The sequence below is a fragment of the Microcebus murinus genome, chromosome 11, assembly GCF_040939455.1.
Source record: "Microcebus murinus isolate Inina chromosome 11, M.murinus_Inina_mat1.0, whole genome shotgun sequence".
Classification (NCBI taxonomy): domain Eukaryota; kingdom Metazoa; phylum Chordata; class Mammalia; order Primates; family Cheirogaleidae; genus Microcebus; species Microcebus murinus.
In genome coordinates, this window is record NC_134114.1 from 28,694,028 (window position 1) to 28,982,385 (window position 288,358).

The 288,358-nt window shown below is 40.8% G+C and overlaps 1 long non-coding RNA gene and 1 other non-coding gene across 2 annotated transcripts; both read left to right on the forward strand.

Annotated features, from left to right (window-relative positions):
* Positions 1-7,405: 7,405 nt before the first annotated feature.
* Positions 7,406-228,726, forward strand: LOC142873784 (uncharacterized). Its single transcript, XR_012921761.1, has 3 exons — positions 7,406-7,563; positions 164,976-165,062; positions 228,435-228,726. It is a non-coding gene; the product is annotated as an uncharacterized LOC142873784 (long non-coding RNA).
* Positions 53,771-53,924, forward strand: LOC142874199 (small nucleolar RNA SNORA62/SNORA6 family). The gene has a single exon (XR_012922016.1). It is a non-coding gene; the product is annotated as a small nucleolar RNA SNORA62/SNORA6 family (small nucleolar RNA).
* Positions 228,727-288,358: the final 59,632 nt, after the last annotated feature.

Below are 288,358 nucleotides of genomic sequence, written 5' to 3' on the forward strand. Positions count from 1 at the left end.
GCAGTACCCTTCCAGGGGATAGGAGGAAGCTGAAAGATGCCTGTTTTCCTGCAGACTGCCTTGCTCAGGGAGTGGGATTGTTTTCTAAGATTCACCAAGTTGTTCTGAGAGTCCTCCCTGCTAGAGCCACCATCAATGTCCAAAGAACCCAGGCCCAGCAATGTCTTGGGCTATGCAATTTCCTGTCACATGCCCCTTCCCTGAAGCCAGGATGAAGACATCAGTTCCATATCTTATTTCCAAGGGGCTGGGAGTGGATTGCCTGTTTCGTTGCACTCCCAGCAGCCCCGAATCTCTAACTAACCATTGCTCCCACATGAGCCAGAAGGAAGGTACACATACATGGTTCTACAAGCGTCTGGTTGCCAAGCAGGTGGGGGCACCTAGACAGGCACCTAGGGGATGTAACATCCAGTACGAGATGCAAAGGACAGAGTCTCAGGATGAAGTAAGCATTAGGATATCTGAATGGAAGCCACAGAGAGCCAGGGAAAGAAAGTCTCAGAAGTGTACCCTTGAAGCAGGAGCCCAAGGTCACTGCCTATAGGGCAGGGAAGGCAGGGCAGATGTGGAGCAGGTGGTCAGGGAACAGGCAGGCAACTGGGAAATTTCTCAGATTTGTTGGCTCAAGCTGCTTTCCAAGGGCCAGATACTTACCTACTCTGACAGTGTATCAACAAAAACTGCTGCCCAAGATCTAATAATTACAGAACCACCTTTAGGTCTTAGCCTACCTGTGTAAAGGGCAGTTATAAATGTATATAAGCTTACATTATAATTAAATTATAATTAAAGTCTCCACATTTGACCTCACTGCAGACAAGAACTCAGTTAATTCCCACACCCTTGGTTTCCATAGAATACTTTCTTCTGGCTCTCCTCCTACTTTTGATATTGCCTTCTCAGTCATCTTTGTAGGCTCCTCTTCAATTTCCTTTTAAATGTTGATAGTTCCTCAGAGTTCTTAGAATGCCTCTCTTCCCATTCTTCCTCTTTCTGTAAAACCTTATATATGTCTATATTTTCTCCTGTTTCTTAAAAATTCTATTAAAAATACTTCTGAAAGATTTGAAATGTGAAAACCAGACTCCTATACCAACACTTCTATCCAATGTTCATTCCCACTCAATGGAGACAATAATTTTTAGTTCTTTTTTGGTTGTTCTTTTGTTAGTTTGTTTCCTTATTCATATAATATTTTATACTGCTGGTTCTTTATCAATTTCAGACAACGTCTGAAGTTAAGAAACTTCTTCCAATGTAGGTGAGGATTTAGCTGTCTTGATCTCCTTGTTGTTTCCTCCTTGATCTCACTAGGATAGTTATTTTGTTGTTATTGTTGTTAAACTATCAGTATTTATAATATTACAACTATATTCATGTTATTTATTTTAGAGCCAAGGAAAGGACTGTCAACTGAAGAATGATGAAGGTCATAAGTTTGGAAATGAGAGCTCTATTTCTCATAAAGGGCTTCAGCCTACAGGGTGGCCATTTGACAGGCTGGACAGCATCACTTTGGGCAGAAGCCGACAGCATGTACTTCAGGGAAGGACAATGGGGAATAGGAATTTATGCTAAGTGGGGTGGCCAAATATACATATTTAACAAGCTCTAGGAGGAGTCATGAATATTTATGAAAGGGGAAACATGTGCATGTGCAATTGAGCTTCATGCCCCTTCATGGGATTCACGAAAATGGCAGTCTTAGCATGATCTAAGGATGTACTTGCACTTGATTGATTTGGATGGGTTTGAAATTCTAGATTCAAAGCCATTTTCTCTTGGAATTTTGAAGGAATTCCTTCATGTTGCTTTAGGTTCCAGTGTTGCATTTGACAGGTCTAAATGCAATGCCATTCTTTTTTTTTTTTTTTTTTCTCAATTTTTTTAAAGCAACCATAATCTTAAAAAATGTCAAAATGTAAAGCAATTAATATTAAATGTATAACTTGATGGGTTTTTACAGATGTATTTACTCATGTAACCCCATCTAGATCAGCAACCTGGAAGGTTCCTTCAGGTCTGTTTCCTGTCAATACTACCCCACTGTCATCCTAGAAATAACCACTTGTCTGACTTCTATCACCATACATTAGCTTCACTTGATCTTGAACTTCAAATACAAAGTCATACTCTTGTGCCTGGCTTCTTCTTCTCAATAAAATGTCTATGAGATTCATACATATTACTGTCTCTATTAGCTTTCCATTTGTTTTTCTACTATGTACTATTTTGCAATTTATCTGTTCTTCTGTTGATGAACATTTGAGTTGTTTCCTGATTTTGTCTACTATGAATAAAATGGCCATGGACATTTTTGTTCATGTCTTTTGGAGGACATACACATTCATTTCTCTTGAGTAAACTCTGGGAGTAGAGTTGCTGGAAACTTGACTCATGGATGCTATCAGGAAGTTGAACATTTTTCCAAGGTAGATGAACCATTTTTCATGATATATTAGAGTTCTAGTTGCTCCATATCCTCCTAACATGTGGTATTATTAGCCTTTTTAAATTTAGACATTCTTGTGTATAAGCAATGACATCTCACTGAAGTTGTCATTTGCATTTTGCTAATGAGTAATCATGTTAAACACTTTTCATATGTTTCCTTGCCAATTAGGCATCTTCTCTTGTGAAGTGCCTATTCAAGTCTTTCACCCATAAAAAATTGGCTTCTCTTTTTTAAAAAAAAAATAATTTGAAAGAACTCTTTCAATATATTCTGGATACAAGTCATTTTAATATATATATTAAGACTATCTTCTCATAGGCTACCACTGTGTTAGTGGTGTATTTAATTTTACTTAAGTCCAGTTTATTCATTCTTTTTTAGTTAATACATTTAGTGTCCTATTTAAGAAATCTTTGTCTATGTCAAGGTCACAAAGATATTCTTCTCTTTTCTTCTGGAAGCCTTATTATTTTGCCTTTATATTTAGGCCTGTGATCTACTTCCTGATATCATTATGATTCTCATTCTTTTGTATATGAATTGTGTTTTTTTTTTTTCACTCCTGGATAATTTTGGTTTTATGTCTTTAACCTAGCTGTTTTGAAATTACATTGTTATATGCTTTGATGCAGGCTTGTTTTTGGTCAGTATGTACATACTTGGAAGGTTATTTCAATTTGGAAATTAGTTCTGCAATTCTGAGATATTTTAGGGTTATTATTTCTTGATAATTTCCTTCATCTTTTTAGAATTCCTGTTAGTTGGCAGCTGGATCTCCAGGATTGAATATCCAAGTCTTTCAAGTCTTTAATCTTTTTTTTTTTTTTAAATTTTCTATCTTTTTGAATTTTGTTATACTTTCTAGGAGATTTCTTCAACATCATCATCGTACTTCTATCTTGATTGTTTTATTTTTTTAATTTACATTTTTAATTTACAAGAGCATTTACTTTTCTTAAGTGTTCTTTGAAGGGCCAAGTCAGCCCCTCTGCAAGAACTTTAGGTTGAGCTTTTTCATTTGTGAAGTTAGTTAGCTTTCTTTTGGCCACTTTCGGTTGAATGTATTGTTCTCTGCTATCCACTTTCCTATTCACTTTGCCATTGTGTGTTTACATCTTCTTAAATGTCTTAATATACTGCTAGTGTAGTCTGAGGGAGAGGAGACGTATACTTGCCATCAACCCAGAATCTCCCCCATGGTTTCTGCTGCCTTCTATTTATTCCCACATATTCAGTGTATACCCATCTCTTGAATTTCCAAGTTACATCAAAATTCCTATGGGAAAAACACCACCTCAAAGTCAACAATCAATGACAAAACCCATCACCTCTTCCTAACCCCTTCTTCTTTCCGAGTTCTCAGTCTCAGGGAATGGCATAACCTTCATCTACTTGTCTAGGCAGGAAAACAGGGAGTCATTCTTAACTCCTCCACCTTTTTACTCTTATATGGAATTGTCTCCAAGTTCTCTTGATTCTTTCAAGTGCCTCTTTTACCTGTCCCTTCCTCTTTACTCTCACTGCTGTAGTTTGGGCCTATGTTATTACTCATCTATACTATTGCAATAACTTTTTCCCTGGTTTCTTTTCTTCTCATCTCAACCAACCCCTTCTAACCTATCCCCCATACTCTGCCACAGAGCGTTTTCTGACATTAGAATTTGAAATCCAGGAGGGCAGGAACTTTGTTTTTGTTCAACAATATATCCCCAACTCCGAGAATAATGCCCTGCTCTTAGTAGGCACTCAACACATATTTGTTGACTCAATAGATGAGCAATTAGATCTGATTCTGTCTCTCTCTTGTTCAGGACCTTTTAATGCTTCTATCCCAACCCTGATTACCTGCATAATAAAGCCTGAACTCCTTGTCATGACATGAGCTAGCACTTGTCCAACCTCATTTTCTACCTCTTCTCAAATCACCCCCTTTTTCCTGTTAGCACTCCTTAACACTGACTAATTTGTTCCCAGAAAGCACCATGCTCTCTCAAGCCTCCAGGCCTTTGTAGGTGCCAGTCCCTCTGCCTGGGACACTCTCCTGTTCCTTTGCCCACCAAGCAGTTACTATTCATGTTTATGGTTTCATCTCAAGAGTTACCTCCGTGACAGAGGCTCTTCTGGACAACCTCAGGCTTTCTTTTCTTTGTGATTTCATTACACACTGTATACTTTCTGTATAAAACATAGGTACTTTCATAAATCTCTGGTCCCACTCTACTTCTGGGTATGCAGGAAGATTATACTTTCCTGTCCCTTTGAAATGATGTATAGCCATGTGACTCTATCTGGCCAGCAAAATATCAGTGAGGTAGTTGTGCCGAAGCACAGTCAAAAACTGGAGTACAACCTTCCATCTCTTCCTCCCTTTGCTAAGATAACCAGCTACATTCCAGGTAGTGGACTCTGTTAGCCTGTGTCTCTGAATGGGGATGAAGTTGAACAGAGCCCCCTACCTGTGCATGATGGACCTACAATATGAGCAAGAGATAGCAGCCTTTATTGTTTTAAGCTACTGAGATGTTGGGTTGCTTGTTGCTGCAGCATAACCTAATGTGTCCTGACTAATATTCTTTCACAGAGCCATTGACCTATCTCTTAAAAACATCAGCTTACCATTTCTTTGAGGTCAAGGACCATATCATTCCATTCTTTTTAGAGGAGACACTTAAAAACATTTGTTACCTAATACTATGCTAGAAAAGTTAATATTTTGGAGCATCTGTGATGTACCTGACACTGTGCTAAGGATTTTACCTATGTTATTTAATCTTCTCAACAACCCTATAAGGTGAGTATTATTCCCATTTTACCAAGAGAGGAAAAAGGCTCAGAGGGGTTTAGGTGACTTGCTCAATGTCGAAAGCTGGTGGGAGGCAGAATCAGCTATCAAATCCAGACAGTTCTGATTCTTTCACCCACACTCATCCCACCGTATGCTGCTCCAGGGGTAATAGATGGAGAACGTGCTGTCTACAGGGGGGTTCCCATTGATGCAGACATTCGTGTCATGAACCTTATAAAGAGCAACAAAACACACATCAAACCAGCCAGAGTCCAGTAAGTAAATAAACAAAATTGGAAACGTGTTTTTGGCATCTAATGAGAAATGGAGAATTCTTCAGATAATTTTCCAGTTCTTGAGGAGAAGCCCATCACATCCTGTGCGTTCAATGAAAATTCCACCTGCAGCCCAGAACAAAAGCCAACCCAGAGCACTGCTCGTTGGGCACACGCTGGCTGGCAGGGCTGACTCCTGCAGCAGTTTCCATTAGACTACATACTAATGATCAGTGCCAAGGCACGGTCACTCAGCCCAGCCGCTAGCCCTGGCATGGAACTCTCAGGAATGTATGTCCTCAAGGATGTGTCTGCTGGATCCTCAGGCTGAGTGTTAGAAGCCGGGTCAAGGGGGGCAGGCAGTGGAATGGAGACACACTCAAAGCCTCACGGAAGCATGGCTTTGGGCACTACCTCCTGTTGAAGACACAGCCACAGGTGAGGGGCTGGCACTTTGGGACAGAGAGAGCTTCTGAGAGTAAGAGCAGCCTGAGAGGGACAGGAGCTGAGTGCCACTCACTGCCAAGTGGGGGGTTTTCCCATGTGTGTAGGGAGCGAATTTTGAGAGAGTATTTCAAGGTACTACTGTTCCCTGGTTGATATGAACCTCAAAGTTGGGCTTGAACCTAGAACACTGTCATTTCCTTTAAGCTGTTATACCTGGCTCTCTATGGACTCATTTGCATTATTGGTGCTTTCTTGCTACTCGGAACTTTGATAGTACATAACATTCATTTGGTATTTTCTCCATATATTATACATAATATTTGGGGAAGTTAAATGTGTTTGCACAGTTTATGCTTTTTGAAGACAAAGAGTGGGTCTTATACAGGTCTGTGAGGGGATCTAGCGTGAGCTTCACACACTTACAGCGCTGTGGGCTGACTCAGCTTGTGCCACTTCTTTGGAGAAACAGCTGCTGGTCACCAACAGCATCTTCGATCCTGAGTGTATTAAGGACTCAGAATACATAATACAACTATCTTTTGCTAGTCGAATTTGTTTGGATCCTGGTTTGAACAACAAGCTTTCTACAGTTATTTATTTCATGAGCTTCAAAAGTGAGTAGAGGGAGTTCAGACAGCAAGGGTGTTCTGACAGTAAAGGGATTTAATTTGTAGAGGTGACTGAGTGACAACACACAGGGGTCAATGCCATTGAAAGAAGAGTTTATTACTTACAGTGTTTGGGAGGTTGGGGACACCCCACCTACACAAGGCCACACGGGGAAGCACCAGGGTTATGCAGGAGCCAGAAAGCGTGGATGGGCACAAGCCTTTGTTAAGGTTTCTGCAGGAGAGGCAAGCAGGGCAGGGGATACAGGGCTGGCTAGTTTGAATAATTTTGGGAGGCTCTGGACTATAATTTTGATGGTCTCTGGTCATTGAGTACCTGGCCCTGGGGTGATTTGGGGCAGGGGAAAGATTGGCTTGGAGTGTGAGTTAGATGAAATAGGCAGATGGGGATATGGGCTCTGGAACCTGTGCTCAAAGGCACGTTGCTTGCTGCCTGCAGGAATCGGCTGACTGTGGGAGGGGCAGTCTCTCCACGGCCAGCGAGGTCCCCAGGATATCAAAGCCTCATAAAATGTAGGTAATAAGAAACATGAACGATACAAAGAACTTCCTTCTGTAGAGCCTGGACTAGAAAATTCTGAGAGCCCCTTCACCTCTGCCGTGCTCGCTCTTACTCTTCCCGGCAGGCAGTGCTGTGAGGTAGGCATTGTCATCCCCATTTTACAGATGAGGGACCCGGGACTTAAATTCTGCCGCTGCCTTTGGGGGTTTGTTAGACCTCACAGAGAAGATAGTTTGGCTCCACCTGCTGCTTGAGGCGGCAGTGAAGTTGCTAAGGCACTTGGAATGTGAATGGCCATAATTAGGCCTCTGAGTTTAGTCCCAGGCTGAGCAAAGGAGAGGAAGTTCATGTCTGGGCTGGTGCTCACAGGCCCTGTACTTCCTTTATTCAGCTTTGGTGTCAGCTGGAAGGGTTGGCTTTTTTCCCTTAAACTAAGCTTCCAATTCGGACAGACATCAAACTCTGAGGTAAGGCCTGAAACCTTGGGTTTCTGCAGATTTAACATGTTTGTGGCTGCTTGGGGCTGCCTGAAGGACAGACGCCAGGGTTATGGGGCTGGCCAGGCTGTGCCCACGGAAGTGTGCCTGTAGCTGGACACTCAAACCACCCCAGCGGAGCGTGTGGAGTCAGTTCCTTGGGAGGAGTGAGGTGTTTGGCTTGGGAGGGAGCACAGGTTACTTCCCTGTCTTTCTTTCCTTCCCCACATGGACAACTCTCAGCTCTTATGTGTGGGTGAGACACTGGAGACTTAAAACTTTGGCATCTGTCTGTTTTAGAATGCATGTGAAAGCAGGATTGTTGAAAATATAATGTTTGCTTAAATGACTGCCCAGAGGGCACCTTTACATTCCAAGTAGGGCGCCTTAGAGTCACGTAGCAAAGGCCAGCCAAGGGAGAGGGTTCTGTAGGAGTGACATTGACCATGCTGTCCAGAGTAAAGCAGATTTTGTGTGTGGAGGCCTGCAGTAAAACTGTTGGTCTTCAACCTTGGAGCTGCCACTTTCTGACTGTGACCTCGGGCAAATGACTTAATAATAAGAGCTAACCCTTGACAGGTTTTGTAAGCACTTTGCATAGGATAACTCATTTAGTCCTCAAAACCAACTGTAAGGAAGGTATGAGTATTGTCCCCTGTTTACTGAGGAGGAAACTGAGGCATAGGAAGTTATGTAACATATCATTTACAGACAGCTTATAAATGGCAGAACCAAGATTCAAATTCATGCAGTCTGACTCCTGAGTCCGTGGTTTTAACCACAGCCACTATGCTTTCCTGTAGCATTTGAGCTTGCAGAACATTCGTTCCCTTATCTGTAAAATGCATGTTATTATAATTACCCCTGCTGCGTGGGGTTGCTGAGGGATAAATTGAGATAGTCTGTAGGAAGAATTTGACACACACTAAGTGCTCAATAAGTGTTGGCCTTTGTTATTATTCATCATAAGCTGACATGTCTCCCTCTCTTTTTTACCAGCTGTTTTCCCTTGTGCCCCCTCTTTGGGGCCATAGGAAGTGGGTAGAACCAGAGAGCTTATAGTCTTAGCTAAGTTCAGAAAAGAAAACTGTCCCAGAGCATATAGTGAGTGTGAGTTAACGTGTTGTTCTTGTGCCTCCTGACCTCGGTAAACCTCTGATGGGGTTGCACACTACCTTTCAACCACACTCGATCCATTCCTGTTTGAAAACCAACAAAAATCTGCCCCCTGCACAATTTCACTAGCCACAGTCCCCACGGAGCTCAAGGACTCACACCTGACAGGACAAATCAAGAATTCTGGACATCAGAAGTCCTGGTGCAACCTTGGGTGCCTTGACCTATGGTGGGACCCAAGTGCTGAGGAGGGGTCTTCTCTAGGGGGGCCGGTTACTGCTGTGCTGTGTCTGCTCACCCCCAGCCTGCCCTACCCGGGCCCCCTAAGCTTGGAGAGGTGCGATGTTAGTCCAGGGAGGAGGAGGGCAGGAGACTTCCTCTGGGTGGATTCTATGCAGCCAAAGGAGGAGACAGGAATGGAGGCAATTATCCTGGCTAGTTTTCCAGGACTGTTCCCAGTAATTCAAAAGAACACCTTACCTCTCTCAGCCCCAGCACCAGCCCCATCATTCTTCTCCCCTCCATTACCCACAGGATGACACAGATTTATGTCACTGAAGAAAAGAGTTTAAAGACATCTAAGGAAAGATTCTTGTCTATAAAAGTGATTAAAAGGTAATGAGAGGATGAAAAATCTCCATCCATGAGGACTATAAAACTTAAAAAAAATAATTTTCCTAATTAGAAGAATATATATACATTCCTGTTTTGAAGATATAAGATAATATCAATCAATTCTCTGTCCATGTTCCAGAAACAATCTTCTACTATTTTGAAGTATTCTAAGACTGATTAAAAATTGCACATATAAATATATTTTTCACAAAATTGGGATTATTTTGTACTACAGAACATTGTTTTATTCACATATTATGTTTTATCATAAGAATTCTCTCTGTTCATTAAATATATATTTTTGGTAATATATATTTCTAGGGTGGGTTTGCAACAGGAAGTCAGGGTGATGGATCAGGAAACCCGTGTGGAAATAATCCTTGTTCTCTTTAGTAGACTAAAGCAAATTTAGTCTACTAAAATTAATTTTTAATTAAAAATATTAGTTACCTTAACTAAAGCAAATTAAATTTAGAAAAAATTAGTATTTTTTGTAGGAAGAGTGTTTCTATGATACTGATTCTGGAAGGTCCAGAATTCCAGCACTGATTTTGGAAGGTCCTTTCTGTAGGCAGGGTAGAAAAGGCAAAGAAACAGAAGTGAACAGAGCAGGAAGGTTGTGAGTGTACCTGAGGGAGACCCACGGGGACCTGGGAAGTAGGGAGCAGTGGGGGGGGGGGTGGCTGGTGATCTGATCAGACTAGGGTTGACGACTCACTGGGCTTGAGGCATGTCCCTCAGCTGTGCAGGTGAGCTGAGAGAACTTGCAGTGATGGTCAGCGCTGGTCATCAGATATTCCAGATCTCCTTACAGGCACATGGTGGGATGGTAGTTCCCTGATCCCTAGTGGTTCACATGGCCACGTGGCATGTTTTGGCCAATGCAAAGTGAGTGGAAATGCCACGCTTAGGTGGAAGCTTTGAGAGCTAGTGCACGGCCTCCCATGTTCCCTCTGTCATAGCGACTGGCGGGGCTCCAGAGGTGGCAGACCCTGTCTGGTCCTGGAACAAGGATGACATAGACCAGAGCCCACAATTGACCAGTAACAGATACCCTGCCTTTGAAGGAGGCAGAGTAGGCTCCTGGGTTCTTGCAGGGAGACGGGCACCGTGGTAATGGCATTTGCCCCTGTGGACCCAGATTTAATTCAGGATGAAAGGCGGAAGAGACTGAGCCTTGGAAGAGGCTAGAGCCATCCTTCACAAACAGAACACACCAGAATCAAGATAACCCGAGGGTTGTAGGGGGGTTTCAGGAACCACAGAAAACAGACCTGATGTGGGTGAAAATTGTGACTTCCAGATTACTGCACTGCAGCCCCAGGAAACGGGGAGGGGACAAGAGGACCAGAGCAGTGTTGGAGAAGAAATTCCAGCCTGGGGCCAAAGACAGTGAGACAGGACCCACCTGGAATGGCTAATTTTATGTGTCAACTGGGTTATGGTGCCTAGTTGTTTGGTCAAACACTAGTCCAGATGTTGCTGTAAAGATATTTTATGGATGTGCTTAGTATCTACAATCAGCTTATTTCAAATAAAGGGAATTACTTTTGATAATGGGAGTGGGCTTCATCTAATCAGTTGAAGGCCTTAAGAGCAAAAACTGAGGGTTCCTGAAGCCAATTCCTTAAAATAAATCTCTGACTCTCTCTCTGTGTGTGTGTATATATATATAGATACATATATATATATATGTATCTATATATATATATACATAAACACACACATATACATATATAATATTTCTGTAATTAAAAATATTTTCTGTAACTGCAACTTTCTCAATGCCTATTTTTAGTAATTCTCCTGTTCTTATAGTTATTCAGTAAACCTCTTTAAAAAACAAAAGAGATGCATCGTGCATATTTGGGAGGCAGTCATTTGGGAAGAAATTGGGGGAGTCTGGCTTTCTCTGCAGAGGGCGTTGGGGAAGCAGGCTCAGCTCCCAGGGCTCTGGGGAAGAAGGGGACCTCTGCCTACAGAAAGATAAAGAATCTTCCAAAGGAAGGGCAACTCAGTATTCCAAAGACCTCATTTTGCCACACTTCCTCTCATTTCCCTCAAATCATCAGACCCACTGACCAAAAGCCAACTTGCTCTCCAGTAATTTTTTTCCAGTTTTTTAAAGAATCTTTTCCCATCTCAAAGCTGTTCCATATGTGCAGAAAGGAGCTATCAGCTTGTGTTCACATTCCCCTGATCACGTTCCTGAGGGGACAAACCACAGGGCAGAAAACAATATCTTTATGGCAGTTTTCCTTGGAAGCCAAGTGGAACTTTTCAGGGAACTCAGTTCTGCAAACATGTGTCAGTTGAAGGTAAAGTTACGAAATGGGCCAATTTTGTACTTGGCTTCTCCTTTGGGGAAATCTCTGTGTTCTATCTTTCCCTCGCCTCTCCCTTGGGTCCCCCTCCCTCCTCTGAGCCCCCTCCATGCCTCTTTGTGTCCTCAGCTTACTGTCACCAGCTCTCTCTGCCCACCAGTGTCTGGACGATGCCTGCCGAAACTCAGATATTTCCTCCTTGAACCATCTTTGACCCTGGTCCCACCTTCAGGCTCGTAACAATAGTGAGTGCACCATTGCTAATGTGCGAGCTCACTCCCACCTAACACAAGAGGTTACCTAGTCCTGTTACAAAGCCTTGCTCCTCACTTACTGATGGAGATCTAGGACTGGAACAGTTGCTTCCCAGTTCCAGCCACCCAGTGGTGTGCAAGAGCTAGCTCACATGGGTTCCTGAGAACGGGTGGTCAAATACTTAAAAATTTTGTGAGCCAGTTGTTAAAGTGTGAGTAGTTAGAAATTGGCCATTGTGGGAGTATTTGTCCCACTGGAAATTGGCCAGCTTACCAATATGTCACTGTACTTATCCTCCTCACTTGCTGTAAGGTGTCAAAGTGAAGTGCTACAGAAAAATCCCACCAGCCACAAGGTGTGGGCTGAAAGTTGGAAACAGGAGTGGAGGAAATTCATATCTCATCTATGGACAGGAAGAACTTTTATCGGTTTTCCCTTTTGTCCTCATTAAATTTTACAATTATTTTGATTACCTTAATTTATGATTATGACCTGCCATGTATTTCTTGTTTAAACAACCTTGTAATTGTTTTCTTCTGTATCCTGCTTGGAATCTCCTTTGGGAAAGGTGATGTGTTTTATAATAAGAGATATATTTTAAGAGCAATGTACCACAATTAAAATTAACATATGCTGGGGTGAATCCTGGGGCACCAAGGAAGATGTATTTTGGTTTGTTGAATGTTAACTGGGGCTGAAGCAAGTAACTAAAAGGTCAAAATGAGCCTGGGACACTTAATTACTTTGCATTCAAAGAGAATCTCTCAGAGGCTGAGTAAGGCCCAGGCCACTCTTATTTTCTTAGGCTTCTAAAATATTAAAAAATGGAGAAATGCTTTGTATATAGATAGAGCCTTTTAAAAGGATGGGAGTTTGAGTTCTGGAGGATCTTATGCCCCTTTGCTAGAACCCACCATGGTTAGAACATGAAATCAATGACTTTTTGTAGGATGACTGTCAGTCTACCTCTCCCTCAGCCTGTAGTCTCCATAAGGTCCCAGACTGTATTCCACATCTATAACCCCAACCCCTGGCACAGTGCCAGATATCCAATGGGTGCTTCCATAGCAATGGTTTAAAGAAAGGCATAAATGAGTAGAAAGAGCACGAGACAGTATGCGGTGCTGAACTTGGCAAGGTCTCCCTTCTCTAGCCAGTGGTTCCTAGACTTTGAGTGTCATAGATAAGTACACTTTTCAAATAATTTTGAGGAGAAGCATGAGATCTCCATACTTCTTACTCAAGTAAGAAGTGTCAAGTAATGTCACTGAAAACAAGTCAACAGCTACTATCTCCTGGGACTAATATTTTATTATCAATATAAAGAATTAGGAGGAATAACTTCTCAGGAAAAGAGATGGCAACTTTCTATTGATAATATCTATTGATAAATACATTGATATCCATCTATATTTTATATCCTTGGATATGTCTTTGGCATGTATCCTATATCCTTGCTGGATATTGGAGAACTTGAGTCCTGAGGATTTCATCAGAGTCCAAAGAACATCTTTAGATCAGCCCCGGTTCTTATTAAACCAGCAGAGGAAAAGTTAGGCAATAATCATAGGCACCACTTAGTGATTGCCCATTACGTGGATGTAGACTATTCATTACTTGGCCTATGAATAAACATGAAAGCCATTCAGTGTCTGAGACAGGACCATTCCTTGAACATCTGCAGACCAGGACTGATATGGCCTTGGGTTCTGAAGATTCTTGGAGATGAAAGAGATGATTCTTCTTCTTCTCTCCCCTTTGGGTTTACATGGATAAAATGATCTTGGGTAATCTTAAATTTGAGGATTTCCCAGGGTTCTCAGGATCAAGCTTGACCTTGCTGGAATGGGAAACCTCAGGTCCTCAGGAACCCTCTGGAGTGGATCCTGGGTCTTTATTCCATCATCTGGAAATGTGAGCATTCAGCTGGTGGACTGCCAATGTCTATGAGGTTGATATGGACTAAATTCCAGGGATTTGGCTCAAACTTGACCAGTTTTAGGAATATAGTGAATATGTAGATCAGCTGTTTATACTAAAAAGGAGTCTGCTCCTACTTTTGACAACATATTTTTGTATTGCTTTGTCTGAGATCTTTGCTTCTCAAACATTATCAATAGAATTTTATTCAGTTACCTACTACATGCAGAGACAAGTGGTAGATCCTTAGGACTCACAAAAGAAAGTATTCTCCTAATATCCCCCTGTGCCATTGAAGCATTCCATCTAGTGGGGGAACTAAGATGGGTAGATATGATTTTAAAATTCAAAACAAAGAAATAAAACAACACCCTCCTGCAGCAAATTAGCATATAAAATGGACAAATTAAGAGTAGAAGCAAGAAGACCTATAAACATTCATGGAGAGTAGAGATTTCTAGCTGGGATGTTTAGGAAGGGTGTTAAGGAGGGGGTGAGCATTTGGCTGGGCTTTTAATGTTGAAAATATTTTCAAAGATAGTGAAGGCATCGCAGGTAGGGACTGTGTAATGGGCCCATGGGTAATCACAGGTGTGCTTGGGGGTTAGAGGTTAAAGTAGCTTGGTTCCAGCAAAAGGCTTCCGGAGCAATGGGAGATCAGGCCGGGATGGCTGTCCAAGGCTTGCCTGTAAAGAGCATGGAATGCTGGGTGAAGGAGAATAGGCTAAAGTTCTCCAAAAAATGAGAACCATCAGATATTTCTTTTTTCTCTTCCTTTCTCCTTTCTTTTCTCTCTCCTTCCTCCTTCCTTCCTTCCTTCCTTCCTTCCTTCCTTCCTTCCTTCCTTCCTTCCTTCCTTCCTTCCTTCCTTCCTTCCTTCCTTCCTTCCTTCCTTCCTTCCTTCCTTCCTTCCTTCCTTCCTCTTTCTCTTTCTTTCCTTGCAACATAATACATAGAAGGGATTCTACTTTGTATGGACCCAGCTGACTAGTGAGACGGTGCCTGTTTCCTTCAGACCTTATCATGCGCATGTGGATCCCCCTACCCAGCCACCAAGAATGGATGCCTTAGTTTGAATTCTTTGGACACTGGGTTCATGAGTGCTGGAGTTTGGGGCCTGAGTGTAATTTCCTTTAGAGACAGAGGATTGCTTTAAGCCTCCTCCACTCAACTTGTTTATAAAAATCCTGGAGAATTATTTTCCAGGCCATGGGTGGGGGAGCCAGTATATTTAGTGATCTCATAAACAAATGAAGCTTTGTGCAATAACAATAAATGAGGCAAAATTATTTTTGTGATTTGAAGAAATCGCTGATTTCTGGGCTGGCTGAGGCAGCTTGTATCCTCCTATGCTGATTTTCTCTCTCAAGGAGCATATTACTTATCTTTACTGGCAATACTTTAAATCTTCTCATTTCAAACTGAATGTGAGTATCTAGAAATTGACGTGTGGCTGTGTGGTTCTCTTGGGAGTTCAGATCCCCTGGATGAAGTACAGGAGGGAAAAGATACAAAGGAATGACAGCCCTAATTTCAATAGTGCACTCATCATGAGTGCATACCAAGAATTGCACCTTGCAGAGAACTCTGTGATTTGAATCTTAAGTTTCTCATTAATATGATCAGTTTGAGAAGTGGTAGACTATCAAGCCTACATATATTTTTAAAATTACTATTGTCTTCTATTATTCTTTAGAGCAGTGCAACTGGCATGTTTTATTTGAAAATTAGAATGAGTTGAGGCAGAGAGCAAAGCCCAAAGTGGGATCTCTTTTGCTCCAAATTGTAATGAAGATTCAATGGCTAATCCTTTAAGTCAATAATATTGAGATTTTGGCCAAAGGATGAATCTCCCATGTTGTCCTGTCAGGAAGTCCTGAGTATTATGGGCCAAGTGGCAGGGTTGACTGTGCCATGCAGGTAGCTCTACCTGGTGCCTGAAATTCATAATGCCCAGGAGATAGGTATTTCAACGATGATGTTTGATCTGGAATGCTTGATACATGATTGACCAAGCAAAGTGTAAAGAAACTCAAATAGAATGGGTTTGGTCAGAGGAGGAAGACCCTGGGGACAGTAGAGCAGACAGCAACCCTCCCCTGAGCGTTAGGGACACAGGAGGGAACAGCAAGGTCACAGGACAGAGCTATGGGCCAGCAGAGGTGCTTGTGAGAGTTCCCTCCCAATTCTCCCCCTTGCAGAAAATGCCCCCATCTACCTATAGCCCCTCTTCCATTGTTTTCTCTTTAATGGTGATTAAATGGATTAGCTAGATTTGTCATCAGACTCCTAGGAGTAAGGGTAGTAGAATGTGGGCCAGGAGCAAAGAAGGAAAGTCTGAGTAGTCTTGCAAGAGGACTTCTAGAATAATCTATTATGCTTGGTAATAAACATTTAGACTTTTCCTATAAGGTGCCAAGTTTGTGATTTAGTTTTAAGTCCTTTTTAATCTACCCATCCATCTAATAATATGCCAGGCCCAGCAAGGTGGATTTCACAAAACACAAAATTCTAAAATGTTAGAAGAAGAAAATGCTCAGTGATCACTTGATCTAGAGGTTTATGGAAAAAAAAATTTTTTTTTTTGTTCTTCTTAAAGCAGTGCAACCTCTTCAAAAGAAGCCAAACCAAAAAGTCCAACATAAAGTCATTTAAAAATGGAGCAGCTCTGGTTAACCCCAGAGGTTCTTCTGACGCAGTGGGAAGAGAGATAAAATGATTTGCCTGGGGAGTGGCTCTGTAGGCCCCAGAATCCTGGTCTCTGATACTCAGTCCAATACTCTGTTCTCTGCACCATGTAGTATTAAATACTGAACTGATAAACAATCCACAAATCTGAGTAGGAGAGTGGCTGGTGTGAAGGTGCAGTATGGTGCTGCCATTGAAAAGCTGCAGAATGCTTAGTCAATAAATATGTGGGGGTTTTGTACACACAGGAGGGAAAGATAGAACCTGGGATGGGGAGTTTTCTTGTAGATATGATTCTGGGGACATTGGGAGGGCAAGAAGAATTGTACTAGAAGGAAATTTTGCTGCTTAAGTCCTTCTGTATAATGGTGATTCACTATTGTGTTGGTTTGCACTCGTATCTTTATATTTTATATTTACTATATGAAAAAAGTGTGTACATCTGTGTACAATTTAAGAATAAAAATATGCACATGTATGTATCTCACTCTGAAAGAATGAGAATGTTCCCAATGCTATTGAACCTTCCTGCACGTGCCTGCTTTAGTCTTATCACTATGTATGCATCTCTGATCAATCTATTGTTTTGTTTTGTCTGTATTTAATGCATAGGAATGGAATCATTTTTTGTCTTGCTTCTTTTGCTCAACATGATACTCTAGACCCTTTCTGTCATTGCAGAAAGTTCCATTGGACTACATATCTCTGGATGTTAATCAATGATGTTGATCATTAACATACATTGCTGTGTAATGTTTTACTGTCTGAATAACTACTATGCATTTATTCATCTTCTAATTACTGGATATTTGGTATCTTTCCAGTTTTTGCTTCTATAGAATAGGTCTGTTAATTTTGTACCTGTCTTCTTGTGCAATATTTTCTCTAAAGTATACACCCAGGAATAGACATGCTTGATAAAGAGTGGGAACATGTTGGGAGCCCTAACTGCCTATTTATTGGATCTCGGGTTCTTAGAATTGGATTAAAACAATCCAATTGCATTAAACACAACCCTTGCCTCTTGACACACTATCGTTATTGGCCATAAAAAGGCCTTCTCTCTTTTTGTTTTTCCTTTCTATCTATCTATCATCTATCTATCTATCTATCTATCTATCTATCTATCTATCTATCTATCTCTATCTATCTATCTATCTATCTATCTATCTATCTATCTATCTATCTATCTATCTATCTATTAATCCTAATGAACATACCATCCAACCAAGAGTAGATCTTTACCAATTACTCAACGATTATTTGTGTTATCTTATCCTGTCCTTTTGCCTCTCTTGAAGAAGTAACCACTATCTTGAAACTTGCATTATTATTAATTTTGCTTTAAAAAAAGAGTTATTTTCACATAGATATATGCTATGGTATTAACAAATTACCTTCAACCCTAGTGGCTTCAGACAACAATTATCACTTAATGTCTTATAGTTTCTGTGGGTCAGGAATTCAGAGAGGGCACATCACGGATGGCTTGTCTTTGTTCTACAATGTCTGAGGTCTCAGCTGGGAGATTCAAAACCTGGGGGGCTGGAATCATCTGAAGGCTCGACTGAGGCTGGTAGATCCATTTCCAGGGTGGTGCACTCACATGGCTGGCAAGGTGGGGCTGGCAAGCTGGTTCCTCTCCACGTGGGCCTCTCTCCATGTGGGCTTCCCTACAGGGCTATTGAGTGTCCTCTTGACATGGCAGCCACTTGTAGTGAGGGTTTCAGCCATTGTTTCTCTTAGCTGAGATTCCATCTCAAGGCATGTCATAACTTGCAAGTTATGATGCAAGTCATAACTTTGCTCCATTTTCTTGTTCAAAATAGATAAAGTTCTTGAATATGTGATAAAATAGTTTAAACTATTCAGGTGGAATTATAGTCTCTAGATTGCCAGATGCAACCTAGAAAAGGAGCATGGGAGCCAATGAAGACATTGGCTGCAAAAATCCAACAAATCCTGGTCATCATTTAAGAGTACAGGAAACTAAGAAGGAAGTGCTGTCTTACCATGTGGAAGAGAGAGATGGGTTCACCCCTGCAATATTTTGTGCTGTGTTTGAGCCTGAACACTGGCCACAAGGAAGAAAGATGTATCCAGAAAAGAAGGTTGTGGTGAGATAAATAAAATCTTACATGAACACAGGAATGAGAGGAGATGGAAGGGAGCAGGGAGAGGCAGGGACTGCTATTTATGAAAATAGAGGGAAATAGTATTATTCAGCCTAGGAAGGAAAAGTCTTGGCAGATGCACTAGTTTGCAGCTATAAGAAACAATGGTGATGTAGCATCTCTTGTATTATCCTGGATAGAGCTGGAACCCATTCTACTAAGTGAAGTATCCCAAGAATGGAAAAATAAGCACCACACGTACTCACTAGGAAATTGGTATTAACTGATCAACACCTAAGTGCACATATAGGAATAACATTCATCAGGCGTTGGGCGGATGGGAGGAGGGAGGAGGGGATGGGTATATATATATATATAATGAGTGTGATGTGCACCGTCTGGGAGACGGACTCTCTTGAAGCTCTGACTCGGGGATGGGGGGGAGAGAGGGGGGTAAGGGCAATCTACATAACCTAAACATTTGTACCCCCATAATGTGCTGAAATAAAAAAAATATCTTGGCAGATGCAATCATGAAGCGTTCATAAGTCCTGGATTTGTAGAGGAGTGACCTTTGAAAGATATGATGGTTAATTGTATGTGTCATATTGCCTAGGCCAGGGTCTAGATGTTGCTGTGAAGGTGTTTTTAGATATGAATCACATTTAAATCAGTAGGTTTTGAGTAAAGCAAGTCACTTCTATTATGTGGATGGGCCTCATCCAATCAGTTGAAGGCCTTCAGAAAAACAACAAAGGTCCCTGAGAAAGGAAATTCTGCCTCCAAGTTGCCTTCAGACTTGAGCAGCAATGTGCAATCTGCCCTGGGTCTCCAGCCTGTGGGCCCTGTACATTTTGGATGTGCCAGCCTCCACAATGACGTAAACCAATGCCTTAAAACTAGTCTTGGGCTGTCTGTATGTACACACATCCTATGGATTCTGTTTGTCTGGAGAACCCTGACTAATACAAAAGGTAAACAATATAAGAAAGTGCCACTTCACATAGCAGGGAATACACTTTTGTTTCTCACTACCCAAGAAGCAGGGCAACTCTGACAATATATATTTATAAGGCTTATGTGTTTATGATTGACAGAGCTGGCTATGGAAGGAACTGGCAGGGTTTTGTTTTGGTTTTTGGTTTGAGTTTTGAGCTGACGTTCTGAGCTCACATCAGAGAGAACAACTGTGTCCTTACATAGAGTGCTTCCTGAGGTCTCTGTCACTGCCGAGATTCTAATCCAGAAAAGCAGCGCTCCTGTTTTTACAGAAGAATTCTGCACATCTTCAATATTTTCTGATCTTCCAGCATGGGGTATGTAGGAGAATCCGCAGATGACGCCAGCTCTTTGGGGTAGCAATGAAGGCTAGCACAAACAACTGTTGGCAGGTTATACTTTTTTGCTAATAACTGGAATGGGGGAAGCTTCTAGTGGCTGTGGTACACAGAACAACACTGTGGGTTCACATAACACTGTCAATAGCCGGTGACACTGGTCACCATGCTCAAACTCTGTTTGGATGAAATTAACATCAAGACATAGAGTAAGAAAGAAAAAACACAATATATTCTATTAAACAATCCCCTCTTGGACACCAGTTCAATTGATGCCATAAAAAAACCCAATATGTTAATGAATGAGAATAAGGTTTTTTTCTTTGTATTTAACATGCTACATCCAGAAAATCCAGGGAGTATGGATCCAGGTACATTCCAATCCAACAAAAAATTTTCTCTAAATTATTTCCTAAATAATTAAAGCCACAGGACCATATAAATATAGGAAAGTTGATGTTTAATGGGATCTCTAGACCCCAGGAGGGTAGGTACTATATCTTTCTAGTTCATCATCATGCTCAGGTATCAAGCTTAGTGCCTGACACATAATAAATGCACAAAACAATTGGATTAATTAATCGGTAATACAAAGTGGCTTGGGATTTTCTTTCTATTTACAGTCATATGTATTAGGTAGAACCATTGGGCTTTTATATCTTAATTTGCCAATACCATCTAATGATATTTAACTCTGGGATATTGTTTGGCATGGCTTAGCGTGGTTTAGTTTTCCTTCTTGAAAAAAAGAAAGTAAAGATCCAATAAGGCAATTTTGGTGGAAATGAGCATCTGGGGAGATGGAATTGGATTCCTAATTGGAGGCCCTAAGAACATTCATGCTTGAATTCTTTTGGGGTGAGAGAGTATCACCCTCCAGATCTTAAGAGTTCTTAAAAGAGAGGTGTAGTGTTTCAGAAACAACCCTTTCAAGCCTTAATGCCTTTCATCAAAGGCTTTTAAAGCACTTTGCCTTTAACAGAGCCCATGCCTACCTCCAGCCCAGCTTACACACATGCCTCCCTTTGAGGTCAGTGGAGGCTAATAGTGCTGAGAAAACAAGCGAATGCATGTTGTGGAGGCTGCAACCCAGTCATATTTCAGTCTTGCATGCGAGTGTGCACCTGAGACTTCAAAGAAGTCAGTGTAGGCTGAAATGAAATCAAGTCCAGAGGAAACCAGCTGCCTGGTGGAGGGACTTAGGTGTAACAATATGGCATAGTTTGCCACCGAGGTAGTAAGGCCCTTGTTCTTGGAGATACGCTGAGGCCCTCAGACCACTTGGTGGCAATGCTGAGGTGGTGGGGTGGGCAGGACCAACACTCAAGACAGAGGGACAGGCTTCAGTCTCCAGGAAGTCCCATCCCTCCGTGTCTGTGAATCTATGAAATCAACTCTGTTTCCCCTTTCTGGAATGAGTCATCAGAAATCTTTGATTCACTTGGACCCTCTCCTACTCACATTTCCCCCATTACTCAAGTTTAGTTAGAAATAGGCAAATGACTCCCACCCCAAAGTCTTGCTGAAATCAGATTATGAGTTCAAAAAGGAGCTTCCAGGGCAGATTTTGGGACTAGGGTACATTCACCACTCATGTTCCAAATGAAGACCCTGAGCCCAGAAGGAATCTGACTCACCAGTGATTTGGTTGGCTTTCCTTTGTATGCCTGTCAAAGCAGAACATGGGCCTGGTAGATTTTATCATGGTTAATCAAGTCATTAACTGCCAGTGTTGAGTTTTCTTGGAGATCTGTGTCTGAATGTGTTTGCTTCAGGGAAATAATTGTGATTGCTTAGTCTAGTGAGTGGTTCTCACTCAGAATCACCTCGAGGGCTTGTTTAAAGACAGACTGCTGGGCCCCACCCTCAGGTTTTCTGATTCAGTAGGTCTGGGGTGCAGCGAGAGAATCTGCCTTTTTAACAAATTTCCAAGTGTATTAGTTTTCTGTTGCTGCTGTAACAAATTATTGCAAACTTGTGGCTTAAAACAACACAAATGTATTATCTTACAGTTCTGGAGGAGATCAGAAGCCCAACATGGGCTAAAATCAAGATATTGGCAGAACTATGTTACTTTCTTGGGGCTCTAGGGGAGAATCCGTTCCCCCCCATTTTCTGGTTTCCAGAGGCTGACTGAATGCCTTGGCTCAGCACTTTCCATCTCTAAAGCCAGCAACAGCTGGTTGAGTCTTTCTCAGGTGCCATCTTTCCAGTTCTGATGTTTCTGCCTCCTTCTTCCCCATTTAGGGATCTTTGTCATTATACTGGTCTCACCTGGACAACCCAGAATAATCTCTTTATTTTAAAGTAAAATGATTAACAGCCTTAATTTCATCTTCATCAATTCCCTAATTCCTCCTTGCCATGGAGCATAATATATTCACAGCTTCCAGGAATTAGTATGTAGACATCTTTTGAGGGTGGGTGGTTATTTTGCCTACCACACCAGGTGATGCTGATGCTGCTGGTCTGAGGACCACTCTCTGAGAACCTCTGGTTTAGCAATTGGAGGGACTACACAGAGGTTGCATGGTTGTGGGGAAGATTGCTTGTCAATAAAAGTAGTCAGGAACACACATGTCTTATGGAAAATTGGCATTTGGTACGGTTTAAAATTTTATGAAACCATTATGCAAAATACTACTTTGTAAGCCATTAATCCCAAGATCTTTGTGGATGAATATCCAAACTGAAGGAAGAAAGGCCGATTTCCAGGACTCTAGCATGTTGTCCTTCCCCCATCAGACTAAGGCACCCCTTGCACCAGATCGCCTTTGCCTCTGTGGTGGTCACTGCCTGCCATGCTCTTCCCTTTCCATTTACCTAGTGAGACCCTGCCCCTTTTAAAGACTTAGCTTGGAACCTTCTGCCATGATGCCTCCTCCAATTGCTATAGCTGAGAGTTATCTTTTTTGCTAGTTTCCTAGTTGCATGTGAACATGGAATCACTTTTTCCCATGACAGTGCTGTGAGGTAGGCAGTCTGTCCATTTTGCAGAGAGAGCAAGGCCATGGTAAGTTTGAGGGGGGGTGCTCAAGCTCACCCCACACTCACAGGTCTGGGGATTGGGTGTCTAATGCTGCGACTCTGAATCTGAGCTTGTCCCTCACTGCAGTGAGAGGTGGGCATTTCAGGAGTGGGTGATCACTAGAGGTGAGCTCCAGGTAGTCTGAGCAGGGCTTGGCCTCAGGTGAGCAGGATGGCTTCTGGAGGGTCTGGCCTCCTCTTTAAGCTCCTTACTTGTCAGTCTATTGTCAGAGGAAAATTCTCTCCTGTTATGGTGCCCTTTATTGGGTAGCACCTTTCAATTTTTTTTTAAACTCTTGCAAATGGAAATAGAGTTCCTTGCTTGGGAATTTAACTTGTCAAATATAAATGCTGTCATTTTAATTATATGTGCAACTCAGATGAGCTGCTGTCGTTCACAGCTTCATTCCTGGAGTTTCAAAGAAAGACTGTTGGATGATGAGAATCGCAGATTTAGGAGGAAGGTTTTGAAAATCAGATATCAATGGCAACATGTTTTCTACAATCCGTAAACTTTGTGTGCCATGACACAAGTGGTCATTATTATTATTTTTTCCTTTCACTCTGAAGAAAATCTGATTATTTGGCATATGCTGGTCTGGGTGAAAGGTTATATGACTAGATTAGCTCTGTGGGATAGGAGAGGCAAGCAGATGGGCAAATACCTATGAAAAATTATAACCTGAGGGTAGTAATTTTGTAAAGCAAATGTGTGATTCATTCAGTAGGTTTTGTTTTTTAAAGCAAGTATTTATTTTTCTGTTGGGTAGATAGGAGGGAAAAACAGTGGATGAACATGGGATCAAGACATAGACCCTTATGACTCCGGTTTTTTTTCTATCACTTATCATCCCTGGAAAACTCTCTGAGCCCTGTGCATTCATTTCCATGAGGATGTGGATGGAGAGGCTGGGATCGATGTTTACCTGCCTGTTTGAAAATCTTATTGGGTCAGTTCCCCTGACTGGTCATGAGACAGGGCCCAGCCCAGCAGGTGTGTCTCTGAAGTGCATCTGTCATCAGAAAGGGAATTCCTTCTCACTGCAGATGAAGGGTGATTGCATGTCAGGTGAGCCCTGGGTCCCTGCCAAGCTTGTGTGGGTTTGGGCTTTTGGAAGTACCCTGGGATGTACGGGAACATTCCACTGTTAACCCAGGGAGTGAAAATTCACTGTAATGTGATTAATACTGTGATGAAAGATACATCTCCTTCACATTCTTAGGTTATTCCTTGCATGTTCTGAAGAAATGTTAAATTTATTGATTTTTTGATATTTTTATATCAAAACTGTTGAGTTCTTAATGCACTCCATATTGTCCTTGAGCACCGTCAGAACATGAAATTAACATGTTAAATTGCCTTCTGATTAACAGCCAATGAACATCTTCAAAATAGACTTCTTTTTTTAAAATTAATTAATTAATTAATTATTACTTCATATTATGGGAGTACAAATATTGTTAGGGTTACATATATTGCCCCTGCCCCCCGCCCCCACCCCGCTATGCCAGAGCTTCTAGCGTGTCCAGCCTCCAGGTGGAGTGCACTGAACCCACCATGTAAGTACATACCCTTCCCCCCTCCCCCTTCCACCTGCCCACGTCCTGATAACGGATTTTTTTTCAGACATTTTGGTTACAATGTATATCTTTATCTCTCTCTAAAAAGGGATAGAGGGAATCCCTTCCCCCCCACAATGCTCGCCACTTCCTTAAGATGTAGGTCTCTCCCCCCAAATCCCTGTTGAATACTACCATTTTTTTGGAACACCATAGTTTTAGTCAATCAGTACCAATTTTATGGCAATATTTCACTGGTTACTAAATCAAGATATTTCTAGAATAAGAAACCCAGTTTCAAGATCAATAGATAACCAAAACTTTAGGAGATAGTGTCTTCACTCTGCCACGATGGTAAAGAAAATAATAATAATTCATATTTATGGAGTGTTATTTACATCATATATTACTACATTTTATCCTCATGACAATCCAATGAGGTAGGTGCTATAATAATCCTCACTTCACTGATGAGGAAACTGGGGTTTATAAAGCTTAACAAACTTGCCCAGAGTGACACAGCTCGTGAGTTCCAAAACTGAGATTCATACCAATCATTCTGACTCTAGAAATTGTGCTTTATTTACTGTTTCTTTGTACTGTCAGGAATAGTCCCTCCCTCTCTCCCTCCCTCCCTCCCTCCCTCCCTCCCTCCCTCCCTCCCTCCCTCCCTCCCTCCCTCCCTCCCTCCCTCCCTCCCTCCTTCCTTCCTTCCTTCCTTCCTTCCTTCCTTCCTTCCTTCCTTCCTTCCTTCCTTCCTTCCTTCCTTCCTTCCTTCCTTCCCTTTCTACAGAATTTATTCTTTTCCATCTCTGTTCATTCTTTTTTATATTATTTATTTATATTTATTCATTTATTTTTTGAGACAAGTCTTGCTCTGTTGCCTGGGCCAGAGTTGCAGTGGCATCATTGTAGCTCACAGCAACCTCAAACTCCTGGGCTCAACGATCCTCCTGCCTCAGCCTCCCGAGTAGCTGGGACTACAGGTGTCTGCCATCATGCCTGCTAATTTAAAAATTTTTTTTGTAGCAATGGAATCTTGCTATGTTGTCCAGGCTGATCTTGAACTCCTGACCTCAAGTGATTCTCTCACTTCAGCCTCCCAAAGTGCTGGGAATATAGGTATGAGCTGCCTCACCCAGCCTTCCTTATATTATTTAGTTCTACAGACATTGAAGAAGCACTTGCTATGTGCTAGGCATGACATTAAGAGGAAAGGATTGAAAGATGAGCAAAACTCAGATCCTACCTGCAAGAAACTTACAAGTATCTTTGCTTTTTTATCTCAACTTTCTCCTTCTCTTCCTCCTCCCTCCTCTCCTTCCCCTTAGCCTCCTCCTCCTCCGCATTGTCTCCATCATCACTGGCACACACAGCAGATGACTGGGGCTACTCTACCAAGACTTCTTAAGAATATTCCCTTTAAGTGAACATGAAATGCTAAAGGTAGAAAAAGCCAGAAGTCAACTATTCCCTTGTCAGGGGAATTCTGACAGGAGAAAGGCAGACTTGAAAGGAAATGGTGCTAACAAATACCAGCAAGATGTGAACAGATTGACAGCCGGAGCCTTCCAAATGGGACAGGGCAGAGGTGGAGAAGGGGAAGATAACATTCAGTCCATGATCACTCCCAGGGTGATAGTGATCTGCTTGTATGTGTACAGTGGGTGTGTGCGCACAGGAAATGAGGTGGTTGGACAGAGTTCTTCAGATTAATCTACCAGAAAGATTAAGGGAAGTAGGGAGGGAAGGAAAGAAAATGATTGATTGCAATTTCTAAATAGATTTTTTTTTGGTAGACTTTACATGCCATTTCAAACTCTGGGCCTGCTCATGAAAATCCAGGGGAGTTGTTCTTGTTTGAACTATTTTTAGACATTCACTTTGCTTTTAATAGCAGTTAAATGACATGGATTGTTTAAAAAGCACAATGCCCAGGGACCTAAAGAAACTCCTATGAGGTCACATGGATTCCCATGGCAGAACACAACCTGCTTCTCCCACGTTTTATTCCATTTGTTTCAAATGTCCAGAATTAAATGAGAGTTGAATTCATGACTGTATTTCTGAGAGTTACTGCAGATCAAGTGAAATCATGCATGGAAAAGCACATGCTACATGATTAAAAGTTATTATGAAATCACACAGGTAAGGAAAGAAAATGATTGGAATCATTTTCAATCATTCCATCCAGCAGGCTGGAATCTGAGGCAGGGTTTCTATGTTGAGGCAGAATCCCTTCTTTGTGAAAACTCAGTCTTTGCTCATAAAACCTTCAGCTGATTGGATCAGATCCACTCACACGATGGAGGGTAACCCGCTTTACTGTTCTACTGGTTGTAAATGCTAATCACATCTGCAAAACACCTTCACAGCACCTCGTGTTTGACCAAATAACTGAGCACCATAGCTTAGCCAAAGTAACACGTGAAATTAGTCATCACATTCATCCGGAGCCCAGGCATTTCTGGGGATCTCATCCAAAGCCACTTCTTTGTGCCTTGCTTTGCCTCCAGCAAACCGAAGCCCAGAGATGTGCCCATGTTGAAGAGCTGAAGTGAGCTTCAAGGCTTTGGATCATGTATGTGTTAACAGAGGCGGATGTGAGAAGAGAGCCCTGCCATTGGTGTGCTGTGGGAGGCAGGGCTGGAGGGTGGGGTCCCTGGAGGGGAAGAGGCCTCCCAGCAGGGAAGACGACATTTGGGTCACTGTGGAAGGGACGTGGAAAGTGAGTGTTTTTTTTTCCTTACAATTGTAGAATGCTAGGACTCAGAATTCTCAGCAATCATCTAACCCAACAAATTCATTTTAAAGATGGGGAGCTTGAATACAATACAAGATACAGACTTGGCCCCAGGAAGGATCCAGTTGGCAACAGAGGCAAGACTGGAACAGGTCTTCCATTTCCAGCCACGGTATTCTTCTTTCCATCGTCTTGGATTGGGTATCCATTCCAAACTGAATGACTCTCCAGAGGTGTCAGTGGGAAAAGCACTTCCTTCCCTCAACCCTAACACTTTATCAGGTAGCACAGCCTTTCCTTAAGAGGTATAGCCCAGAAACGGCCAGTTTCAGATGCTGATGTCAGCTGCTTACTCCTTGGGTTTTCCTATGCCAGTCCCATGGCTTTATCATATAGCTAGACAAAGACTAGGAGGGACTGATTATTAAGAAATACAAGATTTGGGGATATTTTAAGGCTTTAGGATTCCCTCGAAGCAGAATCTGAAATGAGAAATTTAGGGCAAGTAGTTTATTTGGTAGGTGATTCCAGAAAATACCACCTAGGAATGGGGGGGGGCAGTGAGACAGGGAAGAGGAGGGAGCCAATACATGATGTTTTATCAAACCAGTCAACACTGTGGGCAACTGGACCTCAGTGCTGCTGGGGAACTCTGGGAGACCATGTAGAACACACACCTTAGAGCAGGGTTTTGAAACCCCAGCACTGTTGATATTTTGGGCTGTATAATTCTTTGTTGTAGGGGACTGTCCTGTGTGTTATCGGATGTTTAGTAGCATCCTGAACTCTACCCACGAGATGTAAATAGAATCTCCTCCCACCTCTCTCTCACCTGCTGTGACGATCTAAAAGTTTTCCAAACATTGCCATATGTCTCCAGAGGGGGAAAATTGCCCAGGAATGAGAAACTACTGTGCTAGAGTTATCCTGTTCAAGGGACAAGAAAGCTGGAGTGTATTTATCTTCTGACTCCCTGGCTGTCTTCAATAGAGGCTGTTTCTCTGGGTGTTGATTCTCTGGAGCTCTTTAGCCAAGCATGCTATCTTGGTCAGGAAAAAACGTCCTGAGATTTGCAGTGAAATAGCTCTTAGCATTTAGAGGTGAGTTCTGAGTGTATATGTGTGGGGCACAGACGACAACAGTGAGATGTGGTCATCTTGGGATCTGCTTGTCATTCATTCATTTAGCCATTATTTCTTCATTCATTACACTAATACAAATGTTTACCAAGTACTATGTGCTAGACACCAGGCATGACACAGGAGATTGAATTGCTCAATGCTGAGCAAAAACCAGATGCAGTTCCTGTCCTTATTCCTTTAAAAGTAACAGTCTAGAAGAGCGATGAGCATTAATCAGATAACAGAAATGAGTTTTTAAATTGTACCATGGTCTTCGTAGCCTTGGCACTTAATATTTCCTCTACCTGGAAACTTTTTCTTTCAGGTAGCATAGCCTGGTCCTTCTCTGCTTTTAGGGTGTGGTTAAGTGTCTCCTCTTCAGACTCTTCTTTGATCACTTTATTTAAAATAGTATTCTTCCCTTTCACCCTTTACTCTGCATATTTGCTGTTCATAGCAACTATCATACCCGACAGGGCTTATATTTATTATTTATTTATTGCCTCTCTCGGCCATGTCAATTGTTTCATTGCCTTTATATCCTTAGCAACTAGATCAATGCCTATTTGCTAGGGATACAGTCAATATTCAATAAATATTTGCCGTATAATAATTGAGAGAGATTGACTTGGTGAGGAGGTCAAGGAAAACTTAAGGCAACAACAATAGCCAAGATCTAAAGGGAGCAGGAATTACCTGGATAATGAGGGTAGAGAAGAGCATTCCAGACAGTGGGAATAGCCTGTGGAATGGCCGTGTGGGTGGTAAAAAGGACAGAAATCCTAAAGAATTAAAAGAAAGTCAGTGTACCTGGAACAGAGAGAGCATGAAGCCATTACTTAGGATTTTAACCTTTAGAGTAAAAACAATGGGAAGCTATTGATGTGTTTTAAGCAATGGAAAGTTGAACATGGGAAGGTGGAAGAAGGGTGGGCAAACACAACCAGATTTCTGCTTTAAAAGATCACCTGGTTCCAGGATCTGGAATGCTGGAGGGAGCAGGAGCAGATGCCATCTTGGGATGTGTTTCATCTTCAGGATCTGAGACCCATCTGGTCAAATATTTGTGTCCATATAGAAAATTTTGGGTCATTTGTTAAAAGGAGCTCATGAATATATGTCCTTGAATTTCTAGGGATGGAAAAGACAATTTTTCTCCCCTAAAGAACTTTCAGCCAGCTCTTCTGGCCTGTGCTCCTCATGGGTGTCCATGTCTTCAGCATGTCTCTGGTTTAGCTTGAGAAACGACGAGCCGTGGTTGTTGCCTTCTTTTATAGGATGATTTGTCTGCTGTGATCTTCACTCCTTAGTTAATCGAGGTGAAACCAAGCCTTTCCCTGGGCCTGGGATTTTGTGGAGGACTATCTTACTACTTATAAATATTCTAGCTTTTCCATGGAAGTGATCCGTCCCTGTCTGTTGAAATTGGGCATGACCAGTGAGTTGCTTGGTTGACTAATGAAATGTGAACAGAAAGAATGTGTGTCGTCTCTGGGCCAGAAGTTTTCAGGTTGGCTGTGTTTTCCTTTGCCTTTGCAGACTCGCAATAAATGTTTGTTGAAAAAAGGAGAATGAAAGGAAAAGAGCCCCGATTTACAGTTGGAATAGCTACAGCCTATTCCTGGAGTTTCCACTAACTAGTTGCGGCATAATCATTTTGCTATTCTAGTAGCCATAAACAGTTCTTAAGATTTTTTAAATTTTATTTCTAATACCTTAAACAGACATTGTAGAAGAAAAGTGATGATTTTTGTGTGCTTATTGGAAGTGTTGCTCCTGCTGGCTAATGGGGAAAAGTCTTGCGTTGGGAGGGAGCACTGATTGGCAAATTATTTTGTGTTTCTAAAACAAAAATGCTCTTCAGGGTGGTGCACTAGTCCCAGGTTTCCCCTGGAAGCTGTGTTCCATCACCTTTCTCAGACTCTCCTACACTGCCCCTCAGGAGATGAGGGAAAGGGCCAGCGAATCCAATCTGCAGAGAAGAACCTCAGGACTCTTTCTTGAGACCAGGAAATGAGGGAATTGTTCCTACAAATTGCTGTCAAAATTTATTCTTAATATGTGTTCTCTGGAGTCACTGTTTTGGTGACCTCAGTCCCCGGAGGCGCCTCCGCGGGGCGATAGGATGCCTCCAGCCGGCAGCTGACAGGCCTGGGTTGTGTCTGAAGCTTGCGGGGGGCCATCGCTATCTCCACCAGAGCCAGATGTTTTCCCAGCCCTTCAGCGCTGCGGCTTCTTAGCGCAACATCTCCGAGTGTCCAACGACACCTGGGGCCAGCTTGCAGCCGCGCTGACGCTTCCGCCCGCGGTGGCCCCTCCGGGAAGACTGTTCTGGACAGAAGAGGAAGTAAACTTCGCACTTAATTCATCAGCTTAAAACTGAGCTGTGGTGAAAGGCATGGGGTGGAGTGAAAGGATCACACGCGCGCCCCAGAAGACCCCAGCGCATGGCCGCCCTTCAGCTTCTCCTGCGCTCTCCTCAGCGCACTTCAGGTTCCCAGGTCGCCCAGCTCCGCGCATGCGCGCTGGGGCCTCCGCAGTGAGGGGATGTGTTACCCAAAACCAGGCGCCGACCCCGAGGTCAGGAACTCTTGAGTTTCTAATCTGTCGGCTGTTCGTGGCTAGCTGGGTGGCCTCTGAAATATTATTTAATGTCTCAGGGTTCCGATTTCCTCCATTGTGTGGTACCAGTGACCTCATGGTGACATTTCAGTACCTATGAAAAATGGCGCTATCTGAATGTTTAGTCTTGTCTTAGGAGAATTCAAGGAGGGGCGTCTTGCCTGGGGATGATCCTGTGAACCTGGGGTCACAGTTTATCTTCTCCACCAAGGCAGGGATTATAACCACAGAAAGTTACTCCTCAAGAAAAAGAGAAGCTCCCTTTTCAAAGATGAAAGTTGTGAAGCTTCTATTTCTTACTTTTCCGTGATCACTCAGAACCAAATATAAAATTTAATTGGCAAGTATGTTATGTTAGCACTTAATATTAGTATATTTTCATTTTCCTTCTATACTGCTTAATATTAGCATAGTTTCATTTTCCTTTTATACCTTGGTCATATTTTTTATTTTATTAACCTTATTGATTTGACAGGGTGTAAATAAATTCAATAACTAGATAAATTTATGCATAGCTTGAAAGGACCTTGCAGATTGTTAAATTCAACTATGCAGTTTACAGATGAAGCAGTTAAGATCTGGAGAGGGCACTGGACCAAGTGCCCTCAGCTCGTTAGTTTCTGAGCTGGTCTTGAGAAGCAGGTCTTCTGATTCTTAGACCCCTACTCATCCCATCATTTCATCACGGCTGTTCTTCTTAGAATGGACCTTACCTGTCACGATGGGGACAAGGCAAAACAATTTGTCTTTGGCTTCAGGAATGGACTTTTTAGAATTAAATAGTTTTTGGTACATGTTACAGGGACTCCAGTTAATTAGTGCTGGTCAAAAAGCTTTTGGTCACACCTGTGCTTGTAACTATAGGTTATGAGTTATTCTAGAGTCTCTTGAACCTGGTGGGCATTTCTGCCTGGATGGAAATTATTAACAGTCTATCTTTACCCTGACGAAAATTAGCAACAGTTCATCTTAGTTTAATTGCCACAGTGTGCAGCTATGACAGTACATGTATTTTCATTCATCTACTTGAAATATTTCTGGAGTCCTTATTACATATCTAGTACTAGGGGTTCAATAAATATGCCTGTATGTTGTATATGTGTTAATTATATATTAGTATGCTTAATATATATTTAGTGTTATGATAATGTGGGCAAATGTAATATATATTATGTTTATGTAGGTAAATGCAATATATTTTGTATATAGATCTACAAATGTAGAATATATAACACAGACATATTATCTGTGTAAACATATCTTTTGTAGGCATTCTGTTGCCTGGCTTCTTCATATTTCTATACATCCTCAATTCCCATATTCTCTTTCCTGACTCACTGTTTTCTTCTAGTATAAAAGTAGAGTAAAGGCAGCCATGTATAACGGAGCAGGTGGTAATAGTGTAATTTTCAAGGGCTCATTTATACCTGTACAGCCATAAGCAGCAGCCCTGCAGTTCAAATCATGACGTTACCACCATCGTGGTGATATCTTGCCATCCTAAACTGGAGGCACAGTTTTAGATGAAATAAACCACCTTTTGAGTGCTTAGCTTGCAAACATATATAAAAAATAACAATTAGAAATCACAAAAATGAATCAAACTAATTGGTAATTTTTTCCTCTTATCTAAGTAATATTGTAAATATTTAAGTATGGTTATCATACTTAAGTATGGTTAACCATATTTAAGTATAATTAACATGATGATAATACCATATATTTATATATCATCCTATATCCAAGGAATGCTAAGTAATTTACAAATTGTTTTTAATCTTATTACAACTCCCAGATTCTATGGAAAGCAAGCAGGGACAGGTTCTGTGAGTACTGTTTAAATCAAGGAATTTGAGATTCATTGAGTGGCAAATCCAGACTCATCCAGTATGTTAACATCTGAGTTAGACACTCTTGGCACCCACATCCTTCCTGTTTTGTTATTTTTAGTGAGGTCCTGGAGCCTTCATTCCTATTTGATCAATCTCTTCCTTCTAGCTTCCTTCCTAAACACTATCCCATCACTCTCTATTGCATGAAGTTCAAGGCAAAACAGAATCTGTTCTGTTTTAGTGGAGGATTGAGACTTCCTTCTATGCTCCCAGAAAATTTTGCCAACAATCACAAACAACTGTTTTGGGTGAATCTTTTTAAAATATTTGATGGATGGCAAAGAATAATGTTTCACTGGATTTTGGAATTATACCAATAGAAGGGAGGTGATGGGGTGCAATGGGCAGAATATGTGCCTGGAATTCAGGGATCTAGGTTCTAGTCTTTAGCCCCAAGGCACTTAGCCAAGTGTAGCCTTTGCCAGAGGTCTGTGAGCAGAGCTGGGGGCTGAGGACCTTCCCCAGGATATGGGTCTTCAGGAAGTGACCTTGACTTACAAGGGAAGGCATGACTGGGGCCCTTTTGTGCCGTATCCTTTCTGTAAATGCACAGTCTTCTCCTGTCACTATCACAGACTTTTGTAAATTTAAAATATAAGAACAGACCTAGTCATTATTGCTACCATTCTTAAGGTCTTTACTCGTGTGCAGTCATTATTCCCTTTCATCTTATGATCTAGGTTTTAGCTGTGTGGCCTTGAGCAAGTGACACAAGCACTCTGGGTCTTGGTTTCATCGCAGGTACAAATGGAGGGGCTCTACTAGACCTAGTGGTTTTCAAACTGGGCCCTGGGAATCTCTAAGAATTAGGAGAAAGCCCTTAGGGGCTGCTGAGTGCATCAAAGCAGCAGCTGCATGGGCGAGTCTCCTCAGGCTAGCAAGCCTTTCCCCCACGTTCAACCACAGCAGTGCTGCTTTCTACCTGTGTTAAATAGTGGATTTATTTGAAAAAAATCTTCTCACACTAGAAAAAGAAGTTTAGCTTTACTCCAGTCAAGATGGTATAAAAGAGATTGGCTTTACCCTCCTACCTGTAACAAACACATAACATATGAAATACTGTCATGTGCTGCATAATGGCATTTTGGTCAATGATGGGCTGCATAGATGATGATGATCCCATAAGTTTATAATGGAGCTGAAAAGTTCTTATCCTCTAGTGATGTTCTAGCTGTCATAACATAGCACAATGCATTATTCACATGTTTGTGTGATTCTGGTATAAACAAATCTACTGCACTGCCAGTCATGGAAAAGTAGAGCACATACAAGTATGTACAGTACATAATACTTGATAACAATAATAAATGACTACATTTCTGGTTTATGTATTTACTATATTTTTTATTGTTAAAGTGTACTCCTTCTACTTCTATAAAAAAACAGTTAACTGTAAAGCAGCCTTAGGCAGATCCCTCAGGAAGTGTTCCAGAAGGTGTTGTTATCATAGGAGATGACAGCTCCATGCATATTATTGTCCCCGAAGACCTGCCAGTGGGACATGATGTAGAGGTAGAAGACTGTGATATTGATGATCCTGACCCTATGTAAGCTTAGGCTAATGTGTGTGTTTGTGTCTTAGTTTTTTAACAAAAAAGCTTAAAAACTAAAAACAGTAGAAAAAATTAAAAAAATAAAGCTTTCAGAATAAATATATAAAGAAAAGATTTCTGTACAGCTGTATCAATCTGTTTGTGTTTTAAATATGTGTTATTACAAAAGAGTCAAAAAGTTGAAAAATTAAAAAGTTTATATAGTAAAGAAGTTACAGTAAGCTAGGGATAATTTATTATTGAAGAAGGAAAATTATTTTTGAATAAATATAATGTTGCCTAAGTGTACAGTGTTATATAAATACTATGGTAGTGTACAGAAATGTCCTAAGCACTTGTAATTTATTCACCACTCATTCACTGACTCACCCCAAACAACTTTCTGTCTGTAAGCTCCACTCATGGCAAGTATCCTATATGAGTGTGCCATTTTTTATCCTTTATACTATATTTTTACTATACCATTTCTATATTTAGATACATAAATACTTATCATTGTGTTATAATCACTTACAGTACAGTAACGTACAGGTTTTTAGCCTAGGAGCAATAGACTATACAACCTAGGTGTATAGTAGGCTACCATCAAGCTTTGTACACTATGATGTTTGCACAATGACAAAATTGCCTAATGACACATTTCTCAGAACATATGCCTGTTGTTAAGCATGCATGACTATAACAGTTTTCAAGACAGTGGATATTAGCCCATGCCTAGGAGGAAACTACCAAAGGCCAAGGAAAGAACCACCCAAAAAATGAGAAAGAATGACATCCGGTGTTCACACTGCTAAGAATAGTGCCTGTTCCCATCAGTCAGACTGGAAAACCTTATAATTTGTGAAGCATTGAGTAGGGTACTCAGAAAAGTCTTGTCTCAGTGGTGGGAAATAAATTAGCCTGGGGATAAACACTGCTCTGGCCCAGACTAACAAGACTTGAAAGCAAGAACAAAAAGAACCAAACTATTTCTTTGTAATTTAATTGTATGTTAGAATAAAGCTCAAAAATATTAAATACAAAACTATCCAGTACTAAATAAGGTGCAATTTATAATGATTGAAATTCAACAAAAAATTATGAGGCATGCAAAAAGGAAAGGAACTACAACACATAATGAGAAAAAAATAAAAATCAACCTAGGATTGATGAAGATGTTAGAATTAGTAAACATGAACATTTATTGTAACTATATTTCACATGTTCAAAAAATAGAGACACAGAAGATACTAGAAAAAAGAAAAAAGTCAAAATTAAACTTTTAGAGGTGAAAGCTATACTCTTCAAGGTGAAAATTACATTAGATGGGATTAATGGCAGATTAGACATTGTAGAAGAAAAGATTAGTGAATTTGAAGACATGCAGTAGAAACTATCAAAAATGAAACACACAGTGAAAAAAGAATTTAAAATAATAAACAGAGCATCAGTGAGCTATAGGGCAACTTTAGGAGGCCTAATATATATGTAATTGGAGTTCCTGAAGGAGAAGAAAGGGAAGTACAAAGATAATTGGAGAAACAGTGGCTAAAAATTTTCTATATTTGATGAAAACTATAAACATACATGTATTAGTTTCTTATTGTCACTATAACAAATTACCACAAATTTAGTGGCTTATAACAAAAATTTATTGTCTTATAGTTCTGGAGGTCAGAAGTCTGAAATGGATGGGTCTTAAAGGCTAAAATCAAGGTGTCAGAATAGTTGTATACCTTTTAGAGGCTCTAGAGGAGAATCCATTCTCTGTCTGTTCTAGCTTTTAGAGGCTGCTTGTATTCCTTGGCTTGCATCACTCTAATTTCTTCCTCTATTGTCACATCTCCTTTTCTGACTCTGACTTATTGCTGCCCTCTTATAAGAACTCCTGTGATTAAACTGGGCCCACATAGATAAGCCAGGATAATCTTCCCATTTCAAGATCCTTAACCTAATCACATCTTCAAAGTTCCTTTTGCAATATAACATAACATATTCATAGGTGTGATAGGTTGAAGTGTGTTCCACAAATATACATGTTGAAGTTCTAACTTGTGGTACCTATGAATGTGACTTTATTTGGAAATAGGGTGTTTGTAGATAATGTGTAAGTTAAGATGAGGTCAAAGTGGAGTAAGGTGGATCCTTAATCCAATATGACTGGTGTCTTTATGAGAGAGGAGAAGAGAGACATAAAGAGAGGAGGAAACCATGTGAAAACACAGACACAGGGAGAAGATGGCAATGTGAAGACAGAGGTAGAAGTTGGAGCTATACTACTGTAAGCCAAAGGATACCTGGGGCCACCAGAAGCTGGAAGAGGCAAGGAAGGATCCTCCCTTAGAGGTTTCATAGGGAGCGTAGCCCTGCCAGCACCTTGATTTTGGTATCCTAGCCTGCAGAACTGTGAGAGAAGAAATTTTTGTTTGAAGCCACCCAGTGGCTTTGTGGTTATTTGTTATACCAGCTACAGGAAATTAATACCATAGCTGTTAGGAATTAGGATGTATAAACTATTGGGGGATGATTATTCTGCCAACCATAACACAGATCCAAGAAACTCAAGACACCTCAAGCCCAAGAAACTTGAAGAAAATGTCACTAAGGTACATCAGAATTACACTGTTAAAAAATCACTGATAAAGAGAAAAATCATAAAAGCACCTGAGAAAAGAGGCACCTTATATACAGAGGAACAAAGAAAAGGATAACAACAGATTTATAGTCAGAGACAATGCAAATGAGAAGGCAGTGGAACAGCAGCTTTGAAGTACTAAAGAAACAAAACAAAACCCTGTCAACCTTGAATTCTATACCTAGTTAATGTATACTTTGAAATTGAAAGCAAACAGTTATATTCAGACATACAGAAACTGAAAGCATTCATGATCAGCTGAACTTCAGTATCAGAAATGTTAAAGAAAGTCCTTTAGGCAGAGAGAAAAGGACAGCAGATGGAAATCTGGATCTACATTAAGGGTTGAAGAGCACCACAAATGGCAACTACATGGCTACCTATGGAAGACTTTACTCCTTATTGCTAATCTTTTTTAAAAAATTGACTGTTAACAACAATAATAAGAAAGTTGTTATTACATTGTAAAATACGTAAACGTCAAATATTTGACAGCAGTGGCACAAAGGCCAGGATGGGAGAAATGACAGTATGCTATTGTTAAAGTTCTTATGCAACATATAAAATGGCATAATATCGGTTGAAGGGAGGTTGTGGTAAGTTAATGTTGTGTACTATGTCCTCAAGCAACCACTAAAATAACAAAACAAAGATGTATAACTAAAAGTCTAATAAAGAAGATAAAACTGAATCATAAAAAATAATCCACAGGATGGCTGTACAATATTGTGTGGGAATATGATCTTATTCTTAGAAGATACTGATAGAGTGTTTGGGAGTGATATGTAAGAGTGTATGAAACTTACTCTTAAATAGTTAAGGAAAAAATATATGTAGAGAGAGCACATAAATTATAAAATAAATCAAGCAAAATGTTGAGAGTAGGTCAATCTGGGCAAAGGATATATGGGTTTTTTTGTCCATTCCTGAGACTTTTCTGTATAAATTTGAAATTCTTTTTTTTTTTTTAAATTATCCATTGTTGGCAAAGGACTTGGATAGACATTTCTCCAAAGATGATATGCAAATAACCCACAACTATATAAAAAGATACTCGCCATCAGTAATCATCAGAGAAATAAACCACAGTGGGCTATTACCTCACACCAATTAGGATGACTTCTGTCAAAAACACAGAAAATAACAAATGTTGGTGAGGATGTGGAGGAATTGGCATATTTGTGCTTTGTTGGTGGGATTGTAAAATAATATGACCACTGTGGAAAACAATATAGAGGTTTCTCAAAAAATTAAAAGTAGAACTACCTTACGATCCATCAATTCCACTTTTGAGTATATATTCCAAAAAATTGACGGCAGAGTCTTGAAGAGATATTTGTACACCATGTTCATGGCAGCATTATTTACAATAGCCAAGAGGTAAAGCAACCCAAATGTCCTTATATGGATAGATGGATACACTAAATCTGGTATACACATTCATGAAAATATTATTCAGCCTTAAAAAGGAGGGAAATTCTGACATGTGCTACAACCTGGATGAACCTTGAGGACATTGTGCCAGGTGAAATAAGCCAGTCATAAAAGAAAACTACTTCTGATTCCATGTATATGAGATATCTAAAATAGTCAAATTCATTGAAACAGAAAGTTAAATGGTGCTTACCTGGGGCTGAGGGCAAAAGGGGAATTGTTGTTTAATGGGCATAGAACTTCAAATTTGCAAGATGAAAAAATTCTGGAGATGTGTTTCACCACAGTGTGAATATACTAAACTGTATATGTTCGGTTAAGATGGTAAATTTTATATTATGTATTTTTAACACAATAAAAATTTTAAAATAAAAAAAAATCTCAGAAAAAGAAGACTGAATAGATAAATTGTAATATATTCTTGCAGTGATACACTATTCAGCAATAAACAGGGGTAAGCTATTGATATATGCAACAACATGGATAAATCTCAAAGTAATTATGCTGACTGAAAGACCAGAAAAATTGTGTGTGTACTATCTGTTTCCATTTATATAACACTCTGGAAAGTGCAAATTATTCAACAGTGACAGAAGTTAGGTCAGGGTTTACCTGGGAATGAGAGAGTGAGGCAGACTGGGGTGGGAGAGAGGGATTGCTAAAGGATATAAGGAAACTTTTGGGGTTTTTGGGTATGTTTACTGTTTTGATTGTGGTGATGGTTTCACAGGCCTATATGTATGTCAAAACTTATCAGATGATATACTTTATGTACAATTTATTGTGTGTCAATTATACTATTATAAAACTGTTAAAAAAAGTTTACCAATGGACTACTTGATCTCTAACTTTTTGTTCTAAACAATGAGCAAAAGAACTGCTGATGGTGGTATAAATTATTATAATCCTTCTAGAAAGCAATTTGGCAGTATGTATCAAGTTCTCTGAAAATGTTTATATGCTTTGCCCTAGAATCCCATTTTTGGTAATCTGACCTAAAGAAATAATTGAAAAAAGTGGGATAAGTATTGTGGAAATCCTTGCAACCTCCCTCTCTGTGTTAGTCCATTTTGCATTGCTATAAAGGAAATACCTGACACTGTGTAATTCATAAAGAAAAGAGATTTATTTGACTCATGGTTCTGTAGGCTGTACAAAAAGCATGGTGCCGGCATCTGCTTCTGGTAGGATTCAGGGAGCTTCCAATCAAGGAGAAAGGTGAAAGGGGAGCAAGAGTGTCGCACAGTGAGAGAGGGAGCAAGAGAGGGGAAGGAAGTGCCAGGCTCTCTTAAACAACTAGCTCTTGCGTGAGCTAATAGAATGAGAACTCACTCAGTACCATGGAGAGGCCACCAAGCTATTCATGAGGTATCTACCCCCATGACCCCAACACCTTCCACTCGGCCCCACCTCTAACATAGGAGATTGAATTCCAACATGAGATACGAAGGGGAAAAATATCCAAACTATATCACCCTCCCACTCCAAATCCATAGAAATGGCAAAAATATTTCAGCATGTTTAAAATTATGCTGGAAAACAATAAAGGAGTCTTCAGTTGGCCAAAAATTTGATGCATTTCAAATTCAACAAATTTCACATTTGATGAATTTCAGAAAGATGAAAGAAGGTTGGGATCAGACTGGAGAAGGAAATCACAACTCAAAACTTCACGCAGGAGAGAACGTCTGCATCTGTGGACGTGGCTCCAAGGATGCTTCTATCCCAGAGAGGTCTGGCAAGAAGTCCCCTGGGGCCACTGACAGGGTGATTAATTGGGATTCTGCAAGAAAGAATCTAGATCTGTGGACCATGTGCACCCTTCCCTTCCTCTGCCTCTTCCACACCCAGGCAATGAGCAACTAGTGTGTCCGTCATGTCTGCCTTTAGGCAGGAACAGTCAGTGAGGAGAGGCGGGTGGGGCCTTTGGTGGCTCTGACACGCAGGTGAACCAGTGAGCCCCCACACCAGGACACTGGCTGAAGGTCTGCCCTGAGGAATAGCACATTCTGTTCCTCGCTCAAATTACAGGAGACAAGCTAGAGATCACACTGCCCAGAACAGCATGTCCCGCTCTCTCCCACAAGCAGACTGAAGCCACACAAAAGTTGAAATGAAAGGAATGGGAAAAAACATAAAAGGAATATGCTAACCAAAATAGAACAAATTTGGTAATACTATTAATAATATCAGACAATTCAAGGCAAGAATTCAAGGCAAAAGAGGAGTGTCTCAGAGTGACAGAAGAGTACATCAGTCAAACCTTTATGACTCTGACAACGTACCTTCTAAACATGTAAGGCAAAAACAAATAGAAGATATTAGGATAAACGGATAGCTCCACAATCACAATGAACTTAGCATACATTTTTAAGAAATCAATAAATCAAATACACTAAAAATAAGTACAGATAGAAAGGATTTGAACAGCACGATGGATAAATTTGACGTATGTATGTAGCCAACAGTGTACTTTTTTTAAAAGAGCACATTAAACATGCAGAAAAAATTGATTACATGTTAGAAAATGTTAAAAAAAATTACAAAAAAGAAATTGCATAGGTTATGTTCACTGGCCATGATTAATTAAAATTAGGAACTGAGAGGAAAAAACCCAGCAAAAACAAAACAAAAACTAACTCTACTCCTAGAAATATTTTTTTAAAAAAAGCCCACTTCATAACATTTGGGTTAAAGAGGAAATAAAAAACTAGAAAGTGCAATACTTTAAGACCAATGATGTGGTCAAGACAGTACTTGGAGAAATATTTTTTATTGTAATTGTACTTATTAGGAAAAACAAGATTGAATACCTAGGCAATGAGCAAAAAATAAATGAACTAATCTCTTAACTTAAGACACTGGATACATCTGGGAAAAATAAACTCAAAGAATGTGGAGTGATGAAATTGATAAAGATAAAGTTAAAAATTACACAGAAATTTAAAAATAAGAAAGAGTAGAATTGCTCTATAAAACCAAAAGCTGATTCTTTGCAAAGGTCTGTGCATTCTGGTTTCATGTTCTAGGGCCTTTTTCATCTGTGTCCCAACCTTCCTCCTTCTACCCCCAACAATCTCAGGTATCAATGGGTAAACCCAGTGGATGTCCTGTTATATCTCTATTACCCAGAGGCCTTGACTATGAATTTAGCATACATAATAAGCTTGTGGCAGGTGGCGTTTATCGGTTTGTACACATGACATGTTAGGAAGTCTGAATGCAGCCTGAAGAACCGTACACACCAAGGATGGTGTACTAACCCCAGCAATCTGGACCTTTTCTGAATGTACTGTCAAAAATCTTGTGCTTGTAAACCCATGGATTTCTTCCCCATTTCTTCTGTGAGTAAGGCTCAAGAGAAGAGGGTGCATTTATATCAGAGTGCATGAAGCCCATGTGGTCATACGTGTTTAGCTGAGTGGTTACTCCTGCTTTTATTTTCATCCTAGGTCCTTTGCGTATCACCTCCACTTCATGCTCTGTAAAACAGCATTCCCTAGGAAACTCTGTGAAGGTCACTGTTGCATATATGGTCATAGTCCCTGCCCTTTTCAGCACCACCGAAGTATTAAATACCTAGCACTTCCCAGCTTGATCCCACTGATCCAGAAGGACTCTAAATTCTAACCACTTCCTCCACCATTGGAATTATTGGTCCCATGACCTTATATATCCAAGGTGCTGATAACTAATTAGCTAAAATGACTTGAATGTAGAATTTCTGGATCTAAAAAGAGTCTGAGAAATCATCAAATTCACTGTCCTCAACTACTTTAAACCGTTACACTTTATACAGGGATCTTTCTCACTTTCATCTTTGGAATATTCCCACTAGCCAAATGGTTTTTGTTCAATTTTACTTCTTCTAGAGTTTATGAATAAAACAGTAATGATGTCAGATTGCTCTGATCCTGATTCTGATGCGCTTGTCTTACGGAGGTGTGTTCTCCTGGGAAGAATCACTGACACACAGTGCAAGATTTGGGATTGTATTTAGTTGTGTGTAAGAAGCACAAATGCAGTGGCTAAATCAAATAAGTCTTTGCTATTAATATTTAGGTAATAAGTAGTCCAGAGGCAGAGAGTCAGGCTGAAGCAGCTGTTCAGACAAGTCAGGCTTCTCACCTAGGTACATTGCCCCCCCTAAACTAAGTGGGAATTCTGCTAGTATGGAGGATGAGAAGGATAGGTACCTGGGTAGGAATTAGCATAGTCCAAGCTGCCGATTCCAGAGAAACTGGGATATATACAATTTTAGTGACTTGCACAAGATCATGAAGCTATTCAGTAACAATGCTGAGATAAGAACTCAACACCCCAAATCCGGTGTTCTTTCAGTCTTCTAGACTTGACACGCAGCACATGCCTCTTTGCATTTTGCACATGCCATTCCTTTTACTTGGAACCTCAGGCCAATGTGCCTTCTAACCATCTGGAACCCTCTTGTCCCTGCTTAACACTACTCATCCCATCTGAAGCTTTTCTTGACCTCTCCCCAGGCTCCAGTCTAGATGATCACTGCCTACTTGGGGTTACATCCTGTATCTTGAACACATCTATTATTGTGGCAATTGTACTTTTGTAATGCAATGGTTCATTTCTGGTCAATCTTTCCAACCAGATTGCACGAGATTATATAGATAGAGCATCTAGGGAACTTGGGCAGGCTTTTATGAAGTGGCAGCAGTTGTTCACATAGTTCTTATTAGATTCTACCATTATTAGACTGTGCCCTCCTTAAAGACTGAGGCTGGATCTTGTTCATCTTTTTTATCCTCAGGTCCTAGCAGCATAGTTCAGGGGCATTGTTTAGACTTGCCTATGATTAAAAAAAAAAAAAGGCCCCTGAATGCCTGCATTTGGGATGGACTCCCCACCACATCTTGGTTCAATGCTGCTGTGGCATATGTTGAAGAAATTGATCAGATCTGGCCCATAAGCCCTCTGTCTGCCTCCACATCATTAATTTTCCTAAAGGACTGACTTGAGTGCAGCAGTTTCGAGAACTTGGTGAGAGTAGTGTTGGGGGTTGTGTTTGGTCTGAGGCTTAATTTGAATCACATAATTCTTAAGCTTCTTCATGATCTTCATTAACCTGGTGACATTTCTCCCCACCCACTCACTCTCTCCTCTACCCATTCACCATTTCCTTCTGGCTGTTTGCCAGGACCTGCTTTGTGTCTTGAGCCCCATGAGATAGCACTGCCTTTGGAACCCAACTATCCCTAATGCACTCTCCGTCCTTATACCTCAGCACCCAGCAGGCGAATTAGAGAAGATGTTGGGCGCATTATTCTTGTGGGAGTCACAAGTCCTTCATGGAACTTAAAGGTCACCAGGATGTGGCCCCTTATGTTTTTTGTCTTTGAATTTCCCATAGCACATCACACAGGTACTCACATGTAGTAACTTCTCAACAAATATTTGTTGGATGAAGGCCTTCTCAGAAGTTCTAGATGTGATGCCCAGGGGTTTGTAGAGACCTGCCTTGTGTAATGCCCGGTACTTAGTAAGCCCCTTAGTATAATGTGTGCAACTTTCAAACATTTCAACATCAGCAGTGTCATCTAAGTGGTGGTTTAAGCAACAATCTAGAAATGATCAGTTCCTCTGATCAGGAATATACTCAGAGCACTTGGCCTACGGTTAGTCAGAAAAAGTCACACTTGAAGGCACCTTCAGTAAGCAATCTCCCATCAGTACGAAAAGCTTTACTAATTCACATGATGAATGAATGTTATGTTAATAAAGATAGTGGAGGTTTCAGGTGGGTGGGATTGGGGAGAGGAGCATGGGCAATATAAGTAACCTTAACATTTGTACCCCCCATAATATGCTGAAATAAAAAATAAATAAATAAATAAAGATAGTGGCATTGCAGATAAGTGGGTGGCTTAAATATATTTTTGAGACATTTCCTGCTCTTGTGTGAACAGGCTATGAGAAGCCAGTAGGTTCTCAGAGATGGTGCCATTGCTATGCTGGTACATGTTTCACAACAGGCTCTCTGGGGAAATCTGTAGTGTTTGCTAATTTCTGTGGTATGAATACTCTTACCATGGCTAAACTGTCAACATGAAGCCATTGAACAAGGAGCTGGAAAGAGATGCATACCGTTGGCTCTGGTCAACAGGTAGCATACTGAAAGAGCTGGCCCCTAAAGGAACATATGATTGGTCTTATGTCCAACCACTGATGCCTAGGCTTGCTGCTGCCTCACGCCAGTTGAGGTTAACTGAATCCTGCTACAGAATGTCATCCCATTAGTCTCAGGTGAATATTTCTTTTCAGGGGAGGAATGCTCTAAAAGCACAGATGCTTGCAATGCTCTAAAAAGCACAGATAGCTGGGGCGTGTTCAAGCCTACAATCCAACTTGTTTGACAGTTTTCTGCCTGTTTGCTAGTAAATGTGTTTGTGGCCGAATTTGGTCTGAGATTTTAGTTCACTAAAACTAAAGAAGTTGGGGGTGGGCAACTAACCTTCTAACTGTATGCTGCTACTGAGATCTACCAAAAAGAACCTAATAGTTGTGCATTAAAAATCATGTAGGGCAACTTACAATGCCCTTGATAAATATTTGTTTAATTAATACATACTCCCTATCCTTGGAAATCAGCACTGTGGTTAGAGGTTATCTCTCAGACCTCAATAGGCCACTTTGCTGCTGTAACTCGGGGAACATTTTACCATGTGATTGGGTGTGAGCTGGGCACCAGATTCTCATCCTGAGTAACTTTATGTAACATGGAGTTGCTTAGAGCAGGGTTTTACTTTAGATTCCCCTACAAAACAGACTCTGAGACAAGGATTTGGGTGTTAGTAGTTTATTTGCAAGGTGATCCCAAGAGGATAGGGAGTGAGAAGAGATGAAGAAGGGAGAAGAGCCAATAAAAGGAACATTAATGAGTGTGTTACCACTGTGGGCAGTTAGTCCTGCTGCAGACCTTCTGAGAAACTGGGGAGAACATACTTAAGAGTTGTTCCACCGAGGAGAAAGAAAGCTGGGGTATTCATTTACCAACCGCCATGCCTCGTGGTTGGCAGAGCCAAGCAGGCTCCTGAGTCCAGAGAGGGATGCAGGTGCTTAAGGGAGGAAGGCTTTGGCCTGTCTGGGAACTGTCTACGGAAGCATATGGCCTTCACATAGGCCAAAGGACTATAGGTGGGGCTGGACCTACAGCAAGAATGACTGGCCTGCTTGTGGCAGAAGAGCCTCTCCAGGATCATGGCAGGCCCAAGGGCTCCACTCCTACCAGGGCTGTATGGGAGGGAGTGAACATTTTGGTCTATGGTGACCAGCCTTGCATTGGGGCTGGGGGCTGGACCCCAAGGTGTGGAGGGACTGAAGGGATGCAGTTATGAGCCTCTTGGCTAGCTAGTCCTTTCTGACTACTCCCGGTACATTTGGGAGAGAATGTCTGCCTCTGGGTCCTCACCACCACCACTGTTGCTCTATAGAAAAGAGCAGTCCAGTTGTGGTCTCAGAAATCTCCCCAAGATTCTGAACCCCAATGGCCCTACTGAACTCCAGTGGCTCTACTGAACCCCATTGTAACTTCCCCTTCACACCTTCATCAGCCACAGTGAAGATCATCACACTTTATGGAGAGCAGCTATGCATTCCATGTATTCTGGCTTTTGATTCTTCAAATAATGTTTGTTAGTTCGTTATCTTAGCTGGTGGTGCCCCTTGGCTCTCAAAGGGGAAGACATCCTCTTTAAACACTGCAAAATAAAAAGAAATAACTCAGCAAACCCAGAAAGCTTTAGCAGTTGGCTGAGGTCAAATTATTTAAATGAACATCAGCTTCTCCACCATGAAGAAGAACTGAAAATTGAATCACCCTAATAACAACCATTTGTTTTTCCCTCTTCACTTACTGGTTGGCAGAAGTGTCGTCTGTTTCCAACCAGTACATTTTATTCATTTCTGGTTGCATTCTTGTCATCCCAGTTCAATGTGGAGATTTTTGTCCTGGAGCTAATTAGTTTCAGCTGATATTTGCTCAGCATCAAACTTTGGAGATAAATTTAAGTAAAATAGGCAGTCAGTGTGATGGAGTCTCATTTTTTGTGCCACCTTTTTTCTTTTTCCACATTTTTCTGAAGAAGATGATAAAGAAAGCCCAAATCCTATAAAATGTGTCAGCATAAAAGAACAAGAGCTTCACAGGAAGTATAGGGGAAAAAAATCATTTGCCAACCCTAGAAGCAGGTTCTTAAGGAAATATACAGCTTTATTTCTATTGTAGGAATACGTTGGCTGATGAAAAAAAAGCTACCTTGGCATAATGGGTCCTGTTTGCAGCTTATAGCTGGGGGTTTTTGCACCAGGGTCCTGAAAAGTTGTCAGTGTTAATAAAAAGTTTTCCTGATAATGGTTTTGGTACACTGTGTGCAAGCGTGTGCTATTCCTAGTGTTTGGTTAAAAAGAGACTGTAATATGGATTGCATTATACAGAAGAGCCAAAAATAACATCTGTCTCGCAAATAAGGGGAACGATCTCATTTCATATCTCTTCTTATTTGACAGCATCTTTTTTTTTTTTTTTTTACTTTACTGGAAAATTACAGTTTTGTATAGTTTACAGAAATAACATTTAAACATTGCATGTGATTTTAGACTCAAATGGGATCTACTTAATAAAACACACAAGCAATTAGAGAACTTCATTGTAATCACTTCTGAAACCCCAGAAGGTTCACATCGACTGTGCTCAGTTTCTGCCTTCCCAGCCTCTCCCCTTTCGGAAGCTTAGCAAAGGAAATCACTGCTGCCCACATTATGTATACAGATCATCTTTACCTAGCAGTACAGATGTTTTTGAACTTTATGCTGCTACTGCTTGGGCGGAGGTCTCATTTCTCCAATGAAAATTATATTCACCAGGGATTAGACTTTGGTGGACACAGATGTTAAGCACGTTTGGCAGCTCATCCCAGAGATTGTAGGGAAGAAAGAATGATTAGGAAAGAAACCCCAGTTTTCTGTTTTAAATTTTATGTAACAGAGGAGTTACCTGTTTCAGCTGTAAGCTAAGCCCACCTACTTGTATTTTTTACCCTTCTAAAAATACGAACTCTTCTACAAGTCCAAATGTGGTTATGTGAATGTGGCTATTTTGGCAAATGTCTCCTGACAGATAGGTTATTTTCATTCAAATTTGTCTTGCTCTTGGTCTTATTCTATGCTTCAGCTGTTTTGATCAAATAAATGGGCCTCAATATTTCAGAAGGAGCTGGAGTTCCCTGCTGTTATGACTGTGCTTGACGAACTGTCAACCTTAAGTTATTATAATCATTGTTGTTTGGTCAGAGGTCACAGTATTTGATTTTGGAGTTCTTATCCATTGGTTGAATCATCTCTTAGATGCCAAGGAAGAGTCTATTTGGAAAAATAAATCATCTATCATTTAAGTGCTTCTAATGGTCTGCAATGGGCAATATTGAGGTGGTAGAGATGGTAGTGGTGTTAGTGGTGTTGTTAATAATGATGCTGGTGTTGGAGAAGTTGGTGGTGGTGGTGATGGTAGTGATTGAAGTGTTGATGGAGACAATGATAGGGGTGGTAGTGATGGAGGTGGTAGTGATAGAGGTGATGGTGGTGGAGAAGGTGGTGACGGGGTAGTGAGACTATTTTGCCAAGCTCAGTTTTTGGAAGGAGTTACATATAAGAGCCACAGAAAGCCTACTATTAATGGTGGTGGTCAAATCCTTGCTATTTAAAATCTGGTGTATAGACTAGTAGCATTGGCCACTACCCATGATTTGATTAGCAATGTAAAAGTTCAGGCTCCATCTCAGGCCAACTGAATCAGATATGTTTTTAACAATATTCCCAGGTGATTTGTATGCTCATTAAAGTTCCAGAAGTACTGGTCTAGAGGAGAAATAGCCAGGAACACCTGCCACCATTGTGGCCCCATATTCCTGCCCTGTATTCTTCCCATGAGGGAATCTCAGCCCTTCCCTGCATATAAGGTAAGGGAGGTCAGCGTTTAGCTGACTGGTAGATGGTTATGTGGTCTAAACTTCAGGGTATCAAGTTAGGTTTAGGTATGGATCCAAAGGAAAGCTGTTTATGCCCTGAAATCTGAGACTTCCCAACTAAATGTATCTTTGAAGATTGCCATAGTGCCTGAAGTTCTCACTAGTTTTTTAAAAAGAAGCATAGCCTTTTAACAGGAATAAGACATGTAGGTGCCGCATTGAGACACTGATTATGTGATCTCATTGATAAATGAGCTTGAAGGTGATCCTGGGACTGAGACCTAGTTCATATGGGCTCCTTAGGGAAGTCTGCAGAGGGCTTGCCTACCTTACCTGATAGACATTGGCAGCCCATGGCACAGTGCCTGCACACACACATACACACACACACACACACACACACACACACACACACATCCCGAGGCAGGGGGAGCAAAGGCTGTGGGGGGGAGGAGATAGAGAGATTCACCCAGAATAATCACACTAGCAGAAATTCCTGGATAGTTAGTGGTATGTGTATAAATTGTGTGAGGCGAGACAAAGTTGATTTCCACATATATATTACGGTGGTTATGTGTTGCTATATAACAAACTGCCCCAATAGTTGGTGGCTCAAAACAACAACAATCATTTATTTTTACTCATAAAATTATCATTTGAGCTGAGCCTGGTGGGGAAAGCTTGTCTCTGCTCCACACAGCTTCAGCTGGGTTGGCCTGACAGAGACTGGAGAATAAGCTTCCAACAGGGCTCATTCACATGGCTGGCGGGTTGGTGCTCAGCTGGGGCTGTCCACCAGTCCTTGGTTCCTTTCCATTTGGGCCTTTGGCTTGGGCTTCCTCCCACCATGGTATTTGAGTTCCAAGAACAAATGTTTCAAGAAACTTGAGCAGAAATTGTAAAGCTTCTTATGGTCTAGCTTTTGAAGTCCCAAATGTCACTTCTTTGTAATTATCATTATTATTATTATTTTTAGAGCCAGAGTCTCACTCTGTCACCTAGGCTAGAGTGCAGCGAGTGACATGATCACAGCTCACTGTAATCTTGAACTCCTGATTCAAGCGATCCTCCTGCCTCAGCCTCTCAAATAGCTAGGACTGCAGGCATGTGCCAACATGCTTGGCTAATTACAATTTTTTTGTGTGTGTGTATGTGTGTGTGTGTGTGTGTGTGTGTGTGTGTGTGTGGAGACAGGGTCTCACTGTCATGCCCAGGCTGGTCTCAAACTCGTGGACTCAAGCCTTGGCCTCCCAAAGTGCTGGGATTACAGGTGTGAGCTGCTACTTCCAGCTCTGATTATCATTATTTTGTGTAGTTGTCCTTTTATATGTATATCCAAGTAGCTATCATATATTTTTGGACAGCAGGTGTGGTACCACCTAAACAATCTTCTTCAACACTGATGCTATGTGCGAATTTTTTAACCTGGACTTCACCAGCTTGCTCAGGTACTATAAAATGAAGGGGAAAAAAGCACTGTGCAAATAATGAATCAGTAGGCTAAACTGTGGAGGACTGTTCAATTAGCACTGGACTGTGAGGAACAAGTTCATCTGAGGTCAAGAAGACAAAGGTCAAGGTGGTCTCTGGCTCAGGCTAAGCTCACAAAGATCAGGACTCTGGTTGATTAAGCTATACTTGATCTCACAAGGAAACTGTACATGGAAATAATTAGCAGTATTGGAGGTTATTTAGCTGTTTGCCATGGTGGGACTAGTCCCTGAATAGCACTTTCATCAGGGACTTCCCCAGCATGACAATCTATAATGACCTCCTGCTCCCGTGGCTGGCTTTCAAAGTTCCCCAGAAACAGACCTTACGATAACTACCCCACCATATTTCTCACAGTTTTCCAATATTCTTGGTCTAAGGCAGATCCTCCACTCTCTTCAAGACCTTGATTCACCAAACTCCATGAAGCTTCCTTGTCTCTGCTGATGCTGTTCCCCCAGACAGAAAAGTTCTCTCTGACTTTTCCACCTAATCAAATCACATTCCTTCAAGGTTTAGCTTCAGTGTTCCTCTTCTCACAAAGCCTTTTCTGGCCACCCTAGCATGGTTTTCTACTATACTCAAATACAGGAGAATACCAACAACTTTTCATGCTCAATGCTAACCCAATATTCTTCCATTAGTTGGGCTACTTCTGGCAGGAACTGGTAAATCTTGCCACCAAGGAGCAATTTGTTCTCTGAACTCTGATAGCCCTACAAGCAATGTAAATAGTAGTCCTAATTGCTCTTGACTTTCCACTTCCCCCAACTGGGGGACAGGTTCCCTCTTTCTCCACCCCCTCTTCTCAGTACCGAGTTTTCCTTTTGGTCTTCTCTTTATTAGTCCTAGTCCAAATGCCATAACAAGGAACATCATCGATGTGAAAGACTTGTGGTATTATTTTTCTCAGGGACGTGCACCTGTTAACTAGTCACTGTACCCTTTTTTTGACCTAAATCAAATCAACAGATATTTATTCAGTACCTATTAAGTGCAAGGCATGAGACCTGACTTGCCCCCATGGAACTTAAATTTTAGCTGGAGAGAGGAACCTAATATACATTAACAACAATAAAGTATAAGTTTAATACTATTGATTTTGAACATAAGATGTCTTACGAAGAAATGTCTTAGGAAGAAATATAAGAAGTAGCTGGTAGGCTATTCTTTTGTCACCAGGCTGGGCTGTTCAAGGTGCTTAGTGAAGATCCTTCCTGGTTCTACTTGTATAGTAGGAATGGTTGCAAGGTCCCAGGGAAGCTGTGACTAAGAGATGTTTAGGGTAGAGGTGGATGAAGAAGACGGTGGAAATTCTAACTCATAATGCTTGCAGATGCAGTCAGGTGATTGAAGAAATTATAAAGGAGGTGTGAGGACATGGGAAATGTCATCGTGCTCTGTTTTAGTTAAACAGCCAGGTTTCTCAGGTTTCTTTGCCATGGTAATGTACCTCTTCTCCAAATGGTGCTGCTGGTGTTTGGAGGATACGATCATTTCCATTTTCAGAGAGTGGCAATCTGGATTGAGCTGTGCTCAGAAACTGCTAGCAGGCGTGTCTTCCCTTGGGCTCTAGAGTGCAACAGAGGATATTGTGGTAGGTCAGGAACTGAGGAAAGAAAAATAGTAGCATGGGGAATGGAAGTAAGGGAAAACAGATTTACAGAAAATGGAAAAGAGTTAATAAGTGGGGGAGGCATGTGGCACACATTTAAATGAGACAGTTTTAAATCTTTTAAAACAAATTCTACCAACTCTTCATGTATACAGGGAGACCACACAGTGTTTGTTATAAAATTCAACTAGAGTATATTTCTGGAGTTCTCCACTTCCTCCTGTTCCCACCCTCTCAAAGAAACAAAAAAGTAGGCAAATTTGAGGGGCTGGTGGGCAAAATGAGTGCAGAAGAATAATACCACTAACTTAACGTAGAATTGGAGCCGCGGCATTTAATTCTAGGCCAGGCTTGCTGCCAAGCCCCACAGAAAGCAATCGCATGGCCAATGTTCAGCCACAAGTTAACACTGAAACAGAGTCCATTAGTGATTTGCAAATCTGTATTCCTATTGGTACAGTTACTGCTGCATCTGGAGCTAGGTAGAGGCAATTTTAAAGGTGCTAAAACCGGTGGATAACTGCTGATTCATCCATTCATTCATTCTTTCATTTCTTCAGTCATAGTTTTTGTGCTATACTAACACTCTGTACGTATTTCTCTTATAATATTTATCATGTTATGTTGTTAGCATCACCAAATCTAGTTTCTTTTCTTCTTGAGGCACACAGCTAGACGAACATTGCTTACTTCTTTTGTTATTAGATATAGTCATGTAAATGACTTCTGTCAAAAGGAAAGTGAATGAATGTAGTGTATCCCATATATAGTCTGGCATGAGAAAACCTCTCTCATAAAATCATATATACTCTTTGCTGGAATGGAGACAATGCCCAGTGATTTTCTTTTCTTTTTTTTTTTTTTTAATGTCTTTATTTAGTTTTGGCATTAAGGTTATGCTGGTGTCATAAAGTGAGTTGGGAAGTGTTCCCTCCTCTATTTTCTAAAAGAGTTTGTGTAAGGCTAGACTTATTTCTTCCATAAATATTTGATAGAATTCACCAGTGAAACCATCTGGGCCTGGAGTTTTGTTTGTGGGAAGGTTTTAAATAATAAATTCAATTCACTCAATAGCGACTGGGTTGTTCAAATTTTTTACTTCATGTTTCGTTTGTATTCGTAAGGTGTATTTTTTCAAGAATTTGTTCCTTTCATCTAAGTTGTGGAATTTGTTGGCATGTAGTTTTTCATAATGTTTACTCATTATTATCCTTTTGATGTTTGTAGAATCTGTGATAATAACCCTTCTTTCATTCCTCATATTGGTTATTTGTGTTCTTACTGAGACTTTGGAAACCAAATGTCGAAAATGTTGAAGCCATAAGATCAGAAACACCTGCTTCATACTGTTACACACACAAGAAATAAACATTTGTTATACTAAGTCACTGAGATTTGGGGGGTTTGGTTGCTATAGCAACCGGCATAACCTTACTTAATGCAGATTGTCATTATTGGTTTATATGTTTATGTTCCTCACTATACTGTAGGTTCCTGGAGGCCAGGGGTCATGATAATACTGATTTTGGCATTGGTTTCAATGCTTAGCACAATACTTGGTGAATATTAGATTTTTGACTATAAATGGATGAGTGAAATTGTTCCTATGTATTTGTAGTCTAGAAGTTTTCTTTCCCTGGGATGAGTGACTCAACTCCAACCAGGGGATTCAACCCCAACCAGATTGCTTTATTTTTTTCTTCCTCCCTTTCTTTTCCCCACTTTTCTCCTCCCTTCTTCTCACTACTTTCTTTGTTCTGCCTTTATTCAGAACCACACTTGTGGATTACTCTAAGAGACCTTTTACTAAGGTAAAATTCTTCAATTCTGATCCTGCTAAAAGGAATTTCGAATAATACAGACATGGGCTGGGCTTCAATTTGCTTTTGCTTTCTTACCCAAACATATAAACAAAATCAACCAAATGAAGCACAACGACTTTCAGAACTCTATGCAAATGACTATGTAAAAATGGATCCCAGGGAGGAACATTGAGATTACTTGGAAGAACAAACTTTTAAAGTATTTTTCTGGTGGTGTCAGTTTAATCCCTTTGCATATACATAATTACAAATTATATTTACTTAAAGTAGGTATCAGGTTCATATTTTGCTATACTTTAGCACATATTCCTATAAAATAATTTAATCAAAAATATTTTCTGTGTACATTGTTAGAGCTTGGAGTTGAGGTCACTGACTGGCTGATGAGCTCACAAGGGTAGATAGTGTGCTACATGAGCCGCAATGTTTTTGCTAACACCGTAAGGGTTTCTGGCGCAATGAGTGGACTTTGACAGTAATCCTTGCTACAAATATAATGTTAACAAAATATTTTCTAATGTAGATTTTCACCAAATTGGATTAGTCCTCTTAAATAACAAGATAGCATTGGTGAGGGGCTCGCTGCACTAAGTGAGATGTTAACAAAGGTGGTACACTGTGGACTGAATCTCTTGTCACCATCGCTTCTTCACCATGACCAACCTAGCCTCTAAAGGACTGTGAAAGACACATGGAAAAGATTCAGGCCCTCTGAGGCCTTCCAAGGCCAGTCAGCCTCCACCCAACCTGCCAGCTGACCTCAGGCACACAGGTGAGCCAAAGCCAAGATCAACGGAGCATAACCCAGATCAGCAGAACTACTCAGCTGACCCACAGAACAGTGAGAAATGTTAGATTATTGTTTTACGCCATTATGCTTTGGGATGTCTTGTTATAGAGCAACAGCTGACTGATATAACCTCAATTGTAACAACGATGTTTACTACTCATGAATCCCCATTTGAATGAATATGAAGGCTTTTCCTCCTAGTGGTTTAGGCTCTAGGCTCTGGAGCCAAACTGCCTAGGGGTTCAAATCCCAGTTTTTATACTTATTTAAATTTTTCTAGTGCCTAGCAACTAGTGCTAGGCATGTTGAATAAAATGCTATGTTGCCAGCTCTGTGGCAAGGGGCACATGGGATCTCCTTCTAGCCCTTCAATAACTTAGTGAAGCAGGTAATATGATCTCTGTTTCGTAGATGTGGATACCAAGGTTCAGAGAAGTTGCACAATATCAAAGTTAGTATGCTACAGAGCCACGATTATGAACTCAGATCTGACTATGCTTACTCTATTATTAATACCTGGCCACAGCATCTTAGATAGTTTGGCCTTTTGTGGATATTTGGTCCCATCATCAGCTTTTGCCTCCAGTAGGATTTTTAAAAAGAAATTTAGAAATCTAAGTAGTGTTACCAGAGCAGGAGAGGATGCAATGGAGAAAAATGTGGACTGTGCCAAGCACTGGGTTTCCCCCTTAACTTGCCAAAGTTACTTTGAAATTAAAAGTCTGTTTATATCATCAGTTCCAGTCATGAAAAATGGTGATAAAGAAAAACTATAATGGCTAAATCTCATTTGTTTAGTACATTAAACATGTCCTTAAACCATGCTTCCTGTTGGGCATGAGCATAGAGGCAGGAATGAACTCAGCTGAACTTATAGCAAGTGAGTTATGGATTTTTCAAAGAAATGCAGTTTTATATAGATAAAAAATATTTCCATGGCAAAAATTGGAGTTTGGAAATCCTACCAAGCAATTATATGATACTTTATATTTAGCCATCACCACTTCTCCATTTCCTGCTGAAGTATATGGAATTATAAATTGAATACATTGCTTAAACAACACTTTATAGGTTTTTTCATTATTAATTTCATTGGAAAGACAGCAATGATAGAATAACCCTAAATTCTGGATTCCAGGATCTGTATGACAGAAATTTTACAATTCCTTCATTCATCTGGATTTTCCCATCCAACTTTTGATTGTTTTCACCAACAAGCAAAGAAATGAACTTGCTAAGCTTGTCCCTTTCTTGTACACATGCTAATAAGTCATTAAAAAAAGCAAAACAAAACTCAAACCAATAGGATTTAACTCTATGGGAGCAGACTTTGGAAAAAGCCTGCATAACACACAGCCTGGATAATATGCCTCTGCACTCTGGATTCTGTTCCGAATGTCCTTTTCAAAATGTTCAGTTTCTGTTTTCTTTTACTCTATCCAGTAAAGGAGAACCAAACTGCCATTTAACAGTTCATGCCTGGAACCAATCTTAAATGACCCAGGTTTTTCTGTCTTTTATGTGTACATCAGAATCCTGCAGTGCCTCCAACAAACATTTGGGAGCTGTAATTCGCCACAGGAGTGCAAGACTAGTAACTTCATGTATATGGTGACAAATGTCTCTGCTAAAATTGATGGACAGCCTTCCACATTGGGAGCTTCCTTGCTGAGGACCGGCTGTTGTTGCATGCACCCAAACCCCCATCCCCAGGAATAGGCCAGTGCCAAGTCCAGACTCATGGACAGATAATTATTATCATAGTAAAGTAACTTCAAAGAAAAAGTGGAATTCTGTGGCCATGAGATCACGGTAGATCTGAATGAAACTTTTGCAGCGTTTCATTAGTTTTTCCCTGGAATAGTCCAGGAAGTGGCATGCATGAGGCTTTCTGGCTCACAGATTTGCTGTGCTTCTGGCTGAAAAAAAAAATATTGAAATTGAAATCTTAAGAAATATGTTTATTGTGCCCATATCTTAAGAAGCTTTTACTTGATCTTGGCAGGGCAAGCCGCTGTTTGAACAATTGAAAACATCTTTTTAAACTGTTTCCAGAAAGCATTTGCAAACACCCTGAAGTAAGGTTACATACTTACGATTCAGCTCTAAGCCTCAATTAAGGCTGTTGTTGTACAGTGTTTGCTGCCTCTAACAGCCTGACACCATAATAATATTACACAGTATCCCAAGATAATGAGAAGAATGCCTCACATCTGCTTATACTCAGAGAACAAAAGGGAATTGGAAGGATGTGTCCCGTAACACTTGCAAAGCGCCGCCTTTGCTTGCAGGAGACACAGGGTAGATTTTCCCAGGAATTATTTTGCTGCCATCCGGGGATGATGGCATAACGTTCTAGAGAGGTTGGAAAAAGCTTAACATACAGATAGACCACTCAGGCTGTGGGCTTGGCAAGACTGACCTCATTAAGGGAACCATTTCTGAATGAAAAATGATTTTTTTTAAGTTAGTTTATTAAGATAAGAGGAACTGGTTCAAGTGGATAGTGGAGAATACTCGAGAGATAATGAGTCTTTCTGACTTGGATCTTTGCTCTACTCTGCTCCGATCTCTAATGCTGTCCTCTGAAACCAAGTGATGGGGAATGATGTTGACTATGCCCTTCTAACACTTTTAGCAATAGACGCTTGGAAAGAGGTGTGAGATGAATTGTCCTTATGCGCTGCTCTGCTTTCTTGGGGTCATACTCTTTAGGGACAAAGAACATCGTTCTAAGTCTTCATTAAGTAAGGACTTGAGAGATGATAAGGAGAAATACCCCGCAAATAGAACACAGCAGGTAGGAGAAATGGAACCCTCCGTGCATGCTTTCTGGCCTGCGAGGCAGTGCTGTGCTTTGTCTGTTTAACATCACTGTAGAAAAAACATGACTGAAAAAATAATAATTAACTGAAAAAAGAGAAAACAGTAATTGACCCTGGTAGACACTCATCGGACTTTCCAGTACTTTCTAGTCTTACCCTTTCTCTCTCCTAACAGAACTCTACATTTCCTCCCTTGCAATTTATTAGGTATTTTCCTGATTTAGATACCCCTGGAAGCAAACCTGTCAAAAAGATTTAAGTAAAAGTGGTTTATCTGGTAGAAATAGTGGTGGGGGTGGGGAAGTGAGATAGGGAGGAAAGAAAGTCAATAAAGGGTGCGTGCTACAGTCTGAATATTTGTGTTCCTCCAAATTCATATGTTAAACTCCTAACCCTTAAGGTGTTGGTATTAGGAGGTGAGGACTTTGGGAGGTGACTAGTCATGATGGTGGAGCTCTCATGAATAGGGTAGTGCCCTCATGAAAGAGACCCTAGAGAGCTCTCTTGCCCATTTTACCATGTGAGGATGCAGTAAGAAGATGGCTGTCTACGAGGAAGCAGGCCCTCGCCAGACACCGAATCTTCTGGTTCCTTGATCTTGGAATTCCTAGACTCCAGAGCTGTGAGAAATAAAATTCTACTTTTTATAAGCAACCCAGTCTATGATATTTTGGTATAACAGCCCAAACAGACTAAGTGTGCTAACCAACCATTGTAAGCAACTGGAGCACGAAACCCCAGGGAAACTCTGGGATGGTCTGTAGAATACACCTCAGTGTTACCCCAACCAAAGAGAGAGGTTGCTCAGACAAATCTGCCAATTTCCTGCTAATTGTTAGCTGGGGGCTGCTTCTGAGGGTGTTGACTCTAGAGCTTCTAGCTTGCTCCATGCATGGGCCAAACATGTTCCTGGAGTCAGAAGGGAAAAGACAGGGAAGGCTTCAAGCAGAGAGTAGCAGGTGTTTGCAGTAAGCAGCATTGGGTGTGTGGGATGAGCACTGCAGGGTGTAGGCGGGCACCAATAGCATTGCTTCAGGGCTTGATCCAGCCCCCCTCACCCCGCCATCTCAAGGGATAGAGTTTGGTTGGCTTAAAGCAATCTGTACAGTCCATCTCCTTGGACACTGCTATTGAGTTGCTATTTGGGCACGTGACTCAAATCAGTCTATGTCAGGAATGAGACTCAGATCCCAGACTTCAGTTGGCTGTTGCAAAACTCAACTCTCTCTTCCTCATTAGATATGAAGAAGCATGAAGACTTGGAAATTGCTAGCAGCCGTCTTGGGAGTACATGAGGAGAACCAGCTGAGCCTGCAGTGTCATAGCCAAGGCTGGAGATAGAGAAATAAATGGTCCTGATCATAGAATTTGAGCTCAGAAGTGAGGCTTCTATAAAGCTGCATCAGTTTTCCAGGGCTGCTGAGACACAGTGCCAAAAACCAAGTGGCTTAAAACAACAGACATTTATTGTCTCACCGTTATGGAGGAAAGGAGTTGGCAGGGCCATGATTTCTCTGATGCCCTGCTAGAGAATCCCTCCTTGCCTCTTCTAGCTTCTGGTGCTTTCTGGCAATCCTTGGTGTTCTTTCTCTTGTAGAAGAATCACTCTGATCACATAGCTGTCTTCCCCCTGTGTGTCTTCACATTGTCTTCCCTCTCGACATATCTGTCTCTGTGTCAATATTTTCCCTTTTTATAAGGACACTAGTCAGATTGAATTAGGACCCACCCTAATGACCTCATTTTAATTTGATTACCTGTATAAAGACCCTACTCCCAAATAAGGGCACATTCAGAGGTACTCAGAGGAAGTCAGGACTCAAACAAATCTATTTTGAAGACAAAACTCAACCTATAACAGAAGCCAAACCTATTTAACTATGATAGAAAAGCAATTTTTTTTTTGTTTTGGTTTGAGGGCGTTTGGGTTGAGGCTTTCCATCGCCCTCAATGCCATCTTACATACTGATTCCTTGACCTGTGTTTATAAATGAAAGAAAACCCAAAACCCCAAATCAAGTGAGGGACTCCTGACAGTGGACGAGGCTGGCATCAGAGCTTGTGAGCAGGCACCGGCGTAACCACATGCATTGCCGAGGTACTCAATACAAAAATTTACAAAGGGTATCTTTTCATTTATTGATTTAACAAGTATTTCCTAAAATCCTTTCTTCTCCTCTGTGCCATGTACTATTCTAGGAATTAGGAATATAACATGAAACAAAAAAGACACACTTCCCTGTCCTTGTGGAGCTTACATTGTAGTAGGGGAGACAGATAATAAATAAGAGAAACCAGTAAAATGTGGAGCACATAGGATAATACTACGGGAATAGGAAGTGTCAGGGAAACTTGGAATTTTAGCTCGTATGGGTAGAGTAGGCCTCTCTGGGAAAATGACATTTGCTTAAAAATGTCACACCCAAAGGAAGTGTTGTCGTTAGCCATGTAGATGAGTCCTGATGGGAACGTGGTATCCATTCTGGGTGTAACTGGAAGCATAAATGGATTAAAAGCAGGAAAAGCTTATCCGCAGAGGAGAGGCTCTCTATCTCCTCTAGAGGACTATGGGTCGCGGTTTTGTGTTTTGAATGGAATTGGATTTATTTCTACCTGGCCTGCCTGAGACACCTGGAGGGCTCTGCAAACCACTGAGTCTGTAGAAAATCGGTTGTGGCGTAGGTTGAGTCCATGGGCCATGACAGCTAAATGTGGCTTTAGGAGCTTTAAAGGCTGAGACAGCCCTTGCCAGCCATTGTGAGTATTCTCTCTGCCTTCAAGGTTTCAGTACTATGAAAAGGAATAAGAAGGACCAAGTCTATTGCAATATCACCTGCGGTCTATTATTTTTAACAGCAAAATATTGGCTTTCTAAGACACCCAGACATACAAAGTGTGGCGGTGTGAAGTGTGTGAAGGCCCAAGACTGGTCCTGTGAACATCCCATGAAAATCAGTAGTATCCCTCTGGCTGTAGTCTCACAAGCTCTTAGGGATGGGTGTGATAATGTACAATGTTTTAGACCTAGTTGAATATACTGTTTACATGAAGGACTCTTCATGCTCCAAAATAATGTTGAGAAGGATAATTGGTCACTTTGCCAGTTTGTACCACTTAGTATAACATTTTTTTTTACCAACTCCAAATTAAGACAGCAACCATCAGTTAAGCAAACAAGCATTTACTCTATTGCGGTTGGTAAACATAGTTATACTACATTATTTATTGCTGCCGGATAGAAGCTACATGAATAGTAAATGATTGTGAGTTTCCTGTATACAAGGTGGTAGTAATGATGAATGCTTGCAAACTTGAATAGGAAACTTCAAAAATGTCTCCTCTGTAGGCAAAATTAAATTATTGAAATTTGAAATTGATATGTTGCTAGTTAAGGTTTAAGTTAACATGCTAAAAAGATCAAAAGTAAAAGCAAGAGAGCATCCCAAAATTCGGAGGCATAAACGAGAGATAGGTTTATTTCTTTCTGCTGTAGCAGTCTAGAGATAGACGAGCAGTCCAGGGGGGGTAGGTGGTTCTGTTCTCTAAGGTTACCCTGGAGCTAGGTTTCTTCTGTCTTGTCCTGCCATCCCTCGAATTGTCATCCTCATCTCCTTAGTTGAAGCTGACTTACTAGCACTGTGTTTTCTTCCCACACTTTAAGAAGAGTAAAAGAGTATTTAGAAAAGAAGCTTCCTTTTTAATTATACAACCTGGAAGTTGCACATATATATCTCTTCAACTCACACCAAGTTGGCCAGAGCCTACCTGCAAAAAAAAAAAAAAAAAAAAAAAAAAAAAAAGCCAGAGACATCCCTAACTGTGTGGTCATATTCTGTGTTTAAACTCCTGGGGTTCAACTATAAAAATAATAAAAGTTACAATGGATATCAGAAGACAATTAGCTTAAGTAAAAGTGCTGTGTTTTCCCTCATGCAAAGGAATGATATTTGGACTGTAAGGCTGATACAATTTTGGAAGGTTTACTTAACCATCAGGTAGTGATAGTATGACGTTTTCCCCATGGTCTTACAGTTCAGCTGGAAAGATAGGAAATTCAATAGAAATTAATGATCAGGTGTGAAGACATACTGAGGAGACATAGAGTACTGTAAGAACACAGGGCAGGAGAACCTAACCTAGTCCTGGGACAAAAGGAACAGTGATGGCTTCCTAGGGGGATTGATGCTGGGCTGAGACTTCTGTGGAAGGTATTGTTTGGGTGGAAAGTGGAAATTGTTCCAAGGATGGGGATCAGAGACACGGTGTAACTTTATCTAAGGAATCTTCCAAAGACAGAAGTTATTTAACAAGACTGCTGCAAAGAATCTTACCCCCAAGGCAGGAGCAAAGGGAAAGCTATGTAGAATTTATCCAGAAAGGAAGTAGGATTACTGAGCTGGAAGGAAATTTTCTTGGCACCAGTCTTGTAGCAAAGTATAGAGTCATGATGAGCCCCAGATTCTGGGTCATCTGCAGCGATTTGAAACGTGGACCTGGTTATTGTTTGGCTGCAAGCACCAATAAATCGATCAAGCTTTTCAACAAGAATTAGAATATTCCTAAAATTTTTCATTAATCATGTCTTTTGGAAAGGTAGGAAGTGGTAGAAATTACATCTGTTTGGTTGTTTGGCACCAAAGTATTAGCTCTCCTAGTGTTTATCTGGTGTTTCTTTACTAAAATATGTTGTAAGTTTGACTCATGATGAAATCTATTTTATTTGGAGAGGTGCTTTTGAGAATGAATAGCAAATTGTCTTGGATAAAACAAAAGCCAGGAAAAAATGTTGTAAGATAACGATTGGGTAGAAATGGAGGAACTTACTTGAATGTTTTTGCTAGTTTGGAACAAAACATCTCATTTTTTCCTACCTCAGAACAAGCTATCTCCTTATTTTGATATGTATATTTTTATTAGGTTTTGGTTAAAGTGAAGATTCTAAGCTACTGCATGCTTAGTTTGATCTTTCTTAAGATTATTTATTTATAAGCACTTACAAAGTGCATACTATGATTAAGTGCTGGTAGGTACGCCAGGGGTTGTAGGTTCTAGGTGGTGCTGGACACCAGGTGTTAAGGCTCTGACAATGCAAAAGCAAACCCATTTCATGCCCAATGGAGCGCAGTGCTGGCCGTGAAGCATGCGGCACTCAAGTTTTACTTCTGAAATGCCGTATGTCTTTGGCTAGTTATTCAACCTCTCTTCTGTAGTATTACCCTTTCCTGCTTCATTCCCACTCTATGGCCAAATCCTACCAGTTCCAGTTCTTTCACTGTGGCTAGGATATGATTCTTGTTTGACACTCCAGGAGTTTCATTTCCCAAGACTGTTTTGAGAAGGGTGATTCTGAAAGTATTTCCTGGAAGGAGGGGTAGCTTCTCCGTCGTAGTCCCTCCATGTTTTTCCTTCCAAGATGCCAACTTAGGTATCTCTTGGAATTCACTGGCAAACTGAGGCCATTTCCATCGCCCACTGCGCATCAGAGACATGCTAGGTAGAAGAACAAAATATAGTGGGGTCATTTCTCCCAGCATCTAACAGGATAGTGGCATGGAGTGGGCCTTATTATTATTACTATATGGTAGGCACAGTGTCTCATATATTATCCCACTCCTCATAAGGGACAACCCAACAGTCAGGCATTACTATTATTATTCCCATTACATGGATGAGGAGGTTGAGGGCCAGAGAGGTTATGTAACAGCTGTTCCCACAAAGCAGGATCCAAACCCATCTCTCTCACACTCCAATGTCCATGCTGCCTTCAAATGTTTTTCTTGAACTGGTGAAATCCAGACACTTAACTAGTCTGGTTGGGTGAGTCCTGCTCCTTGTCGGAATTCAGGTGAATCCCAGCCATCTGGGAGAGTAAACTCCTCCAAGGCTGGAGCAAAAAGGGACAAACTGAACTGAGAAAGGAAGTTGGCTAGAATATTATTGCTTAAGCTGCCGTCTCACTGGCAAGAACAGACTATTTTTGTTTAGCAAAATAATTGGAATTCACCACCCCATCCTTCCTTCAGTTGGACCTTAAAGACACTAATAAAACATTTCCTTTTTTAAAAATTTCTGGGGTTTTGAAAACATTTTCCAAATTTATGTCCAGACCAGGTGTGCAGAGAACACATGTGATCACCCTACACATAGTGGAAGTGGTTCTTGCCCTGTACATTGTGTTGTAATTGTCCCCCAATTGATTGGGCTTCCGGAAGGTAAAGGGACAACTTACTCATTTTGGAATCCTCAGTGCCCAGTGCACCACCTGGCACATGGCTAAGTGAATGTCCGTTGAAATTAACCAGTATCCCAGTGTTTCTTATTCATAACTAAAGGAATCCACTTTAAATTTAGATAGACAAATGTCAATCAAGTCATTTGCAACTTTCTCTGTTTCCTGGGGAAAGTGTGAGCCTAGTTTACTTTTAGTTTTACCTGTAGGGCTGGTATTGTCTTTGTGCCATATGCCACCTTCTTTAGGGGAAAGCCCATTAGCTGTGACAAACCTATTTGGGGGGCTACAGCTCCTGGTGGTCCATTGAAGAACCTGACAAGTGGGTAGTAACATTTGTAATGTGTCCGTTCTATCTATGAACGTAACTGTCAACTTTTCCAAGCAAAAAACAAAATTTGGAGGGAAATTTGGAGAAGCCTGTAATAATCTTGAAATATATTAAGTTTGGAGAGCTGTTTGGAAAATGATTAACCTTTCACTAGCACAGGAAGAGCAAAAAGCACATGAATGAGGACAGCTGCTCTGTGGTCTGAGTGGGTCTATTTGCATTTTCGCTGTTAGGATAGCCATGGCCTTTTTACTCATGTTGGGAATGCTCTGACGGTTAGTTTCAATGATTTTCTTTATTGTGACTTGCAGATCAATCTCCTACATGATTGCTCCATTTAACCTGTATTCCCTGGGTTATTTCTTAAAGCAATTTATTGAACATTATCCTAAATTGAACTGCATTTACTCTCCCCTGACCCAATTACTTAAGTGGTGCACTTCCATTTGATTTTGATCATCTGCTCTCTTGCTATTTGCTTTCCGTCTAATTTTACTATTAGTTGCAAAAGAGACTATTTAGTTCTGGAGTTCCTTCCTTCCCAAACCGCTCTCTGTTTGAGCAGTAAAACTCATCAAGGCAGCTCTTCTAATTTGAAAAATCCCAGTTCTTCCATCTGAGCATGGTTTCTGTCAACAATTCCATTCTACAAAGATTTATGGAGTGCCTAGCTTGTGATAGAACTCAGCTAAGAGCTATCCGCTTGCCCTCTTTCTCCTTTGGAGTGAGTTTGCTAGGCAAAGGTCTCTGATCTCTGAGTAGGGTATCTTAGCTCTGGGTCCTGTCAGATGGTTTTCCAATACCAGTGTCAACTCCTCTGGGTTCCTTTCAACACTCCTGTCACAGTGCACAGCAAATGTCCATCAGGTTAGTTGGCTGCAGTCATTTGTGTGTTCATGTGTTTGTAACTTCCAAGTCATGAACAAACCCTGTTCCTCCAGATGTTTCCCCATCCTTACAATGGTTTCTACTCTTTTTCTACTAACATTCGTATAATATGTTTGGTCCTGGTTCATGTCTTGAACCATTAAAAAAAATTCAGTGTCAATACAATTTGTCATTTCCCATCCTTAGGATTTTCCCTTTAAACTTCTGAACTTAAGAAAGATTCACCATCTTTCTTCATTTCACGGAACCCTTGTAAACTAGCACTATTTAGGTTTTTATTGGCCTTAAACCTTAAGTAGAGCTAGCGGTGGGAATGGAAATGATTTTTCTCTGGGAAACCTGATTATTTATACTACATGAGTAAAGACATCTTTAAACAGGTCTCCCTTTCAGTCTTTTCCAATTTCTACCCAGGTGTGAAAGTGACATTTTGTTAAGCTTTCCCATTATTTGCTAATTCCCACCTCCATCTTGTGAGGTCAATGCTGCTGTCACCAATTTGCTGCTTAAATCCCATTATGACCAATTCCCCATGTAACCCACAGAGAGCCCAGCTGCAGGTGGAGTTCTCCTCGCTTGAGGTGTCCCACCCTACGGAGTCCCAGTCAGTACAAACAGGATCTGAGCTGTTCTCATGAGGCAGAGGAAAGATCTTGTCTAAAGCCACTTAGTAACTCAGTGGCTGAAAACCCAGAAATTCCAGATTTGTGGATATTTGCCCCGATCACTCAACCATACCATAGTTCAAGCCGCGGGTTATATTTTGAGTGACAGCGATTTGATTCAACCGTGACATTGAACAGGAGATTGAATTACCAGGGTGTCGACTTTACCGATGAGAAAGACAAAACAAAGTAGGAGAAACAGTGGCAATGGAGAGAGGCAGAATGTGGGGGCAAATGGAAGGAAATGGAATCAGTCTGTGATGGGAGAGAGCCGAGACTGTGGGGATTATGCTCATGAGCCTATGAAGCATTTTTTAAAGCCACGTACAGTTCGGGTCCTCTGCGAAATGCTTTCTATGTTATAGCAAAAATAAGGCCCTGTTACTTAGCAAAATTAAAATTAAAATGAAAAAATAACATTAAAATTTTTTTAAAAAAGGAAAACTAAAAAAAGAAACAAACCTATATGTTTGAAAAAATGACCTTTGGCCTTAGAAATGCTTCTCCTTTTCTTTCTTTCTGGATTTATTCTATAGCAAACGGAGAAGGACTTGATTACTCTCATTTTACCCCTGCCCCCTTTCCTGGTGGTGTCTGGATTATCTTACTGGTGTGAGTATATGGCCATTTGGCAAGTAACTGGAGGAAATATGACAATTTTTTTTGTTTGCAGTTGTATTGTATTCCAAAAGGAAATGTGGTTCTTCTACAAGTTTACTATAATCTTAAGTATCTGGGCTGTGTCTGATACAACTGTGCACTCATAAAATGGGGAGTCCAGGGACAGCCTTTTGGACATTAGGTGCTAAATGTTCTTTTTATGGAATATGCTGATTTTCTCCATTTGAGATTCAAAACTTTGTGTAAAAATATTCTCCACTTAGGAATAGCTTTTTTTTTTTTCCTCTAAAGAATTAAAGAGGAATATCTAATGTAAACACTTAGTCTGGTGTGAATAATTTCATCCTTGGCTGTAAGAAGCTCTTGAAATAGGTTCATTTAAAGGTTTGAAGTTTTGTGTGCACAATATAATGTTTCAGAACTTCTCAACTCTCACATTGGGCACGGTATATTTGACAATAAGAGATCAATGTTCTCTGTTCACTGTCAGCTATATACATTTCTCTTTCAATCTATTTGTTTCAGTAGAATGAGACTGGCTACTTTTGGCATTTGGCATTCGTTATAGTAGCTTGTATTTTTTCCAGATGACTTTAGTGTATATGTCAGCACTATGTACATAGAAGTCTATTTTTTTTTTGAATAAAGCAAAATTCAGCCTAAGTCTTTTATATGGAAGAAAATAAAGCCATATGGAAAGATTTCATTTTTCAAGTGCAGTTTTAGAGGACAGAAAATTAAAATTCTGCCTTTGTAGAAAGCAGGTTGAGCTTGTTTTGTGTCATTCTCACTATTGACTCTAAGTTTGCACTCAGAGCATTGCACTGACTCTTGGCTTCATCATGCTCAACATATATCTTTTGCCCTTGTGTTCAGACAGATGTGAAGGGTGAGGGGAACTTGGGCAGATATTTTGGATGGCCCAACGAAGTTAGACATTCTTGGAAACTGATGCAATATAGGTTTCAGAAGAGATTTGCAAAGCCCCAAAGACCTTTTTCTGTTCCACAGTGATGCATTGGGGGGCCTCCATCCAAGCAATGGCATCTGCGGCCCCCAGTGGGTTGACACTTGCAGGCCAGCTAGAGTGGAAAACACTTTCCCAAGATAGCTGGACCGCCTTCATTTGGAGATCTTACCACTTTGTAGAATTTGAAGAAAACTCTCACGGAATCACGGAATAAAGATGTCAGCCAAGAAATGTCCTGGAAGACATCTGCCCTGTATATGTGTGTAACAGTCTGCTGTTTGAAAAATAAAAATCATATGCAATGTAGCTTGTGAACAATATTTTGCTTGAGAAAGATAATGATTATGAAGGGAAATACATCTGGGTCTCTTTTAAAATACCAAGCACCTCACTCGCTCACGGATGTGTAAATGCTTATTGCAATCAGACATGATTGGTGGCATCTCTTCTCACCTCCAAAAATGGGCTGGAGCAGGTTGGAGACTTTAGGGCACTTTTGATAGATGGAAGACCCAATGGGAAAAACAGATTCCTGTAGGAAAGGCCAGTTGAAAAGATACAGCCACGAATGAGAGCTTTAGGGGGCATTTTCTTTACCAGTAAGCTGCTCCTGGCTATTTCCTTAAGAGGAGACTGGTGGCTTGGATACTATGGAAAAATCTGGGTAAGCATATTCAAAATTGCCTGCTTCTTAACAAAGTGATTGGCAGCAAGTATAGATTAATATGAAAGATTCAATAAAATTTCAAATTGAAAACAGCTGTAAAGTTATTAAAAATCAAGTATGAAGGGACAGTATATTCTTAGTTTTAGCTGTTTCATTTTTTTTCTGCATTCCTTTTATTTTGGTGATGTCTAATATCTCCCAAATAAGACTTTCGGGATGTCTATTTCATTGTTGTAAATAAAATTTAAATATTTTGATATGTCATAGTCTTCCCTTGGTGTTTTTAATATCTAATGCAATATATTTCAAATTGCAGGTTGCAAGTGCTTAGTGAGTAGAAGAATCTAATTTCATGGCTCGTGACCAGTGTCTTTTTTTCTTAACCTTTTATCAAAGTATAATATACATACAGAAAAGTGCATATACAGTTTGATATATTTTCACAAATTGAACACACCCATGTAACCAGTATCCAGACCAAGAAGCTGTAGCTCCCTTAAAGCCCCCCTCATGAATCCTTTAAATCACCATCCCTCCAAAAATAACTCACTGGCCTGACTTCTAAAAGGATAGACTAGTTTTGGCTGCTTTTGAACTTTATATAAATAGAATCATACGGTATGAACTCCTTTGTGTCTAACATTTTGCATGGGATTCATTCATATTACAGCAAACAATTGTAGTGCTCTATTGTGTGAGTATACCAACATTTATCCATTCTACTGTTGATGAGGCTTTGGGTAGTTTCCAATTGTTTAGACTTATGAACATTGTTTCTGTTCATATCGCCTCTGTAAACATTATAAAAAAGTCCAGTGGTAGATACATGCACTCATTTCTCTTGAGTATGTGCCTAACAGTAAAATGTTGAGTCCTAGGATATGGTATGTTCAGCTTTAGTAGATCCTGCCAAAGTGTTCTCCAAAATGACTGCACCAATTTAGCATCAAATATAATAGAATAAATATGAATAGAATAGATTAAAATTGAATGGAAAGAAAATGGAAGCCTATATCACATGCCATAGTCATTACTATTGTTTCTTCAAACCTTTGTTTCAATTATAGATATTTATGTTTGTGTTAGATTTCAGTATGAAATATACTACTTTTTCTGAGTTATCATTAAAACAACTTAAGAAATACTTGTCTAATCTGAAGGCTCAAGTCCACACAATTATATTGACTGCATTGCTTTAATGAGCAAATTGTCCTGGTGTCAGTGAGTAATAGAAAAGTCATAGTCTAGAGTGGGGAAGTCATATTTTAGGATCTGGACCAACTTTTGACAATAGTAATATTTAAAAACATACTCTGATAAGAGCTACACAGAGAAATGAAGGCATAAGAATGCATAATCATTTGAGATTTTGTGACAGCCAAAACAACACCCTGGATAACTTCATGCTGTCATTTCTGGTCCTGGGTCCTGAGAATGTCTATGCAGGGTCCTTTATAAAGCCTTTCCTCAGGCACACTGCACTTCCAGCTCACCTAGTTCCTCAGCCAGGCACACCAACCACTTCTCAAGTCCAGAGCTAATTCCATCATAATAAGGAAAATGGGTGGCTCACATACAAAACATATTTGCCTGAGTTTCTTGATTGAGTGTCCAGAGTGGTTGGGACTCGGTAAACAATGTGACAGGCATCATAAGAGAGGGTATAGTTGACTGCCTGAGATCATATCCTGGCTCTGTCACTACCTACCTACATTTTCCTATTCCTCCCCTTCCCTCTCATCTCTTGCTGTTTTCCTTCCTTCCTACCTTTCTCCTTCCCTCCCTTCCTTCACTTTTTCTCTGTCCTCCCCTGTTTCCCCTTCCTCCTTTTTTCCTTCCTTCCTTGTTTTTTCCTTTTTCCTAAGTTCTGATTATAAGGATGGCACTTACTGCATAGTGTGGTTCTGTCATTATGCTTATAATTCTATTAAAAGTGTAAATCAGATCACATCGTTCATTTCCTCAATATCCTTCCATGTTCCCGTTGACTTCATAGAAACTTCTTCATGTTGCTTACAGAGCCCTTTGCCCTCTTGCCCCCTTATCTCTCCAGGCCTGTTGACCACGGCTTTCCCTTACTTTTAGCCATATTGAACTCTCTTTGGTTCTTTGAATGTTCTATGCTTTCTCTATCTTTGTGGACTTATCATGGGATGTTCCCTTTCCCTGTTTTGTGGCTGGCAAATTTCTACTCATCTTTTGGGATGATATGTTCTCCAGGATGCTTTCCCATAGTGGGAATCATTTGCTCTTGCTCCTGTTGCTTCTTGTTCTTTTCTAAATATGCTGTATTATATTTGCTCACTTAACTTTCTTCCCCACTGGATATAGTCTTTGCAGGAGCAAGGATAATGTCTTTCTAATTCATCTGGGAATGTTTAAAACAATGCTCATCAAGTCAGTCATAAAACACAGGGGTAGTCTTTGGAGAGTAGAATTGCAGATAACTTTATTTTTGTCTTTCTACTTAACCATTGTTACTAATTTTTCTACAATGAACACATATTATTTGTGTTGTAAAATTATGCAAATTCAAAACGAGTTAAATATCAAAAAGTACAATAAAAAAATTAGATAATTATAGGAAAAGCATAAAGGGTGGTAACACATTAGTGAATCTGTTATCAGTGGCTAGTGTTTAAAGGGTGATAGAATTCAGGGGCCCTGGCTGCCCTTATCTTCAAACCCATATTTGTTAGTAGGATTTAGGGTGTGGAAATTATAGAGTTCAGCCTATTAAGTGCAGGTGGAATCAGAGACGAAATGAGTATAGTTAAAGAGGAGGAAGGTCATTTAAAGGAGACAGATGGAACCAGCTGTGAAAGTTCTTTGGAAAACTGGGAGAAAACAAAACGTTCCAAGTGGAGGAAATAGAAGAGCTGCAGAACCAGGAAATAAAAGGCGGGAAGACTAAGAAGCACAAAGTGTATTAGAGAGAGTGAAAAGGAGGATAAAGGAAGAAAGAAATAAGGATAAGTAGGGAAACATATGTATCAGAAAGATATTTTAGGGTCAGGTCAGGAAGGAATGGAAAGTAAGAATGTTGACATGTCCTACTCGGGGCAGGGTATCAGGTCTTCTATTGGAAGTAGATCTGCCTAATTCAGCCCTGCAGGTGCAGACATCATAGCCACAGGGTCTTGCAGAGATCTCTGAAAAGTCCCCTTTGGGCCACTCTTTTCTTTGGGAGGTTTTGTCTTCCCAACTTAAGTGCACTGGGGCTCTGGTGTGAGCCATTTATTTACATTTTGAAACCTGAGCGTTCAATGTGAACTTTCCCTACCCTGCTGTCTCTGTGTGCCTGGGACAAAAGACATGACCGCGCTGTCAGTGCACTGAAGTATGTGCAGCCTGCCTGGAGGTCGGGTCACAAAGCAAAGCAGCTTAAAAAGTACGGGGCTCCTCTTGGAATACAGCTGTGAGTCCATGCAGCATTTGTCAGCTGTGCTAGAGATGGGACTGAGGACAGAAAGGAACATCCAGGAGAACACTGTATGAATGGAAGAGCGCCATTAAGTGTTTTAAACTGGTGTGAAGTCAGGTTTGAAGTGTGGAGGTCAGAGGGTAAGCTCTCTTTCCCCAGGAGCCTAAGTCATTGTCTGGCACATTTTCAGAAAACTAGTTACGGTAGGTACGGAATCGCTGCAATGAGATTCACTGGCCGTGTGTTTTCCTGCTAGTTTACCAGGGTGAAGACTACACATGTGGGTTTGCAGGTTGGTTTTAACTCAAATACCGACTCTGACTGATTGACAGAGGCTCTCTGGGGTGCTGTTTTGAGAATAATTCTAGGCCACAGTCCAGTAGCGATCATGTTTCCTTGGGCTTAAGAGGGGGTAATGATCATACAGTATCACTGATTTTCTAATCCTGCTATAGATTCCACTTTTAACCGTGGACAAATGGTCTTGGAAATGCATAATCTTGGCCACTGTCTAGTGAGTCCACCTAATAAAATTGATCTTCAAGTTGAAATGGCTAAGGCAGGTGGTTAAATTGCCTCCATCATTCCTAAGGAAGAACTTTACCTTCATGAGATGATGAAATTCAATATATGGAACAACATGAGCTGAGTGATGTGAAACTAGCTTTACATTGTGGACTTAAATTTATTTATGAGGCTATAGAGATTATTGTCAAGCTTGGTTGTTAAATTTTCAAATAATCACAGAAAGAAGGGTTGGACAGTGAGGTTGGCCCAGGGGCTCCAGGAACTCATCCTTTCCTGTCTTTGGCATGGATTTTGGGCAACTTTCCACTTTTTGATGTTGCTCTCACATGGGAATGATTCACATCTAGTGTTAGGTACTCAAGTTTAGAGTTTATTTTATGATCCATTGTGGAAACTCCTCTGTTTGCAGATGCTAATGCTTATATGGAAAAGATGGAGGGCCATTCATTTCTCTGTCTTTGGGAAACTGTTATGATAATGTAGAAATGACATGGGTTTGGGAGTAAGGTAGTCCTAGCTTCAAACTCTGCCACATATTCACTGGAAAATCTTCAACAAGTTATTTAACCTCACGGCTTCTGTTTCCTTACATATAAAATGAGGATAATAGGACCTCCTTGTGCACTTGTTGTGAATGTTAAGAAAATGGGAATCTGTTGCAAACGACAGATTTTGCTTTAGCTAATTTAAGCAGAATGGTATCTTTCAAGGGATACTAGCTCGCAGAATCCTTGGGAATGCGGAAGGAATGGCTTCTAGGCTGGGCTCCAAAAGTCACCCTGCAGATCTGGGCTGTTCAAGAAGTTGCTGCACAGGGAATTCCAGGGCAGGATCCTAAACAAAATTAATGACTGAGGTATGTCTTAGCATTCATGTAGAATGTATCACCTTATTCAAAGAGTGATGCATGAATCCACAAATAGGACAATGTTAAAGTGTATTTTTTATTTATTAAATGCAGAAACTTTCTCTGAATAATTGCTGATTTGTCCTACATGATGGAAACTGAAGCTATCATAATGTTAATAAAATACGGTTACTTATCTGAGTTTTCTAAATGAGTAAAAAAACAACTAAGGTAAACTGAAAATAAAAATGGACTAAATTTATTTAAAAATTGAACTTTTATGGAATTCCCATCAATTTAATATAAATTGTTGTTTATTAATTTCATGGTTTCACAGTGAAAATTTAGCATTTGGGAAGATATTAACTGTTATTTTATAATGGTTCTATTTACAAGTGGTATTGCATTTTGTATGGAATTTGTAGTTATACTACATGTATAATCTGGCTATCTTTCCTTCTCCCCTCCCCCACTAGTCAGAGTCATATAGTTAGAAGTAATTTCAGGTTTTATTCAGTGAGTCTGTTTCCTCATTCACGTATAAGGATAAAGCAGATGAAAAAACATGTCCAAAGTCCAGATGCATCTAATAGCCAAGTCAGACACCTAATTGAGGATCTTCAAATTCCACCCACGTGTGTGGCAGTCCCTTCCCTGTGTCTGTCCTGTAGGGATTAACCATGTAAGTCATCTGTCACTCAGGGCTGAAGGATGATTTTTCTTACATTGTTGTACACCATGCAGAGCAATTCGGAGCATTCACAGATCAGAGCATCTGAATTGCATAAAATAACAAAACCCTAAACAAGTTTAATTCAATCAATTAGAGGTTGATTTTTTTTTTTTGGCCTCCCTGATGGCCAGCAAGTGAGTTGACAGAAATATTAATATTTACTTCTCAGATTACTGTTGTACCTACTAGGATGACACATGGTTGCTTGATATGAATATATACATAGAAGATGGAGGCGGGGCCATATCCTCATCTATCTTAAATATAATTAAGTCCATTGCAAAGGCTCAGGAATAAAAGGAGGTACATTTTTAAAGTGTCTTACATTCCAGCCCCCATCCCCCAATAAATCAGCTTTGCACACCAACTTTTCTTGCTCACAAAAATCTATGAACCTTTGGCTTTTTCCTCTCATTTGAGGTTCAAAAAATGTTAATTGGCCTTGGGCTTGTGGGGCTGTGTTTCCATATTTATTTGCAAACTTGAAATCATTTTTTAGTTTTCTAGTAGGAGAAAAGAGTGTCTATCAAGTTAGCCTGGAAGCAAAGACTGAGCCCGTGTTAAGTAATGTAACTGACGATTTAGCTTTTATTGGGCTAATTTGCTTCTCTAAGATAACCAAAATGATCATATACAGCAGAGTAAATGTTTTAGGTTGTCTTCATGAATTAAATCTACCAGAACAGAAGTAACCTGTTCTGTTACTTCTAGAGAGGTGAGAGCTAGCCAGAACTGTTTTCTGATAATCTGTGTAACAAAACAAAACAGAAAATAGTCAAACCTGATTTGTAACCACAAAAAGAAAAGGAAAAATAGAAATAATGAGTGTACATACTTGCTATAAGAATAAACCCTAAATCCAACTTCAATTTAAGGTATCAGAACCTAAATTCCTTTGTTAGGGTCATAACACATTTTGGCAAAGTGGTTTTTGGTCTCTCTATGACCTCCTCAACCCTGAACAGATCTTGCTTATAATTGTTATGCATCAGATGATAGAAGTTTGGTTTCCAGATCCTGATCCTCTAGCGATAACTACCTTATTAAACACAATTATTTTTTTTAGGTGAAATAAAATGTCAGTTTGAAATTGTGCAGTTGCAACCTTTCTTGGGAAAAACTCATTCCCTCGTTCTCATGCAATGATGTTTATACTTTCTCATTTCCTAACACTGTAGTTCCCAACCCCCTGGGCCGTGGTCCGGTACCAGTCAGTGGCCCATTAGGGACCAGGCCACAGAGCTCTGCCACCCCTATGCTGCCCCCCTTCGTCCATGGAAAAATTGTCTTACAGGAAACTGGTCCCTGGTGCCAAAAAGGTTGGGGACTGCTGTCCTAACAGACATTGATCACTGGCAGACAGATTATCCCTGACATGCCAGCAAGAGTGTACATAATGAGCTTTCATACTTGTAGTTATGAATCTCAATTTATACAAATCCCTTTTTCATTGAGGCCAGTTCTATATTATTACCATTAATATTTCAATGGCCATGCATGGACTATCAACCATGGTGCTCGAAATTGTGATGGAGGCTTTGCATATACTATATTTGATCCTTTCTGTAACACTGCAAGTCAGGTGTTACTATATCCATTTTATGTATGAACAAACCAAGGCTGGAAGAAGTGAAATAATGTATCTGGTGTCCTATAGCTGGCTCGTAACAGACTTGGGACTCAACGCCAGTTCTGTCTGGGTTTAAAGCTCTTGATTTTTCCCTTTTTCAGTAGGAAAATAATATCTATGTGATGCAAATAATTTGGAGATGGTTAACATGATCATTTTCCATATAATGGTTTGATACAGAAAGATTTTGCTCTTTTTCCTTTTTTATAAATGCTGAGTACCCTTCTACAAAGGGGACCCCTTTGTAGAATGTAACATGAATTCAAATGGAGGCTGTGAGGGAAGGCTTCCTGGCAGTGGGGGCATTTCAGCTAAGCCTTAAAGGACAAATTTCAGTGAGATTTTAAGATGAGAAAGAAAGAGGAGGGCATCACAGATTGAGGGAACAGCATGAGCAGATACCGAGAGAAATAAAGAATGCAGTTTACCAGGGGCTAATGGGTGTTCCACTGGTTGCCTGGGGTACCTTGGTGGGTCATGGTCAGAAGAAGCAGGGCCTTGGTGCTGTGCTGATGTTCCCACTGGGGCAGCACTGGCCATAGTGGCCAGGTTCTGTAGTGCGGTGCTGTTAACACTGTGGTTTCCCTCCTTTCCTTGCAAGTATGCTTTCGTAAAATGTCCTTCTAAATGACTATAACAGGAGGTTCCAATGGAAGCTTCTACTGAGGCCTGACAACAAGAAGAATAACATTCTAATGTAAGGTCCAGACTTTTAAAACACAGTTGAAAACTTAAAGCCTTGACTCCTTCATCGATATTGAGGGTATAAAAGGGTCAAGGAAAGGAGTACTTGTGAAGAGGATTTGCGGAAAGCATTTTTGGGGAGAGTGGGTTCCAACTCAAAGGAGTCTTCTAGAGGAGTTGTTTCCTATTCTTTTCAAATGAAGAGAAAGGGGCTTCAAGGACACTCCTTAGAAAGTTGTGTGTTCCTTTGAGCTTAGGGGATACAATGGCTTCGTGTCTGATCCCACCTGGAAAGTCCGAATTGCAAGTGATGGACTGGCTAGTTGCCCTGAGCTGGGGTGTGATGGGTAGGTTGCTGGGCCAGTGTGTTGCCCAGCACTTTCAGGGCTGTGGGGCAGATGACTTGTGTCGTAGCAGGGAGAGCTGGCACAGGTCTCCTTAAGTCATATCTGAAAGGGCCCCATGGGAGGCCAAGCACTCAGACCTCTGCACAGGGAAGCTGCAGCTATTGTGGGATTTCCCAGGGCTGAGGAAGGAGTAGGCCACCAGCTGGAATAGAAATGCATCCTCTGGTGGCAGATCTGTAGTCATGGAGCATTCCCAAAGAACCCAGAAAGAGATTCGTCCTTAGACATCTTTCAGGTCCAGAGAGTGGCAATGCTAAAGCTTCACAATAATATCAGCCAAGTAAAAATGTACCTGCCCTCTTTCCTTTACTTCTTGCAGGAGTTCTAGTTCAGAGGGTTCAGGAAGCACATTTAGCAAGCTGAGAAGGGAGGAATGAGAGCCCTGGGCAATGGAAGAGGGAAGCAATTATCTTTAGTTCACTGCCTGACAGTAGGCTTCTTGCCTATGGTAGGTCCTAGCTTGGGGTAGGGGTGAATGGCAGGGGAAGAAGTCTTAATTTTGTAGCATAACTGAAGTTTACATGGATGGGATTGGACATTTGAAATGATGGATTTCGTGTACTCATATTTCCTACACATTACCAGAAAAGTCATGATACTGCCCAAGAATTCATCCAGGAGTGTACACCAATTAAACCTCACTTAGTAAGTTGTTTTACTTAAGCATAAATCCCATGAGTTATGCTTGTTTAATGCAATAGCTACATTACTAATTATTCTTAAAATTGTTTCCATGGGAAAAACTCATCCAGTGCCCTGAAGATGGAATGTGGCACATGGACACTCTCTTATTTGCCCATGTTAGGTAATACCATGATGATTATAAGCATGCCAGCCAATGAACTAATGATTCTGATTTAAGAACCAAGTAAGGGACTTCCAGGCTCCTAGGATCACACCTAATGTAGAGTGAAATGAGACATCGTTGTGGTGATCTGCTTAAAGTGACACTAGCATTAGTTATGTGGAATCATGTCCCCAGGGGCCAGTCCCTCTGCACTGATCTCAGGCAATCTCCTTCAAAGGCAAGGAGGCATGATTTTTGCCCCAGTGGGGTTTTACTAGGCCTCTAAGCCTTGAATAAAAAGCAACCCAGAAGCTAATATTCAGGGAATAAATGCAGTACTTGAGCTCTTCAAAGAACTATGGGCTAAGAATTTCTCAAAGAAACTACACATTCTATTCAACCATGCTTTAGTTTTGTGGAACAAGTTTTCTTTTGAACTGAGGTTGGTAAATTTCAGTCTGTGGGCTGAATCCAGCTATCTGCCTAGTTTTCTGTGGCCTGTGAGCTAGTGGTGGTTTATTATGCTTTAAAATATATTGGGGGAAAAAATCAAAAGAGTAATATTTTGTGGCATGTGAAAATTATATGAAATTCACATTTCAGAGTCCATGAATAAAGTTTTATTGGAACACAGCCACACTTATTTGTTTACATGTTGTCTATGGCTACAATGAGAGTTGAATACTGATGACAGAAACCGAATGGCCTGAAAGCATAAACTATTTACTCTCTGGCTGTTTATGGAAAAAAATTAGCCAGTTCCTGATCTAAACTATTACACTACGTCCTATTCATCATTTTATCTTCACCCAAGAAGGTTCTCTTTTCCATACATTAACCATTTTACTCTTGATTCATACAGCGCAGTAGTGATGGAGTTGCTGATTTAATTTACTCTTCCCTTGCTAGATTTCAGTGTAACGTAATGGCAAAGTACTCGACACAGAGTTAAGACACTTGGGGTTTAGGCTGGGTTCTGTCATTAGCTCAGAGACAAGACAAGCCATTTTGCCTTTTTGGGATTTAAGGAATGACCTATTTTGCAGGTTTTCAACTGTGCTTTGAGAAGCTGTATAAGTCTTTGGGTTATTCCAGAATCAAGTAGACACAGGCCTCCCCCTACCCCACAACTTGATCTTCAACCAGAGTGCCACCCCCCAGACAGCATGGGTTTTACATAGTGGGCATTTGCATAAGGTTTTGATGGAAAGAAAGGATTGGCTGCCAAGCAGTGTTTGAGAAGCCACAGAACCAGATCATCCCAAAGGTCTCTCTCAGTCCCCTGAGACTAAGAGGAAGGAAGAGCTTTTGGGATATGATACTTCTCAGAGCTTCAACCATGGGCAGGAGATGCTGACCTTCACATTCTAAATTCAGCTTGTTGGCATGTTATGCAAGAGTCCACCTGTTTTGCTTTTCCCATCTGGATAACAGAAGTAGCACATAACTGGGTTCTCTAAAACATATGGTAGTTATGGCAATATACACTATTTGATGAAGAAATGGATGCCTAGCTAGCTTACTGCAATTTTCAGCTTACAGAAAACTCACAGATGTAGATTCTACCAAGAAAGCTGAGAGATGAGGAGCATTTATTTCTTCCATGTCAAGCCTGGCTATTGACAGAGCTTTAGTAAGCAAATCTCTAAAAACAATTTGAACTCAGTGTTGATTTTATATGCTCAAGGGTAGACCATTATGGTTTTGCTGGTGAAGTTCATTAGAGAGCCTAAAAAGGGTGAATATAACAAGTCACCATTTTCCTCACTCCCTAATGTAGACATAGCTGGATATTTTTAGATGCATTATCTTTGAGTTGATAAACATTTTCAGTTATTATCTTAAGAAGGCAAGCTTAACGGAATTTGCAGTCCACATTCTCTGTGTTCTACACCCATTTGCAAATGACCATTCATCCGCCCACTTGAAGTGATTAATGATAGAGCGTAAGCAAATTGCTTAAGATACAGATTTGATTTATTTTTACTAAATATTGCTTAATAGCGGGTACATTGGGGAGATGGTGCTGATAATTTTTCTACAGTCAAATTCTGGATGTATAAGTGAGTGAAAAGAGGTAGAAGTGATGTTCAAAGGAACAATAGAGGAGTCCATTAACTTTTATCTAGATAGCCACACTCAATTTATTCAATAAAAGTTTAGTGACCACCACATGCCAAGTACTGTAGTGGATATGACAATGAATTAGACAGAGATCTGTTTTCAAGGGACCTACTGTCTAGAGAAGAATTCAGAGGCAAAGAGGGGATCCTCTCTGCTTAACTCAGAAAAACCCACCCTTCTCTGGCCCACTGACTATTAGTGACTTGGAGCCCAGCTGGTGGGGAGGGCTTAGCTTGATGGAAACATTGCATGAAGTGGATAATTCTCTCACATCTTTCCCAATCCTCTTCCCCAGCTTCCAGCTTTGACAGCATTGATTTATGTTTCAAATCATCTTCAGATAGGAGATTTAAAGAGGCTACATGGGCCCACAGTCCCATTTTTTCAGCCTGAAGTTTGGAGCAGTGTCTGCTGTGGAACATTTGGGAATAGAATCCTGGAAGCTCTGAATCCAGATCTTCCAACTGTGATGTTTTACCGTGAAGATTCTCAGGGAAAGCCTGGAATCTCACCCTGGGTTTGCAGTTGAAACTGAATTGTTGGCTCTGTCCTCAAGCACTCTGTCACTCCTGGCCAATCACTCAATTTCCTTCTCAGGTTCCTGGAGGGGGTCTGGGGGCTGGCCCTTCCTCTCTGCACTCTTCCTCACAGCACTGTTGTGGTAATTCCCTGGAAGATAGCTCTTAACCACTTGGCTTTCAGTGGAAGCCTCCATGAACGAAGTGATCAAGACTGAGAAGTCATGGTGGAATGAAGTATCCCAAGATTTACAGTCACACTGGGGTGGCTGGAGGGATAGAGGTTGTATTTCAAAGCCTGGTTCCATCTCCTGGATTGGGAACTTTGAAAGGAACTTGGACTTTGGAGGGTTTGAATTTGTTAGTTCTTGGCCAAGCACAACTTTCCATTCCTAAAGAATAAGTCTATAAAAAGGCCATTTGGACTTCAAAGAGATGATATTTTGATGCATTAAGTGTACATATGGATCAGAAACATGTGGATTAAATTTCCCGTTCACACACGTAGCCTTGAAAATTTCAGGGGAAAGTGTTTGGCAAAGTGTGCCTGGGATTTGGCTAAAGATGGAGCTTTTTTATGTTTGGGAAGTTTTATCATCATCCACATGCCCCCTGTGATGTGACTGGCCTAGCCTCATGTAAACTCAGAGGGTGGCAGGGGGAAATGGCCTTCTGACAAATACATATTGAGTTTACTAAAGGAGAGGACGATATGGACCTTCATTAAAAGGGTCACTGCAGTTTATAAAAACCCCAAACCCAACCAAACAATTTTTTTCCTGGAATAGGTCATGGGAAAGCAAGACACCAATTATACTGGCGACAAGTGCTGTGGGACAGTTGGCTCTGTTTTAATGACTAGTGTCCTGCCCTTTCAGTCTAAGGCCACCATTAATATTGGTGGGACCTATGCTAGGCAACCTTCCAAAAGTTCAAGAGGAAAACCGGCCCTTCTGAGCTTGGCCGCTTTCTGAGCTTGCCACTGGTCTCTGCAAAAAATTTAGTTGTAGTGTTTGCTTACAGCTCACTGTCTAGAGTATCCATAGGATACCTTCCTGGGTTCCTCTGGAAGAGATTGTCTGCGTGCAAGAGGAGCTAGAACACTGCACTAATGTCAGCTTCAGTGCAGCTCTCCAGCACGAATGGATGATGATCTTCCCTTCAAATACAAAAGGGCCCTCCATCCGTCTTGGAGAAGAATATGGAACCCAAATCAGTGTTTGGTTGAAAGTTAAGTACAGCATTTTTTCTTTCTTTTTGTTCTATAACAATGTATTTTTTTTCTGAATATAAATAATTCTTGCTAATAGTACAAAATTTGAAAAACACAGACAACTATATAAAAATCACCATAATCCGATAAGTCGGTCACCTTTAAAATGGACATTTTTCCATGCCATTAAGTATTTTTCAAAACATGACTTTTAACGGCCCTTTCAAATTCCACAATACAGATGTCTCAGAATCTATTTAACCAATCTCCTATTGTTGATACTTAGTTTGTTTTCTTTTCTTTTTTTGCTATGATAATGTGGTGATAAACATTCCTGAATATAAATTTGTGTTCCCATCTCTGATTATTTCCTTAAGGTAGATTCCCAGCAGGGAAATTTCTGATTTAGTGTGTGTGAACATTTTAATACATTTTGGTACATTACGCCAAGTAGGGTTCCAGGAAGGTTGCATTAATTTACACTCCCACCAGCAGTGTACTTCAGGGTCTCATCCATTCTTTGAAGCTAGTACAGCATTAGAAGGCACCCTCCTTATTTAAGAACAGCCTTTTGTTCTGCTGCACCCTCCAACAAGAATGGCAGTGACCATGGATGCTAACCATTGAGCTATAGTTGGGGGGAGAGCCCTGGAGAGTTAGAAGGATCTTGCTGGCTTTAGAGTATATTGGCTAAATTTTTCTTCTCCCCAAACCCAGAGGGCTCTAATTATCCTCTCTTCCAGTTTGTCTAAGAATCTGTATGGCTGCTTCTCTATTGCAGGGGTGGGGTAGGGGGGTGTTCCCTGCAAACCAGCTCTAGGTTGGATGCATGCTGGGGTGCTCTTCTAAGCCTATTGTATATAGAGCTTATCTCCCAAAGACAATGAGAACCATCCCCTTAACTTCCCAGTACAAAGGGGAACCAAATGGGAGCTAGGATCTGGGACAATTAGGCAGTGTATGACCAAAAACCAGGGTGTTGTTCTCTGCATTGGCCAATGAGGGTCACCCACTCTTTGACTGCTAGCCTAGAACTGCCTGGACTGTGTTATGTTATCAGTCTTCTCTGGCTGCAAACATCAGTGGGTCTTAGCATCAAGGAGACGGTGCTCCAAATGTGTAACCCTGTCTCCGTAAATAAGTGGGGGCTGCCTTCCAGTATTTGTGATCCCAACCCACCCGCTCTCTCCCTGCACCATTTAGGCTCTTGTGTCATCTCCTCCCTTCCTCCTGGTTACTGTGTGTCAGAAATGCAAATTAGCATTAATATTAGGGTAAGTAACACATACTTTGAGAAAGCAAATTTTCTGTTAAGCAAGCCAATAATTAACAAGTTTCAATGTAAAACACATAGATTTTGCAGTTATTTTGTTGAATTATGCATAACAAAAATAATCCTCCCTTCATTAATGAAGTACTTATTGTAGAGACTGTAGAAATAAGAAAACAATATTTAAAAAGCACTTTTAAAGCTAAAAACAAAAGAGAAAAAAAACTTTTAAGACATTTTCATTTACTTTAGGCCACATAGCATCCTGACAGGCATAATTAATGATATAATTTCCTGAGTGTCCATAGGACCTATTTTAAAAAAAAGAACATATAACACATATGACAAAAAACCAAACAGGTAATTAAAGTGCTTCCCATTTTTAACGAATAAACCCTTCAGAAACCTGGCAGGCAGCATCCGGGCCCCACCTCCCACTCTTTATTAACTGACATGTCAAAGAAAAAAGCCATATCATTTTTATGTTCCCATGGCGCAGAAACTAATTTTGGGTATTTTAGGCCAGGGAGATTTATAGATCAGCATCAGAAACTTCTCTTGGGTTCCTGAGAGAGTAGTAACATTCCAGAGTTGGATGGATTTAGTATCCGCCCTGTTTAAAATACGGGCTCCTGTCAAACGTATGGGTATCCCTGAGTAACCTTCTATTATGGCCCAGCTGTTCCTTAAAAGAAGCCATGGAAAATGTCAGGGCGCTGTGGCGGGTCGCCCCCCCCCCCTTTGCGGGGTCACCGTGGGGAGGATGGCATGGAGCAGCCAGTCTGCAGGAGGGTCCTGAGCTCCAGGAGCATGGCTGGCTACGTGCTGTTGGTGGTGGCCCTTGACGTTGAGCATTTAGTGGAAAGGGAGAGAGGGGCTACCCAGGAACCAGCATTTTGTAGCAAACATCAACTCTTTCTCTAGATCAGCCTTTTTAGGGACCCTAAGAAGGGAGGAAGCTGATGTTTCAGAACACAAATGAAAAAGCCATAGAAAAGTTAAACACAGAATTTGTTTGTTTGAATTTGGGATGTTAAAAAGAACAAGTATTTGCTGTTCATTTATTGGCCAAGGAGAAAAAAAAAAGGCATAATTGTCATTTGGCTGGGTTAGCTACTTTTTGATAGCCACAAAAGGAAGCTTTTAAAACCTTATATCCACCAGCTCCATTTTCTTCTTTATCCTAATGGAGGTGATAACAGAATGCTTGTTCCTTAAAGGCTATAAGCTGTATTACTAGATTTTTAAGGAATACCTCATAGAATCATTGTGTTTGAAATCTGTGGGGTTTGCATTGGAATCCATCCAAGCTGTGTAACTTGGGTAAAAGTTTAACCTCTCTGGGCCTGATCCCTAATCTCAAAGTGAAGACAAGCACACGGACTTTATAATGTTGGTTCAAAGACTCAATGAGATAATGCACGTGACGTTGTTAGCACTGTCTGGCACATGGTAAGCCTTCAATAAATGGGAGCCTTTAGGAAGGTCACTGGGGAAGCACCAAGAGGAATGGACACAGATGACTGGCTGGATGGAGTGTGCAAAGGTAGAGAGCAAGGATGCAGGAACCACCACCCTTGGCTGTATAAAGAAATGCGATGGAAGTCTGGGTGTCCCTTGGCTGGTAAGCTCCACAAAAACAGGTACAGGATCTTGTTTGCTGAGCACCATGAATTCTAGTGCCTGGCACATTGCAGTGCATAGGGTGGGACTATTTGGTGAATGAATAAATGAACAATAGGTCCCAGCTGGAGTCTCTGTCCTCTGTGGAGATTTCTCTAGTCCCTTCTGATTTCTCTCTCTTGTGTGTGTGTGTGGTGGGGGGGTTGGGCACACGTCAGACTATTAGGAGATTGTAAGCTCTGGAAGGCAGGAGCTATGCCTCATGCTTCTCCCGAGTCTTCTCTTGGCCTCCCCTCACCTCTTCATGCACTTCAAACACACGCCACCCTTCGGCTCACATTAGTGACTAAATATATATATACACATTGAATTTAACTGAAATACTACAGTGCCTTAGTGGACAGGAATAAGTACATGGAGTTTTAGATTTGTGGAAATGCACCTTCTCCAGAAGCTGGGCTGAATTTTCCATGCTCCCCTCATCACTTCGGGAGTCTCAGGGCTTGGCGTGTGCTGGTCTGTCCTCTTCTGAACATCTCCGCCAACCTAAGCAGGGTTGTCATGTGGCTAAAGTTCCCTTAATGTTATCCATGAAATACATATCCTTTGAAAGTCCGCACTTGAACTTTGATTGATACCAGTTTACGAATCTATGCCAGGAGAGAAAATCCTTTATAGTCATTCACTCTTTGAATAGGCAACCTAAGGATAAATTCATTTGTTTCTCCAGGACCTGAGTTTTTAAAGTTGCACAGGTATAAGGAATCTGACTCCCATCTGATCGTATTTCATGGCCACTGCAAGTGGCTGCTGAGAGATTTTGCTTAAGGCTGCAGCTGGGGCTAGTTGGGTGCCTGCCAAGAACAAGGGCATGATATATTTGTGTGGTGTATGTGATGTCTGTTTTCATAGGTATAGTATCCGTATATATTGCTTTGGGGATCGAGGGAAGGGTGTGAATACTCTGTTCTTCCCACTGCGGTCTGTAAGTTTATTCTCCTTTCTGTCTATTTGGTTTCCAACTGGGTCCTAAAGATGACAAGTCCTTGGAAAAGGCCAGTACTCGATAGTGATGCCTTCAGAGAGGAAAATTATCCCCTTCACGAGGCTAGGGTAGGCATTAGGCATAGTTGTATTAAGATTTTTTGATACAAAGTTAAGTCACAAATAACCATAAATGTTCTTACATTTTCTTCATGAGCTTCGAGTTCTATTTCCACCCCTCCCCTCATTCATTGTATGGACTAAAGCCTCCGTCTGGGTATCTGCACTGAGGAAATGGCTCATGGAAGATTTCCAGCAGCACTCGCTCCCCTTCCTATTTAAGGAAGCTTCTATAGAGAAGATAAGATTTCAGGAACTGCTTGAATAAAGAAAGAGAGAGGTCTTTGTAAGTTAAATTTTATATCCGACTCTATTCCCCAATTCTTCAACATACACTTTGAATCTATCTTTCAAGCACCTGGCATAGCATCTAGCTCAGTACTTTGTGTATACTGAGTGCTTGCTAAATATTTTGGTCTTCATAGTTTTAGTAATAAAGAATGCCCTATATTGTGCATAATTAAGAATTTGCATTTTCCAGAGAACTTGAGGTTAGAGGAGAGAGGAAGGAGACTTTGTGTGTATATGTGTGTGTGAGAAAGAGACCTAGATTTTGAGAAAACTACGTGGATAAAAAGGGCAATATTAACCATGTGGCACTGAGCACTTACTATGTGACAGGCACTGTTCTGTGCATGGGCTTTCCCAGCTAATCTGCTTCTCAAATGGTCGCAGTAGCTAGAAGGCAAGCACTGTTATGACTATCATTTTGCAGATGAGGAACTCTACAGGAAAGATAACTTGTTCAAGGTCAAGCAGCTAATAAGTGGCAACATCCAGATCTGAACTCAGGTTTCTCTGACTCTAGAGTTCTAGCTCTTCCTAAAGTTCCTCTGTCTTAATGCCTCTGATAGATTAAACACACGCATAAACAACAACAATAACTCTGAGCATCCAGGACCTCTCTATGAGCTGTGAAAATGTTCAAAGAGCAGGAGCTCCTTGCACTGAAAACTCAAATGAAACACGATTGAGGACTCAACTGGGAGGTTCAGGCTCTGTCAGTGGGGTGGACTCGTGCATCCCACCAGTCACTGGCCATGTGTGCTGTTTCTCAGGCGGTTGGGAGTGACTTATGAAGGGCTCTGAGAGCCCAAGAGCCCTGTGATTTTCTGGTGCTGCTCTCCTGACCCATCTGCAGGGACCAGTCTCATATCAGAAAGCCCGGACTTTCTGGGTATCTCCTTGTCTGTGAACCTGCCTCATTCTGAAGCTGCTCTAATTCTTTGTGGATGGAGGGGCTGTTTACTGGTGAACACCCTGTTGGCAAGACGTGTCCTGAGTGTTTTGGAAGGATGCATCTCATCTGTTGTGGTTGAAGGGCTATTTGCCTGGCAGTGTTTGTACTCTTTTCATTCTGTCCCTATCACTTTTCCCTCACAATGTCTACAGGGCATCTTGATCTGTCTTTGAGGATTGGGTCTGTGGCCCTTGGACCCCTGACCGTAACTGCCTCCGGCCCTAATCATTTTAGAAATGGACCTGGGATTTGGTTCTAATGTTCAGCGGAGAAGCAGGAAGCCAGTTTAAATATCTTTAAAGCAAGGCTAATCAAGTGATTAAAGAAACACTTTGTAACTGAGATCGATATCCTAAGCTCAACTCTCACTTAAGGTTGGACCACCAATATAATCAATTTCAGGAGGCATTATCTCACTCCATCAAGGAGAATCGAGCCATGTTATCTTCATGTGGGCTGCATACATGATGCATAATAGGGACTTAAGTGAGTGAAAGCTCAAAGAGAGGAAGAATTCCATGAATAGCTCATCAGTCAACGATGACAATCAAATGTCGACCGGCTTAATGGAGTTGGTCACCTGCTGCTTCCAGGAAGCTGGTTAATTCAATTTGTCAGCTCTAGGCAGACGCTAGGGACCCCCGCTTATGCTCAGAACTCATAAGGAACTATATTGAATTCTGATGTCTTTAGTTTCGTACTTCCTTTCAGCGGCATGTACAACAGGATACATTGGCCCCAAAGCATTGTGAGGAAGCTTCTCTGAACTGGCAAAGAATAAACTTACTGCTGAAGAAAATTGATTAAGTCATAACCCGACATGCAGTTCCCCTCCTACACTCCTGGAACACCTTGCTTGCTGCTAGGAAACCTTTGAGATGTCTCTGTATGATGGAGCCACCACGGAGTGACATCAGCCCATGATGTTTACTTTCTCATATAGAATTAAAGATTCGTCTTGCTTCAAATTGAAACACATTTTCTTTTGTGTATACCTAAATTCTTTGTTAAATTTTCCTTGATTGTGGAAGTAGTAAATTCCCCTTGAATTTGCCCATTCTCAACAAACAATAACTGCCCTGGCTCTGCATGATAATGTTCACTTAGACATTTGCCTCTGTGGGATGTTGAGCTTGTATGAATATTGTCCAGAGACATTTAGAAGATGCAGGAATAAAAAAATCAGGTGATAGTGCTCAATTTGGCACTTAGATATAAGAACCGTAGTATAAGTGTTGGTTCTCTTTTTAGGGGCAGACACCAGTGTTAATGCAGGCATGGCCTGACTTTCCAACCAAAAAAGCACAAGTTCAGGACAGCAGGATTTACTTTTGGAAATGCTCAAATTATTTGAGAGCACCTGCCTTTTGTGAATGACCTAATTAGCATTCTTGGGGCTGCATAGCTACAAGCAATTGTGCCCAAAAGGCAGCTTTGAGCGCTTAGAGCAAGCAGGGTGATTTAAGAACTTTTCTGGGGCCCGGTGGCACTATTGAATATCAACAGCCAGTTCCAGGTTGGGAATGAGGGCAGTGTACAGTTACAGAAGGACTGAGCACCGACATTTTTCATGCCTGGCCTGCCATCCCAGCAAGCTGCTTGGGTAAACAACATCTAAATCTTCTAGGCTCTGAACATGTGGCACTGCACATATATTGTAGGACATTTGAATTGACTGGTAATTTTAAATAAGCAGGATTTCTTGTTGAGTTCACTAAAATTTCCTGGTCATATGTTTTAGATTTTCAAAGCAGTGAACCAGGAGGCCTAGAGCTTCCAGTATTAGGGAACTGAATGTGAACAATGCCAAAGACCAAGATCTTAGAAAATTAAATAATCTTTGTAACACGGATAATGCTTATCACTTTAGAAGGCAAATGTCTTACTGGGAGACTTTTGTGCAAAGCTAATTGGACCCAGCTGCTGTTCTCCTGCATCTGGATTTGACGCAATCTTGATAGCAGTTTCATTTCTTACCATTCTGCAGCAAGATTTTTTGTCTTGTTTTAGAAAAACCTGTTTTGTTGTTATCTTTCCCCTATGCTCATGCTTTCCATTCTCAAGGAAAGAGAAAGAAAGAAAGAAAGAAAGAAAGAAAGAAAGAAAGAAAGAAAGAAAGAAAGAAAGAAAAAGAAAGAAAGAAAGAAATCTCCAATCCCATCTAGATTAGCATAATGGGCTCCCTGTAGGTTTGACTTTATTTGGAATTGGCATTGGTCAAATTAGAAAGTGAATCCGAAGGTCTAGAGACCAGGTCAATGGAAACACAGAGGAATTAGAATTTTCCCACAGTAAATAAAATGAACAATTAGCTTGAACAGGTCCCACAGGCACTGTAGGATAAACATTGTGCAAGTGGGCCTACAAGTCTTTGCACACAAAACACATCCTAGATTGCCCTGCCAAATACCTTTCCCCACAAGCCCTTTCCTTACACAACTCCATTTATTCCAGTCCCTTTCAGCTATTCCAGTCCCCATTCTCTGGATTCATGTACTGCTTCTACGGTCTGTATAGTTTAGAATTTACACGATCCCTGCCTTGTTTTACCCATGTTAATCTTTGCTCTTCATCAGAAATATAAGTTCTCCTATGGGTCTAGTTGTCTGGAGTGAGGAAGGTACCACATCTTAGTCTACTTTTCTAAACCCCACACTACTGAGCACATAAACATGCGCAATAAATATTGATTTATTCAATTTTCATTGTATAGAGTGGAAAGGAACTAGGACCCAGAGGGGAAAGGGGTCTGGTCCTCATGCTTCAGTTCTCTCATCAATAGGCTGAGGGAGATAGATCAGATTCAGTGGTTTTCAAACTTATTTTTAACATTCGATTTTTTTCAAGTAAAGTCTTATTTTATCTAAAGCACCAATAGGAAAGAATTTATTAAAAATTCTGTTTTGAAAGTTTCCATTTATCCTGGTTACCTGTCAATTGGAGGCTTTCTTTATGAACACAAACACTGAAAATCAGGAGTTATAATGACACCTGTTGTCTCACATCAGCCTTAGCACTGGACTTAGTGATACCTTTGGTTTAGGTCAGACAATAATGAGAAGGCCTTGGCTCACACAGAGGCCATTTGCAAATAAAGGAGTAGTTTTTCTTTTTTAACCAGATCACCTTGTCATTTCAGGGAACCCACCAGTTAAACCTATCCAGAGATTAGAAGAAGCATGGGAGGACATCTTTGATTCACATTTTAATCACTATTGACTTCTGGCACTGGACAATATTTATTATCTCATAAAAGTCAGATGAAAAAGCACCCATGTTTTATGATGCAAAAACTATAAGATGCTGTTAATATATCCCACTGTGATATCTGCTTACTTCTTGTTGCACAACTGACAATAACACTGCAGCCAGGTGTGCTTAGGACACATTAATTAATGTTAGTTGTATTAAAATACCAATATAAGTAGAAGGTAATTAGAAACTCATGGAATAGTACACTTAAGATGATTTGCACATTTTATTCAAAGCAAATTTAACCTAAAAAAAAGAACAGTAAGCAAGTATTGAACTCTGTTTTAAAATATTCATCCTGGTGTCTTTAGGGGTGAAATATATTAATGTTCACAACTTACTTTGGAATGTATCAAAGAAATTAGACTGATGTGTGGATAGAGTTGGGTAGTTGGATAGATATATGGTAAAGCAAATATAGTAAAATGTCTCTTATTCACTATGTAATTCTTTCGACTTTTCTGTGTTTGACAATTTTCATAATAAAATATTGGGGAAAATGTAACTCAAAAAGGCAACCCGTTATCTGAAAAGGAAGAATGTATTTTAAACATGTGTCATCTTACATTATTTTAATTCACATCCCACATTGAACCCTTCCTGATAAACCGAATTGCTCAAAACCCAGATGACTTTGAGCCACCCTTAAGGGTGACGGCCACCCAGTTGGCTCTAGGATGGCAGCGTGAGAGGGGTCATATCACTGATATCGGCCAAGTGAAAAACCTGCAAGTTATGTGCTGTGGGGCCTGGCACTTCAGGCTGTGTGGCCAACAGCGCAAAAATCACAACCCGTGGACAGACAGATAATTCTACTCTCTTCCAGCTGTCCTTTCTGGCCCAGCTTGGGAAACAGCACTCACAGCAGGCAGGACCTCCCACAGTGACCCTGATCCCTCTTTTCTTTCTTTCCTAGGGAATGACTCACCTTATCCTCACCACCTTCAGGGAACAGGTGGGGCCTTGCATTGCCGGTAACCAACACTCAAGGGAAGGGACCATGTGTGGAGGAAACTCGTTATTATTTTCCTTCTCGGGTTCTTGGGAGAGTGGCGTTGAAGGGTAATCTTCCTGAGTCCCACTTCCAAGCAGCATGAGTTCCAGGGTCTACGTGAGGATACTTCTTACTCCTCAGAGCCCATATTTCAGATGCTGAGGAGGGACACCAGGATTTACATGCAGCTGTGATGGTCCCCAAACTGGTGTCCCTGCACCTTGCTTCTCTTTTTCTTTCAATTTACCCAATTTACACACTCAGTTTAATCATCCTAAAAGATCATTTTTGCTTTTTTCTCTTTAAAACTGTTCTCTTTCAAATTCTTTAGTGGCTTCCCATTACCTATGGGGTAAGATAGTATCACTTTAACCACTCACTCAAGATCCTGAGGAATAGAGCTCTAATCTGTGTTTTCAGATTTAAGTGTCTCAACTATTCAGAAACTCCTGCCTCCACTGGATTGGTGTCCTGCTGCTTCTCTCCTCTCCTCCCACTTTCTAAATATGCTGTAAAAATTCTATATGAGAAGTTTGCAAATACTGTTCCTTTCACCCACATCTATTCAAATCCCATCAGCTGAGGCAATCTTTTTCCCTCTGAGTTTCTGTATCAGTTAGGATGCTTTGGGCTGCAAGTAACAGAAAACAAGGAGCCAGGTATCATCAGCCAGTGGTTTTTAAGCTATATCCTGCATTAGAGACACCTGATCTTATTAAACCACGTACTGCGGCTCCCACCACCAAATTTTCTGATTCAGCAGGAAACAGGTGGGAATCTGAAAATTTGCATCTCTAACAAGTTCTCAGGTGATGCTGATGTGCTAGTCAGGGGGAACACTTTGAGAACCGTTGACTTAAGCAATGGGAAATTTATTGTCTCACTCAATGAGAAATCTAGAGCAGTAGCTGTCAAACATAACAAACTGGAAGTGTTTTAAAAATCCTGATGACCACATTTCATCACTTAGGCATCAGTATTTTTGAGAACACTCCAAGTGTTTACAATGTGCAACCAAGTTTTAGACCTGCTGGTCTAGAGGTGAGGAGGTTTCAGTTTTGGTTACTTCATCAGTCCAACAGTGTCATCATGGAGCAGTTTTCTTCCATCTCTTTCCTCTGCCTTCCTCTGGGTGTTGGTCCTTGTTGATTTTTCCCTTCACAGTCAAAAGTTGCTTGCACCTGTTCAAACTTCCCTCCTTTCAAAATGTCATCTAAAGCTTGGGAAAGGAGAGAGGGCACACACCTTCCTTGCTTCCTTTTGCCTTTTTAAACCAATGGAAAGATTTCCTAGGTGCCTCCCAACACATCTTCAACCTGAAATGAACTGCATGACCAATCCTATGCCAATCACTAAGGAGTGAATGAAATAACTATGTTGACTTAGACAATTGGTTGCCAGCTTTGGTAGTACATTAAGATCACCTGGGGAACTTTGAACATGATTTGATTTAGGGAGTTATTTCTTACCAATTAAATCAGAGTCTAGGGGCTGGGGTCCAGTTATCAGAATTTTTGAACCATTCTCCAGGTGATTCTAATGTGTAGGCAGAATTCAGAGCCATTGTTTTTGACCAATCAAGGTTCAACCCCTAAGGCTGTGAAGAAGCTCAGTCTTCAGGAAAACTCATATAGCCACTTGATACTTGGACAAAATAAAAGTTTGCTTAACAGGGGAGAAGGGGGAATGGCTACTGGGTAGACAGCCATGGAGCATCCACAGGCTGTGATGTATAGTTAACCGTAAGTGTCTGAGCTTATTCTCACATTGAGACAGGACGTCGCTCCCTTCTTTACATCCCTAACAAGTTCTTATCTTAATGCTGTGCATGGAATAGGTATTCACACGTTTGTTTATTATTAATTGCTTTGCCCATCTGCTGGGCAGTCCACTAGTGGAATGAATTTACTCTACCTGGACATAAGTTTCATTCCATTGGAACCTGCCACAAGGACTGCTTCACCTCCCCCATCTTCAAAGCCAGACAGAAGGCATGGAAAGATCCCACTCTCCTCCTTGATCAGTGTATCTGCCTCTTGACCCTGCCGTGGTTTTATGTGACAGGGAAATTCCACACTCCCGGCATGAATGGTTGGCCTGACAGGGCCATGCCAGGGGCTGCTGCGGCATGTGTGCCTGCCTCTGTCCTCAGGTTTGTCCCTCAAAGCCAACTCTAGCAAATCAGCACTGGGGCTATTTTGTGCAAAAGTACATTTAGATGCATAACTGAGGAACTTCCCCCGCTTCTGCAGAAAACTTGACATTTCCCTATCACGGTTAGAGGAAAAGTATTTGAAACTTGAGAGGGCGAAGAGATGAGCCACCAGCTTTAAATTGAAGGGGTTGATGGGGAGAGGGGCAGGCTGGTTGTGACTGTCGAAGCACAAACTCTCTTTTATTCAGCAAAATCCTGTGCACAGCTCCTCACTCACACTCCTGCAGCCAGCGATGCTGAGAAGGACCTCGCCCTGGGGAGGCGTAATGGGCACATTAACCTGTAAGCTGAGCACAGAGGCGGTTCTGAGAGCAAGGTTCACGAGATAGCAATTGGGAACGTTTTATTTCAAGGTGGGGGAGATGGTGTTTGAAAATTAATCATTCCCTTTCCTGTAATAAAGTCTGAAATAAAGACTTTATATTACACAAAACCTCATTCTGAGGGAAGGTTACTTTCTCTCATTTCTTTCCTTTCCTAACTCATAATTAGTCTGGCCACCTTCTATTAATTACTTGGTTCTTGGGAACCGGAGACACTTACTGGTAGAGCTGCTTTGCATATGCTCACTTGCATGGCTGTGTCACATCTAAGGAGCCTTAGTGTCAAGTTCACTACATGACGTGTGGAAAAGGATCATTTCTTTCTTATCATTTTGCTCTGAATTGAAAATCCTCACATCACCACTACCTTGGAGGTGACAGATTTCGCAAACCTTTTATTTCAGAGACTGTTTTCTAAGGATTTGGGGAGATACTTTGAAAATACTGCAGTCTGGTTGAAATTGACACACACCAACACCTTCTCTTTTCTTCTGAGAGACAGGCGAACCCCCATTGATAAACTTTAGAGGCCCCTGGTTGGCAGTGGCCTGAATGGTGTCGATTTCACTTTTGTTTTCAGTAACATTTTCTGAGAGCTCTGCAAAGCCAACGGCACGGCTTTACATGGCCAGAGTAGAAGCTAATGTTTGCCCTGCCGATGCCATTTCCTATCAATCTTACAAAGACCCTTGACACGCTGTTTACAAAGATGCGGCAGCCCAGAGCCCAGCGAGGACCTGATTCCTTTTTGGAAATTTTATTAAGTTGTAATAAAAGCCCAAGTGCAACTTTTAGTCCGTCTCCCATGAAGAATTATTTCAAAAAGGGAAAACTCTACTGCATGTAGCTAAAGAAGGGAGCAGTGGAGAGTGGGGGTGCTCCTGAGCCCAAGACAATAGCCTTCCATTTGCCAAGTGTCAATAGTCATTCAGGGTCCCAAAGAAATGGAATATCTCAGCACCAAATCCATATCATTTCTACCCTAAAAATTTCTATTAAAATATCCAATGCATATACATTTGCCTCAACTATTAAGAAACAACAACAAACAACCTCAGTTTTTCTTCCCCCAGGAAATCTCCCACTGGAATGCAGGGTGAGGCAGGGACAATGTCTAGAGCTGAGAATTTTCTGGTTCCTGGCCACACCTGCTTGGTGGATGGGGTAGCACAGAGGGCATAGTTGGGTTATTACTCTGCTACCACATGGGAGGCAAGAGGAAGAGAAAGTGGCCAAGTTACTCTTCCATTCCCAGCCGAGCAGCCTCCCTGCCTGCCTGTCCAATTCCTCAGGCTTCTGGGGGTGGGGGAGACAACTAAAATAGTCCCTTGAAGATTTAAGAAACTCTCAGGGGATTTTCAAGCGCTTCAGTCCTTGCTGTCCTCTGAGAGATGGGAGCAGAAGAGACCTTCCTGTGGGTCTCCCGGTGGAGGGACAGGTACAGACAGTGGAGACGAGTCTATGCCAAGAGAAGCTGAAGTGACTTTCTGGAGACTTGATGGGGAGCAGACTAGTGGGTGTGGTCCTGGGAGACAAGGCTGGGGCCCAGTTCTGGCACTCCTCAAAGCTGCAGGTGATAGATGGATGACTTATTCATTTGTCCTCGTCTCTTGGTCTGGAAAATAGGAATGACACCATCGAACTACTCAGGATTTCCACCACAGATGACTACCTAGGAATTTGCCAATGGGAAATGTTGACTGTTCTGACTGTTCATGAGCTTGGCTTTCCAGATTTGGGGGCTCACTCAGACATCTCCATTTGCAAAGCCTTTGCCAGGCCTTATAGCCTAAATCCTGACACTGTCCTGACAAGACTTTTTGCAGGCTTGGCTAGTTTATTGGCTCTCGTGGGACTGTGAACATACAAAGTGAAGGCCAATTATATGTTTGCAGCTTTGCTCCTTGTAAAGAAGCCTGGGGTATTAACTAGGAGAGAAATGAAAGAAATGTTTTAACTTTTTAGAAACTCATATTTCTCCCTGGGTATTTCTTCCCTTTGGGTGTCAGTTGCCTTTTGACTTTGTCAGACAAAAGACAAGATTTAGTGTGTTAATTTGAAAAATCTTAAGAAGAAGAAGATGACAATTTTTACATGCAGTTATTTGCCTGTGGGTCAGATATGATCTCTTGGCTTATGGCATTATTTACCATTTCTACAGCAAATGTGCTGCAACCTGGATGACTCAGCTAGAAACAGCCTTCCAATTTATTTGAGCATATTTTTTTGCTGTTCATTAACCATTGTCATAAGAATCAGGCCCTCTACTTGTCATTTGCAGTGTGGAGCACATTCTCTGTGGGTTTGTGCTGCCTTCCTCTTTTGCTCTCAGGATTTCTGCTGATCCTTCCTCATTTGACTTGTAGGGCAAAAACCAGCCTCATAAAGAAAATCGACAGCAATTAATGTAACATTTTTATGATGCTTAGAGCAGGATTAACGTCTACTGTATAGACGGCTGAACAGTGGTTTTTTAGGAACGTATTTCCTGTAGCTGTTGTTCCAGCCTGCATGGCTTCACACGCTGTGAGGGGCATCTGCATCATAACAAGCTCCTGCTGCATTTCTGGAAGTGTCCTCTCCTTCTTCTGCTCAGCCTACTTCTCGAGATGTGGCCTTCGCTGCCACTGCCATTTCACCTCCAAGTCATTAGGGAGAGTTGGATGGGAGTGCAGGGTCAGAAAATGTCTCATTGTGGCAATTTCCTGTCTTGTGTTCCTCCAAATAACAGAGTGCCAAAAGGGTGGCCATTCCCAGAAGCCAGAGTGTAGAAATGATGCTCTGAGACTCCTTGATTTCTCTCATTTATCCCACCACTGTTTCCTTACTGCCACCCATTCTCAATCTTGGTCTATCGAGGCTGAATGATAGGGTGGTGAGGTAGATCCCTCTGGAACTGCCTACAAGGCTGGTCACTACCCTGGATACTCAATATGGACCTAACCCAAGTGAGTTCTTATTTTCAGTCTCAAGTAATTTATTCTCTTGGAACAAGATCTTAGAGCCATAGAACCATGGATTCAGGTACCAGAAACCATAGACTCTTGAGAACTCTGTGATTCATAGATTTTGAGGCTATACTTCTAAGTTGAATGCACTGAGAGTTCTCTAACAATTATGCAGTGAATTTTACTTTATTTGGTAGTCCATATATCAAGCTATTAGAATAGATATTCTTTTTCAATTTTACTGATGAAGGAAACTAATTAGATATCAAGCCTGAACTAGACTTCTTAGTGTAAGGAAAACCTCGAGAGATTGTCTAGTACAATTTACAGAGGAGAAAATGAGCTCTAAAAGGGTTGAATGACTTATCCAAGGTCTATACAGACACTTGTAGGCAGTGTTGGGCCCATTCAACTCCCAGATTTGTGTTCTTTTTTATGCCAACCTGCTTCCTTACAAGTGAGGCTCTGAGCAACTGTTACCAGGAGGCAGATTCAATTCCAGTTGAAGGAAGTCCATTTTATTTGGGTATCAGCAAAACTCTTGATATCACAAAGAGCCTAGAAATGTAAGCCTGCATTTAAAGTGCTAAACAATATTGACACTGCTAAGGAGCTCTATGGAGCTCTTTTGCTCATTATCACAATCTGTAGACCTTGTATTTCATGCTTAAGGGTGGTGTAACTTTGTGAATCTATTCCTCTAAAAGAATGTACTGAAGTTGGGGGACTTACTGGGGGACTTACTGGGATCTATTCCATACATCTTTCAGATACTATGGTGTCCCTTCCCTTCCCTTCCCTTCCCTTCCCTTCCCTCCCCTCCCCTTCCCTTCCCTCCCCTCCCCTTTCCTTCCCTCCCTCCCCTCCCCTTCCCTCCCCTCCCCTTTCCTTCCCTCCCATCCCCTCCCTCCCCTCCCCTCCCCTTCCCCTTTTCCTTCCTTCCTTCCTTCCTTCCTTCCTTCCTTCCTTCCTTCCTTCCTTCCTTCCTTCCTTCCTTCCTTTTTCCTTGTACCTCTCTTTCCATATCTTCTTCCTCCTCCTTCTCTATCTCTTTTATTTCTTATTTCCTCCTTTTCTTTATGTGCTTCTCTTTCTTTGATAAAAGAATGATCGAAAGTGAATTGTCAGGAGGAAGCAATAGGGTATGATTCAATCAATGACAACTGTCCTCAAATAAAACACTACTTGCTGATCATCTAGACTAAAAAACAAACAAAAAATCCCAACCTTAGAAAAAGAAGGTATGTAACAAAGACATAAAAGACATCTACCTAAGATTACTAACTTCTCAGTTCTTTTTTTAAAATTTTCATTATTATGGGTACATAATAGTTGTATATCTTTATAGGGCACATGTGATGTTTTGATATAGTCATACAATGTGAATTAATCAAATCAGGGTAGTTGGGGTATCCATGGCCTCAGGCATTTATCATTTCTTTGTGTTAGGAACATTCCTGAAATTCTCAGTTCTTATGAAGAAAGCATGACCTTGGATGACATGATCATGAAGTAGACAAGATTCATTTCTAAACTTTATTATCACATCCTCTCAATTTTGCATCTGGATCTGGGACTCCCAAGGGAATAGAAAGGTGCAGCAGAGTTATCTAGCTTCCCAAAGTTCAAAACACACAACAGCCAACCAAGGGCGACATCTTCCCTAACTTTCCTTGGGAGTCTAGACCTGGTCTCTAGGAGTGATAGCCAACTGTTTTACGCCAGAGGGCAAAACTCCATTTGCATTTCATTGCTAGGACTCCTCAGAGCAGAATTAGTCCTGGTCAGACTGCAGTAAAAAAAGGAATTACTACCAATGAGTTGAAAGTGTATGACTAAGCTTGCATCTAAGGAAAACAAATACATTCCTAGAGCTTAAAAGACACAAATTTTCCTCGTGAAAGGAGAAGTTGAACCTAATCCCCTGTTCAACTATGTTTATCACACAGAGGTGGGGTGTGCATGAGCCCGCACCTGCTTGTGCGTGTGTGTTTTTTCTTCTCTAGAAACTTCTCTCTTGTCTTTTTGAGGCTATTGCAAACCATATTTGATAACATGAAAGTAGTTGCAACCATGTGGGTGTTCAACAATTAACGGCCTTTCGAGTATTCCCCTGGCATTGCAGAGATTAAAGGTGTCATGATCACCCTAAGCCATTTAGAAATCGTGGTGACAAATTGTGCGGTAAGTACTTCCTCGGGAACTTGTGGTTCTCATTAGACTCGGGAACGTGCTGATTGCAGAGGTGAGGGAGGGCTCCGAGCCTGACCGCTTCGCTGCTCATCCGTAGCTTCCTTTCATCTCCCTTTCCAGCCCAAGGGCTCCATGGAGTTTTTCAAAGCGCATTAGACCGCCCAACAGCATTCCTAAAAGTAGAAGGAAGAGTGTTTGTTTAGCTGAATTAGGGGAAGTCTCTTGTGGCCAGTGAAGTTTTTATTGAGCCATTTCTGGAAGAGCTAAAACAATCAAGTGGGCTTCTTTGTTTTGTGTTTTATCGTTTCTTTATATTCCCTGGAGAAGGTATTCCACCCTGAGGTTTGAGCCAGCAGATGCCAGTTGAGGAGTGGGACACCATTCACAGGACAAAGTGGGGAGGGGTCTGTGGGAGGGGACGCCTGAAAATACTGGGATAGACGGAGCGCTTGGTTGAATTGGGAACGGAGAGTCTGAGAATTTCATAAAGTCAGTAATGGGCTTTGGTGACGCTTGCTGGGTGTGTAATGTCCAGATAGTGAGAGCCTGCTGGGAGGTTGATGAAGGGATTACTGACAAAAGGTAACAAAACTGGAGGATGAGTCAGATGGAAAAAAATAAGGAGAAGATTGGGTAACCTTATCCATGAGGAAAAGTTGGCACAGATGAAAAGCATTATCGCACTATATCACACAGCCAGACTATCATGGCGGTAAGATGCGTGTGAGCACAAAATGCCCATTGTAAATGTGAGCGCATTGTGCAAATGTGTACTCACCACATATAGATAAAAAAAAAATTTAACCCAACACTTACTGAATGCTTACCAGGCACCAGGCACTGTTCTGCAGTAAGCGATTTAAATCCCACAAGATTTTTTTTTTTTTTTTTTGTCTTCTGAGTGATGCTTTGCTTTCTATAAGCACGCTGAGTTTCAGATGCAGGGTTCCCCTCATTTACCTACAAGGGAATTTAAAGAAACAATAAAGCACACAACATATAAACCCAACTGGTATAGAATTTAAGGTAAGTGTTATCATCAATATTATTGTATAGAAACACAGAGAAGTTGATACACTTGCCCAAAGTCACACAGTAAGTGAACTTGGTAGGATTTGATCAGGGAGTGTAAGGCCAGGCATGGCTGCTTAACCATTGCAGGACTTTCCCTCCATACAGGCACCTCTTAGTTTTTTTCTGTTTGTTAATGTGTCAAAAAGGCACATAAAAGGATGTTCATGGGAGTGTAAGTTATAGAGCACATTACTGGAAAATCCCTAAGTGTTCCACTAGAGGGAATTGATTAAATACATTTTGGTATATTCATATGAGAGAATACTATGCAGCTGTGAAAAATAATATTTTCAAAGAATATATATGAATGCTAGGTCAGGTTAAGTGGAAAAAGCTGGCAGCAAATCCGTATGTATAATTTGATGCCAATTTGTTTTTTTTAAAACTATTATAAAGGAAAAGAAGTGGAGGCAGCCTAACTGTATGAGTAAATGAACTAAATGTGGCTTAGTCATGCGCTGGAACACCATAGCTAGTTCAACTGAATGAAAATGATCTCCATGTGTCAATATGGGCAAGTCTTAACACATAATGCTGAGTGAAAAGAGAAAGGTACAAAAGGATATGTATGGCCTTATACCACTTACACAAAAATTGAAAATGTACAAAAGTAATACATATTGTTAGGAATATAAATACATAGTAAAAGTATGAAAACACACAGAGGATCTGTATACACCAGCTTCAGGATGGCACTTCCTGGTTTCTCCCAGGAAGGAGAAAGAATTAGATGGGTTTTAGCTGGATCCGTTTTCTTTCTAAGGAAAGAGATAACTAAAGCAAATAAAGTAAAATGTTAACATTTGTTAAATCTTAGCGGTGTGAATATAGGTTTATTTTATACTGCTTTCTGTATGTTTGAACTATTTTATAATTAAAAAATCTCTTTATAACATATAATATGCTCTATAATGTCTTCTGTGTATGAATAACACATGCACAGCTAGACGGCATCGGAATATAAACAGTGGCTATGTTGGAAGAGTGTAGTGTAAACAATTCTTACCTTTTATTTAAATTTTTCTGTATTTTTCAAATTTTCTGTAGGAAGTGTGAGATAAGAAATGAAAAAGAAAATGTATTTTTAGAAAGTGTCAATGTTTTCAGCAAAGAGCACCGCAGTGGAAGACAGAATTTGCTCCCGTGTGACTTCTGAGACCTTGGCACGAAGTGGCCGTGAGACTAACTCTTGCCACTAGACTGAGAAGAGGCAGTTAGGAGTGAGTGTGGCTGATCTGAAGTTTCTTTCTTCCCCCTGATGCCGTTTGGATGAAGCCCAGGGCACCTTGGAACGCTTTGTTGAGATGGTGGAGCCACAGCTTGGGAGGAGCCTGGATCCCCACATGTCACCACTTGCAGGAGAGCGGCCTAAGCAGAAACATACACATTGGATTTTGTGAGAACAAGAAGTAAACCTCTGGGGTCATTGGATACAGTAGTTAGCCTACTCTGACCAATATAGCCTCCATCTCTAGGATCCTTCAATTCTAATATTCTATGAATGTCAAGAGGCCCTTGGTTTAAAGTTGTCTCTCCATCTGTCTCTTAATGAGGTCCACTAGTCTCAGGCACAAACTAATTTAAACCATAAATGTGGACATGTCCAAAAGAAAGAAATTGGTAAACGAGTGAATTGGAAAGATGGGGGACCATAGACAGAAGGCCAGGGGAAAATGCAGAACCGAGTGAATCTGGGTTGTGGGTGAGTTGAGGCCATGCTGGACATTTCCTAAGGACAAGGACTTGCACATCTTTGATCTCTTTATAGACCTCTAGTCCCACAGATCGCAGGCATTTAATCGATACTTGTTGGATGAATGAATGAATGTGTGGGAAGCTGCTATTAATGAGGGTCACATGCCCTGAGAAGCCACTGCCGGTTAGTTTCTAGAGTCATAGTCATTGTGAACTTGATTCTGGAATGCATGGGTGATGTTGGCCTTTCAGTTTGGTGAAGTGGGTCAGAGCCCATGATCTGGACTTGGAGGTGTCGGACAGGCTGGGTTAGAACCTGTCTCTGACTCTTCCACGCCTTGGTGTTCTTAGATATAAAATAAGGATGAAAATACCATAAAACCCAGAGTCATTCTGAGGATGAAAAGAGTTAGCTGATACAAGTGAAGCCCCTAGCACAGTCCTGCCACAAAGTACCTTGGTGTTATGACGTGATTCAAAGTGACCCTCACTTAAATCAAGATAAGACTCCACAAGTCTCCTTACCTAGTTCTGCCACAGTCACTAGCTAAACCAGCACAGGTGTTGGCCTTGACCAGATTCGCATGACATTGGGAGAATGCTTCAGAATCGCCTTATTACAACACCGTTAACTCATACTCGCTAAAGTAACCAATGGTTCCCACGTAGCAAGCGCACAGGAGGTGAGAGGAGACCGTTTTCTTAATGCAGACATCCTTCAAGGTCACCTACTGGCTGAAAGACCTCAAGAAGGTGACTTGAGTGTCCCGAGTTTCATTTTCTTACCTGTGAAGTGGGAGGAGAGAACACCTACCTCCCTGCCATGCAGGTTATTGTGAGGACAAAAACAATGTTCCGGAAGCCTGGCACAGCAGGGCCTCCACTCCCCCCTCTCCATGTCACCTCTTTGAAACTCAGCCCTGGTTGAAGTTCAGAAGACATTTCTCCAGTTTTTATTCAGAACACTGTGGTTTTGTTGAAACTCATATACATTTTGGGAAGCATTCCCACCCCCCCATCCCACACGCCCCCAAAACCCATTTAGTTGAAGGGAAATGGAATCTGTCTGGTTTTGATTCATTTACACTCCACTTGTTAGCATTGTTTTGTAAGCAGCAGCCAAGATCCAACTAACCCTTGGAAGCTTGCTTTAAAAGCATTTTTAAAGTCTAAAAATTTATTTTTCTTTCTTCTTTTTTTAAAAAAAAACTGCTAAAAGAAAACGGGATTTTAGTACCAGTTGGAGTTGGGGTTTATTCTCTGTGTATGACTGGCTTCCAACAAACTTGGTAAAAAAAAAAATACACTTTGCCATTCCAGGCTTTACAATTTCATCTCAATTTAATTTACTCTTGAAAAAAGTTTTCCTATTCTAAGCCAAGAGAATGTTTGTGTGTTCTGTTGCTGTTTTGCTGGATCATGGAATTGTCGCTTCTTTAAGATTTTTGGTTTGCCGCTAAAATGAAAAAAATGAAGACCGTTACTGAATCTTTGTGCGGTACTGGCTTTCTGTTGACCCTGTCTTCATTTGATTTGGTGGAGGGTTTCGGTGGAAATCGGTAAGAAGTTTCATTCATGAAGACAGACTTGGGAAATTACATGTAATTTTCCAAACCTATACTCAACGAGAGGAAAAACAGAAAGGAGTTGAACGCTACCCTCAGAGTGCAGGGTTTCTCAGAGGTTTCTACGGAGGACAGCAGCCGCGCTCACTACCATATCATTTTACCCACCAAGTTCGCACAGTAAACACAACCTCAAGACAATGCAGTTTACTTTGCATTGTGTAGTAATAGCCTTCGTCTGCTATTTCTAGGCTACACAATTGTTCATTGTTCACGCTGCTTCAAAGTTTAGAAAGGTTTAGAGTTTTCTTCCTGGGACCGAAAACAAACAAGGAGGTAATTTCCACTTGTATGGCAGCCACTCCATTTGCTAAGGGGCTCAAGTAATGTATCTGTGTTTTTTAGAAGACGAGTTAGCGACAGATTTGATTTTGTGTAAATCTCAGAAACGATACAGTCTCCTCTTGAATTCGCATTAAGGTGTTTGAGGCTCAAATGGGCTTTCTGGACTGACTTGGTAAGTATTGTTAAGTTTGACTTAAGAACTCATTTCCGGATGAGGAAGGTGTATTTTTGATTTTATAAGAGGAGCAGTGAATTTTAATCTTCTGGTTTTCTGCGTTGCCACTATCTAGAGAGAGTGCATAAAATATCACCTTGATGATTTTTATCACCATCTTGATTGTGAACGTTTGAGCTAAGGGAGACCCATAAGTGTCAAATCAGTTTTCTTTGCCCCTAAATCCAAATTTCCATATGTCCAATATAGCTGCAGAACATATGGGTGAAGCTGGTAAACAATCCTTGGAGCTCTTCCTTGTTTAATTTAATTAGGTTGGTGGAGCCCCGGGAGAGCCTGTCTACTCAAAGCAAAATATAGAAAGAAGGTAGGAATGAAAACTTTCCAAATACTAACACAGGTGAGATCTGGGAAGAGTGCAGTCATGTTTATAATCTGTTTGTTTTCTTTTTCTTACTTTTCTGAATTTTTATACAATGAATATATGTGTGTGTGTATTTTAAGTTTCTGTTTACCAAAAAAGATGAGGATATATATTTGTTTTTCTAAAAATCAAACTATATAGAAGTATATAGAATAAAACACACAAGTTCTTTTCATTCATCCCTTAACCACACTTTGCTTTCTAGCGATCACAATTGGTTTTGTGCCCTTTTCTTTATTATACGTATATGTAATTGTCAATGTTATATTGAAAGAGCTGGATTCCATAGAGAATAGGGAGGAGACAGTTTCCCCTTGTTGTCTCTATAAACATAATGTCCAGAGTCTTTCTAAATTCTTGAATGCTCATATATACTAACAACTCCAGTCCCTTCAAATCTCAAGCACCATCCCCAGGCTCTTTGGCTCTCTGTGCACCCAGTGGGTTCTGGCTGCTTGAAGGCATCCTTTGACAAAAGATGCAGGTGCTGCCTGGGGAGAGTGAAAGCTCACCCTTGCCCCCACCCCAGCAGGTATGTGTGTGTATGTGTGTGTGCGTGTGTGTATGTGTGTGTATGTGTGTGTATGTGTGTGTGTGTGAATCTGATCAAGAGAGTGGAGTGCTGACAGCATCTCTGCAGAGGCAGCCCCTTTAAACATGATCCTGGCTGGTTCCCTTGCATGTGGCCAGAGAGAACCACTGTTGCACTCTCGCTGCTGTTGGGAGCAGTGCAGTCTTCTGGAATGCTGCTCATGCAGTGCCCGGGCCCCCAGCATGCAGCTCAGTCCAGCCCCATGCTAATAGACAGTCTTTGATCCTGGATCAAGTGCCAGTCTACTCTCTTACAGTGTTCAGAGAAAGCCCCTTGAACTCCCTCTTACTTAGACAGAGAGGTAAAGGTGAAAACACCACCACACCCTAACCAATCATTCCAAAGAAATTTCTCTCAGCATTTTCAATTTTAGTCCCTTTATACCCTTGAGGTGGGTGATGGGTGAACGGTTGCAACTGATGTCTCCTTTTCAAGTTCTGTCTAGGTGGTCCAGCAGCTCATTTGGAATATGAGTGCACTAATTGCCTGTTGCTTTGTTCTGTGTCTTTTGGAGGCTTTAGACAAAGCTGAAAAAGAATCCCATTGTCACATCTTGTTATAGACTTAGAAAAGTCCTTGTTTTTCTATGAATTGGAACACATTAATGTTATGCAAATTGCTGTCTTTATTGTCAATATATTTAACAGTCTTTTCATGTCAGAGGATGTTGAGCTGCCTCATTCTGTTCAATGGCAGCTTAACATTCCACTGGGTAGATAAACTATAGTTTATTTAACCATGTCCCTATTGACAGACTTTTTCCAATTTTTGGCTTTTATAAGGCATGCTGCCATGAATACTTTTTGTATTCATATTTGTATGTGTGTGTATGTGTGTATATACACTAGTACTTTTCTAGAATAGAGGCTTGGAAATGAAGCAAAAGGTAGATACTAGAAAAATTTTGCTGGATACTACCAAAGTGCCTCCAGGAGAGTTGTACGAATCTCTGTCTTTTCCAGCAGTGGATAAGAGTGCCTATTTCTCAACACACTATATATTTTCATTGTTTTTAATCTTTGCCATTTTAGGGGCCAACAGTGATCTCATTGTTATTTTATTCTGTGTCTTCTTGATCACTAATGAGGTGAGCATCTCATGTTTGTCCATCTGTATTTGTGCTCTGTGACTTGCCTGATCACATATCCTTCCTCCAGTTTATGGTTCTAAGGTCTTTCTCAGCTCCACGTAGTTCTAAACAAGGGGAAGGTGGCCAAATGATGAAGCAGAGACAGATTGTAGTGACTTGGTGAAAACCCTGGTCCAGCTCCTCTAGGACAAGCATTTATGCCTCTTTGTTTCTTGGCCTTAATTTTACACATATTAAAAATTACTAAGGCATGTTGGGTTTAGAGGAAGAACCAAAGGAGATTATTTAGAACACCTAGCAGCCATGGCAACATGCCTTTAGAAGGGGCATGTACTCTGCAAAAATTTATTCCACTTGCAGGTAATGACAGATATTTGCCAAATAGCCCCAAGCTAACCAGAGAAAGAATAGGCAGATGGTTTGAGGTGTGTCAGGAATAGGATTTACAAAATAAGATTATGGATATTCTGGAAAGTGACAGCAATCATTGTAAACAAATGGAACGGGCTCACTTTTTGCCATGGGGCAGAGGAAGAAAAGGGTTTTACATTGCTGCTTGTGAATTAGAGTTGGCTCACCTAGATGCATAGCTCTCTGGGGTTTATATAGATTGTAGGCACTTGTATGAGCCACATGACTGGGCCTCCCATGAGTTCAGATCCGAAGCAGGGAAACTGCATTCTAGTTCTAGACATCCCTCATGATATTGGTCCTATTTTGGTTGTGTTTGGCAAACCAATCTGTATCCTTTTGAACATGAACATAACTGTGACACCACTTGAACTGTTAGTTGAGAAGACACTGGAGAGAGCCAGCCTGTTTATTCCTGAATGTATATTTTTGGCTGCAGGAATTAGAGTCACAACAGAGGAGGGCGCAGAACACCTCCCGTATGTGACTGACCTATTTGCTCATTAGCCCGAATCCTAGCTCTTGAAAGTGTAATGAACGAGTCTGCCTCTGCCATGGATTAAAAAAATGTCAGATCTCTCCTGTTCGATTCAAATGAGATTTAGAAAGATGATGCTTCCTCTTGGGGACATTTTGGCATTTTCTAAGGGAACAGAGAGAGGAGTTGTCAATGGGGATTTGCTGACAGTGACGTCAGGAGAAGGTGGTCACAAAGAAAGACTGGAGATCTCAGGCCTTGGGATGGGCTAGACGCTCCCTCTAATGGTTTCGAGCTGTCACCATGCAAGCAAAGGGTGGAGTTTGGCCTTTAGAATACATTTCCATTAGCCTGGAGTTTGACAGCTAGTTCCCAATGGCAGCTCGCTGCAAAGCATGTGGGGCCTCCAAGTTGGCAAGGCTGATCTCTGACTAATGGGGAAAATTACCCAATGAGAATTAGCAATCTTGCATCATTGATCAGAATTCTTATGTTACCTTTCATGTGGGGAACAGAACAAGACTTTTCAAAAGGAGTTGGGACTGGTTTTAACATGGCCTGTTGGTCACTGAGACAGGAAATATTTAACATGAATCAGATTCATTTGGAATATGTTTGACTTGTCTTAAGTTTAACGTTTCCAGGTGTTAGTCTTACTGAGCACTCATTTAGTCCTTTTATGTATTGAAAAAATGTACCCTCTCATTATTTGTGGATAGATATAATTGGCCTGATTTGGCTCTATTTTGGTCTGTATTTGTACTGGATTTTTCAACTTACCACTTTTGGAGAAGTGGAATCTATCAAGTATTAAACTAAGAAAACCAGTCCTGGACGAGTGTCCTAAAAGCATGGCCTTGCTATCATAGGCTGAACTGATCCCAGATGGATTCTGAAATGAGAAGACTAACAGTTATGTAAAATAGCCTAAATACTTATTATGCCACAGTGACCCTCTGGAAGAGGGCTTAACCCACAACTACACATGGTCCTCAGAGTTGAAGGTTAATTACTTTTATTTTGGACTTTGGATGGCATGTGATAGTCAAAATGATTTTAAAATGTAAAATTAGGCTGGTTCTGAAAAATGGTGTCATTTGAGAACAGATGCAACAAAGTGAGGCAGTGAACTTGCCTTCTTCATAAATGATGCCAGAAGTGAGAAGTTGACAGCCACAGTCCAGGATGAAGGTGATTTGGCTTCTGTGTATTGTCTTTTTAGACTGTGTTGAGAAATCCTGCTTCTGTACATTTGCTACCACGTCTTTTTGATAATAATAGCTGGGTAAAGGAAGATGTTGTTGTGGCTTTTTGAACCCTCTTTATCAAAGACAATAAATATAATGACAATAATAAAAGCAATCAGGGTACTTTATTTATTTCTCTGTGGAAAGTCATAAGACTGAATGGGGCTATCATTTAGTGGGTTCTACTGGTGGGAAGGCATGCAAACAACACTGAATCCAAGAGATTGACCCTGGACCTGAGGCTCCATGTCTGACCCCAGGTAACTGGGACACCCTAAGCAGTTGGGACAATCTCTTCACTGTTCTGTTTTTAAGGGATGTATGGTTTGTAGAGTAGGTTTTTCAGGACATAGGCTACAAAATATATTGGCTAAGAAATAACTAGGAACCAAAGTGATAATGGGGGTAAAAAGAATTTCAGCAAAATGTTCTCCCTTTAGTGAATCCTACTGCAAGGTGCAAATGTCCATTTTGAACACCTCCATGGGACACAGGAAGTATAGAGCTTTGAGAAACTACACACAAACACACACACACACACACATACACACACACACACAGACATATGTATACCCCCCACGCATTTTATCACAGATCTAGTTATTTGTGAATCAAGATTTCTTGGGGGAGCTTTCTGAGTCTTAGGTCAGTAGTTCATCATTGCAAACCAGGCTGCCCATTAGAATTATTTGGGAATATTTTGGGAACAAAACCCTAAAAACAAAACAATTTCCCAGATCCCATCCAAGACCAATTAAATCAGAATTTCAGAGCACTGAAAAATTTTTTAAAGCTCCCCAAGTGATTGTCATCTGTGGCCAAGGCTAAGAATCATTTTCTCATGTAGCAGTTTGCTGAGATGGTTACACTGTCTCTCCCTCCTCTCTTTCAGGTTTATTAGAATTTTCCATTAGACTCTAGGATCCCTGAGAGAAGGGTCACCTTACATAGTATTTGGTTTTCTGGGGCATCTAGCTTTCAAGGGATAATTGTTTTGTGCATGGATTTGTACCAGAAAGGGGAATAGTCTTTCTAGCCTGTGAGAGCACCTGGTTCTAGTGCTGGGGAACCTGGGAAAAGGATAGGATGCTCAGTTAAATTCGAATTTTAGATAAACAATCTATAATTGTTTTACTGTGCATATGTTTCAGACAGTGTTTATGTGTTTTTATTTATTAAATCTGGAAACCCTTCTCAGGGGTATCTTGTTGGTCTCAGATTATTTACTTGTGAAATGAGGAAGGTGGGTATCAGACATTAAATAATTTCATTTGAAAGAAAAAAATGTAAGAAGGCAGAATCACTTTTAAATATGGTAAATTTAAATTGGTGTTTGGCAAATTCTTTTTCTCCATTTAAGATCTGCAAAACAGGTCCTTAAATGGCATGTCTGAGTATACATAATTGTAACCAGACAGGCAGACACAATGATTATTATAAAAGTGCTTCTTTTTCTCCATTTAATGATGTTTGTTTGGATTTCAAGGCACTCTTTTAGGTTATTTGTTTAACACCAAAATGTGGCCTTTTCAGTTTCTATAGAGATTGGAAATATTTGATTTTTAAATTTTTGTGTCTTTCAGACCTAAACATAACTACTATGTATATATGTCTAGGTGTGTTTGCATTTGTGTGTGTGAAATTTCTGCCATTTCATTAAATGTCCCAATATACAGCAATTCTAGAATTCTAATACTTTATCACACAGTGTACACACATATACAATTGTCCAAAGCTAAGATGAAGGAAATGGAGTGTGCATCCTAAGGTAATTTCAGTAAATTGAGGAATTATTAAAATTGGAATTTCCAAATGAGGTTTTCCATGTTTCAAATTTCTCAGAATGAAGTGACTCTGATGTGCGGGAAGGTAATTAGCAGTGTTCTTTTAAAAATATACACACAACTTTTGTAAGGCAGAGACATTCTTAGTTTCATCCAACATTAATAGCTTGGGGTTAGGAAAGGTTTGAAAGGCTGGTGGAGGGGTGTTTTATTTGGTCAACAGAAGGAAATTTTATAAAGGGAGTTTATGGACCAAGGTGAATTACATAACATACTTGCTGTGGTCTGAGTTAGGTTTATTCCCACCAAAATTCATGTTGAGGCTGTCGCCAACATGGTGGTATTGGGAGGTGGTGTCTCTAAGAGGGATTAGGTCTTTCTCTGGAGACTGGGTTAGTTTTCACAGGACTGGATTAGTTCCCTCAAGAGCAGGTTGTTATAAATTAAGGTTGTCTCCCATGTTTTGCCCTTTTCCCGGCATGCTTAATACCCCTTCTATTTCTCTGCCATGTTTTGACACAGCATGAGGCCCTCACCAGAAGCTGCCAGAGATAGTTGCCCAACCTTGAACTTCCCAGCCTCCAGAACCATGAGCTAAATAAACATTAAAAAATAAACATACCATCTCAGATATTCTGTTATAGCAACACAAAAAGGACTAAGACAATGGTCGACATTAAAAATAGAAGAAATATTAAAATGTGAGCATTTAAAAATGACTTCTGTAATGTCTACACGAATCTGCCAATTTCTATGATTTTAATGACAAAACCAAACAGAATCTAGAGGTCACTAAATCTACTAGATTGGAATTCCTTTTCTGTTCCCAGTCTCTTTTCTCTCCTTCACCTGGAAACATTCAGGCAGTGTGCACTTTCTGATCACTTTCCTCTTTTCAGTTGCGATCCTCAGTGGACCATGTTACATCCCAACCTCTTCCTTGCCATTTCCCCTCCCTGGTATTCCTTTGAACCAGATACCACAGGAAACTGTGAGAAATCTACCCTCACTTGTGGCCTTTCAAAAAATTCTACTCCTTGCTGTTTGTTTCTATTTTAGTATTTGTGCTTCTAGCAAATTCCAATATATATATATACATATGTATATATATATATATATATATATTATTATATAATACTATGTGCTAAGCCTTATACCAAACATTTTACATGCAGATCTCATTACTCCTCACAATAATATTAGAAAGTAAGCATAAATGTCTTCAATTAACAGATGAAAATTCTGAGACCTATGGACATTGAATACTTTCCCCAAGACCACACAGGTGCTAAATGGCATCAGTAGAATTTGAACCCAAGGCTCTGGAGCTTTTGACCACTATGTTATACTAAGGTACTAGTTTTTAATAAAAATGATATCCTTTATTGAGGAATAATGATTATTATTTTTATGGAAATATTGAATACTTATGGCGTGTCAGGCTTTATGATAGGTGCTTTATTGATCATCACATTTGTACCAGGGTTAAATGGAATTATATCTATTCTATAGATAAGGGAATGAGGCTCAATGCATAACTTTTTCAAAGTCACTTTCCACACAAAGTTGGAAAGAAGCAGACCCAGGTACCCAGACCCCAAGTATTTATCTCAGATCCTCATGCTCCCTCTCTATCTACCTTCTTTGGGAGTCTTCCAGCTATTCCAGTTACAGTGTAGACGGTTTTGAATCCAAGAGGCTTTTTCTCCACCACTGGCTTTCTTTCTGCCCTCCCTCTTCTCCTTTGACTATAAGGCTGGAGTGGAGTCATTGCAGGGGTAGCTGCCTGCCCTGTTGAATGTGGCATTAATGCTGCCTGTCCTGAAATAAACTTGGATTGGATATCCAAGATGGCATTAGCTGCCCTTGACATGAAGTAACCTTTCCCTTGGGCTCATTGAAGGAGGCTGTTGGTATCAATGAAGACAAGCTAAGGCTGTGTTGAAGGAAGAATGCTCAGTCTTCTTGGAGCCTGAGCTTACTGACCGGGATACAGCTGTTATATAGAAATATCAAGTCAAAGATTAGATCTTGAAGAGAAAGAATCTGATCTTAAAAAAAAGAAAATTTTTCATCAGGTGGCATCTAAAGATACTATGAATTGTGTAATTTAGTTGTTAAAGATGGGACATTTAGGAGGAGATATGTGCATGGTGATCATATGTCCTGGTTTATGCCTGTTTTGTACAAACATAATAATTAGCATTCCTTCTCACCCTCAAAAGTGTCCTGGTTTGAATGATAAGTTATATGGTTGTGTTACCTAAGAGATATAAAAACTAAATGCTATGGGATTTGTTTATTCATTCATTTGATCATTGGACAAAGATTTATTAAGTCCCTCCCTACTCTGTGCCAGGAACTTCTAGGGAAGTAAGACAATTCTGACACTCCTTCTCCCTCCATCTCTCCCTTATCCCCCAGCTCTCATTCTCAAATTATGTGGGGATTTTTCAACTAAATTTCTAATCAATAGGCTCCAATAGGCCTTTAGAACTACATTTTAAATATAACTTCATGAAGAGTTGGGTTAAGGCTCAGATTTCTGCATTAAAATACTGATTTATTCTATGGGGGCAGGTTGATATTTAGGAAGAATTGAGAGTGATTTGCAATTTTTCTGAAGTATTATAGAGTTAATGACTACTACACTCCTTCTTTCCCCATTCACAGGGACCCTCCACTAACCCATATGTTGCCTTGGTGCAAATTTGAAGAGGCCCTTCTCCCCTAGGCAGAAGCTGCCCTGCACTACAATGCACTTTGGGCAAGAAGAGTGTGGGCTGGATTTCAGCCTCTAGTCATCCTTTTGGCTGGGTGCCCTCGTGCAGTGAACAACCTATACAGCAGTATATAGCGGCCCTGACTATCCACTGCTGTGGTTCCAAACATTGAAAAGATCTATCTGAGCTTCAAGCAGAGGGTAGCAATGGGCCTGATCAACCAAGGAAAAGGGAAGAATTATTTTGAGATCAATAAAAACTCAAATTCTCTGCTTACAAAGCTCCAAGTTTTAACACTTTGGTTTTAGTTTGTTGAATCACAATTTTGTTGCCTTGTTTATCATCACTGATGGTTTTGTCCAGGGGGAAAATGTTCAAATTTTCCTCCGCAAGGCAATATTTGCAAAATCATACACCACATTAGAAACATAAGAAGTAAACTTTTTCCTTCTTGCAGTAATTCCATTTATGTTTTATAAGAGTGTCTAGAGCTACTGGAGTGAATCCACTCCTAGAAACTCTTTAGAAAACCCCAAATTTTCCATTTCTATGTTTTGGTGGAGAATTCTGGACCAGTCTTCATTCCACATGAAGCACAAAATAAAAGAGCTCATCCGTATGTTCAGTGCTATTACTCTCTTGACACAATGTTCAACTTATTTGTAATTCCAATAGAAACTCATTTGGTGGTCTGTGTGATTCAATGCACATCTCCCTCAAATGATGCTTAATACATAGCAAAGTGCTCAAGCAATGTGCAACTGTAGAACCACACATCTGATTGTCCCTGGGCTGTCATATGAATGAAACAGGTTCAACTCCAAAATGTGAGGAAAGCTGTGGCACCAATGTGGCCTTCTGATTGGCTAGTGCGCTTGGATCTGTTGAGACTTGTAAAACAAAATATAAGGTGTTTTCCCTCTTCTACTACTATAAATAGTAGCCTAACACCCTGGGCAGGGATGTTACAGGGAAGGATTACTGCACTTTTTGTAGGGGCTTTTGATCACTCTAATTTTGGATACATACCTTACAACATACAGAAGGCATGCAGGAATCAGCGTTTAGAAATGCCCTGGCTGGCATGTCTCATGGCTTAATTATAGCAAAGCGCGTCTACACCACCAGTGTCTTAAATTATTCCCATAGCAATGTCTACATACTGGTCTGCCTCAGGTTTCTAGGTGATTCAGCCCATAAAGGTGTACTGATATACTGCACAGTAATCACCACTTGGATTCAGTTGTCCTGCCAATAGATTCAGTTAAATTTTTTAGGTTCTCAGTAAAATTATCTAGAAATCTTATGCCTTCACTGTAACAAGTGTTTTTCAAACTTCAGGTTGCAACCCATTAGTGGGTTATGAAATCAAGTTAATGGGTCATGGCCAGTGTTTGGGGGAGAAATGACATTGAATAGAACAGAATAAAATAGACTACTAAATATCAAAGTGGATTGTTTATAATAAAGGTGAATATTGCTGCTTGAAATTTTACTCTATATTTTTTCTACTCTAAGACACATTTTTTTTTAAATCTCTGAAATCAGCATGAGTCTTACAATTATAATAGATAATTTCTTCTTCTTACTGTATCTTGCAATTGATGGCAACTTTGAATGGTATATGTGTGTATTGGGTTTTGATGTAAGATTTATCTCTTTTTGTGGCTCATGATCATAGTGTTTGGAGAAGACTGAATTAATGCAGCCTTTCCAGGTTTCCTTCTCCACTGGAAGTTGGGTGGTTCTTCTCTTGTTGCCTGGAGCCTTTGTGCAGAATTTCTAGGCCTCAAATGTCACATGTTCTGGTGAGGAATGGCTGTGCTCCTTCCCCGGGGAAGTGTGCATTTAAAAGCTGGTTACCTCTATGCAGTCTCTTTGGATGTTGAAGACAGCTCCGGCTCCGGCAAGATGGCAGTGCCAGAGGTCTCAGGAAATGGCCTTCTTTGTTGTGAGCTTCCAGTCTACTGTTCATACCAATGCCTCCTGGAAGAGACTTCTTAGTGAAGGAAAAACCTTGAAGGTGGCAAAGAAGGCTGCTTCTAGATTTTGCTTTTATGTGCCTTGTCCCCTAACCCTTCCTGTGGCTTCTCCCATTAACCAGGGCTCCCTATGGCCACTGTCACCAATGAGGGTTCACCAGAGCAGCGGCCTTTTAAATTTCTTGGCATTTCTCATGTCTCATGTGGCTTTTGCTTTTCAAGGCTGACCACTCTGTGGGACTCTTAGCACCACCTGCAGACAGTAAGCCACAGGTCCCTGCTGAACCCTGTTGCTTAGACACTGTTCTCCAAAGATATTTAAGGGAAACATGTTTGCATTACACCAGAGTGTCATACTCCTACCTCCCATTTGCTCTGTCCAGAAAGGAAAGCTGTTAACCCAAAGGGATGAGCCATTTGTTGCAAATCTTAGATTTTGTGGCAGTTGAGAGGAGGAAGTGTATTTTCCTGTCATTAATTGGACCCTATTCCTACTCTTAATCCTCCCCTTAGATAGTCATCTTATTGATGTCCCCAAATACTACAAGCTAGCAACTTAAATGCTGCATAAAAACACTAAAAAATCTTGTATCTAACTCAGAATTCTAAATTTAATTTCTGCCTACAAATTCTGCCTGTCTTCTTTGAGTTTAACTCTTACCCTTCCCAAGAATAGTCTCTATCTTGACTTCCAACAACACAGATTAATTTTGCCTGTTTTTGTACTACATGTAAGTGGAATCGTATAAGATATTCTGTTTTGTGTCTGATTTTTTTACACATCATTACATTTGTGAGATTCAGCTACACTTTTGCATGTTCTTGTAAATTATTTATTCTCATTGCTGTATAGTACTGAAACTTTGTGAATATACCACAATTTATTCCTCATTTCAAATATTGAGGGGATTTGGGTAGTTTCTAGTGTTTGGCTATTACGAATAGTGCTGCTATGAACATTCTGGTAACTTCTAGGAGTAGAATACCTATTTAGGAGTAGAATTAATGAGTCACAGGGAATATATATTCAGTTTTAGTAGATTCTGTGAATAAACATTTTCATTTCAGCCATTTTGGTAGACATAGTATTTCATGTGGTTTTACCTTGCATTTTCCTGATGACTAATGGAGTTGAGAACCTTTACATATACTCACTGGTTATTTGGATGGCTTATTTTTTGAATTGCCTATACATCTTTGTATTTGGTTTTCTGTCATGTTTTTATTGATTTATATGAGTTTCTCTGGATGTGAGTCCTTTGTTGAATGTATATATTGTAAATACCATTATCATTGTGTGAGTTACCTTTTATATGAGTCTCTTAATGAAGACCTTTGATGAAAAGATGTTTTGAATTTCCATATTATCTAATTTATCAAAATTTTATAATTAGTGTTCTTTTGTGTCCTCTTTAAGAGGATCTTTGCTTGCTCTAGTCATGAGAATATTCTCTTAAGTTTTAGTAATTTAAAAAAATGGATGCTTGAAGCTATTATTTGAGGGGGAGGGGGGCATGGGCGATATAAGTAACCTTAACACTTGTACCCCCATAATACGCTAAAATAAAAAAAATGGGTCCAACTCTACTCTTCTTTCTCCTCTTAACTTTTCTTTCATTACTTTTCTTGTTTTCCATTGATTCCCTTTCTCATGTTTCTTTTTTCCTTACTTTTTTTCCCTTGCTAGTTCTCTGCCTAAATAAGCAGCATACGAAAACTTTTAATCTTTGAGTTACGAAAATCACTTACTCCTCTGCCTAAAATATTTCCATGACCTTCCAAAGCCTTCAGGATAAAGCAAAGATTTCTTGCCTTAGAAAGCAAGATCTGTTATGGTCTTTCCCCTACCTATCTCTCTAGCCTCCCTATTTTCAGTTCCCAATCCAAACATACTCTTTATTCCAATCATGTAGCAATATTGAACTTACTAAAGGTATTTGCTTTTTTATGTGTCCATTCCTTTGCATATGCTGTTCTGTCTGTTTGGAAAACCCTCACTCCTTTTCCATTCAACTAATCCCATTGATCCTTTAGAACTCAGCCTAACTAACTTTTCTCTCAGTATCTTTCTGCTACACACACCTGGGTGAACTGTGCTTCCTTTGCTCCCCTGGCATCTTGGGCATATCTAAATTATGAACTTATCACACATGACTGCAATTATTGATTTACCTGTCTTTCATCCCCACTGGAGTTGCAAGATGCTTGAGAGCAAGGATCGTGACTTGTTTGACTTTATGCGTCCAGTGTCTACCAGGTACACAGAAGGTGCTTAACATGTTGAATAAGTACATTTGGGGAGTGATACATCACCAAGAAAAATACAGGCTATGAAGTGACACACTGACCAAAATATATTAATTTAGTGGATGGAATTTAGTGAGGATGTACTGCATTGGAATTTTATGTTATTAGGATCTCTTAATTGAGAGTTCCGTATGGGGCTTTCCCATAGCAAACTTGTTTTGCTAGGAAGCTTTGCATTGGTCTTTTTCCTTTTCTCTCTCTCTGGAAGTTTTTGGCTCTTTTTAAAGACTGCCAGCAAATGTTTAAATGCCTTGAAAACATCACTGCGTTGGTTCTCTTTCTGTACTCAATATCTGGAGAGTCTGTTAGCCATTCATCTACATTAAGGAAAAGTAAATGAAATAACTTCTGCCACCTTGTGATTTTCATTTGTTTTCCATTTTCATGTAATATTTTATTTATTTAATTATGAATAGGTAATGTGTATACATGGTTTAAAATCAAAAGGTACAGAAGGATATATAGTGAAAAATTCTTGCTAAAAATCTCCCTGTGTCAATAAAAAATGTTAGCAAAGATGTTGAGCAACTAAGTGGAACTCTCATACAGAGATGATGGGAGCGTAAACTGGTACAAACACTTGGGAAAACTGGTCGGGAATATCTACTAAAGCTAAACATACCTTTACTTGTGATCCAGCAATTCCTCAGAAGTGAGTACTTGTAAATCTACCAAAAGACTCCTTGCAGCTTTTATTCATAATCTCTCCAAATTGAAAACAACTCAATATCCGTCAACAGTGAGGTAGATACATAAACTGTGATACATTCATACAGTGGAATACTACACAGTGATAAAAAAGAACTGCCACATGCACTAACATGGATAAATCTCATAGATCTAATATCCAGGGAAAGAAGGCAGACATGAAAATTACACACTTTGTGAATCTATTTATATGAAGTACAGAACAGAAAAAAAAAAAAAGACAATCTGTTGTGAACCAGGTTAAAAGGGAGGTTATCTTTGGGGGGTGGGTATTGAGTGGATGGGAGTGGCAGGAATCTTCTGGGATTTGGGGAATGTTTTACATTTTCTACAGGCTGGTGGTTACATGGGTGAATGTGTGTGTAAAGATTCATTGAGCTGCTCCCTTAAGATTTTGGTACTTTATCTCAATAGTATAGTAAATAAGAAGGGGAAAAAAACTCACGCAAAACATTTTTTAAAGTTTCTCATCTCTCCTTCTTAGCAGCTTCTAAGTTTTCTCCCTAAAGAAAACCGATGTTGTCAGGGTTTTTTGTTTTTGTTTTGTGAAGCCGTTCAAGAATATCTTATGCTTATATAGGCAAATATATACATTCATGCATGCATGAATACAAACACATGTGTACACTTTTTTCCCATTTTTAAAATACATGGGAACTTTTAATACACACTGTTTGGTACCTTTCCTTTTTTTTCTCCCAACAGTTTTGAAGATTATCCAGACTTTTAGGTACACAAATATTGTGTATTATCACTTAAATGACAGGCTGAATTCTCTCCACCTGACCAAAGGAGATTGTGATAAAAATAAATTGAATGATGATAGAAGTTGTAACCAGTGAAGTCTTCTTTTTGTTCATTTTCTCAGTATTAACGGCAGTACCACCTTGGAAATAAAATCAGAGAAAGCTTAGACTTAAACGTGATTAATAATTTTAAAAAATAACCATTTCAGAAATTTGTAGTTTTCCAGTGCTAGTTGGCTTATATCTGTCAATCTGTCATTCTTAAAATTGAAGTATGGAGTGTTGTCTTCATTAAGTAATAGGAGATTAAAAATGATTCTCACTCTAGGAAAGCCCAGGGACTGGAGGTTTGAGTTCACTCTTTTGGTCCAAATGAATGTTGTTAAGGTCATCAGTCAAACACATTTCTTGAGCACATGCTATGCCAGGTTCTGTCCTCATTACAAAGAGCTTATTCCAAGGTTTCGCTCTTTGAAATGCTGGAGTTTAGATGAAGGGAAACAGGGTGGCACATACAGTGGTCTCCTGACCTTTGAAAAGTATGCAAATCCACAGAAATTGATTTTGAGTAAGTCTGATGCAGGGCCTGGGGATACATATTTTTAACAAGCATTCTGGGTGATGCTGATAGAGATGATTTGCTATAAGGACTGGCTTGGGAAGTAGAAATAACAGAAAGAGTCACTGCAGTGTGATCAGGAGTTAGTTTCTGTCTTCATCCTCTCGGGCTGCCATAACAAAATAGCACAGCCCAGGTGGGTTAAACAACAGAAATTTATTTCTCATAGTTCTAGAGGCTAGAAGTCCCAGACAATGGTGCTGGCCGATTAGGTTCTGGGCGGGGGCTCTCTTCTTGGCTTGTAGACGGCCACCTTCTCTCTGTGTCCTCACGTGGCCTTTTCTCCATGCACGTGTGGGGAGAGAGAGAGGAGGAGAGGGAGAGCTCTCTCTCTTCCTCTTCTTATGAGGATACCATTCCTATTGGATTAGGGCGCACCCTTATGACCCCATTTCACCTTAATTACCTCCAAAAACCCTGTCTCCAAATACAGTTACATTGAGGGTTAGGAGTCAACATATAAATTGGGGGGATCACAATTCAGCCCACAACAGTTACTAAACCTCTCTGAAACCTTGTTTCCTTATCTGTAAAACAAGGATACTAATACTTGGGTTAGTGGGAGAAGGATTGAGTGTGTATATTGGCATGTCAGAGGTATCAGCTGTTTGCTTTGTTTTGTCTTTTTTTTTTTTTTTTTTTTTGAGACAGAGTCTCGCTTTCTTGCCCAGGCTAGAGTGAGTGCCGTGGTGTCATCCTAGCTCACAGCAACCTCAAACTCCTGGGCTCAAGCGATCCTCCTGCCTCAGCCTCCCGAGTAGCTGGGACTACAGGCACGAGCCACCATGCCCGGCTGATTTTTATATTATATATATTAGTTGGCCAATTAATTTGTTTCTATTTTTATGGTAGAGACGGGGTCTCGCTCAGGCTGGTTTTGAACTCCTGACCTTGAGCAATCCGCCCGCCTCGGCCTCCCAGAGTGCTAGGATTACAGGCGTGAGCCACCGCGCCCGGCCTGTTTTGTCTTTTAACCAACTTCTTTTGGAGAGAAAGTAATGGAAGCGAGGAACGTCATGACTGTGGCAATATGTTGGTGCTATTGATAAAAGTCCTAAAGCCAGAAGAAATTTAAATGATTCGTCCAAGGTCACCTATTAAGTGAGTTATAGAAACCAGCCTGAGCCCTAGGTCTCAGGACTTTTAGGCTTGTGTTATGCTATGTTATATGACTTATTTTGCCCAGAGTCGACAAGAGTGGGTGGACTGCTTCGCAGGCTTAGAACTGTCTTGGGTATTTGAGAGCAGTGCCGCCCCCAGACACATGCAGGCATTATGGGCTGGGTGGAACGCTATGTGCCCTGTGTAAAGCTATCCTTTCATTGGATTAGTGGGCTGGGGCGGCCTCTTTTGCTATGCACTAGTCTGGCCTCACAGTATCTAGTTTCAGAAGAGCATGATTGGCCAGCATGCAGGTCAGGGAGAAAAGGTTCTGCGGGGGTCACTGGAGTCCTTAGGGAGAGGGGATCGTGCCTCTGACTGGGCAGGAGGCTCTGCACCAACTGCATTGTAAAGTGCACCAGCTCAGGCAGCTGAAATAATTTGCCCTCTAAGGGATTTGGGTCTTGAGGGGCAATATCTGCGATTGAATGACTCTCTCCAACTGAACTCTGAGAGGCTCCAATTACCCCAGTCATTCCAGCCTGCATAAACATTCTCTTTCTAGCCATGAGTGGCTGGGCACATAACATACCAGGCCGGCTGGTGAGAGGGTGGAGAATGTGCTGTTTCCCAACTGAGAGGATTTAGGGGGCAATGTCAGGGGCCCATCTTCTTCAAAGATTTCTCCAATATAGCGGCTCTGTGCCTGAACTCGCACCATTAGCAATGAATTCCTTTGTGTGCTGAAGGCTTTGGGGTCATTACAGTCCCTGTTTAAGATGTTAGGACCCATACTCAGGATGAAAGGAAGCCCCTTTGTGCGTCTTGGTTATCAGGTCGCCAACAGGGAGACTCCATGGAGGAGGGACACAGAGCACTAGTGTAGCTGAGGGGCAGCCCTACCTGGATTCACCTGACGCCTTGATTTGCAGTCAAGGAAACCAAAGGAACAAGACGGTGCTGGGGCCATACAGCTAGTTATGGCAGAGCTAAGTCAGACACGCAGACTACTGATTGGCTTCTACTCCTATCTTGTTTATTTAGTATAAGCAATGATGAAGAAAACAGATTGGCTGCAGAAGGGTGAGCGAGTCCTAGAACACAGGGAATGGGAAAGAGACCAAAGTCTAACTCTAACTGCCTCCCAGCTGTGCTAAGGCCAGCCTGTTGCAGGAAATCCCCTCTTATAAACAGAGTCCTATTCCAAAAGTTCATGCTTATGTTTATTTCTTGAATCATGGAGCTTATTTTCCAATGGACATAACATTTTAAATGTTTTAAATGATGAATTAGTTTACCCAAGATCCATCCATGAAACCCTATGTTAACTGATGGAATACCCGAAAGGTAGTATTCTATAGGGGTATTTCAATTAATCATACCCAATGCTTGTTATTATTTCCATGGGAGTATAGGGTACGACCAGTTTTGTATTAGGTTGTCAGATAGCAGCTCCTGCACAGGGCAGGTGGCTCCCCTAACTACGAATCGGGTGGATGGGCCGGGACAGCACCACTGGGAGGGCCGGGAGGGAGGGCCAGTGTCCTCTCTGACCCTCAGCCCTAAAATCAGAACAGGAGGAGTAAGTTTGCTCTGCCCACTTCACAGGTCTGTGAGGACTGGGTAAGTGCTTGGAAAATAAATGAAAGTAAGAAAAGCCCTTTTTAGGTCAATCGCTCCCTAGATGTTTTGATGGGACGGCTGAGGAGAGATGCTGGGATGCTGGTGTTGCTGCTGTCAGGCCTCAGCCAGTAACAGTGGTGATGACAGCCATAGGAGTGACAACAAACTATATTTACAGAGAGCTTCTAGGTGCCCCCTCGGTGCTTTGTAGTACTAATGTATCATACTCATTGTGGTGGTTAATTTTATGTGTCAACTTGGCTAGACCACTGTACCCACTGTACTCTGGGGGTTGGCAGAACCATGAGATGGAAGGGGCCTGAGTCCCTGAATGACCTCATGGAGCAGAGCCTTTCAGCTTCAAGCACTCTTGGAGGAGTGACCTGAGTGAGCAGTAAACCTTTGTTATGCTTAGTCTCTGAGATTTGGGAGTTTGTGCTTTTAAGTATAGCACTTTCCCTGACAAATACAGTGACACAGCTAGATTCAAGCCCAGGCCATCAGCTTTCAGGTCTGAATGCTTCATCTCTGTACTGCTCAAATGTCTCTTGCATTCACTAAGAGCTCAGAGTAGGAACTGTCTCCCTCACCTTTCCCAGCTTGCTCCTGAAAACCAAGGATACCTCATAGGTATAGAGCGCCACATTCTGGAGCCACATGCTGAACATCAGAGTTTAGATGCCAGAAGCCATGCAGAGGAACCTGGGAGCCCTGGGGATATAGGGGGAGTGGGAGAGGAGTTCTTGAAAGGGTAGAAGAGGAGGAAGATGGATCCAAGTATGCACTCAGTCTGTTTCCCCATTTCTCTGGATGTGGCCTTTGTCTTCCCCAAGCAGTGGAGTTCCTGGCTCTTCACTAAATAGCAAGTGTGGTCTGTTTATGCTGGAGCAGACTGTGGAAATACACAGCCCGTCCTGCCCAGTGCCAGCCATTCCTCCCTCGGCAGTGCTTTCCCCAAGCTAAGTTCAACAAAGGAGAAAAGAATTGCCGCAGCTCTGCTCAAGAAGCCTGGCACAAATGCATTTTTCCACATAAAGGTTGCTGTCTATAAACAAAATCAAGGTTCAGGGGTAGAGGGGGCTGCTTTGTTTTTCTTTCCTGTGCATTTTGGACTGGTTGGCCACTTTTGCCCATACCGAGCACCCTGTCCAGTCCCAGGCAGTCGTACACCCTGCATTTGTCTGTGGTCGGATAAACCCAGGCTGGAAGGCAACAGGTGGGCTCCTGCGATAGATTCAAAGGGGCTGATGCAGCCTTTTTACCCCACAGAACAAAGAAACTCCTGGGAGGAAACTTTGGATTAGAAAGGGATATGTTGATGCACATATGCTTCCATCGAAGCCAACCCAGAAACTGTGCCCATGTTAGTTTTTGTATCGAAAAGTGACCTTGTATGCAAACTTACGTACAAAATCCAAAATCCAAAACAGGCCATGTGTAGTCTGTCTGAATGTGCAGGAAGAATTTTTTTTGGTTTAGAAAAACATGAAGTTAAATTCAGTGTAACAGCTAGATGAGGTCAAAAGATTTTTTTTTGAACATATTTTTAACTTTTAAACTAATGTTAGTTTGTTTAACTTTAGTTTCTGTCTAGTCTACTCATTTCAAATAAAATAATTAGCCATGGTGATACACTATGAAAAAGAGCTGATTTTCCTAAATTATAATAATGTGGGGTGTAGCTACAAAAAGGGTTGGGTGCTAGGTAGCCCTGATAAATGTCTGCCATAAAGGTTTTCCTCAGTAACTGTTCTGGTGCGTGTCCTGCCTGTGGCTGCTTCCTGGCAAGGTGCTAACCACACCTATGTTTCCAGCACATCCCTTCTTATTTGCAGACCTCCCTGGGTAAAAAATGTGAGTAATGTGTTGTGTCTTTCTCATATAAAAATATGAATAATGTGTTGTGTCTCAATTGCCAATGTTTCAAGATAGTCTTAGGCATTTTTAGGAGGTTGAGTGGTGCAACGAAAAGGCTATAAATTTGGGAGTCTGGACGTGTGGGGTTTTAATCCTGGGTTTTCTGCTGTCACTTTGAGCAGACACTGAAACCCCGTGGCTTTAAGTTTCCCCTTTGAAAACTGAAGAACCATGATTCATGAAATCTAAAGTCTTCTGCAGCTCTAAGAGCCTCAATGATCTGTCTTAAATTCATTCACTCACTGAACAGTTATTGAAAGATTAGAAGTTGAGGCAGGTCAGGTTCTGAGCACGTGGCAGTGGGCCAAGCTGGCAAGGCCCCAGTCTCATGCACCTTTTATTTCGGTAGGGGAGACTGACCAAACAAGCTTTGGTCAATGCTACAAAGAAAATAAAAGTATAGGGTCAACATTACATAGAGGTTAGGGGAAAAACCTCACTACAGAGGTAACATATGAGTGGGACTTGGGGACCTAAGACTTGGTCTACTATGACATTATGATTGCCAAAAGGTTGAGCCAGTATGGCCAGGCATAGTCTAGATATGGCCTGTGGGCCTTACCTGGCTCTCTGCCTGCCTGTTTTTATGTGGCCCTTGAGCTAAGAATTGTTTTTACATTTATAAACGGTGTATTATGTTCCTAGGGCTGCCAGAACTAAGTACCACAAACTTAGTGGCTTAAACCACAGATTTATTGCCTCACAGTTGGGGAGGCTGAGCGTCTGCAGCCCAGGTGTCAGCGTGGTTGGCTGCCTCTGAGGGCAGCGAGGGACAATCATTCCCAGGCCCCTCTGCCACTTCTGGTGGCCTCAGGTGTTCCTTGGCTTGTAGGTGACGCTTTCCCTGTGTCTTCATATTGACTTCCCTCTCTGAGTTTCTCTGTGTTCCCTTTTGTAAGGACACCGATCATATTGTACGAGGGCCTGCCTTCATGACCTCACTTTAGCTTCATTGCCTCTGCAAAGACCCTGTTTCCAGACAAGGCCATATTCAGAAGTACTGGGGAGCAGTATGTTAACAGACCTACCCTGGGGGACGTAAGTCAAGCCACAGCAAATGGCTGCATTTTAAACAGCTAAAAAGGTATCCACATAAGACCCTCAGATTTGCCACTTGGCCCAGGAAGCCCAAAATATTTGCCCTCTGGCTCTTTAATAAAAGGTTTTTCAACCCTGATCTACATCAGTGGCTCTGAAACTTTAGGGTGCACCTGTCACTTAGAGAGCCCCACTCGTAGAGTTTGGAGAATTTGCAAGTGATGCTGACGGGGTTGAGACAGTGCTTCCCAAATCCAGGTCCTTGAACACAACCACATCACCTGGGGAACTCGGTGGTAGTATAGAGTCCTGGTCTCCCAGATGTACTCAGGATCTCCAGCAATGAGGCCAGAGAATCATTCTGGCATACAGCCAGATGTAGGGACTATTGAGCTAGTTTGATTATTTTGGTCAGGAAGAGCAATTGATGAGATGACTCTTTTGTGACTGAACTGCTTGCCTGGGCCTCACCTGTCTGTGGAAGAGCAGGGCGATTGGGGGATCCTGTTCTTCCTGTCAAAACTTGTGCTGAAGGAAAACATCCTCAAGAAATGTATGGTCTGGATTCTTCCACGGCCAGAGATCTTTGTTTAGACTGTTTCAAAATATTATTATCATTAAGTGGCTTGTCAGCAGCTCATGGGAAAAAGAGACGTATTGACTGCAAACTCACTTGGAGCCAACAGCAATGCAAGACATCTGCTCAGAGACCTCAGGCCTTCTGGGCTGCCTGGAGAGCTGTTTATTGTCCAGGCCACAGAAGGTAACAATCCCTGTCCTCTGGGCCCAAAGTCCTGTGACTGCTGGCCAATTAAGCAAACTTTTAAGAGGGACACATTTCCAAGGGAGGGAGATGAGGGACCTGGAAACTATGTTCAAGGAAGAAAGTTGCAGGAAGGCTTGTAAAACGGTGGCCTGCAGGCCCCACCCGGCCGCAGAGAGCTGTGCTCCATAGTCCTAGTTAAAAATGTATTGAATTTCAGTGGCTTTGGGCAACACCTGTACTCTCTCTCCAGTTCCAAAATTTCTCCACTTCCTATTACCATTTTCCCTTGGTATCTATCTGTGGGGCCTTGGTTCCAGGACCCCTGAGGACACCAAAATCTGTAGAAGCTCAAGTCCCTTATATAAAATGATATAATATTTGGGTATAACCTATGCATATCCTCCTGTATATTTTAAATCCCTAGATTACTCTCTAGATTACTTACAATACTTAATAGAATGTAAATGCTATGCAAGCAGTTGTTTTACTGTACTATTTTTTTGTTGTATTGTTAACTTTTATTTTTACTTTTCCTATATGTTTGATGCCATTGCAGAACCCTCAGATACAGGGGGCTGACTGCACTTTGTACCAGCCTAGCTCAAAGAGATTTGTTATCTGATTGCTGTCTGGGGCTTTACAAGCTGAAAACTCTCAGACAGTATAAAAATATATAATCAGGTCACAGAAGGCTAAGGAGAGAACACTAGCTATTTTTAAATATCTAAAGGCATGCACTCATATATTAATTGGTTCCATTTTTTTTTACCATTTTTTTTATTTCAGCATATTATGGGGGTACAGATTTTAAGGTTTCAATAAATGCCCATTTCCCCCCCTCCCCCCAATGGTTCCATTTTTTAACCACTAAAATTGTTGAATGTGAAATAATCAGAGAGATACATATTGGTCTCTACACCCCGTTCCTGACACAGAGCTCCTAAAACTCTTGCAATAGGGATACTAGCAGAATCTTTTATTCTAATATTTGGTCTTTGACCTGGATCCTGGCAGAGAACACCTAAGACCTTGGTATAGTAATTTCCTGAGTGGTGGGAGCCTCTGACACAGAGCTCCTCAATCCCTTGGAGTTTCCTGGGTGACAGAAGTAACTTTTGTTCCAGTGAAGTGGCTCTTGGTGGGCTCCTGGACAGCTTCAGGTTGGGAGCTGATCCTGACAAAGACCAAGCTGTAATTAGAAGCTTGGAACCTTCAAGCTCTCCTCCCATCCTCTAGGGAGGGGAGAGGGGCTGGACATGGAATTAATAATTGATTATGCCTATGTGATGAAACCTCCATAAAAATCTCCAAATTATGGGGTTCAGAGAGCTTCCAGGTAGGTGAACACATCCATGTGCCTGGACGGCAGTGCACCCCAACTCCACTGGGATACAAGCTCCTGCACTTGGGACCCTGCCAGACCCTGTCCTATATGTCTCTTTATCTGTTCATCTGTATTCTTTAAAATATCTTTTGTAATAAATCAGCAGCAGTAAGTAAACTGTTTTCTCAGGTTCTGAGAGCCACTCTAGCAAATTATTGAACCCAAAAATGGAGTCACAGGAACTTTTGACTGGTAGCCAAGTCGGACAGACATCGTAGGTAACCTGGGGACATATTACTTACAACTGGTGTCTGAAGTAGGGGGCAGTCTTGTGGGATGGAGCCCTCAACCTACCGGATCTGTGCTAACTCCAGTTAGTATCAGAATTGAATTTAATTATAGCTGGGGTCAGAGAACTAGTCGGTGTTGAGAAAGAAACCCACACATCTGGTGTTGGAAATGAAGTGTCAAGAGTGGTGTGAAAATAGAGGCAAACGGTTTGCTTTTCCCGCCTCACACTGAGCGTAACACGTCCGGGGCTGCACTGGGCCTGCAGCGTCTATTGAGTGCCCCTCATATGCCAGGCACGGTGCCAGGTGCTGGGGGGACAGCCGTGAATAAGACAGCTCAGTGTGACCTTTTTAAGGCTCATGTTCTCTTATCAAAAAGCAATTGCAAATTGCAATAAGCACTTTGAGGGAAACAGCAAGGGCTTACCTAGAGAACAATAAGGCACAGCTTTGTTCGGACATTGTGGTCAGGGAGGTGGCTGGTCACTCTGAAGTAGGAGAAGACCTGTCATGTAGGGGGAAGTGTGTTAATTCTGGCTTTCATTAAAGGATGAGTAAAGAATCCCAAGGGGATATTTGAAAGGGAGAGGTTGGTTCAGTATAAGAGAGATCTTTCCAGTTTGAGTTCTCCAACCCTGCATTATCTGGAGAGGCCATGAGCTTCAAGACAATGGAGTGACAGAGCAAACCACAGACGTTCGGTCAGGAGCTGGCCTGGGAGGATTCTGTCATCTCCAAAGAGATCACTTGCAATTCTGAGAGTCTCTGAACTGATATGTTGACAACAGTTTAATACAAGAAAAATCTTATTTGGGGCCCAAATTAAACATAATCGTTACTGAGATTATCTTCAAATTTCACATGCAAACCAAATGCAAACACGAGGAAAGATATATGCCAATTTGGACAGAGACCAGAAGATGCAAACAACAGGACATGGAAAAACTCTCAAGTACTAAACCAGTGTTTAGAAAAGTGAACAGAAATAGTCAATTCATTGTTACAATAATAATGTTCTTCTGAAGGAATGGAATTTGCAGGGATCTGGTGGTACAGTTTCTGTTACCCTTAAAAAACTAGACAGATTATGGAAAATCTGGGTGGTCATTCTGAGTGGTTATTGGCTTGTTTGTTTTGCGGATGTTCAGAGGTGTCTTAGAACCAGACCTCTGGAGCCATCAGATGAGGGTGGATATGGTGGTTCCATTAGTACCAAAAAAAAAAGAAAAGTCCCCTGAGGTTAAAACCTTTTGCAAAGGTGACCCTGGGCGTGGTTGCCTCCCTCTTGGTGACCTCAGCTCCTTCCTGTTTCCACTGCCTCCCCTCAGGTGATCTCTCCTCTCCCTTAGGAATAGTAAGGCAAGTAATTACTGAAGGTTGCCTATGTGCCTGGCACCAAATGCTTCCCATATGGTATTTTCTATGATAGTTTATAACCATCTCTTCTCCATTTCACTGATGATAAAATTGAGGCCCAGAAGAGACTGAGATTACTGCCCAAGTCAAAGAGCAACTCACAGGCACAGACAGGCTTTAAATTTGGGTTTGCCCAGCTCCAGAGCTGACTCTGCATGAAGAGGCCCCTAATTGTCTGTGAGGATGGTGCTGAGTCTAGATTTCACTGTGATAAACGTGTCAAGAGAATCCATGCAGGCTGGTTCTAATAGTCGATGAATACGCTCCATTGCTGGAGGGGGAGTCTCTCAGGTTGTGTATTTCTTGAGAAATCCTGTTCTGTCTGTATGCATCTATTTTTAAAGTAAAACTTTGATAGTTTGCTTACTTTTATGTTATATTTTCTACTTTCCCTTGTATTGTGAAGTCATGTTTACATGACAAATTCAATATTCTGGACAGAGAATAGAATCTACACTTTAGTGTTTATGTGTATCTTTCATGTGGTTAAGTGTGCTTGCTTTTGTGGTTTCTTTCCCTCTCTCCTTTATTGAGATATAATTTACATATAGCAAAATACATAATCTAAGTGTACAATTCAATGGGTTTTGACAAATGTGTAGGTACTTCTGGTCACCGTTAATTTTCATTACCTGGAAAGGTCTTGGGTTCCCCTTTCTAGTCCATTCTCTCATCCCCTCATAGTCAACCCCTGTTCTGATTTGTATCGCCATGTATTAGTTTTGCTTGTCCTTGAACTTAATATAAATGGAATCATACAATGTACACTCTTTTTTCTCTCAGTATTGTTGTACATATCTTTAGTTCTTTTTCATTACTGACCAGAATTCCACTGTATGAATGTACCACAATCAACTTACTCATTCTCCTTTAGATGGACATCTGGTTTTTACAGTTTTTGGCTATTATGAATAAAGCTGCTGTGAACATTTATACACAAGTTTTTTGGTAGACATATGCTTTCATTTCTCTTAAGTATGTTCCTGGGAGTGCAATTACTGTGTTATAAGGTAGGTTTAACTTTATAAAAAACTATCAAACTGTTTTCCAAAGTGATGGTATCTTTTTACATTCTCAACAGCAATGTATGGCAGTTCCAGTAGCTCCACATCCTCGTCAACACTTGATATGGTCAGTCTTTAATTTTAGCCAGATCTCACTAAAGTTTTCATTTATAGTTTCCTGATAACTTATAATGTTAACCATGTTTTCATATGCTTATTGGATATTTCTATTCCCTTTCTTTGGAAAAATACCTGTTCAAATCTTTTCTCCCTTTTTAACTGGGTTATTTTTATTATAAAATATACTAATTTATAAAACTTTGTATATTCTGGAAATGAATCTCTTTTCATATATGTATTGTGAATATTTACTCATAGTGTGTAGCTTGCCTTCTTCACTTTCTTAATGGTGTCTTTAGTGAGCAGAAGCTTTTAATTTTGATGAAATTAAATAATTTTTTTTCTTTTGGTTAGTGCTTTTTACATTCTGACTCAAAAATATCTTTGACTATCCCAGTCATGATGATATTGTTTTGGGGTTTTTTTCTAGAAACTTTAGTTCAGGTTTTGGATCTGTGACCATCCCAAAATAATTTTTTTGCATCCTATAATGTAGGTTATTAACATCAGTTTTTCCATATAGATGTTCATTTGTTCCAGCACCATTTGATGTTACAGTACTATTTCTATTTCTTCAATGGTTTACATTGAATTTTGTTAAAAATCAATTGGAATTAGTTTACCTAAATTCTTTTGTGTCTAGTACTCTTTGATGGCTTTAAAGACGAATATAATTTTCATTTATCTATTATTTTCTTTTTTTATAAGTGACAATATTTATGACTTTCTATATCTTAACCAGAAACAAAACTTACACAGTTTCTTAGTTTTATCTTAGAGTAGTTCTGCAAGGCAAGTGTGAGGCCTCAGAGCAACATAAAATATTCACAATTCTGGGTTTAGACTTATTTAGACTTAGAATGCCAGTTGCCTGAGTCATGAGCAGTATTTGGCCTTGTAAAACATTGCTGTTGTTTTAACCCTTCCTCCCCTCCCCCAAAGCAGCTACTTTACTACTTAAGCCTATTCCACATATCCTTTTTGTTCTTCAAGTTCAGTTCAAGTCTTGGCAGTTTTTCCTTTGATACAACTCCATTGGTACCATCCTGATCTAAGCTATCATCATTGCCAGGTAAGAGCAATAGCTTATTCCCAACATACTGTGGGTTTCCCCATAAGCCCTCTGGGTTCCATCTAATCCAATCTCCACTCTACATCCAGACTGATGGTTACAAAACTGTCATTCTGGTCACATCACCCTTGGGCTTTCACTCTTTCAATGGCTTTTCATTGCTTGCAAGGTACAGACAAAGCTCAACATATGTGTACTCTGTCTTGTACCTAGCCCTTGTTAACAATGTTCCATTAGTTTTCTGTTAATCCCTACTCTCTTTGCTTTCTCCCACCATACAGTCTTGCACATGCCATCTCTCTTACCTGGGATTTCGTTCCTTCCTCTCTTTATCTAGTCAATGCCTGTCTTCTTCTCCTTTCAAATCTTACCTTATGCATCACCTCTCGGAGAAGCCTTCCCTGGTCTCCCTGGCTATTTCAGTTCCTCCTATCTGTTTTTCTCTCATTTATAGTCACTTGACCCAGTGATGAATTTTGTATTGCCTGTAACATTATCTAATTATTGGCAATATTTTCCATTAGACCAGAAGCTCTAATGAAGGCTGAGAAAAATATTTCAGGATCATCATCTCATCCTCAATGCCTAGAACAGTGACTGGTGTTTAATAAAATGTATGGAACTTAATAAACAAATTAATGAATTTGGAGAAAACAAATGTATTTTATTTCTGTAACCTGGGATCTATTCTTTGGATGATTCCAATGTGCACGCCATCTATCTATCTATCTGTTTAGCTATCTTCATTGTCATCTACTTATTTTGTTTTCTAAAATCTTTATAAGAAGGTGAGGGCCTTTGGACTTTAGAAGTGTGCCTTAGATTGGATTTAAAACATAAGCCTACATACCTGCCTACTTTTAAACTCTGAGTTGACCATGATAAGTGTGTTATTTTATTTATTTATTGCTCTTACAGAGCAATAAAGGACTTCCCTAATTCTTTCTTTGCTGGCTTTATTGACATGTTTATTTCTCTTGACCTACATAACTGGAGTGAATGGGAATTGAACATTTGCCAATTAATTAGCAACTTAAATCACTTGTGAAAATGGCTGTAAAAAATCAATTCAAGCTGACATAGCGGAATTTTCAGATGCCATGTAAACATAAGTGGTGTTTTCTTTTTCTGTGGTGGCGTCCAAGGAATTGCACTCAAGACTTAAGATCATTAAAGACCTCCCCCATAGAGTTCTTCAAAGACTGGGTCTGGTTACCTAAGCTATTCTTAAATTATCTTCAGGTTTCCAATTCCATTCCTCATCAGTCTTTTGATCCAGTGTGCAATTACTGGCCTTGAAAATGATGGAATTGTAAAGGAAACATCTCTCTTTCAAAAGTCGGGAAGATTGAGTTTCACGTTCACATGGGAGTGATTTTAATGTTTTTGTTCCTAATATTTCTTTGGCATAACATCTCAAATGCTACTGGCATCCCCAAGATGATGCAAGGTGCAGAGACTCACAAGTGTCTCTGTCAGTGGCCTGGCCCTGACACTTCAAACCTCAGGGAAAGATAGCACACTTGGCCACACCTTCTCCCCGTAGGTTTGAGATCCTCTGCCACTCTGCCTTTTTGCACATGACAAAAGGTATTGCTTGAGTAAAAGCAAGAAGACATAATTAGACTGTCTGCTGAAAGGAAGGAAGTAGTCAGCTGCTCCTGTAATATCTTTTTTTTTTAAAGAACAAGTAAATAAGTTCAAGAAGGACCAGATTGTATCTTTAATACTTAATTTTCTTGACATTTTAATATGAGTAACTGGAATTGAGCCAATCTGGAATGGTTTAAAATGTCAAGAAATGCCTGTTTGTGGTTTGTGTGTGTGTGTATGTGTTCATGTGCACATGTGAATGCGTGTTACATATGTTATAAAAGAGGATAATTACTCTGTGGTAGAGCATGTTTCCAAGAACATGGATCCCAAGATATTGGAATTATTGCTCTGACAGACTACTAATTCCTAAATATTTCCCCTCTTTTTAATCTCTCTTTTCTGCATGAGTATAAACGTGGTGTTCAAGAACATATTTCTTGTTCAAGAAATCTTGAACAAGAATTTCAATACTACTTTATTAATTTATACTTCTTGAGGAATAATACTGATGAAGCCTTTATTCTAATATTCACTTCATATGAAATCCTCAGCACTAGACAGATAGAAATAAAACATGATGTCATTATATTCATGAGTTCAACAATTTTTTGAGCATTGGACATATACAAGGTATTATATTGAGTGCTATTAACTATCTGTTAACATGGAAAAAGTTATAATTTTACTTGAAAAATACCACTAGGCTCCTTTTCTCCATGTCTCTTGTAGCTTAATTACTCATATTAAAAAGCTAGTCCCTTTGATGAGGTAGGACTTTTTGTGTGTTGTGATATTACAAAGGTAATAATAAAAGTAACAACTAACAGTTATTTGGGATAATGTTCACTGTACTAAGTACTTTACATTCATTATATCATTTAATCCTCACAGCAGCATTTGAGGTCATAACTATTATTATCCCCACTTTACTAACAGAGCAACCAAGGCAGAGAGTTCAGGTAACTTGCCCAAGTTTATATAGCTAGTGAGTGGCAGGACTAAGACTGGACAAGCTGAAGAACCACCAAATGGGATCCATAGAGCTTGGTGATGAGACCTAATTTGTGCAAAATTGACACAAGATACATAGGAAAGATGACTTCTGGTACTTTTAAGGGCAAGAAATGAAGGCATAATAAGAAATCACAAGTACATTCTGCTGATTCCAGAACTATTTCTACGAACCCTTTTATTTATTTTTATTTTATTTTAGTGTATTATGGGGGTACAAGTTTTAAGATTATGTATATTGCCCCTCCCCCCTCCCCCCTCGAGTAAGAGCTTCAAGCGTGTCCATCCCCCAAACGTTGCACGTCTTACTCATTTGGTTGTATATACCCATCCTCTCCTCCCCTCTCCCACCCTCCTGACACCCGATAAATGTTATTCCTATATGTCCACTTAGGTGTTGATCCGTTAATACCAATTTGCTGGTGAGTACATGTGGTGCTGGTTTTTCCATTCTTGAGATACTTCACTTAGTAGAATGGGTTCCAGCTCTATCCAGGAATATACAAGAGGTGCTATATCACCATTGTTTCTTAAAGCTGAGTAGTACTCCATGGTATACATATACCACATTTTATTAATCCACTCACGAATTGATGGGCACTTGGGTTGTTTCCACAGCTTTGCAATTGTGAATTGTGCTGCTATAAACATTCGAGTGCAGGTGTCTTTTTCATAAAGTGACTTTTGATCTTTTGGGTAGATGCCCAGTAGTGGAATTGCTGGATCAAATGGTAGATCTACTTGTATCACTATGAGGTATCTCTATACTGTTTTCCACAGAGGTTGAACTAGTTTGCAGTCCCACCAGCAGTGTAGGAGTGTTCCTCTCTCTCTGCATCCATGCCAGCATTTATTGTTTGTGGACTTTTTGATGAAGGCTATTCTCACTGGAGTTAAGTGATATCTAATTGTGGTTTTGATTTGCATTTCCCTGATGTTTAGAGATGTTGAACATTTTTTCATATGTTTGTTGGCCATTATTCTGTCTTCTTTTGAGAAGTTTCTGTTCATGTCCTTTGCCAATTTTTTGATAGGGTTGTTTGATTTTTTCTTGCTGATTTTCCTGAGTTCTAAATAGATTCTAGTGATCAGCCCTTTATCAGATGTGTAGCTCGCAAAAATTTTCTCCCATTCTGTGGGTTGTCTGTTTGCTCTCTTGACAGTTTCTTTGGCTGTGCAGAAGCTTTTCAATTTGATCAGGTTCCACTTGTTTATTTTTGTTGCAGTTGTGATTGCCTTTGGAGTCTTCTTCATAAATTCTTTGCTTAGGCCAATGTCTAGAAGAGTATTTCCAACATTTTCCTCTAGAATTCTAATAGTTTCACACCTAAGGTTCAAGTCTGTTACCCAGCGTGAGTTGATTTTTATGAGAGATGAAAGGTGTGGGTCTTGTTTTAGTCTTCTACATCTGGCTATCCAGTTTTCCCAGCACCATTTATTGAATAAGGATTCTTTTCCCCAGTGTATGTTTTTGTCTGCTTTGTCGAAGATTAGTTGGCTATATGAGGATGGTTTTTTATGAAGAAGTACTCAAAACAGTGTTACCCATGGATCAGCACAATAAACACTCAAGAATGTAAATCTACTCAAAGCTAAAGATCAAAGCCCAGGTACCACAATGGCTCAAGAGAGAAAACAAAGCAAGAAAGTTCAACCCAACATAATGAACAGAAATCTGCCCCACCTGTCAGTTATCTCAATAAATGTGAATGGCTTGAACTCTCCACTCAAGAGACATAGGCTGGCCAAATGGATAAAAAAAACACAAGCCAAGTATCTGCTGCCTTCAGGAAACACATCTAACCTGTAAGGACCCATATAGACTAAAGGTAAAGGGGTGGAGAACAATATTTCAAGCAAACAGAAGCCAAAATAAAGCTGGTGTGGTGGTGCTGAACCCTTTTAAAATAAGCAGAGAGGTAAAAGTAAACAGAATGATCAATAGAAGAAAACAAAAATTCTGGGAACAGATTTACATATAGATTAATATTTAGTACTTCACAAAGGTAATATCTCAAGAAGAGAAATGATAGGTCAGTTAATAAATAGTAGTAATAACAATGCCTAATATTTGCTATACTCTGGGCAATATTCTAATTCTTTATTTGCTTTAGTACATTTCACCTCAAAGCTACCCTGCAGAGTAGGTACCATTATTTTCATCCCTGTTTTGTAGATGAGTCACAGAAAAGATATCTAACTTTCAAAGGTACAAACCCTCCAGTCTGGATCCAGAGCCTGGGATCTTAGCCACCAGGCTATACAACACTTACATTAGGAATCCTACTTAGCCATTTAGAAAAACTTAAAGCTGTGGCCTCATTTCACATCTTACGACAAAGTAAATTCTAGATGATTTAAGGGTTTAAAAGTAAAATATCAAACAATAATATACTAGAAGAAAATATAATTAAAAATTGAAATAATTAGGTGGAGAAGGTTATTTCTAAAAAGGACATTTAAGACAGCAATCCAAAAAGAAATACTTTATAAATTTGATTGCATCAAAATTTAGACGATCCATATAGAAAAACAAATAAATGAAGTAAAAAAGAAAATGAGAAATGAGAAAAAAAAATTATGACACATAACACACCAAGTTTTACTGTCTTTACTGTGTAAAGATGTACAGTTGATTGAAAAATGAGCCAGGAATATCAATAGATAACTAAATATTAATAGATCAGAAAATTAAATATCTGTGGATAATTGATGTGAGAATAATATTATCTTTATTAGTGCTCAAAAAGGTACATATTTAAACAATGAGATGTTATTTTGGCCTCGTGGATTGGTGAATAATAATATTTGTTGGTGAAGTAGGTTATGGGAATGGCATTTCTATACACTGCTACCAGAAGAGTAACTTCTTTGGAAAACAATTTGGCAAAATGTCTAAAAACCTTAAATTGTGTATATTTTTGACTCAATAATTTAATTTTTTGGAATTTATTCCAAGATCATCTTATGTGCAAGAATTTACGTACAATTGTACTAGTTGAAATATGGTTTCTAACAGTGAAATGGTGCCAACAACTAAAAAACCTGTGACAGGAATAGTTAAATAAATGAAGCCAAAAAATGTTTGCGTTTAAATCTATGCATCAAAATTGGGATCATGCTCCATATGTCATTTTATAGTCATATTTTCTCTAATAACAGTAAACATGGTTCCACGTTGTGGCTAACATCTATTGTTGGCTGGTCAACATCAGTTTTGCCTAATTCTTGGTGACAGTATCCCATAGCTCCTCAGGGAAGTCACCACTTCCCCATGTGCTTTAGGTGGAATTGACCTTTTCCCAAAATCCTATGGTATCCTCCTGGCCACAGTGATGGACTCAGAGGTGGATACATCATGTAAGCATCCTTCTACCAAGGTGTACTTCATGACTTTTGCTGGGAACTACTGTGACAAAGATGATCTTGCTTTTCTCTGGAGGCTATTCTGGAAGAAAATAGCTTCAGAAGCCATTGGCAGACATCTTTGGGTCACAAGGAAGGAGCCCGAGAAAGGCGCTAATGGCGCTAAGAAGTAGAGCTAAAATACAGTGAGAGAGAAGCCAGATCCTCTTCACATCCTTGGGCCCTAAATAAAGCCTCATCTGAAGCAAGTATTATGTACTGTCTCAGGCTCATCAGTACGTGGGCCAATAAATTCTCCTCCTCTCCCCACTTCTTAAAAGCCAGTTGGAGTAGAGATGTCCACTTCATGCAGTTGAAAGCATTCTAACAGATACACATTTCTTTGTCTCCACATATAATTAATACATACATATTGGAGACACACTTGTTATAATTCTGACTAAAAAGCAAATGTCTGATGATAAAATACGTATTCTGTTGAAGCAGAGGCTATTATCAAATACCACAATCATTGAAAGAACTGCTGGAGTATATGGATAAATCTGAAATTGTATGCAAATATTTAAATTATTCTTATGGTTTCATTGTTAATATTTAACAGTCAAAATTCTAAATTCTGTCATTATAGGCTAAGAACAGTACAGTAGTTTCTCAGAGCTGTAACTGCTAGACACTTCTTTCTGCCACTATTCTGTACATCTCAATGTTAAAGAGAGGGTTGCTTTCAACTGGTACATTTAATAATATCACCAATCATTTGTGTACACAGAATACAATTCAGGGAAAAGTTTCAACAGTGTGTTTTCTAAAAGGAATTTCATACTTAAGATTCATAGCTCTAGCAAATCTCAAAAATCTTTTATCTTTGACTGCCAAAAATGAGTGGTAGCTATAGCAATAATTTCAACAGGCTTTTATTTAAAATGATAGCTTCTACAAAGAATTGTCTTTGTAAAGAGTTCTTATGAACTCTGTAATTTTGAAATTAGATTAGTGACAATGTGTCATGTGTGCCCATTTTTCCCTAACAATTTGTTCTATGATTTATACTCTATAATTTTTTACTATTTCTGAGTAAAAGATGATTTATTATGAATGTCATAATCCATGATTTGGGAATTCTTTCTCCTTGTGAAATTTTAAGGTATTAGAGTTTACATAATAATTTTAATTTATCCTCAAAAAATGTGAAAAATTCCAAAAGATAACTTTTTCTTAAAAAATCATAGCCAAACAGAATTAAATACCTGAATATGAGTCTGCCTTGTTTATTGTACAAATTTTTAAAAGCACACTTTGGTTCAAAAAGGATATCATGAAGTTCCAAAATTATCTAGCTAATTCATGCTCTATTAATATTATATTAATAGCTCAATATTGGTAAACTCTTCTATTTATTTAGCTTTTTGAAAGTTTAAAAATTTTTAGCACATAAAACTAATAACTTTTGTAATCATTGTTGTAGCATTTTACTCTCACATATATATACTTGTAATATTTGTACTCTAATTGTTAGAATTTCAATATAGAAAGCACATAGGGAGATTTTTCATTCCAGGTTACATCTAAAATGCTTATGTATATTTTTAGGTGAATATTCAGATATCAACTCAAAATCTGATTATGTCTTATTCTTGTTACTGACATTATTGCTGATTGGATGGGATGGTAATTTGTTCTACCAACACAATCACTGAACAAGTTCAAGGTTGCCAGATGGAGATGAAGTTGACATTCAGCTCTTATGCTTGCCAAGGCCAAGGCCAGAGGTGAAACCAAAGAGCAGATTTTGGACAAACACCAAGGCCAAGGCCTAGCATTGGTGTGTCATGTGTATATTATTCTTAGTAGCTACTTTTTTGTTTGTAGCAGCAGTTACTTAACCAATCTCGCAAAGAAAAATGTCTGAAAACACAAGCCCCAGAATGATAAATGGTGCTTATCTTTGAGTGGTGAAATTACAGATAATTTTTTTCTTATTGCTTATCAGTATTTTCCATTTTCTTCTACAATAAACATGTATTACTTGGATAATGAAGGGAAAATATAAAAGTCTTAAACTTCTAAAATTTAGGATGAATAACAACAATAAAACCTCCCAAATTTATAGAAACAACATCACACTAAAAAAAAAATCTTCAGAGAAATATACTGGATAATCAGTTTTGGTAAGACGTTGCCAAGACTTATGAGAGTCAGGAAGTTTTCCCCAAAGACTTCAATTCCTCTTGCTGTTAGTTAAGCCCTTGCATCAAAGGAGACTGAACGGCTGCTAATCCTCATCTAAATCTACCTCCAGGTTGGTATTATATTTCCTTCCTCTATCTTCTCATTTTTAGGCTAAATAAATTTTCCTTGTAGTGTCCATTCACCACACCCTTATCCTAAACAACTATAGAATTGAAAGTAAAGGAGAAAATTCCTCTTAAAGGTTGTGCTCCTATGCTGTTTTGTTGCCTCAATTTGTACAGAAATCCTAGAACCTAGCAAATAAATAAAGCCAGATGGTTAGTACTACTCTATCCTACTCTATACTGGAAAGCTCAAAGGTAGAAAAATCACTGGAGAAAAACATCCACTATACACACATGCACATTATTTTCCATATATATTCTTTTCCACATACCCTGCCAAAAAAGTGCAGGAAAAGTCATTGCCAAATTGTGTTGGGCTGTTCACTAGAAGGAAGCACAGCCTTTTCTTGGGGTGGAAGCAGATAGGGGACAAAGTTCTTGGGGTCTGGCATATCTTCACAGTTAATTATGCATGGTCTGATCCAGGCAATGAAGGTTCAAATTCTGGCCATGTCTGTATAGTTTAAAAAACAAAGCAATGTAAAATGGAAAAAAGTGACCAACTCTGTTTTCCAATATTGTTCCCAGTCAGTGTGGACCTGAGCGTTGAGTAAGCAGTTGGGCTCCAGGAAGGAATTGTTGGTATGTTGCCAGATCTATTCTGCCAGGCAGTTGCCAGCAGAGGAGTCTTTGTGATGACTTGTAAGTACGTAGCCTGGGAGGAACCTGATAGGTATCTTCTGTGTTTACTTGGGGTTTACTTTTTGTCCAGCCCCCAACCTTATGGAGACAGATGAAAGTTTGGGCAGTAATAGGGGGCTGACCACGACATGTTATTATTGACACATTTCTGTCCTAACTCACAAATGGATAAAATAATGAAGTGAACCCCTAGCAGAACAACTAGTTGAATCTATTACCCTATAACTGTGACAGTGCATTGAATTGTGATAATACACAGTGTTATGCTTGTACTGACAGGGTTATGGAAGGGCTGAAGACTAACATCAACGTTATAACTTTATTTGAAGCATTAGAGTAAATAATTCTAATAGGGAAAACCCAGAGCACAAGTATTATCCATTGGAGTTCCTTGGCATACACACTCGGTGACTTTAGATGGAGATCCTTTCCTTCTTCAAAATTAGAATTAGAAACCTTTGGGCACAATTTAAAAGCCTTCTTTCCAGTCTTTGGTACATTGTTGCTTTTCTTAATTTACAGGGGAAGTATTGTGTGTATTAATTTACAACTGTGATGTAACAGATCTAAGCCAGCTGTTCAATCTTGGAAAATGCCATATCCCAAGCATTCTCCTTTCCTTTGAGCTTTAACCTTATGCAGAAGCATGCAGGAGTAGAAAGGAAGATGGAGTCACTGAAGTCACTGAAATTTGAGTACCATTCTGCTCAGAACACCCCAGCCAAATGAACACAAGTTGTCATTGGCCAATGGGTTTAGTCCCAAAATGGGCTATGCCCACAGATGGAGCTATGCCACTAAGGGCTGTAATGCAAAAAACACACAGGGATTGTGTCCAGAAACTGAGGTCCTGGTGCCCCCAAGCTGGCTTTGAGAAGGCTCTGTGGTAGCTGCTGTTGTTGTCCAAGACCTTTAGCTTATTAACACCACAAGGACTCTGCAGAGCAAAGTGTCTGTGCCTTTGCCAAGAGAGCAAGGCGGTTGCTGTGGGAGAGGCAGTCTGGGGAGGGGCTCCTGGGCCCAGCTTCTGCAGAATCTTCTGCGGGAGGGCTGATTAGGGTTGACATACCATTGTCCTCTGGAAACCTAATAAGGCACATATTTTTTTCCAGTAAGTGAGACATTTGTTGATTCCATATTTTATAGATGCTCAAAAGGGGATCTCACACACACAAGAACATAAACTCATAACTAATAGCCCTTTGAGGGGGGGGGAAATTGCATTTTCAATTACCATCCTCACATGGTCTTTCACTCACTCTTGAACACTGTTGTTGGAATTGGGCTAGAAGCCAGTGCTCAAAATAGCGTAAATGGGAAATATTTAGGCAAGCCTTGTGATATACACTAGGTATGTTTGGTTATTGTAACACATTTCCCTTTAGTGCTTTCAAAGTATGGGTGATGGATTACAGGGTTTGAGATTATTATAGTAGGTGTCACTTCCCTTACACGACATAGCTGGGCTAGAGGTCACAGGAATCGGAACTCACTACTAGCAAAATTGGGGTATACATGCCTTATTTGGGGACTGTGCTTAAAAATAACAAAACCTTTAAGCGGACAAGAACACATAAACATTTACTTCATCTGTAAAATAGAGAGGGTTGGTCTTTAAAGTTATTTGCAGCTCTAATATTGTACGGCAGATAAATTTCAGCCTGTTAACTTCAGATTGTGTGTGAAAGAGGGAAAAGAATGGTCACCACCTTGGATATCAACCTCAGTGTTGACATGAGTATTAAATGAGTTAATATATGAAAATTACCGACACTGGTGCCTGGAATATAGGAAGTGCTCAGGAAGTATTAGAGGCTGTGATTGCTATTTTTATTGGCATGTGTTTTGAGACCTCTTTAAAACCATAACTACAGATCCCTTGCTCTGTATTCTACCACAGTGCTTCATTACAGTCTCCTAGAAAGTATATGTTTCTTTCAATAATGTTGTCATGGCTCAAATGTCTCTGATTTTTGTCTCTAAAATGAAGACAAATGCTGACAGAATTAAATCGATTGAGAAGGTGTATCTGAGATACTTTGCAAACAAAAGAGGGCAATTCAAATATAACAAAAAGTTTTGGGTTGGCTATGGCTATTGTAGATGCCCCACATTGAAATCTCCCCAATCGTCATTTGTTTTAAAATGTAAGTTTTATTATTATTATTCAGGTATGGAGAGGCCAATAGATCAGGATACAAACGCCATCAAAAAGATAGTTTGTTACTCACAATTCCAAAGAGAAGGGGGCATGCCATGCTACCTGGGGCCACATGAGGAATTGCCTGGGTCAGTGAGGAGGCAGAATGCATGAGAAAAAAGCCAAGAGCCTTTCTTGTGTTTTGTTTTGTTTTGTGTGTGTGGAAAGGAATGGGCAAAACAGGGTAAGCAGGCTATGCAGGTTTAGGATTGGCTAGTTTGGATAATTTCAGTGTGCTTTGAGGTATAGGGACTGCCCCTGGTTGCCAGTACATGACCCTGGGGTGATTAAAGCAGGGGGACAGTGGCTTAACCCATGAGAACCCAATAAAACAGGCAGCTGCTGCATATGGGCTCCGATTGTCAGTTTGTGTATGAAGGTGGACTCACGGAGGAGAGAGTCATTTGCTATCTCCAGGAATTAGCTGCCCTGGAATTAGCAAGGCCCAGGATGCCAAGCATCAAGAATGCAGATAATAAGAAAAGAATACATAAAATTAGAAAATATAGTTACTATGCCATTTCATATTCATGGCATCTTTAGAATGTTTTGTTTGTTGCCTGGAGAAGGCCGAGGGAGTTTGGGTGGGGGTGGAAACAGAGAAATTTATCTGGGGTAAAAGGCATCTATCCACACCAGTCCCCTGGACTTATTTTTAAGTTCCTTGTGAATAAAAGGGATGAGTAGAAAAATCTGATGAAACTTTCCTTATCTAGTTGCAAGAGATGCTCACAGGTAGGTCCAAGTAAAAACTGTGCCAAAGAGCAGGAGGGCAAACAACCTTTCCCAGCCTCTCCCCCTGCCTCTTTGTATGACGTGGCCCCACAAGGGGAATGAGAAGATTTGGAGCATTCTCCAAATGGCCCCCGTGGCACAGTTGGGCTTTGGTGATGGCAGGATGGACAATGGCTGCCATGGGACTTCTCCTAGTGGCTTTGCAGGCAGGTGGGACGCAGTGGGAGCAGAGCAGAGTGCAACAAGACAGTCACAGGCAAGGAATCTCTTGGGACACTCCCCAGGCTAACTTGGAGGTGCACCAGACACCCTGCCTATGCCTCTGAACCACACTATGGAAGATGACATTATTTTATTTCAAGATTCTTTTCACTTATTCAATACTTAACCAATATTCATGGAGCCCTTTTTATCAGTGACACAAGAAAATTCATCTTACTTATTTTATAGCCACTTCTAACTTTTGCCTTAAATATGCATTCAACAAATTGACCAGTCCTCTCTTTCAGCAGACCTGGTGCTATTGTCTGGATCTGCTGAGACAGACACTAAGATGGGATTAGATGTGCAAAGGAAAGGAGGAAACAAGAAAGGCAGGAGGAGCCTTCAGCCTGTGTTGCAGGGCTCTTGCAGAGATAAAAATGCTTGATCTAGAGTCATCAGCTGGAGTTTTACCAAAAAAGAAAAAAAAATGGTGAGAGAAACATAAAACTGCCTATTACTGCCTCCTCAAAGGCCATACACAATGCTATTGACTCGATTTCCACGTTGTAATTGCCCTGCCAACCGACAGGGCATTTTCCCTTTGCTATAAGGGACTGTACCTTCCCAGACCATTGGGAGGCCCTGCAAAAGACATCCAATGGCAAGTAAGGTGAAACACAACAGACCCTCCCAATCTGCCATATACCAATTTTTGTTTCAAAATGGGAAAAGCCATGTAGACATGGCTTCTCTCCAGGGGAAGGCCAGCTTGCTATCCCCCATGGGCCTTACTTTGGTGCATTCTGTCTACAGTGTAATCTCAGCCTTGCAGGTGCAGATATGGGTGATCAACTCCCCCAGTGATCTGGCTTTCAGAGGTGGGCTCAGGTTAGCCACATTCATATGGCTCATACATAAAACTGGTCACTAATAATACATTTACAATAAAAAATAATTATCACAGTGACCAGAATACTCATGTCAGTAGGTCTTGCATATTAGCTCCCTGTAGGAAGACCTACAGTGGAAGGTAGCCAGGCTTTGACCAGCATATCCCCAGGCTAACACCAAATCAGATGATCGAACCACTGAATGGCAAAGGCAAAGGCCAGCTGTCATACCTCACTCCATTCCAGAGGTGATATTGCCAACAGGACCAAGAAACTTGGAGTCCACAGGGAAAGGTGTCCTTCTCCTTGATGGTGCTCTTTTTCTGTCTTTTAGGCTGGTGGACACTTTCCTTAGATATGTTACTACATGCAGTGAGGTCACATGGTCTGGTTGGGCAGGCCTGATCACTCTGATCACTAAGGTGACAATGTGTATTTCTGCTCTGATCTATTGTATATTGACTTCAAATTTTAAAACATTGAGGACACTTTGATTCAGGTTCTTAGGGGACACCTTGTCATACCATCAAGTACTTCCAGTGGGTTGTCCCCCTGCCTGGAGGTAGACATATGAGTCCCACTGTCCCCGTGGCTCTATTATACTGATTCTATGTGGTTTTGTTTTATTCTCCGGTCTTTCTGCATGCTCTGTGACATCATGGAAAGACCAGTGTTCCTAATATTTCAGTGGCTGTTAGAGATTCTCTGCACTGACATGTAGCTAGAAAAATTCAAAGAAGTCTGTTACTTGGATCCACTGGAATTTCACTTGTATCCTTACTGCTGCTGAATAATTATTTATTCAACTCTTGATGCTTCTCCATAGCATTTTCCTCTGAATAGTTTCCAAACATGTTTCATTTTCTTCTAGCCCCCAAGCTAACTTCTCTGCCTTTGAGTCTCAATGGAATATTAAAGGCATCTGAACATGAACTTTCATGTCCTGTTTCCATCATCTGCTCCATCTCTTTTTTCTCAAAGGAAGTATTGTCCCTCCTGCTTCCAAACACCAGTAGCATAATATATGCCTTTAATCCCATATTTTCTTCATTTTTCCAAAATTTTGTTTTATTACTCTTATTCCTTCTCTTATGAGTTTTCCATTACTCCTTCTTCATGGGCTCCTGCTCCTGGTCTTACAAACAAATGAAGTCCTTCTCCATTTTAAAAAATGTTTTTTCTTACCCTTTTACCCTCTTGAGTTGGCATCCTATCCTCCTTCATTTATCCCCCCAAATTTTAATGTGGCACCTAACTCCATTCCTCAATGTGCTTTTCTTCCTAATCCTTTTTTTTTGTCTGACTGTCATCCCAATTGCTCTCCCAAAACTGCTCTCTTGAGGGGAGGAAGAGAAAGAAGACAGGGAAACCAGCTTCGTGTTGTGTTTAGAAGCAATTCTGTAAGAATCACAAATTTAATTTTAAAAACAGGTTTTTGAAGAGAAAAGGAAGGAAGAAGGGTCAGCCCCATAGACAGTAGCAAGTTAGAGAATACAATTACATAATAAGTTTACATCACCTTCAGCACAAAACTGCTGTATACATTGCAATTTAGGAGAGTAAATTCCCCATTTAGTACAACAAACATAATCTAGCAAAACTTGTATTTATAATAAACACGGTGTCCAAATATAATTTTTACAACAACTGTGTAAAGGAAGATTTGCAGTTATCATAGCTTTGTAGTCAAGGTTTACATTCCATGAGAGATAACTATAAAACTTTTTGTGGTTAAGAGCAGAAAATCACAGAAGATCTTCTTGCCTTTTTCAATAAACAATTCAGTTTTATGAAGACAAGATACAGAGTATGTATAGATTTAACTTAAACAGGAACTTTCCCTCACCTGCCTCATACTTCTTATTTTTTATCCCTGGTGGTAACTGGTATGTGAAATTCTCTGACTGGCTTCTTTATTTTTACAACCAAAGATAATTCTAATTCGGAACCTTGATATCTTTAAAGCACTTATGTCAACAGTCTTTTTCTGTTCAAATTGCTTTTCCTTTATTAGTCCCTACTTGTTACCTTATAAACCAACTCAGGTCTTCTAACTCTTAAAAAGACAAAAAATTTATCGAAACTCTGCTCCCTCTTGAGTTAGCATCTTATGCCTGCCTTTCCTTACTCAAAATCTTGAAGGTCAAGGCTACACTGTTTATCTCCTTCCCAAAGTTTCTTATTAACCATTGTGATCCATGACATGTGGATTTGGCAACGATTTAAATAAGATTGAATTGAAGTTTTAGGGGCTTACAGTTTTCTTTTTATTTTCATAGAACTAACTATTCAGCACCAACTACATATCACGTACTTTGTATACTCTGTCTTGCTTAATGATAACTGTGCTGGGATGGGTACCATTTCTTTCATTTAATAGTTGAGGAAAAATATATTCAAGAACATTGTGCAACCTGGTCACAATCACCCGTCTAATAGTGTGGAGCTTGGGTTTGACAGGGCTCCTAGTTGCAAGTGACAGAAATTAAGGCTGGCTGATCCCAGCAGAGAATGAATTGATTGTGCTGTTATGTATTTTGCAGAACCCCAGGAAAGTCTAGAAACATAGATTTATGGTTGTATTGCTAGAAGGGATCCTTATGCAGTGGTGGATAGGTGAGGACATTTCTGGCAGCTTTGGACATTGTTATTGCTGACACTGCGAAATGGACACTGGATGTTCTCACCAGCACCATTCTCATTACTGCCCCCATAAATTTAATATTTCTGCAACTCCTTCTGCCATCATAGATAATTTCCTGTGGTCCCTGATATGAGGCAGGTATATCTGACTGGCAGAACCTAGGTCATGGACCTGCATCCTAGCTGTAAAGTTTCTTGGGAAGTGATGAGTTTCTGAAATTTTCCATATCTCTAGTGGGACATAGATTTTAGCTCCTTTCAAGAATTATCAAAAAATAGAAATCATACCATGTATCTTCTCAGACCACATTTGAACTAAAACTAGAAATCTACTCCAAGAGAAACAGTCAATTCTCCACAAAGTCATGAAAAGTAAACAACTTGCTGCTGAATGATTATTGGGTCAATAATGAAATTAAAGTGGAAATCAAACTGAATGACAAAGGGGACACAAGCTACCAAAATCTATGAGATTCAGCAAAAGCAGTCCAAAGAGGAAAATTCATAGCCAGAAATGCCTATATTCAAAAGTCAGAGAGATCACAAGTTAACAATCTAATGATATATCTCAGGAAACTAGAAAAGGGAGAGCAAACCAAACCCAAAGCCAGCAGAAGAAAGAAATAACTAAGGTCAGAGCAGAACTAAATTAAATAGAAAGCAAGCAAACAAACAAAAATGCAAAGGATCAATGAAACAAAAAGTTGGTTCTTTGAAAAGATAAACAAAATTGATAGACCTCTAAAACAACCAGGAATAGAAGAGAAAGGACCCAAATAAGCTCAAGTAGAAAAGAAAAAGGAGGTATTACAGCTGATACCACAGAAATGCAAAATATCACCTGTGAATACTGTGAAAATCTCTACTCATATAAACTCAAAAACAGAGGAAATGGACAAATTCCTGAAAACACACAACCTCCCAAGACTCAACCAGGAAGAAATAGAACTCCTGAACAGATCAATAATAAGCAAAAAGAATGAAGCAGTGATAAAAAATCTTTCAACAAAACAGCCCTGAACCAATGGATTTATGGTTGAATTTTACCAGAACTGAAAAGAAGAGCTGGTACTCATACTGCAGAAATTATTCCATAACATCAAGAAGAAGGGAATCCACCCCAACACATTTTATGAAGTCAGTATCACCTTGATACCAAAATCAGGAATTGACACAACAAAAAAAGAAAACTACAGACTTACATCCCTTATGAATATAGATGCAAAAATCCTCAATAAAATACTAGTAAACCAAATTCAACAGCACATAAAAAATAATCTATGGAAGGATGGTTTAACATATGTACATCAACAAATGTGATTCACCACATAAGCAGAAGCAAAAATAAAGACCATATCATCAACTTAATAGATGCAGGAAAAACATTTGACAAAATCCAGCACCTTTTCATGGTAAAAACCCTCAACAAATTTGGCATAGAAGGAACAGTAATCAAAATTATAAAAGCTGTAGATAACAAACCCACAGCCAACATCATCCTGAATGGGGAAAAGTTGAAAGCATTCCCACTAAGAACTGGAACAAGACAAGGGTGCCCACTGTTACCACTTCTATTCAACATAGTGCTGGAAGTCCTAGCCAGAGCAATCAGACAAGAGAAAGAAAGAAAAGTTATCCAGATTGGGAAAGAGGAGGTCAAACATTTGCTTTTTGCTGATGATAGGATCTTATATCTAAAAAACCCCCAAAGACTCCACCAAGAGACTCCAGGAATTGATAAGTAAATTCAGCAAAGTCTCAGGTTATAAAATCAATATGCGAAAATTTGTAGCATTCCTATACATGAGTAACAGTCAAATTGAGAGTCAAATCAAAGACTTAATACCATTCCTAATAGCTTTCTCTTTAAAGCAAAAGTGTTTCCTCTCAATTCAACATTTGTAGTGGAGCCATACAATAGACAGCCAGTACAATAAGGCCAGAATAAGAAATGAATGACATAATTATATGAAGGAAGACATACTGACACACATGGAAAATCCAATGTGACCTACAAAAAATTTTAAATCTCTGCAACTAAAAATCAAATGTATTAACTTCAAGGAATACAAAGTCAATATGTAAAAGCCATCTACACCTCTGTTACTAGTGATAAACAATTGGAAAATTAAAACGAATATTATTTTTAAACCTAGGAATAAAGTTAGTGAAATTTGTGCAAGACCTATATATTGTAAACTATAATACATTGCTGATAGAACTTTTAACAGATATGTGGAAAGATACATGATTGGCAACTAAATATTGGACTGGAAAATTCAATATCATTAAGATGCTAATTCTCTTAAAATCGATATCTTGACTGAATGTAATTTCAGTCAAAATCCCAACAGGTGTTTTGGAGAAATTGACGAGCTTATTCTAAAAGTTATATGGAAATGTAGATACTTATAATACTTATAGCCCTTGAAAAAGAAGAACAAAATGGAAGGATTCACACTATCAGATTTCAATACTTACTAAAAGCTACAATAAATAAGACAGTATGGTTGGTATAAGGGTAGACAGATAAATTAATGACACAGAGAAAAGAATCTGAAACAGACCTACACATATACAATTCATTAATTTTTTAAACAGTGCAAGTCAATTCAATGGGGCAAGGAAAGTCTATTCAATAAATGATGCTGGAACATTTATATGAACATTTATATGAAATAAAATGAACTTTGACTTTTATCTTATAGAGTGCATGAAAATTAATTCAAACGTGAAAGCTAAAACTATAAAGCTTCCAAAAGGAAACATAGGAGAATAATTTCACAATCTTGTGGTAGAGAAATATTTCTTAACACACTAATCATAAAAGATAAATAAGTAGGACTTTATCAACATTAAAAGCTTGGCTGGGGGGGCGGAGCAAGATGGCGGACGAATAACACCGCCAGACAGAGGGTCTCTGCAGAAAAGACCGATTCTAGCAGAAACTAGAGGAAAGAAGCAAGAAGACGAGCATACAGCGGACAAGGGCCGGAAGGAGGGGTACCTGAGACCCCGGGAGACTCCACGGGAGGAGGCTGCGGAGGAGAACTGCAGGCTGAGACCACCGGAGCAGCCCGGAGACCAGCGGCAAGGGTAGGTGGATCTGCTGTTTCCCCTCCCCTGCATTCGGGACTGCTGGTGGGCTCCCCAGCGGGTGGAGAGACCTGCGGACACCAGCCCAGAGACTGCCGCCGCCTGCCAACGGTGAGCCTGTAGCAGACGTGGCACCAGGTTCCCAACTTCCTCTGGGCACCTCCGTGTGCACAGACCCGAGCCGCGCGGCAGGCGCCATATTGCCTCCTCCCCCCCTCCACCGACCCTACCCGCAGCTGCCCAGAGAGACAATACAGCCACCAGCCGGGGGCACCTCCAGGGAACAGGACCTTCCCGTTTGGGATCCCGCCCGCCCTCCCAGGTGCTGCTGGCACCGTGTTCCCAGGAAAACGGTGCCGACTCAGAGGCTGAGAGACATAGACCCAGCTTGGGCTCCCTGTGGGTGAATTAGGACCGGAAATCCTCTCCCTGGTGGGAATACAGTTTGAACTCTGGGACCCAGAGGTCGGACCTGCAGACCAGATCCCCTGCACCGAGGGCTAGCATTGCCCGGGGCACAAAAGGATTATACGTGAACAGCCTACTGAGGTCTGTGTGCCTCCAGGGGCGGATCGGAGTCCTAGAGGGCAACCCTCCTCCCAGGAGGAGGCCGTGCGCCCAACCCAGGTGGCGTTCCTGTGCAGGGAACCTCCCCGCTGGCATCACAGTCCCGGGAGGCCTGGTGGCTTGTGGTCTGGCCTGCTGGCAGAGGCCCAGGGGTAGCTGCGGAGTTGGGGAGGGTGTAAAGAAGCGAGGCCTGCTGCAGACTGTGGGTCTCAGACAGCCCCACACCCACACCCAGGCTTTCTGGCTGAGCGGAACCATTCCAGCCCCGCCCTGACAGCAGAGAACAGAACTTTGACCCCTGCTAACGGCCTGAGGGCAGGCTTACCCAACCCAGCTCCACCCAGAACGAGAGCTGATAACAGGACTCAAAATCAACACCATAGCCTATTCCTCCAAGCAAACGCCACCTACTGACAGGGACGGCATCTTGCACAGCCTTTCCACGGCACCCACTGACTCAATATACAGGGAGTGGTCCAATTGCACCCACAGGCACCACCTAACGCCTCAGAAACTAAACAAGGTGTGTGAATACCCAAACAATAACCTAAGGAAAGAAACAACAACTGATCGACATGGGAAGAAATCAGCGAAAGAACTCAGGAAATATGAAGAACCAAACGGAAAACACACCCCCAAAGAGGAGCACCAGCCCCCTAGAAACGGACACCGACCAAAATCAGGCAACCAATATGACAGAAGAGGAATTTCGTATGTGGAACATAAGAACACTCACCCAGCTGCAACAACAACTCAACAACCAACACCAAGAAACCACAAAAAGTCTCCAGGATATGAGAAAAGAAATAGACACATTGAAGAAAAGTGTAACCGAACTCCTGGAAATGAAGAATCAATTCAAGGAACTACAAAATACAGTGGAAAGTCTCAAGAACAGGGTAGATGAAGCAGAAGAAAGAATCTCAGAGCTTGAAGATAACACCCTCCAATTAAATAAATCAGTCACAGAAATAGAGCAGAGAAACAAGAGAAAAGAGCAAAGTCTACAAGAGCTGTGGGATTATGTGAAAAAACCTAACGTGAGGGTCATAGGTTTAGCCGAAGGGGAGGAAGACAACACTCAAGGGCTGGACAAGCTTTTTGAAGATATAATAGAGGAAAATTTCCCAGGCCTTGCTCAAAATCTTGATATACAAGTTCAAGAAGCCCAGAGGACCCCTGGGAGATTCAATGCAAACAGGAAGACGTCACGTCATGCAGTCATCAGACTGACCAAAGTATCAACTAAAGAGGCCCTTCTAAGAGCTGTAAGACAAAAGAAGCAAGTGACATACAAGGGAAAGCCAATTCGAATAACATCAGACTTCTCTAATGAGACTTTACAAGCAAGGAGAGACTGGGGCCCCATTCTCACTCTTTTGAAACAAAACAATGCCCAGCCTAGAATATTATTCCCTGCAAAACTAAGCTTCATATATGAAGGAGAAATAAAAACATTCTCAGACAAGCAAAGGCTCAGAGAATTCACCAAGACAAGACCAGCCCTACAAGAAGTACTTAAAACAGCGTTATGCACGGAACATCATAATAATAATCCACGGATATAAAAACAACCAAAACCCAAAGATATTAAAGGCCAGATATTACAATGGCTCAAGACAGAAATCATAGCAACAACATCCAACCCAACAGAATGATCAGTAATCTACCTTACCTATCAGTTCTCTCAATAAATGTGAATGGCTTAAACTCTCCACTCAAGAGACATAGGCTGGCTGAATGGATAAGAAAATACAGGCCAAGTATATGCTGTCTTCAGGAAACACATTTAACCTGCAAGGATGCACATAGACTAAAAATAAAAGGGTGGAGATCAATATTCCAAGCAAATAGAAGCCAAAAGAAGGCTGGTGTGGCAGTTCTAATTTCAGACGATTTAGTTTTTAAACCAACAAAAGTAGTAAAAGACAAAGAGGGTCATTATATAATGGTGAAGGGCACAGTCCAACAAGAAGAGATAACAATTTTAAATATATATGCACCCAACTTAGGTGCACCCAGATTCATAAAGCAAACCTTACTGGAGCTAAGGAAATGGATTAATAACAACTCCATAATCGCCGGGGATTTCAACACCCCACTGATGGCACGAGACAGATCCTCCAAACAGAAAATTAATAAAGAAATAATGGACTTAAACAAAACTCTAGAACAATTGGGTCTGACAGACATCTACAGAACATTCTACCCAAAATCCACTGAATATACGTTCTTCTCATCAGCTCACGGGACATTCTCTAAGATTGACCATATCCTAGGACACAAAGAAAATCTCAAGAAATTTAAAAAAATAGAAATCATACCATGTACCTTCTCAGATCACAGTGGAATAAAACTAGAAATCAACCCTAACAGAAACTCACATTTCTACACAAAAACATGGAAATTAAACAACCTCCTACTAAATGATTACTTCGTAAATGAAGAAATCAAGACGGAAATAAAAAACTTCTATGAAGAAAACGACAATGGAGAGACAAGTTATCAACTCCTCTGGGACACAGCTAAAGCAGTTCTGAGAGGAAAGTTTATCTCCATAAATGCCTATAACCAAAAGACAAGAAGATCACAAATAGACAATCTAATGAAACGACTCAAAGAGCTGGAAAAAGAAGAACAGACCAACCCCAAACCCAGCAGAAGAAGTGAAATCAACAAGATCAAATCAGAACTAAACGAAATTGAAAACAGGAAAGCTATTCAGGAGATTAATAAAACAAAAAGTTGGTTCTTTGAAAAAATAAACAAGATTGACACGCCGTTGGCTAAGCTAACGAAAAGCAGAAAAGAGAAATCTCTAATAAGCTCCATCAGGAATAAAAAAGGAGATATCACAACTGATCCCAAAGAGATACAAGATACAATTTATGAATACTACAAAAATCTTTATGCACACAAACTGGAAAATGTGGAGGAAATGGACAAATTTCTAGAAACACACAGCCTCCCTAGGCTCAACCAGGAAGAAATAGATTCCCTGAACAGACCAATCTCAACAGCTGAAATAGAAACAGCAATTAAAAATCTCCCTAAAAAGAAAAGTCCCAGTCCAGATGGCTTCACACCTGAATTTTACCATACTTACAAAGAAGAACTAGTACCTATCTTGCAGAAACTATTCCACAACATCGAGAAGAACGGAAACCTCCCCGACACCTTTTATGAAGCGAATATTACTCTGATACCAAAACCAGGAAAGGATGCAACAAAAAAAGAAAACTACAGACCAATATCCCTAATGAATATAGATGCAAAAATTTTCAACAAAATCTTAGCTAACCGAATCCAGACACTTATCAAAAAAATAATCCACCACGACCAAGTGGGCTTCATCCCAGGGATGCAGGGATGGTTCAACATACGTAAATCTATAAATGCAATTCACCACATAAACAGAAGCAAAAACAAAGACCACATGATCCTTTCAATAGATGCAGAAAAAGCTTTTGACAAAATTCAACACCCTTTCATGATACGAACACTTAAGAAAATAGGCATAGAAGGGACATACCTAAAAATGATACAAGCCATATATGACAGACCCGTAGCCAACATCATACTGAATGGGGAAAGATTGAAATCATTCCCACTTAGAACTGGAACCAGACAAGGCTGCCCACTATCTCCACTTCTGTTCAACATAGTGCTGGAAGTCTTGGCTACAGTAATCAGACAGGAAAATGGAATCAAAGGTATCCAAATAGGGGCAGAAGAGATCAAACTTTCACTGTTTGCTGATGATATGATATTGTATCTAGAAAACCCCAAGGATTCAACCAAGAAACTCCTGGAACTGATCAATGAATTTAGTAAAGTCTCAGGATACAAAATCAATACACAGAAATCAGAGGCATTCATATACGCCAACAACAATCTAATTGAGAACCAAATCAAAGACTCAATTCCCTTCACAATAGCAACAAAGAAATTAAAGTACCTAGGAATATATTTAACCAAAGAGGTAAAAGACCTCTACAGGGAGAACTATGAAACACTGAGGAAGGAAATAGCAGAGGATGTAAACAGATGGAAATCCATACCATGCTCGTGGATCGGCAGACTCAATATCATCAAAATGTCTATACTACCCAAACTGATCTACAGATTCAATGCAATACCTATTAAAATCCCATCAGCATTCTTCACAGATATAGAAAAAATAATTTTACGCTTCGTATGGAACCAAAGAAGACCCCGAATATCAAGAGCAATTCTAGGCAACAAAAACAAAATGGGAGGCATTAATATGCCAGATATCAAACTATACTACAAAGCTGTAGTAATTAAAACAATATGGTATTGGCACAAAAACAGGAATATTGACCAGTGGAACAGATGTGAGAATCCTGATATAAAACCATCCTCATATAGCCATCTCATCTTTGACAAAGCAGACAAAAACATACGCTGGGGAAAAGAATCCCTCTTCAATAAATGGTGCTGGGAAAACTGGATAGCCACCTGTAGAAGGCTAAAACAGGACCCACACCTTTCACCTCTCACAAAAACCAATTCACGCTGGATAACAGACTTAAACCTAAGATATGAAACTATTAGAACTCTAGAGGAAAAAGTTGGAAACACTCTCCTAGACATTGGCCTGGGCAAAGAGTTTATGAAGAAGTCCCCAAAGGCAATCACAGCAGCAACAAAAATAAATAAATGGGACATGATCAAACTACAAAGCTTCTGCACAGCCAAAGAAATAGTCATGAAAGTAAACAGACAACCTACAGAATGGGAGAAAATTTTTGCATCCTATGCATCCGATAAGGGACTGATAACTAGAATATACTTAGAACTCACGAAAATTAGGAAGAAAAAATCAAATAACCCCATTAAAAAGTGGGCAAAGGACTTGAACAGAAATTTTTCTAAAGAAGACAGAAGAATGGCCAACAAACATATGAAGAAATGCTCAACATCTCTAATCATCAGGGAAATGCAAATCAAAACCACAATGAGATATCACTTAACCCCAGTGAGAATGGCCTTTATCAAAAAATCTCCAAACAATAAATGCTGGCGTGGTTGCGGAGAGAGAGGAACACTCCTACACTGCTGGTGGGACTGCAAACTAGTTCAACCTCTGTGGAAAGCAATATGGAGATACCTTAAAGCCATACAAGTGAATCTACCATTTGATCCAGCAATCCCATTGCTGGGCATCTACCCAAATGATCCAGTGACACTCTACAAAAAAGACACCTGCACTCGAATGTTTATAGCAGCACAATTCATAATTGCAAGGCTGTGGAAACAGCCCAAGTGCCCATCAATCAAAGAATGGATTAATAAAATGTGGTATATGTATACCATGGAGTACTATTCAGCTCTAAGAAACAATGGTGATATAGCACACCTTATATTTTCCTGGTTAGAGCTGGAACCCATACTACTAAGTGAAGTATCCCAAGAATGGAAAAACAAGCACCAGATATATTCTCCAGCAAATTGGTATTAACTGAGTAGCACCTAAGTGGACACATAGGTGCTACAGTAATAGGGTATTGGGCAGGGGGGAGGGGGGCGGGTATATACATACATAGTGAGTGAGATGTGCACCATCTGGGGGATGGTCATGATGGAGACTCAGACTTTTGGGGGGAGGGGGGTAAATGGGCATTTATTGAAACCTTAAAATCTGTACCCCCATAATATACCAAAATAAAAAAAATAATTAAAAAAAAAAAAAAAAGCTTGGCTGAATACAATGGCTCATGCCTGTAATCCTAGCCCTTTGGAGGGCTGAGGCAGAATTGCTTGAAGCCAGGAGTTCTAGTCTTGTCTGAGCAAGATCGAGATCTTGTCTTTAGATCGAGATCTTGTCTTTACAAAAAAATTGAAAAATTAGTTAGGCGTGGTGATGTGTGCCAATAATCCCAGCTACTTGAGCTCAAGAGTTTGAGGTTGCAGTGAGCTAGGATGATGCCACTGCACTCTAGTGTGGGCAACAGAACAAGACCCTGTCTCCACAAAAAGAAAAGAAAAAAAAGAAACGAAAAAACTTATGTTCATCAAAAGACACTATTAAGAAAGTGAAAAGTCAAGCCAGTCTGGGAGAAAATTTTCATAAACATCTATCTGATAAAGGCTGATATTCTGGATGTATGTAAAAAAGACTCCTACAAATCAAATTTTAAAGACAATCTAAATTAAAAATGAACAGATACCTGAACATGCACCTCATAAAAATGCATATGAATGACTAACAGCATATGAGAAGGTGCTCAGCATCATTAGTTATCATGGAGATGCCAATTAAAGCTAGGAGATACCAGAATGATTAAAGCTAAAAGACTGCTGTTGTGGATGTGGAGAAACTGGAATTATCACACATTGCTAGTAGGAGTGTAAAATAATGTGACCACTTTGGAAAACTGTTTCTTACTCTTGAGTAAAGTTAAACATAGATCTAGCCTGTGACCAAGTATTTCTATTCCTAACTGTATTGCCAAAAGAAAGGAATGTATCTAGCCTGCATAAAAATGTATAACTCATATGAATGTTCCTAACAGTTTTATTTGTAAGAGCCCCAAACTGCAAACAACTCAAATGTCCATCCTCGTTAAAATGGAAAAGGTGTAGCATACTACTCAGCAATAAAAAAGAAAGAACTACTGATGCATTCTCCAACATGAATAAAACGCAAAAACATTATTTTGAGCTAAAGAAGCTAGATAAAATAATAATATCATATGATTTCATTTATATGAATTTTAAAAACAGCAAAATTAATCTATGGTTATAGAAATCAGAACAGAGTATGGGTATATTTACTGGAAAGGGACACCAGGAAACCTTTTGAGGTGACTGAAATATTCTTAATCTTGAACAGACACAGGTCAAAATTCAATGAGCTGTACACTAAATTTACAAATATGTATATAAATTTAATCTCAATCATGCACTCTTCAAATTAAAAAATCAAAATATGAAAAACTCATAAAAGCTCTATTGTGATTATTTTATAAACAGCTTTATTGATATATAATCAACAAATAAAAAGTGTATATATTTATGGTATACAGCTTGATGTTGTCAATAGTTTTTTCATTTGAAAATGTCTGGCTATTGCCCAATGTTTTGCCTCGTTCTACAATTCTTGAGACACATTGTCATTCCTCTCAGAACCCTGTAGATGTCTTCACATTATTTTCTGGCATCACTGTTGCTGTGGAGAAAATTGAAGTGAATTCATATTTCCTCTCCTTGCAGTGATTGTTTTTTTTTTTTTCTTATCTACATATCTGAGAATTATATTTTTTTTATCCTTAAAATTCATTATCTTAGCAGGTAAGTGGTCTCCATTAATTTTTTTAACATACAGTAGGATACCCTGAAGGTTGAATTATTTTTTTCATTCTAGTAAAATTTGCTTGTGTCAAAGCATTTATTACTTTTTAAAATCCCACTTGTTTAATTCTTTCAGGAACACTAGTTATTAATTTTGTTCTATGTATCAATTAACTTCTCTTTGATTGCATTTGTCTCCTTGTGGTTTCTTATTTTTGGAATTTAGGTGAGTGTGGTCTATTTCTTATAGTCTCAAATTTAATCATAGATTTTTAATGATGTTGTTTTCTCTCTCAATTTGCTTTCTTGGTTTGTAAGTTTCCTATTTATTTTATTTTATTGTTTAATCATATTGACTAGGGGCCCTTGTTTTACTGAATTTATTTCCTTACTAATTTATCTTCTTCCTGTAGCTTGAGCACTTGTAAAAAATTTCCTTCTGATTTTTAGTTTTGCGTCTAAGTTGGTTTTTTTATCTTGTGCATTTGACAGGGGTGTGTGTGTGTGTGTGTGTGTGTGTGTGTGTGTGTGTGTATAGTTGCCAGCATGCTAATTTTTATTTTGCTCAACTGTCCTCTTGGTCTAGACCTGTTATTTGTCCTAAAGTAGTGTAGGTGTCTTCTCATCTCTCTTCCTGTTTGAGGCCTGTTTGTTTTCCTGACAAATCACAATTTTACAGCTTGATTTTTCATGTTCTTTCTACTTATTCTATAGTCTGAGGGCATGGCAGGACAGGATAGAACCCACCTGAGATATTGTGCAGACTTGGTTAGAGTACCAGGGCTCAGCAGTCATTTCTGAAGTTTGTTAATTGTTTATTCAATGAGTGAGGGCTATCTTCACTGAATTAAGGGATTGAATTGTAGTCCTATAGGAGGAAACCCTCAAACTTGGAATCTATTCTTCAATTTCATGTTCAGTCTTGGAGGCTTTAATATCATTAGAGAAGACATAAACCATTGTTCATTTCCACTGTGTTCCAACACTATTTGTGACTTCCCATTTGGAAAGTTAGCTTCCTGATAAATCTCTCTCTCAATTTTGAGATGTTAATAAGATGTCCCTGGATTTACTCGATGCTATCTGTGTGGCTCCCAGGGATGGACATAGAGTTAGAAGCCATGTCATGGGGAGCTGTGCTGCTTCACTGGGGAATTTTCTGTCTCGATCACCAGCCAATACTTTTTTGAAGTTTATGACATAGGGATATGCCCTTCTTTCGTTTGGTTGCTGCTGTGGAATTTGGGGTATATTTTTTGAATGTATCAGTTTGTTGATTTCAAGATATGACCTGGGATAGGGAGATTCTTCTGTCATGGCTTCACTCTGCTGGGACAACCTGGAAGCCCTCCTCCTCATTCCTCTCTTGGCTTCCTTGGAAAGCTGTTTTCCTGTCTCCTCTCACCCCCCGCTGCCCTTTCTCAATGTTTCTCAGTCTCTTTTCTGACTTCTTTGCCTATATCCATTAAACAAAACATTTTCAAAGGTCATTTTGCACACCTCTTTCCCATCCCTTTATTTAAATTTTCCTCCTATCTATTTGCTTGATATACTCATGTATAACCTCCTGATTTACTCCTATGCTTCATTAATAATGTTTAAGCAGATATCTTCCAAATTTCTATCTTATGCCCTGCGCTGTATTCTATGAGCTGGGCTCATTTTTGACTATGCTGAATGTCATACTGTATGACAATCCTACAACAACCTTAAACTTAAAATATCCAAAAGCAAGCCTATGGTGATCCTTCCCAAACAAATGCTTCCTCTCATCTTGTTTCCTCATACTCTTTCGAGGCACAAAAGCCTGAAGTCCTCTCTCTGGTTCTTTCCTTTCTTGGCCCCTTCTAACCAATTAGTTAATGAATTCTTTCAAGTGGATTTTTCTCCTCTTTGTTTCCATGGCTGTTACCCTAAGAAATAAATGTGCATTTTTCTTACTTGAACTTTGTAATAGACCCTTAACTGGTCTCTATCATCTAATTTCTTCTTCCTCTAACAAATGCTCCTAACAATTCCTCAAATATCTTGCTCCAAAACCTTCCCCAGGGACCTGACACACCTTTTATAGGAATTCAATGTATAATATAAAGCTTATTTTCCACTGTGCCCCTGTGCAGGCTGGAAATTTCACCCATGGCTGATTACTAAGCATGCCCTGCTCTTGCCAGTCTTGAAAACTCTTCATGAAATTCCCTTCCTCCCATCTTAATCTCTCAAAATTTTATCAGTTTTTCAAAATCCAAATCAAATTTTACTTCCTCCATGAACTCTTCCTAATCAACTAATTTAGAAGTGATTTGTCCCCTCCCTACTCTAACCTCCTGTCATTCCTTATCACACATCATAGTATCCTTCTATCATTGTGTACATGTCTTAGCTTGCCCCAAGACTGTCAATTCCTTATGTAGATGGGGAGCAAGGTTATGTGAAGTTGTAGCACCTAAGGAAAGTGGAGGCATAGTAAACTTGAACCTAGTGTCATTAAGACCTGAATTCAAGCTCAATTTTACCACTGTGGGTGGTTGGGTTAGTCATTTACCCTCTCTGAGGTTTACCTTTTATCATGTTTAAGGAGATTGTTGTAAATGATAAATGAAATAACATATATGAAAGTGCTTTATAAATATACCTTAATGTACACTCACACATATGCGTGTTGTCTCAGTCCTTCATTTGTAATGCCATAAAGTAATACCTGAGGCTGGGTAATTTATAAAGGAAAAAGGTTTACTCGGCTCACATTTCTACAGGCTGTACAGGAAGCATGGCGCCAGCATCTGCTTGGCTCATGGTGAAGACTTCAGGCTGCTTCCACTCGTGGTGGAAGGTGAAGGGGAGCCAGCATGTGCAGACATCACATGGGAGAGAGGAAGCCAGGGGGGGTGGTGCCAAGCTCTTTTGAACAACCAGCCCTCATGGGAACTAACTGAGCGAGACCTCACCTCTCACCCCAGGGAGGGCATTAGTCTACTTATGAAGAATCTGCCCCCACGACCCAAACACCTCCCGTTAGACCTCACCTCCAACACAGGGGATCAAATTTCAACATGAGATCTGGAGGGGTCAAATATCCAAAACATAGCATAGATAGATAGATAGATAGATAGATAGATAGATAGATAGATAGATAGATAAATGAAAGATAGATTAAGGTATTGTTCATTTATTCAAATTCCCCACAGTATCAAGCCTGATAGTTTACTCACAGGATGTCATTAAATGTTTATATCTAGCTGCAATTATGGCTGCCTGCAGAACACCAAGGAGATGCTAATGGGGAAGGGTAAACATGGAAGAAGACGATAGTCTGTGTGGTTATGCCAGCCACTCACCGAGCCAGAGAACTGCTTAAGTGCATCATCTAAGATTTCATGCCTGGTGCAGAGGGCCTGCCTAAATGGAGGCAAATAGATTAGATGGTTTGTTCCAGTTCCTTCTGGCCCTTGACGTATGGTCTGTCACAGAACAACACATAATAGATGTCATATGTAAAAGTGAAATATTTGTTTATCAGTAGCTATTCTATGTACATGTATGTATATACATTTCAGATGTGAGGTTATGCTAAATATATTTCATGTAAATATATACATTTATCTCCTTAAATGTTTCCTTTTATAGTGTTTGTTGCCATGCATTCAATCACCATTGTTGCTCTTTTCTAAACTCCCAATTTTCCAGTAGTGCTCAGCTTGTAATCAAAGGCACCAAGCTGGTATATACACACCAATGTTGGATGGAGAGTGACACAACAATGACATGAGAATGGCCATTAAGTAATTCCCCTAACAGTTCAAGTCATCTGGACCAAATCCCGCACATGTTCAGATTTTCCATGCCAGCTTCTCCTGCTTTTCCTCCAGAGCCATGTGTTCAATGGTTTCAAACTATTTTAATTTTATAGATTTTTTTCAAAAATCATGCTTTGTAGAAAACCGTCATGTTAGAAGGGGTCTTGATAAAAGCCAAATATGTATTCTGAGACTCTGTGATGTGATAAATTTAAGACCATGTTTGCAATGCCTGACTGAATGTTCACGTTTATTTCATACCTGAATTGGGCAAAAATGTGTGTGGAATTCCTTGTCCCAGGCTGACCCTAAGCTCGATTCCTAATTCAAATACCTTCAACAGTGGCTCCTGCAACAGCACGTTTGCAGGAGCCTGTGTGCATGGGGAATGGGGACCCTTTCTTGGAAAGAATTTATTCTAAGGGGAGAATGAGGCAGGACAAACATGGCTGTTGAAAAGGCTGGTCTTTTCAGGGGTGACAGCTATCTGCTAGTACCTCCACAAAATCAAGGGTAAAGCCCAGGAGAAGAGTGTCAAAACTCTGGGAGACACAGGGCAAAGCCACCTTGTGTGGAGAGGGCCATATTCCCCACCTCACCAGAGCAGAAACCCTGCCACCTCCAAAACCGCAGCACACCAGCATCCATGGGAACGGAAGTACCTGGCGGGAGTGGTAGCAACCCCCAGTGGTGGGAGCTGCCTGCGGAGGGGGTGGAGGCAGCTAAATTCAGCAGACGCCAGTGTCTGCAATAGTGAGCACGTGTCACTGGACACTCAAGATGGTGGCAAGGTCCCTTCATACAGCTTGGCAGCCTTGACAGGGATGCCAACAGTGGGCTCAGAGCAGTAGAAAAGGAAAAAAAAAATTGTTTAGAGATAGATATTCCATTGAAAAGTGTCCATGATCTATGTGTTTGTGAAAGTTTATTCAGAGACAGGGAGGAGGGAAGACCATTAGTAGTCTTTGAAGAAGTCATTTCTGTTTTAGTCATTCCTCCCAAGAAAGTACTTGTTGAAAGTATTAAGTCTCAAATAAGACATAATCTGAATCTATTTAGGTGATTTTCATTAAATGCATCACTAATACTTTGTTTTCAAGGAAAGTATTAATTGCAAAATCGAGTACTTGACCTTCAATTTCATAATAAGTAAAAACAGATTTTATTCACCAAATCACTATTAAAGACATTTAAAATAATTGCAAGTTTTAAAGAGAAAATTCTTACAGTTGTTATGGATGATCAGATCATGGGGCTGAGAGTGTCCTAGCAGGGGTGAGGAGGGATGGCCCCATTTATGACAACAGTATGAGGGGAAGTAAAAACAAGGGGGAGAAATTTTAGAAAGATGGAGAAATGACAAAGAGTAGGATTACCAAAGAGAGTTCTTAAAGACCTCAGTGAATTAGCTAAGCTTAGTCTTCTACAAGAAGTGCTGCTTATCTGAGTTACCACGACTTTGGGACAGCCTGTCTTCTCATGCTCCAACATTAATCACCAACTCTAATCTCTAAGACCTGGTGAAAACCCTTAATGACTGCATTCTGGTCCTTCGGACCGAGGATGGAAACAGGTCATGTGAATGAAATGTGGTGGGGATTAGGACAGAGAGATGCAGAGAACTTGGGCACAAAGGAAGGGCATCATTCCAACTGGGAGTTCAGGGAAAGCCGTCTGAGATAAAGCTTGAATCTTACAGGATAAGTGATACTTACTCAGGCAAATGGAGGTGGGAATGGTATTCTCACTGTCAGATCTAGTGAGAGCAAAAGCACAGAAGCATGGAATTGTTTGATGAGAGACTGTGTGTGTGTGTGTGCACGTGCACGCACGTGTGTTGGGAGTAGAGGAGAAGGTAGTATGGAAGGGTAATCATAATGCTAAACACTGTGAGAGCTCAAGATAAAAGAGGGCAGAAATCCAGGGCAAACTGATGCCACTGAGGTTAAAAACAGATGCTGGAAGACTAACAAAGAGGAGAAAAACTACACATTTGTGTTGACTGCATAATGTCAATTAAAGTCATGCAAATGACCTACTTTCTGTTTTTGTTCACTTTTTCCTGCTGCTCCATAAGATGTATGTGTATATGATATATATTGATATGAATTTCATATCATCAAATTGAGTGATTATATAGTCACTAGATTTGTTGAGTCTATATGAAATTTCGTATTTACGATTACTTAATTTGATGATGTATACTATTGTATCTTTTATATAGTACATATATAGAAACATATATAATTGCTAAATTTGTCAAATTAACTTTATAGTAAGTGCATTGGAATGCAGCAATAAACACCCTATTTGCAGGCCAGGATTATTTATTTTAATCATCCAAGTAGCATTATTGCCTACTTGGGTGTCATGATTATCTTCTGACACTTTAAATGCTTATATGGACTATTACACCTGTATAATACCTTTGGCTGTGTGTGATTAATACTTCCTCAGCATGGTTCAGTTGTTGTGTCCTTTATTTCTTCTTGGTGAGCAGAGGCAGCCCCTGTTGAGAAGTAGTGAGGCCTGGTTCTCATATACGCTCTGTCCTAACTAGCTGTGGGGCCTTGGAACAGTCTGTGCCTTTGTTTTCTCATGTCACAGAGGTGGGCTTAATGCTCCCTGGGTGCCCGCCAAAGGTGGCACAATATGGTGCCAAGATGATGGGCCCGGGGACCGGGACTCCCGGCTGGTGGCTCTGACTCTCTCCAGTGTGCCAGTCGACAAGCAGGCTGGGACTTGGTTCTGTCAATGGGGATAACGATATTCAAGCAGGAGGGGACACCTGCTCTACTTGCTCCATCAGGATGTCACGAGGATTGAAGGAGGTTGTGCATGGAAACGTTTGCTAGAAAGTAAAACACTTGGCAATATGAGCAATACTAGTGCAGTTAGCAAGAAACATCTGTTACCAAGGGCCTCGGCGGTCAAGTGACTTCCCAGAGAGTCTTACTTTTTCTTGTTCCTTCCTGTTCTTTTAGATGAATGTTTTAGTGTTAAGATATATTGATATGTATATAATATTACAATAATAATATTTAATGGAGTATTATTCATTGTACAAACTTATCAGCATAGCATGATGTTCAATATCAGTCTGGGAGTCAAAAATGCCCTCAACTGTATCAGTTGAAGTAGAGTTTATCAAAAGGACAAAGCAAAACCGTGCTCGCTTTCAGTAGCAACATGGCAGAGCTTTAATGCAGTCTTTTGTGGTAGGGGCTACCAAAATAAATAAGTGAACAAATAAATAAAACACCACTTCCCGAACAGTGGTCACCTATTTACCCTGAACCATGGGAGTGGGGAGAGGTGAGACTGAACCAGGAAATTAAATTAAAAAATAAATAATGGCAGACCCTGATCCTGTCATCATTTCTCACCAGAACCAATAAGACTTTGAAAGGAGGACTCTGTGGAATTCATTTTAAGTCTTGGGGAAACAATATACAATTTAAATATCTGCACATAAAAATGTTGAGGGTGGATGGGTGGGTCAGGACATGTCAGACGTCCCTGGGATCACAACCTTGCTCTCTGGAACTTTCCCTATTAAACACAATTATACGTGGTCAGCCCTGATGGTGACAGCACCGTGATTGGCAGTTCCTGGAACTACCTATTTGCAGGAGATTTTTCTTATGAAAGTAGCAAACCAAGCTTGTCAGTATTTTCAAAATTTATTTAGCTAGCAGAAGAAATTATATTGTGTATGAGTTAGACTCTGAGTTTAGAGCTTCACGTTACAAACTGTCTTTTCTCAAGCAAAAGGACAAGCACCGGAGAGGTGAAGGGACCTACTGGACCACCCCACCAGTTGGCAGCAGAGTAGAAAACTGAAATGCTAGGTCCAGCTGGCGGTCTCTCTATCTCTTTCCCTCTCTCTCTCTCTTTTTCCACAAATATTTATTCAGCATCTGCATTATCGAAGGCACTTCACTAATCCTATAGAAATACAAAGCTAAAAATAAGGCTCTTCAGGAAGCCTCCAATAGAGACAAGCATAGGAATAAACTACCCAAGGCAGGGTGAGCTGAGTTCACTCTCGGTGACTCAAACAACCTACAGGGGAGCCTAACAGAAAGATCACTGGCCAGTGAGGCTCTGTGGGAGAGAAGGCGTTTGAGAAGTGCCTGGAAAAGATGGCGGAATTCTGAAAACAAATAGGGCTGGGTGGAAATCGATCAAAAGCGTAGAAGTGTGAAAACAACATGTCTTTCCAGTTTGCCCAGAGATGGGCTGGAAGAGCAAGCTGGGGCCTGGTTGTGCATGGATTTGTGCTGTAGAGTGTGCATTTCCACTGTTATTCACCAACAGGCCACTGAAAACTTCATCCAAGGATTGAAATGATGGCTGGATTTTACGACTGAAAGGGGGAGGCTGGGAATTGGGTGAGCAGAGTCTGAGCAGAGATAATGGGGGATGAACTGGGGCACTGGTAATTCCTGAACCCGAACTGAAAGGAAGGAAATGATTTAAAAATTATTGTGGAGATAAGATCAACAGGACATAGCATCTTAGTTAGATGAATAGTTAGAGGAAGAAGAGGTGGGTTTCAGCATCAATGATTATGAAACAATCCCACATAGAAGGATTATAATGACATGTTGTGAATGACTTTGGAAAATGTTGCAAGAAGAGGGTTCCTGAGCACAACCGAAGCCAGAGGAGTGAATTGCAGGAATTTGTACTGATTTGGTTTTCTCCAGTAAGACTCAATGGCTCTTGAAGGGAAATGGAGAACAGAGAGCCTGGGGTTCCCCAGAGTCAGGAATTTGGGCAAGACTGTGGAAGAGTCTAGAAAGCTAGGCAGGGCATTGCAGAAATAAGTTACTTGGAGCTCATGCTGGATAGGGTAGAAATGAAATTGAAGGTGCTAAAGGGTAAGGATAATAGAGGAGGGAGGGGCTGAGGTTGGGAGGTTAGGCCCAGCAGGAAACAAGGAAGGAGAAAGATGGAACATAAGGAGCTGGTGGTCTGAGAACTCCAGGCTTGGAAATCTTGGTGGTGGAGATGTTTTGAGCGATGAAAAGAACCAGTGTGGCATTGGGCTGTGCTGGTTGGTGCAAGACTGGAATTGTGGCTGTCAAGGAACTGTGAGGCTGTCAATGGTGAGTTGAAAAGAAAGACTCTCCCCGAAATATTAGAAATGTTGTGGAAGGCACGTATGGAGTTCATGTGTGTGTGGGTTGGGAAGAGAATTGGGCTGTATTTATATCGTCTCACATTTTTATTGCTGCCTCCTTAATTATTTACGAATTGGGCTGACTTGGAGCTTACTCTTATTTTATACAACCCATATGTTTTCTCATGTCTTTGAAATATGCCGGATGTAATGTCTTTTTCTTTTATTTTTCTCTGTTAATCCTGTTCCTGGGGAAGTATCTACTGCAATGTGTTCTGCCAACTTATATTCTTCTGAAGTTAATCTTTTCTATCTCTCCAAGGTTAATCTAAATACCTCAAACCTGGCCCCAACGTTTCCAATACAAAGTTTATTCCTCTGGCTGAAACAGCAAAGCAGGGCGAGGAAGGTAAGTAAGAGAGGCTTCATGTAGGAGCGGGTAAGGGAGAAGGCAGCAAATAGATTTTAAACCATGGTGGATGCTGTTGTTTCTGACTTTAGAATCTGGAAATTCTATCAAACCCAGGGATGGTTGGCTTTTGTTTGGTTGTGTTAGAAGTCAAAACTACAATAAATCTAGTTTTGTAGATCTTAATTGGCTTTAATTGTGATTCTAGAATCAGGCAGAGGTTTGGACCAAAACCAGTTCAGACTCTGCTCCACTGCGTGTGGATTTTGTTTATAGCCAGTGAAGAGGAAGTGACGTACAGGAAATGGAAATGAGGCACAGAGGCGGCTTGATTGGTTACCATTGGCTACAGCTTGGGCATCCATCTCACTTGAACATGGTTTGAATCGTTGGCTGCCTGTGATTGGCTGCAACTTTGTGTTACAAAAGCATAGTCTTAAATTCGGGTTTCAGTCAGTGTATGTACTAAGTTAGGATGCAGTTTGCTATATAAGGAGAAACCTTTAGGCCAAACCTAACACAATTTGATGGCTGGGGATTTTTCCTCTCTCGAATGGTCATGGGAGGGAAGGACAGGGAATAAAAGCAGAATTTTGTCCGGACAAGGATGTGAATTCAGAGGGGAAAGAGAAAAATGAAAACAGACTTTATGTTTTGCTTTTGGTCTGCAATATTGAAGTTCTACATTTAACTGTAGTTGGATTAGGAACTTCTCTAATGTCCATGTATGTGTGCTCTATGAAGAAAAAATAAGGAACTCTCTAAGCCTCAAAAATCCCTCCTGAGATGGTATCAGACCCTCTAAAGTAGTGATCCCCTCCTCCACCTTTTGTTTCCCAGTTAGCAGTGGTAGGTAGGCAAGAGTCGGGGAAACCCCAGGAAGGTAAATAAACCTGCCTATAAAAGAAAGCTTGCCCCATTTTGTTCAACTTCTAAGCTCTATCCCATTCTAAATCCATTAGGAAGATTTAATTTTGAAAGGGAAATTAGGATGACAGTTTGGTCTTTCTCTCTTTTCTCCAAGCTTTGTGCTGGTAGAACCGGAAGGGTGAAGCTGATTTTTTTGCAACGGACACAAAAAGATTCCCTCCAGGGGGTGGCAAAAGCATGATTGCCAGAGGCTGGCCAGGTGCAGCTCCCCTGTCCTCAGTGAGTCACCTGTGAAAGCCAAGAGACAAATTAATGAGAGAGGGAAGTGGGTTCTAATGAAGAGACTTCGGCAGGATGAAAGAGTCAAAATCTAGGCCTTGGAACTTCCTGTTTTAAGCTTGTACTCTGGCATTAGCAACTAAAAATCTTAACATTGAATGCAAATAAAGAACATCAATTTTGTTCTGGTTATTGTAGCATTCTTCTCCAACTTTTAATGGGGAGAAGAGTGTGAGGGATGGACTAACAAATAGCTTCTAAAACATGCAATAGTGCCACCACTTAAACCTCACTGTTTAAATTCTTTAAGACAATTTTCCCCTTACGGAATCCAGGATTAGGTGAGGAATTTTTTTTTCCGGGTGCTTCATGCTAATGAAAAATATCTTTCTATTTATTTTTCATAAAACCATGTTTCATCACTTATAAAGGGGATTTGCTTTGGTCAGATGAATTTGTAAAACTTGGTTAACCTTTGAAAGATGGAGAAAAAGAAACCTAAGGAAAAAAAAAAAAGAAAACCTATCCTTACACACAGACACACACACACACACACAACTTTTCTTTCACCTGGAGACCACCAAGATTGTATGGATGGTGGAGAGCTGGTCTGGGTTTTGTTTGGATTGGGTATTTTTTATTTTTAATATTTGTCTTCTGAGTCAGAAGTGGTTATCTCTTAAAAGAAAAATTTGATGGTTTGAAAGCTGGGTGTTTGTGCTTTCCCCTCCGAAATGTTAACATTTCAGTAGCCTTCAAATGTGCTTCAAAGTTAGCACCCCACCAAGATAAATTAGTGACCTGCCCCCCAGCCCACCCTAACCCCATGCACTGCTACAATTGCTTCCCTGGGGAAGGCTGGGCTCAAACGGGTGAGTCTGTAGGAGACCAGGTCAATCTGGGTGGCATGCCTGCTTTGCCAGGACAATGGTGGCTTTTCATGAAGATTAAGTAATCTCAAGAATGCAGCAGGCTGTCCTTGAGAGCAACCTGCTTCTGTTGATGTGTTTATGTGGTTTCCGGAGGTGGAGGGGACAGGGGGGAAGGGGCGGGAGTGGGGAGTGATATGTGGATCGCTTGGAAATTTACAAGTCAGTTTGAACCTGATTTATTGAGACTTTATGAAAAGTTAAAAAAAAAAAGTCACCTATCCAGTTTCCTGACACATTAGGTTAAAGATTGATGAAAACAGGCTTTTCTGTTTCAAATATTGACCCTGATTACTGAAAGACCCTATTGCTATCATAGCATATATTTCATGGTAGTTTTAAGCATTTTTTTTGTAAAATTCTAACCTCTCTCTCCCTTTTGGCTTATCTGTCTGCTGCATTAGACTCCCTGCTTAGTATATTAATGTATTTTGTGGTTCTGGATGTTGGTGGCTTGCATAGTCTATTTCAGCAGTGGTGTCAATGGGGCCAAGATTGGTATCTATTAACTTGTTTTGTGTGGGGGAGGTGGGGGATGGGCCTCCATGCCACCTTGCCAGTGTGTGCTACTGGGGAGAGTGTGAGTGGGTCTATGCAGGTCCATCCCCACTGCCTGAAATGCAGTTCAAATCAGATAACCTCCTAGACGTGTCTTCAGGGCACCAACTCTACACATGGCTGGCAACCTTTGTCTCTGCAATTCTAGAACAGAACAAATCATCCTGCCCACTGGCCCAAGCCTCCGGGGGAGAACTCTCTCTACAGGAGGCTGTAGGCACTGCCATCCCAGGGCCTTGTGGTGTGAAGACAAAGGTATTTGTAGTGAAGTCAACAGAACTGGGTTCAACAAATTTCAACTCAGCTAATCACTTACCCTCTCTGGGCCTCAGTTTTCTTGTCTGTAAAAATGGGAAGGTTTATACCTCCTAAAGGACTGTTTTAAGCTTTAAGTAAGATAGCAAAGTGATTCTCCTAGCATAGCTCCTGGCAAAAAGTAGGCGCCAGATAAACATTAATGAGATCAATATATCGAACAAGCACAACTTGTGACATATCCCAGACACAACTTTATTTTTACTTCCTGTGGTGCCTTTAAACATTTCTGGGGGGTGGTGCTGGTAATGTTCCCCTGACTCAGATGAAAAATCAGGCAAGTCCTTGACTTTTACCATTATGCCTGGGAAAGTGAGACCTGAGTCCCTTTAAGTCACATAGTCTTGAATCAGAAGACAGAATGCCTGCACTGGTGATAATAAATATTCTCCACTTGACCCAGCAGCCAATCTCCCTTCTCCCCTCCATGTCCCCTGGTCCTCCTGTGGCCACCCGGGCCTCTGCTCTCTCCTTTCCCCACCCACCCATGGCTTGTTGTGTTCTGGTTCCAGGGCGATGGAGATAGGGTGGGTGGAGCTCGTGAGGCCTTGGCCAAAGAATGGCCAGGCACACTGAAAGCAAGGTAAGCATGAAAATGAGGTTTATTGAGGAGAGAAAGACAGGACTATAGAGCAAGAGCAAGAGCAAGATATAAGTTTACAGAGTGAGAGCAAGACAGATTCACCACAGGTGACCAATGGACCCCTTGTCTCAACAAAAAAAAGGCTTTGGTTATGATCTGGGCCTTGTTTTATAGCGTGTGGATAGGGACCTCCCCATGGTTCAGATATCATCATGGAACCACTTGGACTGGACAGTTGGGAGTTACATGACCTGAGTCTTACTGCTCATGCAGATCTCCCATGAGCCTCTCTGAAAGCTGGTTGTTCCAGGCCACTTTCCAGACTCTATTGTACCTGTGCTGCTTGGCCCGTGGGCTAGAGAGTCTTGCATATTCTTTTGCAGTTCAGTTGGTGCACTAAGTTCTGACTGGGAGATTTGTGGGGTGTTCACTCCTCCCCTAGCTGTGGCAGTCACCCACCTCGTCCCCAGGAGGGGCCAGAGTTTCCTAGCGTCTACCTAACAGGGCCACCTCCGGCCTCCTTTGTGTGGCACCGCCACCTTGCTTCCTAAAGCCCCTCCCACTGCGGGGCTCTGTGATGGGGGTCCAAGAAAGACAGGAACCAGGTGGTCTCCTACTCCTTCAGAAGACAGAGGGAAGAGAGTCGAGAGCATGGGTTTTCACAAAGATTTCCTCACAATAGTCTCTTCTATCCACTCTCTGATCCCTGTTTTATGCGTGGCGTTCTCAGCCATTCCTGTATGTGTGTGTGTTTGCATGTGTGTGTGTGTGTGTGTGTGTGTGTGTGTGTGTGTGTGTGTGAGAGAGAGAGAGAGAGAGAGAGAGAGAGAGAGATGGTGGAAGAATCCATCTCATGTCTGCCTTGTTATCCTGATATTTATCATATTGACACCTCAGTCTAAATTGAGACAGGAAACGTCTCCCTTCCCACATACACACATTGGCGGGAATTTACCAGGAGGGAAACTGTAATTGATGGCAAAGGCGTAGCAGTATGGGGCTTTAGCAATGATTAAAAGGCAGTGTCCCTAGTGTAGAAAAGGCACATTTAGGGCAGCTGAAAAGAAATTGATATTTGATATTTTAAAATAACATCAAAGTCATGATGAGGAGGAAAAATGAGTGCTCTGTTGGGAGGTTCTCCTCTGACAGGGACTTGGTCCAGGTGAGCCACACCCTCCTCTGCACGTCAGCCCTCACGTGGTATTTGTGTGACTTGGAGGCTTTGGGCTCTGAGCCCCAATGTTGCGCCCTCTCCTCTAGTCCAGGGCCACCACCCGGCCACCGACCTGGAGAGGCGCCTATGTGCTGTGAGGCGGGCACAGCCCTCCTAGAACCTGCCTCATCACCAGAGGCCAGCAAGCAGTGGGTTCACCCCACGCCCCGCCTTACACAGCAGGAGGTCAGAGGTTAGAGGCACCACGACCACGGTTCAAGCCCTGATCTCACTGCCCACCGGCTGTGTGACCTTGGGCACGTCACCTAACCTCCCTCAGCCTCCATTTCCTCATCTCTAAAATGAGAAGAATATAGAGTATCAACTACATGGAGTTTGTGTGAGAATACAGTGAGGTAAGGTGTGTAGAGCAGTTAGCTCAGTGCTTGGCACATAATAAACACTGAAATATAGTGAGCTTTTATATTCCACAATGTGTTAAAGAGGTAGTTTCCTGGCCGTCACCTTGGGAGATTCTGACTCTGGAAACTGTGTTTTTCACAGCTTTCCCCAAATGATTTGTCTGGTGCATAGGTTTGGAGGCGCTGGGTGCATGTCTTCCTTTCACCCTGTGAGCTATTTTCCAAAGTAGCAGGTGTCCAGTCTTATCTGGGTAATCAAGGCAGCTGGTCCTGATGGTTACAAGCTGGGACTCTGGAGTAGGAATGTCTAGAGCCAAAGCCCTGATGTGCCATGTCCTAATAGTGTGTACCTGGGGAAGGGGGGGTATTTACCTCCCTGCACCTGTTTCCTCATCTGTAAAATGGGGGTAATGACAGTGTTGCCTCATGGGTGCTCTGAGGATTCGATGGACTAATATCCAAAGAGCTTAAAGCAATGCCTGGCACACAGTAAGCACTCAATAAATGTTAGCTACCATTAGGTCTACTCATTTGGGGACACTTATAACCTTAGGATGTCTTACAAATGATTGACAAAAATTTGAGTTCTTTTAAAAATTATCTTCATTAGCTAGTTAATTCTTAAGTAACATATAAACCCCAACTCTAAGCAATCCAAAATTTCAGAATTTTAGCATTAATTAAATATTAAATAATAATTGTAAAACAATTTGAAAATCTGAAACAAAACAGAAAGTCCTACTATACAAGGCTATCTGGCGCTAATCTTGCTTTCCCCCCTCATTTAAACTCTTTCAGGACTTTAGTTTAAAAGTCTTTTTTTCTCTCTCACTGTCTTTAAATTTGTAGCACCTGTAGGTTTATTTTTATGCATTCTTTAATGTCACCTTTTAAGGTTAATTTTCACAATATGTTCTAATATGAAATATCATTAATTTTTTTTTAAATTTGAAAGTGAAGGAAATTTTGTCTTTATGTTGTTTGGTTATAGTTTCTCACAAAAGGATGGTAGAGGTTAGCAAAGAGACTTTCACTTTAAAGCAAAGCTAAACAGAGCTTAAACAATTCATATGCTTTGCTTTTTAAGGTCTTTATGCTGCACAATCCCTAAGTATCAACAGGCCCTAGAACTAAGTGAAACTCAGTATACAATTAAGTTTAGTATCTGTACTTGGAATCCACAGTTCTGGTTACTGGGACCTGAGGAAAAGCTTACTGGGGACCTCTGGGAAGTATTTACCCTCTCATAGGAAAAGAAAGATATGCAAGAGGAGTCTCCTTCCAACCTTCCCCGACACGCGTGCACACACACACGCCCACGTGCCTCCCTTTGGATATTGTCGGATGAGGTTGTGATACTTGAGGCTGTGAACAACCGTCAGGCCAACATCAGGGAGTGATCTGTGTCCTAACAATGTTGAGGTTTTAAAATAGTCTACTCTCTAGATTTCTTGTTATGTGAGACGATTAACCCCTATTTAAAAAAAACCATGTTTAGTGGGTTTTTTTGTTTTTCTTTTAAATTGTGGCATCCTATGCTGTTCTCTTGGGTTGGTTACCCAGCCTTTCTGGGCTTTAGTTTCCATGAAATAGTGAGCCAGGTGGTTGTCATGGTCCATCCAGGTTGAAAACTATGATTCCAACTGATGCCTAGTTGCCCTCTGGAGAGTCTCATCTTTATTGTAAGAAAAAAAAATGCTTTAAAATTTTGAAATACATCACTGTGTACTTTACTAGCCAAAAAAAAAATTTTGAAATACAGAGAATGATAACATTCATAGAGTACATTTCATATATGTTATCTCTTGTAATCTTCATAACAACTCTGAGAAGTAAGTATGCCCATTTTGCAGATAAGAAAATTGAGGCTCAGAGGAGTTAATGATGTATCTAAGGTCTCTCTGGTAAGTTGACTGAGCTGAGACTTAAACTCAGCTTCTCTAGCTCCTAACCCATTCCCCCTTCCCCTGTGCCTCCCAGCCACATGCACCATTATCTTTGGTTGGTTTATAGCAGCAAACCTCCAATGTGATTAATTTCCTTCCGCTGTCCAGATGATCACTGATCACTCTGAGAACAACTCCACGAACAGCCAGAGTCCAAAAGGAATTTTACCACCCACCAATGGATTCTTTTTGTTTTTTAATGAACTTACAGGGTCAAGCTCTGATGTTTATATGAAAGGAGATAAAGCACACCTGTTCTTCTGGGACTATACTTTAAGGAAAGGAGAATATATGACTTATTTTGGATAGGATATTTATAACCCACTAATCTATAAACTAAATGATGAATTACTGAAAGTTGGAGGTCTGCAGGTCCTGGCAGAATGCAGCTTACACCGTGATCATGCAGTCCCGGCACTGAGTGCAAGGAGGGAGATGCTTATGACAGTGGGAATGGGCTCTGTGCTTAGCATGACCTGTCGCTGATGAGGACCTGCTGCGGAGGTTCGAGGACATACACCTGCTGTCTCTAGCGTCAGAGCATGCAGTCTGCGTAGCTAGAGAAAAGGTGACATTACCTAGGCCTCCTGTTCATTTTGCAGGTGAGGAAATCTTTACAGTCTTATCCTGAGCATCTAGAATAGAAGCTGGCCCATAACAGCCACCCCAGTAAGTATTTTCTGTATCCTATTGTTGATGAATAAGGTTGAGCTCTAAAGTGGTGAAGTGACTTTTTCAGAGTAAAATAACTAATAAATGACAGAGCCCAGACTTTTTGTCTCCTCCGTCTCATCTGAAAGATTTAACTTCAGTAAAACTGGAAATATGGACTTTGTTGGGAGGTCAAAAATATACACATGGGAAAATCATTTTTTTCATTCTGTTTCAAAATGTCTGGGATCCAATATAAATACGTCATTTATTTAAAAAGAGGCCAAGTATGTCTTCCTGATGAGTAGCAACATGGGCAGAATGACTGGAATAGCTCTGGGAGCATTTAGTTGTGGATATCTGCCTGTCTCTTGGGGTCACTTAGAGGGCCCAGGAAGTCTCTGGTCAGCCTGAGCAATCCCTTTTCTATGGCTGGCATGACCTTGACCAGCCTTGGAAAGATGCCCACAGGGACACATGCATAGCTATCTTCCCAGCACCTCAGTCTCTGAACATGTTGAGGGCTTAAATGTGATCCAATGAGTCACCTTAAAGGAGAAACAAAAGTACATACTGGAAATATAGATTCTGAAATGGTCATATCAAAGGATAAGAGAAGAGTTCAGTCACTTCAGCTTGGTAATGAAAGAAAGGAGAAAGGCCCGTTGGCTTCTTGAAGACAGATATCAAATAATGTTCATCATATCAGGCACATAGCAGGTAAAGATCTGTTGAGTAAATGAAAATTATAGTCTTATTATACATGTATGCACATATCAATAAACATACATGTATGCATGTGTGTGTGTGTGTGGTCAGTTGATGGAGCAAACTATCTTCCTTGATCTCTGCTATCTGAGTCACTCTGCCATCTTTCTGGTTTTGACAGTAACTTTGGGTTTCCCAAACATAAAGTTGACATGATCAATCTAATCGGTCCGACCCCATGGCTCCAATAGAGAGGGTGTCGCAAGAAGTTTCCGATCTCTTCTATGGATGCCACTTGGAGAGATCCTCTCTTTCTGGTGGATGAAGCCATTGCCTTGCACAAATCCAGCGGGCACCGTTTGCATTACGTTTATCTCAATTTGATGGATAGTGTGCCCTGGAGTACTGCAATATGGCGGCCCCGCCAGTCGACATGAGTGAGGAAGCCCAGATTTCCCAGAGCTTCTGGCAGGTCTCTTACAGCCAGCTGTTGGGTTCAACACAACATGTGGACGACAGAGAGATATAGAACGGAGCTAGGTGTTTGGTGATATTGTTGGACTATTGGAGCAAACCTTGCTGAAACTTTCTACTTCATTGCCAGGTGGCACCAGATTTCCTCCATCGTTTAAATCTGTTTGAATCAAGTTTTACATTACTTTCAACCAGAAAGTTCTGAACAGACGCACACACAGCAATGGATATCTTAGATTTGCGGCATTAGTCTCATCAGTGTAGATGCCCAGGTCAGACCACTTGAATCTCAGAGAGACTATTTTGTTCTGAGTGTCCAATTTCACACCCTATTTATAGTCACCAGATAATTATGAGTGTGTGTTTCAGCTTGGAATAGGACATGAGAGTGTCTATACACATTTGACAATTTTCTTCAACAAACTTTAGCAAAACTTCCTTTGCACCAGGCGTTTTGCTAAGTGCAAGGTCATAAAATATAAATTGAAAAAATTAGAAGTGCTTAAAACATGAACAAGGCAAGAACCTCACGAGCCATCAGGAAAGGGGTCAAGAATAAGTCTGCTTATGAGCTGGACTTGAAGAATTCGCAGAATTTCCATCGCCAGAAGTGAGGATAAGGGCATCCCAGGCAACAAAAGGTAAACAAAGGCCAGGAGGCAGGAAATTACGGATGATTAGTCTAGTGTAGCAGATGCTGGTGTGTGGGAGGGAAGCAGTAAAGGATTAGGCTGGAACATAGGAAGGAGCCAGAGTGTGGCGGGAATGGACGGGCTATTTAAGCAGTTGGACTCTATTTAATAATAGAATAGTATTGATACAAATAACAATAGCAAATACATAGGGTGCTTAGTTTGTGCCAGGAACTGGTCTAAGGGATTTCTATATATTAACGAATTCAACGTTTACAACTTGATGAAGTAAGAACCATAATTATTCTTCTCACGTTGCAGATGAGGAAATCAAAGCACAGAGAGGTTAGAGAATGTGTCCAAGCTCATGCTGCTAGAAAGTGGTGGAGGTGGGCGTCAAACCCAGGCAGCCTGACCCTAACGTCTCAGTACTTCAAGGTACTTAGCAGAGCCGTGGTGTGGCTAGTGATGACTCGGCACAGCTGTGGAGAGCCGATGGCAGCCAGCTGTCCAGGAAGCTCAGGTGAAAAACAAGGATGTGACCAGGACGGCAGCAGAGAGATCGATGGGGAGGAGGCGGAGTTGAGGGGTAGATGCGGAGGAGGGAGACTCCACGCAAGTGTTAACACTAGTGTGTGCGTTGACCTATGCGGGTGGCCCTGCAGGGTTTTAAAAATTGAGCTTTCCAATGCATTTTGTTGGAGGATACTGTTCTCTGTTTCTCTAAGGTCATACTCAGATTCTTCTACATTTCCCTCTTAAGGCTGACTTTTGAAAATTAATACATTTATGACCCCTGTGCCATAGGATTTGTTGTTAGTGATGAACAAAATGAGTTAGGGACGTCTAGCTTGGATGCAGCATGGACGTAGTGACATCAGTGACACAACGTATTGGAGGAGGAGGTGAAGAAGAGAGAATAATGGATCTATAGGACGGACTTGTAGATGGCCAGTAGGCTTCCAGAAATGTAGCCTGGAGCTCAGGAGCTAGACTGGTTTCAGCTCTTAGGGGAGAGCAACTAAAGTCACAAGGGGCCTGAGTCAACAGGGCTGAGTGGTGGGCACAGGCAGGGAAGTCATTTTTATCAGTTTAAATCATTGCGTTAGATCCCATCATACTCAGCAGGCTTTAATCACAGAGATTTAATTTTTTTAAAAAAACCAAAAACCCTAGACCATCAGGTTTCCACCCCGATGTATCTTAAAATCACCTGGGAAGCTTTAGAAATGCTAATTCCAGGCTTCCTCTCTCCCTGGAAATGAATTAAGTTAGAATCACCTGGGCATGGGTACAATTTGAAAGCGCCCCAAGTCCTAACAGGCAATCTGTCAGGTAAGCAACACCTGGGAAGTTTATCAATTGGTCATAAACTTTGTGGCAGAGAAAGAGAAAAGGAAATGGAAGAGGCATGCCAAGCCCCAGTCCTAGAGAGGCTGTTGTGTGGTGCCCATTACCTTGCCTGGGGCAAAAGGCAGAGTCAGGTGTTTGGGTGACCAGGCAAAGCAAGTTACTGGAGCTCAGTGGTGTCTGACATGGGATAGCGAGGCTTAGTGCTCAGACCCTGGCTGCTGCGTGGAGCCTACCTCAACCCTTTCCTGTGAAGCCAGGACTGGCCCAATACAGAAGTGAGATTGAGCCACCTGCAAGCATTGTGAATGTGAGAGGAGGTGAGATCAAGATGCCAGGAACCTGCTGGAACATTCATGCTTTTTAATGAGCACAAGGTGAACCTAGTTCATCTTTGACTATAGAAAAGTAAAGCCAGCAGCAAGGTAAATGCAATAAATAGAGAAATAGATAAAAATGTTCCAGGTGACTTTAATGTGAAGCCAGGTGGCAGCCACTAGCCCAGATTATCTGATTGGACTGCATTTCCTTCACTGTGGCTGAGCCCAAGTAAAACAATAGAGTCTACCTAATTCTAATCATTCAAAACAAGATATATTTTCTGACTATAGAATTTAGAAATTAAAGAAAAATATATAAAGAAAATAAAAATACTCAAAATCTTACCACTGTAGATAACTGTTTTGTTGTATTTCTCTGCATTCATTTTTAAGTGCAGGCATATATAACACATGGTTGACATCATGCTATATAAATTTATATGATTTTATTTTTAATTTGATGTTACAGCATAAGCATTTCTCCATGTTATTAAAATGTCTTTGGAAACATCATTTTAAATGGCTTCATAATTTTTAATTTGTATGACTGAAACATAATTTACTCAATCATTTCCCAACCTTTGAGCACTTAGAGTTTTTGCCTTTTTATATTATAAATGATCCTGGTATTCTTTATGTCCAAGTTTCAGATTAATTCTGTAGGCCAGATTCCTAAGGTGGAAACACTGAGTCAAGGGGTATGAACATTTAAAAGGTATTTTCACCACTCTGGCTAGTTATGTGAAAGTGGGGATTAATGGGAGGTGCTAGGAGTGGCTCTCTAAGCAGAGGACTTGGTGGATAGCCAAGGGCCAAGAAGGTGGGGCCCAGGTGGCCATTCAGGTGCTTAGTTTCCCTGTCTCCCCACTGCTAGGAGAGTCTGCTTGGCTGAAGTCAGATCCTGGGTCAATATAAGGGTCACACACACAGGGCCACCAGGGAGGCATTGTGAGCTCAGCAGCCACCTCTACTTGGGTCTACTACATGCAGATTTCTTGAAAGGGAATTCCTGGGTCAGAAAAGTATTGATCTTTTGATGATTCTTAATAGAAATGGCCAAATTTCTTGCCAGAAATGTACCAATTCAGACTCCCACAAGGTATGTGTATCACAATCCTGTATCTGGCATTGATTTTATACAAACACACACACACACACACACACACACACACACACACACACACACACACACGGCTAAGATGGACAATAGCAAGGCTTAATGCTCAGACCCTAGCTGCTGAATGGAACCTAGCCCAACTCTTTCTTTTGAAGCCAGGACTGGCCCCACGACAGAAGTGAGACTAAGCTCACGTCTGTATGTGTATATGTATGTGTGCACAGTCATGTATCCCTTAAAGACAGGGATACATTCTGAGAAATGCATCATTAGGTGATGTTGTCATTGTGCAAACATCATAGAATGTACGTACACAAACCTAGATGGTATAGCCTGCTACACACCGAGGCTATGTGGTATGGCCTATTGCTCCTAGGCTACGAATCTGTTTGGCACATTACTGTACTGAATACTGTAGACAACTGTAACACAATGGTAAGTATTTGCATATGTAAACATATCTATACATAGAAAAGGTACAGTCAAAATATGGTATTATAATCTTATGGGACCACCGTTGTTTATGTGGTCTGTCATCAACTGAAATGCCATTGTGTGGCACATGATTTTTAATTCCTTCAAAATTTGATAGGTAAAAAGCTGTATCTCATTTTGTCATTTTAATTTATTTTCTTTTTTAAATAACAAGGATGTCTAAATATAGTAGTGACCAGATATTTGTATCTGACTTTCTGTGAACAGAATCTCCATTTCTATCACTCATTTATGGATAAAGATCTTGGCAATGTGAATTATTTAGAAGCATCCCTCCCTACTCCCTCACACCAAAACTCCTCACTAGGTTCTGCAATGGCCATTAGTTAAGTAAAAGTTGTTGTTTTCTTGAATAATACAAATGGCTTCAGTGTGCAGAAGATTTGAATCTTATTCCAAAAGAATGTTTTAAAAAAATTCAAAGGCTTCATATAAAACCCTTAAAATTTCTCATTATTAAACATGATTTAAAGACCTTTGATTTGTAAAGTATTAAAAAAAAATCCCTTTGGCTTGTGTGGGAGTTGGGGACAGTGTCTTTCACTAGCTGCTGGTTGATTAGTATTTGGAGAAGAAAAATAATTCCCTCATGTGGGCAGAAGAATAAACCTATCAAGGACTCGCTATCAGAGTCTATAGCCTAGGCCATTTATGGGCAGGTCAAGGAAGATATCAAAATTATGGGGTTTTTAATTATCATTAAATAACTCTTGATGTGCCAAGTTGGGAGGTCCTCAGTTTTATGTTTCTAAAGAAAAATCATTCTTGGCTTCTTAGAACTTGAGAGATCATCACCTTAATCAGGAGAAGAAATCTGTTTGGTTTTTTTCCCAAAGAACATCACCATTAATGATTATTTCATTATGCAAGCAAAAGAAGGCATTAAGGAGCAAACGAAAACAAAACCAAGAAACCCTCCGTTTAGACACTCCTTCCCCTTTCTCCCCACCCTTACCATTCTGGGAGTTCACCCGGCCAGATGGTTCTCATTCACGGTGCTTATCGCAAACGTCCTTTTGGCATCGGGGTTGATAAGTCCAGAAAAGGACCCAAGTTTATTGAATCTGAGGTCTCAAAACATTCCCAGTGATTTAATAAGTTCCTAGAATCATGATGAGCTTGTAAAACAGCTAACCTTCTCAGAAGCGTCATCGAGATAGGCTCTGTCTGAGTCCATGTCTGTCCCGTGCCAGCATCGTGTCTTCCAGCTTCACAGGCTGAGGAGGCCAGGGGGGCAGGAGGAGGGGGAAGCGCTGCCCAGGGGATTGCCTTCATTAGTTGGGACCACCTGGGCTGCCCTGAAGGCTCTGGTGTGGGGACCGGGCAACGTGGTGGACATTTGCAATTTAAATATATATTTTTCTCACTTCACAAAAAGCTTAGAAAAGAAGGCTCCAAGGTAAGTTCAGTGGCTCAAAGATGCCATCAAAGGATGCATGGTCCTTCTATCTTTGTTCTCTACCGTCCTCTGTTTGTGAACTACATGACCCAGAACTCGGTCGCCTGACTGCCACTGGCCTCACAGGCAAAGTTGAAGAAGCCTGCCACAGTCACATTCATGTCCAGCACATTGCTACCTGGACAAAACGGAGGCTGTGCTAGCAAGGACAGTGAAAGCCACCTCTGGGGACTGTCCTGGTGTAGTTATAATAACCTTCCAAGAGTAAATCACTTTACAAAGTAACCTCAGTTCGTGGCATGACTTCATGTTATACAAATAAGAATAAGGTAACTGGGAGAGGAAAAAAAACTCATATGTGTTGGCGGTGGTTGTAGTGGGATTAGGAAAAGGGAAGATCTTGTGGATCAATTCACAGCAAATGTGCAAATTTTTACTAAGTACCTGTTATGTGCCTGGCATAGTGCTAAACTAGTGCCGGATTCAAAAGCCTTACGAATATATGATGTGAGCCTTATCTGCAAGGAAACTGTAGTCTGTAGGCAAGAAGGGCTAGATAATCTTGGTATCAACAAGAGAAAATAAGTATTATAATCAGAGCATTACTAAGGGCCAAAATGTGAGGTAGAGAAAATAATGAGTAGGGGAGAGCCAAGGAGATCGTGGAGAGGGCTCCGAGGAGGAAGGGGTGGGTTTCAGGCTGGGTGAGATTTAGATGAGCAGAGAGGCAGAGAGAGGGCATTGCAGGTGGGAGAACATAGCAGATCCAGGGAAGGCCATGTGCAAAAGCTGAAACAAGAATGAACTTGTGTTTGGAGGTGGGAGGGGCTGTCAGTGAAGAAACCTGAATGTGGTGCAGATTTGGAGAGCGCTGCTAGAATTTGTGGAATGTTAACAGTCACAAGTGTACCTCTGAGAGCAGAGTAGTGTTTAAGTGAATTTTGCTTTACAGGTTTTCCTAGAGGAACATTTTTGTTGTTTTTGGCAGCATGGTCTTGCCTGCAATGCCTGCGGATAGGCGGCCTTCAGTTCATTGGTGGAAAACGGTAGTGATGGAGGGTAGGGCTGGACTTCCTCCTTCTGGGGACAAATGACCATTTGTCCATTGCCCACGTAACTCACACAAAATCAGACATTCCTTGGAGCTCTGTCCTTACACAGCACTGCATTCAGAGAAGTGGCAATCCTGCTCCGGCCCTCCTTGAAGAATAATAATCTTTATTGTAGATATTCTTAAAGGGTGAGCCTAATAACCTTTTGGACATCTTGCCCTTGTCCCAGAGTTTCCTCCTCACAGTAGCTCTGAAGCCTGTCCCTCTCCCCAGACAATGTGCTTCTATCCTGTTGGGCCACACCCCTTGCTCATACACATCACAACTTTCCCAGAGCCTACACCCTCTCTCTGTGTACAAAGACCCACAAGAATAAACTGGACTCAGATAATCTGCCCAGAAGAGACGAGTTAGGAGCTAACCCGATGGGTCAGGCTGCAGGGCCCGTGGGTGGGATGGGACACGGTGAAACTCATATAGAAAACATTTTGATCCCTGTTACCATCTGCCCCATCAACCCACAGACTTAAAAATGTTTTTATATATGTAAAATATATATAACATAAAATTTGCCATTTTGATCATTTTTAAGTATGGAATTCAATGGTATTAATTACAGTCACACTGATGTGCAACCATCACCACTGTTTATTTCCAAAACCCCCCAAACAGAAACTCTGTATCCATTAAGCAATAACCCCCCACTCATCTCTCCCTCCGGCTGTTGGTAACTCTAATCTACTTTCTGTCTCTCTGAATTTGCTTATTTTAGATATTTTGTGTAAGTAGAATCATACAGTATTTGTCCTTGTACGGATGACTTCTTTCACTTAGCATGATGTTTTCAAGTTTCATCCATCTTGCAGCATGTATCAGAGCTTTGTTTCTTTTTATGGCTGAATAATATTCCACAGTATGTATATGCCATATTTTGTGTATGCATTTATCTGTTGATGGACACTTGGTTGCTTCTACCTTTCATCTATTGTAAATTAATGCTGCTATGAACATTGCCATATACTTATATGACTGAGTTCCTCTCTCCAATTATTTTGAGTATGTACCTAGGAGAATTGCTGGATCATGCGGTAATTCTATGTTTAACAATTTTAGGAACCACCAGACTGTTTTCCACAGTGATTGCATCATTTTACATTCCTGCTAGCAATGCACAAGGAGTTCCAGTTTCTCCACACCCTCAGCAACATTTGCTCTTTTCTATTTTTTGTCTTTTTTTTAATTATAGCCATTCTAGTGAGTGTGAAGTGGTATCTCATTGTGATTTAGACTTGAATTTCCCTAATGATTAATGATGTTAAGCATTTTTCCTGTGCTTATTGCCATTTGTATAAAAATATTCGTAAAATATTTGTTCAAGTCCTTTGTCTATTTTTTAAATTGAGCTGTTTATCTTTTTATTGTTGAATTGTAATTTTTTATATATTTTGGATATTAATCCTCTATCAGAAATATAATTTGCAAATATTTCCTTCTATTCTATGGGTTTTTCACACTTAATAGTGGTTTTTGATGTACCAAAGTTTTAAATTTTAATAAAGTCCAATTTATCTATGTTTTTCTTTTGTTGTTATGCTTTAGGTATCATGTTTAAGAAACAATGGCCAAACCCAAAGTTAGGAAGATTTTCTTTTATGTTTTCTCTAAGAGTTTTATAGTTTTAGCTCTTGAATTCAGGTCTTTGGTCCATTTTAGCTCTTAAATTCAGGTCTTTGGTTAATTTTTGCATGTGGTATGATGTAAGGGTCCAACTTCATTCTTTTGCATATGGATATCCAAATTTCCTACCACCATTTATCAAAAAGTCTATCCTTTTCCCATTAAATGGTATCAGCACCTTTGTTGAAAACTAACTGACCATAGCTGTGAAGGTTTATTTCTGGGCTGTCAATTCTATTCCATCGGTCTATGTGTCTGTCCTTATGCTGGTGCTATACTGTTTTGATTACTGTAGCTTTGTAGTATGTTTTGAAATTGAGAATCTACAGACTTTTAAATGCAAAGAAGACCTTCATTCCTTAGAGAAGTCATACCTTCTCTACTTCTTAGAAAATTTTCACAAATCAAGTCTAAATATCCCTGCCAGCCTGTGGATCTCTCTCCCTGTTCCAACACTGGCTCTAGCTTAGGTCACAGTTGTAGCAGGGAAAACCCTACATTTTTAAGTCTCAGCAAGGGCAGGACTAATGACAGACTGAAATAAATGCTCTGAGGTCTTTCCCTAGGAGCTGGATTTGTTTGTTTTTTGTTTGTTTGTTTGTTTATTTGTTTTACTGGACAGGCTCAAGGAATGGGGGATTCAGAGCAATCCCAACCAAGGGAATAACTATTCCTGAGAGGACATGAGTATCTGTTAAATTCTAACCAGGAATATAGAAGCCACTTCCAATGTCAACTGAATGGAATTCAGAGAATGGTTACAAAAGGTTACAAAGGGACAGAGAAATGGAGAAGAATAAAGATACAAAGAATAGAGATGTCCCAAAGATGAGAAAGAGGAGGAAACCCACTGCCACTCGTTTAGTGAGTCAGGCAAAAGGAAGATGCAATTGCCCAGGCCTAGGTATCAGGGCCATCTGCTGGAAGCTGGGGATTGTCAGGCAGGAGCGGGAGCCCCAGAGAAGATGCAGGCTCTGCGAGGAACGAGGAATGCCACCGGCTAGCGTGGGAAGGGGAGCGATGCCCTGGTGTCTCCCCTGGCCCCACCTCACCACTGGCTGAACACAGTTCAAGCCACTTGTCCTGGGAACCCCAGAAAATGCAGTGTCCCCATTTTTCCTTCTGCCCTCCCCCTGACCCCCTACTACCTTCCAGAGCAGAGAAGGATACAGAATGGCTCTGAGGCTACATGGACCCAGGAATTGCCTACAAGGAAAGCCGGAGCCCCTACCACTTGCACACAGGAATCTGATCTGGGGTGTGCTGTTCAAAATGGTAAATTGAATAATGACAACAGAAGTATAATTACTGAGTATGCGATAAGTGAGAGGCAAACATGTAGGCTGTTTACACGTTACCTGGTTTAATTCCATGGGAAGGCCCGGTAAGGTCAGTATGATGGCATAGTTTGGAAGAAGGAAGAGGCTTGGTGAAGTGGCCTGTCCAAGCTTGGATCTGGCACAGCCAGAGCCGGAGTCCAGGCACATCTCTTTCCCCTAAGTCTGTGCTCCTCATCACGAGGTTTGCTGCTTCTCAGCAAAGAAAACCAAGGCTGAAAGTTCTGTGAGACAACAGAAAGGGTGCTGCTGTTTTCCCCGGGCTAACTGTGGCTCTGGAGTGCCATGGAAATGTGTGAGTCACTTCCAGGCTCAGTGTCACGGAGAAGATGGGAGAAAAGGGGTAAGGAACGGAAAGAGGGTGTACCCAGGAAGGAAAATAAGAACATTCTGCTCTCTGGGTCAGCTTGCTACTACTGCTAGAATTAATTTTGCCGTCTCTCTAAAATGAAGACAGAATGAGTAACCATGTTGAAAATTCCTGCCACTCCTTGGAAGCGAGGGGTAAGAACTCCGCCAGATCACAGGGGCGAGCAAGAACTGCCACAAGGAGGCCCTCGGCAGCCCGTAGGGCCTGGCACCAGGCTGCAGGGGTGGAAGATTGGGGGAGTTCTGAGGCGCCCCCTATGTAGGCAACCTCTAAATTTGGCTTCTTAATACCTCCATCCCTTTGTAATCAGTTTCCTATGTAAAATTCTTCCTATGACAGATGACTTCAGGAGTCCTTAAGGAATGAGATCAGCTGATCCACTTAGGCGTACTTAGGGTAAAGGAAAATGCTGTCATCTAATGAGGAAATCAGGGACAGGCCCAATGGGATCTACTGTGGCACCCCCTTTCTAGGACTCTCTCCCTGGCTCAGTTGCTCCAGCTATGTTGACCTCTTTGTTGTTCCTTGGACACATTAAGCATGATCCTACCTCAGGGCCTTTGCACTTGCCATTCCATCTGTCTGCAACACATTTCACTCATGTATCTGTTTCATTCTCTTCCTTGTCTCTTTTAGGTGCTCTACTCAAAAGTCACCCTTACCAGTGAGGTCTTTCCCAATTATTCTGTTTAAAATAACAAACATCCTTCTCCATGCTGATGTTCCCACTTTCTTGCTTTTTATTCATACCAAAGGTTCTCAAACTCTAGCAGTTATTGAGATCACCTGGGGTTGGGGGAGGCATGTTAAAATCCAAATTCTTGGCCCCACTCCCGGTTTCTGATTCAGTAGGTCTGGGGAGGGGCCTGAGAATTTGTATTTTTCAGAATTTTCCAGGTGATATTAGTCCCAGGATCACATTTTGTGAACCAGTGCCATATATCCCTCTACCTATATACAAATTACTTATCTATACACACATATTTTTTATATACACACACTATTCAAATGTGTTGGCATTTAGTTGTTTATTATATTTTAATAATTTTTAAAACTCAAGTGTTTCTATAATTATATTCTCTTTTATGTGTATATTTTATTTATTTGGAATCCCTGCCACCTCTTATACTTTAATGTCTTATGAGTGTTCAAAAAAAACTGGCTTTCATTTTTTCTATTCATTATTGTATCTCTCTCTCAATGTTTATATTCTTTATCTTATTTTCTTCTTTGTTTCTTTATGTAGGCTTTATTGTTCTTTACCTTCTTGAGTTGAATTAGCTTCTTGAGTTGAATTATTTAGCTCATTTTCCATCTTTCTGGGTTTTGGTTCCTTGTATTGAAGGCTCTCCACAGCCCTCTAAAGACTGCTGTAGCTGTGTCTCACTAATTTTGAAATGCAATGTTTTCCTTGCCACAAAGCTCTATATGTTTAATAACTTTTCTATCTGATTCTCTCTTACACCCAAGTGTTGGTTAGTCATATCTTTTTTTTTTTTTGCTTTCTAGATATATGGATTTTTAAAAAATAATCACTTTATGAATTCTAATTTTATTGCACTGTGGCCAAAGAACTTAGTCTGAATGACATTGATGCCTTGAATTGTCTTGAATCTTTTTTTTTTTTTGCAACCAAGAAAATGTCCAATTTTTGTGAAATTTCATATGAGCTTGAAAAAATATAGATCTTATATGTTGGGAATGAAGGGATATATCCATATAATTTACTATATATAATAGCATTTGTATTATATTAATTATATATTAACACTAATGTTATTCTAAACTTTTGCACATGTGGTTGTTGTCTGCTTGAATCACTATTTCTTTCCTTCCATTTACTCTCACTTTTCCTTGTGGGATCCTATTAGAAACTGTTGACACTTCTGTGTCTGTCTTCCAGGTCTCTTAGCTCTTCTCTCATTCTTTTCCTCTCTTCCCACTTTCTTAATGCCTACAGGGATAATTCTTCAACCTGTTCTCTGGCTTGCAAATTCAGACTTTGTGTCTCTTCAGCCTTCATTCCCACCTGGAGACTTTGCTGTCTCCTGGCCCACAGTAAGGACTGAGTGGGAATCAGGCCAAGGAATGTGAGGGAGAGAAAATGACAAAAATATAGTTCTCTCCCAGAGGCTGGCCTAGGCTTCAGCTGTGCCCTCAGGTTCTCTCCAGCATGAGGTCATCATCCCACTCCCCTGCCCAACCCCACCTCCCCTCGGCTAACTGGGTTCCAATCCGGACTCTCACTGAGGGTTTCTCACAATGTTTGTGCTATTTGGTCGAGCACACTTGAGATCCATCAACCTCCTCGTCTTTTCTGTAGAATCTACAACCCTGGGTTCTGTGTGGGAGCCAGCAGTTCATTCTGACTTATCTATGGGTTCCAGTTCCTTGCTTTTATAGCCACTGCTTGCCTTGATTTTATCATTTTCAAAATAACTTAAGAAAGAAAACACTAAGAAGTTTAGGATCATTGTATTAGCAACAAATGTCTGTCAATAGTAATTTAACCCATGTGTGATATATGAGTGAGATAAAAGCCAAACTATTAAATTCAACCGAAATAACAGGAATCGTGAAGAATGAACTGAAATTCTTGGCTAGTAGAGCAGCCACATTTTTCCACCAGGCTTGACCTGCTGAAGTTAAGAGGTCTGGAGTAAAAAACTTTAACAGAGGTTGAGACAAGTACTAAATCTGAGGGGATACATTTCTCAGGCTAAATTCCCCAGGATTTTTAGTAGATTAGTTTCTCCATAGAGTTGCCAGACTTAACAAATAAAAATATAGGACACCTAATTAAATTTGAAAAATAGCACATTTAATACCACATTTTTGTAATTTATTCAAAAAATAGCAGGATACGGGACATTTAGAGAGTCCTGGCAAAGTGAATACACAACAGAGGACAAAATTACTAAATACAGGACCTATGCTATATATGTATGGGTTGCCCGGTACCTCTATTTTTCCATCCACTGACATTACTAGATACATGCAAGCAAAATGGTTGCTCACGGTCTTGATGAGAAAAGTCATGTGATCTATGACCACCTTGGGAGAGAATCTTTGAAATCAGGAAATTCCAGGATGAATATTTGCATAATGGGAGGCTTTATTTAGAACAGGGTTTTTTTTTTTTAATTTCAAAATATTTATAAGGGGGTACAAGTATGTTTGTTACATGAATATTTTGTATAAGCTTAAGTCAGAGCTTTTGGTGTGCCCATCACCAGATTAGTGTTCATTGTACCCAATGGGTAAGTTTTATCCTACACTCACGCCCTCCCCTCTTCCTAGTTTTTCATGTCCTGTATATCACTTTGTGCCTGTGTATAACTATCTATTAGCTCCCATTTATTAGTGGGAACATATGGTGTTTGATTTTTCCATTCCTGAAATACTCCACTTAGGATAATGGCCTCCAGTTCCCTCTAAGTTCCCTCAAATGACACTATTTCATTCCTTTTTATGGCTAAGTAGTACTCCAGGGTGTATATATACCACATTTTCTTTATCCATTCATGAATTGAAGGGTACTTAGGTTGATTCCACATCTTTGTAGTTGTGAATTATGCTGTGGCAAACATTTGAGCGCAGGGTGTCTTTTTGATAAGAGCAGAGGTTTTTAACGCAGGATGTTCATTAGCATCACCTGGGCATTGGGTTGCCAAATAAAACACAGGTTTCCCAGTTCAATTTAGATGTCAGATTAACACAAATAATATCTTACCTCATGTCCCAAATATTGCATAGAATATGCACCGTACTTCTATGTACAAATAAAAAATTATTTGTTGTTTATCCGAAATTCAAATATAACTGAGCATTCTGCATTTTCATTTGCTAAGTTTGGCAACTCCACCTGGGGAGCTTTTAAGACATAGCCCTACCTGGGCCACACCCCAGGTAAATTAAAGCAAAATCTAATGGTAGGCCTCACCCGTTGGTCCAGTTAAGAATCTCTCCAGGTGATTCTGATGTGCAATCAGGGTTGACAATTTCTTCTCTGGAGTTTAGAGTCTGTGACTGTCCATGACAGGTGTTTGGTGCATTTTCTAGATCTTTCCTCACAAGCAGTGCAGTGGAACCGTTTTGAGATGAGCAGTTCTTTGGTCCAGCTTGTCTTATAAGCTCCCAGTGGTTTCCTCTTTGAGTAAAGGATGTACCTGGGTGCAAAGAGGAAACTTTAGTATGTGTATTTATTTGGGTGTGTGTTTATATTGCGGTGGGGGGGTGGTGGCTGATACAGTCCCCGCCCCCTGAGGAGTTACATTGTGACCCTACCTGACGTAGCAACCTCTCTTGCCTGGCTAAAGCTAGAGTTCATTCTCTAGAAATAATCTGAACCAGAGCATTTTAGATCCCTTAGAGTAGCTACAATAGCTCTGCAGAAAATCATGCAATTTTTGCAGAGGTGCTTATGTGTGAACCGGATGGTGTGGGCTGGATGAGGATATACCCATGTCAGGGAAGCCTGTGGAAAAGTCAGGAGGGTCTGTGGCACCAGGTGGGTACACTTCAGCTTTGTGTGTCACTGAGTGAAGCCCTAGAGGTCTTTGCTCCTTCTGTCTCCCAGCTCCTACCCGCCACCGCTTCATGTCCATTGCGCATGCATGCGTGCACACACACACATTTATACGCACCCATGCCTTTTCTTTTTCCAACTCTTAGGAAAAGTCCAAACGTTTAGGTCACCATTAAGATCACCAGGAAAATGCTGGCTTGTTCTTCTGGGGTTGTCTAACCCAGGTTATGATCTTTAAAGGAAAACGTGACCTGTTACTACTAGCTAATGCTATCAAGTGTGGAAACTGCAAGATCATTCTGAAGGCTACCAGGTACAACCATGTGACAGAAATGCCTCAGTATACTCCAAAGAAATGGGACAGTGTGGGTCTCTGCTCCTCCTCAAGGAGGTGGGGCAGATTAGTTGGAAAAGTAATATTGCCTGGAGAATGAGAAGATTCCATTCCCACCTCAGTTTTGCCACCTACGGAGGTGTGACTTTCGGCAAGACACTTGAATGGTCTGATTCTCAGTTTCCTACTCGTAATAATTGGGCTAGTAATACTGTAAGGGGCTGCTGAAGAGCCAGGCACTGTGGCGCACGCCTGGAATCCCAGCTACCTGAGAGGCTGAGGCAGGAGGATCAGTGAGTGCATGAGTTGAAGACTAGCCTGGGCAACATAGTGAGAGAAGAGAGAAGCTCTAAAATCTAGCAGCACCTAGCACAGTCCCTGGTACAAGGAAACTAATGGGCCCTGCCAGCCAGTCCTGCCTACTGGGAGAGCTGCTGTTTCCACCAGAACTTCAAGGCCTTTGCCTCTCCAAGTCCTTATCAGCAGACGCTTGCTCTGTGGCGAGATGGCAGTAGAAAGCAGCAAAACTGCAGTTCAAAGAGAACTGCAAAGCCGTGCATCAGCAGCCCAGCTCGTGTTTATAAAGAATGGCATTTACAGCTGAGCATTTTCCAGGGTAGCATATTTCAATAACACAAAACAAATCACACCAAAATAGCAGCACACACACACCCTTTAAAAAAAGTATTTACTATTAATTTTATGAGAAGTTGACTGAACTGTTGAAAGAATGTTGAACTGAAAAGCCACTTCTGTAACACCCTTTCATGCCTTGAAACATTCTGGTGTGTTATTAGTATTTTTTTTTTAATCTAGAGGCTCTTGGCCGCCCCCGCCTGCGTGACTGAATGGGGAAACACTCCAGTTTGACGAGCAGGGATATCGCTGGTTATCTCCTCTGTGAACATTTGTTGATTCCAAATGAATCATCACCTGCAAAGATCAAGAAATTCCATTTATAATACTTCTTAGACCCAACAGGATTGCACTCAGTGAACTAAATATTGGACAAAATATGCCAATTATGCAGACATAAAATTGCTTCAGAGGCTATGGATGCCCTGATTTTCTTTTTAGTTTAAGATTGAAAAAAATCATTTAACTCCTCATTTTTAAATGCTGAAAAATGTGTAGACAAGAAATGAGAATTTTATTTTCAGTCTGACCAGTGTGAATAGACATAGCAGAGTTCTGTGAATAATGACCAAATTCATACAGTCTCCTTTAAGTATATTTTGGTTTGTGTATACACATGCATGTGTATATATGAGAACATAAGTATAAATTACATGTATACATGTGTTAAATTTATATTCTTTCTATATACATATGTGTATGTATGCATGGCTACTGTACAACCCCTAAAAATGAGGCAATTAAAGACATTTGATGACAAAGAGAATATTAAAATATTAAAATTAAAATTAATTTTAATTTAATATTAATATTAAAATATTAAGTTGAAAAGAGTTATGAAACAATATTACATAGCATGCTCCGATTTTGGAAACTTTATATTTATACATACACATATATGTAAAACATATGTAGAAAAAATTAGAATACATAACAATATGTGACCAGTGGCTATATCCAGGTGGTTGGATTACTGGTGATTTTGTTTTCTTTATGCTTTTCTGTATTTTTTGCATTTCTTTAATAAACATGTTTTTTTAGAGACAGGATCTCACTATGTTGTCCAGGCTGGCCTTGAACTCCTGTGCTCCATAGATCCTCCTGCCTTAGCTTCCTAAGTAGCTGGGACTGCAAGGCACATGCCACCATGCCTGACTCGTGTATTATTATTTTAATCATCAGAGAAGGATCCCATAACAAAAATTATCATTAGGCAATGACATCTAAAAAGCATGGTGTTTCCTATGGCTGCTGGTGAGTAAGCTGCCCTAGTCTTCTTGGTTTTGCAGCTGAAACCTCACACTTTCCTTGACTGGCCTGGCAAGGGCTAAAGAGAGAAACCTCCAGCCACAGCATGGCAGAGCTTGGAGAGTTACCTCCAGCAGCACTGCCTTGTTGGAGCAAGAAACAGGGGCCTGACTGCCCGTAGGCTTTATATCTGACAGTGAAGCCATCCCTGAAGCCAGAGGATGGACAGTGCCAAAAGCCCCACACTAAACTGGCGCTCTACTGTCACCATGTTAAAAGTCTTAACAATTTTTGAACGAGGAGCCCTGAATTTTCATTTTTCACTGGGATCTGCACATTATGTAGCTGGCATTGCCTGAAACTCTGACCTCTCAAAATCAAAGTCAAACAAAACCAAAAGGAATACAATAATAGCTTAGTTTTCCACTGCTTCGAGGATCTGGTCTGCAAGAACACCACCCAGGTGAGTTTACCTGGAACATTCTATTTCCTCCATCACATTTCACACCATTCACACCATTTGTGTTTATTAAAAATGCAAATCAAACAACTGCAGTGGTGCTGGCGGCTGGAGTTGACTTTCACTCAGCTTGTGGATCCACTTGGTATCCTCCTTCAGGCATGTCACTCCTCTAGAGTGTGGCTCTGCAGGGGGACTTTCCTGGCCAAATGCCCTTCATGGGGGCCACTGTGGCATGTGTGTGTCCCTCCACTCAAAGACTCAGACGTCTGGGAGCTGCTCTGATATTAACAGACCCTGGGAAAGGCTGTCCTGATCTCCAAGCTCTTGGCCCTAGGACAGTGTTTTTTGGTTTTGATTTTTTTAACACCCAAAAAAAGTGAAAAGTTTGTATTTCCTCCTGAATGACATTTAAGGAAACCAAGAATTTCAAACAGAAAACAAACAGGATCATTATTGACTTTTTCAATCTTCTGAAAGAAAGAGGCAGAAAATCATTAGTAAAGCCTTCCCTGTGTCTGCTGATGCTTGGTTTGCAAACTGCATCTAAATACTTTTGTGGAATAAAACAACAGCCTGCGCTCGTCACCTCCAGAGGGCTGGCCTTATCATAGCCTGCCCTGATTAGTCTTGGTCTCACTCGACCCTGTCCCAGAAACAGCTTCTCTTATTACAAAGTATCATCCTACCTCAGCTGTTGAAACCTGGTCATTTTGCACCTGCTCCGATGAATTCGGAGCGACTTGTGTTTTTGATGAGCTGCTCACTTCATAAATTCACCCCTCTCCAGTTCTCAGCACTTGCTCGCCGCTCGAGCGTGTCCCCGCTCAGCCTCTCCGGCAGCTCCAGGAGGAGGCCTCTTCGAAAGCTCTGCTCACATCAGGATTCCCAGCTGATGATTTTAAGTCTGTCTGAAAACTCAAAATCACATGATTGACAGAGGAGAAAAATCAGATGTGCGGCTTGACCCGAGGAACACCAGCCTTTCTGTCCTTGTCACATGTACCAACGGATGATCTGGAGCAGAAAAAGCATAGAATTGAACTTTTTTCCCCCTGAAATTAAAGTAAAAATCTGGCTCACCTGCTCCCCCGCTTAAGGATGTACGTATTTGCTTTTCCTTTGTGAAATCACTGCCTAGGTCTTTTCTCCCCTAAGGATTTTTCTACACCATTCCTTGCTGGGGATACCAAAATGCCAGGAGTTCTGGAGCACTCCTGGCATTTTAGAGCCGGCTCAGACCAGGAAATACTTCGGGTTTGGTCAGGGAACCTGATCTCTCGAGGTTTCCAGCCCAGATAGTTTTGGTCTCCGAACCCTTACCAGCGTTGCCGCCTCCCTTTGTCTCTTGCTGAAAACGAATCCTCTCAGGTCTGATTTGAAGGGTTGGGATCAACTCTTTTCTCCAGAGCAGGATTGGAAATCTGTGTGGTGTGTGGCACTTGCTTATTGTGTGTGTATTTATAGGTGGGCGCACGAGTGTGTGCTCAGGGTGTGCTGACAGTGGTCGAGAATCTTGCAAATGGCAAACTCACTAGGTTTAGCCCGGAGCTCCAGTGGAGGATTCAGAGGTGAGCTGCCAGCCACACAACCCGGGCTTCTCCTAACCCACAACCCCAGTGGTCAATAGTTCGAGAACTTTCCTGCCCCTCAGGTATCTCAGCTCCTTCCAGAGAGAACCAGAAAGGCATGGGTTCACACCTTATGTAAAACATCCCAGGCCTGGGGAAAGCCCAGTGCTGAGGGCCTGTCTTCCCCCTTGACAGCAGGGCCATCAGGGCCAGCCCGGGAAGCCCTGCAGAGCATTGTCCCCCCACCCTGGCTGTTCTGTTACCCCCGCTCTGTGCTCTCCCCCATCAACGCAGGAAGGTGTGTGTACTCTTTCAGGGCTCTCGGCATCAGGCGGGACTGCTCTCTTTGTTTCAGTCCAGGCTTCCCCTGACTTCTCTCTCTTGTCTCTGTCCACTTAGCATCCCGCACCTGCCCTTTGAGGACTGGGCCTCCTGAGGTTTGACAGGGCCAGCTGTGGCATTTCAGTCCGGATCAGCCTCACTGGCTCCTCCTGCCTTGGAGCAGCCCTTTGTGGACTCAGAACCCACCCTTGGCACAGCTGCTGGGATGGCATCTGGGTACCTTATGCAGGGCTCAGAGAGAGGAGGTTTGCTCCTTCTTCAACATGAGAAATAGCCATCCTCTTCCTATTGCTGCTGCCACTGCTGGTGGCTATAGGCTTTGGAGACTTGTCCTCCTGGTAACAGCTGCCCAGCTGCCACCTGCCCCCACAGTGGCCCTCCCCAGAGCTCATGCTTCTGGGAGGAGCGGCTCAGTGGTCTGTCACCAGGCCTGCCATCAGTAGGAAAGGACACTCTGGGCTGGTGGCAGCAGCCTGCTTGGTGTGACTCCCTTCTGGCCACTGCCACTCTTGAAATCTCCCCTCTATTGGGGGACAGGAGATGAAGCCCTGACAGACACCCACATACTGCTCCTCATGGTTCACCTCATCAGAGGTCGTCTGCACTGCTCCACCTGCCTTTGCCTCCACGGCCCCGAGGAGCCAGGTTTGTGGGGCTGCATTGATAGTTCTCCCCAGCCCTGCAGTAGAGTCAGCCAGAGCCTCAGAAGCCTCTTGGCTTCTCCACCCAGGTCCCACTCTCACCTGGTGGATCTTCCATCTCCGCTCACCTGGAGAGCCACAGCTCGAGTCCTCTTGAAGGGGCTCAGCTCAATGTGATGAACGCACAAAGTCTCAAACTTTAAACTAAGTGTGGTGTGCACACACTGACCCACTGCAAATAAGTTAAGGGGTCTTGCCTCTAGGAGAGCAAGAGAGTTGTTCCCTCACTGCTCTAGTTGGGATATGTATGCAAACAACCTCTGGGACACATGGCCCTGAGCTGTCCCACTCTTCCCCAGAGGGTGACCAGGCTCAGACACTCACTCCAGCCTTGATGGCAGAGCTTCTCAAATGTTAGCGCACACCACACTCACCTCTTTCCTTGGTATAAATGCATATTCCTTTATTCTATTCCTGGATGTCCAAGTGCAGTAGCTTTGAACTGGGCAGGGTGTCTGGATAACGAGCAAGCCACTCTCTCATGCAGGGCATTCTGATGCAGGTGGCTCATAGACATCATTGTGAGAAATGATGTGTTGCAGTCTGTGGATTATATTCCTATTTAAAATAAATAACAGGTAGTATCATTATCAAAATAACAAGTAGCGATTGTATCCTGAGTTTCTGTGTTAATTGCCATTTTGGAGGCGTCTGAAACTCTTTTTTTTTTTTTTTTGGCTGAATTATCTGTTATCTTCTCTGTGCTTAGATCTATGAATCCTGGGACCCTAGAGAGAAGAAGACCAAGAAGGTATTCAATGCTTAAACGAATGAAATGGCTACATGAATGAAATTAAATATTATCACATCATACCAAAATGACTGAGAATATTTTGTATGTTTGGGGTAGTCTGACTGGGACCACCAAGGAGATGCCATCAAAGAGCCAAACAGTTGTCTTTCATACCCACTGAAACCACAATGAGGAAGAGCCAACTGGGAGAGACATGCCATTTGTATTAACACACCACGGGCAATACAGACAATGACAAGTGTTTGTGAGGATGTGGAGAAATTGGAACCCTCATATATCACTGATGGGAATGTAAAATGGGGTAGATGGAAAACAGTTTGGCAAGTCCTCAAAGTGAGAATCACAGAGTAACCATATAACCCAGAAATTCCACTCCTTGGTATCTACCCAAAATAAATGAAAAGATATGTCCCACAAAGCTTTGCATGTGAATGTACATAATAGCCCCAAAGTGGAAACAACCCAAATGTCCACCAAGTAATGAATGGATAAACAAAATGTGCTATATTCACACCTTGGAATATTATTCAGCAATAAAAAGGAATGAAGTACCAATATGTGCTACAACATGAATAAACCTTGAAAACATTATGCCAATTTAAAAAGCCAGTCACAAAAGGCCTTATGTTGTGTGATTTTCTTTATATAAAATGTTCAGAATAGGCAAATCTATAGACACAGAAAGTAGATTCATGGTTGCTTAGGGCTGGGGTTGGTGAGGGTAGAGAGGGATGGTTAATGGGTAGGAGGTTTCTTTTTGGGATGATGAGAATCTTCCAATGCTAGATTATGGTAATGGTTGCATATTTCTGAACATATAAAAAACCATTGCATTTTACACTTCAAATGGATAAATTTTATCATGTATAAATTATATCTCAATAAAGCTATTTTTTAAATAAAGACACCATGGATAGAAAAAAGTAGTTATCTCAATTGTAAGCCCATAATAAAAAATTAAAGGGGTAAACACTTTCAATTGCAAGTGTTGATTTGAGGGAGAGCCGCTCCCATGGTAGCTCTGTGTAGCTTGGTCCAAGATTTTTGTGTGATGGTGGTTAAAGATCCTGCCAAGCAATGCCAAGTTCACAGCTGGCCTAGGAGAGTAAGTTATCTGGTGACAGGCTTCCTGAACGGAGAGGCTCAATATCCCTGAGTGCTTGGACCCCAGTGTTCCTGAGGGTAAGCACCCCCTGCAGCTCAAGCACACACTCAGGGCGGAATTTCAGCAGTCCCGTGCTGAGCTTAGAGTGTTTTGCCTCTGACACGTTATCTAAATCTGGCACAGACAACAAGCCCTGATCCATAGAGAATCTTTGTGAAAACCACATTTCTTGTATTAAAAACCTTTTCATTTTGAAAAATTGCTCCGTGTCCACCTGTACTTGTAGCTTTATTTGAGTCACTTGGCTGGAAAAGGGATGGAAATTTTCAACGTGACCATTTTACAGCTTGAAAGATAAACTTTTTTTTTGTTCTGTTTCAAATATTCCACTTGTTGCTAAGATTCTGCCAATGAAAGTTGAGCTTCACCTTTAGGATTATTTACACTGTCTTCTACAATGTACTCTGGGTATTGTCATAGCCTTAGAAATGGAACCTCTAATTCAGCAACTTCAAACTCTTGAGTTGTAATATGCTATTTTTGTTCAGTCTCAGGATGTTTCCCTACTTCTTGTCAAAGAACCTGGAATAAAAGCCTGAATTCTTAGCCTCAGCCTACCACTAACCTGTGCCTTTGGTTGCTAAAATTTCATTAATTACTTTAATTAATTTAAAATGAAACGGCAGTGCTGGATGGAACATTAGGGAACTCATAGTTTAATGCCTTCATTCTACAGGGCAAGGCTTTATGGAAGGTTGTGAACAAGTCACAAAGCTAGTTATTTCAGACCTCAGTTTGCTCATCTTTAAAATGGAATGGTTAAAGTTTTCCCTTCATTGTTATTATTATTCCTTCATTCATAGAATTGTTGTAAGGAGAAGGTAAGATCATCTTTGTACCTCTGTTTTGAAAACACTTTCTCGATAAATAATATTTTTAGTAAACACACGCAAACGCAAATTAATTTTATTCTGAGAAGGTCATTATCTCCACTGGGAAAATCTGAGAGCCTAAGTGGAGTCACATCATGAGAGTGGGCACTCGTTGCCCTAGTCTGAAAGACCTTGTCTGATGATAATAGAAGAGTTCAATACTTTTTTTTTATGATTGACTAAAGGTTTTTTTTGTTTTGTTTTATTTCGGCATATTATGGGGGTACAAATTTTAAGGTTTCAATAAATGCCCTTTCCCCCCCTCCCGCCACAAGTCTGAGTTTCCAGCATGACCATCCCCCAGATAGTGCACATCTCACTCATTATGTATGTACATACCACCCCCCCACCTGCCCAATACCCTATTACTGTAGTACCTATGTGCCCACTTAGGTGCTGCTCAGTTAATACCAGTTTGCTGGTGAGTATATGTGGTGCTTGTTTTTCCATTCTTGGGATACTTCACTTAGTAGTGTGGGTTCCAGCTCTAACCTGGAAAATATAAGATGTGCTATATCACCATTGTTTCTTAGAGCTGAATAGTACTCCATGGTATACATATACCACATTTTATATGTCTGGGAGGGAAGCTGCATTTAATAATGTATTTCCACATATCTTGCAAATATTTGTCTGCTTTGTAATTAATTTTTCACTGAGATTAGTTTGTAAGGATTAGCGCAATTAGGGTAAAGATTTGACATGATGTCCTAAATACAAAGAAGGCTTCACATGAAAAGGTGTTGCCATATTGCCAGGGTAAGAGTTACCTTGAATCCGCCACAGACAAGGCAAAGAGTTAGTTCCAGAAAATGATACTGGAAAACCAGAAATAGATGTAAATTGGTTATCTGAATATGGGAAAATGGGACAATTTAGACATTCTTGGTTTTGATTTGAATCGAGGGAATGTTTCTGAGGATTGTATAATGTCATGGTAGCAATGACAGATTTCCAAGGCAGTGTAATCATCTCAATTGTGTCAAAGGTACCCAAAACTATGTGCGGTAACATGTCTCCGGAGAGAAATCAGGCTGAAGAACTATAGAAATATACAAAGAAACTCCCAGATAGAAAGTACATGGAGTTAAATTGAATGTAGCTAAGAAATGTATGGGAATGCACACCTCTTAATACTGTCTTAAGAAGAAAAAGTCAGATGCTTTTGTCATGCTCAGTGAAACTAGTTTGCCTTAGAGGACCAAGCAGGGCTCAGAATGAACCGAAACTTTACTTGCAGCTAAGAGAGGTAAATACATTTGTTCTGATAGATTTTCTGCAAAACTGAGTGAGGGTCAGGACTAGACTAATACCTTTACACCAAAGCTCACAACTAAAAATGTTTTCTGTCCAGTTCAAATGAAGAAAAAGCTTGGAGGTGTCTACACAACCCATGCTCTCCATCTCTGAATATCCCTTTCCTCCCCATCATAGGGTGGACCCCTATGGCGTATCTTAATTATATAATCTCTCTCTCATTGTCAAAGCTGGTTGGACCGCTGGTGGACACCCAACACAGGCTGAACCAATCAAATCTTCTTTTCCCAGAATCCAGAATTAGGATTCTAAGATGCTGGCCAGATCCTGCTGAACTTTTGAGCCAGACAATGATGCAAAGTTGAGCCTTGGGTAGTCATATGCATGACGAACCAGAGAAGGATTGTTGTCAGAAAGGGAAAAATAGAATGATGCAGATGAGCAGGAAAAGGCAGAAGCAAGAAGCTATGAGGCCCCAGAGAGATGGAGAAACTTACTGGTTCTGACAGCTTTATAGTTTCTGGTCTAATTCTCTGTGGGGCCCAGCTACAAGTCTTGTCCTGAGACACATAATTTGCTTAAGCTTGTTTCAGTGGGTTTATTTCAGTTGTTTTCAACTGAAGCCTTAACCAAAATCTCAGAGACATTTATAGATGAGAAAAGATTGGATGGTTCTCTTTTGTTATAAAATATTCTTCTTGACTGAAGAATTCAATTTTTCTTGAGTATTTTGTTTCAGAAAACCTTAAACTATAACACATTTATTTTTTATGCCACTTGAATATCATTCACATTATTACATACAAATGTCACTCGAGCCAGGGAAGGCACGACACTTAAATTCCAGCATTGTAGCTGTTCACTAAATATCTGTTGAATGAATGAATGTTTCTTTGACAGATATATATGAACTATTCTATCATTGAGCTAAGTCATGTATTAATCCTACTTTTCCAAAATTAATGATTAATGTCCCTGGAAGATTGTGCTTTTCATCAAAACATAAATGAAACATTTTTTTTATGGATTCACTAGAACACATGGCCTACATATGCCATGCAGTTATATTTGTATTGTTTCCATATAAGAAATTCATTGCCTCATAATAGCAATTAGGAGAGGAAAAATGGTGTTGGGTCTTTGAAGACATAGTTTATAGAAAGAACCAATGGTTGACTTTTCTGCCTATGAGAAATTTAATGGAAAATTTATTCATTTCCTTTATGAGATGCTCTGTAGATATCTAAATGTAAGGTTAAAATTCTTATCTTTCATGTTAGAGTCAGACTTGGAATCAAATCCTGTTCAATGTCTGGGGAGATGAATTTAATGCTTCTCTAAATTGCATGGCATCGTTTCCTGAATTGTCCGTGAACATGCTGGTAAGAACAATCTCAACTGCCCCGGAGGAGGAAAATAGTTGATATAGTTGATCTTTACTAGATACCTTTACATTAAGGAGTGATTCTACCCAAGGTTGATTTATAGAAGCCCTAAGGACACAGATGGGTTTCATTAACCTCAGCTGATCATCCAGAATGATGTACCCCAGCCAATGGTGGTCTTTGGTTATCCCCACGTTAGCTACACACAGCCTTTTGGTCTAGAAACTTTCTGAAAGTTAACTTGGCAAGAGGTATTTCCTGAAGGAGTCCACTGCAGTAGCCCATTTTGAGCCCCCAATTGACAACGAAATAATTTATATTCTATGATTTTATAAGGATGGGTGCTATATATTTTCCAAAGCCTTAGGCCACTTGAAGGTTTTCTTATGCCTGGATTTATGTAAGAAATTGTTGCATGGTTTTTACTAGCAATATTATTTCAGTTAAATAAAATTCAATTTAAACAATAATCAAAATAACAAGCGTGAAAGGAGTTACTTTAAAAATGTGAAGCAAAATTACAGACAAAGATGGATTTTGTTTTTTTTTCTAACATGCAGGATCAAATTCTCATTTGGTCCAGCACATTTTAGGGAAATATGTCTGTATTTTGTAACTAGCCATGGCACTAAAGATATTTGTGGGAAAGCATGGGCAAACTCCCTGATGTATATCAGGAAATATGATCAGCTGCAAGTAACAAAACACCCAAACAGTGGCTTATGCAAATAGAGGGGGGGGTATTTTTCTCACCTTTCAGAAAGTTCCGATGTCAGTGGCTAGGAGCTTTGGCTCAGTGATTTACAGATACCAAAGCCAAGGCATCTGGAAAGACCTAGGAGGAACAAAGAGGAAAATGGTGCAGGTCTGTGAGTTTGCCTTGTAAAGCCCATCCACAACACTTCTGCTCACACCTCCTGGGCCAGAACTGTGTCTATGGGGGGCGCTGGCCAGTGGAGCCTTTCACCTGGGAGCTTTGTACCTCCCAACAAGGCTCAGGTTTATGAGAAAAACGGGCAGTTGACTAGCAGGCCTGCTCCAATATCACGGCAAACTAAAGGCAAAGACAGTGTCCTTAAGGTCCTTGGAAATGAACACCTCACTACGATGTATCAGCTGGAATAGATCTAAAATCTGCTTGAGTCTATAACATAAAATTTATATTCATACTGACATTCCGAAATCTATCTAGGTTCTGCTATGGCTGAAAACAGATAGGCTGAGCTTGTGGTAGCTACAGCAGCAGGGACAGGACCCAGCTGCCTGTGGCATAAGGTGACTTTACAGAGAGAGGGCACACTGAATCAGTCTTACTAATTAATTGTAAATTGCCTACCTCCTACCAAAAGTCTTCGGGTTATACCTGCTCTACCAGTTCCACATCCTTATGCTTTTTCCTTTACTTTCCACAGGGAGCCTTCTGTCATTCTGAGCTTTGCTCCCAAATCACCAAAGGTTCGTAGTTGCCTAAACATACTCTAGGCTAGGCACATGTTTCCTCAGAAGTACTATATTGTATTCTCTGAATTGTAAAAGGTTTTTATGGTTTACTTAAAATTAGGCTGAAAGTACCTATGATTGAAAGGGGGAAAAAAAAAAGGTTGATTCTTGAAGAAAAATCTCCTGTGGTGCCAGGAATCCCTGGGGCTGGGGTGGCCGAGGCAGGAGGGACAGTGGGCTGGGGAACCTGGACACTCCTCAGTTGGAAATTCCCTTCCTGACAGTCCCTTCATGTCCACCTGCATCTCAAGGACTAGAAGCTGCTATATATGTTACCTACCTCAAAAACAAAACTTCAGGCATTGCCACTGCTCTTGGAGCACTTATGATTATGTCAGGAGTTGGACCTGGGGCTGGGAGTTTGGGGTTTGTGTGCGGTGGGCACCATGCAGGGAGTGGGATGTAATTGTTCCACTTCTCATAGAGGTCAAGCACAGCGCTGTATGATAGAAACAGAACATGCACACATTTGTCATTTTAATTCTTCTAGTAGCCATATTAAGTGTAAAGATATAGTTGAAGTTAATTTTAATAATGTATTTTACTTAACTCTATATGTCTAAAATATTATCATTTCAATATGTAACCAACATAAAAATATTAAGGAGATACTTTGCAATCTTTTTTTTAAATTTATTTTTTGGTACAAAATCTTTGACATCTGCCATGTATTTTGTACTCATAGCACATTGCAATTCAGACCAGCTGCACTTCAAGTGCTTACTAGTCAATGTGGCTAGTGGCTGCTGTATTGATCAGTATTGCTCCAGGGAGAGACATTGCTTCACTGCATCAAAGCTACATTCACCTGTCTTCAAGCCCTCCCTCCAGTCATTTGGTAATCTCTCCCCTCCTTCCTCCTTTCTACTTCCCCTCCCTTCCCCCAACTCTCTTCCCAGTACTCTCCATTCTTTCTCTGCTTTTCTCTCTTAGGGCAGTGACTTTCTCATTAGAGGGTCAGTACCAGAAAGACAAAAGGAGCTTAATTTTGCGGTGGAACAGAAGGGATATAGGGGCAAATGGTATGCAGTTCTAGCCCAAACTATACCACATAAAGTTCCAGGAAGAAATAGCATTTCTAAGTGAATTTTGTTTCAAAACAAAGTCATTGAATTAATTTCATTCATCATAATAAAAAAGATATATTAACTCTTTTCTATGATTTAATGACTCCATGCCCACATGTATTTCCAAAAGTAACCACACTGGGGTTCTTTCAGTGGCGTAGAATCTATTTATTTGCTCAATTTGTATGAACTAGTGTCCAGGCTCATGTAGAATGTGTTGGAAGCATTCTCAGATGCTACACTCCTCTTTACAACCTAAAGCCTTGCCAACTCATATCTCTGTTTCTCAGAGAACAGAAATAAGAAAATGCACTCACGCACCACATAACAACATTTTGGTCAACAACAGACTGCATATGTGATGGTGGTCCCATTTGATTATAACGAACCTGAAAAATTCCTATTGCTTAGTGACATTGTAGCCTTCTTAGTGCTGTATTGGAATGTGTTACTCTCATGTTTGTGGTGATATTGGTGTCAACAAACCTACTGTGCTGCTGCTAATTGTATAAAAGTAGTGCACAATTATGCATAGTATATAATATTTGATAGTGATAGTAACTATGTTACTGGTTTATGTATTTACTGTACTATATATTTTATTGTTATTTTAGAGTGTACTCCTTTTACTTATTAAAAATAAAGTTAGCCATCAACAGCCCCAGGCAGGTCCTTCAGGAGGTATTCCAGAAGGCTTTATCATAGGAGACGGCAGGTCCACGTGTGTTATTGCCCCTGAAGACCTTCTGCAGGACAAGACAGTGATATTGATGATCCTGAGCCTGTGTAGGCCTAGGCTAATGTGTGTGTTTGTGTCTTTGTTTTTAATAAAAAAGTTTAAAAAGAAAAAAAGTAAATAGTAAAAAACATATAGTATAAGAATATAAAGAAAGAAAATATTTTTGTACACCTGTACAATGTGTTTGTGTTTCATACTAAGTGATATTTTAAAGTTAAAAGTCAAAAAGTTAAAAAATTTGAAGTTTCAGCCCAAGTGCCCATCAATCCAAGAATGGATTAATAAAATGTGGTATATGTATACCATGGAGTACTATTCAGCTCTAAGAAACAATGGTGATATAGCACATCTTATATTTTCCTGGTTAGAGCTGGAACCCATACTGTTAAGTGAAGTTTTCCAAGAATGGAAAAACAAGCACCACATATACTCACCAGCAAATTGGTATTAACTGAGCAGCACCTAAGTGGACACATAGGTACTACAGTAATAGGGTATTGGGCAGGTGGGAGGGGGGAGGAGGGTGGGTATATACATACATAATGAGTGAGATGTGCACCATCTGGGGGATGGTCATGCTGGAGACTCAGACTTGTGGGGGGAGGAAGGGAATGGGCATTTATTGAAACCTTAAAATCTGTACCCCCATAATATGCCAAAATAAAAAAAAATTTGAAGTTTATAAAGTAAAAATGTTATGGTTAATTACGGTTAATTTATTCTTGAAGAAAGAAAAATTTTTTTGGTGACTTTAGTGTAGCCTAAGTGTACAGTGTCATAAAGTCCACGGTAGTGCGCAGTAACGCTCTAGGCCTTCACATTCACTCACCACTCACTGACTCACCCAGAGCAACTTCCAATTCTGCAAGCTCCATTCATGGTAAGTGCCTTATACAGGTGTACCATTTTTTATCTTTTATACTATAGCTTTGCTGTACCTTTTCTATGTTTAGATACACAAATGCTTACCATCGTGTTACAAGTGCCTGCAGTATTCAGTACAGTAACGTGCTACACAGGTTTGTAGCCTAGAAGCAATAGGCTACGCCATATAGCCTGGGTGTGTAGTAGGCTGAGCCATCTAGGTTTGTGTAAGTGCTCTCTATGATGTTTGCACAGTGACAAAATCACCTAATGATGCATTTCTCAGAACATAGCCCCATCATCAAGTGACGCATGACTGTCGTTTCTTCCCCACTCTTCCCCTTTGATGTTTAAGAATAGTTTGGCAGAGCCTCAGGGGCACGTAATGAGGTGGTTGACTCAAAACTCTGAGATGTGGGTTTCATTGGGGCTGAGAGCTATACTTCAAAGTCTCGAATATACAGGAATCCCAGCTTGGGCTCCAAGAGACATTGGGTTTTCTCTCAATCTCCCTATTTCCCTCTGGTTTAATAATACTCACTCTTCTATTGTTAAATCCACCACAGAGGTTATTCTAGGCATCCTTGATAATCCTGGCTCTTTCCTCTGCTTGGAATGTACTCTGAATATTTCCAAAATTTGGACTGGGGGCACTGTTGGCATGCTGCCTAAAAACTGTCAGTCTATTGAGTTAAAATAAGTCAAATCCATTGTCCAGCTTCTTAAATAGAAATCATTTGGTTGGCTTAATATTATGACAGCTCCTTCCTGCATTTAGATATAATTTTGCTTAGGTTGCCCTTTCCTATCATGTGCTAGTTCGACATCGAAACACTTCTCTCTTTAGCTTTAGCCTCCCTGGCTGCGCTGAGCCAAAGCTTTTGTTGATTTCTGTCTAGCTTATCCACCACCCACTTCATTTGACCTTATAAACATGTTTAAATAGATTTCTCGGATAATGACCATTTTAGCTGGCAACTTCCCGTTTAGATATTATAGCAGGCACAGTGCAAATTAGAGGGCAGAGCAAAAGCACTAAGAATCATGAGACCCTGGATAAATATAGTAGAACGGCTCAGGCCCGATAGGACAAGGCTAGGTTCTTCTCCCAGCTCACCCACTGACTCAGTGGGTGACTCTGGGGAAGGCAGAGTCAAACAATCATTGGTTTCATCCACTGATGACTCAGTCACATTGGTCTCGATAAATGGGGGCAAAAGAAGGAGGCTTCTGTGTTGGAGACACCTCATTTCCATCCTGAGTGTTTCACTGTTCCCTGGGTTTGCCTCTGAGTTCACGCAGAGAAAAACAAAGATGCCCTTTATGCACTGCAGAAAGCAACTGGGTGCTCATCCGGGCAACTGGCCTTATCAGCAAGGAGAGGCATCTTTTAAAGGTTAGCAGAAGGACAAACAGGAAGAGCTGTTCAATCTAATAGTAAAAGGTTGCCTTTGGAAGGTGGCTTTGTTCAATTCAGTGTTATCTTGTTTTGATGTGCTCCACTGCTCCGTGATTTCAGTAATAGACCAGTCCACAAACGATGAGAGCTTTAAGTAAGACCTTGGTGTTCTGCTCAGCACCTGGCACAGCACTTGGCACATTCTAGATGATCATGAATGTTGAAAGAGTGAGTGAATGGATAAAGAGCTGGAGAAATGGGTCTGGTTAAGTTGTAAATGGGCTTGTTCACATTCTTTAACAGCAATTTTATTTGTTGACACTTGGTTTTCCAAGTGTCAGAATTGTCAAATCTGAGCTTCCTCATATCTTCTTTCTTTTTCTGATTTTTAGAGTAAGGGCTGATTTAGTAAGGATTTTGTTACTCTGTGAGCATCTAATGGATCTTTTAGATGCAACGATTTGCAGGAGATTATAGCTACGAGAGAAATATTTTGGATAAATTTTCATTAGTCATTATTAAATAAACTTGGCGTATCCTCCCTCCTCATTTCACAGAAATATATTCCCATGTTTTCTGAGTTGTAACAAAGGAATGAAAAAGTATAATATGTGAAGTTGTACAGTAATTTTATGAACAACTAGATAGATTTTTTTTTCAAAATGCAGAAAACAAACCTGTGTACCAGAGGGAAAAGTGCAATTTGCAAAACAAATTACTGTACAAAAACAGTTAACAAATTCATATATTTCCCCTTTGAGGGAGAAGAGACAACTTCAAATGGGTGACTGTTGTTGTTGTTGACTAGTTAATAAAACCATTGTCTTATATAATATAGTTCTTGTACACTTTTTTGCCCTGAATATCGTTATGTCCTCATAAAAATTTGCTTGAGGCAAATGGAACAAGTGTTATGTGCTCTTTGAATAGAGGTGGTAACTGAGAACTGAAGGGTGCCTTGTTGCTTAAGATCACACAGTTTGTAACTGAAACAAAACTAGAAACCAGCTCTGCTGGGTCAGAGTCCAGTACTCTTTAGAGTGCTAGAAAGAAGGCAAGTCAGATCCCAAAATGTGAATGGAGGAAGCACTAGTAATAATGAGACATTTGCAGTAGGGTCTACCTCAGTGAAAATCAGAATTACCTCCACTGATTAACTGAAATATTTAACAACAACAAAAAATCAATCTATGAGTTCCATAAAAGCAAGGAAGACCTCTTCTAGGTCTCCTATACCTATCACAGTTTCTCACATGTAGTAGGTCCTAAAACACATGCTTGATGAATGAATATGTCAGTTTTCACAATATTTTCTGTTATTATCTCCTTCTCTTATCTGTTAACAATCTTTTCACATATCTCCTCCCTCTAGGTGCAGCATAAGTCAACTTTAAGGTTGGACACATGGGATAACATCAGTGTGAATACACGTTAAACAAGGAAGCAAGAGTTAAAGCAATGGTTATATTTGTCTCCTGGGCTTCCATTCCTTCATAAAGAAAGAAAACACAACCAATAGAACATTTGCAGTTGAAAGGAGTGTACGTCTACCTAGTGCATGTCCTTTAGCTAAAGCATGAAGGCATGAATGCTTAATGAAGGCCTCCTGGGGAGGTAGGAGCAGTCCTGATATGAGAATTGACATCTCCTAAATTCTAATCCCATGTTCTTTCCATTGCACCATCTCTTGCCTGTATGTGTATGTGTATGAGTATATATATACAAATCTATATCTATCTTCAAATGGGCTGGTCATTCTGGTCTAAATTTGAGTAACATCAAGATCACTGAGATTCAACAGAAAGGATAACATCTTTTGTACATGGTCTATTATCAATGAAATATGTTTTTGGTTAGTACCTGATCAGCAGTTATCATAAGCAGCATAAGAAAATTAATGAAAATTATTACAAAGTACTAATTCTGGATATTAATCCAAACACCATATTCTGAAGGATTCTTGAGACAGCCATTGACAACTACAGAACAACCTTTGGCTAAAGGACCAGCCTCCCTGACCAGGAGTTTAGTGGACACTGCTCTGCTCTATCTAGGTCTCTTCAGATCCATGTTGCTATTTTGGTGTGCCTTTTCCCTGGCTTCCGTGTGATTCTGTTTCTGAGTTCTCACTTGTGGCTCTCTCAGAAGACTGCCCTTTTGCTTGCAAGCCTGCAAGCCAGAAGTACCTGAGGATCTCCATCTCCCTGTGCAGCCCTGAGCCAAGGACTGGCAAAGGAGAGGGAAAGCCTAGATCCATTGCTTCAATTTGGGATAAACTCGGAGGTATAATTTATGCTCCAGAATTCTCTTATAGGATCAGTCTTAAAAACCCTTCATAAAATTTTTCCTAAATCACAGTCCTGCTTGCCTTTTTTTCCTTCCCTGTCCATCATCCATTTTTCTCTACTTCCTTCCTCCACTTCAGAATCTTTATCTGGGAAAACTGCCCTAAGATAAGGAACCATGCTTATCTCCCAGTTTGGGTTAAGGGTCTGTAAAAGAAAACAGGGGAAAAGGGGCTGAGATTCAGCTGAGCCAGAATCAAATTTCTTACTATTTTGCAGGCACAGAAGACTCCAATCCATATGCTTTCTTTTCCCAATTCCCAGAATAAAGCAATAGAAGTTTGGAGATGATAAACTCTGATAATTATTCCCTGAATAGGAAAAACAAAAAACAAAAAACCCTTTGCCTCCATCCCCAACATCCTCTATACAATCTATGTTCATAATACACAATTTGGAGATGATGATGGCCAATGACCAAAAGCCTAATCATCATCACAGCTTGATATCAGTGCTCTGTACCCACACATTCTCTTGCTCACCCCAGTGAAGCAGGAGGTGAAGCAGGAGGCAGCTTGCCAGAAAGAAAGTCAGCTGTGGGGGCTGCTCAGTCCCAGGAGCCAGCCCATCAAGAAGGCATTTGTGACTTTTCAGGGTGTGGGGGTGCTGTGGAACAAAAGTAGTGTCTGTTTGCTTGCGTCATGGAAGCAGCATTGGAAGAAATCACTCCTGACCAATCAATGCCAGTTGGGGGAACCCAGATTGTTAAGAGTTGCTAATTAGTTGCCCATCAGGAGGGATATCTGAGGGATCAACCCCCCCACCACGACTCCCTCCCTTCATCTGTCTGTTTTTTTTCAGGAGTGTCCATCTGTGATAGGCTGCACTCATGTCATGATTACTGTATTGTGCACCCACTGACACTAACGATGTGCAGACTTTCCAAAGTTCCACTGCTTTATAATGTTCCAAAATTAATACCAAGAGCATTTCTGGGAAGAGGAAGGGAACTATGGTGACATATGCACCAAATCTGATGATTCATCTGAAACTGATTAGTTGAATTTAACCCCCTTTGTCAAACCCTTTTAATCCCTTAAGAAATAAGAATCGACCATGGTCACATTACCCATTTATTTATAGCATAATTACGCAATAAGGTAAGTTTGTACCACATGAATTTTGACTTACTGAGGAGTAATCCAATCTCGAAAATAACTCTTATTAATTAATGAGGACCAAATTATAAAATGTTTTGCACAAAAAGTACTATTGAAAGAGATGTCACCCTAAAAGATGTATCAAATGCCTTGATAAAGTTAAGATACATTATGTTTAGCATTACCCTCATACACTATTCCAGGAGAAAGCATATTAAAATAAAAAAGGTTATTTTGACATAATTTGTTCTTAATGATGCTTCACAATTCCTCAAGCATGACTGATAGGACTTTATAATCACAGCTGAAGAGGGCTCCTGAATGCGTAGTTAAATTAATGAGTGAACAAAATGTAATGTCACCGATCCATCCATTTACTTGTCATCTTATTTAGTACCTCTCTTTTTAACAATGCTTCCTAAAATGCTATTTACACTGTGAATTGGTTTTACAAGATTCTTTTAAATCAAAGATGAAATTCAGGTCAGCCACTGTCTTACTGAAAATATCAAAACTAATAAAGTTTAAATTTATGAGATTTGACAATTTTATAGTAGTTGACTATAGACCTATAGAATAGACAATCTGGACTTCGCAGGATCTATAGGATGTCCAATATGTGTCTCTTTTAATCTGTAAGGAAACCTTCTCAGAACCGCCCCCTCATCCCACCCCCACAAGTAGGCTTGCCTTGTGTATCAGTGGTCAGGCTTGGATCTGTGCTTCTTTCTAAGCCAATCATCCATGGGGAAATGAAATTACAATAGTTATTTAAGATTAATCAAGATTTGGTTCCTGAATCATGTAAAGAGTGAGGACCTGAACAAAAGCAAAGGGAGGAATGGCCAAGGGACCAACAGTGTCTGCTTCAGCTACCTTTCCAGGAACCAGCTTCTTCCACACTGCCGAGTAGAAGTGTTGAAGGGTATGAGGTGAGTTTGTGTAAGCATGGCTAGTGCTTGTCAGTGAAGAGACAGGGGCCATGAGATATGATTGATGGAGGAACATTTTCATCTTCCCCCAAATACCTCACTAATGAATCTTCTGAAAAGTCCAACCTTATTCTTTTAGGTTAAGTTATTTTATCCTGAATAAAAATACCTATTAAAATGCATGTATCATTTTAGAGTGAGATAGCATAGTACATAAACATATTCTGATATTTTATTCAGCAACTCTTTTTGAAGCACCTAAGAGCAAGGCACTCTGCTAGATGCCATGGGAGATGCAAGAATACATCACAGATAGCCCTTTACCCTGGCAATCTATTGATCTGAGTGAGCTATGTGCACAAAGACCATAGTAGAAAGTGGTTCCATGGTGATATGGCTGGCTGTTGGAGTTCAGAGGTAGGAACTGTAACTTCTGAATGGTGTAGAGGAGGGAGGGAGAATGGTGGAGAAGGTGGCATTACAGTGGGCCCTGATGGACTCTAAAATGGAGATACAGGAAGGCACAACCAAGGCATAAGGGTTCCACTGGGGTATGGGGTGAGGAAGCGCAGGAAGCATGCAGGGAAGACAAAGGGATGCTCTTTACCTGGAACAAAATGATGGTAGCCCATGGTTGATAAGATGAGAAACAATTCCTAGAGGCACTTGATGCCAGGTTAAGGACTGTGGAATTTCCTACAATGGAGACAGGATCCTTCAAAGATATTGGAAGAAGAGAGTGACTCTCCATCAGAGCTGTTATTGGTAAATTGTCTAATATTGATGGGGGATAAATTAAATGGAGAGAGGTGATAATAGACTTTAGCTATTACGTGTCTATTAATTACTTGAAAGGACCTAGTTAATCATATGACAACTGTACATTTTGACATTTGCAATGACTTAGAGAAGAAAAGAAGAAACATTTCAGGATAAGTAGCAGAGTCAAAGAAGTTTAGGTTCACACAAGTCACTTCACTGAAATGTCTTAGATACCCAAGAGACAATATAAGGGTGCTGGGGCTTCCAAGGAGTTCATGGTGGTTACAGGTGTTGGAGTGAAGTTCAACAGCAATTTTAGTCAAACTCAGCATTTGGCCCAGTGCAGAGATTTCTCCTAGGCACTGACAGGCTTTCTCATCCATGGGGACTGGGTCCCAATCACTGTCTATGGCTCCTGGCATTCACTGAATTGGCACCAACCATTGCCCATATAACCCCTCTGTTCTTCACTTTCCAAATGACTCAGCAGATCATTATTTAGGTTGTCTGAGTTGATTTATGAAACCCTAATGTGACAGATGAGACCTAGTTTCCTTGAGGGTTTTTATTTCTCTAGGTAGTTTTCCATGATGGTAACTACAATTACACAGGCATTTCTGCCAATAATACCTAGGTTTTTTTTCCTTTTTTTGTATATCAGAAATTCTTGGCATCAGGTCAAGAGTTCTGGAATTCACTTCCCCCGCTGTTTTGACTATGTTTGAGTAGACGTTCTGGCAAAGATTTATACAAAGCAATGCTATATATGATGGATTCTAATCAAGGAGTGGGAAGTAGAAGATATTACAAAAACTAAGGGTTGCTACTGGCTGCAGTTATGATGGCGAACCAGGTGATTCAGCCAGCCTGCTAGGTATACTCACCCTTATTAATCTGAATTATCTATCTATTTATCCACCTACCAACTATTAATAGCTTTCACAATTATAGGGCAAAGTTGCACCACAAAGCCATTAGCAAACATATTTATTCAGTAATACAAGAGTACAAATAAACAGAGATACTAAAATATAAATTAAATTTTTTCATTTTTATTAACATTCTCACCATTATGTAATCAAATTGGATTGTTTCAACCTAGTTGGCCTGTCAGGTCATCCTGATCAGCAAAGATGTATTCATTAGACCTTATCTCTATCTTTATGTAAAGAGAAATATCTATAAGTGTTAGAACATCCAATATCAGGACCGACTTTCATTTGTTGTGCACTGGTAGAGCGTTTTGGCCAGCATCTATTCTGTTTGTTGGTGTTGGTCCATGTTGTGTTAGTTAATAAATTGTTGGACTATCACCCTTGCTCAAATTACTGATTTATAAATTTAAAGAATTATAAAAGTAGAGAAAAATAGCTTATTCCAGAAACCTGAAACCTCTAATTTAAACACTTTCATGCAGACAACTCCATGTGTACATATGGCCCCTACTGGTGATTTTACAACTATAGATTATTAAGTACTAATAAAAAGACCAAGGAGAAAATTAATGTAGTTCTGAGAACTAAGTGGTATATTCAGAGTCTCCTTTGGCTTATGAAGCATTCCTCTCAACAATAGTTAATGGTTCAGTAAAATCAGAAAATTTTCAGGAAAAAAATTAACATTTATATGGGTGTATTAGTTTCTGATTGCTGCTATAATAAATTACCATACAAATCCTGGCTTAAAACAATGCAAATTTATTCTCTTACAGTACTGGAGATAAGAAGTCTGAAATATGTTTTGATGAGCTTAAATCAAGATGCTGGTATGCTGTATTCCTTCTAGGGCTTTAGGGAAGAATCTGTTTCCTTCCATTCTCAGCTTCTAGAGTTTGCATGTATTTCTTGGCTCATGGCCCCCTTCCATATTTAAAGCCAGCAGTGGCTGGCTGGGTTGTTCTCACATGGTATCACTCTGATACTAATTCCTCTATCTTTTTCTTCCACATTTGAAGGACCCTCACAATGATTACATTGAGTTTACCCAGATGATCCAGGATAATCTCCCCCATCTCAAGGTCCCTAACTTAATCTCATCTGCAAAGTCCCTTTTGAATGTGAAAATGTATGGTGGCCCATTATTCTGCCTACCACAATAGGCTTTACAAATGTCACAGTGGTCATAGTGTTTGATCTTGGACAACCCAGTCTGACCATGATCACAGACCTCGCCTTCTCTCTGAAGTCTGCAACTGAACAATGGGATAGTTTTGTCTATTGGAATGACATAGATGGTGGAGCCCACTTAGAAGATGGAAATAAAAGATGGAATAATAAAAAGATGGAAAGATAAAAATCATGTAAGATGGAACCAATCAAGAAATATTTATCAAATATACTTTATGCTAAGCTCTGTAGGCAACAAAAAATAGAAGAAAGTAAGAGCCTTACTCTAGGGAGCTACAAATCTTGGGGGCAAAGCATAAACACAAATAACTAATGTTTGTACATTTACCCATCATTTGCATGAAGTAATAGACTTTCTTGTACCCCACTAATAAACTGCTTTACTCATAGCCTGGAATGTGTCTTGATGTCCTTTCTGTGCTTTGCTGACAGTGTGCCCTAAACCCTCAGGCATGTCCCAGAAATAATAAGTCAGCTTGGCTGGAGCTGAAGAAGAATACTGTCCTTAAAACAAGATGAGTAGGAGGGGCCCACATGTTTGTTGTAATCAGGAACAGTTGGTATACTAATGACCCATCCAGGAATCTCTTGTTCCTCCTGTTGCATTGTCCTCTTCAGGTCTGGCAAGTTGGAGTAGTCAAGAGCTGGCCAGTACTAATGCTTATAGCTAAACTTCCCTTTTGACATTTCATTGCTACCACTTAACAATATCTAGATTTTGTAAGTGGTCATGAAAAAGAGTATTTTATCAGCTTGGAGTAAAAGTCCATCATGGACAGAAGGCTTTGCCACATATGTGATTTCAGTGTCAATTCCTTGAACATAGTTCCATTTGAAAATGCTTTAGTTCCAGCCCATTAATTTTATCTTGGAGAAACAGTTCTACTCTTGTAGTCTCATTGATTATGTCCTTATTACCCCTTGATGTCAGAGCTAGGCTGGGTTATTCCAGTTTTTTGTCATCAATACTTCAACCATGGCCTTCAAGTTGGGCTTTTAGAACAAAACGTGTTCCAACCTCACAAAAACAGGGAAATTGCTCTAAGATGCAAATAAAGTGGTCCATGATCAATAAAACATAGGAAGTGGGTAGGAGGATTCTTCCTCTCTGTATTCCTAAGCACCTCTCTACTTCTTTGGTCACAGATAAATTAAGATAAAAATGTGACCTTTCAGATCTCCTTGTTCCAGCTCTGATGCTAATGCACAATTATTTCTTATATTTTCCTTTCAGAATTACAAAAATGCAAGTTGTAATATAAGAAAACAATGGGAGGGGAGGGAATAAATAAATTCCAGAAACAGTTCGTTGTAAAGATTTACAAAATAGAAAAAGAAAACAAACCAAGCCTAGTTAAAATCCGAAGAGCAAAAAGATTAGGAATGAGAAGGGAGACATAATATAGATACCAATAAAGTTAAAATAATTATGAGAAAATTCTCCCATAACAGCAAAGTTGAAAGCCTAAAGCAAATATATGGACTGGATTTGCTTATAGTATGGACAAATAAGCTCTTACCAGACCAACTATAGACAAAGTAAATATACAACTTCTTGAAGGCACTAGAAAGGTAGTTTCTGGGCACAGGTTCTAGAAACAGCATAGGGTGACTTCCCTCCCCTTTTCTTCTGAGGGCAGGTTTCAATCTATACCACACAGGGTATAAAAACCTAAAAGAATTCCCCAATCTTATAGGCTTGTTGAGTCAGAAGATTCAGGTCAAACCAGAGCCACAAGAAAGTAAAAAAATCCTTGTAGAAAGCCAGAAACGAAGAGCAGCAAATTTCATGCATGAACTCTGCTCAGATCTCTGTCTGACCCATGAATTATGAATACATAAAACAAACTCTCAGAATCCCCTCTAAAGCTACAAGAATGGAACTGAGATTTGAGGCGCCACCCAAGAGATAGAGTTTGCAGTTGGAATCCAATCAAATGAATTATCTGCCAAAACAAAAAAGCTAACAGTCTTTGGGGGAATATCACAGAATGCAGAGTGCCTACAACTTAACATTACAATGTTCAAGATTCAGACAGAATTACTTTGCACATAAAGAAACAGGAGCATGTGATCCATTCTTAACAGAAAGAGGGATCCTAAGATGACTTAGATGTTGGAATTAGCAGACAAAGATTTAAATCAGTGACTATAAATATATTCAATGATGTGAAGGAAAACATGTTCAAAATTAATGAAAAGATAGTACATCTTGGCAAAGAAATAGAAACCATAAAAAAGAATCAAAAGCTATAATAAACTTTAAAAGCTGAGGTAAACTCATTGAATGAGATTCAGAACCAAATGGAGATGAGAGAGGAAAGAACCAGTGAGTTTAAAGATAGATTCATAAAAACTGTCCAATCTGAAGAATGAAGAGAAAATATAGAGAAACAAAGAACCTCAAGAACCTATGGGGCCATATCAAGAGGTTCATACATGTATAAGTGGAGTTTCAAAAAGACACCAGAGAGAAAATGGAATCAAAAGATATTTGAAGAAAAAAATGGCTCAAGACTTTGACAAAAGTAGAAAATGTCAAGATTTTAAAAACTCAGCTAACTTTAAGTAGAATAAATACAAAGAAAACCACACCTAGGCACATCAAATCTCTGTAAGCTAAAGATGGAGAGAAAATCTTGAAAATAGCCAAAACAAAATGACACATTATATATAATACAAGGGAATAATGTTTCAAATGAATAATGTTTCTGCCCTCTCCTCAAAAACTGTGCTGGTAAGAACACAATGAGACAAACCCTTTAAAATATTGAAAGAAAAACAACCACCACAATCACCACCTATCAAGTCAGGAATCTACTTACAGTGAAAATATTCTTTGAGAATGAAAGTGAAAGAAAGATACTTTCAAACCAAGAAAATTAAGGCAATGTGTTATCAGCAGATCTATAGTACAGGAATGAACTGAAGGACATTCATTGGACTGAAGGGAAATGATACCAGCAGATCATGTGGCTCTTCAGGAATGAATGAGGAACGACACAAATGGTAAATATCTGGATAAACATGAAAAAATGGCTTTCTTTTAATTTCTTTAAAAGACATATGACTGTTTAAAGTAAAGATCACACTTTAACATTGTGAGACGTATAACATATATAGATGAAATATATATGACAGCTATAGCATAAAGTTCAGAATGAGGGAAAATTCATCTATAAGGTGCAATGTACAATATTAACTCTAAGGAGACTGTGAAATATTAATAATATGCATCTATATCCATAGAGCAACCATTTAAAAACTGTAATTCAAAGAGGCACAGATAAGAAAAGCCTACAGAAAAATTGAGATCGATTTCTAGAAAAACTTAAAGTATCCAAAATAACTCAAACCTAGATCAAAAACTTGTAGAGAAAGTCTACTATGATGATATTAGGAAAGTGATTAAAATTTTCCATTAAAATGTTACCAGGACTAAATGGTTTCACAGTTGATTTCTTATGAGCCTATAAAAAAGGAGATAATTGCAATGCTATTTAGATTCTTCCAGACCTCAGAAAAAGAAGGAAATCTCCCCATCAGCCTCTACACAGTTGATTTCAGAGTTTGGCCACCAATCTTATGGGGCTGGTTTTTAGGGGAGCTAAAAATATTGTGTAGTCCTGTTCTCTTGTGTAGTCCTGTTCTTTCTGCTATTTTTAGGATTTATGTACTCACCTCACCTCTCCATACCATTCCCACAACAATCAGCATTCAGAAATATGGGAATCACTAACCTGATATCTCAGTTTTGAAAAGTTATTTATCTCTAGTGTCACTAATAACCTTGTCTGCCAGGAAAGGAGGGAAGAAGAGAGGACAGATGGAGGGTATTAATAGATGCCAATCACCTACTACTATGTGCCAGCAAATTCACCAAGTATTCTTTATGACCTGGGAGATTGATAATATTACTCCCCCTTTTATAGATGTAGAACCTGAGGACCAGAGATGCTTTAAAAAACATACAGGGGAAAAACTCTCCTGTGAGCTCATGCAGTTAATGAACGGTAGGTATGAGATTTGAAGTTAGAGCTCTCTGATTCCAGGGCATGTGGTTTTCTATTTCTTCCAACTGCCAGAAGGATTTCTTGAAATATTTAATTGAAAATGTTCTCTCTTTGTATTTAATTACTTCTAGAACCTTGAAGAAGCATGTGTGTTTTTTTTGCAGTCTTAGGGTAGCATCTGCCCCTCTTCCAAAGGATCTGTCCTTTCCTGTTAGAAACATCATGAGAGTGACAAGCGGCTGAATTTTCTAAGAAGTGCGATTTGCTCTTCTGTAATAACCTGTAGCCTATTTCCCTTTTATTTTTCTTCAACAACAACGGCAACAACAAATCTGTGGGTTAACTACTTTGTGTGCCAAATACAGTGGTAAGCTTAAGGATAGCAAGCTGTATTCCTTGGCCCCGGGTGCTTACATTCTAGTAAAATAAAATAGCTTAATGCGGAGGTCATCAACCCCAGCTGCATGGTGGAAACACTTGGCAAGTTTTTGTTTGTTTGATGCCTGGGCCACTCTCAGAGGTTCTAATTTTTGCAGGTCTGTAGCGAGGCCTGGGTACTGGCATTCTTTAAAAGCTCCCCAGAAAATTCCAATGGGCAGCCGGGGTTGGTAGCCATGGATTAAATGTGGGTGTTATTCATCAAAGGAATTAATAAAAGGTTGTTTGGGGTGGTTTTCAAAGGACTATATCCCAAATGTGGAATTTCAGATATTGCAATTTTTTAAATAAAGGAGACAGACACTTTGGAGCCGAAAGTCCTTCCCGTACAGCAACTGAAAACTGTGTCCATGTTAGCTAAGGCCAACTTGGCTCCAAAGCTTTCTGATCAAAATTCCCCACGTATCCTGCCTGGAGATTATATGGTAGCATTGGTTACCGTTTACTAAGTGCTACCTGCGTGTTATCCAACTTAATTCTCACAAGGATCCCGTGAGGCAGGCATGATGAGTTTCGTTTTACAAATAAAGTGTCGGGGTGGGTAGGCAGCACGCTGGAGGTCACAGAGCCAGAAAGTGGGGCAGCCAGAGGCAGCGTCTGCTCTCACCCAGGACGCCGCAGCCCAGTGGCCCGCAGCGTGGTGCTCAGCAGATGGGTGTAAGGAAAGGGGCCAGGAGGAATCATTCGTTCCCAGACCCGCTCAGCTCGTAGGCTCTGCAACCCACGTCCATGCTGTAACCTAACTAAGGTCAGCTGCTCTTGCGTCTTGAATTGGTCTGGGATAAATTAAAAATAACCCCCTTCCTCTCTTCTCAACGTCATCACTCTTGGAACAGAGAAGCATCTCCGTTCTCCACGATCTTTCAGAAGCGAGAGTTGAAGAAAGATTTTTGTTCTTCCCATCTTCCTGTCACCCTTTTACCTGCGCTGTTAAGACAGCCAGGGGCATTTAGCGGTGGGCAAAATGGGGCAGTGACTGCTGCGTGGTTTTGTCATCGTTACCGTCTCTCCTCTGTACACTTTTTTCCCCTTTGTGAAATCTAGACCTTTAGGCTTTTTACTCAAAACTTTCTCAGAATGAATAGAATAAATTCGTTACAGTACAGGGTGAAGGACTGAGAAAGCCTCATTTGCCACCTTTCCCAGGGACAGTCACATGTTAACAGGGGACACAGAGTTCAACTTGGGAGTCAGAGACACGTGGATTTGAATCTTAGGCTGCCTACTGGTTATGTAACACTTGGCAAGTAACCTAACCTCTCTTAGTTTCAATTTCCTCATCTCTAAAAAGAGAATAATACTTCAGAGGGTTGTGATGAGGATTAAGAAGATTTGAGACTGTGCCTAGCACAGTGCCTGGCACATAGTAGGTGCCTGTTAAATATTTATCCCTTTTTCCTTTCACTTCGACAGCAGAATTCATGCATCAGACAGGAGTAAAAGTTCTTTGGGACATGTTGTTTCAGAAATCTCTCGACGGCAAATGGTCCCACTTCCTTTACTCCATGGACGACACAATTCTTGTTGCGGAACACATTGTACTATTCCCCAGTGAGTCATGGTAACACACACACACACACACACACACACACACACACACACACACACACTCCAGGACTGTTGTTGTGGGATATAGGTGTTTCATGTAGGAAGGTCGTGACTATATTTCACAGACAGGCTTCTTGTCAGTCCTTCATTACAAGCTTGAAGCTTCCCTCAAAACACAGGTGTGAAGGTTAGTAGCTAATCTCCGATGCACTAAATGTTTAGATACTGCCAACATTTTGGAAGAAACACTTACCTCTTTCTTTCTACAGAGTTTGAAGTGCAGTTGCTCTGAATGAAGAACCACACGTTGTGTTCATACAGAATGTGGCTGAAAAGCAAATATATTTCAAAGCTTGTGCCTTTATCCCAATGCAGTAGAAAGGTGACTGTTATTAAAGAACAATGCAAAGCCATTAATTACCAAGCTTTCAAGAAAGCTTTGTGCACAGGTTTGACTTTCATTATCTGTCTTTGTCATCCTTGTAAAACATCCCATTAGACTTTCTACTAAGGCAGAGAAACCAGGGTGACAATGGAAACTGAGTTGTTTAATTGCTCTTGCCTTTGAAAGTTTGACGTGCAGTATTTTTTGTAATTGTTTCAGGAAAAGAAGCTTGGATTTGAGGACTAGGTTGGGTGAGCTAAGGATTGAGATAATGCCTGTTGCTGCATCAAGGGTCTAACAGTGCAGGTCCTGCCTAGTTACAGCAGGACTCTAACTTCACTGTGGGTACACAGGCCAGGCTTGAAGCCCCAGTGATCTGGGTTCAAAGAGCAGGTGGGCAATTTACAAGATGGTAGACCTTGGGCAAGTCCTATAATTGCCAGCTGTCTCAATTGCCTCATCAGCAAAATCAGCAGAATGACAGCACCTCAAAGGGTCTTTGTGAAGGTAAACAACAGAATTTATGTAATGCACTATTACATCAACCAGAGAAGAGTCAACAAAAAATGCTGTCTCCCCCCTCTCTTCTCTATGCAATCAAATGTAGTTAGTCCAGAGCAATTACATTTGATGAAATCAATTTAAAGTGGGCCTTAAGGGCAGTGTTGGAAGGAAGGAGAAGTCACAGAAGGAAAATACCCTCCTGTGTTTGTGTATGGCCCAGTCTTTGAAACTTAAAGTATAAACCATAAAAATTCCAATACATTTGGATATGTACCTAATGGTGAGGGGTGCAGATGTGAGTCCCGACTCCAACACTAGCAGGGGGTGCCTTTTGCCTGGCCTGGCAATGTTAGCTCCCATTGAATGTCGTGTTCATAGCAGAGGACTTGATGAGTTAATTGAAACAAAGTCAAGGCATTAAATCTCTTAAGGAATAAACAACAATGGGTCATGCATTTTTGAGACATATTTTCTGGGCTTTTTTTTTTCCCCTCTAAACTAAAGTAGTCTTTCCTGGCTCCCGAACACAAGCTGTCCTCGTCTATTTCCTCAGGTAATCCATTATAAGTTATGACAGGCTCCCCAGAGCCTGGCGGGCAGCGCGGCCCAATGTGCTGTCCGGGTCTCACTTTTCTGTCCTGGTCATCTCCGACAAGTTCCATGCGTGACCAGTCAGGAGACGGCTAATTCCAGTCCACACATTTTGCAGATGAGCTTCATTTTATTTTTAATTTCCCCACAAATGCATGCCAGGCGCAGATTTCGTCAGTTACAGACATAGCTCTCTAATCTGTGCCGCTCTTCCGTAGCTCATACTACCAAATGAATTAAGGTCCAGTTACATATAAAAGTGATTATGATCAGCGAAATGTCTGCCCAGAGTGGCCTCCCAAAAAAGGGTAAAGATTCAAGGCTCTGACACTCCCCTTTGGCCGTCTTGGGGCCACGCACTGTACAATAAAAATGACCCCATCGACAGCTTTCTAAAACTCACATGGCCTTTAGATTTTGCAGCCCGGTGGCCTCTGGCCAGCATGGAACAGAGAAAGAAATCGCTTTCTCGTGTTGGGGGAAATTATTTGTTTTCTGTCTTCGTCCGACAACATTTCTTTTCAAGAGAACTGACCTCATCCTTTTGAAAGTTTCCTATTTCACATCTATAGGCATCTGGCTTTCTCTTGGAGGCAGGTGCCTTCTTCCAAATCCTGACATTTGAGGGGCAGGACCCTACATCTTGTCATTAGCCTCATCCAGACATTTCTCAGGACAGCTCACGTCTGTGTGGCCTGTTTTTCCCTCAGGTTGGTGGGGCCAGCAGCGAACAGGGTAAGCACCGCTCAGAGACCCATGAAGTTGAATCAGACCAGGGACAAAGCAAGAAAGGCCATCTCCGGGTGCTCCCAAGGGTCTGTGATCTAATTCAGGGACGAGGAAATACTCCCAAGGCACATTTGCTTGTCATAAGTTATCTCGTGAGTTAACTAGATATGAACAAGACCAGAACAAGGAATGACACAGCAGAAAAAGTATTAGGGACCACAAGGCTGGGTTTTGCCACCAAAGAAGAGTGCTATCTTGTGTACCTCACTGCCTCTCTCTGGGCATTCGTCCCCACAAAGGCAAAGTCTGGGATATCCTGGACTTCTGTGACAAATGGCAAAAGAGCTAGGGGAAATCAGAAAAGCCTTCTTCCTTTCCCCTGAAGTTTCTAGAACAATTATCGCAAAAGCATAAGCAGGCTGATGCTGAGGGGGACGTCAGGGCAGTCCCCTGAGCAGACCTGTTACAGGGGCTTTTTTCCAACTCGCTGTGCAGACCCCAAAGCCAAAGAGGCAGGCTGTGTTCGAGCCCTTTGGTAGGGTTCTTTTTAGGGTGGAACCAACTTGACTGAAGGTCCGACCATCTCTCGTAGGTCCGAGCTCTGAGTGGAGCCTGAGGGTGGCGAGAGGGCCGAGGAAACGCTGCCCTGCAGGGCAGAAGCCGGCCGGGGCCTGCTCCCCCAGCGCCCGCCGGCCGTGGCCCCGCTGCCCTCTGGGACGCGCCGACCTTGGGAGTCGCCCAACTTGAGAATCTTTTGAGCTCTTCCTGTCGCCGTGCCCCACCCCATCCCATTCCACCCTGGCCTCTTTTTCCTCCTCCCTGGCAGCCACTCTGTTTTCAGATGTTTACGCAGAGTTAGAGCCTCGGTGGCCGCGCTGGGGCCGGGGAGGGCAGAGCCCCGGCAAAGGGACAGCTCCGAGGCATCCGGCACACAGCACACGAGGACGCCTCCCGTCTGCGCGTCCGACAGACTCCGGGGGGCATGTTTCACTGGGTGACGGTGGTCCCTGTCTCTGGCTTGCAACATCGTGAATCCTAGATAAGCCCCAGTTGGATGATGCCTTTTTTGGGAACACAGGTGTCGTCTGTGCTGCGAGCGCCCCATCCCAGTGGTCTCAACTTGATCGGGACATCCGGATTTTGTAACATCATTTTATAACTGTTCCCCCGACCCTGATTCCATCCTTCAGAGCTCTGAGGACATGTAACTGGAAGCCACTCCAGTCTCTCTCCCCCTCTGTGGTGGACCCGTGTCACCTGCCGTCCTGGCATCATCACCCAGGCATGCACTGTCACACTCCCAACCGGAACGTCAGCTTGCTGTTTGAGATTCACACCGACACTCGGTCCCCAGAGGGCTCCTCCTGGAGCCAGGGCGGCCTGCGCTTGGGAGCACATAAAAGCACAGGAGTCCCCTCGCTTTTTGGCAGCACTTCAAGCGCTAGCCCAATGAAGAGATCTTGACAGCATACTTGTAAACTCCACAGGCCCCAAGGGCTCAAACACCACGATATTTATGCTCGCGGGGTGGAGAGCCAAAACAGTTGGGTTGTTAAGCAGACGTGGGTCTCAGTCGGGACCAGCGTTTCTGACACCTGTTAACTGGCATTTGAAAGAACTGAGTTGAGGGGGGTGGGGGCCCTGGGGAGCAGCTGCCAACCTGTACCTGAACAGCGGGGAGGCCAGCAGGGGTTTGCCCCCCCACCCCAGCCGGTCAGAGATTCCCTGGGGGAGATGAGAAAATGAGTCCAAGGGCTGGCAGAAAGGATAATCAGAGAAGGAAGAAAGTAGGAAGAAGGGTGAGAAGAAAAATAAGAGACCAACAGGGAAAGAAAAAAAATCGAGAGGGCGGGTATTTTTAGATTTGCTAGCACAGAGCTTTGTGCTTGCAGCACCCTGGTCCCTGTGTCTGCCGCACCAGTTCTACTAGCCCGGGTCAGGATAGGCACTCGACTCCTGTCCCCGTCCCTCCTGGGGGTATAGGTCCCCCCACCTTGGAAAGCACAAGACCACCTCCTCCAAAGAACCTTCTCTGAAAACCCAGACAGCCAATCTACTCTTCCTTTTGGAACTCTCCCTGTAACACACAGCTCAGCCCTTCTCCGTTCTTGTGTGTGTCCTGTGCTCCTCCCCTGCAGTCGCCTCCTGCCCCACAACCCCAGTGTTTAACCTCTCAGGATCATACGGGAGACTTTCCGTGGCCCACGGTGCCCGGCACAGTCCTAGACTCAAAGTAGATTCTCAGTATCCACAGCTGGTGGATTGGTTTGCTCCCTCTGGGTGGCTTTTCCCCTTTTTCCACTCCAGACATCCCTGCCTCGACTTCCACTCAGCAAAGCCCCGATCTGCTCCCGCACAGCTTCAAGCTTGCTACCTGGCTCTGTGCGTCTCTTTCCCCCAACCTGTCTCCAGGTGAGGATTGTCCATAGTGGGACCTTAGGTGAGACTAGGTTAAAATGACTTAGTGAAAATAGTTTCTATGTTTCATTATTAGTGCTCAAAATGAAACGCCCATCGAGTCTCTACTAATGAGCTGACTAGCGTTCCAAAGGTCAGCTTGTACCATGGTTGTTGGAATCTTGAAATCCATAGAAACAACATTATAAATGAATTCACATATTCATTCATTCAGTCAACAAATACATCGTGAGCATGACTTCAAGGCAGGCACTATTCTAGGTGCTGAGGAATTTGCACGGAGCGAAACATACAAGAGCCCTTGTCCTCAAAGAGCTTATATCCTGGTCAGGGGAGACAGACAATCCACAAATAAACAAGTGAAATGCACAGTATGCCAGCTGATCTGGAATGCCACAGGAAGGAATAATACAGAAAAGCAGAACTGAGTGCTGGGACAGTAAACAGGGTGATCCAGGAAGACCTTATCTGAGAGAGACCTGAAGGTGCGGGAGGCTGGGCGAGCTGTGTCCCAGGCTTGAGGCAGGAGTGAACTGGTGTGTTCAAGAACAGCAAGAAGGGGGCACATTTGCTCAGGACTTTTTGAGGCCATGTGCTCCAGACTAGTCACACACATTAGGCTCAGAATAAACCCTTTAAATTATTTTACAGAGATTTTTTTGTCTATTACCAAGATGGCTCAGAGAAGACTCAGAACCTCCCAAAGGCATCACCTAAATTTGGTGCTAGGTACTGGCCTGGCACTGACTCTGAGCTGCTCCCTGGGGGTAAGTCCTCCTGAGCTTCAGACCTCATGATCTCAGTTAACAGTCCTAGTTTATTCTGAGCTATAGGTTCTTTCCCTAGGAAGTTGTTTGGGATCTTCTCCATTGCCTCTTCCTCCCCAAATTAATCTCATTTGGCTTTTCTGTGCATTTGCAAAATAAGAAATTGCACTGTCTTGTTTATAGATAAATGAGAGTCTGAGTTCCTCAGCTCTGATGAGAAAGGGTATTTTACTCCTTCCATCTGAAAGGTGCCCCTGGGTGACCAGTGGCCTAAGTGGGAGTGTCTGGGTGACTCCCTGAGACACAAAGTGGCCTTCCAGTGAACTCCCAAGAACAACAACAACAAAGAATGACAAGAAGGCCAGACTAGCTCAAGGAGAGTGAGCAATGGGGTGAGACAAGCCCTGATTGGTTTCCCTGGCCAGTCTACTGCTTGCCTATTGAGCCCATAAATAGTCTGAACTGCAATTCTAATTCAATAGTAAACATTTACTGAGTGCCTGCTCTATGCCAGGGATTAGTGATAGGTGTTGTGACTAATTCTTTCAACTACCCTTAACCATGGTTCTATGGGAATATCCCTTCTGGGTGTCACCTGGGGAGAGCTAGGGACATATAGAGCCACCCAGGGCAGCAAGGGAGCTGGGAAGATAAGATGCAAATCCCAGTAGATAAAATCTCCCTCTTGGAGGCAATTTGGGACATTAGAACCATCTCTTGATTTAGAGCCTCAGGCATTTAGTTTGTTGCTAAGTGTTGGGGTTTTTTTGCCCTTGGACAAGTTGCATAACCTTCCCAGCTCTTGATTTCTTGAAGATAATAATGACTGTTTTACCTTTTTTGTTAAAATTAAATGAGGTTAGCGTACATGAAAGAGCCTTGTAAAACATAAAACAGTCTACTGATTTGAGTTGTTACGACTTAGGGTGAATTATTCTCTCTGTCTTCTACACTGGGAAATTAATAGACATCTCCTAGGGACTCCTTCATATTTGGAAGTGCTGGGTGAGTTTTACGTTAGCTGCCTAATCTTTTCTGGGACAGGCAGTAGAGCCAGGCAGCTTCAAGATGGTGAATGGCTCAGCTGAGAGATCCAGATGGGGGAAGAAACAGGTCAATAAAGGAGAAAACTGCCTGGCTCTTGAGTAGGTTATGGAGTGGAATTTGAGAAAAGTTACATAGTTCATCTCAAAAACGACAAGCAAGAGGACAGACCCAAATAAATCATTACATAGGTAAAAACCACATTTCCCCTCTGGATGCAGTTCTTTTTGCTTCATTTTCCTACATCATTCAGGGCCTGTTTTCCACAATGTTGAAGTGGCCCAAATAGCCCGGGTCCCACCACCGGGCCGATGCCATCATCTCTAGAGCCTGGCTGCTTTCCCTCCACTGCTCTTTAGAATGGAGAACTCTATATAGGAAGGACAACTTTTAGTGACCCAGCACTCATTTCTTTATTATAATATAGAGCAGGCTGGTCTTTCTGGAAAAGCCTCGTTATTAGAAGGTTCTTTCTTAAAGTCACTTAAACTCTGCTTCCCTGTGATTTCTGTTCTAAATCCTGGACCACCCTCTGAGGTACTCAGAGGCACACTAGCTCTTTTTCCAAGATACAACTTCTCAGATACCAGAAGATAGGTCCCTATCCCACTGCCCTAACTCCAACACATTCAATTTAAGATTTTCTCTTTATCCTTGGTGTTCTTTAATTTTACTGTGAAATATCTATGGGTTTGTTGTACTTGTTATTTTGTTTTGTGTTGATTTTTAATCCTGCTTTGTGCATAGTATGTGCTTTCTTTCCTGAATCTCAGGATTCAAGACCTTCTTCAGTTCTTAAAACTGCTTAGCCACTTCCTTTTCAAGTATCAATATACCTTCCCTGTCTCTTAACAGCACTTTCATCTTTATCTCTTTATCTCTCTGCATTCTGAATGAACTTATCAGAACTGTCTTCCAATTCACAAATTCTCTTTTTGACTATGACCAATGTAGTACTTACCCATTACTGTTTTACTTAATTCTACTTATATATTTTAATTTCTTATTACTCCATAGAAGCTGAACTCTAATCCACCTCTTCCCGCTCCAGGATTTGTTTTCTAGTCATTGATTACTTTACCTTTCTACTAAATTTCTATTGCATAAAAATAGCTATTTTAATTTAGAATACAGTTTTCCTTCTAATTTTTCTCTTTTTATATTTTAATTATCATGGTTATGTTTTCAAAACAATAAAGACCCCCAAATGGAAACTTAACTATCTTGACTTTCTTCTTAGAGTCCTTGAATTAATTTTATAGGCCTGTTCTCTTGGGCTTTCCTCAGCAGGATCATTATCCGTGATCCCCAGAACTGAATGCAGAGCACTCCAGTGAGTGCTCCGAAGGTCACTCTTTCAGGCAGAGAACACTGAGCAAACAGGACTTCTAACAACACGGGTTCTTTTACAGAAGCATCCTCTATGCTAATTAACCAACTCTCAGACACAGGCTTAGGTTGGGAGTGCTGAAGCCTTATCTATTTCTTCCTCTATGGGGCATGCTCCTGAGTGGGAGCTTTCCAATATTCACTAACTTGGATTACAGCCAATGTGCATTCACACGTAGGCATCACACTACCTACATTAAAGTATTTTAAGGGAAATTACAGGCACTACAACAAGACAGGCAGAAGACTGGAAAGTTTATATCATTTAAGCAAAATATGAAGATAAATGGGAAGTTGTAGTCACTTGTTTAGATAGAGGAACCACAGTACTCTTTTTCTCAAATCTGAATGATTTCTGTCTCATGGCTTATTGGCTGATTTATTTTAATCCTTTTTTTTTTTTTTTTGCCAGAAGATGACTCAGTTCCTACTCAAATTTGCTCATTCCACCACCATCCCACTCAGTCTTCAAGAGATATTTCCAACACAAAGAATTCCCAAATAGACTTGAAGCTTCAGAGACAGGATAGCAGCAACCCGTAAAGACAATGAAATTGTATACTTGTATCTGCATTTCTTTCAAATTCTAGTTTGTTCAGTGCATCTGGATAGCTAACACTCCACCTTAGCTAGTACTTTTTTCAGCCTCTAAACTACCTCTAACGTTCTCCTTAGTTTGACAGAAAGACCTTGGACTTCATCTATAGGCACATTTTTAACAAAACATGGGGGTGTTAGGATTCAGGAAGCCAGCACACACACTGGGTCTTTTAGTACGGACAACAGTGGGTGCAGATGTCACTCTTTCTTCATTGCATAGCCAAATACCTGCAGTTAATCATTTTCATTTGGTTGCCTAACATGAAAAACTACACTAGGTTAGGAGCCAAATGCGTGGATTCACGCTCCAGCTCTGTCATTCACCAGCTGGATATGTCTGGGTGAGTCGTGAGTCACCTGAGGCTCCTCAAGCCCAATTTACTAATCTGTCTATTAGTCAATTTACTAATGGGGCTTGTGAGTCCACTCTGACTCACAGGGGAGTTGTTGGATCGAATGGCAGAGCTGGCAGATTTTGCATTGTAAATTATAAAATGTTTTGCGGGTGGAAAGGAGTATTTGTATCAATTATGCACATACACTCAATTATTTCTCATGAGCACCCTTTCAAGACTGCAAGCTGTGTATCTTTGCAGTGCCTGACAGTGCCACACACCCACTGGCACCATTTGATGCGTAAGTGAAAGAATGAGATTTTTTAGTAGGAGAAGAAGGCAAGGACTTGGCTTAACACTAATATTATATAGTATAGTATGCCTAGGAAAGAGTATTTAACATCATTTATTCAACAAAAAGTTATTGAAAACCTTCCATGTTCAAAGTTTTTTTGTAAGGCTTTGAATATAGGCTGAATAAGATGTGGTCTCTGCCTTCAGGAGATTAAGGAATAAAGGACTAAAAGCACTAAAGTCCATACTGAACATAAAGAAGGAGTTGCCAATTCTACATCATGGAGTACTGGGGTGGAAATGAGGAGAGGAAGGAAGAGCTTCATCCAGAAGGTGATGTGGGAACTGAATCTTTTTTTTTTTTTGAGACAGAGTCTCACTTTGTTGCCCAGGCTAGAGTGAGTGCCGTGGCATTAGCCTGGCTCACAGCAACCTCAATCTCCAGGGCTCAGCGATCCTACTGCCTCAGCCTCCCGAGTAGCTGGGACTACAGGCATGCGCCACCATGCCCGGCTAATTTTTTGTATATATATTTTTAGTTGGTCAATTAATTTATTTCTATTTTTGGTAGAGACGGGGTCTCGCTCAGGCTGGTTTCGAACTCCTGACCTTGAGCAATCCGCCCGCCTCGGCCTCCCAAAGTGCTAGGATTACAGGCGTGAGCCACCACGCCCGGCTGGGAACTGAATCTTGAAGGATGAGAGCGTACTATGGTCTGAGTGTTTAGGATTTAACCCAGATCCATAGGTTGAAACCTAATCCCTAATGTGATGGTATTAAGAGGTGGGCATTGGGGATGTGACCAGGTCATGGGGATGGAGCCCTCCCAAATGGGATTAGTGCCCTTAGAAAAGAGGCCTGAGGGCCCTGCTGCCCTTTCTCCATGTGAGGACACAGCAAGAAGGTCTGTGTGGAAGCAGGTCCCCACCCAACCCTGCAGACTCCTTGATCTCGGACTTTCCATTTTCTAGAACTTTGAGAAATAAGCTTATGTTGCTGATAAGCCACTCAGTTTAGTGTATTTTGCTATGGGGGCCCAGACAGAGACAGAGGGCCTGCAACACTGGGGCCCCAGGGGCAAGGGTGCTCCGTTCAAGGGGAACAATGTGAGCAGAAGCAGCAACAGACTGAGGCCAGAGGATCAGCAGGGGTCTGTGGGGCCTGACAGCAGGGAGCAAGGGGAGGGTGGGGTCAGAAAGAGGTGAAACTAGAAAGGAAACACTTTTCCCACTCCTGGTTTCTAAGAAAAGAGATGTTTCCTATGCACACTCCTGACTTTTTCCCCTTTATTCTCTCCATCATTGGGGAAGAGCAGTGACTTCTCCGATTGGTGAATTGGGGAAGAATAGTTGGATGTGTTCTGCTCAGTCCTGTCCTATTTCCTCCTGGGATCAGGAATGTCTGCCTCATGGAAGCCTCCACTCTTCCATCCCCCAGTCCACACGCCTGGGACAGCAGGTGACTCCACCTGTGTAGGGGTCAGTTGGCGCCCATTCGACTCTCATACTAAGCTGTGTTCTCCAGTTTGGCCTTTATTAGTAATAAAGTTGATGTTCTGGCCCTGTGTTCACCCTTTATTTTATTTTGCAGTTTGTCCAGAGCCCACGTGTGTTGGATGCTCCCCAGGTAGATGAGGGCTTGGGATGCTCTGCCCAGGAGTTCAGAATCACGTGGTGCTGAAGGTCGTCACTACAATGAGCAGGGGCAGAGAGCCCTGCCAGAGGAAATGCCACCTGCAGCCTCTGCAGAAAGAGCATGCCAGGACAGCTAGGAGCCAGTCCTAGCTCCGCCACCAACCATCTGAATGACTTTGGGCAAGTCATTTAACCTTTCCAGGCATCCACCTCCTCATCTGTGCAGTGAGCTGGTTTATTAAAATCTCTAAGGGCCTTCTCAAATTATATATAATTTTAAAAATGGAATATTTCCTAACAGGAGAAATTTTTGAACACTGGAGCAGGTTATGGAATTTCCTTCCTTGGAGATCTGGAGGAAGCAGTTGGTTTAGCATCCAGTTTAGATAAGCAATTTAATTCGTATGTGTCAGGTACTCTATTATGAGCACAAATACATTATCTCATTTCTTCCTCATGCCAACCTATGAAATAGTCAGTATTATTATTCCTGTTTTACAGACAAAGAAACTGAGGCTCATAAGAGTTAAATAACTTGCCCAGGAGCCAACAAACAATAAGTGCCAGTACTAGGCTTTGAACATGGAAAGTCAGGTGCCACAGCTCTCTCCACCACACTGCACTGTCTCTGTGCTAAGGGGCAGCTTTGGGTCCTTTCCCAAGAGCCCATCATGATCCATCATGTCCCTAGAGGGACCCAGTTTGCAGCTTCTCAGACACGTGCAAAAGACAGGTGCTTGGCTAGTGTGAGAAACCAAACTCTTTTGGCGTTGTCTGAGCTCTGTTCCCTGGGTTTTGACATTCAGGGGTGAGAAGCATTTGTTTGGCAATTAATGCACTGCCTCGTAACATCTCTTGTATTGATGTCTTTATTGTTGTTTAGTTTCTATGTGCTTCTGATTTTTCTCCTTTCTTAATATTGATTGAGTACTTATTATATGTCAGGCACTATTCTCCATGTTTTACATGTGTTATTTCACTTAATACTCATAATAACCCTTTAAGGGAGGTGCTATTATTATCCCCAATTTATAGTTGAGAAAACTGAGGTACAGAGGGAAAGACACTGTTCTACTGCCTGTATGACAATGACACTGATGGCATATACTAGTTCCTCAAGATATATCTGCAATGGATTGATTGAGTCAAGGTTCATTTATTTCAAAGATTCCTTATTCCCGGGTGTTTCTGTAGTCTTCTATTTATTCTCTACTTAGCCCTTTCTTTTCTATACTTCTCTCATAGGCTGTGTCTAAGATACTGATTGAGAACTGAAATAGCCACACAGGCGTGGGCTCTTCTTCTGTACTTGTTCTAGCAGGCCCTGGGGAAGCCACAAGAACCTCTCAACCCAGAGCAGACACAACACCTTGCGCTCAGTAATCATGCACTGATTGACTAACATATCAATGGTGTGTGGGTTTGTAACACAATCAACTGATAAACATATTTGTTCATTCTTTTGTGAATTTCAGGCTTTTGTGATAGGTATTTTTTTGCTTTTATTTATTTTGGTTTTTTTTTTAATCCCCTAACTTTTGGCTTTCCTTGTAATTAGAAGCAGAAATAGGAGTACTATAATCATCAGAAAGAGGTCTGCATGTGGGTAAATGTGCTTTAATGAACCAATGTGTGTGTGTGTGTGTGTGTGCATATACAGACATAAGTGGGGGGAAGGCTGGGGACACAAAAACCTTTTTTCTTTGCCTCTTGGATAGTCTATGCATTGTATCTCAATTTCAAAGCCATAATTCCCATTACTTTGGGATCTGACAACAAGAGTTTCATCTTGTTAAAACAAGAGTTTCAACAAGATGCATGCATTTTGGATGCACCAGTCTTCCTAGCATTACAACCCAACCTGACTGTAGCTGAGACAACAACCTGCAGTGAGGAGAGCAGTGATTCACACGAATTAGAACTAGAGTGATTTGCAAACCAATGTCCATTTATCCTGTGCCCACCACTTCTTGTACCCTGGCTCACTTAACCCCCTTGTGGACAAACCCCTTAGTTTTTAATAAAAAGAGGTAAGCAAAAATTAACACAATAGGCTCTCTTCCTTTTCATTGCTGCCTTTCTTTGGTGAACACTCTGCTCCAAGTTGCAGTTAGAGAAATCTCAAATTCAACCTTAGGCACGTTCCCTATAGTTTCACTTGTGACAAGTTTCTACATAAATATTAGCATTTTGCAACTTTGAAAAATACTGGGAATTACACATTTACACTTCTCCATAAAACCCAGGAAATTCTAAGTATGAGCCGTAACTCCATGACCTTTTATGTAGAGGATTAGTGTGCACAGTCTCCTCCAGTGCACGCCCAGGCCTCTCCACAGCAAGTGGTACATGTGGCCATCTGGAGAGAAGCAGCATCAGCTAAGCAAAAATTACTGTGAGAATCCTGAGTTTCCATACTCAAATGGGAAGCTCACATTTTTGAATGGTGCATTGTCCCAGAATGTGCGCTCATACCACCTGCTCTGGCCTGTACGAAGAAAACATGGATACAGCAAATGCACTGTGTGATCCTTGCTCACACAGTCTCGTGGCACAAGTGGGAGCCGAGTTATAAAGTCCTCAAGAATGCAATTCACAACAGTGAGATTGGCTCGGGCGATCTATAACTTTCCTGGGACAGACAGTAAGTACAGTCCCCCTGTGTTAAAAAGCAAAGGAGGCAAAACATGAAACAGAGGAGGAAACATGAATGGCTGTTAAACATATGACAAAATAAACAACCACAGTGTTTATCATGGAAACGAAAGTGAAAACTCCAACAGGTTACCATTTTGTAGCAAAATATATGAGTGGGCATTAAATGTCTGCTATTGCCACGTGGAGGTGCAGATGTGGAACAATGAGAAATCTTATGCCTTGCTGGTGGGAGTATACATTGGCTCGATTATATTAGAAAAAAATTTGGCATTATTCACTTAAGGTGGAGATGTACATTTTCTGTGCCCCAGGTGGTTTTCCATTAGAGCACATCTCACCCAAGTGCACAAGCAGATATGTACATGTATATTTGGAATAAGATTATTTGTTAAAACAAAACAATGGAAACAACCTAATGTCCATCAACAAGGCATACATAAACTGTGGCACCTTCGCATAATCAAGTATCATGCAGAGGGGAAAATGAACCAGTGCTAAATGCATCAACAAGGATGCAGCTCCCACTTCAGCCTTGAAGACTAATAAATATTAATACAATATGATTATACTAATATAAAAGTTTGAAAGCAAACAAAAATACTGTACATTTCTCAGAGGTCCATATATGTGTATGTATATATATCCACACATATTAATATATAAAATGAAAAGGACAAAGAAATGTGTAAGAATAAGAGAGACAAATTCAGAATGGTGGGTTCTTCTGGGATGAAGAGCACACTTGGTAAAGAATGTCCACAGTGTTAGCTATTACACTGATGACTTTTATTTCTTGAGCTGAGTGAGTATTCATTATATTCTTCTTTATATCATTTTGCATGTCTTAAATATTTTATAATACACTTAAAAATGTTATTTTGAATGTCAAAGAATTTCAGAGCTATAGAGGCCCTGATAATCATTCTAGTTCAAGAACTTCCTTTTAAACATAATGACAAATAGCTAAAATCAGAAATGAAAGAGGAGACATTACAATTGATGCCACAGAAACACAAAGAATTATAAAAGACTGCTACAAACAGTTATATATCAACAGATTGAATAAACTAAAAGAAATGGATAAATTCCTAGAAACATATAGTCTACTACAACTCAGTCATGAGGAAAAAGAAAATCTGAACAGACCTATAGTTAGTAAGGAGATTGAATCAGTAATCAAAACCCTACCTAGCAGAGAAAAGCCCAGCACCAGATGGTTTCACTGGAGAGTTCCACCAAACGTTCAAAAAATTAATAACAATTCTTCCCAAACTCTTCCAAAATATTGAAGAGGAGGGAAGACTTCCAAAACAATTTTATGAGGCCACCATTACCCTGATACCAAAGCCAGACAAGGACACTACAAGAAAACTACAGGCCAATATCTGTGATGAATATTGATGTAAAATTCCTCAACAAACTACTAGCAAAGTAAACTCAATAGCCCATTAAAAACATTATACACCATGATGAAGTGAGATTTATCCCTGGGTTAAAAGGATAGTTCAACATAAAAATATTAATAAATGTAATAAACCACATTAACAGAATGGAGGGCAAAAATGACATGATCATATAAATTGCTCCAAAAAAGCATTTGACAAAATTTAATACTCTTTCATGATAAAAAAAACCAAAACATTCAACAAACAAATAATAGAAGAAAACTACCTCAACATAATAAAAGTCATGGGTCATATCTTAGTCTTGGGGTGGGGAATCTTTTCATGTTGGAAAGCCACATTAATTTAGCTATAATCAAATAAGGTCTCATTCAAGAAACTTAATTAGATATACTTAAAAATGTACATTATTTTGTAAAAATCTATCTGCTATATATTTAATAATTTCAAAAAATGAAAACTATTTGTTAATTTTAAAGTTACCTAACCCTTTAATGCCTTTGTTGGAAAGCATTTGAATATTTGGTTGCAGCATGGAGATCCACAGTCTCAGTTGATCTTCTAGATGGATATCAGCCACTTGTGACCTTAAGGGCATCTTGATTTAGGTTAAATAGGAGAATATAGATTCACAGCAATTAGTGGCGGAACATTTTTCAGGCATTTTGCTGAAGGTATGGGTATTCTACTAAATTTTTCCATATTTCAATTGGATCTTTCTTAGCATCAGACGACAACTTTAAAATGTCATCTACTGAGAGCTCAATCAATCCCATCTATTGTTCTTTAGGTGCCTTGCTGATATCAACTAGTTGAGGCTGAACTGCTAATTTGTGTGATGTTATAATTCTCAAAGTCAGCGAACTTTTTATTATATTTTCCAATTAATAGGTCTATAACAGCTGCATATTCTTCAAACAATTCACATATGTCATCCTGCTTATCAAGGACCTTTGCTAATTGGGGAAAGTGTTCATCCAAAATTTTCTTTTAAAGAAGTGTTTTGAAAAGAGATAGCTTTGGAAACATATCATATATAGACTTAGTTTTACCTTGCAAAGAAATATTCAAGTCATTTTGATTTGACATGATATCACACAGAAATGCTGCAATCCTATAGAAATATTCTTTCAATAATTCACATTGCTTATTCTGTTCTTCATAAAATTTATCTGTTCTTACAGAGATAAAATTTTGGCTAACACCTGTCCCTGCAATAGCCAATGCATTTTAAAATGATAAGGCAAATCTACACGGAATAACCCATCTTTCAATTTAGCATGTAATAATATTGATGATTCTGTGTTGCATTTGCACAAATATAGTTAACAATACTTATAACTTGTTGCAAAGTGTCACTTAAAATAGTAGCTTTGACACAGAGATTTTGTTGACACAAGATACAATGAAAAGATAACTTGTTGCAAAGTGTCACTTAAAATAGTAGGTTTAGCACACACATTTTGTTGATGCAAGATACAACGAAAAGAAATGACATCATGTGGATCTGTTAATACATTTTTCATCTGTGCAATAAACCCTTCATGTTTTCCCTTCATGGAAGTGGTACCACCTGTACATACACTCACTAAATTTACCAAATTCAGTCCAACTTCGCATTTACCTTGAAAGTTGTTAAAGATATCTATTCCCCATGTTCTGTTCTCAAGGGTGCCCAAAGCAAGTAACTTCACAGCAAAGAAAATCTTCTGTTATGACCAGTATGAAGTATAAAACCTGTGCCAAGTCAGTAGTATCAGTTGATTCATCCAAAGTGATTGAATAATATATATTTTCCTCTTAAAGTATTGCATGCAGTTGTTCTGTTACGTTGAAGGCTAATTCATACTGCCTATCAGTTATGATTCTCCTTGAAAGAGGCAGTTGTTTGTACTTTGAAACATTATTGGGGTCTTAGCCATCCACAACTTCGACAATGCATTCTTTCATAATTTCTACATCACTGAATGGCTTCTCTTTTTTCCTCAGTATATAAGCTACTTTATAAGTTGCTTCAGTGGCATTATTTTCAGGTCTTATTGCTGCTTGAAAGAATTGTCTTTGCTTTTGCTTTTCATCTTTTAATTTCTGCAATGCAGCCTTTCACGTTTCTTCACTTAATTTTAAATATCTGTAGTCCTTATAAGTTTTATAATGCTGATGAGCATTGAATTTCTTTCATGTTGATATTGCAGTATCACAAAGCAAGCAAATGATCTTATATTTAGCAGAAACAATGCACTATTGCAATTCCTAATCCTCATTAAAATATTTGTTTTCTTCCTTCAGCGCTCTCTTGATCTTCTTTGACATGATGGGATGCTAAGCAGACAGAATTAAAAAATACTGTTGAGCTGCACAACTATTCACAAATTCCACTTCAGACAGAAACACAGTGCACAATTGTCAAAAGCTGATAATGGACTGGCCTACCCAACCCCCATAAACTCTCAACAACCAGCCTCCTGCATAGTGGCACCAGTCAGGCAGGGGAAGTTAGAACTAAATCATGAGCCTAGCAGCTGTCAATTTAGCCCTTATGGCTTACTAATGTTCTAATTGTGGTGGTCAATCTGGGAGGATTACTTCATTGAAACCTATTTTATTTTTTAAATGAACATATTTAACATGAACATATTTAACATACCAAATGAACATATTTAAAATGCCAAAGAATATTATACAAAATACAAAATAAAAATATAAAAGATGAACAAAAATGTATTAATAAAAATAAAATGATTCGTTCTGTAAAATTTGAATTCAGTCAAAAGGCCACACTTAAGGACCTAAAATACTGCATGTGGTCTTAAGCCCACAGGGTCCCAAACCCTGTCTTACTCCATTTTCTGTTGCTTATAATAGAAAACTGGAAATGGGTAATTTATAAAGAAAAGAAATTTATTTCTTATAGTTCTGGAGGCTGAGAAGTCCAAGGTCAAGGGGCTGCATCTGGTGAAGCTCTTCTTGCTGGTGGGGCCTCTCTGCAGAGTCCCAGGGCCTCACATAGTGAGGAGGCTAAACGCACTAGTCCAGGTCTCTCTTCTTCTTATAAAGTCACCAGTCTCACTCCGATGGTCACCCATTCATTCATTAACCCATTAGTCCCTGAGTGGATTAATCCATTTCTGAAGGTAGAGCCCTCATGACAGAATCATTTCTTAAAGCCCCCCCCTCCCCCGCCCCCGGCAATAAATACTGCCACATTGGGGTTTAAATTTCAACATGAGCTTTGGAGGAGGCAAATATTCAAACCATAGCAAGTAATATGCAAAGAGCCCACAGCTACCATACCCAATGGTGAAAAGCTGAAAGCTTTTCTTTTAATATCAGAAACAAAGCAAAGATATTCACTCTTGCCACTTCTATTTAATATAATATTGAAAGTTCTAGCCAGAGCAATTAGACAAGAAAAAGAAATAAAAGACATTCAAATTGGAAAAGGTGTAAAATTATCTCTGTTCACAGATGGCATGATCTTATATATAGAAATCCCTAAAGATTCTCCACATACACACACACACACGTGTTCAAACTAATAAGGAAATTCAGCAAAGTTATGAGATACACTTTAAAAATTGCATTTCTATATATTAACAATGAACAATCTAAAAAGGAAATTAAGAAAACAATCCCATCTGCAGTAACATCAACAAAAAATAAAATACTTAGAAGTAAACTTAACCAAGGAGACAAAAGGCTGAAAACTATAAACATAGCTGAAAGAAATTTAAAAAGATACAAATAAATGGAAAGACATCCCATATCTATAAATTGGAAAATTTATTATCACTAATATGCTTATATTAACTGAAACAGTCTACTTACTCAATGCAATCCCTGTCAAAATCCTAATGGCAATTTTTGCAGGAATAGAAAAAAACCATCCTAAAATTCATATAGAATCTCAAAGAACCCCAAATTGTCAAAATGATCTTGAGAAAGAACAAAGCTGGCGACTCCACACTTCCTGATTTCAAAACATATTACAAAGCTACTGTAATCAAAGCAGTATAATACTGGCATAAAGATAGACATATAGACCAATGGAGCTGAATAGACAATCCAGAAATAAACTCTCATGTATATGATCAAATGATCTTTAACAAGGGTACCAAGACTACACAATGGGGAAAAGACAATCTCTTCAACAAATGGTGCTGGGAAATTGGACATCTATATGCATAAGAATGAAAGTAGGCCCTTATCTTACACCATATGTGAAAATTAACTCAAATGGATTAAAGACCTTTAGTTTTAGGATCAAAGACCTAAAACTATAGAACTCCTAGAAGAAGATTTAGGGAGAAAGCTTTGTGAAATTTCAGCGGGCAATAGTTTTTTAGATATGACACCAAAAGCACAGGCAACAAAAGCCAAAATGGACAAATGGGACAACATCAAACTTAAAATTTTCTGCTCAGCAAAGGAGACAGTCAACAGAATGAAAAGGCAACCTATGGAATGGGAGAAAATGTTCACAAACCATATATCAGATAATGGGTTAATATCCAGAATATATAAGGAACTTGTACAACTCAATAACCAAAAAACAAATAACCTGATTTTAAAAATGAGCAAAGGACTTGAATAGACATTTATCCAAAGGGGATATACAGATGGCCAACAAGTATATGAAATGATACTCAACATCAATAATCGCCAGGGAAATGCAAATCAAAACCATAATTAGATATTACCTCACACCTTTTAGGATGGCCACTATCAACAAAACAAAGGAAAACAAATATTGCCAAGGATGTGCTGTAACTAGAGCCCTGTGCACTGTTGATGAGAATGTAAAATGGCTCAGCATTTTGATGGAAAACAATATGGATATTCCTCAAAAAATTAAAAATTGAGATTACCATTTCTGGGTGTATGTCCAAAAGAACTGAAAATAGTATCTCAAAGAGATATTTGCACACTTGTTATTCATTGCAGCATTGTTCATAATAGCCAAAAAGTGGAAGCAACCTAAATGTCATCAATAGATGAATGGATAAAGAAAATGTGGTATATATATATACAATGGAAGATTACGGAGCCTTTAAAAAGGATGTCAGGATTTCCTACAATGTGGATAACTGTACTGTACAGTTAAAACTTGTTAAGAGGGTAAATTTATGTGTTTTTTTTTACTATAATTTAAAAGCAAAATAAAATACATGGTGAAAGCAAGGGCCAAGGTGATGGGCTGACTTGCCTGAGATCAGGAAGCTGTTTAGTTCTGAGACCACAGTCGGGGCCTGCCAGATCCAGGTCATTGGTCCTTTTCCTGTAGGACTTTGCTACTTCTTCTTGTCCTAGTTTCTGTTTTGTTCATAAGAACATTTCAGAAATGTGAGATGGCCTTTAGAGATGAATGCTCTAGAAGACAATCAATCCTTTGTCTCTACTTTAAATGTTTACCTAGATCTTTGTGAAGTTTGCTCATCACACTTTGACAGGCCTTCAAGTTGAGTTTGTGACTTTATTGCAAGCAATTATACATTAATACTGCACTCAGCTTTGGCTGTCTTTTAAATACAGAGCTCAAGTTTCTTCTGAGGCAGTTAAAATTCATGATTTGCTTACTGGATGAAATGGCAGCTATATTATGGAGAGAAAAGTTAGAGGCCTAGGAAGGTTTGAGGATGTACCTGACATTATAATGCCATCATTGAGGGGAACAAGCTTTATTTTATGTGCAACTTATCTAAAACTTCCCTATCCTCTCCACATTTTACAGGACAATTATCTGCCTCATACTATAGCAGTAGAAAGTGACTAAAATGCAGAAATATAGAAGTTTTAATACCAGCAGGCCCACCTTTTGCCCTTGGAAATGACCTGCTCCCCACCAGCCTCTGTCCTACACAGATCTTCAGGGTTTAGTGAGAAAGATATAAGCACGTCCCTGATTCTAAGGACCCCTTTCTGCATATTTTTGTGACTTCGGGGAGACCAAGATTTTGAGACGAGAAGATGAATGGGAAATACTTCCCAAAGGAGGGGTTTTAGTGTGTCACAAATGAGAAGTCCCTGCAAATAGAAGTTCACAGCAAAAGTCCTCCTGAGTCATAATTCAGTCCTTGCCACGACAGTCTTAATTCACGATTTCCTGAACACTTATGGGTTCCTGCGGGTAATTATGCCCGCTCCTCAGGTGTCCATTTGCCCAGCACGGGGCACGGCTGGGCAGACGGCCCCCTCTGGGGACTGCAGCTGGCCCCTGGTCAGCGGCCGCTTCTGTTCAGGTTCTTGGTTCAGAACACAGACGCTGCCTGGTCTGTGCACCGTCCTCCCTGGTGATCTGCTTTCTTTTGGTGAATGTGCCTGAGCTGGGTTCCAGGAAAACTGCCCCTCTGCAAAATGCAGAGATGGCAGAGAGAAAGCATAGGGGGTGTAGTGATGGCAGCTTCTCCAGGCTCCCACTGCTGACCCCGACGAGTGGCATGAACCCCCAAAGTCCTGGACCTCCGAGAGGCACCCGCTTGGCCCCTGGCCCTGAGCGTTTGTGGGAGGCTGCATGCCCTGACAGCCTGGGGCCTCCCGCCTCATGTTGCTTGCCCTCCCCTCGGGTGTGCTGATAGCCCTCTGGGCCTCAGCCTGACCTCTGGGGCCTGGGTGTTGGCCAGATTTATGACCCTGAGCTTCTTTTTATCTCTTCGGGAAGTAAACGTTTTGGTTGGGAAGTTTTTCAATTTCCTCCTGGCCTAGACCAAACCGCTCATATTTCCAAGGGCGAGATTCCCCTCTCCTCGTGGGTCCTCTGTGCCCTGAGGGGAAAGAGGAGCCTCACTCCACCTGCAGACAGGCCTCTGCAAATGCTTTGACGGTGGTGGCAGCGACAAAGTGCCCTGCACCTACCAAACCTACCCTTTGTGGGGTCGAGCAAAAGCTGTGCACACAGGCCAGTGCCCTGGGGGCCTGTCCCCTGAGTCCCACAGGAAAAGACCCTTCTGAATGTGTCTGAGGAGCAGGCACAAGTTCTTCAAACTGGGTGGCCACTGATTGCCTTTCCCCACGCTGCCCTGCAAGTTGGTCCCAAATCCCTCTGAGCCACACTCCCCAGGAGAGCGCTGGGAACCAACACTCTCACAAGCGCCCCAGGCCCTCCTGCTGTACCCCAAACTTTTGAAACCACTGCTGTAGAAACCGTGCAGGACATGGGGTGGGCTGAAGTGTGAATCCCAGTCCTCCTGCTTTTAATCCACCCAAAGGCCCACAGCAGTGTTCCCAAGAAAATAACACGGACCCAGGACAGCCCAGCGATGCCCCGTATGAGGCCTCGCCCCAGTGCCAACAGTACTCATTGTCGTCATTTATTTGTCAAGAAGTTTTCACTCAATTACACACACATCTCTTTTTTCCTCCACGTGTCCCCTCCTTCCGACTCCCATACTCACCCTCCCAAGCAGTTTTCCCTCTTAGCCTGGTCCCCGACACGATGTCATTTGAAAGTCAGGGAAAGCAGGAAAGTCAGGGCATCCCTTTTATACCTTCGTGAATATCTTCCGATCTGATGGGCCCTTTTATCCTGAAACGCTTCACCCGCTTTATATCCCAGCATAGCTTCACCCACCACTGAAGTACCGCCAGCCGGCTCTGGAGGGTAAGCGGCAGCTGTTGCTCTGTTCAGGGCAGGAAGCGAAGAAGAACATGATATTCAATTAAAACTGCAGGGGGAATTCAGCGAGACAGCAGGGTCTAATGGAGACTGATGGCCTGGGAGACCAGCCGGTCCGAGTGCCATTCCCATCTCTGCCACCCGCTCACGGAGGGTGACCTTGGGCCTGTCGCTAAAACTTTCTGGGCCTTCATTTCATCTGAAAAATGGCAGTGATGATACCTGCATCCTCACAGGAATAGTTACGAGGATTAGGGAGATTAGAAAAATACACAGGGCTCTTTTGATCCCTTCAAAGTCACCAGTGAAGGATGGATGGATGCAGAAAGCAGTCTCAGGCTGAGTAGAACCGGGTGCCAATGACAGGATGTGATTTGAGGGGTCATGAAAAGCCGGCGGGTGCTGAGACGGCTCCCCCAGCAGCCCGGGGGGCTGCTCTGAAATCCCACTGCTGGACCAGCACGGGCGCAGCCAGGCTGACACACGAGCGTGACACGTCCGGGCCACCGCACACCCATGGCCTTCGCACGGGTTAGCTGGACTAGCCCGCCCATTCCCCAGGAGAATAAAGGGCTCTGAGTGATTGAGCCGCTAGAACAGGTAAACACGACTGGATGAGGCTGTAGACACAGAGAACACAAGGACTCAGATGTAGGGCCAGGGACGGGAGCCGTGTCAGGAGAGGCTAGAGCCATGGAGAATGTTCATTACAGAGGCTGATTTAAAAAACACTATTCAGCTACAAGAAACAACGGTGATATAGCACTTCTCGTATTTTCCTGGATAGAGCTGGAACCCATTCTACTAAGTGAAGTATCCCAAGAATGGAAAAACCAGCACCACATGTACTCACCAGCAAATTGGTATTAACTGATCAACACCTAAGTGGACACACAGGGATAACATCTATCGGGGGTCGGGCAGATGGGGGGGAGGGGATGGCTCTATACATACACAATGAGTGCGATGCGCACCAACTGGGGGATGGACATTCTAGAAGCTCTGACTCGAGGGGGGGGCAAGGGAAATATACGTAACCTTTTGTACCCCCATAATATTGCTGGAAAAAATAAAAAAAGGAAAAAAAAATAAACACTGTGAGAAACACTAGGCCATTAATCACAGTACCAGAGCCTTCCTGGGGTGATGTCTGATGCCTGTCTTCCCCGTGAGACACCGTGGGCCTCGTTTCCTCCTGTCCTTTGTCTTAATGAAACTAGCTGTACTAAACATGTATGTTCATGACACGGGGGCAAACATCGCCCTCGTGAGGGCGCTGTGATGCTGATGGTGGCGGCTGCGCTGGCATTGCCGTTTCGATGGAAGTCATCACACTAGGGAGGGTGGCGGGGGAGGAGCAGCATAGGGTTTGCCATCCTGGGGCGTGGGTTGGGTTCCTAGCTCTGTGTCTTTGCTCTGGAGCCTTGAGTACTTAAGCTCAAGGTTCATCAGATGAGGGGTTGCAGTGTGAAAGAGTCACGTCAGATACGACAGAGGTGCTGTTGTCTCAGTCAGGACAGGCTGGGGTGCGCTGCAGTGACAGATAACAAATAGTCCCACCAGTTCAATGGCTGCATGGCCCACAGGTCCCCCTAGGGGGCGCTCTGCTCCCCGAAGGTACCCAGGCTGATGCAGCAGCCCTCAGCTGTCAGGTAGGAAAAAAAGAAGATAGTGAAGTCTGCATTGGCTCCTAAAGCTGCTGCTTATCTCTGGTCAGCCAGAGAAAGTCACGTGGCTATATGGACAGCAGGTGGGCAGGGACGTGCCATCCCATCGTGTGTCAGAAGGAGAGCGAGCCTTAAGATCAGCACGGTCGCTACTCTGCAAGGCTGGGCGAGATGTGCTGCCTGTCCTCAAGAAGTTTACCAAGGTCACCACCCAGAGGTTTCTGAGACATCTCCAGAAGAGCACACCCCCTTTTTCCTGCTGTGGACCCCTGCCTCCCACCCCACGGGCGAGGCACCGCTCACTTCTCCCACATTAGTGCCTTCGCGAAAGGCAGCTAGGACACCCACCTGCTTCCTTGGCCGCTGCCTCACTGGTTATAAAACAACCGCCAAGGCCTTTCTTTCAGAATTCGTGTCTTCCCTTGTCCTTCACCCACACTTGGAGGAGAGGTGCCCAGGTGGCCAGGTTCAGGACGACCCCCTAGGCTGCAGCTAATTGCACCAAGCATTCCACTAAATGCTTGAATGCAGCTGGGAAGAACAGCTCTTCTCTTGCCCCAAGCCCTTCTTGTGCCAGACGCCGGCTGACCTTCCCATGGCCCCAGCCCAGCGCTGTCATTCTGCCTTTTGGGAGGGGAAGAATCAGGCAAGCTTTGATCAGGTTTTTCCTCTCCCGCCTTTGGTGAGAAACATTTTCCTGTGACATCTCTGAAAAGCCTCCTTATTCTTCATCCAGAGATTCCTGCATGGCTTGAGACTCACTGAAGCCTTTTCTTTCCTTCCTCTTGAGTTGTGTGCCTTCTCCTTGGACACTGGCGGGTGGGGCCCTGAGAGAGAAAATAAAAAGGTTTAATGTAATACTATTAGTAATAACAACAAATATAATAGGCTAGCATATGCTAGGCTCTGTTCTGAGTGCTTTATGTGCGTTAACTCATTAAATGTTCACAATAAGCCTATGAAGTAGGTATTATTATAGCCCCATTTTAGAAAGGAGGAGGAAACAGGCCCAGAGAGGTTAAGTAAGTTGTCCAAGGTCACACAGCTAGGAAGTAGCGGAGGGGGGATTTAACCCCGGGCATCTGACTGCAGAACACATACAGATCTGTTTCCATTGTGGCAATTATTTACCCTGTGGTTGAGAGAGATGGTGAAGTTGCACGTTGCAAGGGCAGCTTTGCTCCTTGGTGCTCATTCTGTGGATAGCGTTGGGATGGACTTTCCGGTGTATTAGGAGGCTGTGCCTGCCCTCTGCTGGTCATTAGCAAGCATCGCCTCTCCGAGTACGTTGAGCAGAACCCACTAGCAAAACTCATTGATAATTCAAAGAGAGTAAACTGGCAAATAAACGTGCAGTTTATATGAGGCAATGGTTTATTGATTATTTATTTTCCTCTAATTTGGTGTGTTTTACATTTGTTTTTTTTTCTTCCCTGGAAAAAAAAAGAAGAGGAACAACAATCACACGGGCTGCTCTCCACCTCTGAAAACAAGCAGAAGAAAACCACAATTATGCAACTATCAAATAACAAGCCTATGTGTTTATTGTCATGGAGATGGTTGTGTAGCACTAGATGCCCATGAAATGTCATCCTAAACAGATGCGAAGGCACAATTTCAATCGTTTATAACTAAGTTAGGGTAAAATGTTTTCCTAAATTAATCAGGGTATTCTTCCACTATAGAACATTGCATGCAAAATGATTCTTATTTTTAAAGTTCAGCTGTTTTGAATTATCTGTGTTCAAACAGAAATTTTATGTCATTTTTTGGTTTGATGTAGAAAGATGAAGGTGGCTGTCTCTGACTCAGCTGTAATGCAGCTTGGCCTGAGACAGCATTTCAGGGACCTGAGGTGTCCGGGTTCAGAGTGGTGACTCCTTTCCAGGGGACAGCCTGGCTTCCTCAAAAGCCCCCAGCCAAGAAGACCTTTTCAGACAAGGTCGATCCTGCCCACTGAGTCTTCACAGGGAGGGAGGTAGAAGGGAGAGGGAATTTCGCTATGAAAATCCCATCCTGGAAGCTGTCCCTGGGGATTACCCAGCTGAAACCCCTTGTGACGGGTGGGGGGGCCCCTGGAGGTTGAGTTTTCAGCTCCTAGACAGAGAATTGTCAGCATTTTCAGTTCTTAAAGTTCAGTTCTTTCAGTTCAGGTGCTTAAAGTTTCTTTCTCTGAGAAGTCTGAGCAGGTTATGCATGCATAAGACATAAGTCACAGAGACAGCAAAACCTTCATGGATCAGGGTTGGTGTATTTCTCACCCCCTGCTTATGTATGTGTGGAAATCACAAGAAAGCTGCTGAGCAGATTTAGTAAAACAGACCCACTTTCAGGACATACCTTAAGATCTGTACATATTCAGATATCTTGCAGATCACGCTTGGACCCGGTACATTTACATCCTGTCCATGGGTAACTTTTTCTGACCCATGCTCGCTGCTTCAGATCATTAGCTCAATATGGGCCAATCGCAAATCTCCCTCCTTACTGCTGCTTCTGTCCTGGGGCCCAGATTGGCATTTCCAGCTGCCTGATGGTTAGTTCCATCTGGTTGTCCCCTTAGGACCCCCCACTCAGCATGTCCAGATTTGACCCAAGCATTCTGTTCCTGAAAGTGTATTTCTGTATTTCTTCTGTATTTCTTTTAATGTCATCGCCGCTTTCCTTGTGATTCAAACTCAAAACCTCAAAGTCCTCCACTTCGCCTCATGCATTCATCCCATCCACTAGATCTGGCCAAGTGCCCACATCTCCTGCCTCTGTGCTCTCCTGACCCCTCCTCATCCTATATCACGGTGCAGTGGACAAAGATGAGTTTCAGAGTCAGGCATGGATTTAAGTCCTAGCTCCATTATAGACTGCAAGTATGAATGTGGACTTTTTGCTTAGTTTATTCAAACTTCACCTGTAAAATTGAAACAAAGAATGTGTACCCCATAAGACTGATTATCAGATCAATGAGAAAACCTGGGTTAAATGCCTGGTACATGGTGGGTATTCAATATATGTTATTTTTCTTTCCTCTCAATAGCCTCCTAATTTGTCCTAGCTTCTTTGCTCTCGATCACAGGTATTAATTGCATACCTGCTATTTGCCAGGTACTGGGCTGGTTGCTAGCAAAAGAAACATTCAACAAGTCCACAAGCCTTTGCCCCTGTGAAGCTTTACGATTCAATGAAAAGAGTAAAATTCTCTCCTTCCGGCGATCTATTTTCACACTCCTAACTGATGGATCTTGCCAAAGCACAGATTATATGTCATTTCTCTACTTAAGGCTGTCGATGGCTGCCCATTTCCTATCTCATGAGATATATATTCCTTGGCTGGCATTCAAGCCCTTCTAAATTAATAAGGCCCTCATCTGCTTTTGTAGCCTAATTTCCTTCCACTCACACGCATACCCTGCTTTCTGTCCAAGCAGAATTACTTGCCAAATATAGTGGTCATTTGTCTTTTTTTTTTTTAAATAATTACTGTTCATTGTAACATCCTTTCTGGTTTGGAGAAGTTTCCATGAGTGTGGGCCTTGGTGAGAGACAGACCCACTTCATACAGAAGAAGGGGCACAAAGTTCTCCTCCCCACTGTGTGGGTACTAGGGTGTAGACAAATGACTCAGGCTCAGCCAGTCAAAACCCTTCTCAAAATTCTGAATTTTGGAGGATAACACAGTATCAGATGAAACACTGAAAGTATTTAACCCAAGAGAACTTAGTGAAGAGACTTTTCACAGAGGTATGAACAGGGTTAAGAAAACCAACAAGAGATGGCAGAACTCCTTGGCTCCAGGACTAACAATAACCTTGGGATTCACCTATAAAGACAAATGTAGATAAAGGTGTATATACCAAAACGAAACAAAAATTGTGGCACTTTTCTAATTTTATCTGCAAAAGTCTAGGGAGTCACATAAGAATGTGTCTCAGATTGCCTGGCCAAGGAGGGGAGGGCGTAATTTTAGCCTGGACTGGACTTATCAATGCATGTGCACCTATCGATGGCTTTATACACTTCAAGCATCTGGTAGTGATCCCACTTACATGATGAAATAAAATTCTTAGCATGAAGTAGAAAGAGAGATCAAAAGATCTTGAGAGGTGGGAATGCTGGAGCAGATTTAGCATGTTTGACTAGCACCTATCCTCTGAGTCTCTGGAGAGGGCCCAGAAATTTGGGAGTTACGCTGGAGAGGAGACCCACTGTCTTTGAACGGTGCTTTCAGGCCTGTTTGCTGTAGGCTGGGTGTGCTCGTGAAGGTGCTACCATTGAAATGGGTTCTCTGTTTCCAGCGGTGTTGAGAGAGCCAGTTGGGGGAAGTCGTGGAGGGCAGAGGAGAAGCACTTACCCAGCAGAGACAAATGGGGGTGTGTTTACTTACCATGATAGGCAGCAGAATTGACTTGGTAATGAGAATCATTTAGCTTGCAAGGAACTTTGGCAGAAGCCAATTGATTCTGAAGTTCCCTGGGTACATGAGCAATTCATCAAGGTCCTGCTTGATTTGTATAGCTAAAAATAACTGTCAGGCTGAGAGGCTGTGGATTTGCCAAAATTTGCATAGTGCAAACATGTGGCCAAGGAGCAGAAACACTAAAACACTCACCGCCTTCTCAATCCCTGATTCCCAAGAGGAAGTGAGAGCCTTCAGGGCCGTGGAAAGGACTGCCACTTGCACATGGGCAGATACTGAAACATCGCAGAGGCGTCTCTCCAGACTTGACCATGGCCTGCACTTCAGCCAAACCAAAATGTTCAAATCATTGGGGAGAAACAGCTGTGATAAATGGAGGATTTAGCTCAGTTTAACTCAGTGGAAAATACCTGGCTTTTTTTTTTTTTTTTCTCAATTTCACATTTGTGTGTCCAATTAAAATAATCAGTTTAGTGACAGCATTGAGAATGTTGACCTATAAACACTGAAGTGATAACATGTGCTGTTGATTCACAATTTACCCATTTAGCATGAAGTAATGCTCCTCACAGACAAAGATATGGGCCCAGGCACATTACACTTCTTTCAGATTTGATCTCAAAGAATTATGGTGATACATTTAGAGAACTTAGGCCATAGTCTTGGCAGTTTCTTCACTACCAGTGAAAAAGGAATCCAGAGGCAGTTTGCAATGGTTGGCCCTCCTGTTAGTAGAGTAGAGAATGAAATACTGGGCTGAGTTCAAGTATTCCAGCACACTGAAAAATGTGGAAAACCTGATGGTAAAACAAAAATCCCCTACTCAGCTAAAAACTAAAGTCCTCTGGTAAACTAAATTGAAAACTTCTCGCTCAGGTCCTGATGTCTAATTGGAAAATGATCAATACGTTCATTCCATATAATATTAAATAAATAAATTACTTCCAGATCTTGTGACCGTGTCTGGCGTAAGCTCAGCCACTAGGGCAGAAAGTAACAACATAGGACCACATTAGGTACATGAGGAAGTCAGGTACCACCGGGGCAGGACTGCAATAATACCCAAGGACAAGAGATGGCTCTTCCTCCTAGCTTTCCAAAGAGAACCAAAGACCACTTACCATGGTAATTGGTACCAGGGAAAGATTATTTTGACACTGACTCTAACAAATTCTTAGAGAAGGGAGAGGGGGCTTATGGAGACCACGGGATGAGTGATGCTTTGTCAGTATTAACCTAACATACAGCTTAGTGAGATCCCAAATACATCCTGGTTATTTTTCCAGTCTCTAGATATATAGTTAAAAATCAATATTTAACAACTAGAAGAATATTCACCTGTGGATTAAGATATTTCATGGTAGGAAGATCCAAAGAAGATATCTGGAGAGCTCTGGAGAGCTCTACCATATGTCAAAAAAAAAAAATATATATATATATATATATATATCACACACATATATATAACATTCCTGAGACAGGGAGGAAAGAGGAAGGTACTCCTACAGATTAGAAGATTAGTGCTACTTGGAAGATACAGCAGTGGCGATTCTTTAAAATGAGGATAGAGATATTGTGATGATTAAATGAGTTCATACATGCACATTGCAAAAAGTAATCACTTAACAAATATTAGCTACTATTGTCACAATTATTAATAATTATAAATCCTATTTAACCTTGCATGGGGATGTGCAAAAGACAAATGATCTTCAAGAATTATTATAGGTTATATTAAGCTTAACCAGGTAGTGGACCTAGAGAGTAGAAATTAGCAGAATCCTAGAACTTATGTAAGAGAATGAGAAATAACCACCACCACCACCACCCCACCCAAATATAAGGACTTTTCACTTGGGGGATTCAGTGGTCTGGAGCATGTCTACATATCTCCTCCGAGGTCAAGGCAAATTGGTGTACCTTGTACCTCCTACCAAGAGGCAAAATGTTAAGCAAGCCTCTTTGGATTTTGAATGGGATGTGAGTTATATTTGCATTGTGCTGCTCTGAATCACTTCCAGCTAATTTAACTTAGCATAATACCCCCATCAAGAGATAATTCCCTATCTGGTCTAGCAATAGCATTCAACTTCCTGATTTGGGAGATCAATGGATCATGAAGTATTTGTAACAGTTTGAGTTCCTGTGAGGAGCCTATGGCAATCCCAAAAAAGGAGAACACAGCAAAGGCCCTTAGAGTCTTTGAGCAAAGCTATACTCTTTTCAATAAATAACTATTTTCTTTTGAGGGCCTGCTATAGAGCCTTGATGGAAAGTGAACTCCTGCCCACCAAACACCAGGTGGCCATGTAACCTGGCTGCCTATCATGAACTAGCTATTATTTGATCCAACTAATCATAAGGTCAGGTGTGCCCAGAGGTGCTCTACAATAAGATGGGACTAGGCCTGAACAGGTTCTGAAGGTACAAGGAAGTTGTAGTAGTAGGAAGTTCACACTACTAGCTTGCTAGGATCTAGCACCCACTTCTCAACTCACACCTCTGATGTCATGGGGAGTGCACTAAAGCAGATCATTTTACTGAAGTAAAATGAACCAGTGGCTTAGAGTTGGTGCACATCATGTGCAGGCCCTTGTTATATATGGACTTTTGTGGCTTTAAAGCCCCACCAGGAGCAGCCATGAAAGACAATAGAGAAAATCTTTCTGGGATCAAAACTTAAAGCAGTACATAACCATGTCATTCATTTTGCCTGGAAGAGGAGAAAGTTTGAATTATGATGCTAAACCAACTCACAAACAGCAGTTAATAATTTTTCCCAGATGATTTTAGACTTGAAATGTGCAAGATTAGAAGACTGGCAATAATGAGATAGGAGATGCATTTCCCGAATTGGGCCCGGAATGTGAGAAGACTGTGGGTCCTGGTGATCCTGGATCCTGGATCCACAGGATCCATACCTTTCACCTCTCACAAAAATCAACTCATGGTGGATAACAGACTTAAACCTAAGGCATGAAATGATAAGAATTCTAGAAGAAAATGTTGGAAAAACTCTTCTAGATGTTGGCCTAGGCAAAGAATTTATGAAGAGGACACCTAAAGCAATCACAGCAATAACAAAAAGAAACAAATGGGACCTGATCAAATTAAAAAGCTTTTGACGGCAAGGAAACAATCATTAGAGTGAATAGACAACCCACAGAATAGGAGAAAATATTTGCATGCTATACATCTGATAAAGGGTCGATAACTAGAATCTATAATGAACTCAAGCAAATCAGTCAGAAAAAAAATCAAACAACGCCATTAAAAGGTGGGTAAAAGACATCTACAGAAACTTTTCAAAAGAAGATAGACTAATGGCCAACTAACATTTTTAAAGTACTCAATATCTTTAATCATAGAGAAACGCAAATCAAAACCATAATGAGATATCACTTAACTCCAGTGAGAATGACTTTTATCCAAAAAGTCCCAAGCCAATAAATGTTGGTTTGAATGCAAAGAGATAGAAACACTCACATACTGCCAGTGGGACTGCAAACTAGCACAACCTCTATGGAAAACAGTATGGAGATACTTCAAAGAACTAAAAGTAGAACTACCATTTGATCCAGCAATCCCACTACAAGGTATTTACCCAAAGGCAAAAAAAAAAAAAAAAAAATTCTATAAAAAAGACACCTGCACTCAAATATTTATAGCAACACAATTCACATTTGCAAATATGTGGAAACAACCCAAGTGCCCATCAATATGGGAGTGGATTAATAAAACGTGATATATGTATACCATGGAGTACTACTCAGCCATAAGAAAAATGGTGTACTAATACGTCTTGCATTAACCTGGCTGGAGCCGGAAAACATTCTTTCTAAGTGAAGTATCACAAGAATGGAAATACAAACACCACATGTACTCACCATTAAATTGGAACTAATCGATCAACACTTAAGTGCACATATGGAAATAGTTTTCATCGGAAATTCAAGCAGGTGGGAGAGGGGAGAAGGGGATGGGTAAATTCATACCTAACACGTACAATGCACACTATCTGGGGGATGGACACACTTATAACTTCTACTCAAATGGTGCAAAAGCAATTTATGTTACCAAAACATTTGTACCCCTGTAATATTCTGAAATTTAAAAACAAAACTAAAACTGAGGCATATCCTTGTTTTTTCAACTTTGTCAAAACTAGAGTATGCCTGTCCTAGGATCAGCTCATAAGAAACTTCTGTCCAGGATTTTGAATCATTAAGGATTTTAAACCAAAAAATCACAGGGATGGTTTGATATTTCAAAAGTGGCAGCCACTGGCCTTTCATTGAGATCCCCCCGCCCCATGGCAACATGTTAGCCACATTCTTCCTGTGGTCAGAGTTTGTTTAGCTGTATTTCTGGCTATCTATCTTCTCTTCATTCCTGAGTATTTTCTGAGCCTGATTTTCCAGGCTTTTCTTTGATTCTGGTGAGCTACTTAACTACCTTTCCATGAAGTCCTTCTTCAAAAAGCCTTGGTTTCACCAGTTAGGAAACTGCTTAGTGAGTCAAACAAGATTGCACTTTCCCACCTCTGTGCATGTTTGCCCAGGCTCGTCATTCGTCCTGAGATGTACCTCTCCCACTTGGATTCCTGCCATCCTACCCAAGCCAGTTGTTTTCCCCACTGTCTTTCAGCCCCCTCCCCACTCTGCTAAGAATTGCAGGGGAGCTGAGATTCCAAACTCCTTTCACTAGACTCCCTTGCCAGTGGACTGTAATGGGAGCACTGACTGGATATTGGAAAGTGAGTCCGGAGGACACTCGTGTTGCTTCCAGGTGCTGGAGGGAGCTCCCTAGGAGTTGCTGATAGATAACTCCTCTATGCTCTGTTCCTTTGGCAGGTGCAGCGTGGAAGGTCAGTGACTTATCAGTACCCCCTTGGCAATCCAGTTCTGTCTCATGGTGCTGCCCATCAGGGATGTCCCAGTGCTTGGAGCCTGTCCTTTACGGTTCCACCACTGTCCCAGGTAACAGCCCTCTAGGGCGGTCCCAGAGAGGTGGGTGGCACCCCAGCAGTGCCACAGAATGAGCTCCTGGTTATGGATGGGAATACCTCCTCCTCTTTGTTTCTGCATTTATGGGGTGGAAATGTCTTCCTTTGGCTGCTAATCTCTACATTGTCTGGCCCTTCTGTTTTGCCTTCTTGGCCCATTCAATTCTTTTTTGTAACTATTTCCCTAAATTAAATTATTCATGTTAGAAGTATTTAGTTTTGTATCTATTTCCCCAATTGGACCCTGAACAGTGCATGACCCAGTCTTCAAAGCACATCCATAACGCCCTTTCCTCCATTCGGTCTTATCTGATCTCCAATCCAGAGGTAATCTTCTATTTGCCACTATGTAACCATTTAAAACATTATTTGGCATTTGTAGCTCCATTTTGTATGAAATTCACTTATTTTATCCTGCCCAACTAACTTCCATTAGATTATAAGTACATTGAAAGCAGTCACTAAATCTTAATCATGATTGTGTTTCCTATAGCAACTAGCTAAGTCTCATGATCTCAGTTGATATTCTGAGCAAATGTTGGTTGATTTGAACTGACGTTCAAATGGCAACCCCAAGGTCTTCAGTATCTTCAATTTCCAACAATTTTATTGCTTTTGCTATGCGGTAATTGCTGTAATGATTAAATTTGAACTTTATAAAACCATGGGTAAATTGCAAAAATATTCTATTCAGTGATTTCCCAAGCTGCAACGAAAACATTTGCACATCCTATTTCCAACGCTCACTCATTCATCTACTTAGAATGATGTTTTTCAATTCAATAAAGCATTTTCACAAACATGATCTCATTTAAACCTCACATTGGTAATGTAAAATAGAAATGAATGCCCTCACTTCACTCAGTGTTGAATGGAAGAACTTGGGCTCTTAATCCACACCTAACTCAAAAATTCAACACTCCTCCTGATCTTTTGCCTGAAGTTGGGGCATGGCCAGCTAAGGATTATAATTCTCTAATTCTTCTCTCACTGCTAACAAACTCCATTAGACATGCAGACTTCCATGTTTTGTACAAAAATACAAAATAACAGATTATCTGTGATTCCTTTTTCATATGAAATAAAGGGGAAAATGACCATTTTATTCCTTTGGCTTAGAGAATGTGTACAATCGTGTTCTCAATTTCACGGTTCATTGCGTGTACATTTATTAGATTAGCACTGGTTTAGAAACACACCATGGAACTTTCCAATAACTTGGCAGTCACTTTTTGATTGCTTTTTGGAATTGTACTGTCTTGTTCTCCCAAGACTCTGACCAAGGTTTAGTGACTTAAAACTGAAATGCTGCAGGCATAAATTGAATCCAGCCCGGGCAAGGCTCAAGTTATTACTTTTTCCACCTGATTATTTGTTTTTTCATTGGTGTCATTTCTTGTCTCAGGGGCTCATGTTATAGAAGCAGATCTCCCTTCTAGTCTTGGAAACCAAAGACAAGGTGTGCACCCTGGCTAAGAGGGAGACCCATTCCATCACTATCCTGTATTGGACCCCAAACACCTGGAAATATAGCCCCAGTAAGTTCCTCCTATGTTTGGCGAAAAGAAGAATTGTTCCATGGCCAGCCACATAAGGTGCTATTTGAAGGGTATTGGAAAGGTCTAGGCTTAAATATCATTCCTGGCACCGTACCCCTTATCTTACATTGCAGTCGATGCCTAAGTTTCACCGATAATAAGCCGTTTTTTCCTTTCCATCTAGTTTTTAAATCACATTTTCTTGAGAAGTTTAATACATTGATTCTGCTTATCTGATCTTTCCTGATCAGTTCTGCTCTAGAATCTTAACCACCCTTAACCGCTCCTCTCCCTAATGTGGGGCAAAGTCCTCACAGTGCAGCCTGGAGTGTGAGAAGTCTTCAATCAATCTTCGACAGTTACTACTGTTGTTGTTGTTATTACTCGATTTGTTTTACTGGCCAAATGAGTTAGCAATGATGGCTAATATTTATTGAACACGTGCTACGCTAGGGATTATTCTAGTCCTTTGATTTGTCACTTAGTCATTGCAGCTGCCCCATGAAGTAGGTATTATTATCTGTCTCATTGTATGGATGGGGAAATTAAGGCTGAGAGGATGTCATCTACTGTATAAAAGTCTGAGGTGAACAAAAAAAGGTTGACAGCCATATTTCTTTTTATTTTCTTTCTTCTTATTTATTTTATTTATTTATTTATTTATTTTTGATATATGGTCTCTGTCACCTGGGCTGGAGTGCAGTGGTGTCATCACAGCTCACAGCAACCTCAAACTCCTGAGCTCAAGTGATGCTTCTGCCTCGGCCTCCCGAGCAGCTGGGACTATAGTCATGTGCCACCATGCCCAGCTAACTTTTCTTTTTTCTTTTCCTTTTCTTTCTTTTTTTTTTTTTTTTTTTGTAGAGATGGGGGTCTCGCTTGTGCTCAGGCTGGTCTCCAACTCCTGGCCTCAAACAATTCTCCCGCCTCAGCCTCCCAGAGTGCTGGGATTACAGGCGGGAGCCACTGCACCTGAGTGAAAGCTATACTTCTAACATGTCTTCTGCCTCCAGGCATGCTATCTTCAGGAACTTCTAGATAGTATATACCCCACTCTGAAAGTTTCCAGGAGAAAGCAGGCCTGTCTTATTCCTCAGTGGTACAAGTGGTACAAGTCTTTGAAGGTTTCCTTTAGTCTGGACAAATTCAGTTAAACATTTTTGAGGTGAGTCCCATCTTTCAGCTTTTATTGAGAAAGGTGGCTTGTTTTGTTGGAATCCTCTTTCTTCCCTCTTCCTTCATTTCCTCCATAATTAGGGGACTCACTGCTGAGTATTGCTTTTGCCACTGTGTGGCTCTCTAATGTTGGGGAAGTTGCTTTACTTCTCTGCCCTCATTTCTTTATCCTTAAAATGAACAAGGAAAGGGACAGAGGTATGAGTGAGCAAACCAAGATTCTACGAACACAGTTCAGACGTGGTGGGAAAAAAGATGGTCATATCAATCTACCTGCTCTCTGCAAACCCGTGCTGCACTCCCAGACTTAGCCCGCAGGAGGGAGTCCAGCCCGCCCTCTGGTCTGCGTGTGGGTGAGCCCGGCCTGGCCACCAGGAGAGCAAGGTGGCTGGTGGAGCAGCACAGCTTCCCACCTCTCTCGTGACACCTGGGCCCACATTCTCCTGCTTTCCTCTTTTTCTATTCTCTGATCCTACCTTTCTTGCACTCATTACTTTTCATCTCAGTAGCTGCATCCCAGGATCAGTGGTGCTGGAAGTGGGGAAGTGGTGCATGGGAGCCCACACGCCCCATGTTATAACCTGCCAAGTTCCGGCACGATGGCCCAGGGCAGGCAACTGGGACTGTCTGAAATGTACCACAACATGAAATACAGAAGCACAGGAAATCAGCCACGAATTGTGAAATGGAGTCCAGAAATTTAGTTGTGCTATATCATGCATTTTGTTTGCCAAAACAAATGTGGGTGCACATGTGAGTGTACGTGTGTGTGTGTGTGTGTGTGTGAGAGAGAGAGAGAGAGAGAGAGAAAGAGAGAGAGAGAGAGATGTGTGAGCATCATGGCATGAAAGAGGCCTCTACTCCAGGTCCTTCTCCATATTCCTGACTCCCTGGATTTTCTAGTGAGAAATCTCTGCCTCTTCCCTTTCTGCCTGGGGCTTCCTTTACGCCCATCCCATTTTCCCGCCCACTCTCATCCATTCCCTTCCCAATTTCTTCTGTCTTCTTTGCTCCCCGCGCTTCTTCCCTCTCTCATACAGTCACTTTTCTGGTCCTTTTGTCTCAGCCTTCTGTTATAGCTGCTATCTGATGGACAATGAAAATGACAAACTGAAACTCCAAGTAAAAGTGCATTTCTCCCTTCTAACATTTTCCCCAGAGAGTTAGACTATGCATGCAAATTTTAAACTCCAACCAATGCATTTTAGAAATTTAATATTTTTATTGTTCTTAATTAGAATACCTAACACAACAACATCCCATGTAGGTTCAAACTGTACACTTGATTGTTTCTGAATTTTTAAAAAAAGTTTTCTTGCTTTTCGCCACAAGATGGCAGCCAAGGCCGACAAGCGCTAACAAGCTACCCTTGGTTCCAGCACAGATGTGCTTTGCCAGATGTGCTTGAGAACAGGCCTCCCACCTTGCTGAGACCAAGGTGTCCACAGTGGCAGCACCGATCACACGTCATCTGGGTTACACGCATCTGGACACCTAGGCCAACACAGCGACCACACTTAGATTTTTTTTCACATATATTTGTTAACATTTTTCAATTTTTTTTCACATGTATTTGTTAGCATTTTTCCAAGTCAAGTAAATTTACCTTGGAAACATTGACCAAATCTTCTTTTTAGAAAGCTCCAGAGGTCCCCCTCCCAGAAATGGCACACTTGCCCCCCTCTGGCCAAGATGGATTATGACAAATGTTGCCATTTAATGCAATAAAATAGATATTTAATGTGACTAAAGCCTTTGCATTCATTATTACATTAAAAACCCCTTCTATTCTACTCAAGCATGGCCCATGAAACAACACTGTGGGAAAAACCTGGGAGATTATTAGAAATGCAGGATTTTAGGATCTGCTCCTGACCCACCGGATCAGAATCTGCCCTTAAATAAGAGTCTCCTGGTGATTTGTGTCACATTAGAGCTTGAGAAGCACCCGAGAGCCCGGACCCTATGTAATATTCCTGTAAAGTTTTTTAAAAGTTTTTCCTGGTTTTACTTATATCTGAAATACTCAAATTCAAAGAATCAAATTGTGGAAAAGTGGTTACCAGGGGCTGTGGGGTGGGCAGATGGGGACTTACTAGACAATAGGCATAAAGTCTATTGAGAGTATATCTCATATTAATTGATCTTACCACAATTTTGTTTTTTAAAGAGCTTTCCTACAGGTAGATGCAGCCACTAACTTTTGAGCACGGCAGGATTCCAGCCTCTACTAGCGTTTTTTGGCTAAAGGATCTTGTGCTGCAATTTAATCTGCACATTGCACAGCAACCCTGATTATTGATTCTAACATTGTACACATTCTCTCTCTCTCTCTCTCTCTCTCTTTCTTTCTCCCTCCCTTCCTCCCTCCCTCCCTCCCCTCTCCCTTTATCTTTCTCTCCTCTCCTACCTTCCATTTCCCAGTCTGTGGTATATGGACCCACAAACTCACCATTATATACATATAAAATATTTGTTTAATCAGAACACAACAGCTTATCTTGCAAATATGGCTGTGAAAACCACTTTTCGATTTTCAGCTACTTGAAATATTTATGTCACATCCATTAGCCTTGGTAATCAAAAGTTGGTTATATTCTGAGTCCTGGGATAAACACACACCCACACACAAACTCACACTGCAAAAAGGATGAAAAGAATTGATTAGGCATCCATCTCTCTCCTACTACATTCACACAAACTCAATACAACCTGCGTATTTTTAAAAATGCTTTGGGACCTTGATTTTAAAATAACAACAAAATATTCTTGATGGTCTCTGCTTTAATTCTCATCTTGTTCTCCCTAAGCCTTTTCTGTCTGATGCCCAGCGTCTGAGGAATTAGGTTAAATCCTTCTGGAAAGCCCTGAGCTGGGCCAAGCTTCCCCTTCAATTATTCCCAGGGGCAATGACCTCCTTGGCTTCAGGTGCCACCAACAGAGCTATGAGTCTCCTAAAAGAAGCAGGATCACAAAAGGGCAAAGAACAATCTGAAGGTGCAAAGAGAAACAGGCAAGCTGGGGAAAGAGAGGAGCGGAGGCAGAGGAGCAGGGAGAAAGGAGTAGGGAGGAGGAAGAGTGAAAAAAAGTATGCAAAAGGAAAAAAAGAACGCAGATGGCACAGGGTAATGGTTACTATAATGAAAGATAATAATATTCCTCACCGAACTTAGAATTTAAAGTCCTTGCCAAGGCCCATAACCTATTCTGTTCATATTCCCCCAAATCTCAAATCCATCTCCCTTCTGCCCTTAGGAATCACCCTCCACTGTTGCAGCCAGGCCCACCTTGCCTCCGAGACCACCAGCAGGCTCTGGCCCCAGGAACTTTGCATTTGATGTTACTCGTGCTGCAATCGCTTCCCCAATATCTGCACGACTTTCTTCCTACCTTCATGAAGTCTTTTGCTCAAAATCTCTCCCCTGACCCAACCTATATAAAGCTTCCTAAACACACCTCCCACCCACCCTTTAATTCTGCCTTGTCTTCCTTTTCAGCCCGTATCACCTCCTAAAAAATTACATGTCTATTTGTCCCTTGGTTTATCTGACTTGCTGGATCAGAATATCCGTTCCAGGAGATTGGGGACTTTGTTTCGTTTGCAACTGAACCTCCAGCACGGAGGACAGTGGCTGCCCCCTAGAAAGCGGCAACACACATTTGTGCAGGGGAATAGAGGGCTTCCTGGAGCCAGGCACTCTTCCAAGTAAGTTGCAAATATCAACCTGTTTAACCTTCACCATCACCCCATAAGGCAGGCTTTTTACTGAAAAGGAAACAGGGGTACAGAGAGGTGAAGAAACGTGCCTAAAGTTTCTTTGATTCGGTTCTTCTGAGACTTTCTATTGACCAGTTCTTTCCCCACTAAAGGATGCTGTAGGACATAGATTGGGAAAAGACTATAGCTCACTGGCTAAACTCAGCCCGCTGTCTGTTTTTGTAAAGAAAGTGTAGGTAGAACACAGCCATGCCCACTTGTTTACAATATCATCTGTAGCTGCTTTTGTGCTGTGACAGCAGAACTGAGCAGTTGTGATGGAAACCATATATGGTCCACAAAGCCTAAAAGGTTTACTGTCCGGCCCTTTGTAGAAAGTTTTCTGACCCCTGCTCTAGAAGGTAACCCCGTGTGAAAACAAAGCAAAACTCTCGTGGTCATGTAGTTGAAGGTGGTGATTTGATTATGTCTTTTCATAATCTGATGGGGTCGATTATTTTTGAATTAAGATGTCTATGAATTAAAATGAGAGAACAAAAACTTTAATCCTAGATTCAGTAAGTATGTGTTCTCATCTTTGTTCTGTTCCTAATTAGCTGTGTGATATCAGGTAATCATATCACATCCCTGGATCTGTTTTCCCACATGTACCAGTACTAATAATGATAATAGTAGTAACAGCTCTTGCTGAACATCAGAATCTATTTTTGGCATTTTACAGTAAAATGAAAGCATTTTTTGTCAAGCCACTGAAATTCAGAGCTGTTTGTTACTGAAGCATCAGTTAGCCTATCCTGACTGTGAGGTGCTCCTCCTACCACGACCAGGGACAAGAAACCTGCACTGGGCACCAACTCTCTGCTGGGCCCACAGTCCTCCTCCAAGAATGCTGGCCACTAGGCCACATGTCACACAGTTCCTGAGGTATCATCCACTTCTGTTAAGGGATGCAGGGGCTCTCTTCATACAAATACAGCATAAGTACACTCCGGTGAGTTGTACAAAGTGATGGCCTTCTTGGTCCCTAACCTCTGAAGAACATCATACCTCCCACGCAATGGAGACTTTTACAAGACAGGAGCCAAGTTTCCAAGGCTCTGTCTTCTGGAGTCAAGGCAGGAGGGAGCAGGGTCCTACAAGAGAAGCTGAGTGTGTGGGAGGAGATGGAGTATGACTTTGAACCCGTGTTGTGCATAAGAGACAATGAGGACTCCTGAGCTAGAATAGGACAAGCAGCTTCGAAAAGTGTCAGAACTCCCTCCTCTGACCAGCAGAGCCAGATGAGGAGGAAGTCCTCCTTGGAAAAGTCCCAAGAGTCAGGACAATATATTTTCAGGTACCCAAAGGAATAGGGCATGTGGTTAACACAGTATAAGAGTTCAGAGGGATGAGAGGGCTTTGTGGGCTAAATGATGCTGCTTCTCCCAGTGGGATTTCCTTTTACTTTAAGCATGTATTACTTTTATAATTGCTATCGTAGTCATGCAGGCTGCTATAACAAATTGCTATGGACTACTGGGTGACTTCAACAACAGAAACTTATTTTTCAGCAGTTCTAGAGGCTGGAAGTCTGAGATCAAGATACCAGCGTGATTGGGGTCCTGGTGAAGACCATATTCCTGTTTGCTTACGGCCACCTTCTTGTTGCATCCTCAAAGGGTGGAAAGCAGGGAGAGAGGAAGCAAGTCTTCACCTGACCCTTCTTATAAGGACACTAATCCCATTCATGAGAGCTCCACCCTCATAGCCTAATTACCACCCTAAGCGCCGCCCCCAATACTATCACACTGTGGGTTAGGATTTCTACTCATGAATTTTGGGGAGAAATGAGCATTTGGTCCATAATAATCAAAGAAAGCAATCGCTTTTTTATTTTTGACAAAATTAACTCAGTCCTGTTGAAAAAAGAGGTGGAAACATGAATATACACCATGATATACTATTAATTATATCAAGTTACAATGATGATAATAATTATACATGCATATGATTATATTTGTAATATAAAATAATCCATTTTCACTAAGTATTGATGGTCCTACACACTAATGACCATCAGTGGTAGCTTGGGACACTGTCATCTCTCTCCAGATGTGTGTCTAAGGGTAGAAGATATTTCTGGTATCCAGACAATAAGGACATGTGAACTTCTTTTGTCCAAAAGCTTTGCATTTCATCTTAACATCTGTGCTTGGTATATCCAATCCCTTTGTAATTATTAACTGAATTGAAACGCACAGTTGTGATATCTAGTATACCTCTGGTTTGAGGCAAAGTTTTTATTAAGGAAATTCATTTCCCTGACCCACCAGCATTACTTTGATGTGTTCTGGTTTGAGCCTTAGAGACCTAAATGCTACCCCGGTTTCTAAGCTTAAAATCTTTGCTACATCATGCAGCATATCCACTTAAAACTGTGGACTTACAAATTAATCAGCTTTTGCCTTAGTTGTTTGAACTCATAATACATTCAATAGCAAAGAGAAGAAGTTCCACCATCACATCTGAAGCCCTGGGCAGGTGAAAATTTTTAGCCCACATTATTCTCCAGTGGGGATAGGATTTCTTTCTACCAGTAGGCACATGAAAAACATGGAAAAAATCCACATTCCGTATCTGTTCTTCCCCTTATGCTCCTTAACATCCTTTCTCCCCTGTTTCTGTGATTTTGTAATTGTGTTACTTACAGAAGCTCTGCAAAGGGCTTGGAGACATGGTTTCTAGGAAAGATGCCATAAAAGATGAAGATACTGTGCACATGGCTGCTCTATCTCAATGTGAGGCATTTGGGGCAAGAGGAGCACAGACTTTTTGACAGCAAATGACAGTGAAATGAACAAACCATTTTTTTGATCCTTGGAAAGTGATTTCCTATAGTACCATGAGGTAGGAAAACACATTTCATTTCCTCTGCAAGATGCATCAGAAATGCAAAAAAGAAATATTAGGTCTAAAATTGTACTAACTTCTAAATTTGGACCTAAAGGGAAACTTGAGTTCATTAAGCTTGTTTATAGGTGGGAAAGTTGATACCCAGATAAGTTACAAGGCTTGACAAAGGTCATCCAGGCAGTGAAAGAGCCAAGGTCAGAACCCTGGTCTCTTAGCTCCCAGCAAGTATTTGTTTCTGTAGACTATCTTGCCTTTCTCTAACTCCAGCAAGTTCATAGGACCTCTCTCTTCCACTAAGACATGCAACAGAATTTGGTGTCATCTTGATATAAACCGTAATAGACATAGACTTCCTTCCGTACACTGTAATGTAACCAGCTCTATGAACAAATTTTAATTGACTCCTCTATGTTTTTTATAATACTCTCCCTCTCACATTTTTCCCTTTCACGTTTTAGATTCTAAGGCCAGTAGGGCTTAATGACCAGAACCCTATATCTTTTAACTAACTACTTGACGTTTTTAAGTTGTCCCCTTCCCACACCCCCTTCCAAATGGTGGAATTTCTGTAAGACAAAGGAATGGAGATTCTGAAGGGCCTTGCAGAGGCTTCCTGACACCGAGACTCTCCAGAACCCACAATCTGTCCCAATGCATGTACCCCCTTGTTAATTTCAACACAAGCTGTCCCAGTGCACGTAGCCCCTCTTTTAAAAACCCATACTATCCTTTAGTCAGAGAGATGAATTTGAGGCTGGTTCTCAGGTCTCCAACAGACGTCTTTCATATTAAAAATTCCTTTCTTCCATGGCAATCCTGGTTGTCTTAGTAATTGGCTTTCTATGCAGCGAGTAAATGGTCCTAGACCTGAAACCCCCTTGTAGTTGTGCTAACAATAAGTTTTATAAAGAGGACTGGGGGAAAAAACACCATTCTGCTGGCTAAACCCACATGATGAAATAAATGAACAACACTTATAAAAAGATTAAGACATTGGATTTTAAAAAGCACCGATATGAAAGCTTCAATTCATACTCATGAGCATGAATTTCCAAGCAAACTTTTCACTTTCCCAACTCTACCTCTTCAGAAACTGAAATGTTCACCAGTGGGATTCCATTTCAAAGTTAAAATTCCAATTTGGTGAAGTTGAGATGAAGATCTGAGTTGACTCTTGTTTTATGATGACCTAAGTTTCCTATCCATGCCAACTTTTCCCTTTTTTCTTTTTCAGACATTAATGATGCCTCGTTTTTTTCCTCGAAGTTTTAACTCCATAAAACACCATGTTTAATTGTTCTACTCACCACAGTCTAATTCTCCAGTCAAATAGTTCTGTCTAGCACAATACCTCCTCTCAGAAAGCCAAAAACATAGATATGGAGCTAACAAAGTGCAACTGTGTTAAAGTTGTTTAATAGCCCGCCAAGGCACAATCCACAAATAAAGGGGGCAGAGGAGGGGGCGGGCTGGAGGGGAAGGCATAGACATCCAAATAAAAAGCAGCAATTTTGTCTTCAGAAACAAGGTTAAAGAAAATCTTTTTTAAAAGGACACTTGGGATAAGAATGCACAGTTTGATTGAATCATATAGGCTCTGGCATCAGTGCCTCTCAGAGAGAGAAAACTGATCTGCAGAAGTTAGGCAGATAGGTGGCTGCTGCTGTAGAGATTGCTAGCTGCCCACAGAGAAGCTCTCTAGGAGTCTCTGTGACATTTTGGGTGTCCCTCAGGACTGCGAAGACATCTTACCAATCCGGTGAGAGACTAAGGAGTCTTGTTGGTGTGGCCAGAGAATCTTATCATCCTTGAAATTGTTGCTTATCATCAGGAGGTTAATTCTTTAGGGGTCAGGAAAAAGAAAGGAGTCTTGGTTGGGGGCAGGGGATATGGGGCTGTCTGGTAAAAATGGCCTGAAGCTAAGGAAGAGAGTTTTTAACAATAAGCCATTGATGATGAGGAATTTCAGAGATGTGGTAGAGAAGATATTAATGGAAACCATGGGTGGGTTTGAGGCAAAGCAGAGTGGGATCAGATCAAGGGCCTCCAATACAAATAGCATTCTGGCTTTTCATCTTTCATCTTCTGTGGAAATGCATGCTTCCCGACGCCCGCATAACAGATCCGCTGAATGTCACAGAAAGAGATCTGTTCCCTCCTCTGTTGAATTCTATGAAACACTAGGCAGAAGGGTGTTTTGAAGTGAAACTATAACTTTTTGTCTGGTGGGATTCGTTTATTAAAAATAACAATGACACTAGGCTGTGCCATATAGCAGAATAGGGATTCGAGGGTGAAAATTGAAGTCTTTGAGATTTAATTAGTCACTTCCAAATTAAATTCTCATTTGCAGCAAAATTTAGATCTTCATTTTTCTTTCATTGTTAGAGCATCTTTCCACTTCATTTGATGAGCCTTGCCCAGGTGACCCTGGACAAAATGTGTGACCCTTCTGCTGGTTTCATATTTCTAATCCAGGTCTAAGTTTATGAACCAGAGTTAGTTTCATTGTCTCCTGGTAACTTTAAAATTTTGGAGTGCCTAGGTAGCCACTTAGACCCCACTCCAAGGGATTCTGATTCAGAAGATGTGGGACCCAGGGACCTGCATTTGTGCCCAGCACTCCAGGTGATTCTGATCCTGCTGCACTAGGCCCACCAGCGGCACTTTGAGAAACAGGGCCTCGCCTCCTCCCCTCCCAGTCACTGTCCCCTCTGCTCATCCTGCACTCCCTCTAATTCCTGCCGCTAGATAGCCTTCTTCAGGGTCCGCATGAGGGGAAATTCAAGTGCCCTAAACTTCTCAAAGGCATCTGCCTGTCAACAGCACCCAACAATATGCCCAATGATTCTGACTCCAACTCTTCCATCCTTTAGAAATGGTATCTGATTTCACCTGTTCTAGAATGTCTTCCAGATCAGGCAAAGTAGGAGCACGCTTGGCAATAGCTTTCCTTTAGGCAATCACTGTCACTGCTTTAGCCCTTTGGTCCATCAGCTATGAAATAAGACAAGTGGACAAGAACAATGGTTCTCAGATTGGTTTGGGAGGCAAAGTACATAGACGTTTTTGCAGAATGCTGTAGAATATAGAACTATTTATTTATTTCCAGGATATGAACCAAGAAAAGTTTGACCAGAAGAAAAACTTGGCTTGCAATATAAAATAATAGCCATGACTACATGAATGGCAGATTTTTTTCTCCCAGATTTTCTCTCCTAAAGAAAGATTTTTTCTGTCTAAGTGTCTCATCCCCCAGCTCCATTTGATAATGTGACTGGCACTCCTCTTGCTGAGAGGTGGGCTTTATGTTCCTTCCCCTTGAATCTGAAGAGGGACATGCAACTGCTCTGATCCATAGAGTATGGTGGAAATGATAGTTTGAGACCTCCAATGGTGAGGCAATAAAAACAATGAAGCTCCCGTCTGCCCCAGCACCACTGCCTGCCACTCCAATGGGAAACTGTTGGAGGGTTTTAAGAGGAAAGGCATGACATTATTTATGTTTTAAAAAGATAACTTTGACAGGTTCATGAAGAATGGAATGGTTTGTATAGACAAACATGGAATCTGGGAGATCTGCAGAAATTATTCTAGGAAATAAATTATGATGGTTTGAACAAAAGTTGTAATATCAGGGATAAAGATAAGTGGATAGACTTGGCATATCCTTGGAGTGAGAGTTGACAGGATTTGCCAGTGGATTTGTTGTGAGAAGTGGTGAGAAAAATGAATTCTCTTGGCTTTTATATGTCGTTACCTGGTTGGAAAATGGAATCATTTACTGAAGTGGGTAAAGTAAAGAGAAGGGTAACTTTGGGCTAGGGAGATGCAGAAATCAACTGTTCTGTTCTGAGATCCTACCAGTCATCCGAGAAGATACATCAAGTCCAAAGAGAGCTATACAAGTCTGGAGTTCAGGAGAGAGGTCAAGGTACACATGTAAATATAAGCATTGTTGGCATATTGGTGCTATTTAAAGCTGTGGGCTGGATGAGATCTGAGAGAGAACAGTAGTTAGGAAAGGGAAGTGGATAGAGGCAAAGCCCTATTCAATCCCTATTTAGAGAACTGATGGAGAAGACAGAGCCAGTGTAAGGCAGAAAAAGTAATATCTTTTCCTTACCCATTGCAAGAGTTCTGGGTGACACTCCTATAACAAAAGACAGATGAACGAGAGAAAAGCATGGAAAATTTATTTAACCAAACTTTACATGACATGGGAGCCTTCAGAAAAAATTATCTCAAAACCCAGGAAAAACTATTGTTATGCTTAGGTTTGATGAAAAATGGAGAGTTGTGTAAACTATTATCAGACAAAAAGTATATAATTTAATGGCAACGAACTTGGAGGGGGACAAGAAAGGCCTTGCTGTTCACATTCTTCTTTGACTTCCAAGTACAGGTGGGACCCCTGTAACATGAGGGTCTCATGACCTCCTTTCAGGGAAGGTAGGTCAGAAAATTCCTTGATGACCAGCTCTTACACAAAAGGCACGGAAGGATCAGAGAGTGACCTTTCTGCTTCTGCTGTTTTCTCAATTTCCAAGGTGCCATATTTTGGGGTAGTGTGTTCTGAGCCCCAACACCAACAAAGGAAGCTGAGAGAGATGTCATTAATCTAGGAGAACCAGTTTCCCATATGTGTCCCACCAAAACTCATGTAAGGAGGTGAGATTACAGATTACAATATCACCTTTTGTGGGAGGAAATCCTCATGAAGAGGGAAAAGAAAACAATATGGAATTTTTGAATAATTCCAATGCTGAACAATCAGCCCTTGAATAAGTGAGAGTTGGCTGTTTCTGTGGCATCACTTCCTGCTAGTTATCAAACTGGCCAGTAGAGTGGACACATAGCCAGGCATGGCACACTCAGCACCCTCGCCTGACGCCAAGCACAGGCATGGGTATTTGACCGTGACTTCTTGAAACCTAAGCTTCACTAGATCCAGGCCAGTCTGCATCTGGTGCAGCATACTCTGGGTATGCTCATTGTGTATGCTTCATACATGTTTAAAATATAGGGCTGCCACACTTTCTAATGACTGAAGGGAAAATGGGGCTACTTGTCTTCAAACATCACTAACTTGAAGGAGAATTAAGAAAATATTTCTATTAGAATTTCTGAAAAAGTGTTAGTGGGGTGATGTTTAGTCTATGGGTTTAGAAACAAGCAACAATATATTAAGTGAAATCTATTTCTGATTTTAGGAAGTTTGTTTTTCCACTTTGAATTCTAAATAAGCTGGCATTTGAACTCCCATAAGAATCTTCAAAAAAATAAAATAAAATAAAAGGGCATCCATTTTTGTGTTGTTCTGGGTGCTACTGCAATGGAATAAATAATCCTATCAATCAATTCTTGTGATCTAAAGGCTGTGATAGCTTTTATTCTACAGCAGAAACCACATGCCAGGGGACTCATTAGTACAGGGCAGATGCCAATACCATTTGAGAAGAGTGTGGCATGGAGAATTAAATGCTTTCTGAGAATAAATGGGATCAGTAGCAAACACATGCACTTCCAAATCTTTGGCCTTTCTCCTTACTCTGGGAAGGAAAGGAGATAGTTTTCCCAGAGGCCATTCTGTCACCTCTTCATCACTCAGCAAGTGAGAACTCAGCCTTCAGCAGGGAGTGAACATGGACGTGGACACCTTGAATCTCTCCATATATTGATATGAGGCAGAAAGGTGGGGATTTCTCATGAACTCAACCCACATATGCCTGTTGGTCTCTGTCACCTCGATGCACCTGGTTAATTCTTTTCATTTATGATTTCTCTGGTTATAGGAGGGGCACCACCTTTAGAAATAGCAAAACAAATGTTTGGATTGCTTTGCTGAAGTCTTTCTTCAGGCACGTGTGGTGCAGGGACACCGGGGCTGATGGGGTAGGACAGAGGTCTGGCTATTTGAAATGGGACAAGTGTGTTTGCTGTGGAACCAAGTCTCCTTTGTTTTGACGTAGGGCTAATTGGAGATGGAAATCCTAATGCCCAGGGCAGATGCCTGTTCTTAGGGTCTGGGCCCTGCTGTACACACAAATATTCCTGAGGTCAGAATCATGCTGTGTCCAAAATCAGTCTATAGGGAATTATTAAACATTCAGAATGTAAAACATTTAATAACTAAAAGCACACATTTTCCCTTAGAGAAACGTGAAGAGAAAACCTTCAGGTTCCATCTTTGAAACAGCCCAACACTTGGGCCCACTCTGTCATGTGACCTAACAACTTTTATTTCTTTTAAACCATCAGCTTCTGCCAAAGTGCAGGACAGGCCAGGAGAATCAAAGGAAGAGCTCTGGAGCAGGAGGGGATAGAAGACAGCCTTGAATAAGTAGCGAAAATGCTGAACCTTGGTCCTAGGGCTCAGATTTTAAAAAATAGTTTGTTGGAATCTAAATTACTGCACTGAGGGTAAATTCTTTTTTCTTCTAAAATTTAATCATATAAAATTATTTCCCTAAAATCAAAGTATCTAGAAAAGAGACTTGTTGTTTATAGAAGAATATTTCCTTCCTGAAGTACAGTAAATTCAATTTCACTGTTTGTTTTTTTTTAATCATGAAGTCTCCCAAGACAGAGACTGTGTAGTTGTTCACTAAACCATTTCCCTTCTTCCCCTGAACACCCAGCTGGGCTGCCTTTCCCAGGCTCCCTGGCAGGTAGGTACAACCATAAAGCTGAGTTCTGGTCAATGGAACGTGGGCAGAAATGATGTTCACCACCACAGCTGCCACCACCAGCACCAGGCCTGGGCATAAAACCTCTTTTGAAATCCTCCAGACTCCCTCTCTTCCTTGTCACCAGCTGGAAACAGAAGGATCAGGGAATGAATGGGATGAGGTGGGGGCACTTTTAATCTGGGGCCTCAGAGGACTGTGGGTAAAATTCAGGGGATCTGAGACCTTGAATAGGGGAAAAGATTGCATCTGTATGCCCCCCAATGAATTGAAATTTAGTATTTTATTAAATTATAAATGAAGCCAAAAACCCACAGCAGAATTAACAGTACCTATGACTTTGTCACCAATAGAAATAATAGGAATTTTCATATTACCTTACAGTTGTTGATGAGACCACAAAACACTGTATGGTCATCACTACCATGGCATCTTGGTAGTAATTTTGCCTCCCTTTGGATCTTACTCTAATAAGAAAGCACCTATATTACATTCTCTTAAGTATTTGGATAACTATATTTTAATATCACTGGTTTTGAAATGCCAAGTAATTCACTTTATGCATTTAAATATATTACTCTGAGGGTAGTCCTTAAACCTCATCAGGCTACCAAATGTGTCCATAGCACAGAAAAGTTTGAGTACCTGTCTTAGGGATGATGGGGCCACCTAGAAAAATCCTGAGTCCCTGCATGATGGCATGGAGCAGAGCCCTTTCTCTCCCTTTCCTCCCTCTCCCAATACCCCACCAATTCCCTTCAAACTGAGACATGAGTGAGAAATAAACGGAGATTCAAACAATGACTTGTTTCAGCAGCTAATCTATGACTGACACAATCCCACAGGAAGGTTAAGTAGAGAGGAAGTTAACATTTTGAATGTTGATGTTAACATTCTGAAAATCAATTTTCTAACTCTAACTGACAGCCATTTAGCTGCTGGGCCTTTTCTTTTGTGGTCCTCAGTGACAGCTCCCTTATGGTTTAGTAGAATGAAAGAAAATTACTCCCCAACATCCTTAGACCAAGTACTCCTACAGCTGTAACCAAGTTCAGCTTATGAAGGGACACACACAATAGAGCTGGTGTGATTCAAGGACAGGATGTTTAATTGTTCATAAAACTGGCATGCAGTAGTATCTGCCTACATACGCCATGGTCATGTAAAAAGACGGCTCATCAGCTCTGCCAGAGAGATCTAAATAGCACTCTAGCATTTTCCTTCCAAAATTAATATTTCTTTCAATACAGAAGCCATGACATCTAAAAAACACAAATGTATTTTTAAGTTGGTTTTAAAATTAGAAAAACATTCCAACGTGGTCATCAAATTTGACAATTGAATGAGTTAGGGGAGTGTGATTATCAGTAGCTAAGCATATGCTTCTTGTTATAAGTTTAGCTGGAAATTGCTTTTTATTTCTTTTTCTTTTCCTGATTTGTTTAACAGAGCATTTTCCTGTGGCTCTATTTTAATGGGCTGCTAATGATATTCTAAGTATTCACTTGCACATTATTGTAGAGTAATGGGTTTATAAGCCTAATCGGGTTGATGATTACACAGACTCAAACCAATATCACATCTGTAACATACACAATTTATTTTTAACCTCAATTTATTTGTTGGTAGCTAATGCATAACTATTGCCTTACTTTTAGCTTTTTACTTGGGCATATGGGCAAACAAAATACTGTAATTAGCATTCCTAGGTTCCCAACACTTAAGTTTCAAAGAACCATCTAACAATCTTAAAATTGGCTTTGTTCTTGAGCAGTGTGACTATCTTAAGGGCATCTTATCTTTTAATTTTTAAAGTAATTTAATTTATTTTATGAGTAGATAATATAATATCCAAACAGCATAAAAGAGTATCCAATAAGAAAGCAAGTCCTGCCTTTTTCCTTGCCTTCTAAAAACCTAGTTTCCTTCTCTGGAAGCTAACACAGTTAACAATTTCTTCATCTTTTTAAAGTAGTCTATGTATATATGGATAAACATGTGTATATTCATTTTTCCATACAAATATGATATTAAACTATGAATACTCTTTGGAACTCTTTTTTTTAACTTAATAAAATCTATAAAATCTTTCCATATCAATACATAAAGAACTTCCTCCCTTTTCTGCATAAAAACTAATTCCTGTTTATGATGCAACCAGTCCCTATTAATGGATATTTAGGTTGCTTCCAACCTCTTGCTATTACAGTGTTTCAATGAATATCTTTGCCTAATAATGTCATTTTGCACATATGATTGTGCATATCTATTAACCAAATACAAAGGAGCAGAAGATATGAAGATTTTTAATGTGATAGATGTCATAAAAGATTATGATTATATAATTATGTTCTACTCCTTCACTAGGGAGGAATTCCCCCAAAGAATTTCAATGATGCAAAGACCCAGCAACTTGCTTGGCCTCTCTGGTCCTAGTTGAAGGGCTAAGTAGATGCAACAACCTAGACCTAAAGATGGTGAACAGAAACAAATTTGCAAGAGGTAGGGTGTTTGGGCTTGGGGTAGGGACATGAGAGAGGAGTGTGAGGGATTGAAAGGGGTGAGCTAATAGCATTTAGAACTCGAGGGGGGAGGAGGGTAAGGGAGATATATGCAACCTCAACATTTGTACCCCCATAATATGCTGGAAAAAAATAAAAAATAAAAATAAAAAAAGAATTAAGGTCAGCCTGGCTGAAGACACCAGAAAATGCACAGGTTAGGGAAGGGGAGAAACTGGAAATGCTCATTATGCAAATGTGGAGTGAGAGAGAACACAGGACCTGAAGTTAGAAGACCTAGGTTTGAATTCTACATTCACCACTTACTTGAGCTGTGTGATCTTAGATGAATTAGAATGGCAACAATTACTTCACAGGTTGTTATAAAAAATAAAAACACAGTGCATGTGAAAATGCCAGGTAAATAATATGAACTTAACAAATGTTAGTAGAATCTGAATAAATTTAGGTTTCAACATGTTTAGACATGAAGGAATACTAGCTACCAGAAGTTCAGCAGAACATCGTCTCCATAAAGGCTGGGGTTATGTCTGGCTTGTTTACTGCAATATCCCCTGTGCATATAATTGTGACCGACACTGAATAGATGCCCATTGAATATTTATCAAATAAATGAAATTTGGGTTGCCCCTACAAAATTGGAGAAGGAAATGGAAATGCAAAGAGAGAGGCTGTTCAAAGGTAGAAATACGTTAGAGATTGGTCAATAGAGACAGGCCAATCCTTTTCCAAGGCAACGCTTGACCACATGTCCCACAAACAATGCTGCTCAAACTACAGAAGCTAGACCTGGAAACTCTCTGTCTACTGTATTCACCAGGCCTTGCACCAGCTGACTACCACTTCTTCCAGGCTTTGGACCACTTCTTGCAAGGAAAAATATTCAATTCTCAACAGCTGTGGAAAACGACTTTCACAATTTCATCACCTTCTTGCTCTCTAGGTTTCTTTGCTGCTGACATAAACAAGCTACAGTTAAGATGGCAAAACTATGTCGATAGTTTAGGTGTATACTTTGATTAATTCTACTGCTTCTTGTTTGAGATATAATAAACTACACTTTGGATTCCGAATTGGACATTTCATATTTAATGACCTAATAGTTTTAGAAATTATGTGTTTATAATAATAGTCCTAATCATGAGGAAAACCTGACAATGTAGGTATTTTCTAAAATTATGTTGATAGGATAAACAAATGTTTTCAGAAATTATTTCATAAAATGGATGGGCTCTCTAAGGAAAAGAGAAGTATTTTTATTTGAAATATTTGTATTACAGTGATTTGAACTGTTGACAAAGTGACTGCATATTTTAGTTTTCTGCAGTTTGAATAACCCAGACTTCAGTTGGAATAGAGTAAAGCATTCTAGTTACCTGTTGTTGGCTACATGCCTCTAAAGCCTGCTTTAAGTGTTAATGTAGTTTTTGTCTCCATGTGGAAATGTATAGATGAGACGATAATTCCTCAAGGTTTCTCACTGAGCAGGCATCAGGTTTTCAAATTAAATGAGGGAATTTGGGTTGGATAAGCTTTGCCCTAAAATCATAAAAGCACAAGAGAAGAGCAATGGTTAAAAAAGAGAGAGAGAGAACCCAGGATTGCTGTGGGACCAGGAGACACTGGGAGATGATCATAAATACCTCGTGTTTCTAGAGTGTTTGCTAAGGGCCAGGCTTTACATACCTGTTTCACTTCATCCTTGCAACCCTTGCAAAGGGCTGTCAGAAATTCTGTCCACTGTCCAGCAGTCACAAAGGAGATCTTTCTAAGCACATACCATGATTCGAAACAGCAAAGTTGCCAACAATAACAGCCTTTGTAAAAGCAATTGCTGTCCCAAATCAAAGAACCATCTTCCACTGAGCTGAAAGGGCTTTTAATCTGGGGGTGGTCTTCCAGCCACAGAGACATGCAAAGATAATGTCATCTTTGACTCTGAAGGACAGGGCTCTGTGTGACACGGAAGCCTGAGTGGTTATGACTTCATGGAGCAGGGCTTCCTTGCTTAGCTTTTTCCCCTCTCTAGAATCAGCTCTTATTTCCTTACTTGGTGACACTCTTTCCCCTTTCTATTTTCTACTTTTATTATGAACTGCTCTAAGCCATTTAGCACCATGGAGTTCCTGGGTTCTTTGTCTTAAATATTGAGTGTACACCAATAGTCAGCAGTAGGTGAGGATTATAGCTCCCCCAGCTCACTTCCACACTGCAGGTAACAAGAGCAAGACTCAGACAAACTCTGCTACCACACATTTATTGACCAGCAGGCAAAAAAATATGCAACTCAGAGACTTCAGATTTTGGCCCTTTTAGGTGCTCTAATCACTCCCTGTTTGAAGGGCACATTTGGAGTAAATGCAATAATATTCTAGAAACAGGGCTTAGCTAACATTACAGTTGCTATAAAGTAACATGAATTCTCCAAATCAGCAGTGGACTTTGTACTATTTTGGAACCTAACCTTGAAAACCATCTTAATGTATGAAGAGGTGTATATTCTTAAACCCTATTCATTCAAGGACAGATAGCATTTTTATGTTACTCTAGGGCAGGGGTTGGCAAACTATGGTGCCTGTGTCTGTTTTTGCAAATAAAGTTTTATTGAAGCACAGCCATGGCAATTCGTTTACATATTGTATATGGCTGGTTTTATGCTACAATGAAGGCTGAGTGACTATGACAGAGGCCGTATGGCTCATGAAGCAAAACATACTATCTGGTTCTTTATAGAAAAAGTTTGCTGACCCTTGTACTAGCCAATCCACATATATTAAGCACCATTATTTTCACCAATGAAAACCCTATCTCTAATATCTGTTATGCTAATTAGAAAAACCTCTGGTGTGGATCACAGCTAAAGTGCTTACAATATCCATCTTTGGAATGTGGTTTTCTGATTAAATATCAGATGACACCTCTGAAATATGCATGTCCTACTGGGCAATAATAGCCTCAGAGTATTTATTATAACTAATGCACATGTACAGAACATTGTCAATTTTGAAATTTTAAGAGTAAATTGTATGCATCATAACACCTCCTTTTATTGCTTCTCAAAACCCATTTTCCTTAATGACTGGGATTAAATTTTCAGATACTCTCATATCAATAACAATATCAAGCCCAGAGTTTAAAAATATGTTACCAGTCAGATCCCAGTGCAGTAGCTAAGATAGAGCAAGTTTATTATTATCCCTATTTTACAAGATGGAAAAATCTAATGCTTGAAAGTATAGCGAATCTTCATAGTTGCAGAACTGGCAAGTGATAGAGTGAGACTTGAATCTGAGGCTTTTCATTTCCCAGGTCTTAGAGTCTCTCCACTACACAATGGTAAATTCCCAGTAACAACAACTCATTGATCAGTGTTTTTTGAGAAAGCTTAGCAGAGTTTAACTTCAGTCAGTAGAAATATATTCTCCCTTTGGGGAAAAAATAACATTCTTATATCCTTCTTGACAATTTTGCAAACTAACTTTAACTCCTTTTTTTTTTTTATAGTTTTTATTCTTAAAAGTTGTAGAGCTACCATTGAGTTGTGGGATTGATTACTTAGGGATGAGGGGAAGTTTCCCAGAGGAACAAAAAGAATGAAGGTAAATGCATAAAAATGGGTTTGCTTCATCAACTACCTAAAATGAGACTCTACAGAGTGAAAGTATTTGAAGGACCAGCTGACTTAGACGGCTCTGACTGGAGCACTGTATTGCAGGCTCCTATGCTGGTCATAGAATCATATATGTTAGAAGAGGAAGAAGCTTATTATTAGGTCAACAAGTTCATTCTACTTCACCCGAACAATGCTGGATTGTTCTCTCTGCTGTGTCTCTTACCAAATGAGGAGTTAATTTGTTATGGATCGGCCAGGGGGTACTGGAGCTGTGGGGTGTATCCTCAGCCTTTCCTCAGCCCCTTTTCTCAGCCACCTGACCCTCAGCTTCCCATAATCTATTCTTCCCCAAACATGGCATTATCTTGGCCAGCTTTAAGCCTATAATTGGGAATGGTGCATTTGCATTTCTGAGTTGGAAATGGGAGAGCCCTTCCTCCAAGACTGTCCCTTCATGTACTGTGGGCTCCAATGGGCCCCTGGGGAAGAGGGAAGAGAGGAAGGTCTTATAGTCAGGAAGAAGAGTATTAGGATATGAGCCTGGGAAGGATTTTAGAAGTCATCTCTCCAGACCCCAAAGTGATCATCTGTCAGTGAATTGTATCACCAGTCATAAACATGTGAATTCTAATAGCAATTGGGGTCCCCACTGGAGACTTTTTATTCTAAACAACTTTAAGGCAACAACTCAACAATATAAAGAGAAAACTTAAAAATGAGTTCAAGTGTGCGTCCACTGGTAAATGTTACAACAGCCATCATGTTAGCATAAGTCCCAATCTGTGTGCTGAGAAGACCTGAGTCTGTTAAAGATAGATTTTCATTTCTGAGCACCTGGAAATCTTCCATGTGATCTTCTAGCTGACATTTATGATGCATGAAAACAGCAGTGCCAATGTTGAGAGCAAAACAAGACTTTCAAAATTTGAGCTTAAGATTGAATATTTATGATCCAGCCTCAATAGAAAAGAGGAAAAATCAATGGAATCTTGAATACTAATTTGCAGGGAGAGGACTTATTCCTCTTTTAAAGATAATTTACTTTCCCCTCTTCAGGTAATACAACTTTAGGGTTATATAGTGAGTCATTTAGGGTAGGTTAGATTACCCTATGGTAACACATAATCTCAGAATCTCAGAGGCTTAAAACAACAAAAGTCTATTTTATGTCCATGTCACAGATCCATTGTTAAGTGTTGTCCTCACTCTGGGCTCCAGGATTACAGGGCTGCCACCCTCTGGAGCATTGTTGGTCATGTGGGGAAGGGCTCAAACCAGCAATTGATGTGACATTTGCTCACAACTCACTTGGCCAGCACCAGTCACACACTCCCACTCAACACCAGGGGTAGGAAATGTAATCTTACTAAGTACCTAGAAGGCAGAGAGCTGGAAATGTCTATAAAAAAGTAGTACTAAAGACTTCCACATGTCATTAAGTTTGAAATGACAATGTGCAAAGTCATGCATATCCTATGCTTCTGATAATGTTCATACATTGACTTTTAAAAAGTGAATACTCAAAATAGCAAAAGGCTCTCCCCATTGGTTCTGTGCACTTGGAGAGTGACCACTGAAAACTCCTAGAAAGCTTTAAAAAGCACCATTGTCCGGGTCCCACTCTAGGGACTCTAATTCAGTTAGTCTGAGGTACAGTTTAGGCATCAGGATCTTTTCTAAGCTCCCGAAGTGATGCTAATGTACACCTAGAGCAGAAAGTCACTGGTCTATTTTTTCAGGGTAATTTTTAACTTCAGTATTAGCTATCCATCTGTGTGGTCTTAAACAAGTCAATTCACCTCTCTGGATCTCAGTTTTATTATCTGTGAAATTAGCAATGTCATGCAATGTCTTCTGGAGATCCTTCTTAGCCATACAAATCTTTCGTACAACTTCTATTTAGAAAATGTTTCAGAGCTCAGGTTAATATGTAAATGCAGCCAAATTACTTTGTAAATTAATCTGGTTAAACTCTTATATTTTAAATAATGAAATAAGGGCAATAATTGGAAAGAGCCTTTTACTCTACCAGGTAACTAGTTGTGTTTTCTCCCCCAAACCAGGAAGCTTAGACAGACTTGGGGAAAAATTCACCAAAAAAGATAATTACAAAAAAAGATAAAAAGTTAACTTGATCTCTTAGTTGCATCTGGATTGAGGGTGAATTTCCTAGCCTAAAATGAAAAGATTGTATTACCTAAGGCCATTCAGATAAAAATAAATTTTAAAAAGCCACTTCCCTCAATTCTTCTTGCTGAAAATGAAAAAGTTAGAGGTTTCACAATTTCTTCACCATGTAATCCTATCTCGGTGCTGTCAGCGTCTTAATAGTGTATTGATTGGCTCACACTCCCGCTATCTTTAAAGAAGCATTATTACTCTGTTGGGCCAAACATGAAAAACTACTTTTAAAGACCTTTTTAAGGGTTTTTTTGATTTTTCAAGAGCTTCTTGGGGGCTTATTGAGCTTCTCTGGCAGCTGGAATTAACTCTACAATGCTCTTTCTCTATTTCTGAGACAGTGAATTCATCTAAAGCCGGCAAGTTATCAATGACTCACAGAGGGGGAAGATAAGGGGGCCCTCGAGATAAAATAATGTGGTAATTAGTTAATGGACACCTGGGTTTTTAGAGTATTTCTAAGTGAGAGCATTTTTGCTGCCATGCATTGGAAACTCATGATTATTATCAATAGTCATCTACATATGTGAAGTTGACTCCAGTATTAAGGGGTAGGAAATAAGGAGAAAAGAAGATGGATTGTAAAAATTAAAACTTTTAGTGCATAAAAGAGCACTGCACTGTTGTTCAATTATTGAAATGCCTGGCAAGCTGAAATAAGACAAAATCTTCATTTATAGCCCCATTGTTCAGTATTTACTCAATATCTAGACCTCTCTTCTTCAATGATTAGTAAAAAGCATCAGAATAATTTTTATTGAATGCTTAAAAAATATTTGATGATCATGCACCAAAATATTATCACTTTGGGTAATAGTGTGGTCTTGGGTCTTTTTTCCTCCTTTGGGAATCTCTGTTTCACCAGTTTTATGTTAAGTACATATTCTTTTGGACCTGGTTTTCACTCCTTGCTGTGTTGTTTTGAAAAATTACCTAACCATTCTTGTCTCATTCTGCCATCTCAAAATGAAGAAAATAATCATATTTACTTCAAAGGGTAATGGTAAATATTAGGGTAAATCACATGAAATGGCTGATATTTGACCACCTTTTGACCCATGAAAACGACAATTTGGAATGGCTCAACATTCTATTAAGTAAAAGTTTAGCATTGGGCCTGGCAAATACTAAGCACTCAGGAAATGTTACCTCTAAAAGAATGTTAAGGAAATGCAAAGAGAGCTCATTCGGAAACAGAGAAGACATAATACGTAATTTTTAAAAGTCATATCTGTTGAAGCATAATTTGCACGTAGTATACAGTTTCATAAATGTTGGCAAACTTATACAACTGGGTTCCCACAGTGAAGACACAGGACAGGTCTGTCACCCCCCCAGACTCTCCTGTGCCCTCTTCTAGTCAGCTCCTCCCCCCACCCACAGCTCTGGCAATCACTGATCTTTTCTCCGTCCCTCCAGCATTGCCTTTAATATGCATTTTCCCCTTTAGTTTAAAATTATCCAAATGTGTCTGTTTGCCGTTTCCTGTGTGGACAGACACCTGCTCCTTCAGAGGCAGAAGGGAAACCCCATCCCTCCTGCCATCTACTACTTCAGTTACTTCAGGGAAAGCACCTTTTAATTAGCTCTGGAGCGGGAAGGATGGTGGGGTTCCAGGGTATGTAGCAGGCAGGGGCCGGCATTTGCTGAGGTTTTATTTTGTCCCAAGTTCACAACTCTATGTGAATGGAGGCGGTGATATGCTCGGATGGCCCAATTGAGCTACTTTTCTCAGCTCTGAACAGGGCTTTGGACTCTCTGATTTTGTTGTTAATTAAAACATCAACACCAATGTGGCTCATGTGTGTAATCCTAGCAATTTAGGAAGCTGAGGTGGGAGGACTGGTTGAGGCCAAGTGTTCAAGACCAGCCTCAGCAACACAGTGAGATCCTCATCTCTACATAAAATTTAAAAACAAAACAAACAAAAAAGAGAAAATGAGCTGTGATTGTGCCACTACACTCCAGCCTGGGCAACAGAGCAAGACCTTATCTCAAAAAAACAAAACAAAACAAAATTAGCTGGGCATGGCGGTGCACACCTGCATTCCCAGCTACTCTGGAGGTTGAGGCAGGAGGATTGCTTGAGCCCAGGAGTTTGAGGTTGCTGTGAGCTATGATGGCACCATTGCACTCTAGCCCAGGCAATAGAGCAAGATCTTGTCTCAAACAAACAAAAAAACCACATACACCTGTTTTTCAGATGTCCCATTAGCTAAGGAACAATTTAAATTTCAGATCTCTAAAGACTGTTAAACATCGCTCCTTGGTCCAGCTCTCCTTATAGAGGAATGCCCAACTCATGCAGATAGGGGAAGCCCACATTTCTTGGACATCAGGGTTAGTAGGCTCTAGCTTATGTTTCATGCTCTTCGACATATATTTTTCTCACCTTTTTGGGCCCTCTTTGTCACGGTATTACTTTGCATGAATATAATTCACCACAACTTCCATTTGGCTGATCTTTATAATCTTGAAATCTGAATGTCACTCCCTGATATAAGTCTTCAATGCTCCTCCATTATTTACAGGATGAAATTTGGACTTCTTTGCCTTTCAAATAAACCCTTCATCATCTGACTTTATCCAGATGGGAATAACATAGTTAGTAAGTTTTGTCTATTTGATGCAAATAGCACCCAGTATGCACCAAGTAAGCAACCTGGAACATTTACAAACATATGCCACTTATTAGCCATAAAACACATTTCTACAAATTTCAAAGTGTTGGTAATATGGTTTGGATATTTGGCCCCTCCAAATCTCATGTTGAAATTTGATCCCCAGTGTTGCAGGTGAGGCCTGGTAGGAGGCGTTTGGGACATGGGGGCAGATCCTTCAAGAATGGCTTAATGCCCTTCCCTGAGTAATGAGTGAGCTCTCACTTTATTAGATCCCTGGATAGCTAGTTGTATAAAGGAGCACCTCCTGGCACCTCCTCCTCCTGCCATTTGCTCTTTCTCTTGCCACTTGACACACCTGCTCCCCTTACACCTTCTACCTTAATTAGAAGCTCCCTGAAGCCCTCACCAGAAGCAGGTGCTTCTTGTACAGCCGACAGAAGCATGAGCCAAAGAAATCTCTTTTCTTTACAAATTCCCTAGGTTCAGGCATTTCCTTTATAGCAACACAAAATGGACTAACACCGTTGGTATCACAGACAGAGGCTATTTCACGTAGTAAAAAAGGTCATAGGCCAGGAGCCCTCCTGCCTCTCTGCATATTTGAACAGACAGAAAATCTATTTGGCATTTTTATTATATGGAAATTGCTGGGATCCCTGTCTTCCCACTGATCTGTGAACTCCCTGAAGTAGGAATAGCACCTAACAGTGAATATTTAGCAAATGCTTATTACAAGCAAGGCATTATTTTGCACTTTTTCATACACTAATTCATTTATCTCTGTAACAACCCCATGAGCTGGCTACTAGTATTAATATTTACTCCACTTTATAGATGAGGAGACTGAGGCACAGAAGGCTACGTAATTAGCCTCAATTCTCCCAGCTAGGGACGGTTAAGATGGAATTCCAGCCTAAGGAATCTAGCTCCAGCATCCACAGTTTTAATCATTTTCTCTGTCAAGAGTATGATTAATTAAATAAAAGCTATAGGCCAGTGCTTCTCAACCTAATTGTGCATATGAATCACCTGGGGACCTTATGAAACTGCAGACTCTGACTCAATAGGTCTGAGGTGGTACCAAGATTTCGCCCTTCTAACAAGCTTCTAGCCAATGCTACTGGTCTGTGGACCACACTTTCAGAAGCCAGGCCTGTAGACTAGTGGTTCGAAGCTTCAGGGTTGTTTTTTTTTTTTTTTTTTTTTTTTTGGTCTTAAGATTCTTTTATACTCTTAAATATTATTGAGAACAGCAAAGAGATTTTGTTTATATGGGTTATATCTGCCAGTATTTACTACAATAAAAATTAAAATTTTAAAAGTACTTAACCCATTACATGTTAATATAAATAACACAGTTTAACTTAAAGAAAACTATATTTTTCAAAATAAAAAGATTAATAAAATGACATTATTTTACATCTCTTTAATGTCTGGTTTAGTAGAAGATAACTACATTCTCATATCTGCTTCTTCAGTTAATCTATTGTGATATAACATGACATGAAGTTTCTGGAAATCTCCACTGTATAGTCACAAAAGAATTCAAGACAAAAAGGTAGATGATATCCTAATATTATTATAAGAATAGTTTTCCTTATTGACTCCCTGAAAAGGTCTTAGAGGTCCAACCAGGGGTCTCCAGACCACACTCTGAGAATTGCTTAGACTATTCTTAAGAATCCTAGAGTGCCTTGAAAGTTGTTGCTTTCATTGCAGAAGTCAGGTTTTGGTGTTTTGTAAAATTTCTGACTTGTAAAATTCTGTAAAAATACTCTTTCTGAATCTAGCTTCTGTTGCTTATTCCAGTTGCAAATTATATCCTCATCTTCATCTTATGCTGATGCTGTGATAGCAGTCTCAGTACAGAAAAGAATTTCTTTCAGAAACCAACAGCCCAAAAGGTAGTACATCCTCTAGACAGAACATTTGATAAAGAAGGCCATCAAAAGGGAAAACATATATTTTATCCAATCCCTAAAAAATTTTAAAAATTGCTTTAGAATAGATCATCCCAATCTAACATACTGACTTCAAGCTAGTATGATTTTTCCTTATATGCACTTACATTTATTTTTAAAGTTTTTGTCCATACATGGTTTCACAATTTTAAAAACACAAAATGTAAACTGTTTGAAATCATTTGATATATTTAAATATTATACGTCCACTTCTCTTCCCTACTTTTTTATGCTTTACTCTTTGGCTGGATGTCTAAGCTTACAGCAAGTCCACTCCGGAGAGCACTGGAGGCTCGTTGGTTTCTTGATCTGAATTCCCTTTGGGCTCTGAAACGTCTCCTTAGAACATTTGCTTCTCCACGGGGTCTGTCTCAACCTGACACCCCCCACTGTATGTAGGGAGTTGCTCGCTCCTTGCCAAATTCGTTCGTCGTCATGTCAGAGCTAGGCAGATATCACCCCGTAAGGTTTGGAAAGATATTTGGAAAAATATCTCAAGGCCTGATGCTCTCAATTCAAAGAACGACAGAATCTCAGGATCATAAGGGATCTGGAGGTCACCTAGACCCTTTCCAGTCAAATGTGGCCTTCGCATCCACAGCGCAGTCATCACGGGAAGCTAGAGAAATGCCGAATCTCAGGAGCCACCCAGACCTGCTGAATCAGAATCTTCAATTAACAGGATCCCAAGAGATGAGCGTGCACATTAACGTGCGAGAAGTGCTGCTCCTGACCCATGCAGAAATCCTGTGTGCGCCGCCCAGCTGCTCACCAAGCGCTCCCCAGCCTTCACCTTCCACTTTCAGCGTATCACACTTTCACTCTAGAACAGTGGCTCCCACCTTTGCTTGCACATTAAAATCATGTGAGCAGCTTTTAAAAATCCCAATGCTGATGCCTCGCCCTGACTGATGAAATCAGACTGTCTGCAGTTGGAGCCCAGGCATGGGTATTTCATGACGGTCCCCCAGGTGATTCTCAGGTGCAGCCAGGCTTTGAACTACTGATCCAGAGCCATCCCTTTGCATCTCAGGCTATCTACTTTTTCCCTTGCTTTGATTTCCTGTGAAAATGCAAATATGCCCTCAGAAAAGGCAAAACTGTTATCTCTCATTTACACTTTGCTTGGAAATAGGTTTTTTTAAAAAATCAGCATAAATAATTTATTGCCAACTCTCTAATATCATACACTAGTAGGCTTGGCAATTCCCACAGTATTCTGAGATGGAAAAGGCCGGGAATTAGGGAATGGGATGAGAGTGTGGGATGCGAAGGTTGCCGAGGGGCAGACCTCATGCTGAGGACCAGTTCTTGGTCAATCAAGCCACCTTGAGCAGGAAGGAGCTGGGCCAGGCCAGGAACCCGAAGTTCTCCTTTGGCCAGCCCGCTGGGTTTCTGGCTCTTTCTCCTGCTTCCTTTTTCATGCTCCTATGAAATGAGGAGGTGTGGGAGGTGAGGTGCTCTACAGCTGCTGGGACTGCAGGCTCTCTCCACTGAGCTATAGTTCTTGGCCTCATAGTCCTTGGCCTCTAGTCCTAGGTCTAAGAGAAATTTGGTTAATTTCCTTGCTGGCCTCAAAAGCTGCTGGTTTTTTTCCTCAACTCAATAAAAGTCTTTATGTTTGTGGCATTATTGTTTAACAAACTGAAATCTGGATTTTTTGTGTGTGCAAGATTTAGGGGAAAATGATTTTATAGACACATTATTAGCTTTTAAACTACTTAGTTTCACTTAATGCTGCATTAGAATAATTGTTGTTTGGGAATATATTAAGCATGTTTACAGTAATTCTGAACAGACTAAATACCTAATCAGTCAAAAATTGGGGGAGAGGGAGAGAATACTATTTTAAAAGGAAAATCAAATTATTACCTATAGTCATAGTAATGTACTCTTAATAAAAATATAACACAAAATAAACCCTTAATAATAAATACATTTGGAGGCTCTAACATTTTAGATTCTAATGAATATCATTCATATATTAAAATTTAGAAAATGTGCAGCTTATGAACTCTTCCTTATACATATTTATCTTGCAAACTAAATAATTTTGCAAAATAAATAAGTCTCATTAATTTATATGTTGAAGATAAAATCCCATCACATCTTCTTTCTCTCATACCCTGCTGGCCTAGCCTTCAAATCTAGATAAACATAGTAGAGTGTTGTTTAATAATGAATCTGATACATTAGACAGATTTATAGATGATTTAGGGATTTGGAAAGTTGACGATCAGTTTTCTAAATGTCCCACTAGGTAATCTTGAGTTATAACTTGCTATTAAAGTTTGCTTTTTAGGCCACGCAAGTATTGTAGGAAGAAGGAATTATGTTTTGGGTGCCTGAAGAGGTACGAAGCGTTTTTAAATATTTTTTTTCTTTTATTTTATTGAAAAATGTATTTTCTTATTGTGATAAGAACACTTAACATGAGATCTACCCTATTAACATATTTTTAAGTATACAATATAGTATTTTCATTTATAGGTACAATGTTGTATAGCAGAGCTCTAGAACGTCTTCATCTTGCATAACTGAAATTTTATACCCATTGAATAGCAGTTCCTTATTTCCCCCTCCCCTCAGCCCCTGGAAACCACCATTCTATTCTCCTTTTCTATGAGTCCAACTATTTTAAATACCTCATATAAGTGGAATCATGTAGTATTTGTCCTTCTGTGACTGGCATATTTCACTTAGCATAATATCCTCCAGGTTAAACCACTTCACATATATTACAGTATTCCCTTCTTTTTTTAAAAGGATGAATTACGATTGCATGGTATGTATGTACATTACACATTTTTCTTATCCATTCATCTGCCAATGGAAGTTTGGGTTGTTTCCATATCTCGGCTATCGTGAGAAGGGCTGCAATGAACATGGGCGTATTTCTGCTCCTGGTTATGGAACATACAGTTTGACTTCCCAAGAAAATGAGAGAAAGGAAAGATGGAGAGCATTTTAAGATGGACATTTTTTTCTAAGCATAGTTGTTTTCTTTCATTAATGTAATATGGTATTTTTGATTAAATCTCAATTTTGGTATATATATCTCCCACGTTTTTCAACAACTTACGTTTTCATTTCAATAACGCTTTATCTTTATGTTGGAAGACATAGAAATTGAAATTAAAGCTAACATTTTAGCTTTAAGTATCTGTTCTACCCTTGAATGAAAACACTTTGAAAAGTCACTGTGTAGTGACTACTTCTTTAAAATTAAAAAAAAAAATCATGAAAAATTCCAATCATCCCTCAAATGAATGTTTTATATAAACTCAGACTTCTTAAAGAAGTGCACACCTATAAAGAGCCACCAATTTGGACTAGCAATTTTGTTGATCTACTTGATGCGTTTAAAATGCTTAATAGTTAACATTTGAAACCATGCCATCAAACTTGTGAGCTAATTCTGTGGGCTTCCGGAGCACAGGTGACAATGTTCTTCCTGCTGTCTACATCTTCCACTTCTCTTCCTTTCTCCACTCCTAACCTGTTTTCTTAACTTCAGAGACTCTTCTGTGTCCTAATCTCTCTCCATATGGTTCCATACTGTTGGGAAAGCCCAGGTGTGCACAAGCACAACAGCAAGGGTGGGGACACACGGGGCACACGTACACACCCACACACTTTCTTATGCATTAGAAATAAAGTCATTGTGTTGCCACCATCTGCTTTTTATCCCAATTAAAATGGATAGCTTGGATCCTGTTGTCGTTTGTCAGTGAAACCCCATGCTTATAAAAGAGACTGGGGCCAGGGAGTGATTAAATCCATCCCTCTCCGTTCATCAAACCAATACTTTCAGGACTGCCTACTACATATAATCCAACATCTCCACTTTCTGAGTCTTCTTCATGGGTTTTTCCACCATCTGGACTCAGCAACCACTTTGGTCTATTCTTCAGTTCTGACATTGGAGCCTTGATAGCATTTCCCAAGGATAAGTGGTTGGGTCACCTGGACATGACTGAGAGAGGTGTGCATGGGGCTGCGGTGCCCAAACAGGGACATTAGGAATGTCTGAGCCGGGAGGGATCTTGTGCTCCATCAGTTCAGCCCAAGAAACTGCTGTCAGACAGGCAATGTGACTCATCCAGGGACATATAATAATAAATAATAAACACAGGGAACACGAAAAGCAGGCACACTGGATAAATTAGCAAGCAATTAGGAAGGAAAAATCTGAAGGAAAATATGAATGGGCTAAATGTTCCCCAGAGAGCCAGGACTAAGTGGTGTCTCCCACCAGTCATGGGTGTGGCCTGTGTATATTTTCGTTTCTTTTAATGACTCAGCCATGATTACTCAGGAGAATCCCTTTTTGGATTTTCATTATCTTCTGGGAAATATCTTATATTGTCCCCAAATACAATCCTTGATTTTCCATTATTTCCAGTTCATGTAGAAAGTGTCTGTATCAAAGCTTCATCTTTGGCCTCAAGTCTTAGGTGCCATCCTAGTGACAATCCTCTAAGGCCTCTGGAATCTGACTCAGGAGAGGACTTAGGCTGTCTCTGTGGTTGTGGTGACAGTGACGGATGAAATGGGGCTGACATTCAGTGAATGTCAAGTGTGTGGAGTGCACCATGCATTGGGTTATCCCATCTGATGGGCACACCCTTTAAAGGAGATGTCACGTCTGCCCCATTGTATAGGGAAAAAAGTTGAAGCTATTTTCTCCTCCTCCTTAACTGTTGTTCTTTCTTCACAGTGTTGATCAATGTAAAAACATGAATCTAAGCCATTCCCTCCTACTTTTTTGGATAAGGAATTTCCTTTGAAACTATCCCATTCTTATTTCCTCCCACCAGCACTCCCATCCTGACATATCACACAACTTCTTCTCTTGCTTGAACTCTTTTCTCTCATACCCTCCATCCCCAGGGCTGGGCACTAACCACTCTTCCCCTGATCCAGCTATGTTTCACCTCTTTGACACCTTCCACTTGGTGACACTCATTGATCAGACCTTACTTTCAAATCCCTCAGTCCTCCTCTCCTTCCTACTTCCTCCCTTAGGAGACACACAGATGAAAACAAAATCAAACACAGACTGAAAAGCTGGCCTTTTGCTTCTTTTCACAGGTTTTATCTTGGCATCAGAAAAAATCTGCATTTAAATGCATCATCATGGAATAACCCAGAAAGTAAGCCAGCATTCCTCTGCCTCCTACTCTCACCTCCAACGCTGGTCTTCCCTGTCTTTCTTCTCATGCCTCCCATGTCTGCTGTCTGGATGCGCCGCTTGGAAACTCTGAGTCTGTTTCCCACATCCTTCTCAGAGGCAAGGAATTGATTTTGTTCTGCCACCTGTGTGTGTGTGTGTGTGTGTGTGTGTGTTTAAATGTTGCATTTTATTTTGCTTTTCTTTATTTCTTTCTTTCTTTTTCTTTCTTTCCTTCCTTCCTTCCTTCCTTCCTTCCTTCCTTCCTTCCTTCCTTCCTTCCTTCCTTCCTTCCTTCCTTTCTTCCTTCCTTCCTTCCTTTCCTTCTTCTTTCTTTCTTTCCTTTTCTTTCTTTCTGTGCAAGAGACTTGCTTTCTAATCTAAAAGTTTTTCTGAGAATAAACTCTTTATGAGACTTCTTTTTGTTTTTAACAAGTGACAGCTGTCTGTCCTGGGAAAAGTAAAGCAGGTCTTTCATGGAAGCTGAGATTGTGAGCTCTAGGACAAACTGAGATGTCACTTTATCTGACATCGTCATTTTATAGAAGACAAAAATAAGGGCTAGAGAGGTTGGTGGAATCATCAAAGTCCCACAGACAATAGTGACAGGGATAGAACTAGAGTGAAGGTCTCCTGACCTCTACTCCACAGAGATTTCCTTGCTGCCATGTCATTTTGCAGACAAGCCCTGTATTTTGAAATTGAGTGTTAGCTCTCTAAAGAGATGCCTTTTAGTATGCTATGCACTTGCATGTGGCCACTTTGGGGGTCCCTCATTTTGTTGTGTTGTGTGTAGTTCACAGTTAGCTGGAGGACACCTAATCCTGGGGAGTCCCCAACATCTTCAAGACATGCATACCGCAGGGTCTCCCTGTATTTTCAGAAAGATGGTAGCTCCTTGCTCTCTTTCTTATTTATTCAGTCTGGCAGCTCCAGACAGAATCACACACTTGTGAGGTCTGCTCTTTGTGGTCAGCTCCCTGTTGGGAGGGCTTGGCTGGAGCTCTCCATCCTCTGTTCCTCAGACGGTCAGGACCTGCACCTCCTCTCTTGGCTTCCCAGTCCCTATCATTCTTCCTATCCCGCCAAGCACTCCACCTAGACTGCCCTATATTCTTTTAAAATTCATTCATTTTCTTTCTTTTTAACCCAAATAAAGACATTCTTATGAGTAAAACCATAAGCACAAAACAAAACAAAAAAAACACAAAAGAAACCTACAATAAACAAAAAAGGAAAAAAAAAACCCACAATGCTAATTTCCCCCATTCATCCCAGCCATCTCATCCACCTTCTCACACTCCATTAACACCTGTGCTCCTCTCTGAATTTGTTTGGTTCACTTTATTCCATTTTAGCCCATGAAGCTCTAAGCCCTATTATTTTTTAAATAGCTGGATAGTGCTCAGTTGCATTCCACAATGTTATTTTACCAGTTTCTCCTCTAGTGATGGATATGTTTGTCACATTCAGGGTTTTGCTATTATAATCCTATCCCAGGTGCTGAACCTCGCCCACCGCCAATTTCCCCTTCCCAAATCACTATTAAATTCATAAATTCTACCTGCTCTAGACCCTGGAGTTGCTATCCTGGGTGACAGCAAAATCAGCTAATAAATTAGTTCTCACCACTGTGTTAACAGGCACAGTATTAATGTACCTTTCCTTCTTTCTCAGGACAAATACACTCATTTTAAGAGGGATCACCTGGCTAAAATTTTTAAACAGCTCTCTTCTACCTCTTTCTCTTACTTTTTGGAAAATAAGGGCTATAAGTGATAAGTCATATTTTGAACCCATAGGAATATTTCAAATGGTAGAAATTTCGAGAAGATTGAGAGACAAGTTTTGGGGCAGATAGGCTTTGTTGTAAACACGCAGGGCTTCGTCCAAAGCACATAATGCAGGGTGGCTATCTACTCAACTCACCCCAGGTGAGACCTGCGGTCCCAGCTTTATCCTTGAACCTCAACCTGGCTGACACTGGCAGAAGAGAAGACACAGTACAGAAGTCACATCCTGGAAATATCTCCTCCCTGTGGAGATGCAGCTGCCCATATCTGAATCAAGAGGGAGCATTCAGTCAAAAGGCTATAACGCTGCCTCACATCATACACAAAAATCTATTGCAGATCTAAATGTGGAAGGTAAGCAATAAAGCTTTTTGGAAGAAAACTGAATAATGTCTTTTTGACCTTGGAGTAAGGTGCTAGCCATAAATGAAAAAAATTTGATCAATTGTACTACATTAAAACTAGACTTTCTGTACATTAAAATTCATCATTAGGATAGTTAAAAGACAAGACAGTGGGGAACATATTATCAATATAAATATCCAATCTCAACCAAAAAATCTCCTTTGACTTGTATCCAGAATATATAAAGAACTTCTACAAATCAATAAGAAATAGATAGACAACCCAATAAAAAATAGGCAAAAGACATGAACAGACACTTCAGAAAATGGATATACAATAACCACTGAAGAAGTGAAAATGTACTTGACTTCATTAGTTATCAAGGAAATACAAATTAAAACCACCATGTGATATTACGGACATGCACCAAAATGGCTAAAATAAAAACAACAAATAACATTAAGTGTTGGTGAGATTTTTGAACAACAAGAACTCTCATGTACTTTGGTGGGAGTGTAAATTGGTTTAGCCACTTTGGAAAACTGTTTGACAATATCTTCCAAACCTAAATATCTGCCTACCATATAACATAGTAATTCTGCTCACAGGTATAAACAACAGATATACATATATATGTCTGCAAAGACACATACATACAGAGAATAATCATGGCAGCATTTTTGGGTTTAGTTCCAAACTAGAAACAACCCAATGACCATCAAGAGTAGAATGGATAAACAAATTGTGGTATGTTTATGTGGAATACTACATAGTAATGAACATGAATAACCACACAACTTGGATGAATGTGTTCAAACATAATTTTGAGTAAAAGAAGCTAGACATAAATGATTACATTATTGCATGATTCCACTCACTTAAAGTTCAAAACCAGGCCA